Source organism: Podarcis raffonei, chromosome 9 (assembly GCF_027172205.1).
Source record: "Podarcis raffonei isolate rPodRaf1 chromosome 9, rPodRaf1.pri, whole genome shotgun sequence".
Classification (NCBI taxonomy): Eukaryota; Metazoa; Chordata; class Lepidosauria; order Squamata; family Lacertidae; genus Podarcis; species Podarcis raffonei.
In genome coordinates, this window is record NC_070610.1 from 52842583 (window position 1) to 53113238 (window position 270656).

The 270656-nt window shown below is 41.7% G+C and overlaps 4 protein-coding genes and 1 long non-coding RNA gene across 11 annotated transcripts; 3 read left to right on the top strand and 2 right to left on the bottom strand.

Moving 5' to 3' along the window:
* Window positions 1-14811: 14811 nt before the first annotated feature.
* SYNPO2 (synaptopodin 2) lies at window positions 14812-115278 on the bottom strand. Its single transcript, XM_053403546.1, has 5 exons — window positions 114981-115278; window positions 47621-47772; window positions 43241-44013; window positions 36206-38523; window positions 14812-19176 (listed from the first exon to the last, which is right to left on the bottom strand). The coding sequence occupies exons 1-5, from the start codon at window positions 115083-115085 to the stop codon at window positions 18604-18606; spliced, it is 3921 nt and encodes a 1306-aa protein (XP_053259521.1). The 5' UTR covers window positions 115086-115278; the 3' UTR covers window positions 14812-18603.
* An 8713-nt stretch (window positions 115279-123991) lies between these two features.
* On the top strand, window positions 123992-179502 carry SEC24D (SEC24 homolog D, COPII coat complex component). Of its 2 annotated transcripts, none has more exons than XM_053403548.1 (23): window positions 123992-124218; window positions 131036-131213; window positions 131880-132006; window positions 134323-134450; window positions 135979-136239; window positions 138099-138220; window positions 139185-139296; window positions 140798-140925; window positions 153635-153773; window positions 156024-156139; window positions 159221-159345; window positions 161413-161604; window positions 162588-162681; window positions 167357-167473; window positions 168715-168885; window positions 169707-169803; window positions 170774-170919; window positions 172467-172605; window positions 173212-173330; window positions 175167-175346; window positions 176702-176893; window positions 178768-178857; window positions 179049-179502. In XM_053403548.1, exons 2-23 carry the CDS (start codon window positions 131066-131068, stop codon window positions 179187-179189), a joined length of 3084 nt encoding a protein of 1027 aa, XP_053259523.1. In that variant the 5' UTR covers window positions 123992-124218; window positions 131036-131065; the 3' UTR covers window positions 179190-179502. The 2 variants fall into 2 exon arrangements, with proteins under 2 accessions (XP_053259523.1, XP_053259522.1); XM_053403547.1 differs by having other exon boundaries at window positions 123992-124195.
* Window positions 179503-181409: 1907 nt separating this feature from the next.
* On the bottom strand, window positions 181410-198301 carry METTL14 (methyltransferase 14, N6-adenosine-methyltransferase subunit). Of its 5 annotated transcripts, none has more exons than XM_053403555.1 (11): window positions 198202-198301; window positions 196265-196353; window positions 195554-195641; window positions 194466-194546; window positions 193817-193904; window positions 192593-192683; window positions 191163-191304; window positions 190949-191041; window positions 188596-188712; window positions 184358-184568; window positions 181410-182760 (listed from the first exon to the last, which is right to left on the bottom strand). In XM_053403555.1, the coding sequence occupies exons 1-11, from the start codon at window positions 198265-198267 to the stop codon at window positions 182456-182458; spliced, it is 1371 nt and encodes a 456-aa protein (XP_053259530.1). In that variant the 5' UTR covers window positions 198268-198301; the 3' UTR covers window positions 181410-182455. The 5 variants fall into 5 exon arrangements, with proteins under 5 accessions (XP_053259530.1, XP_053259529.1, XP_053259528.1 ...); XM_053403554.1 differs by having other exon boundaries at window positions 195548-195641; XM_053403553.1 differs by having other exon boundaries at window positions 195554-195664; window positions 196249-196353.
* On the top strand, window positions 198280-212871 carry LOC128421176 (uncharacterized). Its single transcript, XR_008332252.1, has 2 exons — window positions 198280-198367; window positions 212734-212871. It is a non-coding gene; the product is annotated as an uncharacterized LOC128421176 (long non-coding RNA).
* Window positions 212872-222093: 9222 nt separating this feature from the next.
* Window positions 222094-270210, top strand: PRSS12 (serine protease 12). Of its 2 annotated transcripts, XM_053403550.1 has the most exons (13): window positions 222095-222563; window positions 234796-234934; window positions 239073-239251; window positions 241865-242015; window positions 244962-245140; window positions 245467-245608; window positions 246555-246751; window positions 251586-251727; window positions 263192-263397; window positions 263610-263688; window positions 264126-264248; window positions 268615-268895; window positions 269621-270210. In XM_053403550.1, exons 1-13 carry the CDS (start codon window positions 222161-222163, stop codon window positions 269926-269928), a joined length of 2529 nt encoding a protein of 842 aa, XP_053259525.1. In that variant the 5' UTR covers window positions 222095-222160; the 3' UTR covers window positions 269929-270210. The 2 variants fall into 2 exon arrangements, with proteins under 2 accessions (XP_053259526.1, XP_053259525.1); XM_053403551.1 differs by lacking the exons at window positions 239073-239251; window positions 241865-242015 and having other exon boundaries at window positions 222094-222563.
* Window positions 270211-270656: the final 446 nt, after the last annotated feature.

Consider the following 270656-nt stretch of genomic DNA (forward strand, 5'->3'; position numbering starts at 1 on the left):
AGTATATAATTAATTTCCAGCCAAAAACAGAATATGGATAGAATACCCAGCCTGTCATCTGTGGGCAGCTCTCTCTCACACCCCTTTCCCCTTCATTTGCTGCAAAAGTCAAACTAATACACCTAATACAGCAGCTGAAACAATAATCATTTATAATGCCGCACCAGAAGACCCTTTCCTGAAAGGTAAAACATAACATATCTGCTTAGCTTTTTGTTACTGGCTGTATACATAATAGATCTGTGAATTCATTTCCTTCCACTTTTGTATGAGCTGCAAACGGAAAAGTAGGTACTTGGGGAATTTAGATGAGCTCTGTAATGAACAGCCCTTTCACAATCACACACTTTCTGGGGCAACGGGGCCAGCACTGATAAAATTCTCCCAGCAACACTCAGATTCCTCTGGATGGAACATCTTCTAGGTTTGCCTCTGATACAATTACTGAAGAAAACGTATCCAGGTAGGTGCCTCGTTTGTAACAAGAGAGAAAGAAAAAGAAAAGAAAGAAAGCGGGAGAGAGAGAGAGAGAGAGCAGTAATATGCCAAGCATCACATAATCTCTTCCATTGCTTCTGTTTCTGTATGGAAAAATTAAGTGAACCAACAGCTATCTGCTAGTGTCTGAAGTGCATTTTCCTGAATGGCTAGTGTCTTAACACACCCTAATGCAATCTGTTCCATAAATTCATTTCTGCTTTCTATTTTTCCAGATTTTTTGTGGTATAGCCCTTCTCCCTGCTTAATCTGCTTATTTTTTGTCTTTGTTTCTCTCCCCCACCCCTTTCCCCACCATAGAAAAGACCTGGTGAAATCAGTTTAGAGAGACTTCACTATTCACAGCCATGTCCTTTTTAGATGATTAACAGAAAACAACCCTCCAACTAGCACATGCTTTCCACTTTACATCAATCCAGGCATGCCAGAAATATCTTCCATACCAAACTGGAGTTCTCTACAGTTGTGGAATTAAACCAGCTTCAAGAACTTTGAAGTTCATGCCAGTTATTAGAGTGTGCAGTTTCATAAAAACCTGAGACTATCCTGTGTCAAAAATGCATAAAGCAAGAGTATTTGTTCCTAAGTCATTTTGAACTGGTCACATGGTGAAGTAGCCCTTTGAACAACTGCCATCACAAAGCTCTGATCTTGCACTGTATCTGGCATCTGCACTAGGGATTTAGGAGGTATACTTTCAACACCATAGCTGCACCAATGCAACTGTACTGTACAAGGAATTCCATGTTTCGATACTGAGCAGCAACAGGCCATGGGATGTAATGGACTTTGGACGGATAATGTTAGTCAAACTAGGTAAGGTAAAGGGCCCCCTGATCATTAGGTCCAGTCGTAGCCGACTCTGGGGTTGCGGCGCTCATCTCGCTTTATTTGCCGAGGGAGCCGGCGTACAGCTTCCGGGTCATGTGGCCAGCATGACTAAGCCACTTCTGGCGAGCCAGAGCAGCGCACGGAAACGCCGCTTACCTTCCCGCCGGAGCGGTACCTATTTATCTACTTGCACTTTGACATGCTTTTGAACTGCTAGGTTGGCAGGAGCAGGGACCGAGCAACGGGAGCTCACCCCGTCACAGGGATTAGAACCGCCGACCTTCTGATCGGCAAGTCCTAGGCTCTGTGGTTTAACCCACAGCGCCACTTGCGCCCCGTTAGTCAAACTATGGTGTACCAATTGTTTAATCAACCTATTTATTTATAACATTTCAATGCTGCTTTTCATTAGATAGCCTAAAGATGGAGGAGAAATGTTGCCTCTGGAAGAGAGAATATAGCTTTCTACCCAGCAACAGAGGTTTGGGTCAACTCCCTTTGCGTACCGATGGGCAGAAAACCATTTGAATTGGTGCCAGTTCATCATCAAGCAAGGACAGTGCCCCAAATTACATAGGATCCACATGAAGTGCAGAACGTCAAGTTGACATTTCAACAAAAGCTTGCTTGTACATTTATAGCCTTAAAATGTGATGATTAAGTCTACTACACAAAGAGGCTTTGGGTCATGCAGGGAAAAAAGGACATACATTACGACACGGCTTGTTATGAGATTAGCTGTGCAGCTATATTTACTGTGCAATTAGAAATGAAATTAAAACATTGAGATAGCATCAGCGTCATTGTCTTGACTGGAAATGAAACGTAATTAAGCTGACATACATTTGCAGCAGGAATATGGGGCACATTCTTATCTGCCATTAGCTGTGGTGTTCTCTTCAGCTTGCTATCTTCTTTCTCATTAGCCACGTCATGGACTTCTTTCTCTCTTCTCTTGCACATCGACATAAAAGCTGTCAGTCAGATAGATTTTGTTCCAACTTGTGTAAGGAAAAGTCCTTCATCAATCTATTCAAGGTTTATATGATGCAAACGGGACCTGTGACAAAATGGTTCACTGTGGTGTGCTCCTGTAGACCAGCCTTTGCCAACCTAGTGCCCTCTGGATGTTGTAGAACATCATCCCCTGCCAGCACAGCACGAGTGGAGTTCTGGTCCAACAGCACCTGGGGGGCACCAGGTTGGTAAAGGCTACTGTTAAGAGTAAAGTCATCCTAAAGTGAGCCAGTGTGGTGCAGTGGTTAAGAGTGGTAGTCTTGTAATCTGGGGAACCGGGTTCGCGTCTCCGCTCCTCCACATGCAGCTGCTGGGTGACCTTGGCCTAGTCACACTTCTCTGAAGTCTCTCAGCCCCACTCACCTCACAGAGTGTCTGTTGTGGGGGAGGAAGGGAAAGGAGAATGTTAGCCGCGTTGAGACTCCTTCGGGTAGTGATAAAGCAGGATATCAAATCCAAACTCTTCTTCTTCTTCTCCTTGCCGTTCTCCAGTAGACTTGATACCCTTCCCCCACAAGTAGCCATGGATGAACTTGTCAATTTCACTTCTCCCCCCTTTCTATTTTTTCCTAGCCTTGAATTCTCCACATTTCTCAAGCAATTTGCATTTTAAAAAGCCTAACCTCATGAAAATTCATCATCAGCTCAGTGCAAATTTATCCAAATAAACACATTTGTATGCAAATTTTGTCTAATGTAAACAATTTTTTTTTTTTTTTGCAAAGCAGCTTCCCCTAGTAAAAAGCATTTTTTGCTGATATATATTTTTTGCATGGTACTTTCACCAATATATGCGGGGGGTTTTGCACACATTGCTTGTCTGGAGAATTGCATTGCAAAATCTGGAGAAGTGCAAGTTTCAATGGATGTTCACATACTGTTCAGGAAATTGCAAATTTAGGAGGTTAGCTTCTAAATGCAAACTGAACAAAATCTCTCCCCCCATCCCAGCCCACATCTTGAGTTTCTCTCCCCTCAGATAAATTCAGGATTTGACTGGAGATGGTTGAAACAGCCCTGGGTCAGATTTGGTCTACACGGCACAATCTGGGGCTGTCAAAGGGGGAGGGCAAACGTTCTGATGGTGAAGTTAACAGGGGGGAAGAGACCTATGCACCTCTTTCTCCTAACTGCATGTTTAATTAGGGCCCCTCCCAATGCTACAATTCTATGGTTTTTAATCCTAATTAAGCACTTTGTAATCTACCCCTCCCAATCAGTTCAGGGCTTGGATCTGTGTTGGCAACTTCCCTGAGACCTACAGATGAAGGGCAGTATACAAATTTGATGATGATGATGATGATGGAGTATCCCAGGTCAGATTGGGACCACATCCAAGCATTGGCTTGGGCCCCAAATTGGAACCACTGGACTGTGGGTGGCTCTAATATATACTGGGCAACTGGAAATCTGTTAGATGTTGACAGTGAGGGAGCAGGGCTTTGAATCGACCCATTTGTGACCATGTGGTGGTGACAGTTTTGTTATTTCTTCTCCCATATTCATGAAGCCACTGACCATTTTCCATTTAGTCAGAGGAAATGTGACCTCTGCACCTGATCATTCTCTCCATATGCCCGTGGATGGACTTCTGTGGTTTACAGAACATATGAAGATGCCTGTTGAGTTAACAAATACTTTGAGCAGTTTTTTTCCATATCTGAAGTTGACTCTCTGCTGGCACGCTGCTCTCTTTTGCTCTTAAGAAAGACTCATTAGGAATGGGTGTGCTTTGCATTCTTTTCCTACTCCCACATATTCTTAGGCCACTCCTTGCCTAAAGCATGTACTATTTTAGTTTATTTCTTGCGTAATTATTTAGGTTTCTGCTCTGAAAGTGCAGGGTGTGTCACAGGGTATTTAAAAACCAAAACACAAAATCAAACCCCAAAATATACTGTACTCAATCGGTCATCTTGGAAGACTCAAGACAGGATTAAATTCTCTGATGCAACCCTGCTCACTAAAAGCCATCGCAAAATGTAATAGATTGGAAGTGAGTTTTGTTGCTAACTCTGTTTTGTTTTTGCTCTTTCAATATTCTGGCCTTAATGGCATTTTTTATGCTGCCAAGCGATAAAGATAGAAGGACAGTCTGCAGATAAGAAGCAGTGGAGTTCTGGTGCCAATGCTGAGCTAGTTGGGAAAGAGTTGGCGTGGAGAAAGGTGGTGGTGGTGAATTTGGGGTCACTGCCAACCCAGAGCTTGCTCCCCACAGCTTCACTACCACTTTGCCCCACTGTATCCTGGCCCCAATGAGGGATACCACTGTAGCATCATACCCTCCAACACCCTGGCAGCAAAATTTGGGACACTACCATCTGTGACATCAATTTTCTGTTTTTTTCTTGAAAAAAAGGCAGCCATTTTGGACATTGTGATTTCACATGATTTTGAACTGTGATTCCACACATCCCCCCAGCACTTTTTGGGTATGGCGCCTAACAATCCACATTTGGGGGTGTCACATGAGATTGCAGTCCCAGGGCTTTTTGCCGTGTGAAATCACATGTGATCACTATGTCCAAAATGGCCGCCTTTCTCTTGCAAGAAAAAATTGGGACGTCCTGGTTTTTCCGGAACACTTGTGGGGTATGCAGTAGGGTGATGCAACGTGCTTCAGGTGGCTTAGGTTAAGGCGGGAATAGGTCTCTGAATGGTGCAGCAAGACTTTTTTAATGTGTTGGTCCTAGTGGTGTGGAGGGCATTGGGGAAATTTAGGCAGCAAAAGGTCTTGGCCTAGCACAGTGTGGCCTAGCATCTAAGCATGGGGCTGACTAGATAGGGTGAAGTCTCTGCTCCTTTATAAGCACTCAGCCTGATGTAAATAATTTCAAATGCTCCCAGCTTCTTTGAAGCTCCAGTTCTCTTGAAGCTCCAAGCTCCAGTGCAAGACTTTCCAGAAAACAGACAAATAATTAAGGCAGTCTGTACACATTTGAATAATTTACCTTATCTACTTCAACTGTAGAAATCTGACATTTTCAGTTGCAAGAATGCCAGTTGTTCAGACCAGACTCCTAGAGCTGGTGGTCACGAACCTGTTTGGGTTATAGGTACACACAAGCAACGGTAGGTGGGCATTGCTGTTTGACATGCTGCTTTCCATACTCACATCACTAGCACTGGGCTGGCCCAACACATTTTGCTGCCTGAGGCAGAGCACAAGATGGAGTCGCCTGCCAATTTCATATCTACAGCACATGAGGACACCGGCAGGCCACTCGGAACACACCCACCCCTCTCTTCCAACACCTTGTTGCTGCTTCCCATGACCTCTCCTCCAGCACCTGCTGCCTAAAGCAGCTACCTCACTCTGCCTAATGATAGGGCCGGCCTTAAACCGCCAGAAGGTACATTTTCGATTTGTGACAGCACGTTCAGTGTGTCAAGGCTCTCATTGACAGGTTGCTGAAGAGGAAACAATTTGTTCCTAGTTCTTGCCTAAACTTATGACTGTGACTTCTGATTCACAGTCACAGGTGTTCTGTGGAATATGTTAGACATGCCTGGATCACCTCCTGCAAAATAACTACTAGCTAAGGAAATCTCCCAGCAGTCTTGCAGCTAGGTCAAGCAATTGCCCAATGCCAAACAATGCACCAGTGTCAGAGAAGCCATAGTTCCTGACTCATTGTCGCAGGATCAATTGATGCTTGCCTCTTTACATGTTGGTATGACTTCTCAAATAGCTTGTTTTAACATATTCAAAGAGTAACTATAAGAACCTCACCCCACATTATTAAAATGTACAGCACTAAAGAGCCAAACCACAAACCTCTGTCTAGAGGAGGCTGTTGTGGCCACAGCAGGGGTTTAACTGCCAATATACCATACATTTAAGGAACATCGTTTCCTACTAAGAATACTGGGAACTGTAATTTTAATTTTTTTTAAATGTTCTTTTCTCTCATTACAAATATATTTATAACATACAGCTTACATAAAATCTCTCCCTCCCCCCTTTCGGACTTCCTTCAACTTCCATTTCTGGTTTGTTAACCTCATTAGTATATTCTGCTATTTTCTACCAATATCATATTTTCCCTTTTATTACATTATCTATTCCCTATGCATAAAGTTGTGGATGTTTGTTTAAATCCTACCATCAGGTCAATATTCTTTCTTTGTTTCAGCAAATATAATATAAAAGGTTCCCACTCTTTTAAAAAATCCCTAGTGTCCTGGAAGTGTAATTTGTTAAGAGTGCTGGGAATTGCAGCTATGTAAGGGGAAAACGTTGCTCGGTCCCTGCTCCTGCCAACCTAGCAGTTTGAAAGCATGTCAAAGTGCAAGTAGATAAATAGGTACCGCTCCGGCGGGAAGGTAAACGGTGTTTCCTCTGGTTTGCCAGAAGCGGCTTAGTCATGCTGGCCACATGACCTGGAAGCTGTACGCCAGCTCCCTCAGCCAATAAAGCGAGATGAGCGCCGCAACCACAGAGTCATCCGCGACTGGACCTAATGGTCAGGGGTCCCTTTACCTTTGCCTAAGGGGGAAACTAGAGTTCCTAGGAATATTTTGGGGAAAGGTTGTCTCTCAAACGGATGGTGTGCACACAGCCTTAGACCTGCACTCTCAAAAGTTTCCCAGTAAAAACTCACAAAATTCACTTTGTTTGTTGACATCATTTCTGTGGCCCTCCCTACTTTTGTTTTAGTCCTCTAAACACTTTTTAAAAGCATCAATCATTATGGAAAATGAGGCTAGAACAAGAGCTTTAAAGGGAACATATGAATATGTGCATCCCTCTAGATTTTCAGGGATGCAATCCCTCAATCAAGCACAGCATCTATTTACTGGCAGTGCATAGCACAACAGTGGAGTTGACGACTCTTAACGACTGCAATAGGTCTTACAGGAAAAAGCAAGGGGTGAGAAGGTGAAAAATGGCTTTGTCATGTATAATGAGATAAGAATCCAATGTCTTTGTTCAGACCAGGTCTCTCCATGGTTTTAAGTTTGGTAATGAGTTGCAATTCAGCAGCTTCTCTTTCCAGTCTCTTTCCATAGAGAGACCTGGTCTGAACAAAGACATTGGATTCTTATCTCATTATACATGACAAAGCCATTTTTCACCTTCTCACCCCTTGCTTTTTCCTGTAAGACCTATTGCAGTCGTTAAGAGTCGTCAACAGGCTCATCACAGCTATCTGCCAATCACCCATTCCCACCACCCTTCTGAGTAATACCCCTCCCCACCTTCTCACTATATAGAAGGATCTGGCAACTTCTGTTTCAGTGTATCTGAAGAAGTGTGCATGCACACGAAAGCTCATACCAAGAACTAACTTAGTTGGTCTTTAACATGTACATATATTAAATGCACCAAATAATCCATTGGCTTTTGCTACTAGGTCTCTCTGCCCTCTAATGGGCAGAACTAGAATTGCACCACTTTTCTGGCCTGCTGTTTGTTAAATTACTTCTGCATCACACTTTCTCAAGTAGTGTTCTGCATTCATTACAAAATATATTAAAATCCTGTTTGGCACATATAAATATCGAATGTTCATATTTACAAACACAGTGCCATTTCTGTATAAATTTGGATAAAATAAAATGTGCTTTTGCTCTGATCCAGTTGCCATTGACGTAGGAAAAATAGCTAAAGAAGCTGAAAACCAAGACCAAATAAACCAAGTGAAGACAACCTAAGAGATATATGAACCTTTTCCTCAATTTTGCTTTTAAATCTGCTCTCCTTTTAATTTGCTTCTGCAGTTATTCCTCTCTTTCAAATCCCTTCTTTCCTTTCTGTCAAATAAAGCATTTTTCTTTCTTCCCTGCACTATTACCCTATTTCCTGAATTTACCGTATCTCTATTTTGTAATTGTATCCAAGTATTTTTTTATAATTGTATCCAAGCATTTCTTTGTAATTATATCCAGGTAATTCTAAATTGTATCTAGGTATTTTTCTTGTAATTGTGTCTTTACTACCTGTAAATGTGAATCCCTACTGTGATCCTTATGCAATTGTTACATTTGGGGTCTTTGCAATGGAAATTGACTCCTTTGTATCCTTGTGCCTTATCAGTGTTTGTTCAACTTCTCAATGATTGTAACTGCTTTCAGGAAAATAAGAATTGGAACCCATGTATTCAAATTGCATCGCTTTATGAAAGTATAAATGTTATTTTTTAGCCTCAACCTAATCACTTCCACTCAGCTCCCCTTCCTTCTTCCATAAAGTGCCAGACGACCAGATCAATTTCCTTTGACCCTGCGGGAAGAGGAATTCAACTGTTAGATAAAAGTCTCATCCCTATTATTATTCTAGAAAAACGGGTTATCACATCATTTACCATCTCTCCCTGGATTTCTAGGTACTACCTTACTCATGTAGATAGGATTTGGACCCCACCTTGTAGCTTGCATCCAAACCTCCTTTTTGCACCCTGCACCCATGTACCTCCCCCTTACCTTAAGAGTTTGGATTTGATATCCCGCTTTATCACTACCTGAAGGAGTCTCAAAGCGGCTAACATTCTCCTTTCCCTTCCTCCCCCACAACAAACACTCTGTGAGGTGAGTGGGGCTGGGAGGCTTCAAAGAAGTGTGACTGGCCCAAGGTCACCCAGCAGCTGCATGTGGAGGAGCGGAGACATAAATCTGGTTCACCAGATTACGAGTCCACCGCTCTTAACCACTACACCAAACTGACAAACAAGACCACCCACAATTGCGATTGTATAAATTTCTGGACTTACCTTTGGGCAGGGTTCCACATACCTTTTGTCACCTTTGCGTAGGGAACCCAGTTGCAACAGAATAAAAAGCCTCTTGCTTCTTTCTCTCCTTGGTTGGACATTACCTGTCTTCTCCAACCGTAGCGGACCCCTTTGGGCCCCCGAACCAAATTCTAAGTTTTTTGCATCACCATCAAGGGCTCCATATTTGTACTGGCTTCTCTGTTTGTACATCAGCCTTGGGCTTTACTGTACCGGGAATGCATCTGCACCTGAGTCTCTCAAGGTCCCCATATATGAAAGCAGATCCTGGATCAAAGCAGTTGACTTCAACCGTGAGTCGAGATCTCAGGGAATGTCTTTTTAGGGGGTGAAATTTAAATTTTTGCGAATTTATTCAATGAGTGGTCTTAAAAATACATTGTGGGGTGTGAGGAATTTAATTTGGCTATAAGTTTTGTGATTGGACAACATTTAGCTTGGTCAATCTACATTTGATTAAAACACACATAAACTGCTCTTGGAAAACCAAAGAATTTTAATTTTACCTTCTGAAAATGTCAGGTAATGTTATATAAATTTTTGTTTCTCTGCATAAGATATATACTATGAAGCATACAACATTACCTTGTAGTCGTCAAACAACATTAGAAAGTAATGACACCAGTTAAGAAGAAATGCAAACGACAAGTTTCCCAAGTCATGTTTCAACTATTTAGCTCCCCTCATTTTTAGAATCTGAAAGCTGAAAAATTCAACACGCGCTATAAGTCACCTAATTTTTGTTTTATGTCAAATCTTTAGTTTTCACATAGCAAAGCTTATCTTTACAACCTAGAAAATTGCTTTGCTTGCAGAATGACAACTTGATCTACTAGATTCCACACTCGAAGCCATCTACTGTGATTGAAAGTGTACCCGACCACAGAGAAAACCAGCATCCCTGCAAATGACACTGTCATTCTGGATTTTAGGTTACATTTAAAACAAAACTTGTGATCCACGGGTCATGATACCAGAAGCATTGTGCATCGTAATTTATATGGTTAAATTATTGGGCCTACAGATATTGCTTCCATCTTTTATCTGTCCCTTGAGACAAAGTGCACTAGAAATGCTTTGTGGATGAGCACGTTGGCTTTCTTTCAAATACGATGTTTTCCAGCAAACACAGAGTGATCTGCTCTGATTATACTAAAGCTGGCTATTAATATCAGGAAATAACAGATTAAATCTAAAAGGGATTAGCATCTTATTAACTACATTAAAAACTATACAATTTTTGTTGGTTTTGACAGTCCTGTGTGTTTATTGATGGAAGTGAAAGTATGTTACCCTGTGCATTATTGATTAAATTACGCTATTTTCTTTTATTTCAGGCCATTTGTATTAATCTTGCTCATGTATGAAGACTGACATGGACTGAGACCACCCTTCTTCTTTCTTTCCTCCCCCCCCCACTCCTGACTAAAGAAAACTAGAGTACATAAAAAAACAAAACAAACCCAGCTCAAATAAACCAATGTTCTGTGGATATTTTGCTGTCTGCGGAATCAAGAAATGTAATTTCCCACTTAACCAGTAATTTACTGTGTATGCAATCAGCAATGACCAGAAATATGCACCTAGATTATATTAATTAAAGATAGTTTAGCATATGCAGGACAAGCTTGAATAAGGGAGAATTCTGGTATGTGAATTCCTGTTCAGCTCATTGACATGCAGGCCTAAATTATCTAAAGACCTCTTTGGAATTCAGGGGGCATTTTTACATGCTTCTGAAAATTTTGGCAGGAGCAGCATGAGTGGGGGTGGAGGAAAATGATTTCAGCCTGATGCACCAGTACTCTGAATGCTCATTTTTAAACCATAGGTTAGTTTAACGATGGTTTACAAAGATGTACAAAGCCACTGTCTACAATGAGCGGCAGCAGGTCTCCAGAATTCAAGGCAGAGGACTAAGGAGGCAGGGGTTGAACTGGGGTCCTTCTGCATGTGAAATGTGTGTTCTGCCACTGAGGCATCACCATTTCACAGATGACACATAGGCATTAAAAATGGAATCCTGTGTTATCTGTGTCAGGGGCTGGTCTGGATCGGAAGATTGGGGAATGCAATTGCAGGAAGGTCAGTTCCTAACAGAAGAGGAGGGGAAATATTCACCCACACACCCACACACCCACACCCACACCGCTTCCAGTGTTTCCAGAAGCAGAGAGACAGGCAGACACAGAAGCTGCACAGTTGAGAGAGGAGCTACCCAGCTATGAGATAGTAGCTAAGCAACCAGAAGGGAGGGAGCAGCTGGGCGATGCATCAATTGAGAGTGGGGGGGGGAACCCCCTCCCTCCCCATGAACTCAGAGGTCTGAGTGTGTCAGAGAACAAAGGAAACATGGGGGGGGGGAGGAACTTCTAATTGGTGCACTTCTTGCTGCAGAAGTGGGGAGGAATCAGAGTAGGCAACTGATATCCTTGCGGAGGGTTGCCTGTTTGTGTTTGTAACAGAATACTGGAATAAAAGGACTATAAATCTACCAAATGCTCATTAATTCTGATTGGTGAGCCACTGGAAGGGAGAGGGAACTCCCATACTTGGCAATCTGTGACGAACAGCTATCCCAACTGTGTATCTATATATCACATGTAGACAGTGGAGGGAAATACCAGGGAGTGCAGCCACTAGTGTGGTGAGGCTTTCTTACCCCTTTGACATTCCATGGGGCCTTTGGAGTGTGTGCAAAGACTGCACATGAAATGATTCTGCAAAAAGTCAGGTGGTGATTTCAAAAGTGACCCTTAAAACATTGGCAGGGGAGGAGAAAAAAATATGAAAAAGGACTTAATGCAGAAATTTTAACGCTATGTGTTCTCTGTAGTCTGTAGATGAAACCTGTTGTATCAGATATATTACCAGGGGACTTGCGGGTATAGGGCGGTATACAAATTTAATAAACAATAGTAATAGAAAGATTTATTTAAGTTTGCAGAACTGGTGTGGTAGTGGTCAGACAGACAGACAAACAAACACAGTGTGGCACAGACCGAGGAAGTAAGGTTTTTTTATGAGTCAGATTGTGTCTGGGCACACACAAATGGGGAGAAAATAAAGTTAAGTCTTTCATCTGATTGGTAAAATCATTTTTTATTAGATGATATCATTTTACAACTCTCTCATGCATTCTAACAAAAGTGTCATTCCCTGGCAACCTAACAGCTGGTGAAAGTGGAAAAAAAACCTTAAGAGTACAAATCTTACCTGTTATGCAAAGGCAGTGGTAATAGGTACTAACTTGCACTGAAGCAAAACAAAATAATCACAAAAGTAAGATATCTTTCTTCTAGTATAAACATGGAAAATTCACTTTCAGTCACATATTCAGAGTCTCTGGCATCTTTTATGCAGAAATCTCTGTGATGTAAGAATCTGTTGGAATGTCAGTAACAGCTACTTAATACTGCCAGAGTATTTCCTTCCTTCAGCAGATAGGATCTGTTCCTTTACACACAGGCACAGAAAAAAAAGTAAAGTACTTGAGTGAATGTTCAGAACTCACACAAAACTTGCACATACCTATTTCAATAAAAGAAGTGGGGCTGGAGGAAAGTGTACAGTGCAAGCAAAGCAAAAGAATGTGATTTTTCTTACCACCCATGGCTTGTTAGGGGAAAACAAACCAGGAGTCGGCTTCAGATGTAACACTAAACCAAACTGTGCACTGCACAACACAAGCTACTTCAGTCCTTCTGATGTTCCACAGTTATTTCAGTAATAAATGGGATCCTAAGAGTAATTTCAAGAAAGCTGAGCTTCTATTTACCCATTCAGCAATGCAACAAATGTGCATCAGTTTCCAGCATTTTAAGCAATACCTGTCCAAACTTCCAAAGATTTTCTTTATATTAAGCCTCCTCTGAAACCTTTACTTTCATAGTCTATGACAGTCAAAATACTTATCAGCCTGTAGTGATTTCAGGGCCACACACATTGGCGTAATGCAGTTGATCACTATATGTATGGTCAGTGAATCACACTGCAAAAATGAGAAGTACACCACCAGTCTTGCCACAAGCCACTAAACCCATCAAGTTTTTAAGTGGCATTCATGCCCCATCTGAGTCTGTACTCCCACTTCCTTTTCTGCTGTCTCATCTGATCTCCTGAAACTTTGCTTTTTGCCCCATCAGTTTAATCTTACAAAGCACAATATCTCTTCTTCCACTGCTGTTTTCTAAACAAAGCAATGGCATTTAAGAGAAGCTGAGTTGAATAGATCGTAGCAAAGCATGTGGCCATTCCTCGCCAAGTTAGTTAAAATAAACCTTGCAAAATCTGAACTCCTAAATCATAAGGCATCCCCTCTGCACGTTAATAACATTTTCTTCAAACACCCAAGCAGACATCCCTGCATGTCGAGTGAAATGGCAAATCCAGATTAGGTTTTTCAGAGCAGAATTTAAATTCACTCTCCTTCTATTGTAAAGCACAGCAGTAGATTTTCGTTTGTAGGCTTAGCATACATTTTCGGAATATCATCTGAATCAATGCACATTTTTAAATATTTACCCTTCTTTTCCTTGTCTTACTTTTTTCATGTGTCATGTACTGGAGATAGATGGGATTTAAATTTTCAGAAGAGAGAGAGAAAAAAAAGAACCATGCAGAAAGAACAAGAAGGTGGCAATTCTGCTAAAGCCAAAAGGACTGGATTAGGAACTAGGTGTAAAAATCACACCTGCAATGAATTAGAAAGAGTAATCAGTCATCAATATGAAACAGACAAATTCTTCTTATGGAGCATTACATGTGTGAGTGCAATTTTATGCATGTCTACTTGAAACAAGTCCTGTTGGAGTCCCAGAGGAGTTTGCTTAGGTTCACAGCCTTAGAGGGATCTAATCACCCATGTTAATGTATCCAGAGAAAGTTAAGCATGCTCAAATTCTACTGAATTCAATGCGACATTAATACCCTTGACTTTCTCTGGTTTGTGTTCATTGAGAAACCACTGTGGTGGAGGGGAAGACACACTGTCCATACCAAACCTCACCCACAACTGAACCTAACTTAAGATGACACTATCTAGTCCAGCATCCTATGGTTATCCTATAAACATGACACGAGGACAATATCACTGCCCTGCTTTTGTCCACCTGGTGACTTTGTGCCTGCCTAGTCTGCTGTCCAGGTGCTGCTAACTGTTGAGAGACATCCTCAAAGCACTTGTTTCCCCTTCTTAGGGGTCCTTTGGACTTGGACCAGGCAGCCCTTCAAACTAAGGACTGCCCTTTGTGAAACAGGACATGCAGCCACTTTGTCCATGTATAGTTTGATTCTCTTTTTAAAACCCTCTAAGTTGGTGGTCGTCACCAAATCCTCTGGTAGATATTGCCACAGTGTGAACAAGGCCAAAAGAAAAATGGGCTCTATATAATGCCCTGTTAGTCTGGTTTGACTCAACAGAAATAAATTCAAGGCATAGTCACTTCCAAGCGGGATTTCATGTCATGACCTTTTCTGTCGGCACAACTAGCTTAATGTCTTTGGATATGGTTAATTCTTAAAACCTTTGGACCACAGGAAGCAAAAACTCCCATTGAATTCAGTGAGCCTGTGGCTTGCAGCCTAAAACCAGAGTAGCTAGAGTCACCCTTACCATGATAGGCAGGGCTAAGGGTTTGTAACATTCCATATAAGTTCCATCATGTGCTACCTAGCCATACACAATCCCCTGATTATCTCACAACTTCTCTGTGGTCGGACGTGTCATGATGGGTTATCCTCAGGGTTACTGTTCTCAGGATTCTCAGGGAGCAGAGAACATCCCAGACAGAAAGACACACGCCCTCTTTACAGTCCTTCTTGTGATGGGAAAATTGTTTGAAGGGGCCTCAAGTATCCATGCTCTGATCAGATATGATTTCATGCTTTTATCCGTGCCATATTAGGTTTTGTACAAATATTCAGAAAGAAAACATACATGGTTGTTTTTTCAATACTGAGAAAGGGCAGGGTGTGTGTTTAGCTGCATTTGGCTACATTTATGCTTTGGGGAAGCTAATTAATCATGGTCCAGATAGAAAGGCAAAGCATTTCAAAGCAGAAACCTGATCCCTTGGGACATATTCTGGCCCCCAATAAACCAGCACATGAGTCTCAAATCCACAATGTGGAGTTTCATATTGCCTTTTGCCCCAGGCAATAAAATGTCTTGGACTGGCCTTAACTCTGGTTAAGCCAGGGACAGCCAATGTGATACTTTCCAGATGATGTGAACCGAAACTTCCATTGCCTTTAAACAGCATGGCCAATCGTGAGGGATCATGGGAGTTGAAGTTGAACAACACCTGGAGGCCGCCAGGTTGGATATTGCTGAATTGAATTAATGCACGTCTCTATACAGGTTCCCTTAAACTAGACTCAAACCACTGAACACTTATCAGAAATCTACTTCTATACAAAACTGACTTTCTACATTGTTGATCTATAGCAGCCTTTCCCAACCTATTGCATTCCAGATGTTTTAAAAGCTTGTCCAAAATGCCTAGAGGCAACTGGTTGGGGAAAAGCTGCACTATGTGTTTTGATATCTTGATAAATCAAAAGTTCCATGACAAATACTCATCTACTAGTGACACAAGAGAATGTGAGCCACTGAAGGGTTGGTAAGGTTCACATTTCACAAACATTTGCAACTTCTGAAGCCCCCAAAGGAGACATGTGTCTCCAAATCACTCTGAACAAAATCTAAAGCATTACTTCCCACTTACCTTATCTACCCTGTGATTTTGAGGTCATCCTTATCCCTGTGGTGTTCAAATGCTAGGAATAATTTCTTCATGTACCAGACTTTGCCACACATCTTCAAACAGATGGTCATGTGTTTTATGGTTCATTTAGCCATGAAACTCACACGGTTGCTTTCATTTAGCCATGAAACTCACGTGGTATTCTAAAGATTGGAGGGTTGGGGGGATCTATGTATGTATGCCTGTCTGCCGGTCTGCACATGCACATACTAGGCTATGCACAAGTATGCACATATTGGCAAAAATACCACACGAAGTTGCATTAGATTTCAGAAATCTGCTTTGCAAAATATGTATATTAAGCAAAAGTGAATACCAAAATGTGTATATAAGGAGAATTATGTACTAAATGCTAGTGGATTTTCAAGGTGGTGGGTTTTTCTGTGGGGGGAGGGGTTGATGTGGAAATCTGGAGAACTGAATTTAAGAGTTGAAAAATGAGAAACTGAGAGACATTGAAACTGACAGATTTGCTCATCCCTATTGACAACTGCATATATCACAGGGTCTGTTTCAGATCTGAAGAGAATTCTGGGGTACTATTTGTGGCATTGCAAACGCCTGAATATGACTGCAGATTTGAAGCACACGTACAATGACATTTCAAGGGATCCTGGAGTATACATTTTAGGTTGTGCTGGGCAATCTCTTGGGAATGCACAGTATAATGGATCAGCTCTCTTAACAACCCATTCCAAAATGGACAGCATCAGAGTTGTCACATGGCCATTTTAAAGCAATTGCTTGGTCAGCCTCTATACCATGTAATAAGATGTTTTTAGATTGGAGAAATAGGAAACAGAGAGAAATCAAGATGGACACCCACCCCTACCTCTTCCTTTTGCAACACACTTATCTGCTTTCAAATCCTGCATGGCTTGCACTTTATACCCTATGATTCTTTTCAAATGCTATTTTTGCTAATACTCAGCTTGTATATCTGATAAAAGGTTCAGTGTCAATCGTGCTGTTTATTTCACTATAAACTTTGCCCCAGCTGGTGGTGGAGAAGAGGGAGTGACTTTGTAATTGCCACAGGAGCAACCAATCCGCATTCTGCAAGTCAGCTTTGGCTGGAAACAGGCGTTTGGTTATTTTAAGAAGGTGGCACAGCTATCGAAGATGCAATAAGCCACAACAGGCTCACTGTCCACAACATGTGTGCCTGTAGAGAGACTATTAAATAGTTCTAGAGATCTGGCAGAACACAGAACATTCTGTTTCTTTTTCCCCACCCCATCAAAAACAACCACAACCAAAAACAACCAAACCATTGCCACATTTCTTCAGGCCATCTTATTCCCTTGCCATCTAATTTGCTAGGCTTTGAATGCCTGTGAAAAGTAGTATCACATCTTATTCACCTCTCTGCATTTCAAGCTAAATAACCTTCAAAGAAGGCTGTTCCCCAGCATAGCTGCCAATTTTGAACTGGTAAACAGGATGAGGAAGTTTATCAGGATGAATTGCAGGTTTTCAATATTTTGGAGTAGCATCAGACAGCAAGCAGTGTTGTTCTAAGGCAGAGGTGGGGAACCTGCGGTCTTCTAGATGTTGTCTGATTCCAACTTCAATCAGGCCAAAGCAGCATGATGAAGAATGACAGCAGCTGTACTCACCCCTTCTGGAGTACACTTTCAGAACAGGGCTTGGGGGTGACGATTAAAAATTGTGATTTCCCAGCTTTTTTTTTTTAAAATGCCAGTAACATACAACTTTGGGAACTGTTTGCCTGAGCTTTAACAGGTTTCTTACTCAGGGGAACCTCCCTCCTGTCTCCAGTTTTCAACCTGATTGCCACGTCATAAAAAACCACACCCTTAGAGGAGCAATTTCCACCCTCCCTCAAAATGCTAAAGTCTGTCCTTGCAACTATCTTCCGGAAATTTGTCACAGTTCATCCCTTTAGAAAGGTCTACTGTACCTGCAATTTGCATGCAAATATGGTTTTGATATTTATAAGTAGGAGCAGAGCTCAACAACAAGTTGTGCATGAATTTAGGAGGCTGCCATATACCATTAGACTATTTGTTCACCTGGTTCAGCATTGTCAACTCTGATTGGCTGGACTACAACTCCTCTTATCCCTGACCATTGGCCATGCTGATGGGAGCTGGACCCCAACAACATCAAGAGGCTATCCCTCACTTAGGAAATCTTTGCTTGCTCCTGCCCTTCCCTAATCCATGATTTGCTAGGGAAAGCCCCATTTGACTTAGTCAAAACTCCAACCACTGTTTTAAGTCAGTGATGACATTTACACTGAACAGAGACCAGGGAGTTTCTTTAAAACCACAGACTGGTCAGCAAATAAGAGGTGGACATTTAACCAGCCACAAGCAAGTTAGGATGGAAAACAGAAAGACAGCTTTTCAAAAGACCCAAGGATATGTTCTTGATAAAGGCTCATTGGTTAATTTACGAACATTCAAATCCCACAATTGTTGCACTCTTCCCAGCTGAAGCTTTCACCTTGGAATTTCAGTCTTCCACCAATTTGATTCCCTTTTAACACACACACATGCACCCAAAGACAAAGAAAAGCTTTGAAGCTGGGATCAAAAGCTACTGAGAGCCTTATGGATCCACAGCATGGATGCTGTGCTACTTTTTAGGTAACGTTTGATCTCTTTTGTCAATATCTTTTCAGGCCAGCCAACAACTGTCCCACACACTTCTTCACATTTTCAATTCCCCCTCGAATCTAAGACTTGTAGAACTTCAAGAAGAGAAGCTAAAACAGGGTCTTCTGCTTTTCATGTTTGGCGCCTCCATCCCTTTGGAAGTGGATTATAGTTGGAGTCAGCTAGTGACAGGTAGTAATCAGACCTGGAATCCATGGAGACCATGTCAGGATCTGTCTGGGCACGTTGGCCATAGTATGCATACTGTAGACGAGAGCTGCAGGGGGCAGTGGAGCTCGGAGCGGACACTGTGCTCTTTGCAGGGAAAAATGCCGCTGACTGGCTCCTTCCAAACGAAGCTAATTTTGCATGGGCACTGGGAGCAGGATGCTCATAAGCCACTTTTTGTTTCCACTCATCCGGCGGCGCAGGCAGTGTTTTCCGGCGAGCAGCAGACACGACATTTGCAGCGATCGACTCTTGAATGGTCTGTGGGCCGAAGGCATCATCCACCAGCCCAAGAGGGGACTTGGCGGCTGCTTCCCAAGGAGTCAGCCTCTTCCCAGGCTTATCAGCTGCAGGAGGTGGTTTGCTAAAATAATCAGGAGCAGGTTGAAACACCACAGGAGAGACAGGGGACATGGATCGTGAAGTGGCTGAAGGTGGCCATCCAGGGAGTGATAAAGACCGTTCTCCGCCTCTTTCCTAGAAACAACAAAACCTTAAATATAATGACAATCACTGAATAGCAATGACAGAGACTTCCAAATGAAACAACAGATGGTTGCTTTTGTCCAGTGATCTACTATTGTACTACTGTGCTATACAGTAAGTAAGTAGCCCCCTAATTTTATATAAAAAAGAACAAAGTATGAGCAATGGTATTAGAAAAGAAAAAGATGGAATTTGCTGGAAAATTGTAGGAAAAAGAAATCTTCCAAGCTTCATTACCATTGCCACTTGAGATTTCAGCTATCTTTTCTTACATCAGGGGTAGACAACCTAAGGCCCGAGGCCCGGATGCAGCCCAATCCTGCCTGGTGTTTTTACATGAGTAGAATGTGTGCTTTTATTTAAAATGCATCTCTGGGTTATTTGTGGGGCATAGGAATTCATTCACCTCCCCCAAAATAATAATAGTCCAGCCCACCACTTGGTCTGAGGGACAGTGGGCAGGCCCATGGCTGAAAAAGGTTGCTGACCCCTGTCTCAGATATCTTGATAAAACATTTTTTCTTCAAGGAAATTTTGAGCATCTACTATTATTGCACATAACAAAGTGCTAGAAACATAGAAGATCAATTAGCAGCAATCACCAGCCCAACGTGTTTGCAGGCTTGCAGTAGGTGATCAGGTCTGGAGAAGTATTGTGACACAGCAGGTTCACGGCCAGGAATACCAGAGCAAACAGTTAAGGGGGTGATCAAATCAAGCACATCAATGGTGGAATTCATGGAAAGGAACAGAATCAAGGAGAAAGATATGAAAGGGCAAACGGCAAGAAGAAATCATAGTTCTCAAAGAGTCAAGGAAGACAAATTCAAGGAGGCAGAATTTTGTGTGAATTTTCAGTTCCTTGCGTGGAATGATCCTTGACCAGACTAGCCAAACTCAATCCACATGTGATACATTCATGTAGCTTGTGCAGGCCGCAGAAGTCAGTCCCAACCCTAAGCTTTTAAGCTTCTTGCTTTTGATTGGCACATTTGACAGTGAGGGAGAGAGAATGAATTAGATAGCATTAGAGAGATAACTGTCAAAAAATTAACTCATTGAACAGTATAGGGATGAGGCAACTGTCTCAATCCAGATTTTGTCGGACTACAGTTCCCATCATTCTTGACCACCGATCATGCCGACAGGGGCTGATTTGAGGTGAAATCCAACAACATCTGGAGGGCCAGAGGTTCCCCATCTGTTATTTCTTCTTAACTTAAAATCTCAAGCATGCTCTTCTATGAAGGACAGTTCAAACCCACCAATCGTTGCTGCTGTGTACCCCCTGTTCATTTCAGGGAGTTTGTGCTGGCAGTTCCTGAGGGTGGCCCTTATTTGGAATTGAAAGAGAAAATGTGAGAGGATGACCTGTGTACCCTTCAGAGTACTGTACCTCCTCTGTCAACCTGTGCTACTATGTTTTAGCTATTCAGTATCAAATATTATATTCAAGAGAATGATTATGCTTCTCACTCATTCTAACAGACTTATATCCCTCTCCCTCCCAATGATTATCTTCAATATGGTTAGGAAGGCCAAAATTAAAATTAAAGCATCTGACTGAACCTAATTGCAAATGTTTGTATTCCACCATTATGATACTCTACTTAACCCTGCTCCTTTAAAATCAAAATAAAACTTTGCCCTGATAATTTCAGAACACTCTGACCCATTTATAGGAGCAATCCATTCATACTTCACAAATCCTAATCTGCTTAGGTAATGAGCGCTTTCATTCATAAATCCAGTGCACTGCCACTGCAATCTTCTTTCATATACAACATGCCCTTACCCTACAAACACTGCCTATTAGGCTATTCAGCTGTACAAAGAGGACTTGTTAGGCTGCACAAAGACAAAAGGTTTTGGTACGCATGGGTGGAATGCGATGAAAATTGAAACAAATATTTCCTAAATTTGTGACTTATACCATCCTAAGTGCATACAGGTGGCCTCAGGTCTGTTCAAACCACTGGGTTTTACTTCCAGGTACCGTATTGGCCCAAATATAAGCCACACATGCAAATAAGCCGCACCTTTAAAATTCAAGGGGTGGGGGAGAAAAAAAGACAATACCCAAATATAAGCCGCTCCCTTAAAATTCTGCAGGCACTCACACCCATAAATGGCTAACATAGAAGAAAATCCTACAGCAATAATGTAAAAGCCAATTTCTGTAAGGTTGCAAATTTAAGCTGTACTTTAACTTTCCATGGTCGGAATTTTTTTTGGGGGGGAGTGCGGCATAAATTTGGGCCAATACGATATATAGCTTGGATCCAAAGGTGCTGTTGCATGAACAGAAGGCATTGCTTTTCATGTGAAATTGCAACAGTTTTAGGGGGGGGTGTAGGGGCACAATGGGGGAAGGAGTGGATGAGGAAGTTACTCTGTGCAGCTAAAAGCTGTTGCGCCAAACTGTTTAGTTGAATACTGCCCAACATGAATATTCTGAGTATGGAAGTAAATTGCAGATAGTTTATGGTCTGCATTTGTGCTATCTTCCCACCACTATTTGGAGGGGAATGAGTAATGCAAACAGGTCTTCTAAATAATTGTGCCTTTACATGGAACATCCGCTTTACACAAAGTGTTTTCTGCATAGTGGAGAAGAGAAGAAATGGGCTTTCTCATGTAATGGCTGTATCAATCTTGGCAACCTTAGAAACTGGAAGGTTTCTAGCTACCTACTACACACATCCTAAATAACCATGCCCTTTATCTAGAAAAGTCAATGCAGGAAGTTAACTACCATCTGCATTTTGACCTACAACATTACACAATCATAGCTTTGTGTTGGTGCAATGCTTCTGCTGAAACACAATGCAAGGTTACTGTGTCACACTGACCTTGTGTTGAATTCCTCCTGTTACACTGACACAAAACTACAATTGTGCAACATTCTAAGTAATTCGCTCTCCACAACTTGGCATTTCAAGCAACGTGGTTTTCCTTCCTCTTTCCTTCTGACTGTCTAGTCAGGTTACATCATTCTCTTCTTCCTACTTTGTTGCTGGGGTTTGTGGCTTTCCTTTTTTCTTTGTATTTGCTTATTCCTTAAACAGACTTATACAGCTCGTTCTGACTTCCTAGAATGCAACAGCCAAACCGTGTTGTTCAGTCTCACATACTCAGGCAAGATTTTTTTTTAAAAAGAAACACCCCAAATTTGCAAGGCCATTTCACCTGCCACTGAACACACACACAACAAGAAAATGTTTTCCATTCACGTTACACTAATATAGTGTGGAAATATGTTGGGAATGGTTCAACCCATCACAGAAGCCTTACCCATCATGGCCAATGTCCTAAAAGTAGAAAAGGTGAAAACCTGAGCTATAGACAAATGTCCTTGCATTTCCCTGCTGCCTAGCCCATCTGTCCCAAGGAATAAAGTAAGTAAAAAGAAGTTAAAGCACAATATCCTATCATAATAAATACTATCAATCCTTACAATCTGGAGATATAGATGATAGATGGATTAGATAGTATAAAGATCCTCAAAAAGTCCTTACCTACCAAGGACAATAGGGACGCGGGTGGCGCTGTGGGTTAAACCACAGAGCCTAGGACTTGCCGATCAGAAGGTCGGGGGTTCGAATCCCCGTGACGGGGTGAGCTCCCATTGCTCGGTCCCTGCTCCTGCCAACCTAGCAGTTCAAAAGCACATCAAAGTGCAAGTAGATAAATAGGTACCGCTTCGGTGGGAAGGTAAACGGCGTTTCCGTGTGCTGCTCTGGGTCACCAGAAGTGGCTTAGTCATGCTGGCCACATGACCCGGAAGCTGTATGCCGGCTCCCTCGGCCAATAAAGCGAGATGAGCGCCACAACCCCAGAGTCAGCCATGACTGGACCTAATGGTCAGGGGTCCCTTTACCTTTTACCAAGGACAATAACTATTTTCTTATATTTGTCCCCAGTAAATCCTTGCCCTTATTTTGCTTCTGTCTTTTGAGGATGCTTTAAAACACTACCAGCTTTCCTTCTACAATGTTAGTAAACCAAGCATCAAAAAGAAGCAGACACGATCTGTTTACTAACATACCCTGCTTTGAAAGTCCTGTGAGCTATTCTAAATCTTGCCTGCAGTCACATACCAAGATTCATATCTTCATTGCTGACCTGGTTCTTCATAACTGTGGAAATTTCTCTGAGCAGAGACTGTCTAGATGAAGCAGTGTTGTTCTAAATGGGTAGCGGAGCAACTCTAGTAATTGGAGTTATTGGAATGAGGTGTCATCCTAGGATCACAGGCAAGAGAAGAGTAAGTGAATACCCACAGTGAGGTATGCCAACTTTTCAACTCATTTTTGTAGCTGTGCCTTTAACAGCAACGTGTCCTGCGGCAATTAGTAGATGATGACATTCTTCTCCATGCCAGGACAAGTCAACAGCTAAAGGCAATGTGACAAGGTTAAAAAGTTGACAGCATTATCTACAGGATGCAGAGATGCACTTCAGTGCTTTGAAACAGTAGGAATGAGGTGAGCAAGTGGTTCATGATGGGAATACTACCAGTCTTTGCCTTTTTTTGTCTGACAGTACACCCAACAGAAGGGACATGGGTGGCACTGTGGGTTAAACCACAGAGCCTAGGACTTGCTGATCAGAAGGCCGGCGGTTCAAATCCCCGTGACGGGGTGAGCTCCCGTTGCTCGGTCCCTGCTCCTGCCAACCTAGCAGTTTGAAAGCACGTCATAGTGCAAGTAGATAAATAGGTACCGCTCCGGCAGGAAGGTAAACGGTGTTTCCGTGCACTGCTCTGGTTCGCCAGAAGCAGCTTAGTCATGCTGGCCACATGACTTGGAAGCTGTATGCCGGCTGCCTTGGCCAATAAAGCGAGATGAGTGCCACAACCACAAAGTCAGTCATGACTGGGCCTAATGGTCAGGGGTCCCTTTACCTTTACCTTTACACCCAACAATAGTAACAGTTTGCTGTCATAGCTTTGACTACTTTGTGGTCTCAATTGGATGTAGCATTAAATTAAACTATGGTTTAGCATTATTTGAATAGGTCTTGGGATTTTCAGCTTCTCTTTCCCTACTCCACTATACTCACAGGGAGAAAACTGGAAGCTTTCACTTCCATTTTTAACTAACCACTACTTATCATTATGTACAAACCTGGGCAAATCTTTGGAAAACAAGTCAGCTTCAAACTTTGGTTTACAATCCTGGCTTGTTTCCCTAAACTGTAGTTATGCACTCTTTGGGGGTTTGGATGTGACAATAAATTGCAGTTAAATCAAAATGGAAGAAGAAGTTTCTAATCTCCACACATCCATGCCAGAAGACAACTGGGTACTGATGAAGACACAACCCCACGGCCCATTGACGTAACAGTAAACCAAACTGTACTGCACTCATTGCCAGCTTAAAGTGATTGTTTTGATTTTGTCTGTCGTTTGGTTCCTACAAGCTTTTGAGTTGTCATAATGAATACACTTCGTGCTAAGTCAGTACAACTCACTTCAGTTTCACATCTCCTTAAAAAACAACAATGAATAGCTTATTTCATGTACTAAGAAGGCATTCACTACTGCCACCTTCTGGATATCAACAGTAAAATCACACATGATTGACTACTAGAGCACGATACTAAGGACATTTATTAACAGGTGCAGTGTATGAGCCTGTCATTGCTTCAGAGTTTGGCTAAAAATCAATTGGCCATTTATGTCTGTTAATACTTGCATGAAGAACTGTATAATTACAGTCATACCTCGTGTTGCGTTAGGTTCATGTTGCGTCTTTTCAGCTTGCGAATGCGGCAAACCTGGAAGTTTTGCCGCGTGCGCAGAAGCATTCTGTGTGCTTCGCATGTGCACAGAAGCGCTTGTGCAGAAGTGCCGCTCTAGTTGCGGACTTTTCGGGGTGCGAACGGCACCCCAGAACAGATCGTGTCCGCAACTAGAGGTACCACTGTATTAAGCTTTTATATATATATATATATATGCATACAATATGCAACTATAAATTAAACTACAACAGGGAAATAATACAATATATTCTGGGACACCAAACACTCAAAATTCACAGAACCTGCAACATCAGAGCCAGAACTGGTCCTGGCACTTGCCAGGTTCACATGTAATGCTAAGCCATACACCTAAGGTTTCTGAGCTCCCACCTTCTTTCTCAGCTGTGAGGAAATCATAAGTGTTTTTCCAGCTTTATTTCTATTGTGGGAAAATGTTGGTTTCATAAGTTCATTAGTAACAATGAATGGCGGGAATTGTAAGTACAATATTAGGGAAGCTTGGCTGTTTCAAAGTTGCAACTGATGTTCCTCAGGGGGTTATCCCTAGCAGGTATGTGAATTTACTTATCATGCACAGTCTTCTGGGAGGCTAAATTGTATTAGTTTGTCAACAGTTTTCAGTACCTCTCCCACCACTGTAAGAGAAGCTAAGGCTCATACATGTAATACTAAACAATGGGTGATATCGAACCATCTCATAAGTAGAACCACTGAATAAATTAACTTAAATTATGCAGGTCCATTGATTTCATGGGGTTTATTCTGACAAACATTGGACAGCATACTATGGTTTTAGCATCATGTGTGAACACAGCCACAGAACAAATACTCATAAATACATGCATATAGTCACCAATATTTTCCAAATCCAAACAATTCATCTTCCAGTGTATGAAGCCTGTCCTCTCAAAAAACACACATTCAGTTCTATCATTTCCCAATGACATTTAGAATTTATTTTTAACGCAATGCTCCACCGACCACACATTGCCAGCTCTCTGCAGAATTCAAATCTCTACCTGACTTTTGAAAAATAAATTCAGCACTACTTTGAATTTAACGGGGTTCAGTTATTTTTAATGCAGGAAGCAGGCTTTTGAGAGATGTAAAAACCTAGCTAGCTAGCTCCCCCCAACACCTTTGCATTTCTCCACACAACTGTGGAGCCCCCATAAGCAATGTTATTTTAAGGCTTCTTTCTTCACTGCATGGTCCTAGCCATTTACAGACCATGTAGTGAATATATTATGGCACTATGCAGCAAATCTGACTTGACTATTTCACCTCACTTTTGCCCATGTACACCAACATTCTCCAACATTTTCATGACAACTTTATAATGAGCAATTTTCATCCCTGAATTGTAACTTTAAAAAGTAAAGAAGGTAAAGGAGCCCTGGATGGTTAAGTCCAGTCAAAGGCAACTATGGGGTTGTGGTGCTCATCTCGCTTCAGGCCAAGGGAGCTGGCGTTTGTCCACAGACAGCTTTCTGGATCATGTGGTCAGCATGACTAAAATGCTTCTGGTGCAACAGAACACCGTGACGGAAGCCAGAGCGCATGGAAACACCGTTTACCTTCCCGCCACAGTGGTACCTATTTATCTACTCACACTGGTGTGCTTTTGAACTGCTAAGTTGGCAGAAGCTGGGACCGAGCAACAGGAGCTCACTCCGTCGTATGGATTCGAACTGCAGACCTTCTGATTGGCAAGCCCAAGAGGCTCAGTGGTTTAGACCACAGCGCCACCCGCTCTCTTAAAAAACCACTTATTACAAACTTTCAAACACATATGACAAACTTTCACCCAATGAATCAGTCCATTGTGTAACATAAATACATGCACCTGTAGGCCCTAGAGGGTCTGTGGTGGTGTTCATTGGATAGAAGATGGAACAGTCCTAAGAATAATCACATCTTATCTCAGCCCTTGAATTACAGTGCTACTGTAGTCATAAATTATCTTAGTGCCTCATCTATCTCACATTACTGTTGAGAATCAATGAAGACTTCAATACACTTTGAATAATAACGACAGTATAGTGCTCTGTAAATAATAATGGAAACATTCCATAGGCTTGGTGACACATCCTGACCTACTAACTACGTGCATAACTCATCAACATCAGTAGGGACTACAGAATGGAATCCTGCACAAAGGAACACTAAACTTGGAAACAGAAGTTCATTGGGGGGCAGAGGGGGGCATTGTTATGTAGGCATGTAATTTCTCCCTACTGTCCTCTAAACTATTTACAGAGGGAGGGGGAGAGCTGTTAAGAGCGACACGGCAGCTCTTATTGCATCCAATGAATCATAGGAAGACCTTGGGATTCTGGAGCTGTTGTCAGACTATAACATTCACGGTTGCTCTGTGTGCATTTCAAATGCTATATTGGGCCACAATTGTTTTTTCCCCAGCTCAAGGAAGCAAACTTCTTTTATGGAAAGTTGTTGTCACATATTCCTCTCGAGTAAATAACAACTCCACCCCTGTGAATTTGGGGCTGGGGTAAGAGGTAGCATCATACATGTTTGCACACTGCCAAGTTATGAATTCATATTAGAGGTTGTATAAACGAAGCATGTAATGCTACATTTGGGTTTGTTCTGCTATACAAAGTAAAGTTAGATAGCTGATTGGCAAAGTCCTCAAACACTGTAGAAGGGGGGGGAAATTGAATCCTGGGAGTCCCTAACCCAAAGCCAAGATCTGTTGGTATGAGCAAGTTATGATCCAGCACATCTCTAGCTCAGCCAACTGATTCCTGGTGCAGCCATGCTAAAATGGCATAAGCCCCACATCTTAGCTCAGCTAGAGACAGCATGGCGTAACTCCTTCATTCTGGCTCAACCAGTGTTCGGCCAGCTGAGCTGAGAATGGTGGATCTTACAGCACTGTAATTGCTGAAAAGCAGGTATTCCAGGGGAGTGACATGGTGAGATCAAGTGGGGGTTGCATTTACCACTGGTTCCTAACTCCACTTGGCTTAGTCACATGACCTGATAAGCCAGAGCAACATACTCTGGTAAAATGGATAGTGTAAGTCAAACTCTATTTTAAAGCTTAGCTCTCCCTCTCTCAGGCTTAGGACAGCTGAACCAGCATGATTTCTGCTTCTGAACAAAGTCTGTAATACCACACTGGCTTAATTTAACTTCCGTCAGCTTCCTAATACTTAAGATTGCTCTGTAAAGCAGAAGCAGTCAATATGGTGTCTTCCAGAAGTTGTTGGATTGGTTTGCTAGAATTTGGAGTTGACTATCATGGACCTAAAGGGGGGGGGGGAATACAATGTTGCAGATATCTGCTTAAGATCAACAAGCCTGTCTGCTTATCTATACTGGTAACAGTAGGATCAGGGATGGACTTTGGTAATACAGAATCCTGAGAACAAAATTTGGCGACTCCCCCCAAAATATTTATTTTCACAATAGCTCCTTCCTTTGTTATTTATTATTATTTTGCGCCCCACGGCTTGGCACCTTGTGCAGAGGAACTGCCTGCACCACCCTAAATCCAGAGTTGGTAGGATCATCTGTCCCTAGAGTTAAGCCACTGCAAGAAAAATATTGAAACACATGAAGGAAAATGATCTTCCAATGTTGCTACCAGAATCAGCCCCATTGTCTCATACCCTGGCACTCACACCTTTTCAGAACTTACAGGGAGATTCCACACTGAAAAGCTGGAGCAGCTGAGCATCCCTGTAATCTGGAGAGTGCGCTCAGGCAAAGGGCTGGATACCGTGTGTAAGCCAGCTTGCTCTTATAGGGCTCTCCTTCCCCACTCCTGCAAGGGGCCCTGATTCTGTTCTTTCTTGCTTAGAGATTGTCACTCGTGCATCTTCAAGAACAGTCTTCTTGGTGGAGACTTTCCCAAACAACATGAGCATGTCTCTCTCACCGGGCAGAGGAGCTGCCCTTTTGGAACCTATTGGTTCTCCAAGTGCACTTGCAAAGGCTGCACGATTCCTCATTTATAGCCATTTTAACTCACCAAGTACTTGTTTTATAACTGGCTTTATTTTGTCTTCACCATTGCTAGAAATCTTGTCAGCTATATTTGTGCATTTGTAATTTTGTAAGGTATGGGACCTGGCAGTTACATCAACAATTTTTTGCATGGTCTGTGGTATTTTAAATATATATATTTCCTGCTATGGGGGGGGGGAGGTATCTTCTGGATGTTCCCTCACTGCAAGAAGTGAAATTCTCCTTGTGGAAAGCCCTCCAATCAGATGTCAAGAAGATAAAGAAGTAGACAACTTTTAGAAGACATCTGAAGGCAGCCCTGTATAGGGAAAGTTTTAATGTTTGATGTTTTATTATGTTTTTATATGTGCTGGAAGCCGTCCATAGAGGCTGGGAAACCCAGCCAGATGGGAGGGGTAAATAATAAAATTATCATTATCATTATCATCATCATTATCATTATGTTATATATGACTTGCATGATAATTGAATTGTTTGGTTTTTGTTATAATCTTCACTAGGAATTTGGATTGACTTGTTACAGCATGTGGGTTTTGTTATATTATTTTGTCATTTCTTTGAGTTGTGATTGTGAGCCACAATTTGAAAAAGTTTATGTACAAATCAAAAATCAAAACAGAATAGAGTAAGGTGCATCAAGTGCTTTGTGTAAGGAAAGGATACTGTACCTTCTTGTCCTGAAGACAATGTACTATCTTTCTAACACCATGATAAAAAAACCCCAATAGAATAACAAAGCTCAAACCTGGCAATAAAAAAAAACAATTCTATACTAGTACATTTAGCAAAATCCATGAAAAATTGAAGAAGGAGCTATATAAAGAGGCAATGAATCCATGCTTCCAGGATTAGGGGGCCACAGGATAGATGCCACAATAGAAATTAACATGCTCCATATGCTCACACTGACAGACTGTGGAGACACACATGGAAGGAGGTGCTCCATAAGGGGTCTGCGGCTTGGCTTGTGAAAAATAGGGGGTCCTCGGTAATAGCTAATTGGGAACCACTGATCCAGAAAAATGGAGCATCACCTATGCCTTCATGAGAGCAACACAACTTTGGACTCAAAGCCTGTCACTGTACTTCCAGAGAAGCTACCTTTATTAAATGCTTTGAAGACCTGAGCTTACTGGAGCCTCAGAAGGCATATACATTCCATGTCCTGGGTCACTGGTGCACATAGAGCTCTTGAAACCTGCAGGTTTCTCAGCCCTAGTCTGTACAACATTGTAAAGTTCCCGTATGTGAACTCTGTCAGTGTTTACGGGCATTGTGAGGTTGGCCACTGAATGGTGTCAAGAAGGCTTACTACAAAACACTTGGGTCTCTTGGGATGAGGGGCTTCAAGGGGACCACACTGCAGAGGCACCTCACTAGCAAATTCCATCTGACTCATTGTCTAAGCTGGATTTCACTAGAATATTAATGAGTGGAAAAAGCAAATACCCTGCTTTCAAAGACATGAACTCACTTCTCAGGGAAGAGCCATTAGCAGTGCCCAACCTTTTGTGTTTCCAGTGAAAGAGTGCTCCCACTCTGCCCCAAATAGAATTGTCTATTACATGGGCAAACATGTTTTCCACATCTTACGTTTACAAGATAACATGATGGGGGGGGGTTGGGACACCTGCAGGTCAGGTGAGGGTACGTAATCCTTAATCACCTGCTGCTTTCCCTCTGCTGTTGCTCTTCCCTGATCATGTCCCCCAGCTGAGCTTCTTTCTTGTTTCTGAAACCTGGCTGGGAGCAAAAGCAGGGAAAGCAATTGGGGCAAAGGAGGCACTGCAGTGGGGGAAAGGGTGGGCAGTCAAGGATTAAGTACACACGGCTTCTCCCCTACAGATTCCTCTTCACCATGTACATTCATGTAATTCAGCAAACATGGGGCAGGGAAGCTGCCTTTGCCCGCATGACATGAAACTCCCGCCTGGTGAGTTGCCTTAACCAACCTCATTGTGGCTTTTATTAGAAGGGGATGACGCATAGGGCACATGTGTGTAGGTTTACTATGGAAGTTGGAATCCAGAGAACATTAGCTTCTGTCTGTAGAAAAACACATTTCTAACCCACCAGCAAAAGCTTAGTAACTGGCAATTTCGGAAAACTTTAAATACCTTCCACAGCTCTCCATAGTTGTCTATCCCCTGCCTGTTTCATACCGCTGCAGCCTCTGCCTTAGCAATCTTTGCCACAAAATTCCAAAGAATTTGAAAACACGAGTGCTTGAAAAAACATTGCATTCCCTTGACAGATAATTCAGATTTCTGGGTGTGTGCTGTGCAGCCATGAGTGTAGACTGATCTTCACATCTGCTCACATCTTTCTTTCTGAGTCTTCCAATAAGAATGCCAGTTAATGCTTCTTTGGGTTGTGGTTGGGCGTGAGGCAAATCAGTCTGCTTAAACTGGACTGAGAGTCACCATCCACTGATGTCACTCAGACGACTCAGCAGCTGGGCATGGCTTTCAGTCATTCCTGCCCTAGGCCATATTTGAACAAGAGGTGAGAGGCGCTGTATTCTATTACCAGTTCCCTTTGCAACCCATTCCCTGTGGAGTTAAAAATGAAAAGCATCTAAAACTTTAGTCTCAACTCAGGAAGAGGGCAGGCTTTCCCTGTGTCATTGCAATAGATAGGTGCCGCAGTACAATTCTCAGAAAATATCCTTTCAGAGCAAAGATGGGAATAGCACATTGCATTAATCTATGAGCCCTCTTCCTACAAAGCCAAATTGGGCGGCTATTTTGATAGGTGCATTTTTTAATCCAGTAACTGCAACTCCAATGTTCTCATTCAGGATACTGTTTTGTGGATTCAAACACCTAACACATTTATTTGTCTCTGATTCAAACAAATTTTTTTAATTAGTCAACACATATTTACTCTTGTGGGTGCCCAGAGGGTGGATCATGTTTGTGAAATGCTTCAGCACATATCCAAATTGCAACCCACTGTGTCTTAGTTCAAACTTAGATTTTGAAGCAGTCACAAGTCTACTCACCACTGAAAAGGCAACTCATGTTGACTCAACACATTTAAAATAGTTGGGGAAACCAGACTGGAATAATTTATTCCTGTACAAACTTCTAGCAGAATGGTTATAGGACCCTGGGCCTCTCAACCCAATTTATAATCCACAGATATGATGAGGTCTACTCACCTTACCCGAAGCAGGATTCCCAAAAGGCAGACCCTGAGAAGCAGACAGCAACTTTGAAATGCCAAAATGTGGCCAACAGTAGCCACCCTTTGAGGGCCTGACCAGAGAAGAATGATAGCACATTTCTCAGATCGTCTCAAATTCACGGGGCAGCAGCATTGATTATTTTCTCTATTCACAATTTAGGAAAGTGAGCAACAAGCAGAAGGGAGAAGGAAAGCATAAGAGACAAAATCTGTAGGGGCTGTGCAATGAAGTTTTAATTTAATCTTCCCCTTCATGAGATGGTTCAGTATGAGCCTGGTGAGTGATTAGAGAAAGACATCACCAGGCTTCTCTCACTTTCCTCCCTCTGATAGTTATAGCAAAGACCAACATATATGACTGCAGAGTCATTAGCTGTAGAATCACCCTCATAACCATCTTGGCACCAATTCTGCACAACAAATTTATGACACTTCTGTTCTAGTAATGTCCTACTGAATTCACACCCTATTCAGATTTGAGTGCTTGGATTTATTTGAGTTGTTGATCAGACTGAATTCATTCCACCAGAAACTGAATGGCATTTTGAGCAATTTTGGCAGAAGGAAGGAGAGAAAGGAAAAGAAGGAAAGAAAGACCTTGAAACTCTTTTTCAACTGCAGATAAGAACATGTGAAATCAAAGAAAAAGCAAAAAATACAGATAAAGAAGAAAGGAACAATTTTAATGGTAGAGGAAAAAATACAGCAGATTGTAATTGGAAAATGAACAGAAAGAAGATCCCAAGAGGATTAAAATATTGGTACCGCATAATCTTAAATATGTTGTGCTGCAAAAGAATCCTTTGTGTACATATTTCTATGTAACATGGGCTGTTTACTTAAAATTGATACAGCCACATTTGACTTCCAGTATAGACTACTTCAGCTAACAAAGCCTACCCTAAATAAGTTGAGCTTTGGACAAGAACCCCACTGTAGTCAAAAGGACTTCTTATGACTAAATATGTTCTAGCTAGTCAAAAAGAGTTATTACATTTGCTCTATGGACTTTGGATAAGTCCTACATGTTAGGGAATGCTCCTTTTATGTGTGAAGTATGAAATATATGCCTCAAATGTTTCCTAAGTGTGGCACATTTCACACTTTTTCATTTTTGGATGGTGATTGGTCTACTTATATAGTACATGGCTGTTCGTTCAATATTATAGTCAAAATGCCTTCCACATGACTGGAGAAAAGCTGTTCTCAATTGCCTGCCCACTGAACGTAATCACATCCATCAGCACAAAAGTTTCCATCTACATAATGGAACTGGCTCCCTCTCCCATCTCCTGTGTGCCCCCATTCCCCCTCCAAAGCTGCTCCAGAAGTTTGGAAGAAACCTCAGAGCAGATTTAGGGGTTCCATAGAAGGCAAACAGAAAGAAGAGAGGGAGGGGAAGTTCTGTTGTGCGCTCCAATATCCTTGTGCTAATGGAACTACTTTAATGTATATCACCAAGGCAGATGGTAGCAACAAGGGAGGCTTGTTCACTGTGTGACCTAGTCTGTTCACACAGATAGGTATGGCTTTCTTACATAAATTTCTGTAATTGTGACATCAAGCCACAATAGTGGAAACTGGAACCAAGAAACTACCCATTGGTGTATCCCCACAGCCCTGAAGGCAGCGTAGGGTGTTCTCTATGAAATGCATGTTCAAAGGCAGTCAAGACATATTAAATTAAAGTAATTTTGACTGCTTGCAACATTATTTTAGTGGTATAGGAAGTGTTGCAGCATGTGCCCTTCACGCATTGCTGAAACCTTGGAAATTCAAGTAGTAGCTGTTTGTGTGAATTGGACTGTAGGCACAGCTCTGTTTCAGAGGGATTCAGTGATGTGAAGGTGAGCATCAATTTCAGCACTAGACAATGGGGCAACTTCTCCCATGAACACCACCAGCCATGGCAATGCACCATTCAGGCAATGCAAATGGGAATGAAATGGCATTATGGCCACAGTAGGTTTTTGAGGGCCTCCAGAACTTAGTATGCTACAATGGAGAGGGACTGTAACTCTGTAGATCACATGATTTGCATGTAGAAGGTCCCAAGTTCAATCCCTGGCATCTCCTGGTAAAAGGAGTAGATAACAAGAAATGGGGGTGGGGGACTCTGCTTTAGACTCCAAAGAGCAAGTGCTAGTCAGACTAGATAACACTGGGCTATATGGGCCACACAGAAGCTTTGTATGTTCATTTATATAAATTCAAACAATTTTCAGACCAGACTTGGTTGGATCTGTTAATCAGCAGTCAGTACATTCACATGAACTGTTCCTACTCAGGCACTTTCCCATTATGGTTGTATGTCCAAAATCCATCTAAATAATTTCACCAAACCTAAATTAATTATTGTCATTCATTTTGTGGTATTGGTTTAGCTAGAAGAGTGGGGAAAGTCTATCCCTTAACCTCTTTTTTAATCACCTCAGTGTGTGCACTCAAATGGTATTCAATGGAATTCAGTCTCAAGCATTACTGGAGATGTCAAATATTGTTCTTTTGTATCACAACCATAAATAAAATTGGCAGAACCTAACTCTGGATATTCAACCCAGCAAACATGGTGTGGTAACAGTGTCTTGATCCTCCTGGTCCACAGTGTATTATTACTCGAGAGTAGGGTGAAAGCACAAGAGCAGAGTGAAAAGAAACACCAGTGGAAGAAGCAGGACTGGAAAGCCCAAGGTGAAAACGAGAATGTGCCTCAGCGATCCGCAGAAATATGAGGTCAGGAATCATGACAAGTATTTATAAGGCACATACTGCTCTGGTTGCAAAACTGGTATTCAAGGACGTGTCCCTTCAGTTTATAGTCGCTATGCTTTCACGTGAACATATTGCACCACTTCCACAGCTGTAGGACCCAGCTCATCCTCCTGGCTCCTGTAATTTTCTACTTGTCAAAAACAGAACAAAATGCTAGGCCTGAGGAGGTCAACATTTCCCCCCAAAATGGGAAAACTTTGAATAGCCTCTCCAGCCTATGGCTTTCTTCTTCCAAATCTAGTAATATTATTTACCCTTAACCAGGGGAAGGGGGAAATTGAAGAGGTAATTCATGATTGCGGATCACCAGTTTACTCTCTAATGACCCAAGCCTGCAATTGAACCTCCAGTGAATGAAACTGACCAGTACTGATTTGTATAAATCATTTCCCTGTAGTTATGGGGTCACGGGATCAGGTGTAACACAGCCACGTTATTATAGTGCTTATGTGAGCTAAGCCATCACGGATCTGTCGTGGTGGTGTGTCGCCTTAAGCTGAGAATCAAAGAAATGCTGCTGGCGAATACACCACTTTGCATGCCCAGTGGCTATACAAAGAGGAATTCATTCATTTCCCTCCCCCCACCATATGGTTGCAGTGATAGTAGGGATGGGGCTCTGAAGATGCCTCATAACAGGGATTAAACTGCAGAGTTGGGCCAAGACTCTATACCTATTTTTATACACAACATTCATAAGAGACATAACATTTGAAGGCACTTTTCAGAAATAAATCTAATATCATTGTTATTTTGATTGTGCTCAGACCCTTTGGCCGCCAGTCTCCCCCACCCCCCACCCCAAAAACCTTCTGTGAAACCTATGTTCTAACAGATGAATTACAGGAACAGGGTTCCCTGTGTATTTGTGTACTGAAGCACTAACACCTAGCGTCCTGCTTACTTAATATGAAGTGGCACATGCCCATCTTAGGACACTGTGCATGCATAGCCATGAAAGAGGACTGCATACATAAATGTGTGTCATTGCAAATTAATATTCATTTTGATTCATTTAAAAATTGTTCACTGTGCCATCCTATGCATGTTTACTCAGAAAAAATGCCTCACCATTTTCAGTGGGACTTACTCCCAGGTAAGTATGCATAGGATTTCAGCCTGAAGCCTTTTTTTTTTTTTTTGGACCCAGATTTCATGTGATATATCTGAAAAAAAATATTAAGTAAGCCAAGGATCACTTGAGTGCCAGATTACCACTGCAAACAATTCATTGCGAGCTGAGTGGATACTGAGTTGTATCTATGCTTTACTCTTCAATGGCCGAGGGTTTCCACACCTGTGCTGAGACACCAACTTTCTTGGCTGAGAACTTTGGCCTGGGAGCAGTAAACATAGAGGATGCTGCTGGTTCTTGCTTCGAAAAAGAAGGGTAGCCTGTCGACGCACAGGACTCAATGACAGGGCTAGAGGCATTCGACTGGAAGAAAGGTTGTGAAGTGTAGGCTGGTACAGAGTACACTGAAGATTCTCGGACATTAGAAGGAGAACCGGCGTTGAGCGATCTTGAAGGTAGAGCTTGCTTTGAGGCAGATGCTGAGTCAAACTTCGCAGGCTGCTTAGGAAGTGCACTTTCCTTATTATCAGAGGGAGGTTGGAAAGTAAATAAGGATGAATTAAGCTGGTATGGTTGGTGCTTCATAACTTCCAAAGAACTAAGTGCTTTCTTAGGCTTTTTCTTGGTAGTTTTGGCAGCAGCAGGGGACTTTGACTGTGGCTTGGTAGCAGCGAGAGGATAAGATGGAGTGTAGATGGGGTTATAGCCCACAGGTGGTGGTGCTCGAACATTTGATGAATATTTCCAAGATGCTGGTAAAGATGGAGTTGGTGATCCGGCCCGCGCCATATTGGCCTGCACGGTTTCTGAGTCTACCACATATTTTTCCATCCGTGACTGCCTTTTGGCAAAGAGCTGGGCTCCTTTCCCACTCAAAGCTGGGGGCATCTCAAAAGCTGGCCCCACCCCTCCAGCAAGCACAGCATTTCCTACTGGGGTGGTGGGTGTTGTTTTGGGTGTATAATTTTGGTGTGCTGCTGCTGTTTGAGGCCCTTTAAAAGGACTGGCTAGCTTAAGAGTACTTGGGGGCTGTGGAGGGGAATAAGCAGGTTGGGGAGGGGGATAAGCAGGTTGTGCTATGTTGACAGGTTGGGGAGGGGGATAAGCAGGTTGTACTATGTTGACAGGTTGGGGAGGGGGATAAGCAGGTTGTGCTGTTTTGACAGGTGCTGGAGCTGCCATTTCAGGTGAGTTTGGAGCTGGAAAGATAGGAGGCTGAGTAACAGCCACAGCTGGAGGTGACCAGACTGGTGAAGCAGGCGTTGCGGCAGTGGGAGAAACCTTTAGCGAGGGTTTGGGGGCAACTGGAGGTGGGACCTTTTGCTTGGCTGCCTGGATTTGCATGAAATTGCAGGCCTCTGCTCCCAAGCTGAGGTAGTCTTCTTCAGGCCCCGATTCAAAGCCTGCAGCACCACCTTTTTTGCCTTCTGTATTCTGTACAAGGGACAGAAGGGCAGGGTTAGGGCTCAGCTTGGGGGTGTCTTTGAAAGTAAACATTGGCTTTGCGGTGCTTCTTCTCTTTGCCTCTTGCAATATTCCAGTTCTTTTGGCAGGCACCGCGATCCTTTCATCCCTGGATGCGATCTGTTCTGTTGACTCTGTTGGAGACCAGATTGCCGGCTGCGCTGGACTGGCGGCAACTGGAGACAAAACAGTTCTGTATAAGGTTTCAGGGGGTGGGCTGACCGAAGTGTAAGGCGGTGGCGCAGGGAGATCTGACAGAGGGCTCGTCATGCTTCTGGTGGGAGAAAATGGAGCCGCTGCTCTGTTTTGTACACCAGGGAAAGGCTTGGCTGTCCTGTTGGAAGCAGCAGTTTTAAGGGCTTCTGAGGATGGGTACATCAGGTTTGCTTCAGGAGTGATCCCGATGCCATTTTGCTGAATTGCTGCACCATGACTGTGGCTCACTTCTATGTAGCTTTTGCTAACATGGCTTTTTACCCTGGAAGATTCTTCCTGTTTTGCCTGATATGAGGAGGAGCTCATTTTGTAGGTGCTCTCGCTTGTCGTGGCTGCCTGGTGTTCCTCAGAGGAGCTGTGCCCTGCCTGCATCCTCATTGCCTCTTGCTCAGCCGTGATCTGGTCCAACCGTTGACGCCTTTTGGCAAACATGACTGCCCCCTTGCCCTTGCTTTCTGGAAGCAGCTGAGACATCTCGTCCCCACTTTTTGGTTTCTTTTCAACCTCAAGCAGTCCAGTATCCCAGTCAAATGTCACAATCCGGTCTTCTTTGTCAATGTCGGAGAAGAAATCTTCATCGATTTCCGACTCGCTCGTGCCTAGCAAGGTAATTTCAAAAGCGTTCTCTTTCTCACCTTCTTCACCTTCGTCTTCTTCGCCCTCGTCCTCGTAACGCTCTAGCTCCCCAGTCCCGTAGCTGACCAACGTATATTTCCTAGCTCTTTGGCGACGCTTCTTGAACATCAACACCCCCTTGGAATTGGGATTTGGAGCTGCTGTCAGCAAGAGGGCAATGCTCTTACATTTAGACTTGGCTTCTTTCACCCGCTTCTCTGACTGACTCTCGCTCCGTCTGAGCCCTGCAGAAAAGGATTAAAGAACACATCTCAGGCAACAGCGTAACATGAGAGCCATTTTAACCATAAGCTGCACAATAGCTATTTGGGGTGCAAGAGTGCAGTCCTAATCTTTCTTTCTCTAGAGCTGGAATCTTCCCCCTTATGTAAAGATGCATAGGAAAGGCATTAAGATTAATATTTTCCCACAGTTCCAGCCATGATAAAAATTCCATAGCAATCATTCCACCCTGGCTGACATTCTTTGCACAATTTTTTTTCCTTATGGATTTGCTAGCTCCACTTTCAAGAGCTTTTGATGTCACATATTTGCTTCTGTCTGTGTACATATATATAAGCCAGTATAATATAGAAGATAAATCAGAAGTGTCAGATAGACGTACATATACTATGGATGCTGAGTTAGGCACACATACTCCTGGAGGAGTTTGGAGAATATGTTTATTAACTTAAACAAGATCAATTCCTCTGAAATAGTTAAATGGTTCAACTTGTCCAGAGATCTCCCTCTCCCCACATGTCTGAAAGTTATGGAGTAAGGAATAGGAGTTTGAATAAAACCAGGAATATTTTATATACACATACACACACAGTCCTACTGGGATACAACTAGCCCTTGTATTTCTCTATCCTGAGCCTTCTATGCGGCATAGAAAACCATGGTTGCAATGTAGTAGGCTTTTATAAGCAGATTATATGATAAGGCATGGATAGCCTTCTGTTCAAAGGAGAGGAGAGTAAAAGAAAAAGAGAAGGATCCCACTGGAGGTGTCTAAGCTATCATGCCCAAAGTAGCTATTGGGAACTCTCCCAACAGTGCCATATCTGGTCCTACGGAAGGCAGCCCAGTTTTGCTGCTGAATTACAGGGCAAGACAAATCACAAGTTCTTCTACAAACAGAAAATAATGTGATCATCCAGGATTTATATCCACAGGAAAATAAGTTTGATTCCCTGTACCCTGAAAACCATTTTGAATGTGAATAATTGTAACCATGGTATTGAATCATGCTATTCAGAATTGGATTTTTTAAAACAATATGAAATAAATACTTTAATTAAATGTAACCAGACTGTTAATAGGGAAAGTACTTCCTCTGGGGAGTGAAAAAAATAAAGCAGACTCGGTAAGCAGACCTAAATCAGTGGTATTAATTTACATTTATTTTTATTTTTTTAAAAACATGTTATAACTCTACTTTAATAACTAATTTCTGTTAATGTCTCTAGTTTTTATTAAAAAAGAAGCTCTGGAGGATATAAACTTCTCACCTTGAATGAACTGCTATTGAATGCTCACATTTTGCTATCCTGAGATAAACAGCATTTCCTTCTATTCATATTTCATCTCATATTTCATCTTTTACACATGTAGGTCTGTGCCTAAGTGTAAGCATTGTAATGCAAAAAATGCTTCCACCAGTATCACAGGAATCCTATGCACGCTTATTTGAGAGTAAGCCCCATCAATCAGAGGAGGACATACTTCTGAATAAATAGGCATAGGGTTGGGTTGCCCACTTCCAGAGGCATGTATTGGGCAAAAAGGGGAAAGAGACAGTTGTATAAGATATGAGATCTTAAACATCGGCAGGCACATGCTACATGATAAGCAGGCTGTAGTGTGAGTACTAAAGCACAGTACGGAATTCCCAACCTGGTGCCTTCCAAATGTTTTAGACCATAAATCCCATTATCCCTGACATTTTACATCACTGCCTAGGAATGGTGGGAGAGAAGAGTCCAGCAATCTCAGGAGAGTACTTGGTTGGGGAAGTTTGGCATAGATTAGAATATATTGATCTTATAATATGGAGCCCTATTGCTTTACAGGCTAGCTTATATTTCAATGTGGGATATACTACCCCATTTTCCCTTTTGATGCATCGCAAACAGCATCCATTTTAACACAACCATGTTACATATTATTTTAGGCTGTAGATAGCCTAATCCAGGGAACATGGTTTTCATGGAGACTTCCATAGTAGATACTTGTTGGGAGCCAAAGAGCCCTGGAACTAGTGATGAAACACCCCAGAAGACTTTAGATTTGGATGTTATCAAACAGAAATCTCCCATATCTCATTGTAAAACACATTTGAAGCTGCTTCTAAAGCAGTTTATGATATGACATGAGTGTGGGAGCCTACTATTCAAAGAGCGGGGGAGACAAAAATCATATTGGGTGCACGTTAGCCCTTGTGTATATGGTACCTAAGCCTATAGTGACTCTTTTGATACCAGACTATGTTTATGTGTTTAGAAATGAATGTATTTTCTTCTTTAAGAAAGGAAATACGACTCCCTGATTTGTATTCGTTGCAATGGTACTTGAAGCATGCAAAACATTCCTATATTGAATGGCTTAATTATGGGTATTTAGTCAAACCCCTTTCTAACTAAACCGATGGTGTAATCTGACAAGCACAACCCCACAGTTGCTGCTGGCTTCACTGCCAAAATGCAAAGCATGCGTGCTGTTCTTTTATACTCTGTTAAATATGACATAAATGTGTGGATTACCCAAGATATTGGGAAATTTTGGAAAAGGAAGGGGACAAACGGAGATTGCAGAGTTTTGAGAAATTAAAAGGGAAGGTGAGAGATTGGTTGCACTATCATCAAATAAATGAAGCGTTTAAAGTGGACAGTAAAATTGGCTTTCAGGTGGAAAAATCAAAATTGGAGACAGAACTGTTAGAACCCAGTACTAAGAATTTGTCAAAGATGTATAATTTGCTGCTGAAATGGAATACAGAAGATGAAACGGTTAAATCAGCTATGATTAAATGGGCTCAGGACATTGGTCATAATATTTTGTTTGCTGATTGGGAAAAGTTGTGGACCACCGGGATGAAATTTACGGCATGTAATGCCTTAAGAGAAAATATTATGAAAATGATCTATAGGTGGTACATAACCCCAGTCAAGCTTGCAAAGATTTACCATTTGCCTGACAATAAATGTTGGAAATGTAAAGAAAAGGAAGGTACATTTTTTCACCTTTGGTGGACGTGCCCGAAGATTAAGGCATTCTGGGAAATGATCTATAATGAACTTAAAAAGGTATTTAAATATACTTTCACCAAGAAACCAGAGGCCTTTCTCTTGGGTATTGTTGGCCAAGGGGTGTTAAAGACAGATATAACTTTTTTTATGTATGCTACAACAGCAGCTAGAATACTTATTGCGAAGTACTGGAAGACGAAAGATCTACCCACACTGGAAGAATGGCAGATGAAGGTGATAGACTACATGGGCTTGGCAGAAATGACGAGCAGAATCCGAAACCAGGGAAGAGAAACAGCGCAAGAAGAATGGAAAAAATTCAAGGACTATTTAAAGAAATATCACAAAGTTAATGAAAGTTAGAATGATGATGGACTGAAAGTAAATGGTTACTATTAGTAATGGTTAAGACAAGGAGAACAAGGAAGGTTAGTTTAAACTTAAATTAAAATAAGGGAAGATTTGCTGAGTAATCGATAAGAATTTGGAATACAGAAAAGGGAGGCATGAGGAAGTCGGGGAAGGAAGGTATAAGAAATTAGGATATGAAATGGTACATGTTTTTTGTTTTGTTTTTGTTTCTGTTTTTGTATGTTTATGTATGTTTATGTATGTTATGTTTATATGGAAAACTTTTTGAATAAAAATATTATAAAAAAATAAATAAATGTGTGGATTACAGCTGGGCACTTCAAGCATAGGCAACAGCTTAATTTACACACTGAGGCAAACGGTTATAATTCTAAAAATATGCTTGCAGGGGAATTAGTAATGGGTTATCATGCTCAGCCTGTGCAAGACAGCTCAATGCTACAGTATAGCATCAAGCCTTTGTCATTTTGCAATGAAAAATCCCTTGACGGAATTCTTGAAATAGTCCACAATGAATGCACAACTGCCAGGAACAGAACTGAATCAATAAATGGATGCTTTGAGAAAAGCTGCATCTGAGTTAGTCTTTTTTAGCTGTCGTACTATTGGTCAACTAGTTTACTTCCAATTAAAGACCTTGTGTAGATTTTGCACTGACCTCTAGGTATGGAAGGCAGAAGGAATAGTAAGTTCACTTTACAGTGTAGAGAAGCCTTGCAAAACTGAAAGGGATCATATAACTGGCCAAAAATACACATGCTGGTGTCTGTCAAAGCGACTTTCTGCAAGCATCATCAAGCTTCACTACTTCACTACTTTTCCTTTTTTTAAAAAAATCCTTCTCGACTTTTAATAGAAGTAGCATCGTAAGTATGCCAATTCTAGACAAAACACAGCCTTTCTTTGTACATGGTGAAACCTACAAGCAAGAAACGGTGTGCCTGACAACATTTCTCTCTTCTGGGACAATCTCTGTCAAATTGCCTTTTACGTCTTTGTTAAGAAGCCCCACAGGCTGTCTGTACCAGCAAGTATTTTTAGCAGTAGAAAGTTAGCAGTCCTAGATAATGTTTCAAAGCAAGCTTTCTAGTCAGTGCTATGAAGAACATTCAATTCCTACTGATTTTTTTAAAATTATTACTACAGGGCTTACAAAAACTACATATCAAAACAACAGAAACTGAATGGCATTTAGAAAAGTGAGGGGGAGATATTAAGAAACCCCCTTTTAAAGTTTATATTAATCCTAAGCACATGGAGGCAATTGTACTTTGAAATGTTCTACGTTGCGAAATGCAAGTCTCAAGCAAAGCCACCCTCTAAGCGATAACATACTCACTGGCGTGCCTTGCCCTGTGTTTGTGAGGTCTGCTATGTTCCCTTTCAGAGTGCTGGTCGTCTTCTCCCTGCTCTGTGCCTTCTGACGAGATGCCGAAGGAGACTACAGAAGGAGGTGCCTCTGACTGCCCTCCTTCCACTTGAGAATCCACACACCCCTTTTCGGCCAGAGACCCAAACTCTTCTTTTGCCCTGTCAGAGCAGTCTAGGATCACCTCTACCTTGGTGAGAGACGGCTCCTTTGTCTCAGCTCTGAGGGTTGCTTTGACCTCTTTGCCGCCAGCAGCCTGGAATGTTCTGCTTGACCACTGGACAGCGTGGTCTTTTTCAGCCGTGGGACCTGCAGTCAGCCAGCTATTCCCATCTTGCGGTAGGGTGGCTCCCGCTTCTGAGGACTTGTGCTGTTCAGCTCCCAGGACAGTCAGGCTGGGAACACTGCTGCCTTTGTGTTTGCCGTGCAAGAGGGACAACTGGAGCTCAACTGTTGGTCCTGGCTTTTCCCCGGTGAAAGCAGGCACCTCTATGAAGTGTGTTTTAGGGGCTTCTATCACTTTGGGAGGGATTTTGTGAGAAGGGGTGATATCTCTTTCGACATCGCTTTGCTGCTCTTTCTGGAGTGTTTCATGGGTTGCCCCTATGATCTGCAGTTGTTGGTGGGGTCTGGGGGCTGCTGTTCTGATTTGCAGGGTAGTGCTCTCTTTATATTCCTCATTTTTAATGTCACTGCCATTTTCTGTTTCAGGACTGAAGGTCTCATTCACTCCACTGGAAGATCTGCGGAGACACAAATAGTGAATCTGAGTTGTAAATCTAATTGTGTATCAAGCTACTTTTTAAAAAGTTCACATCATCAATACAGTGCAATGTGTTGCCCTCCAGACTTTTGGAGTACAACTCCCATCAGCCCCAGCTAGCATGCTCAATGGTCAGGGATGATGGGAGTTGTAGTCCAACAACAGCACACCACGGCTATCCCTGGTGTATGCAGTATTGGACTTAAGCTGGGGAGATTACAAATGAATCTCAGAATGGAGCTGGGCCAGCAAGAAATCCTCTGGATCTCAAGTCAACCCTGCTGCTGCTGTGTGATGACAACAAGCTTCATTCAGGCCTTTCACTGCACCAGTCTAGGAGCTGGCAAAGCAAACATTCAGTTTCAACCTTCTGCTCAGGCCAGCATCAGTGGCAGGGCTGTGGATGTGGCACTGGGTATCCTGCTTCATTAAGTTCCACTGCTGCCAGCCATATGTGAGGTGGCTTCCTAGTTCCTTCCTAGTTAGTATCTAAATCTATCACATAATTTGCTTTGTAGGACAAAACTAGTAAAGTTTTTGGGGTTTTTTACTAACAGCAAGAAATGTAGACACCTGAACACGTGTTGACATTAATGCCAATGCATCTTTCTATCCTGGTCTTCCAGTATATTGATGAGCCTCAAACATATTTCCATGTATTTCCATGTATTACGAAGAAGAACATGTTAAAGATGGCATTCTTTTCACTTGATGAAACCACAGCTTAGTGTGAATGTTCAAATGCGCAGATTATTGGAGAGGGTTGTGGCTGCCACACAACTCCTGCGGTTCTGCTGCCATACTAACTGGGAATAAGCCATAGTTTGGCTTTGTGTATCATCAACACCCATGCTCATGGTTTGTCTCACTCTGGACATACAGTGAGCTGTCACCAAGGTTTGTTCTTCATTTAGCGTATATGCCACACAACTGAGTGGAACTATTCTAAAGAACAGGGTTGGAGGATTTTAGCCTTTAGCACTGAAACTGGAGATGGGGTGAGTCTTTGAGGGAAGGCCAAGCTCTGCCCTGCTAGCCTTCGATTTTGCTCCAATATCCCTGAGAAAAGTACCTTTACCTTTGAGGAATGATGGCATAATACATGGGGGAAAGCTGACTTCAAAACAAGACAGGCTTCACAAGGTCTGTCCTTAATTGCAAATGGCAATCCCCTTGGTCCCCAGCAGGATCAGGCCACATGTGACTTCCAGCTAAGGGAATGCTTTGTGGTATCGAGGTTCGCTGTCTGCCATTGGATACCCTATCCCTTCTCAAAGGCAAGATCTTTTACTGTGAGAATGTGGGGAAAACTGGCAGTGAATGTGTGAACCAATCCTTTGGGTTTTTGAGCATTCAAAGCCCAGTTGATTTTTAGGGCAAGCCCAATGTGTCCCACATTTTAAACAAGCTTTTCAAAAGCATGTAAAAATGACTTTTTTTCTCTTTTCTTGGCTCCTAGAAGCCAGATTCTACAATATGAAAGTCATAGTATTGTCATCAGAGAACTATTCACCCCTTTGTTACTGCCTAGAGGCAGCAATGGACTATATATGAAAAGGCAAAACAGAGGTGCTCCTGGTCAGGACAGATGACAAGTCATTTTTTGTTTCTGGGATGGTGAGAGTCTAATTAATGATTCCCTCTAATTCTTCTATTAGAAGAAGAATGGCTGTTTAATGGGAAGTTACTCACAAATTCCACAGGCAGGATCAATAAGAAGCAGTAAAATGTATTGAATTTGTGAGCAGTACATTTCTATTTGAAGTCATTGGGGGCTTTTGCTGAATGGAACTTACTTGTGGGTCTTATTGATAACCCACTTGGCCATTGGGAAAGGGCACTGCTAGTTAATACAGCTGTTAAGTGTGTTAATATCAATGCCAACTTTTTGGGACAAAGGGTGAAATATAAAGTTAACAAATAAAAACATACAGTATTGTGCCATATGGAGATCTCTCTTTTAATCCAGCAAATTGCAGAGTGGTGTCTCAGTAGCACTAAAGGGGTCTAATATGGACCCAAGGCTGTCACATCTTAAAGGAAAGGGGGGGAAATGTAAGTCCTTGGTTCCCTCAGACCCCACAACCATACAGTGGTACCTCAGGTTACATACGCTTCAGATTACATACGCTTCAGGTTACAGACTCCGCTAACCCAGAAATAGTGCTTCAGGTTAAGAACTTTGCTTCAGGATGAGAACAGAAATCGTGCTCCGGTGGTGCAGCGGCAGCAGGAGGCCCCATTAGCTAAAGTGGTGCTTCAGGTTAAGAACAGTTTCAGGTTAAGAATGGACCTCCGGAACGAATTAAGTACTTAACCCGAGGTACCACTGTACATCCAAGTGATATACCATGAATTTTCTATCTGGCTTTGAGGAAGCAAAAGTTCAGTATACTCAATAAAAAGCATGAATAAATTATGCAGGATCTGGCACTGTTGGCTGAAGATTTTAGGGGAAACTGGTAAATTAAAAGACATACTTAAAAAGCCATCTGTTCTGGCAAATCTCAGTCCCACTCTGTCTCTGTCTTGCACATCTGTATCAGTTGCTGGAAACAGTACCTGGACACAGGGCTGGTCCATAATATCTATCAAACCATGGACGGAGCTCCCAAAAGGTCAAGCATCTTAATTTATGCAGCCCTGTGAATGTAGCTGGTTTCCATCATGTTGTGTTATTTGGACAATCAATTGTGGTGCTTAATAAACTATGAATCTGTAAACATTTCCTTGTAGGAAGGAGGACTGGGAGTGAGCCAGATAAATGTTGGCCTTTATTGGTAGCTTAGTGTGTCTGGATTTCTGTTTATGTGAGGACAGGAGGGAGGGAGGGAATGAGGGAGGGAGGGAAAGAGGGAGAGACAGAAACAGCGCCACAAAGAATTCCCCCCTTAAAAGGCTCTCTGCCTATGGATATACTTGAAGTCTTTATACACCATCTCCTGTCCCCAACAGTACATGTTTGCCATTTGCTGTGCAGGATTAAACATCTTTCTTTAAAGTCTGATGATGATTACAATTAACCAAGTTGCACTTCTGTTGTGGGGAGACTGACCACAAGACACAAAGCGCATTGTTCCCTCTAGGACTTAAATTTCAGTATTTGTATCTGGTCTGTGGGATTTAATCTTCACTCTTATTGGGCAAATGCATTTTCTATTATATAAATGATAAGTGGTACAACTCCTATCACACCACTGTATGAACTTCAACAGGCTGATGCTGTTTAAAAGTGAAGTGAACACCACTCTGATCCCTCTGAAAGTTTAGATAATTTTATGTTATGACTGTCAGAATGATCCTATACCTAGTTCCATGGGAATTTATCCTTAGTAAATCATTCAGGGTCGAAGGCTCAGTTTTCCAATGAAATAATTTAATTATCCATGTAATTAATTTGCACTTTCTTGATGCAATTACGAAGCGCAAAGAACCAGGCATTGTGATTGTGAAAATAAGTGTTCTTAAAATGGTGTATTAAAAATTGTGTAAAGTGGCATAGAAAGTGCAAAGTTGGTTCCCAAAATCCCCCTGGGACTATAACATGGACCTTATCAGTATAAGTAGCCAAGCTGAGTTTCGTTTACCTCTTGATAAGCATCTGGAGAGTGTCAGCCAAGCCTTCCATCAGAGCGATAACTTCAGAATAGGTCAAGTCGTCACAAGGGTTGCCATTGATAGATATCACCTCATCCCCTTCACACAGCCCAGCCTTGGATGCTTTGCTTTTATTGCGAATCTGAAACAAATAAAAAGTAAAGCATCTATTCAGATAGTGGCAGGAAAAAAGTTCATTTCATTCCTATGGAGCAACAAATTGCCATAAGAAAGCTGTATTTATCCATTGTTTTGATTCATGAAAGACTGCAATGATTGCTGTAATTTATCAAATTCTTCTACATTTCCTCTACTTACATTTTCATTTTCTCTCTCTCTCTTATTGCTGACCACATATCACCAGCTCATGCCCCTTGATTTCAATCAAATTGGGTGCCCCGGAAGGCTATAATATGCAGATGACCAGAGTGATGGTTTGTAGAATGAAAAAAGGACACTCACTAAAACTCCTTTGCCACCTCAGAAGCAGGCTAGCTGCAACAAAAAACCCTTGATAATTTTCTTGATTGATAGAGAATGGTTGAAAAACATAATAAAGCAGGTTGGACAGATGTATCAGAACAAAAACAAAAACCAGGCACCTTAGAATGTATTTCTACAGTGGGATGTGGCTAGCTTCTTCCACTTTCAAAATGCCAGTGGTGTACCACTTGAATACTCGATCATTTCCCTTGCTCTTTTACAGGGTCATTCACATTTCAATGGTTATTTTTATAACTCAGCATTTATTTTGTTCCGTGTTTTTTTAAATATTGAAAACCTGCTCTAGAGAATAGGAGTGAAGTAGACTCAATCCGGCTAATGGATTGAGGTTGAATCCTGAAAAGATAGAAGTACTGTTTTTGGGGGGACAGGAGGCAGGCAGGTGTGGAGGACTGCCTGGTCCCAAATGGGGTAACTGTGCCCCTCAAGGACCAGGTGCGCAGCCTTGGAGTCATTTTGGACTCACAGCTGTCCATGGAGGCACAGGTTAATTCTGTGTCCAGGGCAGCTGTCCACCAGCTCCATTTGGTACACAGGCTGAGACCCTACCTACCTGCAGACTGTCTCGCCAGAGTGGTGCATGCTCTAGTTATCTCCCGCTTGGACTACTGCAATGTGCTCTACGTGGGACTACCTTTGAAGGTGACTTGGAAACTACAACTAATCCAGAATGTGGCAGCTAGACTGGTGACTGGGAGTGGCTGCTGAGACCATATAACACTTGTCCTGAAACACCTACATTGGCTCCCAGTATGTTTCTAAGTACAATTCAAAGTGTTGGTGCTGACCTTTAAGGCCCTAAATGACCTTGGCCCAGTATACCTGAAGGAACATCTCCATCCCCATCATTCAGCCCGGACACTGAGGTCCAGCTCCGAGGTCCTTCTGGCGGTTCCCTCACTGCGAGAAGTGAGGTTACAGGGAACCAGGCAGAGGGCCTTCTTGGTAGTGGTGCCAGCTCTGTAGAATGCCCTCCCATCAGATGTCAAGGAAATAAACAACTATCTTACTTTTAGAAGATATCTGTATTAGGATATTTTTAATGTTTGGTGTTTTACAATTTTTATATGTGCTGTTAGCTGCCCAGAGTGGCTGGGGAAACCCAGCCAGATGTGTGGGATATAAATAATAAAATTATTATTATTATTATTATTATTATTATTATTATTATTATTATTACTACTACTACTACTACTACTACTTGTGACATCACAAGGATCCAGGCAGTCAGTGCTACATACAGCTGTCTTCAGCTGCAAACAGGAAGAATGAAATTCCATTGAACTCAGTTCTTAAGACAGGAATCTGTTGCATCTGCTTCTACAGCTGGTTCAGATCCTCCAAGTCTCTCTGTTTTCCAGGGACAGTCTGAGAGTTACAGGTTTCTGATTTGATCCCAGAAATGTCCCACTTTTCTTTAGGACGTCCTGATTTTCATCAGAAAATTATTGGAAGGTTGGAATAGGATGTCCCTATTTTCAGCAGAAAAATGTTGGATGGTATGCAAGTTTACTGCTGAAATTGCTGAAGTCTTGATACACTATCACAGAGTTTCTTTTTCTGCATATCTATAATCTAGATTTGAAATGAGAATAAGTGAATGGAATAGATACAAAGCAATGTGAAGCAGACTCAACAGTGCCTCAACAGAACACAGATACATGAACATTACAGCTCCTTGCACAGTGGTTTGAGCTGGTAACTCACTGGTTGGGCACCTGTGGCCTGGGGTTGTAATTAGGCCTGCAAGGACCCAGGGGCTGGCCCACCAGGCTATTTTGGATGAACCATGCCCACCTTTCCCAAGCCTAACGATGTGGCTGCAAAAAAGGAAGAACCAATAGCCTGCTCCTGCACACTAACAGAAAGAAGGCATCAAATTTTTTAAAAAGTGCTCAATTTTGGTTGCAAGAAAAAAATTGGGAGCACAATCCTGATTTTTCCTTTGCAAGCATGGCTTGAATTCAAACCAAGGCTGAAAATGATGACTCTTGAAACTTCAGTGACATAATTTCACATGACGGCAAGTGACAGACAGATGGGTGGCCCCACTCACTTGTCAAAGTGGCCCATGGAGGGGTTGCCACTTCTGGATTTAGCCCTCTGACTGGATCCAATTCCTCACACTTGCTATAGGCTAGCTACTCCCCATCTGAGTTGTCTCTGAGTTGTCCATCTCATGGTTTGAGATGGTCCTGGAAAGTCACCTGCTGCCAGCCACCAACCACTCAGCTGAGACAAGGTTTGTTTTCTATACACTAAGTTGCACATGTGCTGCTCATATGCAAAACCTATCTCAGAAAAAATGCTTGCATAACAACAGTAATGACATGAAGAATCATAATCATCCCCATAATAAAAAAAGAGGTTGCAGTGGGTTTAGATGGTCATGGGAATCAATATTTAAACTGATTCACATAAACTGGCCAGTCACATTCACTTTTTTGATTTGGTTGACTCATGAAGCAGAATGAAGTATTATGCGGTGGTAGGATGACCAGAATTGTTTCAGTTTGCAAGCTGGTGGGGAGGGGCACATTTTGAAAATTATTCCCTATGTAGAATGCTCGCCACATATAGCACATGCTTAATACTAGGAAGCATTCTGAAATCACACTCCCCATGTGTAGTCTGAAGTAGTACGGTCCAGCCTTTCATTAACATACAGTGCATTCCTAGGCATGCCCACTCCATTAAGTTCATTGGAGCATATTCCCAGGTAAGTGTGTACTTACAAGACTGGCACCTTAGCTCACTTAATTACGTTGCATATATAGACCAAGGTCAGAGCTTGGTTGCCTTTGCCATTAATGCAAAATTCATTGAAAGAAAATACATCACTCTCAATCCATCCTGAGGTGAGAAGAAATGTCTTCAAAATGTGATACCTTCTGAGCCTCCAAGACTCACCACTCCTCATGCTTCCTGAGTCATACTTAGCTGCAATAAAAATAACTTTAAAACCCAAACTAGTGACACACAGTGAACCTAGCTGCCACCGTGGCATCAGGGTATTCAGTTGGATTAAGTAAAGAGAAAGCTCTGTCAAAACATTTTCCTTCTATACAAAAATATGACGTGACTATCCTAGCGGATTTTTTCAATAAAATGGATTTGGAATTGAAGCATAGTGACTTTAGGGTGCACCTGTTAGATTCCAAGACAAGTCCATACCTTGATAGGACTGATAATTTTTGGTGACTTTTTCCACTTGGATTATGCCAGAGCCTTACTTTTATACGCGAATTTGTAAGAAACAAAATTACAAGATGCGTAATTTATAATTGTGCAAGTTGACTGAGATATTCCTTAGTTTGCAAACTATTTCAAACAGACCAGTTCTGTGCAGGGATGAATGAACACGACAGAAAAAAGGAGTCCTCATTTTTATCCTCAGATGTGAAGTGTGGCCCTTGTGTTTTTAGTCCAAACACAACTGTTCTGTGAATTAAAGCAAGTCTGCATTCCTTGGATTATCTCAGATTGCATGGGTAGAAGAAACAGGTCTGGGATATCTATGACTCAAGTCACGTAAAGCACCAGAGGCCATAAATAGAATCTTACATTGTTGGAACTGGCAGCTAATACTTGGAAGTACTAGCAAGACAAATTGTTAGTATTTTATGAGTTCCAGGACTAACATAAGATATCTACTTTCTGTTATAGTTCCCATGGACTATGAAATAATATAATATTTTGAGATGTGCAGTGACATTAATCAGGTGGGCATCTAAGAACTCAATTATATTAGCCAATGCAACAGCAAATAAGGACATCTCTGCAAAGAGAAGGGGAAATGGGCTCAGAAGTGCCCAGCAGTGCACCCAAGCACTCTTGTTTATAGAATTCTTGGCACTGCACAGATCTATGGATAAAAAGAGATGCCTGAAATGGGGAATGGCAGGGATGAAACATGCTAATGAAGCTGAGTTCATATTCTCTGTCGAATAGAATGCTGGTCTTGTGCCCTTTCCAGTAAATGGCTTTTATTATTAGCAATCAGTGAATATCTGGATCTAATCCATGACAACAAAGCACTACAGTACGGTACATCGCAATCTTCAAATATGCTTTTGGTGACAGAGAACAGGGCAGGAGAACCAAAAAGCTAGATGCCAATTCAAAGTGGATCAATAATCTCTGCATCATTTGACCTCCTCAAATAAGGTTCCTGCCAGAGGTCTTGTATATATTTGCTGTCTCTGCCCTAACAAATGCATCTTCCTTATGGTGAATTTTGTGGCGTTACATTAAAGCTTCTTACAACTTCTTATTGGTTACAAACAATAATTCCTAGTGCACCCTCACTCAGAGCAGAGTATACTTGGCTCAACATTTTCCCTTAATGCTTCTCATTTGGGCCTGTCATCTGAAGAAACTAACTGACAGAATGCCTTGAAGATAACCATCAGTAGGGTAATCCTAGGCATAGCTGTGGACATCTTCACTGTTGAGAATACTTGGCACTCATTTGAACAATATCAAAGCACACCCTCCATAGCCTAATTGCTCCTTGTAGAGATGATAAACATTTACAAATATGGTGTGGTATGCTGTGCACATCTTTCCCTTGAAGGAATATATAAACACCCTTGCAAGTTTGGAAGAACCCTGGTCTCGAACCTTTGGGATGCCCCTCTAACAATTAAATGCCTTGTTTTTGCTTGCAATACAGAATCAAGGGCTTTCCCATTATTATTATTATTATTATTATTATTATTATTATTATTATTATTATTATTATTTTCAGTAACCCTTGGTGCTAATATTTGGTAGCGTATGGGAGCCTGCATTCTTACAACAAAGAACAATGCATATTCCAGGGAAATATTTGGTTGCTGAAAATAAAAGTTGTCAGTGATGTCAAGGGAAAATACAGGAGTTTCCAATTTCAATCTGGCTGAAGCTGTTAGTCATTATTGGTGGAAGTTGGGTTTTAAATATAGAGGAAACAAACTCTCTAGTCACCATTAGGGCATTTAATCCACTGCTCCTGCCACACAGGAGGTTAATGAAGACTGTCTTTAGCTTCTTTGACTCTAAGATACAGTAGTTGTTGAAGTTGCTTGGTTTAAATATGCCATCCGTTCTCCAACAGCAGAAATCCATTCTGGCCTTCTGCAGTCATTTTCTACAGCCTTGAACTACCTTATGTTGAATATGTCTAGACAACAGCTGCCTTACTGGAATATTCAAAAGTCTCCCTTTCCTTCCCCCTGGTGCAGAGCATTGCTCCTGTTGAAAGATGTGTTCCATAATATACAGCTCTCCCTCTAAGGTAAGTTCAATAGTGTGCCATCTGCTGGTTGGAACTGCACACAGGAAGAAAACACAATCAAAATGCAAATCTGAATTTTTCAAGTTGAAACTATGAGAAATTCAGATTTGCATTTTGATTGTGTTAGAAGCATGTTTCCTGAATTTAGTGATTTAGTTATATAGGTCCACATGCAACCCAAACCTGAACTTAAATTGGAGAGCTTAACCTTACTGACCCCAACACTATATTACAAATCACTGAATACAAACTGATAGCTGCAAGAATTCGAAACAGATATAGCAGCAGAAGAACTCCAGAATTCACTCCATGGCAGCCAGAGTGATTTCCGGAGTCTGCTTTTGGATTATTCCAAAAGTGATTTCTCTCCACTGAGTCCAATGTCATTTCTGGGCACAATTTAAAACACTGGTTCTTACATAGAAAGCCCTTATTTGTTTAGGGTGAGGTAGCTGAATGTCTGCCTCCTCCCATATGCTCCTGCTTACAAACTGCACTCAACATCAGATACTTGGTTTGTCCCAACATCTTTGAAGGCTTCCTTGGTTTCATGCCTTTCAGGGCCTTTTTTGTTGTGGCACCCAAGTTGTGGATCTCCCTTGTTTTGCCCAGCTTTCAGCTGGTTTTTAATTTCTCTCTCTCCGCTGTTGAATAAGCTAGTTTTATTCTCCTCTAGATTTCATTGCATTTCAATTGTAGAAACAGAATGGCTGGTGTCCTGTGCAAGGTACCCTGACTAGTTTGGAGAAAACAAAGGCAAGGGAACAGAGTTGAGCAACATGAGACAGATACTGGTTAAAAAAAAGAGAATCTGGATCCCACAGTGATCCACAGGCTTGGAGCATCTTGAAAAGAGGAGCATGAAACAGTATTCTGGACACATCCCAAAAGCTGAGCTTGGGGATGCAAGAGAGGTTTAGCTGTAGGGAAGGAGCTTATCAGCAAGCACTAACCTAAGTTTTTAAGGTGGTCTCCTTAATGTCTGCGAAGGACATAGGTGACATTAAACAACAAAGGCTACAGGTTGTGAGATTTCATAAGTTATCATGAGTTATTACAAGTTTCCCATACCAGAGTGGGGACACAGACAGACATTTGTCTCAGCCAATCAGATAATGTTTTAGTGGGTGTGGAGCATATGCCCATTAGAGTTGCAGATATGCATAAAGTTCACATTTTTTGTATTTTTGGCAGCAAGCCTTTGTAAGAAAGGTATGAGGGTGAATCTAGTGGAGAGGTCTGTAACATTGTTGTGTGTGACTGGTTTGGGTATGAGTGTTTGGCTGGTACCAGGGATGAGGGAGAAATCTGATTTAGTTTGCATTTAAGGTAAACATTCCCAAACAATGTGTGAATCCTTTGAAATTTTCACTTTTCTGAATTTTGCCATGCACTTCTAGTAATGCTAAAAAAATGCATATTCTATGGTAAAGTTTACATTAAAATGCATGTATTAGTGAAAATAACAAACAAAATGCATTGTTGTAAGGGAAATCTCTTTGCAAAAATGTTAGCCAACATTGAATAAAAAATGTATATGTTGTACATATATATATATAAGGAGAAATTGCACTATAATGTGAATTAATTTTCATGATTAATTTAAAAACAAACAAACAGCAAAAAGACCTGGAAATGTGGGGGACTGACATTAAGATTAAGATTAAGATTAAGATGTTGTTGTTGCTGCTGCTGCTGTTAAAACAACTGGGAGACAGGAAACCCTAGTGGTTCTGCCAGCCAGTTCTGATCTTTCTTCTGCCTCCCCCCCCCCCGGAGAGTTTGTTCTGTACTGAAGTCCACCAATTTTCCTGTGCTCCAGAATAAGCTCTCCTCCCCAGTCATGCTATATACTGCATATGAGGTTTGTCTCCTCCACACATCCACCCAGTCCAAAACACTGACATCAGTGGAGCTTGTTTAGATACACAGGTTTCAAATATAGAGTCGAATAAATGCCACCTTTGAGGGTACATTTCAGTTTCGTTACCCACAATAAATGAATGGCTGAAAGAGACGGACCATTCCACCACATAGAGCAAAGGCCCCTCTTGCTGTCTGTATCCAAATAACCAGTTGAGTTCAGTGGAAGGAAAAGCTTGCTTGGGTTTCCAAAGCAGTACCTAAAGGGGCTAGTCTTATCATTGTGCTAATGGACTGCCTTTCCCTACTCCTCCCCCTGGCCAAAGTCCAAGGTGAGCAACTGAAGCAGGGGTGAGGTAACGCTCACCAAAATGTTAACCTGGCAAGCTGACGACACAGCACATTTTCAAAGAGTGAGCCCCGTGCATCACATTGGAGCTCCACGTTCCATCAGAGAATATTGTGCAAGTCTCCATTTCCCCCGGCAACACAGCATTTTGTCTGAGCTCTCAAACTTCTCGTCTTACGGAACTGGCTCTTATGTCACTTTCCCTGCTAATACTTGTTTTAGCTTAAAGTATGTGTGGCTGGGGAAAGAATAAGGCAGGGAGATGGAACCTCCAGATATTGTTGGACTACAACTCCCATCATCCCTGACTGTGAGTCTATGGGAGGGTGAAAGAGGAGTAGCACTCTTTACTTCCATGGAGATGGGAAATGTAGTAAGAGAAGAGATGCTGTTGAAAGCTGGGAGGAATGATGCTATGAATGAGAGATGTGACTCCCCTCCAATCTGTGCATGTTAATTATGGTAATTCTTTATAACTGGGATCTTTTTCACCTTGCTTGCTACCATTTTTATTTTGTTTTAATCTCTTAAATCAGGTTAGTTTATTTGTATGGCTTTGTGCAATGTTGTATGAATTGGTTTTGTGAAAAACGTATTTACTTATTGACGCTTTGATTATTTTTATAGGCTCTTATGTTCTTTTGATGTTTATTTGATGTGTTGTGAGTCATGTTGGGCACAATCTTGTGGGAAAATGCCAAATGAATGAATGAATGAACCATGCTAACTGGGAGATAGAGTTCAAAAAACAGCTAGAGAAGCACAGTTGCTCCATCCCTGGAATAACAGAAAGGGGCAAATAATTGCTTAGAGTGGTATCACTACCTATTCTCTTCTATGTGCACTGAAGTTCCTTTACTTCTTACTGGCACCAGAATCTGTCATCTGCTTTGCTTTTAATTCCTCCTGAAATCCTGTTGCTGTTTTTAATTGACACAATAGTGCAAGGCTGCTTCCAACTTTGCAGATGGGATTCAGAGAATCATAGAGTTGGAAGAGGCCCTAAGGGTCATCTAGTCCAACTCTGCAGTGCAGAACTCCTGCCCACAGATGTCCCTGGATGGCCTTCTGGTTAACAGCCAGATGCACAGATCCATTGCATCACAGATGGATTCAGCAGCATGCTGGCAAACTCAGGGTGCAGAGTTATTATTATCATTATTATCGATTAAATTTGTACACCACCCTTCCACACAGTTCAGTTAAAGTGGATCTGACATTCTTGCGCGACAAGCCTGCTTCCAAAGAAACAAAACTAAGAGAGGGCTTTTTCTTCAGTAAATAATGAGGAAATGCACTGGAAAGTTTGGGATAACCTATGACCTCCCCACAAGCAAATCAGAATGAAAGCTCAATAAGCAGCAGATGGTGTATAATCTCCCCACATTTTTTCTGCAAACAAATCAGAACTGAATGCTCATTAAAAAGGTCTTCTGGAAGTGACTTAAATTTTCAGCCATTTTCTCCCAGCTTTTCTGTTCACACAGATCTTAAGGATGCAAGTAACAAGAAGCAACATCAAAAGATGACCTGGCAGCCGGAATAGAACCAGGGAATGTTTATAGATTCCAGTGAACATCTTTGCAAAGGAGGAAAACGATGTCCTTGTATGTTTGCTAGAGGGCTTCTTGCTCCATACACCTTTTGCAAAGTCTGTGGTGCCTGTTTCCACCTAATCACAGTTTTCTTGTCTATCCCCAAGTAAGGATGTACTTCACTACACAGCAAATGGCATCTGCATTGCGCTCGCTCCCATCTGTGCTTAGAATAAAGTTTTACTTTCTCTCCAGATTTTCCTGATAGAGAACAATGCCCACTACAAGTCATCCTTGGCCATAACCTTAGCAAAAGCAAGCCTCATAGCAGCTACAGCAGCTAATTGCCCTTTTATTGCCTGTATCTGTTTCTTCCAACTGGTCTAGTTTATTGCTTTCCTGCACTCGATGACATAAATCATCGAGTACACTAATGTACACTAATGCGCAAAGTATGGGAAATAAACAAGATGAGCTTGAGCTTGAGCTCTTGGTACAGCAAACTAAATATGACATAATAGGAATCACTGAAACCTGGTGGGATAAGTCCCACGATTGGAATGTAATAATGGAGGGATACAATCTATTTCAGAGAAACAGACCAGACAAGAAAGGAGGAGGAGTGGCGTTATATGTCAGGGATGTGTATACCTGTGAAGAGATCCAAGATTTAGAACCTCAAAGCCAAAGTGAGAGCATTTGGGTCAAAATCAAGGGAGAGAAGAATAACAGTGACCTCATTGTGGGAGTTTACTATAGATCCCCAAGCCAAACGGAGGACATAGATGATGCCTTCCTGGAACAGATGGCCAAGCATGCAAAAGGAAGGGAGATAGTAGTAATGGGGGACTTCAATTACCCGGATATTTGTTGGATGTCAAACTCAGCCAAGAGCATAAGGTCAAACAGATTCCTCACTGGCCTTGCAGACAACTTCATTGTCCAGAAAGTGGGAGAAGCAACAAGAGGAACAGCCATTTTAGATCTGGTCCTAACCAATGTTGATGACCTGGTTAGTGGGGTAGAAGTGGAAGGATCATTAGGCGCGAGTGATCATGCTCTTCTGAAGTTTACTATACAGCGGAAAGGAGCAGCCAAGCATACTAGGACTCAATTTCTCGACTTTAAGAAAGCCGACTTCATAAAACTTAGGGAAGTGCTTGGTGAGATCCCATGGACAGTAATACTAAAAGGAAAGGGAGTTCATGATGGCTGGGAGTTTGTTAAGAGGGAGATAGTAAAAGCACAACTTCAGACAATACCAATGAGACGGAAACATGGAAGGTGCCTCAAGAAGCCAGGGTGGCTATCTAAAGAACTTTTAACTGAGTTAAGATTAAAAAAGGATGTGTACAAAAAATGGAAAAGGGGGGAAACCACCAAAGAGGAATTCAAACAAATAGCCAGCACGTGTAGACACAAAGTCAGAAAAGCTAAAGCACAGAATGAACTCAGGCTTGCTAGAGAGGTTAAAAGCAACAAAAAAGGCTTTTATGGGTATGTTCGTAGCAAAAGGAAGAACAAAGAAACAGTGGGGTCACTCAGAGGAGAAGATGGTGAAATGCAAACAGGGGACACAGAAAGGGCTGAACTCCTCAATGCCTTCTTTGCCTCAGTCTTCTCCGATAAAGAAAACAATGCCCGACCTGAAGAATTTGGAGCAAATGATTCAGCAGAGGAAACACAGCCCAGAATAACTAAGGAGATAGTACAAGAATACTTGGCTAGTCTAGATGTATTCAAGTCTCCAGGGCCAGATGAACTGCATCCAAGAGTATTAAAAGAACTGGCAGATGTGATTTCAGAACCACTGGCAGTCATCTTTGAGAATTCCTGGAGAACAGGCGAAGTCCCGGCAGACTGGAGGAGGGCAAATGTTGTCCCTATTTTCAAAAAGGGGAAAAGAGAGGACCCAAATAATTACCGCCCAGTCAGTCTGACATCAATACCAGGGAAGATTCTGGAGCAGATCATTAAGCAAACAGTCTGTGAGCACCTAGAAAGGAATGCTGTGATCACCAATAGTCAGCATGGATTTCTGAAAAATAAGTCATGTCAGACTAACCTGATCTCATTTTTTGACAGAATTACAAGCCTGGTAGATGAAGGGAACGCAGTGGATGTAGCCTACCTTGATTTCAGCAAGGCATTTGACAAGGTGCCCCATGATATTCTTGTAAAGAAGCTGGTAAAATGCGGTCTTGACTATGCTACCACTCAGTGGATTTGTAACTGGCTGACTGACCGAACCCAAAGGGTGCTCATCAATGGTACCTCTTCATCCTGGAGAAGAGTGACTAGTGGGGTGCCACAGGGTTCTGTCTTGGGCCCGGTCTTATTCAACATCTTTATCAACGACTTGGATGATGGACTTAAGGGCATCCTGATCAAATTTGCAGATGACACCAAACTGGGAGGGGTGGCTAACACCCCAGAGGACAGGATCACACTTCAAAACGACCTTGACAGATTAGAGAACTGGTCCAAAACAAACAAGATGAATTTTAACAGGGAGAAATGTAAAGTATTGCACTTGGGCAAAAAAAATGAGAGGCACAAATACAAGATGGGTGACACCTGGCTTGAGAGCAGTACATGTGAAAAGGATCTAGGAGTCTTGGTTGACCACAAACTTGACATGAGCCAACAGTGTGACGCGGCAGCTAAAAAAGCCAATGCAATTCTGGGCTGCATCAATAGGAGTATAGCATCTAGATCAAGGGAAGTAATAGTGCCACTGTATTCTGCTCTGGTCAGACCTCACCTGGAGTACTGTGTCCAGTTCTGGGCACCACAGTTCAAGAAGGACATTGACAAACTGGAACGTGTCCAGAGGAGGGCAACCAAAATGGTCAAAGGCCTGGAAACGATGCCTTATGAGGAACGGCTAAGGGAGCTGGGCATGTTTAGCCTGGAGAAGAGGAGGTTAAGGGGTGATATGATAGCCATGTTCAAATATATAAAAGGATGTCACATAGAGGAGGGAGAAAGGTTGTTTTCTGCTGCTCCAGAGAAGCGGACACGGAGCAATGGATCCAAACTACAAGAAAGAAGATTCCACCTAAACATTAGGAAGAACTTCCTGACAGTAAGAGCTGTTCGACAGTGGAATTTGCTGCCAAGGAGTGTGGTGGAGTCTCCTTCTTTGGAGGTCTTTAAGCAGAGGCTTGACAACCATATGTCAGGAGTGCTCTGATGGTGTTTCCTGCTTGGCAGGGGGTTGGACTCGATGGCCCTTGTGGTCTCTTCCAACTCTATGATTCTGTGATTCTGTGATTCTGTGAAATAAATGAGGAAGGCATGTGTGACTCTGCCCAGCAGGAATACTGGAAGCAACACGAAAAGAACCAGGGGTGTTTTATAGGCCTCTTTTCCACCCAGCATGCAATTATCACTCTCAGTGATGTCACTGGGTAATGCTGAAATGTAATATATTTTTTGCTACTTGACTCATTGCTTGGGCAGCCTACCAGTCAACACCAAGAGCCACAAAGCATATAGAAGGGCAGCTTCTCCTCAGCCCTGAAAGTAAGGCAACTGTAGCTGGAGTTAAAACAGTACTCAAATTACCAAGGGTGACGGGAGGGATAGGTCTTTGGCTCCTTACCTTTTGTGACAGTTCCTTTAGATTCTGTTTTTAGAAGGCTGCATGGTAGGCAGGATTCAAACAGAGGGTAATGGCTAGAGTTTTGGGGTCCCTTTAAGGGCCTCCCACTACTTTCCTCCCATCATCTGAGTGCTTAGTTTAAAACAAAAAAACAGTTAGATTTACAATTGTGCTATTAAATTCTCTGAGAATACTCTGGACAAAGTGAACTGTTGTTGAAAGAGCAGGTTTCATTTTTTTTACACATTTGCTGAGTTTCAAAAACTGCGTGATAAAGAGTTTCGGATCCACTTCCTAGTGACATAATGCATTTTCTCTGTCAAAAATATTGTAGCTTCATGGGACACAATGCATTCCCATTTGTTCAGAGTGGTATCACTTCTTGATTTTGGACTTTTAACCTGTTTGATTGGTGCATTAAAGATCTCCTTTCCATGTTCCGGCACCTGATTAAAATTGGGAGTAGGCCCAGGGCAGAAATCATGTAGGGAGACCTCTAGAATATGTTGCCCTTTTCATACAGAGATTAAGTACCTGGGCACACAGACATTGTTTTGCAGTAGCCCTGGGACAGTCACATGTGTGTTGCCATGTGCATCCTGTGTTCTGTTCAGAATTTGGGGGAGGGGGCGGTTTAGAAAAAAGGAAAAACGAACCATGCTTGAATAGTTAGGTTTGCATGCTACGTGGGGTAGGGTGGGTCTCCTGTCAAGAACAGTCCTGCTTCTCCTTTGGAATGCTGGTTTACATGAAGCTACTCTGCTTTGGTCTCAAAGACTATCCCCTATAAAAGGAAGCTGGAGAGGCTGCTAGCATGTTGTTCAACCGCTCTGGTTAGAGCTCATCGGTCAGTGCTTTCTTTGGCTGCCTTTGTCTTGCTCTGCCTTGTGTCTTCCTGGATCTCACCTGCTTTCACTGCTCTGAGTTTGTTTGCCCTGACTTGTACATGGCTGGCCACAGGCTTGAAACCAGCATGCACAGATTTTCACGTGGTTTTCTTATAGCTATTACATTCCCAACCGTTGAATAAATTTTGACTCCCTTTGACTCCCCTGTGCTATTATAGAGGTGCTTGTGCTGCAGTTTCTAAAGCCACCTTTGCAACCTGCAGGAAGATTTTGTATTCTACACCAGCACTGATTTGTAACAGCAGGGCACTGAGTTTGATAATGCCAGCATCCTGCGTCACTGCACTGTGTTCGGAGGCATGCAGCCTGATCCTAAACATGTTTGGGTTTAGGCACAAGTGTTCCAAGCATATCCTTTAAAATCAGTTGCACCTTCCCCACCAACCACCAGATAATATGGGTGACACCCTAAGACAAGACGTAAGTCTCCAAAAGTGTAACTTGAGCTGCATCAAACCAAGGGCATTCTATATCCTATTATTGCTACACACACAAAAATGCTTCTGCTTGCAGTGTCCCATTTTCATAGAGTTTGGTGGGTCAGTTCATGTATTTTACAGTGCTGCCAGACAATTAAAGGGCTGTTGGATCCATTTTCCAAAACGTTGGCTCAAAATATAACAGTTTCCATATTGCCTGGCACCTCAAAGTCAAAGAGAACACTATTTTTAGAGGGACGTTCCATTCAACTATCTATATAAGGCTGTGCTGGAGAGGTTGCTGCTTTTGTATAATACATCAAAGTGGCAGTTATTCCAAGAAGAAGAAGAGGACTGATTCTGTTCTCAGGAAAATTAATGTAGATTAGAAGAAATGCTACTGATACCAGTGTGAAATATGTACAAATGAGATCATTTCACTCTCAGTGCTTTAATACCTACGCGCTACATGTTCTTTCTCTCAAATGCACACATCCCATCCTCCCCATCATTTTTCCATCCTCTGCCAAGGTATGACTTCTCTGAAACAGCAAGTATTTCATTTTAATAAATGTGAGAAAGAGAGTGGGACAGAATGAAATAATTACTTCTAATACAAGGATGCTAGCCACTTGTACCCGGTGATGTAGTGGTAAATGTTGAAGTTCAGGAGCTTTTCATGAAGCTCCCATGACCATTATCTCCAAATAGAGTCCATAGCCGCATCCTTGAGGATAGCTCATAAATGCAGGCAGCTGTGCTGATCCAACAGCCTCCAACTTTTTGCACTGACTTGGTGCAATGGGGGCATAAATTGAACAAGATTTCTCCCCAAGGAAGGAGAAGAGGGTTTCTCAGAAGAAGGGCTTATCATCAGTAGCAGCAATTGCACATCAATTCATCCTAAGAAGTTTTTGTTTTGTTGATGTTGCTGTGAGTGGCAGCATCAGCAAATGTGTGGGCAATTATTACACAAAAATCATTAATTGCCTTCGAAACCACTGTCTCAAGGCAATTTACAAACAGTTAAAAACACAAAAAACAATACTACATTTGCAAAAAAAGACTAAAACCCTAACATGTTTGACTTTCATGTTAAATGACCTATCTATTCAACTGGAAAAGCCTGTCAGAACAAAATAACTTCAACTTTTTCTAGAAAGTACAAGCAGTGGATGCTTGTTGTATCTCAACAGGACTTCTGTTCCACAGAACCAGTGGCAGACCTTATGGTCTCAAATTTCAGCAGTGCCCCTGTGCGATGCCACAATTTGGTGCCCCCCCCAGCTCTCACCTTTCATTGCACTTCATAGTTGTGACACCCCCTACAGCGCACCCGAGGCTCCGCACTCAGTGCAACTGAACTGTTTGCGCTCCCCGAAAAACGCCTCTGACAGAACAGGGGCAGCCACACTAAAAGCCGCACTCCAAGTAATCTTCTAGAATGCTGTTCACCTATGTTCAGTCCAGCACAATGCAGGGTGGACATGGCAGCTACCGCCAAAAAAACAGCAAAAACTATCTGGAGGAAATTCTGCAAAATGCCTTCTGAGCAATTTTGGCTCAGCTCTAGTACCTATGTAAAAACTTCTCAAGAGGAAGGGGGCATGCTAAGCGCTAGCAGCTGCTACTGCTGCAAAACACAATGTTCACACAGCAGACTTTCAGAAGGCCACTGTGGCCTTCAACTGTCAGGGTTAGATGAGATATCAAGGCTAAATTAAGGACACCAAGTCCATGCCTCGCACAGAAGTTATATCAGGAGCTGCTTCAGGGTTGCTGAGAGTGAAAAAAGGAACAATTTGAGGCCCAGTGGCATTATTGGGGCTGCTGAAAGTTACCAACCTGAAGGAGTCAGAAAAACATGAGTTTTGGGGTTCAAAGCCTTGATATTAAATACAACTGAATCTGTAGATTAAACATTTCCCCTATTTATTTTATTCTCACTGAACCAGAAGCACCATATTTTGCAAAGGTTTGTGACCTGAATTCAACATCATAACTGGTATGTTACTAACAGCATATATGTAATGTTTTTATCATTCCATCTCTATTAGTAGATATTATTCTGCTGGGCATGTTGGAACCGATAGTTGGAACAGATGTGAAGCATATTCTGCCGTAATAAGAAAATGAGCTTAGGAATCATTTATAATATATGGACACATAATGAAACTGAGAGGCTTTTAAAACCTCAGAATTACTTTTGAATCCCAGGACCTAGTAGATTCATCCAACTCCTGAGCACACCTCCAAAGAAAGCATCACCCCCACACCTGGGACTGAATGTGTTTTTTCCAACCATCACAAACAGGAGGTACTATAGCTGGAGAAGCCGAGCATTCCAGAGTGTGAGAATGAAGGTTCATCTACTTTGTGGGCACAGCTCCAGAGAAACTATCACCACCATAACTGCTCCTTGACCAGCCAGTTCAAATCTTCAGCAAGTCTTTAACAAATACACATAAGAGGTGGCTGCCTGCAGGAAACACTGTCCTTTGGACTGGTTGGTTACGATGCATTAGCAGGGTTTGTTTTCTGTTTACAATGTCAGTTTTATTTTACTCGGCCTCTCCCAAACCATCTTATTTTAAAAAATCACCATCATCATCCCACACAGAGAGAACCATCAACAGTTAAAACAACTGCTATGTGCCTCTCTGAGAGCAGGATGGATAGATAGACTGATCCAATTTTCCCCCCCCTAATTAATATCAATAGCTTCAATAGGTAGAGGTTTTTAAATGAAAATATGGTCAGCCTGCATGATTCAGCTGAGTTTTGACCATGTGTTATGGAGAGTAAGGCTGCAATTCTATACAACACTTGCCAGGAAGAGAGTCTCAGTGAACTCAATAGGACTTAATTCTGAGCAGATACACAAAGGATTGCATGGTAGGGATCATTTTATGGCCATTGGCACTTCACCAGCTCTCAGCTTCAGCTGTAAAATAGAAATAATAATGAGCTAACTTATAGATTGCTGAGTGATCCCAAACATCAAAGGCTAGAAAGCATTGTACAAATCATATATAGAAATAGCAAATGGTGGCCAGGATTCTCAGGATTTTTTTGCTACCAATCACTTCTAGGCCTGTCGGCTGCCCTTGCATGTGTTGTGTGAATGGAGAGAAAATTGTGTTGAACTGAAATTATGACAATAAAACTGTGATCTCACAGAAAATTCACACTCACCACTGATGCTGTTGAAAGTCCATTCATCCTAGTGGAAGATCATAACTAAACTTGCGATTGCTCAAGTATATATGGCCAGATATGCCTGAACTGGGAAGCCCATTTGTTTTGGAAAGTTGGAAAGGGGTATCATAAATGGATTTTTAAAGTCATGTGATTTGAAGATATAATGCTCCCCTCTCCAGGTTTTGTGCAAGTAGACTAAGGTTACCAGACGTCCCCGTTTCCCGGGGACAGTCCCCGGATTTACAAATCAGTCTCCATACAAAATCCATTGATGTTGAAAGGTGTCCCCGGATTCATTGAAAAAAATCCAGTAACCTTAATTAGTAGACAGAATGTGAGCAGTTTGCAATTCAGTTCACTAGCTAGGGGTGGGAAAGAGAGAAGAGCTTGTAAGGTTAATGCAGCCTTCAGCGCCACACTGCATACAAGTTCGCAAGTATACAAGGCAAGGCAGAGAAATGCTTGGAACTACATTCATTCAGTTCTGGAAAAACAACAACCTTAAAATAAGACAATGCTGCCATCTCGTGGCAAAGTCACCAGATTCAGATTCAATAGACTTTCTGCTGCCTGGCATGAAGAAGCATTGGAATCCAACAGTATCTGGGAGGTCATTACTGCCCTGAGCACTATGGAGATTCTTCAGAGTCTCCCCTGCAAACATTGTGATCTCACTGCTTCTTGGTCAACTGGAATGTCACAGGAACACTGGAACCTGCGTTATGCAGACTCAGGCCATTGGTCCCTCCAGCTCAGGGAATCTCTCCCAGCCTTAACTGAAGATGCTGGGGACTGAATGCAGGAACTTCTACTGTACATGCAAAACAGATGCTCTATCACTGAGCTACAGACCTTCCCCATGCCCACGACTGGACACTAGGCTCAGTTATCATCAGAGGCTGCCACAAGCATAATAGACTTTGTTGTTCAGTATAGAGACCTATTCTACTCCCACCTCCCTAACTTGGCTTTGGAATCCAGACATTAACTTATAAAGGAAGTACCCCTTCTTAAAAGCAGTCATCTGGTTTCAACAATAATTTCAACAGACCCTTGATGATTGAGCAGACAGAGGTTAAATCAGCAGAACAAAAATTACCCTAAATTGTTAAAAGCAGCTGCAGATAGTTATACAAGAAACTGAATTTAATTAAGGATCAGAATTGGGAACAATTTATAAATATGTGGATCGTTATTTTCGGTTGATGGGGAGCCAAGCGATGCTGTTCTTATAGAAAACATGCTAATGTGGACTAGCCTCAGGTGATTGCAGGAAGCCCCCCAGCAATGTTATAACAGCAATGTTATGCAAAGGTTAGCTGCCCATTTTTAGACGACTGAATACTCTTGCAATGAGTCATTCAGATATCTCTTCAGCTGCAGTTACACAAAGGATAGGTGATACCACAAATTTTATGAATCTCTGTGAAATGTAATGATTTCCTACACATGAAATAATATAGCTGGATTGGATTGCTCAATATACAGACCTAGTCTATCTCCACCTCCCTAACTTGGCTTTGGAATGTAGATTTAAGCTTTATGACAAGGATATAATGTCCATCTTGTGCACAGGACTTAGAACAGAATACCAGCATAGGACTGCTGGTTTTTAAAAAATAAATAAATAGCTGGTGTAGAATTCAGTACGCTATTAGAATGGTCATTTACACATCACCAGAAAAAAGAGGAGAAAAGAGAGCATAAATTTGCACCATTTTTGCATATGTTCATTTATACATATAGATGCAAATTTGGGGAAAATATTTTAATTAGAAATACATCTCACCATAGTGGAGAAGAAGACTACAACCAAGTGACCTGTGTTCTTCTCAGTCTGATGCCCAGGTGCTCAACTGTTCTTGGGCAACTTCAAGGCCCCTTTCTTATGGTTAATTATGCTTAAAATAAACTAGACTTGGATTGGACAGCCCTTCAAAGAGAGAATACCTTAAAACAGAGGCCGGTCCTATCATATCACGTTGAACAGATGTCCTCTGCAAAGTACACTAGTCATTGAGGGGGTGGGGAATAAAATAAAAGCAATGTAGACATTGGGTAGTTTAGTTTCTCTTATATCTTCCTCAAAGGCCAACCTTCTCAACCAGCAGTTCCATATTTTCTGTAGTCTTCTCCTTCCCTGACAAGTATTTGTAGAAGCTTTTACAACTTTGACTTTGGTGGTGTATGGATTTCACACTCTTGCATTGGATCCTGCACATCTCTTTGAAACAGTGCCCAGACAGAGCACCCCAGTCCCCTGATTCACCAAGTTGCAGGAACATGCCTGCCCTCTCTGCTCTGCCAGTCTGGAACTGCTGCAAGAAATAACTGTAATTTTGCTCCCCGCCTTTCTGTCCTGGCTGACATGAGCAGCCACACTCCAGATATGGCAGTGACTCCAGTGCTCCATTAAGTTCTGCTGGTGCCCACCAAGGGGTTGGGTTGTCCACTTTTGCTGTCTGAAGTGGTGCCAAACTGCCCTCCCTAACTCTGTTCTCCTGCCAAGGGTCAACTCTTCAACAAATCTTGTTCTACCACACACCGATTCCTGCCTTCATCTCCTCCTCCTCCTCACTGTGCTGTTTGAAGAGGGTCACTTCCCTTTACATGGCGGCAGCAGCTGTGTCTCTTTACACAGCTGTGTCTCTTACATAGCTGAGGGCTGTCTAGAACAAAGCCTGTGACAGCACTATGCCTGAAGGCTCCTCCTCCTGCTATCTCCCTTTCCTGTTGGAAACATGGGCAAACTCAGTATTGTTGCATGCCACCCCAATCTCTAAGTAGTGCAAGATCCCAGAAGTTCCAGCTGCTTACCCAGGGTACGGTTTCCTTGGAATCAGGGACAGTGAAGACTGTGTTTTTATGATATATGGTTTATTTACACATATATACAACCTTATGAGTTTGACCAAACTGGGTGAGGCAGTGGAAGACAGGAGTGCCTGGTGTGCTCTGGTCCATGTGGTCACGAAGAGTCAGACACGACTAAATGACTAAACAACAGTAATATACAACCTTAGCCTATGATGGAGGGGCTCACAGCATTAGCACCCCAAGAAGGTCTTGCCTCTTCCACAGCCACAGGCTTGGATCCCAGCAGAAATCAGGCATGACTCTGGCTCTCAGCTGCCCAACTTGCTTCCTGGTATTAGCTTCTAGTACACACACCTCAACTCTGGCTTCTAACTATCAGACAATGTGGGGGGCACCCATTTGCTCCCTGGCACAGAGCCACTTCCTTTGTTTCCTTAATGACTTATACTTAGGGGGCATTACCAAGAAGCTGACCTGGCTATCCCAGCAATTGAATCCTCCATTAGATTTTAACTTTTGCTGGATCCCAACTCACAACAGGATTTTACACAGGGTTGCTTCTTCCCCATATTGTAAAGTCTCCAATCCTCTGCTTTGTGAGTAAATTCCATTCAAGATGAAAGATAGTAAGGCCCGGTCACATATTTAGGTTTTCAGCCAGTGTGACCATTCCTGGCCTGAAGGGAACATCTTTAAGGAAGGTTCATTGTCGATGCCCATCCAGTTTTTGGCCTATTGCCTGCCTGTGTTTCTAATTAAATGCTTGTTTTCATGGTGATATGAACATCTTTTTCCTCAGAACTGGAATGAAGCCACTGACATAGGTCATTGGAGAGCTCCCAAGGATTTTGTTTTTAAATCATGTTCTTTGGCAAAACTCTACAGGCCCTTTGATCAGCTTTTCTTAAAAGAGAATTCATGTGGCTTACTATCTCTGTGTTTTACAGAAACACAAGGGCAGCGTTTACATGTTGGACCCCAAATCAACCTAGCACAATGGATATTGGAGCCTGTTTTGTAATGGGTAAAATAAGTTTTTCCTTAGAACACAATAAGGAACTGCATGGAAGAGGCCTTTACAGGTTATTTTTCCAGAAGAGTTGTCCATCTCTATTCACTGACAGAAATGCAGTTCCTCTTGGTTTATTGTTTGGCAAATGCCAGCTTTTGTCAGACACTACAAAGTAACAAAGAATATTCGCATATAAACATTTTTGAATAATAATAATAATAATAATAATAATAATAATAATAATAATAATAGAACAACAGTGAGAGCTGGACCATAAAGAAGGCTGATCGCCGAAGAATTGATGCTTTTGAATTATGGTGCTGGAGGAGACTCTTGAGAGTCCTATGGACTGCAAGAAGATCAAACGCATCCATTCTTAAGGAAATCAACCCTGAGTGCTCACTGGAAGGACAGATCATGAAGCTGAGGCTCCAATACTTTGGCCACCTCGTGAGAAGAGAAGACTCCCTGGAAAAGACCCTGATGTTGGGAAAGATGGAGGGCACAAGGAGAAGGGGATGACAGAGGATGAGATGGTTGGACAGTGTTCTCGAAGCCACCAGCATGAGTTTGACCAAACTGCGGGAGGCAGTGGAGGACAGAAGTGCCTGGCGTGCTCTGGTCCATGGTGTCATGAGGAGTCAGACACGACTAAATGACTAAACAACAACTTAAAGAACAAGAACAATAGTAGTAGTAATAATAATAATAATAATAATAATAATAATAATAATAATAATGATAGTAATAGTATTGTTTTATTATTTATACCCCAGCCATCTATCTGGATTTCCCCAGCCAACATGTGAAGGTATGTGTCATAGGTTTTGAAACTTTCACTAAACAGGAATGAGATATGTGCTCACTGCCTCTCCCACCTCCATGTGTATGTAGTTTTGTGGATTAGTGACTCTCCTGACTTCAATTGGCTGCTGCCATTTATGGCCAATACATTTTTTTTATTTGTGCAGAAACAATATCAGCACCTTTTTCATATTCCCTCCATTCTCTTAGCAACTCATTTTTCCTGATCTGAGACCCACTTTGGGAACTAATGGAAGATATTTATCCTGTTACTTCATAGAAAGTATAGTGAGCTCTCGAATGCTATCAGAGAACCTGTACAGAAAATAAAAGACCTGATTTCAGAATCTTAGTTCAAAGTGTGCATAATATAAACATCTTAAAGTGCAGCATATGATAGTTATTTCTTATTGTGAAAGTATAAGTTATCTTTAAATATGTCTCACAGCAAGGTATTTCCAGGGGATTAATAATTCACTTTAAGTAGTGTCCGCTGTTTTCCCCTCAGCCAACAATTTGCCTTGGTTACTCATTAAAAGCTTCAGGAAGTTGTTGGGTTTCAGTCACTGGTGCTTGAATAACTGTGCCAGCACTGTTTGAAGTCAATTTTATATGGTTTCCTCAATAGCTTAATGGATTTGAGTAACAACAAGATGGCATTATGGCAGCGCTGACAGAGAAGCAACAAAATATGTTTTAATGAGGCCAACCTGTGCCTAATACATTTAATAACCACATGGAAATTGTGTCTTGGGGTGTTGATTAGATGAGGAAAGGGTGGCATTAGGAATCACAAAAATCTATCATCCATTATACTTCGAGCTCTGGTAACTTTGGTGATGAGAAGCAGGAAGAACGAGCCCTTTATTTACCTAAAACAGGCATAGGCAAACTTGGCCCTTCAGATGTTTTGGAACTACAACTCCCATCATCCCTAGCTAACAGGACCAGTGGTCAGGGATGATGATTATTGTAGTCCCAAAACACCTGGAGGGCCAAGTTTGGCCATGCCTGACCTAAAAGGATCACTCTGTGCAAGCAGATTTTCTCCAGAACATTCCTAAGGGCGCATTGCTAAGATGTCTCTTCCTTGAACTCCAACAGGTACTTGACCTTGGTAGAGACACCCAACAGCAACTCCTACTCCATACTGGTGCATACTGCACCAAAAAAGCAAGTCAAGGGAGCAACCATGCTACAAAGCAGAACTTCTGCAGCTAACTGAACCCCTTCACCACGTGTCTTGTCTGAACTGCCTTTGTCAGTAGCTAGGACTCACAAGTGTGGAGACTGCTGATATGCTCAGGCCCAGGTTCCCACAGGCATCTGGTTGGGCCCTGTGGGAAAAAAAGGATGCTGCCAGCATGTATGAGGTGGTCAGTTGTGGGGAAAAAGGAGGACAGGGAGGGATTGATGGGAGGGATGATGAGGCTGGCCTATTGGGGGTGGGAAATAGGCAGGGGATTGGTCAAATTGTTTGCCAGGGAAGGAGTGGGCCAAAAGGATTGGCTGACCTGTGTAAGAGCCAGGCAATTGTCCCATGCAGCACTCCTCTTTATTGACTCTGCTGTTTCTGAGGATGGGGGAACTGTGGTGAAAACCACAAGTTCAGACAAACCTTCAGCATTAGCATGAACCACAAATCTACTTTTTTAGAATGTCACTAGGTGCATGCTTGTTGAACACAGTATAAACAAACACAAGCAGTTTTTATGAAAGAATACCCAAAGGTCATCAGTGAAATATCTCCCTGGTAATTTTAAATGAAAGCTCCTTTCATGCCACAGGGGCTTTTTCTGTTAACAAAAAATTGCTAGATTTATCGCTGGTTATTTCTCTGTGACAATGTGTCCAGGTCAGATAATGTTTCACTTGGCAGTTCAACAATAACAGGCCTTCCTAAATTGATATTGTTAACCGTTTTCTCTGAAATCAACAGATTCTATGTGTTCATTCTTCTTGGCAGCAGGGGGCACTGAACTCACTGAAGAGGGGAAAAATATGATTCACTGGAGGAAATTATACCGCTATGCTGGAATGATAGCAAAAGTGTAGTTAAGGCTTGACTTGAATTTCACATTTGACAGGCAAAATATTATTTTACAGGTTTTCATTATACTAGAGACAAAAATACACTCCCCAAGTTTCCCATATAAGTTGAATAGCTACTTTAATTATCACTATTCAAATACCACTTTAAAAGCTAGAGTATATATGCCTGGAAATGAGAAAGTACTTTATATATTAATGCCTGGGTTTCTTGTTGAAATAGGGGGGGGGGGGATTCAGTTATTTGAGTTAAGGCGGTATTGGAAATATTGATGACAACAGTCATCATCAGCACCATTCTTCTATTTCTGATGTACCAGTAGTGAGCACTGATGCTTGTGTAGTCTAATATTTGAGAGGGAGATATCAGCAGGCTTGGAGGAATGCTCCAGTTTGCAGAAGTATAACAAAATATCCATGAGGGAAAGCCTTAATGGGGGGAACCCACCCAAAACAGCCCAATAAGGACTGAATATCATAAGTGGCCATGGAATGCTGACTGACTGTGGTGACTGGAACCCTGAACAGGGAGTGCTGGGGATTATTTGAAGTGATCTCTCTCTCTCTCTCTCTCTCTCTCTCTCTCTCTCTCTCTCTTTCTCAATTCACAAGAAGCCGACACCCCTCTCCCAATGCTTTTGGGAACCAGGAAAAAAAGAATGAATAAAGACAGGAAGGAAGAAAGGAAGGAGAATGGAAAGGATGAGGAAATGAGGGAGAAAGGAAAAGAGAGGAGACAAGGGGGAGTGACAGACTACCCAAAAGCTACTTGGGGATGAGATCATCTGCATTCCCCATAGATGGGTACTGAGACTCCCATCTCCAAGCATAACTGAACTGTGTCCCCTACCCTAGTTATAATTGTGGTTACTAGGATTTGCCCTCTGTATCAAAATAATACCCCCCTGAAAAATATGTATAAGGTACTGTTTATAATTCCTATTTTGATATACAGCGCTACCTCTAGTTACGAACTTAATTCATTCCAGAGGTCTCTTCTTAACCTGAAATTGTTCTTAACTTGTGCTTTTGCTAATGGGGCCTCTTGCTGACGCTGTGCCGCTGGCACACATTTTCTGTTCTCATCCTAGGGCAAGGTTCTCAACTCAAGGTAACTCTTCCAGGTTAGTGGAGTTTGTAACCTGAAGTGTTTGTAACATGAGGCGTTTGTAACCTGAGGAGTTTGTAACTCGAGGTTCCACTGCACTAGGGTTAATGGCAGCTCTTTGCAAAATTGTGGCTCAAAAGCTGCATAGTTGTTGCTTGTATTAATTTATACCAGTCTTGAACCAGATCCAGGACACAAACTTAACTATGTATATATCTGACTGTTCTTCAGTTTGTTGGAAGCCTTTTGCCTCTTCACAGACCTATTTCAATTTGTGAAGCCTCACAGTCTGTTGGGCCTCACTAAGGCCTTTCTTCAGTCTGGAAGTCTCCCTGATCTTTTGCCTCATGAAGAGCCTGTATCGATCTAAACCTTGCACAAGTCTAGTCAAGTTGATATGAGTCTTCTACAAGGATCAGATCTCTAGGAAAATTGACAAACTTGCAGAAAAAGGTTGATGCCTTCTGGTAACCTCAGCCTTACCAACAACACACATTGAATGGGATTCAAAAAACTGTCAGAGAAACAAAGGAGTCTGAAGAAAACTCTGAACCAGAGAATATATCTCAAGGGAAAACATAGTTCTTCCTAGCAGAACCAGATGGAGTCACTATTGAAGTTGCCTGCAATGCCCACAATGTAAAGCCATCCTGGGGCAATATGGGACTTGTAATGGCAGGACACTTTTTCAAAGGGCAGGCATCATTGCTGATTCCCACTGGAGCAATCTTGGCAACTGCTCAAGCATGCCAGGAGCTAAAACTGGGCTCCATCCTTTTAAATACTGGAAAGATACCAGTTATATTTCCCTGCAACTTGATATATAGAGTGGAACAGGGCTATTAGTTCCTGACTCTTAGACTGCATTAGCATAAGGACTACATCCAACATGTCATTGGCTTTTTGTGAAGTACCACATTGTTGATTCATGTTCAATTCATTGGCCATAATAACTTCACAAGACTTCCCAGAAATGCTACTGCCTGGCCAGATAACCTTCATATGCTTGTGTATGCTTGGCTCCCATCCCCTCTTGTGTAACATTTTCAATTCACCCTCTTCTGAAGATGAGTTGTGCTCTCTAGTTTTGTGAGTTCTCCCAGAGATGGGATAAGAATGCAGTTTCCCCCCTCCCCACCTTCAACTCAATACTGGAAGAATATTTAGACAATGATGGATCATTGTAGCTTGCTCAGATATGTGAATAAGTAGACAAGACCCCCCAATGCAACATCCAGTTGATATTTTTTGGCAGAGCTACTCTCCCCGTATGCCTCTATCTTCTTTCTCACAGTTGATATGAAATCATACCACTGGCTCCCAAGCCAACACTTTGAAGAAGAAACAGATGATCTGCTGAGTGCTTGGAAGGTGTCTTGATTAGAACGAAGAATCTTTAGCAAGAGGCCTTGTCCTCCTGAAGGAAATAAGCCAATTTGATTCAGGCTGGAGGAATGAAAGGATTCTCTGGTTTGAATCAAATAGCTGCTTCAAAATAATGAATGTGCACAAAGAGCAATGTTTATTACATATATTTATGATATCCTTTAATATGCGGTTGGCGGCACTCACGTCTTTTCTTTCTCACGCCTGAGAAACCTGGCTGGATCTCACTAAAATTCATCTGCCTCGACATCCTGCTGGGGAAACCCGCAATCAGGAAATGACAGCCACAGCTCTCCCTGATATGTGTCCTCTGCCAGCAAGTGGAATTGAGAGGCACACTGGTATGAACATGGAGTTGCCATGAAGGCATTATGGAGCAAGTGGACTTATACCCCAAGTGTTTGTCCAATCCACTTGTGAAATCATCTAAACTAATGGCCATTGTTGCCACATCTTACGACTGTGCTCTGCATAAATTCATGAAATGTTGTGTAAAGAAGTACAGGCGTCTCCCCACTTACATGCAGGTTATGTTCCTGAGTACTGTGTGTATACGTGAAATTGAGTATAGTGGGGAATACCATCTAAAAAGGCCTGTAAATCCACTCTCCACTAAACTCTGCCAAAAATCCACAAAAAATTGCCAAGCTCCACCACAGTCGCTTCCTCCAAACCTCCTTTCTCAAACTCCAACCTTCCACAGGCCTCAAAGGTTGGTGCAAAGGCTGCTGGGACTGCAAACTGTTTCCCCACTCTTTTCATGCCATTTTTGCAGTTTAAATTGATGCATTTATTTATTTCACTGCACTGCATGTATATGCTGTTGCACACAAGTCAAATGTGAGAAGATGCCTGCACTTTCTTGAGAAAGGTTCTTTTTTTTAAAATGATATTTATTGGAAAAAAGGTTTTGTTTTTTAAAAAAAATAAAAAAGATTCAAACACACAAAGAAAAAACAAGACAGAAAAATAAAAATAAAAAATAAAACCATCATTCTCAGATTCCCCACTTTCAATACCTTCTTTCTTTGACCTTTCTTTGACATTTTTACAAGAGCCAAGTAATTTCATTTCAACATTTTTCTAACATTCATTAATTTTATAGAACAATCTTAATTATATATATATATAAAAGAGAAAAACAATCCAATCTTCATCCAGCGTCCCTTCCTCCTGGTCCCGGGCTTTGTCAGTCCTTTTTAACCTATTAATCTAGCACATTAACCTGGTAACCTTATATCCGAGGCCCTCAAGTCTCTTCCATGTCCCTTCCGCAGCTCTTCTTCATATTTTCCTTTCATTCTTGGGAACTCCAGCTTGGTAATGTTTTGGACCCTTTTCAACAAATCAGCCCCTGTTCCATAGACCAGACTGGACTCCATGTGGTGTTTAAAAACATGTTCCAGATTCCCTCCAAAATTGAGAGCCCCCACAGCTCCAGACATCAGACGGCCCATTGCCAGACTCAAAAAGTCCAAGTCTCCCTGTAAAGCGGGGTCTATCCAGCCCCCCATTTCCAAACCTAACCAAACTTTATCTTTCCAAGTCTGGTTTTTTCCAAGTTTATTTGTCAACTCCAAAAATTTATGTTCCTGCTGGGCCGCTGCTCCCTCCGTCTCCGGCGCCCAAGATTCAGCAACATCCTCTTATTTCAGTTGTTCTATCATGGCACACTCCTGTTTTAGTTCCTGGGTGGGCTCCATATAATTTCCCACTACCTGTTCAAGGGTTCTGGCCACATTAGTCATTAAATCCGTCTTCTGGCTTAGCTGATCCAATAGGGCATTTATTTTACAGAAAGCACCCAACAGTGCTTCTGAAAACATTGTCCTGCAAGGTCACAAATCCTTTCCCACGGTTGTAATCTGAGACAGCTGCAAGCTCCCAGGAATTAGATACAGTTTCACAGTCCCCCTCTAGGGGGAAAGCTTCTAGTTGTTCTTTCTTTTGATAACAATAGCAACAAAGTTTCTTTTTTGTGATATTTTGTCCATATTTGTTCTTTTAAAATGCGAAAGGAAACAATGGAATCACTATGTTTCTCTTCTCTTAACTATCTGTCAAAGACATTTGTTTCTGGTCAATGAGCTTCAAACGTCAATTCTGACACCCCGCTCCAGGATCAGGACGGTGGAAAATTACTTTGCTTTAAACTCACTTCTGCAGGTTTAAACAGCCCAAAAAAGATCCCCCTTCTTCTCCTGCTGCCAAAGGGGGGTTCAGCGATTTTAAATGATGAAAGCCAATCCTTTAAAAGTGATTTTCAAAGCTCTAGTTTACGTTGTCTTTGCTTTGTTCTGGCTACAAAGAAATGGAAGGCTAACTTCCTGTTTAGACCTTCCCGTTTCAGTACCAAATTAGGGTAAATTTTAAGTCCAAATTCCTTTCTATTTCGCCAGTTCTTAATTCAAGTCCAATTATTCAGTGTTCCAGTACTCACGGGTGGTTATTTTAGATGCCAAATTGTCCCAGGAAAAAGGCAGCGCTCTCCGGTAACGGCTATACGGCTTTGCTCCGCAGAAAAAGCAATTGACTCACAGCAGCGCGCCACTTCCCCCTCGTCGCTTCAGAGCCCGTTAGTGGGTTCCTTTGCGAGTTGGGAGGGCGCTCAGGGTGCCCGCCGAGTCCCACGGTCACAGGCTTCATCCACCTGTGATTTCCAGAAGGGTCCCCGCTTCACTGTAGCGAAAAGACCCGTTTCATGCGGAGCTGGTCCCTCCGATTCAGAGGGAGTCCGCCATTACCGATGGCGCCACCCCGGAAGTCTTTCTTGAGAAAGGTTCTGTGCATGTTGGATTTGTTTCCTATCATGGCTGCTGCATCTCATGGTGTTTTGCCAACTATGGAGAAGATGGCTGAGGAACACTTATCTTGCTTTGCCCCTCCCAAAAACCTATTTTCAAATGGTCAGCTGAAAACATGTTCTGATTCATACTATTCTTACAACAAATAATTCCAAAGCATGTGCCTTATGGCCAATGTAGCTACAGCAACATAGTGTATCCTTGGCCCTATTTTTATTGAGGTAGCCTGCTTTGACTTTGATGGGGAGAATTCATTCAATTGATTCACATTTAAAGGTGAACCTACCTAATTCCGACTTTCCAAAACAATACAAGAACCAAAGCGCAGTAATCCCTCAAAATTTACACTTCTTTGAATGTTGTAATACAGTTCTTGAGCCAAGTAATGTTTTTTTCAAAACAACAACACATATTTGGAGTAAAGTGTCCATCAAAATGCATATATTAGTGAAAGTAACATACAAAAATGCATTAGTTTGAGGAAAATTGCATTGCAAATATGTGCCTATTGTACAAAATTAAATACAAATGTGAAATTTGTACTTTGAGAAATTCTCATCCAAATGGTGATGAATTTGTGTGTGTGTATTTGTTTGTGTGTCTGTCTGTCTGTCTGTCTCTCTCTCTCTGTGTGTGTGTGTGTGTAAACTGATGTGGAAATATGGACAACTGAATCAAAGATTGGAAAAATGAGAAACTTAAAGAAGTTGGAATTTACAGATTTTGACTCACTACTGGTATGTTTATGGATGGAGCCAGTTCTGGCACACTATCAGCATTGCACTTGCATGTAGAATTAATGTCCCTCTCTATTTCTTTCTTGCATCTGTAAATGAATGGTTGACATCAGCAGGCAGTTGAGGAGTAGAAAGTGCTAGGTACATCTGTCCTCCCCCAATTCTTTCACTACCTTACACACATATCGATTCCGTTCAACCCAAGGGGGAACCCCCCACATCTTTCTCCACATTTGGATTTATATAGCAGATAGATTTCTCCCTCTCGTCTCCCGAGCCAGAAAATGCTTTAAAATGCACTGCAGATAATAACATTATAATAATTCTTAACAACGTGAGGAAGAGAAACTTTGGCAACAGCCACACTCTTATCACCACAGAATCTTTATAGCTTCCATTTAGCAAAACAGAATATCAGGTTTTTAAGGTGTGATGTAAAGGCCATTTTAGGGCCAGATACAAAGCTGGCATCAGAGGTCAGCACGATCAGGCATTTGCCAAGACTTTCGCAGGACCCCTACAGAGGGCCCACTGATCCGAGCCCCACTGTTGCTGCTGCTCTTTCCTGTCACTGTTTACTTGCCCTCTCTGAGAATTTAAGTGCATGGGTGATGAGATCAGCACTGAACCAAGGCGTTGTCCTACCTCAAGCAAAGGGTAAGATGGCACCCCATTCTATTTAATGTAGCTGAATGTACTGACCATTCAATCTTACTATCCTGGTGATAGGGGAGTGTCCTCTACCAAATCCAAGGCAGCAGAACAGATTAGAGGGTTGAGGAGGAGCTAGATGACAACTAAGGGGAATTAATGGCCCTCTCAACACCTGTCACCTGAGGTGGCTGCCTCACTCTGCCTAATGATAGGAATGTGTTTGGATGTGTTGGAGCCTATCATTCACTTGCCCTGCTCTTTTCCTCTGGGGACATCAACAGATTGGGCCCAGGGACAGAAGCAAGCGAATGAGCAATGGTGACACTGGAAAGGAGAAAATGGACACACTAACAGAGGCAGCTCCCTGGTTAATCTTGCCTAAGGAACCTTCAAGATTGTGCTCAAATCAATCACATAAATTTCAGAGTGCAATCCTGTAAAAATCAGAAGTAAGTTCCATTGAGTTCAGTAGGGCTTACTCCCAGGAAAAGGGGAGTAAAAGTGCAGTATAAGTCCATTCATGAAGTTATCAATCAAATCCATGTAAATTTGCATATGAGAAAAATAGTTCAAAAGAAAGAATATTTTATTTTCGATGATGATATGAGTGTGGATGTGTCACAACATGGAGGCATTTATATTTAAAATAATTTGCCCAAAAGACTACCCACGGGCACTTTTTAGTCAATCAAGATAGATTTCATGGCTTCATCTAGCCAGTTCATCATCAACAGGGGAAATCTGTACTTGTTTACTCAGAAGTAAGTCCAATGGGGCTTACTGCCAGGCAAGTAAGTGGGTGTAGGATTGCATGAAGCAGAATCTATCTAGGGCAGGGGTGGAGAACCTGTAACCCTCCAGATGCTGAAAGACTATAAGTCCCATCACCCCTGACTATTGGCCATGCTGGTCAGTGTGGATAGGAGTCGAAGTCCAACAGCATAGTTAAATTATGGAACTTGCTCCTATAGGAGGCCGTGATGACCACCAACTTGGATGGGTTTAAAAGACGATAGGAAGGATTCATGGAGGAGAAGCTTTCAATGGCTACGAGCCATGATGACTGGCCAGATGGGCCATTGGCCTGATCCAGCAGGCTCTTCTTATGTTCTTAACATCTGGAGGGTCACAGATTCTCCATCCCTCATCTATGAAATACCACAGCAGGTGAATTTAGGTGAGGTAAATTAGCTCAGAAAGTCTGTCTCTCCCCTGGTGGGCACCAGTTCTCAACAAACTACAGATTAGTACTTTGTGCAGAAGGAATTGTTTTAACTTGCATTGTGCATGAAACTCCGGGTCAGGTCAGAAGGACACGCTGTCCTCCTATGAGCTGCATTTCCCATCCTTTACCTTAAAGGGAACTGACTAAATCCTCTCTCTCTCCCTCCCTCTCCCTCCCTCTCCTTCTTTTGCTATAACTCAGAAGATAATATTTTAAACTATCAGCACAGGGAAATCTGCCTTATTTCTCATTCTTTAGTTGCTTTGCCACAGAAAGCTAATAATCTAAAATGGGCTCATATTTCTTCTACACCACAACTTGGGGCAGCATCCCACACACATTCCTAGGTTGTCTCTCTGTCTCTCTCTGCTTGGTGCTCCCCACCAGAGATACATGTATGAAAGGGGATACTGCGGCCTTTTTTTTAAATGAATTCCTGTTTTTTAGAATTCCTTGCTTTTTCACCGGCTTATTACGCAGACGGGAAACAGAAACAAAATCCTGCTCTCTTTTCTTTGCATGCACTTCTCCTGTGTGGGTGTGAAGGATCCCTCCCTTGCCCCAATGAAGAGGAAAGGCCCTAGAAGCACATGCAAACTTGCCACATGGCAATCCACTTCTTTGCTTTTGAGGAAGTAAAGTCTGAATGTAGTGGTGACTCTCACACTTTATGTTCACTGGGAAAGTGCATGTATGGGCCAGGACCAGCCCTCTTGTTAGGCAAGGGAAGCACCTTTCCTCAAGAGAAGCAATGGATTGGTCTCCTTGGCCCATCTGCTGCTGCCTCCGCTCACCTGCAGTGATGCCAGCTGCCACCACTTCCTCCCTCTTGCTGCTGCCACCACAGCAGGTTACCCTCCAACCTGTCCACCCTTCTATTGTGGAGTAGCCAGCAGTAGCTGCTGCCTACGATGGCAGCAGTGCTCCTAAAATGCTGTCTCAGTGGCTACCTATACTGTACACCAATCTGAGAAAGGGTCCTTCCTTGAATGAGGCATTGTGGGCAGTATTTTGCGTGGCAAATGATGTTCAATGATCCCCATGAGTCCACACAATCACAAACCCTGCCTCAGCCAGCGTTTCTGATTGTACAAGCAGAGCCCGCAGGCTCACGCTTTCTTTGCATGTAGACTCCGTGCATAAGAGGCAAAGCAGACAGGGCGGTCAGTGGAGGAGCCTGCCACCACAACCCTTCTTGCTCACCCTCAAAACATTTAGTATATTGGTCACTGTTGGGATGCTGCCAGGAAGACGGGGGCATCAGGCAGGCATCAGGCAAGTCCCCAGCTGGCTCCAGCCACTGGCCGGCAGCCGGTCTCCCTTGGAACAGCATCAATCAGCGACACGAGCCTCAGATACGTTTAGAGACCTGTGCACGCTCTGTCAGCAGAGTGTGTAAATCTTCTCACAGCAGAAGAGGCGGACAGAGAAATGTGTAAGCATAATGTACAGCATTTATTCAGCATAGTTCATGAACAGAGGAAAACATGTCTGCTTCCCTTCGTCTCCAGCAAAACAGCAGAAACACAAAAGCTATAGACAAATGGAAGTTCCCAGCAAGTGCTGGAAGTAAACAGGCATGTGACATACAACAGTCATGCCTGTTCCCTTTTAAGGTGTAACGGAACTATATCCTAACAGGCTCCTGTGTCATTTCAGGGGTTGCTGTGGACAGTTGGAAATTGGGTGATCTTTCCTTTGTTGATGTGTGGGTAGACTCTGAAGTCCAAATGAAGCCTGCTGCTAAACGAGTCTTCATTCATTACATTTATGTCTCAACTTTTCCCCAAAGAGCTCAAGGTAGCTTCTCCCCACTTTTGTCCTGCTGTTAGCCTCACAATATTCTTGTGAGGTAGGTGTCAGGGAACTGCCATCGGAGCCCGAGGGAGAGGGAGGGCTCCAGAGGGATTCCGGAGAGCGTCCCGGGAGGGAGAGAAGCAGCTCATCTTCTGGGGAAGGAATTCAGCGTAGCACCAGTGGAGAAGGGGAGCAGATGGGGGAATCAGTGAGGTGGCTCCATGACTCCTCGCCGGAGACCAGCGGGGAGAGCACGGGTCCTCCGCTGCCCACACCCTCCCTGCGCAGAAGGCTTCCGCGCAGGGAGAGTAGGCGGCGACTAGGCGTCAAAGAGCTTCTTTGCTGGAAGAAATTCAAGAAACGCCCACTGACGGATTCTGCCAGCGATTGAGACATCCACGAGTGAGTGGCTGTCCGGACAGAAAGGGTTCACCCAGGTAACCTAGCCAGGTGTGGCATCGATTTATGCACGAGCAACCCCTAGAACCATTACAGTAGGCTAGGCTGAGAGATAGTGACTAGCCCAAGGTCGCCTAATGAACTGCAGGGCTGAGTGCAGATTTGAACTCTGGTCTCCCAGGTCCTAATCCAATACTCTAACCACTGTACCACACTGTCTTTGTAGATTTAAAAAAATCAAATAGCATGAGTTGCAAGTGGGAATATAACCCTTTCCTCTCCTACTGCAGGCCTTAGCGAAAAAACTCTTTTCTGAAGCTGGTAGTTTTCATTGGCACAAATAGGGGATTCCCTTGTAACTAAAAGGTGGGATTGTCCACAGTGGGAGAGAAAAATGTGAAATTTCCCCTGCACACCTGCAGCAATTCTGATCATTATAATCCCCCCGCAAATTGATGCTGCTTGCATTTTTAAGAAACCGCAGGTTAAATATAATGATGCATGTAATATCACGTGTCTTTCTTCCCTTGGGGACGCAGGTGCTACTTTGGCCAGTTTCACTGCTGGTTTTATTATTGCTCCAAGCATGAGCCAAGAGTTGCCCCAGTTCCAATAAACTTCTCACCTTCCTTCACTGAGTGTCTGTGCAATGATTACAGCTTGGAAGCTAGCATTTCCCCACCCACCATCAACGCTGATGTGATAACTTCCTTGTAGTCCCCTTGCCCTCCACAACTGCCCCCCCATCTCAACCATGTGCCTCAAATTTGAGTCTTCATGCCACTTGAAAGGGGGAGAGATACATACTTAGCCCCAAATCTGCTTAGCTGTAAAGCCAACCACTTTGCAAACATATGTCAGTCAAAGTAGCAATATGCAACAGGACCCCTATTTTTCACATTCTAGCATGGTGGGCACAGAGGAGTGGGGGGGGGAGCCCTAGAAACCATTCTGCATGTGCAACTGGCTTTCTTCAAGTTTGGATCCTTGGGGGTAGCCACCTACAGTTCAGGCAAGGAGCCCTGTGGAGGAAAAGACTTGCCTTTTATGACAAAACAAAACAGTAACCCTATACTCCTCTCCCGCTCAGTTTCATTTCAGAGGCCACACAGGTCTCAAGGCACCTGAAAATGATTTAGCAAATTCCTTAGATATTACAACAAAGTTCTAAGTTACATTAAGGATTCAAGCTGTGACTGCTTTGCAGAATGAAGGGGCCTCAGTTTGTCGGCTGCGTAGAGGACTGTAGCAATTGTCATCACTGGCACAGAAAAGGATACTAAGAACATGCCCTCGGATGACTAGGCAAAGTTGATCCATTTGTGCGAATGGATTTATTTCTCCAACTATACCTTGGCTTCTGCAGATGCCCCAATCTCACCCTGAGCTGAACAATGTAACTAATCACTGACAATGTCATAGGCAACAAAGAGAAGGGCATCTAAGAGTTTGTGAACCATTTAGAAACTGGTTTAGGATTAATTAGCTTGAAGAACAGGACCCTGATCACTATGTACTTACTTAGGCTGGAAATACAGATGGCTTATGTTGCTTATGAGTTACAGATGCTGCTTTTTATACTTATTTTGGAACAATATTTGATACGCACAAGGAAGTATGTATCCTACTGAGTCATTGCACTCTAGATAGGCTTGGGTGATAGGTGGAAGGATTGCTGTGAGTTGTAATTTAATTTTTCATAGAATACTAAGACAGCTATTTCTGGTCACACATTCCTTCTTTGTCATAGCTGGATGTTCCATAAATAACCCTTCATATTGTTTTTCTCTCCATTTTCTTCTATTTCATTTATCCATTTATTTTCTCAGAATACAGCTCTGCTGTTCCTGTGTGTTTCATTGGGGTGTGCTTGCTATAGAATTGCAGTGGGATTCCAGTTGAACAGGAGCTCCTGTAGGCTACTAGGAGCCTGTGTCTCTATTGTTTCAGACCCTATTTGGAAAAAAATATGGCCTAGGTTACAGTCTTATGCACATTTAAACTGAGAGAAAGTCCCATTGATCTCAGTGTGGCAGACTTTCAAGTTAACACGTGTAGGATTTCCCGGTTCTTTTGTTGCATGGAGAGAATCCTGGGATAGAGCAAAGAGCTTTTGGCCCCTTCCAGCTTCATGATTTCCTGCAGATGTTTAAAGCTCCATATCTGTTTGTTTGTTTTTTGTTCTATCATCGCATTGCAAAAGAAGATAGTCCCAGTTTAGGGTGGAAACAGCATCGATGTTGTCTCTGCTTGAGTCTCCCAAGTGTCTCTGAGGATGTGTTTTTGTTTCTTAGCCCCTGAAATTATAAGAATTCCCCCTCCCCAGATTGGCAGCTGTATCTGTTGAGGGGTCAGTTTATACAAGACCATCCCAGTATGGATCCATCCTTAGTGCACATGTGGAAACTCAGCCGTATGAGGTGGCCTATAGGAGGCATTCTCTGTAGTGGGGGAAGGATTCTGCATTGTGGATTTCAGGTGTGAGATGATTGTTTTCCTCTGTGTCTATGTACTGCCAGAGAAGATAAGACCGATTATTAAACTTCCTGCCTCCCCTGTCTTCAGTAGATTTTGGAATCTTAGTCCTCCACCCTGTCTGCTCGAGGACCCAACCACTGCACAAGATACCAGCTTAAGTGATTTCGTGCATATATCTTGTTTCTTAACTATATTCCCTAGGAGGGACTGTTGCAATGGAGAACAGGTTTTTGCTGACTTTTATGTCTTATTGAGGGTTTTTCCAACATAGCAGCAACAAAATTCCTTATCCCTCCCACCTAAGCTAAGGAACATAATAGCGAGCTATTTAACCAACATGGCAAAGCCACGCACACAAAAGAACAAAAGGAAGGGGAGGAGAGAGGAGAGGCAAGCCACTGTCTTCAAAGCAAAGGAGATTTCATCAGTTTGCTGTGTAGAGGTGAGAAAAGCCGTGCTTCTTGAAATCACCTCAGCTCACATCCATAAGAGACACAGGATCTTCCTTTGCACCTGGTAATTCCTTTATTCTCACTGTGTGTGTGTGTGTGTGTGTGTGTGTGTGTGTGTGTGTGTGTGTTAGAGCTACATAACAGCAAAGACCAATTTTATTTTTTCTTACACTTCTATTACACATTTCCACCAAGGAGCTCAAGGTGGTGTTTGATGTTCTCCAACTCTCCATATTATCCTCACAAAACCTGTGAGGTACTGTACCAGCTAAAGGCTAGAACCCCAAACAATTTAATCCAGTCCTTCTAGCAATTGGCATTATTGTAGAGTAGCTGACCAAGGGGGACAGAGCCTTGGGGTTTTCCTAGTGGTGTCTGCATCTATTGACCATCTCTTCCCTTTCCTTAATTTTATTTAAACTGCCTACTGGGTAACTGAGGCAGTGCAAAGGGCAGGACTGGTGAAAACTCAGCTACCCACCATCTTAATTATTCCAGAGGCATCTATACATGTAAATGAACCACAATGGTATTTCTGCTCAAAATAAAAGGTGCATATTGGGGCAGTGGAGGCTTCCGCCCCAGAGAGGTCAGTTGGGTGCTGCTAAAGCAACAAAAACAACACAGGAGGCAGCAGTTGGTCTCTGCAGCCACAGCAGGTGCTGTGATTCTCCAGCACATTGATTTCACCTCTGGCAGCACACTCCATTGTCTATCAAGACAGACAGGTGCCAGTAATAGCCACAAATTAACATATGTAAATTCATATTTGCATATTTATGTGCTGGTTCAGTGCCCCAAGTCCTTGTAAGCACCTAGCAAGGCCCTTGCCTCTAACCCCATCTAACATGTAGCTTGCTAAGTGACGGTTATCTGGATGTGTAAGTTTAATCACGGATTGATTTCTTGCAATGAAATTAGTTTATTTGTGTTTTTTGTTGTTGTTTTTTTAAAATGATATTTATTGGAAAAAAGGTTTGTTTTTTAAAAAATAAAAAAATAAAAAAATTACACACACACAAAGAAAAAACAAGACATAAAAAAATTAAAAAATAAAACCATCATTCTCAGATTCCCCACTTTCAATACCTTCTTTCTTTGACCTCCTCCTCCTCCCTTTTCTTGTATCCTGATTAATAATAATCGCAGCAAATCCTTTCCTTAATTCATAATATTCTGTCATTACATTACCTTAATCTACTTTCATCTTATCATATAGAAACCTTAAAGTTTAAAGCTTAAATCTTATTTTTACCAACTTCTCCTAACCATAACATTCTTACCTAATTCTTTAGACATTTTTACAAGAGCCAAGTAATTTCATTTCAACATTTTTCTAACATTCATTAATTTTATAGAACAATCTTAATTATATATAATAAAAAGAGAAAAACAATCCAATCTTCATCCAGCGTCCCTTCCTCCTGGTCCCGGGCTTTGTCAGTCCTTTTTAACCTATTAATCTAGCACATTAACCTGGTAACCTTATATCCAAGGCCCTCAAGTCTCTTCCATGTCCCGTCCGCAGCTCTTCTTCATATTTTCCTTTCATTCTCGGGAACTCCAGCTTGGTAATGTTTTGGACCCTTTTCAACAAATCAGCCCCCTTTCCATAGACCAGACTGGACTCCATATGGTATTTTAAAACATGTTCTAGATTCCCTCCAAAATTGAGAGCCCCCACAGCTCCAGACATCAGACGGCCCATTGCCAGACTCGAAAAGTCCAAATCTCCCTGTAAAGGGGGGTCTATCCAGCCCCCCACTTCCAAACCTAACCAAACTTTATCTTTCCAAGTCTGGTTTTTCCCAAGTTCATTTGTCAACTCCAAAAATTTATGTTCCTGCTGGGCCGCTGCTCCCTCCGTCTCTGGCGCCCAAGATTCAGCAAGATCCTCTTCTTTCAGTTGTTCTGTCATGGCACACTCCTGTTTTAGTTCCTGGGTGGGCTCCATATAATTTCCCACTACCTGTTCAAGGGTTCTGGCCACATTAGTCATTAAATCCGTCTTCTGGCTTAACTGATCCAATAGGGCATTTATTTTACAGAAAGTACCCAACAGTGCTTCTGAATACATTGTCCTGCAAGGTCACAAATCCTTTCCCACGGTTGTAATCTGAGACAGCTGCAAGCTCCCAGGAATTAGTTACAATTTCACAGTCCCCCTCTAGGGGGAAAGCTTCTAGTTGTTCTTTCTTTTGATAACAATAGCAACAAAGTTTCTTTTTTATGATATTTTGTCCATATTTGTTCTTTTAAAATGCGAAAGGAAACAATGGAATCACTATGTTTCTCTTCTCTTAACTATCTGTCAGAAACATTTGTTTCTGGTCAATGAGCTTCAAACGTCAATTCTGACACCCCGCTCCAGGATCAGGACGGTGGAAAATTACTTTGCTTTAAACTCACTTCTGCAGGTTTAAACAGCCCAAAAAAGATCCCCCTTCTTCTCCTGCTGCCAAAGGGGGGTTCAGCGATTTTAAATGATGAAAGCCAATCCTTTAAAAGTGATTTTCAAAGCTCTAGTTTACGTTGTCTTTGCTTTGTTCTGGCTACAAAGAAACGGAAGGCTAACTTCCTGTTTAGACCTTCCCGTTTCAGTACCAAATTAGGGTAAATTTTAAGTCCAAATTCCTTTCTATTTCGCCAGTTCTTAATTCAAGTCCAATTATTCAGTGTTCCAGTACTCACGGGTGGTTATTTTAGATGCCAAATTGTCCCAGGAAAAAGGCAGCGCTCTCCGGTAACGGCTATATGGCTTCACTCCGCAGAAAAAGCAATTGACTCACAGCACCGCGCCACTTCCCCCTCGTCGCTTCGGAGCCCGTTAGTGGGTTCCTTTGCGAGTTGGGGGGGCGCTAAGGGTGCCCGCCGAGTCCCACGGTCACAGGCTTCATCCGCCTGTGATTTCCAGAAGGGTCCCCGCTTCACCGCAGCGGAAAAGACCCGATTCATGCGGAGCTGGTCCCTCCAATTCAGAGGGAGTCCGCCATTACCGATGGTGCCACCCCGGAAGTCCTATTATTTGTGGGGGGTTTTTTGGTATTACATTTTAGTGCAGTTATCTGGAAAGCTGAAGCAAGAAAATAGCATTCAGCATTATTCACATGAAGGGAAATGCCAGAAACAACAACTGTAAGAGATTAGCCTTCCCAGGCCCATTGGAGGATCGATTAAGTACCTCTTCAGCCATTTTATACTTTCTTTGCTTTCATCTTGGAAAATGCACATTCTAGCATGGAAAACTGTGTGTTGAAGGTATGTTTATTTTCTGAAGAAGAAGGGGGAAAAACCCTGCTGGAAATACTTAATTCCTTTATCTGTTCAAAGTTGGAGCTAACAGTACTGTTTTCTCGGGGGGGGGGGCTTTAAAATATGGGTTTTAAAAAAAATAATCGAGTTGTCCAAGTGTTCAGTTTGATTAATTTCCCATCAGTGGGAGTCCAGAATGTGTAATTCACACGGCATCTGTAGTGTCAGAAATTCTTACAAAGCGTCCAAATTATAGACCAAAGGGAGATGCTTCTACCAAAAATGATAAAACAAGGGTCATTAAAATACTTCGTGATTAAGATTGACAAAAGAGACCCTGAAGCGGGGAATGGATAGGGATGAAAATTGTTCTTGTCTCTAGTTTCAAAATCAAAATGAAAAACAAGCAGTGCCTGTAGGTGATGAAAGAGGGTCCAAGTAGCATTTTATGTCATAGGACTTAATTCTGCAGTCCTTCTAAAACAACATTCATGTTACTAGAGTTACATGCGCTCTGCATTCAGCAGGTCCATTATTCTTATATCTTGTCCTCTTCCTAAATTGGTAAGAACTCCAGAATGTCCTCCTGCAACAGATCTGTTATGGTTGCTAGTGCTGTTTCCATTGCTGTTGGTAGGAAAGTAGTTCTCTAGTTGTGCTGTGCTAAATATATATATGTCAGTCCTTTCATGTTCACACAGGCAGTTTTTTCTTATACGTGCTTTCTCACTCTTACAAAAAAGCAAAGGTAGCTGTTTTTACCCTTAAGAAAAAGTTCCAAAAGCCACATTACTAAAATGTGTGCTCTCTCCAGTTCTTCCTTTTCCAATCTTAAATTCAGTTCTCCAGGTTTCTGCAGCAATTTGAGATTTTTTTGAAAAACAAGAACATGAAAATGTTTCAGTGTTTTAGTGCAGATTTATCCTAATGAACATATTTTTGTCTGCAGTTTTGACTGATGTACGCATTTTTGCTGGAAGGGTCACCAAAGGCTGGAAACAGGGTGGGTCTGAGTCATACTTTACAGCTGACTGTCCCTTGTTTGAAGGAGCTGTCCAAATGTCATCTGTTTGAAGATCCTTGAACTGGAAGGGCTGTCCAGTGGAAGTCTGGTTTAAAGAAGGGAGAGCATCAGGGGCCCTGAAGATGCCCTTCAAACATTAGCACCTGGGCAGTAGTATGAGCAGGCACACAAGTCACCTGGTCGCAGACTTCCCCATTATGGTGAGATGGTAAAATGTTTTCTATTTCTGTTTAAAGTACAGTAAGCACACAACTTAACTTACATTTAATTTGTGTGCATTCACCTTTACATGCTTGGCATTTTAAAAAACAATTAAAAGAGGAGAGGCATCCAGAAAAAAAGACTTTGGCAGCAGCACCTGCCATTGCACCCTATGTGTTTTGACCAGGCATCCACAAACTTGGCCCTCCAGAGGTTTTGGGACTATAATTCCCATCATCCCTGACCACTGGTCCTGTTAGCAAGGGACAATGGGAGTTGTAGTCCCAAAACATCTGGAGGGATGAGTTTGGGGGTGCCTGGTTTTGACTTTAGGCATGATCCCTGGAACGTAACCCCCACATCTGTTGAGGGCTTACTGTATAGTGATTAGATTTCAGAGAAACCCTTACTATTTGTGGACGTTCATGCACTCATAATTTCAGCCCTGTGGTCTGGGGACAACAGATGAATAACAAAAGTTGATCCAGTGAGCCCTTATGGGTGGCAAAGAGATTTGCCGTATTTTTTGCTCTATAAGACTCACTTTTTCCCTCCTAAAAAGTAAGGGGAAATGTGTGTGTGTGTTATGAAGTGAATGCAGGCTGCGCAGCTATCCCAGAAGCCAGAACAGCAAGAGGGATTGCTGCTTTCACTGCGCAGCGATCCCTCTTGCTGTTCTGGCTTCTGAGATTCAGAATATTTGTTTTCTTGTTTTCCTCCTCCAAAAACTAGGTGCGTCTTGTGATCTGGTGCGTCTTATAGAGCGAAAAATAAGGTATATTGCAAGGCTGGACAGACAAACACCATCCACTACTCATCAGTCTGAAGATCTTTCTTACATTTGAATGCATGGTTCCCCACCCCACTCTAAATCAAAGTTTTAAAAGTGATCCACAATGGAAATAAATTTACTTTCTTCGATTTATTATTGTGGGCCACTAATAATACTATTACCATTTGTTTGTTTGTTTGTTTGTTTGTTTGTTTGTTTGTTTGTTATAATGACTAGATCAAACATTACAACCTTCTAGAATCACATACATGTTAACTGCCCCATAAAAATTGGGACATTCTATTTCCCCACTCCCACCCCCAGAGCACAACAGCCATTTTGGACGCATTTGGGGGGGCATGATTTAATGTGGCACTCCAAAACACATATTTTGGGGTGCCATGCCTGAAAAAGCGCTTTGTCTGGGTCCGCAATCTCATGCAGGTCACATGACTCGCATGGGAATGCAGACCTGAAAGATGGTGTTCTATGATTTGAGCTGCCTTACATTGGAGGGTATGGAATCAGTCCAGTGAGAAAGACTGTCTATAGAATGCTTCCTTCCACTTCTGCAGCCTCATGCAGCTTAGACTATTGGTGACCACAGAATCTGTGGCTACTGTGACTCTGCAAGGATCTATTTCCATTACATGCAGACAGGAAAAGATTATCCATTTGGACCCAAGTTTAATGTGCTACAGAGGTTATATTCCTCTTCTATAAAGCCTTCGTCTGCTGTTGGTTAAAGTGCCTGAGACATTTTAAACACTTCTAGTATATTCTTATAAAGTTGGTTAATGGCTCCGTGAGACAAGTGTGAAGTAATACAGGATGAAGTAATGCTAAATGTGGTCTAACGAGTAACAGAAGAAATCAGATGTGGTGCTCTTAATCCAACTGTCTTCTTTTTAAGTGCTGTTGCCAAAATGAAATTGTGATAGAGAAGTCCCGACGACAAATTCTAACAAACACATGGTAGGGAATATTCAAAAAAGTAAAAGACTATCATCATTCTAAACTTTGTAGTCTCTGAATGTTCTCCATAGCTCATTACAGTGGTACCTCAGGTTACATACGCTTCAGGTTACATACGCTTCAGGTTACAGACTCTGCTAACCCAGAAATATTACCTCGGGTTAAGAACTTTGCTTCAGGATGAGAACAGAAATCGTGCTCCAGTGGCGCGGCGGCAGCGGGAGGCCCCATTAGCTAAAGTGGTGCTTCAGGTTAAGAACACTTTCAGGTTAAGTACGGACCTCCAGAATGAATTAAGTACTTAACCAGAGGTACCACTGTATTTTAGTAATAACTTTTTTGGGGAGTGCTGTTTTACGATGTTCCTATGAAAAGTGCCACGTACAGTGAATTGAGTGCTATTTTTCTAGAAAAAAAGGTGCCAGATCTCACCATGAGCACCTACCTTGCTCTCTTAGAATGGCAATGGTGCCATAACCCACTTGATAGGTGCTGGAAATGAGTTCTGGCGAGTTCTGGCTGAAACAGAGCCCTGAGTGAATGTATAATATAAATTAAGGACCAGATGAAATATTGCTCATGATACCTGAAGCAAATGAAAGAGGGCTTCTGAGGCCCATTTCTCTGCTCAAATTATCAGCCTCTTATTGCTGTTTTTCATTAAAATAAATAAATCCAGAGACTGTTCCACATGTCTAACGGGTAACACGCAATTTGGCCCTTGGTATCAGAATGAAGATGCTATGCAGAAACCTGAAGCTGTCTTCTTAAATTCCTATCAATGCATTGCATGCAAAAGAAGCAGAGATTTAAGACAAAACCTAGCCAGCTCTTGCTGTCTTGAACATCCTTGCCAACGATCAGACAATTTGACCCTAGACCAATTGCCAAGGGCTATCTTTGAGACCATTTTGCTTCTCCATTTAGAATGAATAAATCTTGTTGCCATTTTTTATCACCATGTCGCTAGCTGCATTGCGAGTTCACATCCAAATGAAGCACAAAAACCAACACAGTGATTTCCTAAATAGGGCAAGAGCATTGCCATAGCATCAGACCAGCTGTGCCTGTGAATACACAGAACTTTTGTTTTCTCTGGGCTATGCCAACCCCACATGGATACCCGAACGTACCATAATTGGGTTACTGGCAATGTGGCGTGCGTGGGTGGGTGCATGATGCACTCTTGGAAAAACTAAACTATTTTTTAAATGGTATGACCTGAGCTGAGAATGAGTGACTGCAGAGTTCATTCGCATTAGTATTACAGAAAGGTTGTTCGGATACTGCAAATGAGACATTGGCAACAGTGTTCTTGATTGTTGCTGTTGTTGTTTTTAACTTACTGCATTTCTCCCAGAATGACCGCTCCCCGCATAAAATGGGGGGCGACCTTTGCATGGACGCATGCAGCCCCTGGATCTGGAGCGGCTCCATCAGCATAGGTTTGGCTTTGCCTTTCCTCAGGTGGGATACCTGGAGGTCTCCGCCTACCCCAGTCAATTGTCCAATCCCACCTGGGGGAAGCGTTGCCAAGGAGATCAGGCCAGGTGGGGGAGGGATTACCTGCCCACACAATAGAGGGAGGATCTTACCTGGGAATCCTCACTTGGCTCCAGAGCTTCTCCCACCCTACCCACCCTCAGTTAATGCCTTATTTTGCAGGTTAACTTTTCTTCACAGGTTTTGCAGGTTAACTTTTCTTACAGGTATGCGGGCGCTGCTACGTTAAGGTCGCTGTCAAAGGGCCGGAAAGGAATTTCCCTGCATTGGCAGGTTTCGCCTTACCCATAGCAAAACGTCACAACTTTGGCGGTATCAGGCCTTGGGCGGAATCCTTTTGTCCATCTTCCTCTTTGCAGCGGCGATACCAGGGTTCCCCGTTAAAGGGGTTTCTGAAGGGAGGCTTTGACCGTATGCCGAAAGGTCGTCATTGCTCTCCCCTGCAGCGGCGGCGTAACGGGGGCGGCTATCTCTGCTTGAACATATGTTCTCCAGAGCCGGCCCATCCCCCCCACACACACACACTGGATAACCCTGAAGCTCCCTAGGTCCCCGGCTGGGGATTGGGGAGGGAGAACGCCCAATGCCTGAGCCAAGGTCTACCCACATTTGAAATTTAATAAAGTTGTGGCCAATTTAATCCCATAGCACGTTGTCTTGAGTCGTTATTCCACATGACGGGGGGGGGGTGCGCTCGGGACCTGGGGACTCCGCCTGTCCACGCAAAGGGTAAATCTGGTTTAAACAGGGGGAAATATGGGCTGCTACTTTGAGGCCAGAGTGAGCTGATTTATTTCGTGGAAAAGATGCAAGCACAAGAAGCATCAGTTCCACAATACAGTGGTACCTCGGGTTAAGTACTTAATTTGTTCCAGAGGTCCGTTCTTAACCTGAAACTGTTCTTAACCTGAAACACCACTTTAGCTAATGGGGCCTCCTGCTGCTGCCGCGCCGCCGGAGCACAATTTCTGTTCTCATCCTGAAGCAAAGTTCTTAACCTGAAACACTATTTCTGGGTTAGCGGAGTCTGTAACCTGAAGCGTATGTAACCTGAAGCGTATGTAACCCGAGGTACCACTGTAAACTTAAACTCCCACTTGGAAGCACCTTGAAATGAATGTTTTTATTCTTTGAAGATAGAAATCTTAGGGGTTTGGAGTCAAATCTCCCGACTTCAGTCTGTGTATTGTATGGCTTGAAACTCTCTTCCATAGATGCTGCTATGAATGACTGTCAGCTGTGGGCCCATTCTGATATTACCTGGGTGGTACTGGAGCTGTTGCACTGGGCTAGGACGCATGGAATGAGTCTGTGGCACACTTCCTTCCCTTGCCAACTTCACCCCAGATTCAAGAGTCACAAAGTTTGGTTGGAGAAGAAAGAAGACCCATTAAAATAAATGCACTTAAGTGACTTAAATCCATTGATTCCGATGACTCTACTATGTGCATGACTAATGTTGGATAGCACCTAGTACCTGGAATTACTTCCTAAGCCATTGCAATTCAGGGCTGAAACCTTAGTGTTTTACAGGAATCAAAACAGGCGTATTTTTACCATGGAAGCTGTCCAGGAGGCAATTTAGAGTTGTTCACTGCTAGGAGCTAGCAGAGTTTTCTCCAAATAATTGCTTTCAAAAAAAGTAGTAACAACTGGTCATAAAAGATGCAGGGCCAAGTCCTGTGTTCTTCGACCCAGTTCTTCCTCAGCATACATCTGCCTTAAAAACCAACAGGAACTATGCAATTGGATTTAACAAGTACAACATAATACCCTAAGGGGACAATGTTTTCCATGGGATGAACTCATTCTGCTCTCTCGGAAATAATGATATACTGAATGTATTATAGAACTGACACTAGGCAGGCCAACAGCTGGAGTAACAGAAGGGAGTGGACATCAATTTGTCTTGCTCACAAGAATAAGTCTGCGGTATCTACCTATTAATGTTAGCTTGGACCTATGAACATTTATGGCTGAAAAAGTCACCACATGAGGATTTTTCCTCTCACTTTCTTTTAAACTTGGCACCAGGATTCCTATTTAAATATCATCTGAAGCAGGTTAGGCTTTTTGCTCAGTTTTCAGAGGAGCAAGTGGGATGATGAAATCAGTATCTCCCAACACAGCAACGTGGTTATCCTATGGCCCTAAATGTATGCTTTTGCCAGCCTACGCTATGAATGTGGGGATGATAGGAGTTAAAAAGTGAAGGTCACAATACTGATCTTTGCGGGACTCCACTTCTCTTCATTCGGAGAACTGTCCATTTATTTGTACTCTCTGCTTCATGCTATTTAAAACTGATTCCTGATTCACAAGAGGGCATCTCTTATTCCACAACTGCTCAGTGGCCATAAAGGTCAGCTAAGAATTGGCATGGATTAAAGGCACATAAGAAGACTGGAAGAAGGGCATTGTAAAAAGACTGCTGCTGAGAATGATACTCTAAACACCTGAAAATTTGGGATTGTTGCCAGGTGTGTTTTATTTGCGTGATGTATTATCTAAAGATTCTCTGGCATTTTTATAATCTCATATGGTACAGCACAGCTTGTTGGGAGTCTGCTCATCATACAGAGGCCTTGTGTCTTGGTTTCTAATCTTCACGCTACAAATCAGAAACAATATGAAGAGTAAGTATTTTAAGAAGTGTAACAGGAAATCCCAGAATGGCCGCTTACCCTGATCCAGAGTGAGCAGTTGTAGCTCCTCATGGCTACCTGCCATAGTCCAGGAAGTGAAATCCTTTTTTCTTGGCTGGTCATTAGATCATTCCCCAGCTAGCCACAGTGGATGGAAGGATAGCCTACCAAAACCCATAAATTCAAACTACCCAATCAGGGGCAAGCTGCTAGGTGGAGCCAGGGTGGCAGACCGTGGTGCAGAAGTCTTCACTCTGGTCCACTGCCTGCACATCAAAACCAGCTGCACTAGTTGAACACAACACAGCTGGGCGAAAAGTAACCCTCCCATTATGTTATGCATGCATGTTTATTGTGAACAAGAAAGGGATGTAATCCTCACAAAGTTAAAAAGCAAATGGTGCTTTAGGAAACTAGTGAATCAGAGCCAGTGAGGGTGTAGTGGTTAGAGTGTCAGACTACCTGGGAGACCAGGGTTCCAATCCCTACTCAGCCATGAAGCTCACTGGGTGACATTGGGTCAGTCACTGCCACTTAAGTCTAACCTACTTCACAGAGTTGTTGTGGGAATTAAATTAGAATAGAGACCTTGTGCTCTGTAGAGTAAAGGGTGGGGTATAAATGCAAATCCTCCTCATCATCATCATCACAAATGATGGAAGCATCAGAGAGTAATTTGACAATAACCAAAACATCTAACCAGTTCAAAAGAACCGTGAAGAATGGATTGACACACATCAGGAACATACCAGAAATAAAACAGCATTTAGCCCTTGTTCCTGTGTTGCCAGGGTAGTAGCACTGAGGTTTCCATGAACTGCTTCCCATGCTGTTCTGGCAATGTATGCAATAGACATAAGGATGTATGGTGTGTTTACTTCCCATGCCAGTGCTGTCAGCCTCCAGTATAGCTTTGGAAGAGGAGATTATAGGTCAGGAAAAGGTCACAGCAGAAACAGTTCAACATCCCCCTGCTATCCCAATCAATAGATGTTCATGGCCACCTTAAAGTTGTTGTTGTTGTTTTTTAAAATCCTTATAGAGCTGATCACAATTTCCTGATGAAAATCCCCACCCCAGCTCTCATAAGCATGCTCACCCAGAGCATATGTAGTTTGGCCAATGTGAACCTCCCCAAATATAGAAAAGAAAGGAAAAGTGAAAAACCTAAGGCCACCCTTCAGATAAATGGATTCTGAAACTACAACCCCAAATACAAACACCAGAGATAGAGTGGAATGCATAGCAAAAAGCAAGCCCAGTTATGTCCCATATATCTCTCTGATTTTGCTTTGCAAGCTCTTTATTTAAAGTGATTTTTTTCCAGTATACTATATTTCTTTCCAGATGACTACTCCCAAGATGTTGGCAGTTATACTCTCAACATTAGTGTCTGTTGCTCCTCCAATCTCATACAGTTTAAACAAAACAGAGCAAAAGTATCCAAGGTTTTTGGAAATTATTAAGCTTAGCAGATATTTAACTATGATGTTTCTTACAATAAACACAGTATCCCATCCAAGTGCATGTGAATCAATAGCAAGCACAAGCCATAGGCACAATCCTTTTCCCATGGGAGCCCCACTGAAATGGAAAGGTGATGTACACAAGTACATTTACTCTCCTTTTTAATTCAATGGGATTCCCAATGTCTTGTGCCTAAGATTTCCTGAATGGCAAGCTGATCTAAGAAAGTAACATGCAGGGTGGGGACTATTATGGTAGAGCAAAAATGGGAAGCCCATCACCCTCTGCATATTGTTGGACCATAATTCCCATCAACCCAGCAAGCATGACCAATGGTCATGGATGATGGGTATTGTAGTCCAACAACACCTGGAAGACAACAGGTACTTTTAAAATAATTTACCAGCAGGAATACTTTAGCAGGCATTCACAGAATAATAATGAGTGCAAGTGAGATGCAATTGTTGCTTTCTGGGAACAGATTCTTATGATTCTGAAGGAAGCCTTGGTCTCTCATTAAGGATGTACCAATCATTACAGATCAGTCAGACACCTCAATATTTTGACTTGCTTTCACTACATACATAAAATCCATCACACAGAGATACAATTTCAGATTTTCTGTGTGGGTGGGGAAGAGGTGCAATGTCCAAATGCATTACAAATTAAAATTCTGGGGAAAACCCATGTACTTTCAGGATATGAGTTGTGATTATTTTCTTTATATCTCATAGTAACAATAACCAGTTCAAGCAGTTATGCACTCATTTTAAAAACAACAACAAAGTATCAGTTTCTTTACTTAACGAAACCACCCCTGTCTCATCTGGATTAAATCTCACTTTATTAGACCACATCCAGCCATCACAGACTTCGGACACTAGTTCAGGGTCTCTACTGCATCCCTGGAGTTGGATGGAAAGGAGCAGAAGAGTTCAGTATCGCAAGCATACTGAAGAATTGTACTCCAAATCTCTGAACAAACACCCCCAGCAGTTTCATGTAGATGTTAAACGGCACGGAAAACAAGATAAAACCCTGTGGGAACTCATAAGCTAATAGCCATGGGACTGAATTGTAGCCCTCCAACACCCCTAACAAAGCCAGCTGGGTAATGCTTTCCCTGTCTAGCCTCAGAACAAGTTGTCCACCAGGCTGGTCAAGACAATGCCATCCCTAAAGCCAGGCTCAAAGATAGTTTATTAAGGATCAAGAAAATCAGTATCATCCAGATATATCTGGAGCTGATTACTGCCATATGCTTAACAACCACTTTGCCCAAAAATTGTATGTTAGACACAGGTCAGTAATTCTCCAGGAGCTAAAGAAGGCTTCTTTGAGAGAATTCCTTAACAAGCTTCCTTGTATCTTGGTTTTCTCTGCGGAAGCATTCATAATCTCCTCTACCCATCCAGCTATTCTGTCTCTGGTTACTTCAATAAACCAGAATGACCAAGAGTTAAGAAAACAGGTGGTCACCTTCACAACTCCAGGGATCTTTTCAACAAGCTAAAGATGAAAGATAACCATAGGAAGAAGATGGACAGAAGAGACCACATACCGCCTGATGGTGGGGAGTAATGGTTGTGGTCCACCGTGGCCACAGCAGGTTGAAACATCCTCCTGGCTTTGGTGTGGCTAGTGGAGGATATTGTTTCCTCCTCCACTGGCTGAACTGATTGCTGGGGCTCACCTGTAGTTGTAGCCCATCACGGGTGAGCGATAGGGCGTGTTTGGGTCCAGTCTCTGGATGTAAAAGCCAGCCACACCCAGGCCTTGGCCTCAGCCATTGTTGGATTCCTCCCCCCCCCCACACTCTTTATACACTCTTTATAGTGGGCAGGACTTTGCCAAATCAACCAGTAGTTGGGTTGGTTGACTGATGCACACCCAATGCCCAAAGCACTGTTTTGTGGGTGTGACAGCCACCATTTCCCCTCCATAATTCTCTTGAGCAATGCTGATTCTGGAACATTGTGGAGAATGCAAAAGGTTGGCCATGTTGCCAGCAAACCTATTCCACACCTTAGGAAGGAAAAAAGAAGTTGTGCTGTTGCAGCTATTACTGCTAATGATAAGCCCCAACTCTGAGAAACCATCCCTCTATGGAAATTCATTGGGATGGCCCATTCTGTTTCTCTGCCTACAAGTATGTGAAGAATTTCAAGACACCATTTGTGCATGGGTCTAGTTTGTTTGGGCTGGTCATGAGATTTCTTCCTCTGTCAGTTTTATCCCAACTGTTTTATCACCACCAGAAAACACAGAAGCTTTTACAAGTGTGAGAGGTTGTTTAAGAGTAACTGTGTCAGCTGCCTGAGTCTGGAACGTTTCCCCATTCCTGAGATTAAGCAGGGTTTTGAGGGAAGCGCAAGTCATGGCAACAGGAAACTCCACCAAAGCCACCTGGGATCTAGTTGGATCTATCTAGCTAAGGTTGTTACTGTATTAGAAGATAACATAGTCTGAGGTGGGGAATTGTATCCAGCTGGTGGCATGGGCCCAGAACTGGCCTGCCCTCAATGACCCACTTTTGACAAGTCATATAATGTCAGGGGACAAAACATTAAAAGAAGAACTGAGCATACATGCTAGGTGTGCTCCCAATCTTTCCTTTGCAGTCCCAGCTTTAAGTCAGGACTTCAAAGGAAGCTTATTTTTTTTGCAGTTGCAGCTTGAACTCAATTTGCAGCTGCAAAGATTCCTGCTAGAATTGGGGCTTGCATACAGAACTGAATGCATGTCTTCCTTCCACCTCAAAAAGGAGCTCTAGAGTGGACCCAATCCCTGCAGGTCTTGCATTTAACACTGAATTTAAACATAAGATGAACCTCAGGCCAATGGCTTGTCTAGTCCAGCATCCTGTTCTCACAAGTTGCCTCTGAGAAGCCAACAAGCTTCAGCACAAGAAACACTCTCCTGTCCCTTAGTTCCCAGAAACTGGTATTCAGAAGCATTGTTGACTCTAGCTATGGAGGTAGAGCATAGCCATTATGGCTAGTAACCATCAATTGCCGTCTCCTCCCCAAATTTGCCCAAGCCTCTTCTAAAGCCAGTTTAACAATTCAACTATGCACCTAACCCATGAACTATTATCTGTTACTTGCATGTAGGGCATTGCCATGTTTAGTCCAGGTGGGCTGTACTGTTCCAGCATCCCTTTTTCTTCCTCCAACGTATACCGGCAGTGGCGTAGTGTGGGTTGTCAGCACCCGGGGCAAGGCAAGCAATATGCGCCCCCTAACCCACGGATTTGTGCCCCCTAACCCATGGATTTGCGCCCCCTAACCCTAACCCCCAGATGTTGCGCCCGGTGCGGCCAGCCCCCCCTGCACCCCCCACGCTACGCCACTGTATACTGGTACATGTTGCACATGTTAGTTTGCAATGAATCTTGAAGGCACGAGCTGCTGCTCAGTACAGAGGTAGTCACCTGATTTGGAATTTCCTGGGTGTACCAATTGTATGGCATGCCTAATTTGCATTACATGAATAATGTGTGGCTAGGATGCTTATCTTTCCTCATATGCCACAGTAACATACGTTGCGTGATTGAAATCCTGATCATATGCCTTTATTCTGCACTCCTCATGAGGACAACTGGCTCTTGGGAAGATGCATCACACATCTTACTGTACAGTTTTATAAACAGAGTGCATTAGCATGACGTAAATATATTATCACGGGTGGGAATCAAATGCAGAACATCAGTGGCGTAGCGTGGGTTGTCAGCACCCGGGGCAAGGCAAGTAATTTGCACCCCCTAACCCATGGATTTGCGCCCCCTAACCCTAACTCCCAGATGTTGCGCCCGGTGCGGCCGGCCCCCCCTGCACCCCCCACGCTACGCCACTGCAGAACATGACATGTAGTGTTTTACATTGAGGGTCTAAGGAAGCCACGGGGCGAGGGCAGATGCATGCTGCAATATCTTAGCTCAGCTGGATGTGTAACCGTAAACATTGTGTGCTTATTTGCTGCTCTCTGTAGTTTTACACGCCTGGGCTTCTAAAAGCTTGTCTCACCCCCCGGATCAGCAGAGCTGTAAAAAACAATAAAAATGAATGCAGGATTTCATTTGAGAAGGAGCAGAATTTTCTCCAGCACAGCTAAGACCGGTATCTGGAACATTTACTCCACCTTGGCTGTTGCTGCTACAGAGAAGTTCATATTACCATGTTGCCTTAAAACAGTTTGAGATTTTCCTCCTTGGAGAAAGAGCTGCCTTTCAGTAATCTGGGGTCTGTTTTATTAAAATCCTATCTGAACTCTGTGCAGCTATGGTCCTCAAATGAGTCATACAATAACAATTCCCAGTTTGTAGCCAGTTCTCCAGAGAGGCAGAAGAAAAACGAAGCTGTTTCCTTTTAAGGGAATCAGATCTGTTTGCTGTGATAAACTTCTCTCCAGTCCTATTTGAAGACATTCTCCATAGCCCAAGAAACTGATAGTTACAAAACCACCAACCTCCTTTTATTTGGAAGATAAAAACGCATCAAGAGCAGAGAGCTTTGTTGAACATGCTGTGCTACCATGTACATCTATGCAATGACCGATACGAGAGTGCTACATATTATATAGCATTATAGAAATTAGGACATAACCTGGAAAGTTTGTTTTAGCCACTTGAAAACTTTAAAAAGCGAATAACGTTCCAAGTTCACACAAGCACATGATGTTGTCTGCAGCACAAGAGTCCTGTTCATGCATTACTCGTGTGTAGGGCCTAATTATGTGGACCATGGAGTGAGGCTCCACTTCTAGCTTTTCCCCAATATCATGGCTTCATCATTCAGCAACAAGCACTATCCCAGCTTTCCTGGCATCAGCATGTAGCATAGCAAGGCAAATGCCAGGATCCATAAGTTTGATAGTGTCCATCTCTGTTGATTCCAGCTTACTTGGTTTTTAAAGACTTAAAAAAATAAAATAGCATCCTGAAGAGAAGCTTCTGACAAGGCAGCAGGCATCATCTGCCTTACCTACACCTCAGCTGGTATTAGGCATAGAGTCCTCAGATGATGAATCAGACACCCCACAGCTCCAGGGTCCTCTGAATGCTGAGGATTCCCTTGAGGGGTGAGGTTGCCAGACCTTCAGGGGTGACCTGGAGTCTCCAAATGGCAAGTAGAGGGTTGAGAGTATTCTTCTCATGAGTAAGGGGCCTACTTGTGAGCAATGATAGTTCACTGCCAACAGCTGTAATTTTGGAGGCCAGAGTATATAAGGTGTCCATACTCTTCAAGTGTCCCTATTTTCCAGGGACTGTCCCAGATTTACAGGAGCTGTCCCGGTTTCTGATTTGATCCCAGAATGTCCTGCTTTCCCTTAGGATGTCCCTATTTTTATTGGAGAATTGTTGGAGGGTATGGGAGTTTAGTTTTGCTGCCTTGCTATGTTGCAACCTACTTGAATCTCTGTGACATTGACCTTGAACTGTTGCCTGATTTTGTCTTTGAATCCTATTTGGACCTAGACTGATTCTTTCTACTTGACCCTTGGTTTCTTTGGGCTGTGATCGCCTTGGTGAGTACTTAGGTGAAGTGCTCCTGCAACTGGGACTCTTGCTTCTGAGGGCATCTCCCAGAGTGTGGCATCATCATAGTTTCCCATGATGCCTCTGAGTACCAATTGACGGACCAAGGGAATTCTGGTAAAACTAATATGATGGTGGCTTCAGCTTCCTCACACCAGTGCTTCTCTTTGGCATGCCCGGCTGCAGGCCACTGTCCATCCCAGCTGTTGCTCACTACTGCTGCCAACCCTACTGTCCCTTGCAAACTTGCAGGGAACTCAATAGGATGGTGTAGCCCAGGGCATCCTCATACCTGGCACCACTGCTGGCACATAGCTTCATTGTTTAAAACAGAATCTCCCTGGAGCTGTATAAATATTTGTGGCTCCCCCTCCCCAATGTGACACAACTGATGGAAAATTGCTTGAGTTCACTTCTAGTTGTCACAAGGAGATGGACAACTACTATGGAACTTCCTTCTCTCTTTGGCCTGGTTCCATTAAAAATAATGAACCTGCCTTCACACCCAGGAAAGTCAGTGTTCCACTGCTGGAAACCAGGACACTGCAGAGCCACAAAATGAACAGTGATTGCTTCCTTCAGCACTAAATTTAATATTTACTATATTGGAATGTTGCTTTTTTTAAGAGTTACAATCATTAAATGTGTAAAATGATTTGAAACAGCCTAAGGTACTTAGTTTTTTCTCTTTTTTAAAGCTACTTCTCTGCTTTGGCAAATAACTAAATTATTGCACACCAACCTGCAGCATGCTAATTAATTAGTCAACATTGCTTATTCTCCCTGCAAACAACAAAAAATGGATAAAAAGGTTGTCTGAAAGCAATTTTGCTGAGTGAAGAGTGCATTTCTCTCTCCTTCGGTGTGTTATTGCATGCCATCATCATTACTTGCATCTCAAGTTAACTCTGGTGAAGGTAGTCATGAATATTTCCTTTGTGTGTATCCTTCTATATGCCAGATTATCAAGATTAAGGATGAACAAAACAAGCTAAAAGCTTGCTTCATTTTCAGAACTGCTAAAACACAGTCCTCTACAAGGCATTTCACTGACAGAGATTAAGGAAATAGCAGCTATAAAAACAAAACAAAACAAAATCCCTTGTAGTATTTCCCTTTAGATCTGAGCTCCACAGGGCACACCAACCCCCAGGAGGAGGTCAAATACATCAGAATGGAATTGAACAGGAAATGGATTTGGCTACATCTTCTCCCTGTCATATACACAGGGCTACCCCACAATATACTTGGTGAAAAAGAAAAATAATCCAGAGAAAAAGGCCGACATTGACACAAGGTATTTGTCTTGGGAATAATGTCTGACACTGGCTAGTCAGAGTTAGTTTAAAAAAAAAAGTTTGCTTGTTTTTTTAATACAACAAAGTAGGAATAACTATGAAGAGAATTAAAAGGAAAAGAGGAGAACTGGTATCAAACTTCACTGAAGAAGGTAAATCAAACAGGTCTGTGGTCATTGGATATGAAAATGGGAATCATTGGTTCAAATCCTGCTAATTCATGACAATTACTATGTGGATTTTGGCAAGTCACATAAGCCCCTTTGGGATGTACTGGAGGGACAATCATGTTTTCAATGAATGCATGTAGGACACGCTGGAGGAATTGTTTGGTGGGATCTGTTCCCTATGCAGCATATATCTCTTCACAACTCTGTAATAGGCCTACATGTAAATGCCCCTCTCCTTGTAAACCAGGTTTCCTAATCCCACTAATATGCGCATGGGCAAATTTAGGGGTGGGGGAGAAATTAGAGTCAGTTTGCATTTAAAGGCAAACCTACCTAGTTTGCACTTTCTGAAGCAATATGTACAGCTATCTTTCGACACACACATTCATCTGAATTTTGCAGTGGGATTTTTTCAGCCAAGTAATGTGCACAAAATACATATACTAATGTAAAGTGAGCATATAAATGCATATGTTACTAAAAGTAGTGTAGAAAAATCCATTCAATTCAGTAAAATATGTTTTGCATGCAAAAGTGTGTGTATTAGGAGAAATTTGCATTAAAATACTGACAAATTTTCATGAGGACTTAGTTTTTTTAATACATCACTAGCTGATGTGGAAATATGGAGAAGTGAAGTTAATATGGGGGAAAGGAGAAACTGAGATTGACAGATTCGCTCACCCCTAGGTGAAGTGAAGGCCCAAGACAGGTGTTGATCATCATGTGAGCTGCGCACAGGTGGTCTGAAGCGAGCGAGCTACCACCATTCCTGTGGAGCCTCTTTTTATTGAGACAAATATGCAAGCCAGGCAAATACATTTTTGGGCTGTGACCTTTACAAATCTTCCGTCCCAAAATCGTGGGGTGGTACAAAGTTATTTTGGCACCTGTTCCACAGCGTCGTTTCCCCCTTGCCCAGTGTATGACGAATGGAGACAAACGTCTCATGGAAAAGGGTTACAGACAGGACACCGCAAACTGCTGAGATCATGAAAGGTCAGGCAGAGGTGGAACGATGTACAGACAGCTGTGGCTTGTCTGGGGGGAGTTTGCCCCTGCACCCCAAGGTCACGCGTGCAGGCAGACTTGGCTGCCTGCTGGCGGGGAAGTGTGCTCCCTCCGGACCCCACTCCCCACTCCGCGATATCCCTACACCTAGGCATATTGCAAATGCAATTTAAAAACCAGTGATAAAGCTACTTTGCTGGTCTAAAAAATAATAATAATGTGCAGTGCAGCGCATGGGAGACAGATCATGCCAGTCTATCCCTATATATTGTCAGTCTCCAACTCCAAATATCTGAAGGAGCTTAACTCACGCTACATGCAGACTTCAGTTTAAAGCTGCAACCCTGTGCATGTTACCTGTGAATAAGTCCCATTGCACCCAAAGGGACTTACAGTTTTGCTGAGTAGATGTGTAGCTTTGCACCGTAATACCTACTTTCTAGGAAGACTGGAGGTGCTAGTCCTGAGGGGAGAGTTGGTGGCAAAAGATTTCTAACACACAATTCTCAATACTTTACCAAACTATTGACCCCAGAATCAACTTATTTGGTGGGCACCATGGCAGTTAAATTGACATAAATCTAGGTGTGAGGAGATCCTACACAAAGTTTTCTTTAGTGGGGTTCATCCTCCACCCATGGGTCCACGTAGGCTTAATATGGTGGCACTGGTGGGCTAGGATAGTTCAAAATCCATGCATTCAAATCCCTAAGCCACAATTTTGGGCATTATTTCTTTGCAGGGCAGTCCTAAGCACATTTACTCAGAGGTACGTATTACTTAGTTCAATGGGACTTGCACCCTAGAACTTCAAATTGCAGCCTTAGTTTAGATTTCTTTACAGATGTGTTTGTTTTTCCTTCCCTTTTAACACAGCCACAGCATTATCAGATATATTAAACTGTGGACATTCATCTAGTACATTACAATCTTGCACCATCTTTATGCAGGGCCAGGGTGAGTACTTGGGATTCTTTGCCATGACCCATTGCTGAAGTTTGTCCTGGCCTTTCTATACATTTCCCCCGCTAGTCCAGGCTTCCTCAACCTCAGCCCTCCAGATATTTTTGGCCTACAACTCCTATGATCCCTAGCTAGCAGGACCAGTGGTCAGGGATGATGGGAACTGTAGTCTCAAAACATCTGGAGGGCCGAGGTTAAGGAAGCCTGCTCTAGTCAAACACTCCAATCGGTACCAGGCAGCTGGATTAAGCTTTCATTTTAATGTCTCACAATGCCCGAACATGGGGTTGTACTGAGGCTACCATGGGAATTTAAAGTGGTAGCTAGACCCATATTTTAGAATCCAAATAGAACTTAGAGCATATGAACAATTCATAAAACATTTCAACACACACTGGAACATTTCTGAATAAGTCATAAATTTATGAGAGCAATGTCAATAGAACCAGGCAATGAACAACAGGCAACAAACATATTTAAAGCCATAAAGTATCCTAAAGTTAAAATGTATTTATCAGTCAAAGTTACGTTTCATTTTATTAATGATTTTCGCAAAAACTGGTCTGATGACAGCAACCATTAGCCTTGCTGTTGTGTTCAAAGTATCAAATTTCTAAGTAGGAATCTAACATATGGTGTCACTTTTTGTCTCCAGATTACCAGTCATGTATGCTTTCATAAATGGCCTCAACTGTTGTGGCATTATCTTCATTAATCTAATTCTGAGGAACAGTCCATTCCAACACTCTCAGCTGTAAAAACTACAAAAGTCAGCTCAGCTTTCTCCAGGAAACAGACTTTAAAGGACTGGATAGCCTTTAAACAGATGTCAGAAGTAATTACCATTGTAAATGAAAATAAAGTTAAGATGTGTGCCGTTTCCTGTTCCTTTTATTATTTTGACCTGAAACTTACCTTTCCCTTATAGAGCTGCATAGAATCATTAATAAAATATTTGTGTTCAACAAGGGAATTCTTTTCCAAAAGTTTATGTGCCGCCAATGTATAATAATCAATCTTCTATAGCTCCGTTCTTATAAACCTTCTGCTTCTTTATGTGTAGTTGTCTGAGACTCAGGGCTGCTAATTCTAGTGTTACTCTGCTTGATGGCATACAAGGAAATGGATTGAAAATGGCTGGTTTATGATTCTTGTAACCTAAGAACTGTCAGGTGTTCCAACCAGTTAGGTGACCTTCCCAAATGGGCACTCCACCAGTCTCTCACTAAAGCCAATGGCAAAATCCCCACGGGTCTGAACAGCACTGTTCCAAATTGTGTTGACTGTTGCTCCTGTCCTGAGGTAGCTATCCTGGAGTTTGCTATCAAGGCTGTAGATTCTAGCTAGTGTACATGAATAAACAGGCTCCATGGTTGTCCTGTTTCCCATGATCACATGCACCAATCAGATAGGCACTAGCTCAGCAACAACCAGCGTGATCAAGGAGTCACTCTCCCAATGATGGAGTCACTTTCCTAATGATGGTATTGCTGCAGTTTACCAGGATGGGCCTAAGGCATGGCTGGCAGTGACAAGGTCATGGCTGCATGGGTATACTTATCTTATTGGAACCCCAAAACTATTGGTATGGTCCATTAGCATTTTATACAGTACACAAAACATGTGACCATTGCTCAAGAAGGACCACGTAAATGTTCTGCATTTATAAGAAATTGTGTGCTTTTTAGTATTGCAGCCCCCCATACTTTGGAACTCCCTATTGACATCAGGCAGGTGCTTTCACTATCTCTTTTTGGTACCTGCTAGAAACATCTTTGTCTAGGCAAGACTATCCAAGCATGTTGAATGCTGGCATGCATTTTAATTTGGTTTTTAGCTTGTCATTTGTTTCATTCATTCATTCATCATCCAACCCATCTGGCTGGGATGCCCCAGCCACTTTTAAATAGTTGGGTTTTTTACTGATTTTTATTATTATTACTCTTTTTGTAAACTGGTTTGAGGTTTCATTACAATCAAGCAGTAAATAAACAAACAAATGATATGTGAAATGAAGGGGATTTATTGTGATATTGTGATATTACTTCAAAACTATTAGTTAAAGTTTAAAAATCAGTACAGGTTTATTTCTTATTTTATTAATCCCCCTTTTTATCTTGCTCTTCATAGGACCGTGCACCCATCTATCCAATTTTAGTCTTCCTTCAACAAACCCGTGAGGTAGGGAATGCTTTCTTTGCTATCTTCTACTATAATTTATGCCCAATGGCTCTATAGAGATGTATATGCCTAGGACTGGGATTTGGCAATTGTTTTTGTGTAGTTTTCAAGTTCAACAAAGACTTCACCTAGAAGTCCCAAACTCAGCTGAATTCTGCCACAATTTTCATCTACAGAAGAGTCCTCTGTCTCTGATCATACGACCTAACCGAGCAACAATGGCGAAAGCCAAGTGTTTGATCTGATTTAAGCAGTCGGCTGATGTTTTATTTTTAGTGTCACCTAGTGGTACCAACTGTATGTTTTTGTTAATTGTGTTCAAGAGGGCTTTTTTCTAGGCCAGCTATGCAAATCAAAATCTGATGAAAACAGCAAGTGAGGGGCAAACAAGAGATGCATGCAATATGTCTTTGTTCTCAGTTACTATTTCAATGCCTTGTTTGTTCAAGTAAAGGACAAGGATTAGTGTCTCCCCCAAACCTCAAACTAATTATTGCACTGTGCCCGGTTCTTTCTAAAAATTTCACCACGTCACTTCTCATTAGATTATTTTATAATGCACCCAAGTTGGTTTTAACAATGGCCACAATAGAGGAAGGTCTGTTATGCTTTCCCCACTGAAGAGTAATGTAGGTCTGAATTTCAAACCACTCTTTTAGCCAAAATTGTTCCCATGAGACACTGAAAACCGCAAGGGCCTCTCAGCAGCCAATCCATCCAAGTTCTTTTCCTATTGTTAATATTATTTACAGCAGCCTTCCCTGGCCGGATACTCTTCAGATAGTTTGGACTACAGCTCCCAGAATCTCCAGCTATTGGCCACAGTAGCTGGAGCGGATGGGAGTTGGGAGTCCAAAGCATCTGAAGGGCACCAGATTAGGTAATGCTGTTTGACCATTAAAAACTGAAACTGCAAGCAAACATTCATTCAATCACAACTATTACTACTTCAGTACTCAGTCTGCTTGAGTGTTCCATCCTTAAATTCCATCTGTAATGCTAACAGGGAAGTTATTCCAGGAGTTATTAAATGTGGACTTGAGATATCCAACCCTCAGTTAAGGGTGTACACTTGGTTGGATTAAAACATTATGTTGATCCATGGTTCTATTTATTTATACCCCGCTATTTTCCCTGAAAGGAACTCACCCTTCCTACAAGTAGCTGGGGAGAGAATTTAAAGAGCCTTTGCTTTCACATCTAGCAATTAACAGCATCCTCTGATTAACACCAACTTTACCTTTGGACAAATAAAATAACTGGCTAATTTCAAGCAAGTTTTCGTCAAACAGTAGTTTCCAAAGCTGGCTTGCTGAAACTATAGTTAGTGCTAACCACAGTTCTCAGTTCAGACTACACAGTTAACTAAAAGTGGAAACGCAACATTCCAAACTCTCTTGGCTACATGGGAAGGGATGAAGGGAAGGTGGAGCTCTCATGCCCAGGAGAAGGCTTGGTTTCTTTATGTTGCCCTAAACCATGTGACTTCCAAATGTGGTCTTTATATTGTAGTGTAGGGGTGGCTAAACATTATACTGTGGGTTCCATGGCCAATGGTCAAGGATGAGAGGAACAGTAGTCTAACAACATTTGGAAGGCCATCGGTTCACTAGCCTTGTTGTAGTGAAACCAGAGCTACCTACAGAAGGAATTGACCTATATTGCAACTTACAGTATATTTTCACAAGTCTTCACATTCAAAACCTTAATCACAAGGCATATGATCCATCCCCAAAAGATGAATGAATGAAGAAGCAGTCCATCAGGATGGACACAATAGAATAGAACTCTGCTGGGCACTTTGCCGACCAACATTCCCAAGCATGTGGTCTCATGAATCATGGAGATGAATCATGACCCAGGTGTTTTCAGAAGTTACTTTACCCTTGCTTATGCATAAATACAGACTTCAAATTACAGCTTGTTCATTGCATTTGTTCTTATGTAATAGCAAGCTAAAATGTACACTCGTATACTGATCTAGTGCCATCTTTTTACTACTGTCCTAGAAGACAGCTAAATTATTATTATTTTCTTGCCTGGGACTCGATTTCCCTCCTAGTTTCATTAGCCATGAAATTATTCTTGCCTTCCAGATTATTTCCACATGCTTTTAAAAACCGGGCCAATTAAATTTGGCAGCTAGCCTTTGAAGCAAGTGATACAAAAGTGAATGTCATGCAGAAAAAAGAACATGAATCATGTTTGGACTGTAAATCTTCAATCCTGGTTCAGAATAATAGACTGGCCTAACCAGAAAGGTTTATTCCAATCTAGTCCATGCACATTAAACTAGAATGAATGGATTTAACCCACATTTACCCCATTGATTTAGTGACCTCAGCTGGCCCAAATATTGTGGAGTCTGAATACTTTGGATTTACTCCATTATGGACTGGGATGTTGGAATGCAAAGACAAAGTAGGACAATATTCATTTAGAAAGGCCAGTAGTTGCTGCCATCTTGACACTATGACTCAGTTTGGACAGCTCTCATAACAAGCCTGAGAGGAAAGTTAGGGTGTGAGAGGATGCCTGGTCAAAGGTCACTCAGTGAGCTTCATGGCTATTTCAACTCTAGTCCTGTTCCTAACTAGGTATATTTACTACACACATTGAATAGATTTGGCCCTATTAAGACTCTATCTTTGATTGCTATGTGCACCTTTTAAAAAGTTTATATAGCCTTTATTTTATTTCTTCACACTCTCACATGTCTGTTTGGATACAAATATGTTTCCATTGGCTGCCGCACAGTTAACTAGCATTGCATTAGTATGATTGCTTATTTGGTACAATGCCCAAAAGACAGATGAGTTTACATGAGAAGAAGAAAAACTGCTCATTGTTAAGGGTAACACAGAGATTAGATAATGGCTGTCAAAAAAACCCCAAAAAACCCTCAATATGATATGCACAAACTGTCATAGGAACACTATTGTTCATATAAAACTGCTCTTTCATTTATTTATCTTTTATTCTTACATGGCTTGTAATTTCTTCAAATAAACTTTTTAAGACCTTCAGAGTAGGTACAACCCCGGGGAATATTATTTAGACTTGTGAGTTAGAACTTTGCTACACTCTTGCCTCCTTTGCATACATACTACCGCCTGAGTGGAAGCCACTTTCCCATGATTTAACCTCATCACAGGAGGGCACATGTATATTCTAGCCGTGAAGGTGGGTTGGATCATGTGGGTCTATCAGTTTAATGGTCTATCAGGTTCTGACCATTATCCATGATGGCTGGGATGGGATCAACATATGAAAGGGCACAGTTTCCCAAACCCTGGTCTAAATCAAATGCTTGGGTCCTTATCCCAGTGTGCATATATCCAGAAGGACAGAAGAGGGTAGAGAAAAACAGATTGAAGCACTTCAAGAAGTTTTCAGTGCCAGGCATGCCTGGGACCCTGTAATTCCATACAACAGCCTAGATGTTAGAACAGGATACTTAGAAGGTTTGCTGAGTCACTAGTTCTCTTGGGAAATCTTGATATCAGAACATACTGGAAGTTTGGCAGTCTTCCCTCTCCCTCATAGGCAAATAGTATGCTGGGAAAGATTAGAACCCAAGAGAGTCCCATGACTATCATGGATTTTTGTGTGTGAGAGGGTTGCTTCAAACAAGCCCCCTTTTCCCAAGCTTGCTATTTTTTAAACAAGAAATTAAAAGCATTTCATCTTATTTGTTTTATATTACAGTCAGGCCAAAAGTGTTTAGATCAGTCGACAACAAGGGGACAGCAAACTGAAGCACTGAACTGGAGTGGAGCTGGGAATCGCTTGAGGAGATTCTAATATTCTATCACGGGCCTATTCTCCCTTTTTTCTTGCTTTTATTTCTTCATTTGCATGAAGCCAAAAATGACAAAGGGTTGGATCCAGAGTTGCGCTTTTGGTGGAGTTATCTTTTACTGGAGGCTCTTTTTGTGTGTGTCAATTTCTTCTTCCCTCTGCACCCCTCTGGAAAAATTTTCCAGAGGGCCGGGAGGTGCTCTAGAGCAGGTCTGGGACTCTGTAGAGGGAAGGGGAGATTGCAATTTATTTACTGTATTTATAACAAACTTTTAAATCTAAGGAACTCAAGGTGGAATACATGGTTCTGACCCACCACATTTGATCCCCACAACAATCCTGTGAAGTAGGTTAGGATAAGATGAGAAGCAGTGACTGGCCCAAGGCCACCCAGTGAGTTTCATGGGCAAGTGGGGAGTTGAAGAGGTCCTAGTCCAAAGCCTTAACCACCATACTACACTGGCTCACATTAGCAAGAAGCACCTCCCTACTCCCTTTTCCCAGTGAGTAGCCTCTGCTAGATCTCAGTGCCTTCAGATCAGCAGCCATTTTGGACTAGAGTGGATGAACCTATCAATTTACTGTTCTCTCTTTTTTTTCATTTTCCCAAGCTTAAATTTTAAAAAAATCTTATTTAAATTCTTCAGCATTTTAGTGTGGATTTCTCCTAGTAAATACACTTGTATGTGGCTTTTAACAAATATGCAGTTTTGCAAGCAATTTTCCATAATGCTTTGCATTTCTGCATGTTATTTTCACTAATATGTGCATTTTTGTACATTTTCTTGGCTGGAGATTGCCAAATTGGGGATATCGTAACTTTCGAGTGGTGGTTGTATTTCAGTTCGCTTAGTGTTTCAGAAAGTGCAGATTTGCTAAATTCACCTGTGAATGTGAAATGCATCTTATTTCTCCATCAACACTAGTTTGAGTCCAATCCAAAATTGAATGCACCTTGAAGACTAAGACGTTTATTATGGTCTAAGCTTTAGTGTGCTATAGTTTATTTCACTCAACTGTTGATTCCACAGGTTTCAATGAAATGATACCACCAAGTACAATTGCTGAGTAGCCTCCCATTCATTTCAGAGTGTTTTCTCCAAATATACTTTTGAAACACTTTTTCATGCAATAGGTACATGATTCTATGGAATTCACTGCCACAATTTGTGGTCATCTAAGACATTAGCTTAGATTACTATTTAAATATTTTATTTTTTGGGATTTGGTGTACATATGAAGAATCGTCCTTGAAAAGACTATGAGGTGTGCTCACTAAGAAACACGTCCATGTAAAGAAGCAGTATTGCCTCCAAAATCCAGAAAGCAAAGGGAAAGAACAGAGAGTGGCTACCTTGTGAGTTCCCACAAGGCTGCTATCAGAAAATAAATGCTGGTCTAAATGGATAATGGTTTGATCCAGAATGGCAATTGTTACATCCCTAGTGATAGGAATAATAGAACACAAAATCACCAGTTATGCTTGATTTGGATAAAATTGAATGTATGCAACTGCCTACCTCATAATGAAGTCCCAAGGATGCAATATCTTTGTTTCTTATCCCTCAGATCTGATTATCCCTTTGCATAGATTCTTTTTTCACTTTTAGACTGTGGTCCCCCACCACAATCTATTTTATTTAAATAGTTTCTATTGCTTTCTCTCACGAAAGTTTCACTAGGTGGCAGGATTCTGCCATCTCTTGCAAAGCAACAGCTACATTCAAGACATGGGAAGCTTTTCTCTCTCAAAAAGAAATCTACTAGTATGTTGCCAGAATGTTTAATAATCAAATATCATGATACATGCATATGATATTTGTACATATGAACTGCCTAGAACCATTGTTTAAGAAAAAGCTAGTGTCTTTTTCATATAGAGTGAGGCAATGTTCTTTACAAACAGAGGATAACTTTTAAAACATATTTGTAATCTTATACTTCCAAGTTATTTTGCTTAAACTATTTGAAAAAACAAACTGGCCTAACAGGGCTGAACAAAGTTGTCTTGAGCATCGCATCCATTTTAAACAGGCATCATATTCTTAGTTACCTGTTTAGAAGAACTAGAAGACAATGAAAGTTCCTCATTCTCTTTTCCTTTCTTATTGAAACATAATCTTATGCATGTTTACTCAGAAGTAAATTTGATTGAATTAAATAATGCTTGATCCTAAGTGAAGTCATGCAATATTTTTGTCTCACTGAATTCACTCAACTTGCTCCAAAATTAGTTTAGATAGCATTGTCATTTCCTTCTAAGTAAATATGCATAGGATAGGGCTGCCTCAGCCTACCTATTTCTTCAAGTTAAGATGTTCTGATTTATAGTAAGTAATCCAAAATTAAACCTAAAACTTACTCTCTCAAGCATTATGGACACAGAAGTGTCGTATTCAATGGTAAACACAAGTTGCTCCCCAAACACAATAAAATGGCACCCTAATTAATTCCCAGATTCTTTTTTTTAAAGAGTTCTAAAACATCATTCCCACCACCCCCATACAAAACTCCTGAAAATGCAGAAGATTTCAGAGTAACTTCTCACATGATCCATAATGCAGATCACAAATCTCCCACAAATTATTAAATATACATCAGGACATAAGCAGCATGTCATAAAAGCAATTCAGGCTGGTGTGAGGCTGATAAATATTAAGCAACAGTTTCATCAACATGCTTTCCAAGATTCCTCAAAACGGTAAGCACATTTTCTCTCTCGCAGCCATACATTTGTTCCTTTGCCAAGAAAACTAGAAGGAAAGTGTCACAAATCTCTCATCAAAGGAGGGCTTGCTAGTTGAAGTCCCAGAGTCCTAACTGCACAGAGTTCTTTCAACACCATTCAGCAAGTTCAACAGGAGCTAAAAGCCATCAGCATCTCATAGGACTTGAGTATTTTTCTGCAAGGCAGGAGGAAACCTTTGTACTTTGATCGACATAAGAAACTTTCAGAAATGTTAGCTTTTTAAAATTAAACTCAACTACTTAAGAATACACTTGAGAATTCCATTAACCCAAACCTAAATCTGGAGCCGGAATAAAACCTTCATCAGGATTTCTCAACTAGACATACTAACCCCTCTCCCAAGGAAACAAAACATCCTGCAGATACCTTTCCTTTTCACAAAACATTGATTGATAAAGACATTCTCACCATCCTACCTTGGCAATCTGCAAAGGCTGCTTTTCTTCCTTGCCACCTTGAAGTCTAAAGCCCCAGGGTGCTCCTCCAGTCATGGTGATGCAGATATAATCCCCAGTGCCCATTTTTCTTTCCTTGGGGAGGTTAGGCAGTATTCATTTGCAGAAGTAATTTGAGGTGGGGGGAAAGAGAGAGAAATCCTAGATGCTGTGGATGTTCACTGAACTTGAAGCTTGCTTTCCCGTTTGGTGTTAGAAAGGGAGAGAGAGAAAGAGGCGCAAGCTCGCTCCTGCTGACACTGCCTGCACACTGCAACTCTGTAGCATAGTCATTGACTGAGAGCGAGGGAGTTTTCCCGGATCAAGGGAACAGCCCCCTCTTTCGTCAGTTGGCTCTGCTCAGCCCACCTTCATGGCAAAGCAAAATGATGTTGAGGAAACACAAACGAAAGGGACTATTTGACTATGAGGCAGAAAAGGCTATATTTAAATCCAAGAGCATTTGCCCATGACAACTAAATCAAAACAGCAGAGACGAGGACTTGTAAATCTCCCCCAGACAGAGAGTTTACTTTTGTAAATGTTACCAGACTTGTTAAGTTACAATTGCAGCACGTTTTGTATTCTCCTAATCCAAACAAAGTGTGTATATATATTGGGAAGAGATGGGTTCACCCCAACCGCCCTGTTCTCTTATATACACTATATTGAAATGTCCCACTGAGAATGGATTAGCAACAATGCTATCCACATTCATGGGATTATTGCAATGATCAAGCAGCAGTCTTGTCTTCCGAAGGTTTTAGTCCTTCTCTCTCCATTAAAGACTTTACAGGATTTCTGACCAGAAAACATCTAAGGTTGCCATAATGGCTTTTCTCCTACCAAAGAAGGGTACCAAATGCATTTTGCTCCTTGATGAATGCACTCCAAACAGGCAGGTCTTAAACATTGGGTTTGCTTGGCATGTGACATCAGGGTTTCAGAAGAGGTGGTGATGAACCAATTGGGAGGGGGATTGCACAGCAGAAGGGAGGGGCGGGAAATCCCACAGACAAAGGTGTCATGCTAATATGTAACCTTGGTGGGTGTTTGGAGGGATCTAAGGGCAAGACGAGCACAGACAGGGGACGTGTCGCCTCAGTCAGTATCATGCACTGAATGATAAGCCATGGTGACCCACACAAATCCTCAGAGCCCAGACAGAAAAAAATAACTCAAATGCATTATTTTAAAATTCTCATGTCTTGAAGGCAATTGTAAAATGTAAACACCTATGCTTTTGTGTAAGTGTATCAGACTCAGGGGATACCTAGGACTGTAACAGAAACTGGGCCTACAAAGGCATGTAGTGAAATGGCATTTACAGGAACAGGATTTCACGGATGACTATCTGACCATGTATAGTGGTACCTCTAGTTATGAACTTAATTCATTCCAGAGGTCCCTTCTTAACCTGGAACTGTTCTTAACTAGAGGTGCGCTTTCGCTAATGGGGCCTCTTGCTGCTGCTGTGCCGCCAGCACATGATTTCCGTTCTCATCCTGGGGCAAAGTTCTCAACTCAAGGTAACTATTCCAGGTTTGCGGAGTTTGTAACCTGAAGCGTTTGTACCCTGAGGCGTTCGTAACTCGAGGTACCACTGTACTAGGGTTAATGGCAGCTCTTATCAAAGTGGTCCTTTAGCAAAATGAGCTGCTGATGCGAGTAGGAAGAAAGGGAGATTGGAGTGCAAGGAGTCTTGATTTTTTAAAAAATGCTTTGTGCGTCTGTGTCTAATCTTGCCCCTTTCTAAAATGTATTAATTGGTGTGTGTGTTTTCTTTTTTCGTAAATCTACTAAATAATAAAATAAATGAAAATCAGGGTTAAGGGGTTTTCTCAGGACAGTGTAGAGCATGTGTGCTGTGTCTCATTTGTGGCACTCACCCTCCTCCTGACAGGAAATGCTCGGGTGGTCGGGGGGGGTGTGTGACCAAACAATGATGGGTCAAAGAGGTTTAGTTGGGGAGAGTGAGAAAAATCCTGAGGAATGTTGGAAGGTATGACAATGTCTAAATAGGGCTTACATTTGTGAGAGAAGGAGTGCTTTGGCTGCTTCTGGGTTTCCTTGTGCACTGGGGCCCTATATGGCTGCTTAAGCATTGCTTTTCTGATAAACTGCTCCTTATTACTGATAAATTGTTCCTTAATTTTCCTGTTATAAACCAATTCCTGCCAGGAGGAGTGTGCGTTAATTGCTGATTTCATTTCACTCTTTTATATTTTTTGTGGAAAAGTACCATTTTACTATAAAAATAAGGCAAAGGGAGGAAATTTTACAGTAATAATAATAATAATAATAATAATAATAATAATAATAATAATTTATTCTTTGTACCCCGCCCATCTGACTGGGCTTCCCCAGCCATTCTGGGCAGTTGACACAATATATTAAAACATAGTAAAACATTAAACCTTAGAAAGCTTCCCTACACAGGGCTGCCTTCAGATGTCTCCTAAAGGTTATATAATCACTCATATGCTTGACATCTGATGGGAGGGCATTCCACAGGGTGGGCGCCACTACTGAGTATTAACACATAACGTGTTAATACTTAGTAGCTAATGTAAAATAAGATTCAATGTGAAATTGTGCTGTTTTACTATAAAGATAAGAAAAAAAGGCAAAGTGAAATGAAACCAGTAGTTTAACACTGTGAGGAACAAGAAAATGTGAACCTTAAGGGGAAATTTAGCAGTTACTTATTAGTAATGCTAGCAGTGCTGGAGGAGGCAATAAGAAAAAGAGAACGCTATGCCTTCCAGAAAGGAAACTTCTAATTAAATGCACAGAAGCGCTTTAAAGCATCAACACAAATTCACCGTTTTACATTGGACAGGCTTGTGCCTACAATTGCATATTATCTGGTGAGGAGGGTGGCAGCTACAAACTATATCTTGGGACTGGGGGAATAAGAGGGCAACACAGACAATTCTAGACTAGACTAGTGATGACATTGCCTTTCATCCAGACTAAGTTAATTTATTTTAATTCCGATTAAAATCAATGGGTAAAATTAGTCATGACTAAAATCTCATTTATTTCAAAAAGGAACTATGCAATTAATTAATTCTGGATCCAAACCATTGTCTGGTTAGTATAAAAAGTGAGTTTTAAAAGATGGCAATTCCAGGCGAAACAGCACTCTCCCATTTCTTTTCCAAATTACTAAAGCCATGCCTAGTGACCCCAACACAGGGATTTCTGAGTTTCAGCATGAAGATCAGTGTATCACACCCATGCACTTCATCAAAATGTGAGGCCATTTGTCACATAAGTACACAACTTGCAGAGAAATATTCATTCTAAGAATGTGAGTCCCACAAGAGGGGTTTAAAAAGTAGTTCTCATAGCCTTGCTATCTCTACGAATTACTTCTTATTGAGCATCCATAATTCCAGTTACCATATACGACTATCTATTTTATTTATTTATTGGAAGATCTTGCTTTTAATGCTATCTTTATCTCTTTCCACATTCTTTGCCGGATTCTTTTGGGATTTATGCATTACTGTACATAAATCGGAAAATGCTTTGTTGCAAAAGCATCAACAGCTGTCTTACTGTAAAAGCTAAAACAGAGATCAAAATGTATGTTAAACAAATTACTGAGGAAATACAGTATTTCAGTGACTTGTGCGGTAGAAAAGAGGTTCTTCTACCAGTTAAGAAACACAGTTTAAGATTCTCAAGAAACAAAATTCTGGTGCTTTTTACCTTTTATACCAGAATGGGAAACTTTTTTCAGTCTGAAAGCCTCATTCCCCAATGAGCAACTTTCCAGGAGGTACATGCTAGTTGTGGGCAGGGCCAGAAGCAAAAAGTGGGGAGACTAATGGATGTAGATCTTACCTTTGTACACAGTGTTATATTCCAACAGCCAGCCATGCACAAGTCTAGAGATTTTTATGCACCCAAACAAGAGGCATTACCTTTTCACAGTTCAAGGACACATTCCAGCCAGGTGGAAGCACCTGAGGAAATGCAGCAAGGCCACTGGGAGAGCCCACAGGGCCAGACAAAGGAGGTGGGAGGTCCATATTTGAACCCCAAGTTTGAAGTTCCCTATTCTTGGCTAGATAATCCTCTGGGTGTCTTTTAACTCTCTGATTCTATGTGTCGTAATCATCCATCCTGTGAGAGACTGTTTCAACGACTGTTTCAACTTTCTAGAGTTTAAAGTCATAAACTGACTCTTCAAAGATAAACTGAATTGCTTTTAAAAACACACACATCACAAAATCTCTTTAAAATTTATAATGTGTGATGCTTTTTGTTTTGATTATGATTCAGGCCCTTTACCCACACACTTGAGTTTTCCAAATCTTGTCATGTGCTCTGAGAAACTGAAGTTTGAGGCAAGTATCTGCAATTAATTTTGGCTGCAGTCTTGGCCTGCAATGTAGGCTTATAAAATCTGAGCAGGGATCTGTGCTGAATGAGGCACCAGAAAGCTGGTTAACTCATTGCATGAGTGGATTTCTGGTTGATATATTAAAGAAGAATTGGCCTCTTTTGTGACTCTCTCAAGGCACACACTCCTTGGCTAACTAGTCAGAGCAGGAGGGGTGGGAGCTATAACAAAACGGTGCTGCCCCTCACAGTGGAGAAAAGAAAGGCTGCTTGGAAACTGCAGCTGATCCATTCCTACCTGGCATGCAAAGACCCCAGAGGTTGCCACTCCTTGTCCTGGAGTCCCATTATAGTCTGGTGACAATTTCTGATTGTGCAAAAGCAGAGGTCAATGCACACACAAACACAGTGTGTGTGTGTGTGTGTGTGTGTGTGTGTGTGTGTGTGTGGCTGCCATGTGAAGGAGGATGCATCACCACTGTGAGCAAGCAAACAGGAGATAGAGAAGCAGGTAAAGCCCCCCAAGCCAAATCTGCTGTCCCTTCCAGAGTGCTGCTTGGTAGCTTTGGCCCTGGGCTGCGAGAAGTCGGGGGGTTGGGGGTTGGGGTTGGAGTCATAAGTGGCAGAAGGTCTTGTGTCTGCTTCTTGCCAGCTTTTTCTCTGCTTAGTGTCACATATTTGTCTCTCACATGCACTTTATGGGCATTTGGTGGCACACTGTAAAAAGGTGGTTCTGCCACTGTTCATTCCCCACCACCATGGAAGTGCATCTGACACCTTCATTGTATAGTTTTTTGTCATGAGTTGTGGAATTCCCTCCCCATCTAGCTTTTAAATTATACCGCTTTTAGCAAATGTTGAAGACTCACTTCTTTACCCTGGCCTTTGAAACCTGAGATGTATGTTTTGAGGACTTCCCCTATTTTTGTGATTGTAATCTGTTTTAACTGTTTTTAATTCTTAATTTGAAATGGTTATAAGCCACCCTGGGACCAGCTGGTGGAAGGCAAGTAATAAATGTAAATAATAATAGGTTGAAGATATGCCTCTTTCCATTCTGAAGGAAATCAGCCCTGAGTGCTCACTGGAAAGACAGATCCTAAAGCTGAGGCTCCAATACTTTGGCCACCTCATGAGAAGAGAAGACTCCCTGGAAAAGACCCCGATGTTGGGAAAGATGGAGGGCACAAGGAGAAGGGGATGACAGAGGACGAGATGGTTGGACAGTGTTCTTGAAGCTACCAGCATGAGTTTGACTAAACTGCAGGAGGCAGTGGAAGACAGGAGTGCCTGGCATGCTCTGGGCCATGGGGTCAGGAAGAGTCGGACACGACTAAATGGCTAAACAACAACAATGCCTTTTTACCCTGACCTGGGATAGCTCAGTTGGTGGAGCAGGACATTCTTAATCTCAGGGGCCTGGGTTTGAGTCCCATGTTGGGCAAAAGATTCCTGCATTACAGGGGGTTGGACTAGATGACCCTCGTGGTCTCTTCCAACTCTACAGTTCTATGATTCTCTCTCTCTCTGTGTGTGTGTCTGTTTTAAACTGGTTCTTCTGAAATTTAGCTCAGTTGCAGCATTAAGGGGCAGTCTTGCCCACATACCTGCATTTCAAATCACATGTGACTTTACCTCCTAAATCTGTGGATATTGTGGAGTATAAAACATAACCACAAAAATGCTCTTAAAATGAACTGCTTCTATCAAAGAACAGGCCTCGGAACCTCGGTACGCATCTTTCCTTCCCTCACTAAAATCTCTCCCCCTTCCCCCCACAACATGAAACAACTCCCCTAATTCAGCTTCACATGTGGAACACCTGTGGAACACACCTTTAATCCTTAGAGCAATTACTTAAATAGCTTGCATTCCTCTTCTGTGTTGTCAATTGGGAATAACTGTAGGATAAAACCTTAACAGATGTGGTATTATCAGCAGACCGTGTCACTTTTCTTTTATGTTATCTCCCGTAAACTAGCATATCGGCTTGACAGTTGTGCTTAGCTACAAAAGAAGAAAAGAGTAAAATATGTAATCCGGAATAGCCAGAAGAGAATTTAAAACATTCTGTCTGTACAGATAGAAAGCTTTCCAAAGCAGACTATGAACCTGTTGGAAATTGGTGTCTATTACATCACTGTTTACATGGCATAATTTTGTAATGGTTTTGCAAAGCAAGCGTTCAGCTTAACCTTCAAGGATCTTCAACATTTTTGTTAAATAACTTAATTACTGTGATTATAAATTTATATCATCAAATATATACCACGATGGGAAAATTGTTTCCAGCTGCCCACTCCTTGCGTTTGGAAACCTTATAATGGGTGTGGGAACCTTTGGCCCTCCAGATGTTGATGAACTACAACTCCCATCAGGCCTGGCCAGGCTTACTAGGGCTGATGGGAGCCGTAGTTCAACAACATCTGGAAGGTGAAAGGTTCCCCATAAGAAGATTCAGTAGGAGACGGACTGCGAGTTGCAGCATTACTTCAGCAGCTGCCTGAATGGCAAAGTGAAAGGGGTTGTGACACTTTGTGGAAGATGAGGCCTAGATACAGTATTTAATCAGATTAACTTGATTCTTGGCTAATTTGTAGCAAGCAAAGCAGCAGTAACAGAAACATCAAGGACCTTGTTTTGCTCAATTGTTTTGCTACTGCCTGGAGGCGTAATGTTGCTATGTTTATAGTACTGAAAGGTTGTGGGCTGGGGATTGTTTGCTGTTACATTTGTTATATACTGTATTGCTGTTGTTATGAAATTACTCCTGTAATTGTTGATTTTGTGTGTTCTAATTGTTTGCTGCTTTGACGATATGTTGTCTGTGGACAAGCAGCGTGCAAATAATGGGGTGGTGAGGATGGTGATAATATATACTGCTACGATTAGAGAGAGAAATCCAAACATGATATCAGACAGAATGAAGGGGATATAGGCAGATCTCCACCTGAGCTGAAGTTCCCCATCCTGGCTCAGCCAGAGAGACACCAGTATAAATCCTCCATCTCAAAAATGGCTCAACTAAGGCTGAGGTAAGTCCAGACAAAGTGTTTGCTTTTTAAAAAACAGTTTATAGGTTCTATTTACAATCAAGTAGTATGCAAAGTTTGTTAAGTAAAATAACTATGGATTGTCTACTTTCCCTTTAGCTCTCTTTCTCGCCTATCAAAGAACCTGTATGTTTTACTTCAGGATGCAGACACACCTGGTTAACAGTATTTCCAGAGATGAGGAATCAGCAACTGCATATTTATTTATTTATTTAGCCAGTGCAGGAAAGGGGATGCATGACAAGATAGCCCAGCCTTCAGGTGCCTGCTGCCCTCCAGATGTTTTGAACTACAACTCCCATCAGCCCCATGATGGGAGGCTAACAAGCAGGATTTGAGGGGAAAGTTCTCTCCCTCCTGTGGTTCCCAGCAACTGGTATTCAGTAGCATTGCTTCCTCCAACTATGGCTGGCAGAGCATAGCCATCATGGCAAGCAGCCATCCATAGCTCTCCCCTCCATGAATTTGTCCAACCCTCTTTTGAAGCCATCCACTTGGTGGACATCACTGCCTCCTGTGGGAACAAGTTCCATAGTTCAAGCTATGTAAAAAAAGTACTTCCTCTTTCTGTGTTCTGAATCCTCCAAGAATTCACCTTCATTGGATGCCCACAAGTACTAGCATTAGAGAGTGATCCCTATCCACTTTCTCCATGCATAATTTTATAAACTTCTGTCATGCCACCTCTTCTCTGAACTAAAATGTTCTGAACGCTGCAAACTTTCTCTATAGGTGGAGTGACAAATGCATGCAAAACAAGCACTGTTAAAAGTCACAACAGCAGACATTGGTGACAACAGTAATCTTTGAGAAGCCATGAGCTTCTCTTATTTTTGGCTGGGGCAACCCAGCCACATGGGTGGGGAATAATAATAATAATAGTTGCATGTGGGTAGCCGTGTTGGTCTGCCGTAGTTGAAACAAAATAAAAAAAATTCCTTCCAGTAGCACCTTAGAGACCAACTAAGTTTGTAAGTGGTATGAGCTTTCGTGTGCATGCATGCTATCTGAAGAAGTGTGCATGCACATGAAAGCTCATACCCAGAACAAACTTAGTTGGTCTCTAAGGTGCTACTGGAAGGAATTTTTTTTAATTTTGTTTCAATAATAATAGCTGCTGCTGTGCTACCCTTCAGGCATGTATTGTCCCTCAAGGAAAGCTTTCTAATAAAGCTTACTGTGACAATAGTCTGCTCTGCCTCTCCTTTTTTTTGTTTTTTTGGTAAATGTTTTGTGCCACGGGGGAAGCAGTAACTCTGTACTGTTATGTTATGGATGTTTGTATGTGATGCCAATAAAAGGTTTGATGATGATGAATGAAGCTTATGCGATTCTTCCATTCCGTCCCCGCTTCCTTAAGAACCCCGATCCTCCCCTTTAGCAGTTCTGCCTTCCCCCCGTTCATGAATTCTTCCTTCCTCTTTGGGAGCAACGACTGGAAGAGCGCGCCAGGGCAAAAGGCTTCGCCAGAGGCACCGCGCATGCTCGACTCTTCTCTCACTTTCGCCAATGATGCGCTGCTTCTCTGACGCTTGTCGGCGGCGGCGCGCGCTGTCCTCCGGGCCAGCTGGGGCCTCGCCGCGCGCTCCCGCGAGCACTGTTAGACGTGGCAGTTCACTGAGCGCTCCCGGGCGGGGAGAACGAGCGAGCGGGAGAGGCGGGAGCCTGGAGCCGGCTGCCACGCTCTCCCTCCTCTGACAAGCGCCTGCTGGACCCGCTTGGAACGGCGCGACCCGCGGAGCCTCCGCGCGGCGAGAAGGGCGGACGGGAGCGCGGGAGACTGGCCAGGTGAGGGGGCCACCTGTGCCCAGGTGGGGGGGGGGAGAGGCGAGCGTCATGCAATGGGGGGGGGCGCATCCTGGATGTTTTGCTCAGTGAGTGGAGCTCCTGTCCTCCAGGGAGCAGGAGGGAGGGGAGCATCCCAAAAGAAGGAGCAGCACAACGGCTGGAAGGATCCCAGGATGAGCCACGAATTTTGTAGATTTGGCATAGGGGGAGTTCTATGGGGAGGAGGAGAGGGGTGTCCCAGCACGAGAGGGGACTGGGAAGAGTTTATCCTTCTCCCACAGCAAGTTGAGTGCAGTTGCGGGGGGTGGTCGCCAGACGCAGGATCTGAGCAGCACCAAGGAGGCACCTCCAGTCTTCTAGGGACTGGCATAAGTCGATGTAAATTGCAGGAGTGTTCAGCTCTTCTTTGAGATTCGGGAAGGTTTTGGTTTAGGGATTTGCTGTATCGTTACGGACAGTTTTAAATGTGTTTAACTTTTTTTTTTTTTTTTAGAAAGTTGCCTCCATTAGAACAATGCTAAGGTTCTTTAAAAATACACACACCATCACCTGTCTAACTAGCACCTAATATTGCAAGGCTTCTGTGGTTTTTCTAGAGTTGATTGTATAGGCATTGAATTTTGACAGAATGCATCTGGGCTGTTTAGGTGGGCGCAGGATTTTCTGTGTGTGATGAGTCAAAAGTGTGATGTTGGCACCTTGGCATATTGGGATACTGTTCTTGCCATGCACATCAGGGTTGGGCAAATCAGCCTAATCACCATAAAAGTTGCATGCTTCTTCCCTTCCTTTTTTAAATCTTGGGTTGCCCACTGACACTCTTTATGATGGCTTGTGTAGTCTTTTGGTAAGCATCTTAAATACTGGGGGCTCTGGAAAGAGATTGCACAACTGCTTCACCTTCACCATGCGCCAATCATTGTAGAATACAACACAGCCACAAAACATCTCACTTGTTGATCATTGGAAACTGATGTTAATTTCAGAAACTGCCACTGCCCCCAACAATCTCCTTCTGATTTACTTCTAGTATAGCCTTTGGATTATTTCTTCTGGCATAAGAAGAAGAGGAGAATCATAGAGTTGGAAGGGACCACAAGGGTCATCTAGTCCAACCCCAGGCAATGCAAGAATCTTTTGCTCAACATGGGACTTGAACCCACAACCCTGAGATAAAGAGTCTCATGTTCTACCTACGGAGCTATCCCAAACAGTTGTAGCATTTATTATTTTTTATTATTCCTTATTACATTTATTTGCCACCTTAATTTTTCAAGGATGTCAAGGTGGTCACATGGTTCTCCTCCTTTCCATTTCATCCTCACAACAACCCTGTGAGGGAGGCTAGACTAAGAGATGGTGACTGGCCCAAGGTCACCCAGTGAGCTTCATGGCCAAGTGGTTTGTTGATTTAACCTGATTTAATCATTTTTGTTGATTTTTAGATCTTCCTTCCTCCTTGCTCACCATTCCAGCCTATACTACATGTGTGATATGCTTATGAATGAAGGCTCTTCCTAGTGTTTTTGTGGAAAATCATGACATGGGTCAGACATCACTGCTAAACCAAAGATCTGTCACCTGGGCCATGTCTTGGACTCACAAAGCTCCACTCTATCCTTCACTTCCTGGTTGGCAGTACTTACAGTTTGCTGTGATGTCCAAATCAGCCAAAGTAGTTACTGCAAGCTATAGTTTACCACAATACCAGAATTGCCACAAAACCATGGCTTGAACTGGGTTTCTAAAACAGTTTTGTGGTCATCTGTTTTCGGCAGTAACCATATTTTGCTTGATTTGGATGTAGAAGAAAATGAGTAGGTGAGGGAACTGGGGTGCACAAGGAGAGGAAGATGGAAGTATCCAAGCTCTAGGTATGGGCCAGATCACAAGGTGATTTAGCTGTGATATCTAAACCTGGCCTAAGCGTGACTAGTTCCTCTTCATCCTGGAGAAGAGTGACTAGTGGGGTGCCACAGGGTTCTGTCTTGGGCCCGGTCTTATTCAACATCTTTATCAACGACTTGGATGATGAACTCAAGGGCATCCTGATCAAATTTGCAGATGACACCAAACTGGGAGGGGTGGCTAACACCCCAGAGGACAGGATCACACTTCAAAACGACCTTGACAGATTAGAGAACTGGGCCAAAACAAACAAGATGAATTTTAACAGGGAGAAATGTAAAGTATTGCACTTGGGCAAAAAAAATGAGAGGCACAAATACAAGATGGGTGACACCTGGCTTGAGAGCACTACATGTGAAAAGGATCTAGGAGTCTTGGTTGACCACAAACTTGACATGAGCCAACAGTGTGACGCGGCAGCTAAAAAAGCCAATGCAATTCTGGGCTGCATCAATAGGAGTATAGCATCTAGATCAAGGGAAGTAATAGTGCCACTGTATTCTGCTCTGGTCAGACCTCACCTGGAGTACTGTGTCCAGTTCTGGGCACCACAGTTCAAGAAGGACACTGACAAACTGGAACGTGTCCAGAGGAGGGCAACCAAAATGGTCAAAGGCCTGGAAACGATGCCTTATGAGGAACGGCTAAGGGAGCTGGGCATGTTTAGCCTGGAGAAGAGGAGGTTAAGGGGTGATATGATAGCCATGTTCAAATATATAAAAGGATGTCACATAGAGGAGGGAGAAAGGTTGTTTTCTGCTGCTCCAGAGAAGCGGACACGGAGCAATGGATCCAAACTACAAGAAAGAAGATTCCACCTAAACATTAGGAAGAACTTCCTGACAGTAAGAGCTGTTCGACAGTGGAATTTGCTGCCAAGGAGTGTGATGGAGTCTCCTTCTTTGGAGGTCTTTAAGCAGAGGCTTGACAACCATATGTCAGGAGTGCTCTGATGGTGTTTCCTGCTTGGCAGGGGGTTGGACTCGATGGCCCTTGTGGTCTCTTCCAACTCTATGATTCTATGATTCTAGTTATTTCTATGATTTGCAGTCAATCACCTCTTTCAGCATGACTTTGGGAAGTCTGCCTGAGTCCAATCATATGACCGCACTGGTAGGACTAGAATCCCTAATAACTTTAGACATATCCTGGAGGTAGATGAAATGGCAAAGAGTACTTTCGGTTGGCCCAGCAAATTACAGTATATAGCTGCAGAAAGAGTTTGTGACACATGTTTTTGGACACCTTGGAAGAGGGAACTTCTGTCTCTTTGGGGAAGGGCAGTAACTCGATGGTGGAGCATCTGCTTTGCATACAGAAGGTCCCAAGTTCAAGCTCTGCCACCTCCAGTTAGGGTAGGGAATGCCCCCCGTCTGAAACCCTTGGAGAGCCACTGCCAGTCAGTGTAGACATTACTAAGCCAATGGCCTACTCCACATAAGGCAGCTTCCTAAGGTTCCTATCTCGAGTGGCCAAAACCCAGTATTTGGTTTTAGTACTGTTTTGTGTGCCCTTTCTGATTATGAGGAATGGGTTAATCGTACTGAAATCTGATGTACTTTGCAAAATAGGGTTTTACTTGTACTTTGTATCGTATTTGTTTTGGGGGAAAGGGTGTGGTTTATTAAACCACCTATGTTATCTGTAATGTGTTTGGAAGTGGATATAGGCCACTAAGTCAGCAGTACTATGTTTGTATTTCTAAGAGTTTAGAGTCTATTTAGTTGTGCATAGGAAGTCTGACGTGGCACACTGTCTTTCCCTCCTACTGAACTGTGCAGGAAGTTGTTTCCTTTAGATACTATCAAAGCTAATAGCATTACCAAGTCCTACAACAGTTGCCCTGAACTTCATTCTTTATATTGACAATGAAAATGTAGCGTAGGTGCTTTAATGCTGGCTGCTAACTAAACTTGCTGAAGTGACCAGGGCTTAGATTGCCACGTTTCAGTCTAACCAGGAGGGGAAACACCTTGGCACTGGGAGAAACCTGATGTGCCTATGTGCTTTCTTTCCTATTTCATTTTCTAAATATTGTAGATTAAAAAGATTCCAAGAAAGGATTTGCAATTTTATATGCATGAAACTTGAGAGGCTTGGGAATTTTTTAAACTGGAATTTGTTCAGTTAATAGAAACATTCAGTATTGACAAAACAAAACAAATATTTCAACCAGGGGGGAAAGTAGTGTACATTGCAGACCAGACCTCCACATTATCATTCATAATCCAGAATGATAACATTGATAAATTAACACTCTCGCCGTGCGTCCTATATTAATCTTCAGTGAGCTATCTCCATTGAATTTGGTAAAGATTTGTTGATACCTTTCCTTATGCACACCTGAAAGTTAGCAGCATAAGCATATATACACACACACTAACCACAGAAGAGTTTGTTTTTAAAAAAGCAGAGCAGATATAAAGCATTTTTTAATGTAGTTTCACCCTAACACTTTGTACTAGTGGTGTTTCTGCATATATATATAATATAGGTAATATTTCCTCCAAAAAAGTTGATATACTCTTTCAGCACATTGAATTGTTATAAGCTGTGTGCACCCCGAATAAGCCCATGTTGATTTCACACACAGAGAGACACTCATTCCCGCCAAATGGGAATTGAATATGGTAGCTAGGCCTGTGTGATCTTTGCTACCTTAATTTTTATCTTGGCTAATGTACAGATTAGTTGGAAGTAGATAATGGCTGTAGTTATAGGGACTGAAAGTGGTAATTGCAACCCTGGTACAGTTTTTTCTAATGCCACGTCATCATACTTACTTTTTTATATGGAATTTCCCCTCTGTACTTCTAGTTTCGCTCTGAAGAGCTAAAACATAAGTAGGAGATGTTATTGGGCAGGTGATTTCTTTGGCTGCAGTTCTTCTGTACTTGAGTTAGCCTCATTGAAATCTGTGGGACTTGCTTCTGAGTAAACTTGCATAGGCTTGAACCATTAGGTCACATTTGTCATCATTACTGCCTTCTGTCACTGTAACCACCATTGTAATGTACTCTGTCATGTTTACTGAGTCACCCAGCATGACCCCATATGCATTTACTCAATATGCTGTATACACACCATACCTTTAAAGCACCTTCTTTCCCTCATATAATTGTTTGTTAGCATTGTTTGTTAAGTGTTGCCAGGAACTGTAGCTCTGTGAGGGATGAACTTCAGCGCCCAGAATCTTTTGAAGGAACGAATGTGCTTCAAATGTGCTTTATAGGCATCGTGTATGCGGTCAAAAGCAAGCCTTGTCATGCTCAGTGGGGCTTAACTGAGAGCCAGTGTGAGTAGTGGTTAGAGTGCTGGACTAGGACTTGGGAGACCAGGGTTCAAATCCTCACTCAGACATGAAACCCACTTGATGAATTTGGGTCCGTCACACACTCTCAGCCTAGCCTGCCTCACAGGGTTGCTGAGAAGATAAAATGGAGATGGGAAGTGTGTGTACACCGCCTTGGGCTCGTGGGAGAAAAGGTGGGAAATAAATGCAATAAATAAAGTAAAGGGGCAAACCATTGCAGCCCTCAAGGAGTTACTGCCTGAGTTACACAACTGGAAAAACATGTCTGGATTACACTTGCAGAACTATATAACTCCTGATATGGTTGGTTTTTTTGTGTTTTGACTGGGAGTTGGAGACTAGTTTGTGGTATACTCAGTATACATAATAAGTTTTGGCTGCCACAGTTCCCAGTTATGGGCCAGATCTCATGACTGTTGGTGTGTGGCTCTTGAACTCTGTCTTTGTGTGTGTGATGGTTACCTACCGATGACCACTTAGTTGTGTGAAGCAACTGCCATGGATGGGATCATGCCTTTTGCATCTTGTGGTGGCAACTGTTTGAAAAGACAGCAGTGTGCAAATAAAAGTGCCATAGGCAGGAAAAATGACCTGAGTGAGGAATATCAGGGCTACTGTGTGCTCAGTGACTATGGAAACTGGCCTCATTTTAGAGCAAATGTTTAGAAAAATCAGTGAGCGCTGCAGTGTGTGCCCATGCACATGTGTTGCAAATTCCAACAAAATGTAAGCAGGGCTGGACCCACTTTATAAAGTGCTCCTGGCAAGGTCAATCACTAGATTTTGAATTCTGTCATTCCCTGGTATAATACAGGTGACAAGGATAGCTTTTGGTTCAGAATGTGCAATGGAAAGACCCAAAAGTGCAAAATAGGGGGAGCTTGGTGTTCCTACTGCGAGTAGAGGGTGGCCCATTAGTGTGGATGGGGCAATGCCCCACCAACCTGTCTTCTTACATGCAACCAGTCATGGGGAGTCTCCATCTGTCATTGGTTTTGGCTCCACCATCTCTTAGGCTCTCTTGTCTTTTGCCCTTTCAGCCCCAATGGGCACCATCCACCACTGCCTACTGGCATCTGCTTTCCTGTTTGCATTTTCCATGGAGCTGGAAAGGCAATGGCCCTTTCTACCCAATGGTTGGATCTGTCTGGAAAGTCATCTGTAAAATATTTTCAGGTGCTAAATACAATATTATCGTGTCAAAACCATATGGGTTGTCAAAATATGTTTGGAATCATCCGTAGTCATACCTATTTTTTCCTACATTGTACCACAAATCAAGAAATTGGGCCGTCCTACCAGACAACCACTGGTGGCAAAACCTAGTTGTTTTTGCAACAAGTAACAGTGGTTCAGTCTGTGATTAATGTTATCCACATATTCTAGCTGATTTTTTTTAAAAAAGTGTTTGTTTCAGTGCCTTTGCTACAAGAGAACGTCTGTGCGTTTTGTCCATAATCTGGTAGCCATTATGCAAGAGAGCTAATAAGTAGGATGCTATCCTCTTGCCTTGTAACACTGCTTTTGGGTCATAAAGCTCATTCTGTGCTTTACCTGCACTATGTATCAGTGAAGTATTGCTGATTTTATTACTTGACTTCTTCTAATTTTTATGACAGGTTTTCCATCAGAAATAAATCACTGCTAAAATGAATCAGCAAGGATATGTTGCAACACCTCCATATTCTCAGCCCCAGCCAGGAATGGGGGGATTCTCTGCTGGTTTGGGGCAACCTGCTTCTTCACATATGTACGGACACTATGGTGATGTAAACTCATCTTCTGCATCTCAGTCAGGTAAAGTAACATCAAGGCATTGGCCATATAGAGGTTGATGTCTCCACTAGACTAGTGCATGTCATTATCCATATTATTACATTACTGTTCAGTGCTACCTTGGTTGTCTAACTTAATCCATTCCAGGAGTCTGTTCGATTCCTGGAACCATTCGAAAACCAAGGCACAGCTTCCAATTGGCTGCAGGAGATTCCTGCACTCAATTGGAAGCTGTTGAAGCCGCATCAGACGTTCAGCTTCCGAAAAACGTTCACAAGCCAGAATGCTCACTTTCAGGTTTGTGGTGTTCGGGAGCTGATTTGTTTGGGAGCCAAGCCATTCGACAACCAAGGTACCACTGTACTTGTTTATATTTATTTTGCACTATTAGTGAAAAGAAAAGCTCCTGGTTTAATCAGGTATTACAATGGGAAGACCATGAGCAATGAAAGATGCTTGGTCTTGGTATTATGTAGACTGTGCATATTCTGTGAGTGATCTGCTATCTAGAATTTACAGTAAATACTAGAGCATAATATAACTTCCTGAGCAGTTTAGACTTCCTTTTTCTGAGGTCCATAAATAAATTCCATACTTATTTTGCTTTAGCTGTTGGTAATGTGTACCTCATTTATTCAGTGATTTTCTATTGTTATCCACTATGTTCATGCCTGTGTTTTACTTTAGCTATGTTGAAACCTAATGTGCCTTTCGGGTCTGCTGCTCCCATTGGTTCACCATCTCCTAGTGCTCACCAGTTTAACCAAACCAATATCCAGAATGGGCCCAGCGCTACAGCACAACAATCACAGAGGTGATTTTTTTTTTAAACAAAACAATAAATGTGTTTATGCTTAGAATTTCTGTTTATCTGCTCAAATATCTACTACACATACCATTGAAAGCAGTTTTAAACTTGTCCACAGCTTTTTTGTCATAGCACTAATCCATACCAAAAATGAGTAAAATAATATTCTGGCTCCATTAGCAGAACTCAGGTAGTGGCTAGCACTTATCTCAATTATTTCTTCCCATCAAATACAGTATATGGTGTACAGAATAGTCTCTGTCTCTATTTGGGCATCTTACGCCTGTAAGATGTGTGGAGAGAGCAATTAGACAGCTCTAGCTCCAGCTTTCATCTTCATTCTGATTGCTTTCCATGAGTTGGAGGGATAACTTCTGCATTGGGGAGTATTTCCTATTCACATAGGTTCCCTGTAACATGTAGGTTTTGCCATTGCATGTGGAATGTACATGAGTAGAAAAGGCTCCCATTGCAGAAGCTGTTCCTCCAACAGATGGATGATAATGGTTATCGGTGATGTGGCAGTGGAGCTATCATGTGCATCATTGCTCTCCCTCTTCACATGAAACACAGAAGTAGGATGCCTGCACAGGGCTAGACTATAACCATATCCTACATTCCCAGATATATGCTGAAGGGGCACATGGCAAGCCAAAGCCAGTTTGGTGCAGTGGTTAGTGTCAGACTAGGATTAGGATCTGGGGTACCAGGATTCAAATCCATACTCAGCCATGAAGCTCACTGGGTGACCCTGGGCCAGTCACTGCCTTTCAGCCTAACCTACCTCACAGGTTCTAGATACAGGTAGGTAGCCGTGTTGGTCTGCCATAGTCGAAACAAAATAAAAAAATTCCTTCCAGTAGCACCTTAGAGACCAACTAAGTTTGTTATTGGTATGAGCTTTCGTGTGCATGCATGGTATCTGAAGAAGTGTGCATGCATATGAAAGCTCATACCAATAACAAACTTAGTTGGTCTCTAAGGTGCTACTGGAAGGAATTTTTTTATTTTGTTTCGATTGCCTCACAGGGTTGTTGTGGGGATTAAATGTGATGGGGGGCGGGAAAGAACTATGTATGTCTCCTTGAGCTCCTTGGAGAAAATAAATTATAAATAATAACTATTGTACATTTCTACTCAGAAGTGCCACTGAGTTCCATTAGATTTACTCCCAGATATGTGTGTGTGTAGCAAAAGCATCCCATTCCTGGAGCACTAAGGTCTATTGCCAGTTTGGTTTGTGCTGTTGATGAGGCCACAGTCCTTTGCACTCAAATACTAACTTCATTACCGCGCATCCTGTAGAGTCCTCTCATTCCTTAAACATTTGTGTAGGTGACATACTCTATGGATAGAACTTAGTGCTTCCTTTCAAACAAATAAAGCACTACTTTTAAGTGCTGTTCACTGGAATGCTTATTAAGAAACGTCTGTATAAATCAGATTAATCAAGGGGAAAAGCCCGACTCTTTCTTCCTGGATCAAGCAGTTATTTAGATTAGAGTCCAGAGCCTAATTTGATCCATATGTGTAGTGCAGTTACAATATGGAGTGTATTCTATGGGCAGAGAATAGCCTTTGACCTCCATGCCTGATTTTAAAAGATCAAAGCAGAAGGTCCATGAGCCATAAGATGAGGTTTAGTCCTATTTCAGTTCTCTTTGTTTCTTCTACCCTACCATCTGAATGTGCCGGGCAAGAATTAGTAATGCTACATTTTATCAAAATCACAGGTTATTAATGCAAGCCCTAGTGCTTAGGTTTGTCTGCATGTTAATCATTTTTGAGTTGGTGTTGTTTTCTATCTCTGAACAAATTCAAGTGTGTGTGTGTGTAAGGTGATTTAATAATAATAATAATTACAAATGAAAATATACCATAATTAATTATGCATTTTGTCTGGTCTGGAAAACACAAAACTGGATAGTGAAGGAGTGAAGTACCGTATTTTTTGCACCATAACACTCACTTTTTTCCTCCTAGAAAGTAAGGGGAAATGTCTGTGCGTGTTATGGAGGGAATGCCTATGGGTGGCATGCCTACGGATTTTCCTCCTCTAAAAACTATGTGCATGTTATGGTTGGGTGCGTGTTATAGAGCGAAAAATACGGTAAACATTTCTGAACTCCTTGTGGCTGCTCTGGAGAAGTACAGTAGAGGGAAAGGAGGAGTATCCTGTGATCCTGAGGCTTGCCTGGGTTTTCTTCCATAGGTTTACAAACCATGTTGTTTAGACTTTGAATTCTAGGAGTTGTTTGTGGAGTGGATATTACATTGTCAGCTGTTTGGTGTTTTTTTGGTAACACTTCTTTTTCTCTTCAGGTTTCCACCTTCTGCACCTTCCTTCCCCCCGTACAGCCATCCATCCCCGTCCTCCTATCCAAACAGTCCACCCCCTTCTTCTGCACAGCTGGCCAATCAACTTGGCAACATGCAAATAAATAATTATGGTAAGGACTACATAGTCTTCCATAAAAGCTTCTGAGAGATCACATGCATTTTTATTTTAGTTTGGGTTGGTTCCAGAGAAAACAAATGCTCACAAGTTCAAGAGGTCTAAATCTACTGGAAGATTTTGATAAGAAAGATTAAATTCTAATGGGACTGTTCTAAATCTTGTTGGAGTTCTCCAGGTTTTAGCATGTTAACCATAGTACTGGGATATAAAAGGATCATGACTTTGAACATCATGTTTATGCTTTTAAACTGGCAGCTCTTTAAAAAATGTATTATTATTTTTTAAAAAAACTTTGTAGATTGGCTGTTTTACTAAAATAATAATAACTGGAGAGTTCAGCATTTGTAAACTTTCTGTATGTTTCAGCCGGAAAAGATGTTTCCTTTTTCAAGTATATTTTCCAACATAGTCTCTTGGAAGAGGGGTAGGGAACTTTTCCTGGCTAGTGGCCAGATCCTTATTTTCCCCGTCACCTGTCAGTCATTTGATGTCAGGTGATGCTGCACTTTGAAACCCTGACTGTTGGGTCTTCAAAATGCAGCACAAAGCAATAGGGACTTTCAAACAACCCTGCACTGCCCTTTGTCCCCAGCAATGGAACATGTGTGCATGGCCAAATTGAGCAGGAAGTGAACTGCCACACACAGGAAAACTTAGCAGGATATCAGCTGCTGAGTGGCGGTTAAATCCTGCATGGACTAGTTCCCAGCAGGGGAGCTGCCATACTCATATCCCGCCCCACCGATCAGCTGACATCGCCCCACATAGAAATGATGTGAGTTGATTTGCAGGTGAATGTAGTTTTAAAATAATGACCTCATGGGCCAAATTTGATGCCTTGGCAGGTCAAAGATTCATATAAATACACCTCAAACCAGAGGTTACCTAAAATATGGATTTCTTACAATATGTATTATAATGTTTATTGTGTGGCACCCATAACAGTGCCAGTTCCACAGGCTGAAGTATTCAGGTGGACATATATAGGATATATATATATATATATATATATATATATATATATATATATATGACATATATAGGATGCAGCAAATAAATTGGTCCCAATAATAAACTGTTCCTGTTTTAAAGGGGGGGGGACTCCTCCTTAAACTATTTTAACAAAATGCCAAACAGTTTACAATATACTTTGTACTGGCAGTAAAATAGATGCTTGATACGTTTGCAGCCTTCACAATCCATTGCTCTCGTAAGATTTAAGCACCCAAATGAAGACTTGTTTTTCGTATAGAACAGATTCAGTTGTGAAAGTATTGCAGTGAATATTTAAAGTTAATATTTCTAATATTCAAAGTTATTTCTATAATTATGTTTCAATTTTAAGATTTTAGAGAAGAGCAATTGGTTTGATATGAATATCATTTATATTATTTAATTCCTTTTAAAATGAATGTAAAGATCTACAACAGCAGGTGTCTTAAGGCATACCTGCATTCCACTGTGATTATTATTCTAAAGGGTTTTTCAAATGAATTCATAATGGTGATACTCTTGTTCAGGTCCTGGTAACGCCCCAAACACACCTCCTTGCATGCCTTCCGGCCTTCCACCACCTTTGCAAGCTCCACCACCTCGACCACATCAAATGGCCTTGTCGTCTGGTCCTCAGATTTCTTCACCAGCAAATAATTTGACCAGTCACTGCGCTCCACCTTCTATGGCCAGACAGGAGGGGATCCCTGGCTCAAACCCACCGAACACCAATTTGCCACCACAGCTCACAGGCCAACCCACAGGCCCTGGGTTTCCTCCCCAGTATGGTAAGTGCAGCTACCTAGTTTACATAAGACTGCCAGGTTGCAACATCTGCTTTGAATCCAGAGGGATGGGAGTGGAGAGAGAAGGAACTAGAAGCATGATTTTCCACTATTTCCAGGTGGGATTCAATTGCATACTGGCAAATTCAGGTTGCACGGTTGGAGTTCTTGTGCAAAAAACCCAATTCCTCAGAAGATCAGACTTTTGCAAGAAAGAAAGAGATGGGGGCAAAACAGTGGAAAGTGTGAGACTGTGCTTGCTTTGATGTAGTGTCGTCTAACCTCCCTGCAAGCAAATCAGAATGAATGCTCATCAATCAGGGTATCTGGAAGTGCCCAAAGTGTTGCTTCAGTTGGATTAGGAACTGAAGAAAGGATGAGTGGTGAGCAGCCTAGAAGTGCCCTAAGTGCAGTTTTCCTGCACTTCAACATTAAATTCCAAACTTCACCTTCTGAAGGCAGCTTTTTTGACCCCACACGTCTGTGGAGCAAATTGGAGAGGAACATTTTTGAGGGGAAAATTGCAAGCAGGAACACACTTTAAGTAGTCCCTCCCTCTGTTCTTTCTCCACTCCTAATTCTATTCTCCAGTGATGGCTTTTTTCTTTCCTTTTAAGACAGAAAAGTTAGGGTCAAATTACATTGAACTGTGTGTAACATGTAGGTTGCCCATGTGGCTTGCGGGGTTACTATGGCAGTGTTATACCTTGAACCACTTTGGAACATTGCAGGAATCCTAGACCAAAATCGCTTGCCAAGTTTTCAAAGCTCTCTGTGTATTGCTAGTTCTATTTCTTGATCATTGTGAAAGAACGAGGCATCCCTGTATAGGGAGATTTTTCTCTGCCACGTAAATGTGGCCTTGATTAATAACAAACACCTGTTTGTTCTTTTGTGTCTTGCGGCTTATTCCAATAGTTAACCAGGGCAGGTTTGAAGTAGAAGCTAAAAGCTGATAGCACACAACTGCTTGGGCATAAATAGCAAATGAATCCAATACGAACATATGCACCTTTTTCTTTCTTCCTTTACAACATAATGCCTAGAAAGAAACAGGAAGAAGTGTGAAGAGAAAGCAAGGCTCTGACCAGCCGAAATGCTCCTGCTTGGGGCATAATACTGCCCAAGGCTAATAGGCTGCATATGTTATGCTAAATAGTACACACAAAGAATCCAGCATCCACAATATCAAAATAGCAATGAGAGCTAATGTAGTGGCTGAGTGTCAGACTGAGACCAAGGTGACCTCAGGTTCAAATCCCTGCTCTGCTATAATTTTGCAGCCAAACCCTACCTCAGAGGGTTATTGTGAAGATGTCTTGGGCCGTGGTGAACCATGTGGGCCACCGTGAGTTCCTTGGAGGAAAGATAATATGAAAATGTAATACAGCACAATAGGGTTGTGTATTTATAGGTTGGAATTAAGTTTGTCCTTAAAAAAAATCCAGAGCAGTGCGTCCAGTTTGACATCCAACTCTAATCTCACTGCTGCATCAACAATTGCCTGTGAGCTTCAACAAGGTCAGTTAACAAGTATTCTCAACACAGTAATGGTGGAAAGTGTTAGGTGTGAAAGCAGCGTCCCCTCTCTCTTTTACATCTGGCCCCCTGAAACTCTCCTGCTGGGCCCGTGTTCATATGTGTACTCCATTTATATAAAGAAGACAATGCACAGGCCTTGGTTGGAGTAGAAATTTCAAACTGGCAGTGTTGAACTAGCCAGCAAAAGACTCCTTCAATAAATAGAACTTGGACAAGTATCACTTAGGAAGTAAGGCTTCTGGCAGGATATATTAAACAACACCCTCCCCCCAAAACTTTAATTTGGCTGATTGTTTTATTTTATTTTATTACTTTTCCAGGAAATTTTGGTCCTCCAATGGCAGGTGCACAGTTGTCTTATCCAGGGGGGCTCCAATCAGGTCCAGCACAATTGGCTGGACCACAGCAGAAGAAACTAGATCCTGATTCCATTCCAAGCCCGGTGAGTAAGAGTTTCTTGTAGGAAATGTGGCTAAAACAACAGCATGAGAGGGGAAATGGGGAGTTTTCAAGCAATTCCACATTATAGTAAGGCATAACAGAATATTGGGTGGTATCCAATGAATTGCTTCTGCTAGCTCTAGGACTTTGGGCTGTGAAATGAAGTTCCCCTCCCTCTCCTCTGCCCAGGCGCCCTTGAAATTGGTTCTGGGATTCCTACAGCCTTCTGGAGTTTGAGGGGAGTGGGCGTGGGCAGAGGGAAAGGAGAGGGAAGAGAAGTTCTATTGCACAAGCATCCTTCCAACAAAATGGAAGCATTTTGTTGGATACTTTCCACTGTGGTTAATCTAGCGCTTAAAGATGTAACTTTGAAATGTGAAGCTTTTCGTGGCTCAGCCAGTTCCTCAGGCTAAGGTTCAAGTTCAAGTTGTATGTTTTTCAAGGGATTTTAGCAGTATAAAGCAACCAAATGTCCATAAATAATTTATATTTTACCTCTGTAAATGAAAAGGGCTCAGTAAAAACCCAGAAATGTAGGTTCTTCCAAAGAACAATGAAGTCTTTAGACACTTTAACAAATAACAAAATTGTTGCAGATCAAAGTCTGTTTCAGAAAGGATCCACGTGATCGTTTCTAATTGAGACAGTTTATAATCTACAATCTGGTGCATATCCCCCACCCCATTTTTTAATTTGCAAACGGTGTGATGAAATGATGAAATAGTGTAATTGAGACCATAGCACAATTTCTCAAATAGGAAAGCAAAACAATAGTTATTTTAGTTTTACCCATTCAGTTTCCTCCTGGAAAAATTCTGAGGCACTCCTCACCTGGAGGGCCAAAGGTTCCTCATCTATGTCCATAAATGCTGGACATAGAAATTGACCTGTATACAAAGAAGCCCTTATTCTTGAACCACTATAAAGCTCACATTTCTTACAATTTTTAACATTTTATCCATAAGATCCAGGTTATCGAAAATGACAAAGTGTCCAGGGGAGGTCAAATCTATGCTACCAACATCAGGGGTCAAGTCCCTCCTCTAGTTACTACAGATTGTGTGATCCAAGATCAAGGTAAATAGGAAACCATCTTTGGCTTCATTTCCTATGTGAAGTTGAATCCCCCCCTCTCTCTTTCTCTTTCTCTTTCTCTTTTGACAGGAATGTTCATGTTTAATTTCTATGATGCCTTTCTAAATTGGCCAGGAAGATATTTTGGCGGGTTGCCTCTGTTTGTCAAGTGGACAGGGCAACAATACATAGAAATGGGTTCTTGGTGAATGGTCACAATGGTGGAATTCATTTTCCTTGACAAGGCTGACTTTAAGCATCGTCTGACTACAGACAGCCCCCCACTTATGTGAAGGTTACGTTCCAGGCCCCTCTATGCATAAGTAACATGTTGTAAAGTGGGGAGCACCCCACTTTAATACAAGGGGTATGTGGGAAGGAAAGAGAGAGGGGGGGCTCACCCTGGAAATCACTTGGGGCCACTGCCTGGCCTATTTTGAGCTTGCCTGCCTGCCTGCCTGCCTGCCGCGAATACATGGCTGAAGTGGTTGGCCACAGAGGGCAAGGAGTGAGAAGGGTGCCCAGCAATACTGGCATCAGGATGGAGGTGAAAATATGTAGTGGAGGGGGGAGAAGATGCCTCCTGCCCCATGCCACTGGTTGATTGAAGGCTGCACTCCCTTGTTTGGGTAGCAGCCCTGAGCAAGGGGGGGGGGCAATCTATTTATGTATTTAATACGTATAAAGGCGGTCATGCATGAGTGGGATGCACATAAGGAAGGGTGCTATATAAGCCTTTTTGCTTGAAATTACTTTTAGTCACTGGGTTTGTCTTGGTTCTTTGTTTAGGATTGACTGGGATTTTAAAATATTACTGGAATTTGATGATATTGTTGTGTTTACTGTTTGATCATTAAACTGACAATGCTTTGAGTTGTTAAATTGTAACCAATCCTGATTTTCTTTTTCATAGAACGTAATAAAAATCAAAAGGTTTATAAGAAATTACTAAGGAGTTCAGTGGAAGGAGCAAGATGTTGTATTTAAGTAGTGCTAAGCCTAAATCTCTATATTTATTGTGAGATGTGAAGTTCTGAAGGTTATTGATGGAATACTGTGGTGCAAACTTGCCAGTAGCCGTGACTGCACACATCTTTTGATCCACAAGTTTTCCAGAGAGAGCAGCATGCATTGCACCCTCTCTGATTTGGCTTCCTGACAACACAAAGTGATGACGTGGCTTTGGCATGAAGCCAAGGCCAAGTGACCATAATGCTTCTTGCTCTCACTCTGGAAACTTGTGGATTTAAAACATCAGCCAGAGAGCATGGAGTGCAGTTATTACAGCTCAGACCACAAAACAAGTGGCATTGGTGGAAAAAGTTGAGGAAGCAGTTTTGAGAAACTTTCCCACCCTGCAACCTCTCCTTTTCCTGCTCAAAAATGTTATGTGATGAACTTCTGTCTTATTATAAGAATTATAAGTTGCTTCTAATTAGCCCTAAACATGCTATTTTTATTTTTTTTACTTCATCAAATGTTCCCATTGTTTTGAATGTCCTAGGTAATGCCAGCCCTCGCTTCATTCGATGTACCACATACTGCTTTCCCTCATCTTCAGATCTGGCAAAACAGGCTCAAATTCCGTTAGCTGCTGTCATCAAACCGTTTGCCAATGTTCCATCAAATGAGGTAATAGAATAAAACTGAAGCTCTGAGAGGAAATGGTTTTGTTCACAAGTTAAGGTTTTCAGTGGCTTTGAATTCAGCTGGGATTGACCCTTGGTCTGGGGGAATGATCATCCTTTGACAAGAAAGAACAATCTGTGTGGAGAAAGTATCTATGAAACTGGGCCTCTTGTTTTACAAATTTTAAGTTCATGGTATCATCAAGCAGGATCTGTTGAATTCTCGTAACCTATTATCACAATAAATGTCTTGAGATGCAATTGTCAAGGAGAGCCATCTTTGAACTTTAACATGTAGGCACATAGTGTTCAGGATCTTATTTATTTATACTTATTCAAAGATATAAAAAAATGCATACCCATTACAATGTATCTTTTTATGATATACTAAGATGAAACAACTACTTAGTCTATAAGAGAACAAAGTCAGAAGGAAGAAGAGGAAAATAGAAAACTAAGCCTTAAGGTCTAGATATAATAGGGAGAATACATTCTAATTGCATGAACGAAGCTACATGGACAGTTTTATCCTGACTTGTTCTTGCTAATCCATAGTTGCTAATCCACTGGTCATGTTGACTGTAGCTTATGATGGTTGTAGTCCAACAACATCTGGAGGGCACCATGTTGGGGAAACCTGATTTAAATAAACCTCAGTTTCCTAAGTTTAGTCTTCTTGATGAAATTATGGTTTCCTGCTACGTGAATGAGCCTGCATGAGCCTTGGGTCCCCTCCTCTTCTCATTTACAAACCACAAGAGAAGATTAAAAGCATCTACTTCTGATCTTTAACCTGAGGGGTTTGGCAAGTGTGAAGAGCTGTTTCAGATGCTATCAGTTTTCTATATAGTCCATGTACATGAAGTTTTCACATGTGAACCATTAAGAGACTTTGATCTGCAATTCCTTGGCTCTTCACACACAAATTCTAAACGTTGTTTTTTTTTTAATGGAATGATGTATTGATGAATGTTTAGATACAGACGTCCACACAGAACATTTGTGGATCCAGGCTGTTCTGTTCATTTCAAATAAAGCGATTTGGGGTTCAGCTGAAATAAACATTACAGCTCTCCATGTTTATCAGAACTCCATACAATAAACAACAGCAATGGATTGTGGCAACCATCTTATGGATCCAATTTTGGGTGTACAAGGATGTGATGGGTGTGAAGAATTCTTTGAAGAAATAATTTCTACTCAAACACTTATAACTATATTGCTGTCTGTAGTTCTGTATTTCAGAACCTTGTCTATACAGATTCCTTCTATATTCATCAACAGAATTTCTTTTCGTTTTCCTCGCTCCAAAAGGGATGACCTATCAGGGGTATTTATAGGGTATTTCTTTGAGAATACGATATCATTGTTTGACAGAATATATTTTTAGCCAACCCCTGCTTTAGCAACAGACTATAAAAATAAAAGCCAGCAGCTATCATGCTAGGCCAGGCGTTCTGCAAGTTTGTTTTGGAGATGTATGACTATTTGCCAAGCCTGGATAAACCAGATGATCTTTGTTTAACATTTTATGTTACTTGCCACTAATATTATCTTGGCTAGAGGTAACATTCTACAAATTCAAAAATCTTATTCCAATTCCAGATAATATATGTATGTTTGTTTAAAATGTTTAAAAAGAGCTTGGATTGCTAGCAAATGCCCCCCCCCCGGTGATCTTATTACAATTGGTAAAATGTACTTTGGCAGGAGACACTGGTAAGTTGAAAGTTAAGTGGGTATTGTTATTGGTTTTCATGTTTATTATGTGTACCACCTGGGACATTTAGGGTGTGGATTACATATAAGTAACATAAATATATTCCTATAGATTAGATTTCATTATTTGTGTAAGATTTCTCTAATAGAGGATGAAATTTCAAAAGTGGGAAGTAAATAGAATAAGAGAAGGTCTTGGAACTTAAGTAGTTCATAGTGTAAATTGTCATAAGTCCCAGTACCTGTTACATACTGCAGGTTTCACTAGCATAATACCAGAGTTTGAAGAGACATAGCATTCTGTAGCTGAGGCTGGTCTGAACAGTGCAGTGATCTTTGAAGGCACCCCATTTCGTAGGATTTTCTACTCATATTCTGACCTTTACTCCCATACCTATTAGCATTTAGTAGTCCAGACCTTTCAGATTACTGATGGCAGAGAATCAAGACTCTTGGCTGTAGTTCGTCTGTTTTTCAGCCACTGTCTTTTCATAGGTTTCGTTGAAAACGTGGGGGAGTGCCTATCTGAGTTTTCCCAAAGCTGACTCCTTTTCTCTCTCTTGATGATGAAGAAATCATTTTGTGTGATTGCAGAATCAGAACTAAGAAGAAAGCTGCTGCCATCTTTTATTTTTTTATTTCCAAGTTCATCTAGAAATTGCTTGATAGAGGCAGAATATGAGTGGCATGGAATTGCACCAAATACTGTTTTCTTTTGCAATGGGTCACAGAAATATGTTTATGCTTTGGATGTATTTTGAGTGGTAAGAATCTAGACTCAACCTACACAAGTTTAACTCCATAGATGTAGACTTCAGTTAAAAGTTTCATCCAGTATGTGGACCAGGATGAGTCAGGATGTGGTGGAGGAAGCAGTTGCTGCTGCTATTATTATTATTATTATTATTAATTATTATTATTATTATTATTATTACGCTAGTGGTGCTGTGGGTTAAACCACTGAGCCTAGGGCTTGCCGATCGGAAGGTTGGCGGTTCGAATCCCCGCAACGGGGTGAGCTCCCTTTGCTTGGTCCCTGCTCCTGCCAACCTAGCAGTTCGGAAGCACGTCAAAGTGCAAGTAGATAAATAGGTACCTCTCCATCAGGAAGGTAAACGGCGTTTCCATGTGCTGCTCTGGTTCGCCAGAAGCGGCTTAGTCATGCTGGCCACATGACCCGGAAAAACTGTCTGTGGACAAACATCGTCTCCCTCGTTGTGTGTACAGACCTTCACTCGATGGTCTTTGCTCACATACAGAGCTGCTAAACTTGCAACAGGAAGGAAATTTTGTGGTGGAAAGTTGATCATATTAGCGACAAACCTCAGTGTTTATTTTATGGTGGTTGTTCTTTTTCATTTTTGTGTGCCAGGACTTTCTACAGTGCACCTGCTCTCTGTTTCTAGCACACTGTGGCTCATCTGAATTGCCTAGGTCGATTGATGGTTGGAATGCCTTGCATCTGAGTGCTGAAATAAATAGCACTTTGGAAATCCTGGTTCTGTTATCTTTGAGCTGGTCAAGATCTTGTTTCATGTCTGAATCTAAAGAAAGTAAAAGCGTGCAGGCCAGGTTTTAGCCCTCTTTGGGGTAAAATGCATAGGTAAGGGGTGTGGTCTTAGTCACAAGGACAGGCTTTACCATTGGGCAGAATGAGCTAGTCATATTAGGCAGTGGATACTGGGGGCACAGAGTGGCAGTGAGGTGTTGGACAACAGAACTGTCCGCTGTGCAACCTCCTCTACATTCCCTAACCTAGCCACTAAAGTGGGGGGGGGGAGCACCTCACCGCTGCTCCACCCTATCCTGGTAAGTTGCAGACACCACCAGTGACAGGAAGACAGCTCTGCCCCACCACTGGCTGCATCAAATGTGTACAGTATTCAGTATTTCAATTCAGCTGTACAGTTCTATTTAAGGACTCATTGAATGGCCAAGTGTCAATGTGTCACCCTTCAAAACTAACCTAAAGGTAGCAATTGCAATTCTGTGCCAGGGGAAAGCTATTTGACAAAAGGTCTTGCTTCCCACTCAGCAAATACAGATCAGGCCCTGTGCTTTTCATTTGTTTGTTTTTTGCTCTGGCAATTATATGACAATGTTTTTGTGGGGGGTTTTTTGTCCTTCATTTTAGTGGGCTCGTCTGCACCTCCCTTTGCCCTACTTCTTTCCCCCAGGAAAACCCACAGTTTACATCTGGATTGGAAGATACGGCAGTCAGGTTTTCTGAGGATTGCTGTTTGTTCCAGTTCAGTGGTAAACAGCATATTTTCCAGGGGAAAGCTGAGTGGCTAACTCAAAACCTCTTGGACTGTGCCTAGGAAGCAAGAGACAAGCAGAAAACCACTTAGATCCCTGCTTTCTAGGCACAGGACAAGGAGAAGTATGGACAAGTCCATATTCTGAAATGGAAACTGTGTTCCGCTCTTTTGCTGCCAAAATGGATCATAAGAGCAGTCATAAATTAAAGAGTGTAAACCCTGCTCCAAGCCTTGAGGGACCTTGCACATTTTACAAAGCTGAATCGGAGGAAGATTTAAGGCACTGGTTTTCAAGAAATCATACAAAGTTTTATGGAGTTTACATGTGCAAAGGAAATATCTCCTTAACTGACTTTACATAAGCACATTTCTATTTGAAACGCCCTACTTCTCAGCATTTTGAGGGTGATGTTTCATTTAAAAATTAATTTCCATGGAACTGAAGGAACCTTCCTGGGAAATAACTAGATAGTTGTCTGGGTTGCTGTTGTTGTTTTTATTCAGGCCCAAATGATTCTCTCCTTCCCACTGGTTAATGTTGAACATAATTCACCAGTCCTGCTCTGCATAGGCTTCTGCTTCTTAATTTTGATTTATTTATGATAAAATATGAAGTTGACACTTTAGATCTGCAAAGTGATCAACACTTCCTGTTGCGTGTTGAGGTTCCCATGCCACCCCCCAAAATAATTCACACATCACACATAAATTTTTGTTTAAGGTTTTTTGGCATAATTTTGGCCACAACTTTATTCAAAATACAAAAATGTGAGTGGTTGCTTAGGCATTGGTTATGACTATCTGTCCTTGCCCCAGAAACAGAACTGACTTCCGGATTCCAGCGGAAGCCAGTGTGGGAAACAATAATTGGGTGAGAAATGAATCTGGGCCTCAGTCCCTCACTTCTCACCCTCATGTTCCTGTGGGGCTTGCACAGCCCAAGTCCGATGCCAGGGACAAGGACGAAAAGAATGGCAAGCCCCTGGATTCCTTTAACGGAATTCCCTTTCCGCAACACCATTGGAGGGGTAGGCACTTACCCCTCCACTAACCAATTTTAACCAATGCCTAACCGCCAACCTTACAAGTTGTGACGATTTGCCAGATGGCAAAATTCCTACCAGGCCCCTGCACCAAGGCAGATGACGCCATGACAGGCATAGCAAGGTCAAGCAAACAACCCCCCCCCCCATTACAGGGAGGGTGGGCGGGTGATCCGGTGCAAACAGCCAACAGCATTTAAAACCTCTGACCCCACCTCCAAATTTGGCAACATTCAATTCTCCCCAGCAACCCAATTAACCATTTCGCTGCCTGGGTTCTTCGCCAAAATCCGCCCAGGAACAATGGGGTGGCTTGTATCCCCAACCGCAACACGTGCTCTCTCCTATGGAGAACATGCTTTCTCAGACACTTTTCTGTATATCTAGTCACTAATCCTGTTTTCCTAATGGGAGAAGAGAGAATGAGTTTGTTATATGATAGAACAGAATTTTGAATCTATGAACCCCACTTTCAGTATGAAAATACTATTTTGGGGACCATATATGCAGGGCTGGTGCTATCATTAGGCCAACTAGGCAGCTGCCTATGGCCCAGACCTCAGAGGGAGCCCTACTGACCTTTGAGAGGCACAGATTTATACAGATAAGTTTTATAAGATCTTATAAATTTCTGATAATATTTTACTTACCGTATTTTTCGCCCTATAGGACGCACCGTCCCATAAGGCGCACCTAGATTTTTGGGGGGAAATAAAGGGGGGGAAAATATTTTTCCCCCCCCCCAGGCACAGGGCTGGGGTGGGGGAGGCCCGAGCTTCCCCCGACCCCAGCCCCCAAACAGGCAGCTCTCTGCAAGCCGTGGGAGCCCAGCGCTGGCTCCCGCTGCTTGCTGAGAGGTCCGCGAAGCCTGGGCGCGCTGATCTCAGCGCGCGCAGGCTTCGGCATGCAGGCAACTCTCCGCAAGCAGCGGGAGCGCTCCCGCTGCTTGCGGAGAGGTCCGCGAAGCCTGGAGAGTGAGAGGGGTCAGTGCCCACCGACCCCTCTCGCTCTCCAGGCTTCAGCGAAAGCCTGCATTCGCCCCATAGGATGCACACACATTTCCCCTTCATTTTTGGAGGGGAAAAAGTGCGTCCTATAGGGCAAAAAATACGGTATATTTTTTCTACAAGACATCTGTTTTTGAAAACTGAAATTAGCAATTTGGGGTGTGTGTAATTAGTTAGCCTTACTGCATGTATGTCCCATTATAGGCATAGGAATTATTTCCTGAATGTGTTTAAAGCATCAAGAAAACCAAATTAATTTTGGGCTCTTTTGCTGGGCAGGCTTGAAGGATGCAAAGAATGAAGGGTACAGAATAAACTTTTAGTTAACAGAAAATGATGGTGCTTGGAGCAGAAATTAGAAACTTGCAGATTTTCTCAGAACCCTTGTGTAATGGTTTGTACAAAATCACAGATACATGGTATTCTGTTAGTTCTATATGGACGGCTGCAAATATCAGTAATCCAACCACATCAGTTCAGCCCTGAGTGAAAGCCATGGAAGGCAAAGGCTTGGTATGGAAGCAGAGGCTTTGTTGTAAATTGTTGTCATGACCTTCTGATAACAAAGTTAAAACTATAACTCTCTTATTAAAGTAGCAATTACCCATCAGTTACGCATACAAGCTTTGTTCAATTTCTTTCCTTTCAGTTCCTGCATTCTGATTGCTTCTGTTCACTGACATTTTGGAGACATGTTGTCTAAGTACAGTTTCTTGATTATCATCACGCATTCCATTTCATGTTTCTGCTTCCATCATTGGTTAATCCTGACTACTGACCTTCCCTTGATAAACAGTGTGGCCTATCATCCAAATAACAGTTCAGCACTTCAAAGCTGAGAAGTAGTTGCATGTACTTTGTCTTGTTAATTCAGGCACTCGCCCCTTGGACTCCACAATCACTAGAATTTGTGGTATTCTACTCTGCTGTCAATACCAAGCACATCATACATTTGTAAGAATGTGTGTGTGTGTGTGTGTGTGTGTGTGAGAGAGAGAGAGAGAGAGAGAGAGAGAGAGAGAGAGAGAACTACACAGAATTACAAAAATTAAAACGTCGCCTTGTGAAGATGTACAAATATAAGATATTGTGGAAAGCAGAGGACATGGCCTGTTTTCTTTTTTGAAAATGGACTTTGTATTTGTTAATCATGCATTGTACAATGCATTTGCAATATCTACTTAAAGAAAAGTTGTAATACTAGAATATTGTTAATGACTTTATTACATGTATTTCCTGCTGTGTCATAGTACAACCAATTGTTGGTTCAATGCATTGTCTCATCCCATTAGCTAAAAATAGCCAGATCCAGATGATTTTGAAGGTTTTAGTTGCATGGATCTTAAAAAATGACAAATTTTGCATAATTACATAGCCGTGCAACTTCTAAAAAAAAAAATACTGAAGGTCACTCACATCTGGTTTATGGCGCCAATTCTATAGATGCCACAATCCCAATTAAAATGGTGTCTTTGACAATGGAATGTGGTAATAAACCTTCAGTTTCATCCATTGGCCAATGTTGTCTTGGTTCCCTTGGCTTTGTTCGGTGGATTTAATGTAAAAGGGTTTTATTTGCCTTTTTGATTTCATGCTATGCCGGTGACATAGAAAGTGACATTATCACTTGACATCTGTGAACATGTTGACTGCCCAGGCATGCCTCTGTTACTTCTTACCTCAAATGATGGATGTGAGGAAAATTTGTGTTGGCTGTTCTTCGGATGGGGTCATCTTTGTCTTAACAGCATTCACACATTATTAAGTTGCAACATACAATAAGAAAATCTTTGACCACTAAGCAGTTTTCACCAGAATCACTTCATCTAATTTATAAATGACACACGATGTCACATGTATGATGATGTCACTCTGACCAATGCTACCATATTCTAAGAACATAAGAGCCTGCTGGATCAGTTCAATGGCCTATCTAGTTCAGGATCCTATTCTTCCAGTGGCCACACACATGCCTATGGGAAGCCCATAAGCAGGAGTCAAGCGCAAGAGTAGTCTCCCCTCCTGCAGTTTCTAGTAGCTGGTATTCAAGACCATACAGTCTCTAATGAGAAGCCAGAGCAATAGCCATCATGGCTAGTAGCCATTGATAGCATTTATCTCTATGAATATATCTAAACTTCTTTTAGTCATCCAAGTTGGTGGCTTCAGTTCCTTTTTTTTAAAATGATCTCTAGCATGGAATTTGCCTTTCTCACAGCTGCTGAGCACTGGGTTGACATCTTCATCAATCTAGCTACTTTGATCCCAATTTATTATTCCTTGTCAGCCACTGCCAGTTCAGACCACACTGTGTGTATATGTGAAATTAAGGGGAGTTTGCCACAATATGCTCCTGCTCCTGCTACTGTTTTAATAGCCCTGAACAATTTAGAATCACCAGTGAGCCTCAACTCCTTATTGCTTACTCCTAACCCTGGATCATTTATGAATACGTTAAAAAACATGGGTCTCAATATCAGCCCTTGGGGACTCTGCTTTCTATATTTCTTCATTGAGAGAACTACCCATTTATTCCTTTGTTTGCATCCTGTTAAGTAACCAGTTTCTGATCCATGAACCTTTACCTTTATCCTATAACTGCTAAGTTTACTCGAGTCTTTGGTGAGGTACTTTTTTCAAAGCTCTTTGAAAGTCCAAGTCCACTGTGCCAACAAGTTCACCTCTATCTATATGGTTGTTAACACTTTCAAAGAACTAAAATACCTTAGTCAGACTGGACTTACCCTTGAAGAAGCAATGCTGGTTTTGCTTCAGCAAGGCTTGTTCTTCTATATGCTTCATTATTTTATCTTTAACAACACTTTCCACCAGTTTTCCTAGAACAGACATTAAGTTAACTAGACTGTGATTTCTATAATTCCTCCTAGATTTCTTTTTAAAAATTGGTGTTACTTTGGCCACTTTATAGTCTTCTTATATGAAGGCTGCTCTTAGGGACAAGTTACATACTTTTGCTAGAGGAGCCTCAATTTCACATTTGAATTTGTTGAGAAATTTCAAGTGAATATAATCCAGACCTGGCGATTTGCCGGTTTTTATTTTGCCTTTTAGGCCTAGAATTTCCTCTCGTCACCACCATTTGCCTCAGATTTCTAAGGCAGAAGAGGCTGCGAATCCACATTTGATGGCCTTCATCTTATATGATACATGTAGGAACATTGCCACACAAATTGTTAACCAGAGCCATATATGCCTCATTCCTCCAGAGAATCCTGGGAACTGTAATTTGTGAAGGGTTCTTCAAATTGTAGCATTGCAAGGGATTATATGGTGGAAGCAATGTACTTTAAATGTATGGTGTGTCTGGAACCATAATTTGTTTCTAATGTTAATTAGATACAAAATTGTGTAAATAGCATCAGTTGTAAATGCACTTTAACTGTTCTAGGATAAGCATTTGTATACAATATAAATATGAGAAAAATTAGCAATACATGTCTAGCATTTACCAATCTGATTAGGAAAAAAAGTATCCTACTTTACTCTGGGGGCACTACGAATTTTACTGGTTGCTTAAGATTTAACAATAAGCACAAGCCCTCAATATCTCCTAGTACACAGTGCCACCTACAGAGAGTATGGTGGATTAAAAAGTGTGTGTTCCAAAATCTACACATCACTTTTATTCTCATAGGAGAATGAAATTATTTCCTCACCCCACCCCACCCCAGTATGAGTACAATGTGTGTACCGCATTTTAGTCAATTCAATAAGATATGTGTGCATTGTTATCAATTTACTAGGATGAGTGAAATGACAATCATGCATACAAAATTGTTGCCTTATTACTGTAGGCTTAAAATTAATTTTAAATCTCATATGTAATCATCAAAAAAGAAGCTGCTGGCCATAGATCTGAATTCGTAGAAAACATTTTTATACAGGTTGTTGATTTTGTATTACTTGTGTTGTCATTGGAAATATTGAAGCAAAAAGCCTTAGTTTAAAATCTAGAAGGGGATGACTTCAAGGAACCATAAAACTCAACCAAAATAATTGCTTCTAACAACCATGATGGCAATCTCACATTGAGGAGTGTAGATTTAAAATGAATAGGACATTACTAGAGTAAGTGATTTCCTAAAAACATGAAAGTTGAACGGTACTATTTTGGGGGTAACTAGATAATTACTGCAATGAGTGGCATTTTAATCTTATTGCAGAGCAGCTTGCATGTATTTACACATTTTACTTAGTTTAAATGGGTGATGCTGTGGCAGCTCTGATTATATGATAACACTCCCACTCACACAAAAAAACCCCTATTGCTTCTAGTTGTACTCTGGTTGCGCTATAGAAAGACAGTGTGGGTGTTTCCTTTGAATGCCTGTATTCTAATTTAGTACTGCTGACATCTAAAAAAGGAAGAAACTGAATACAAAACTATTTAAAAACACACAGTGCTAATTTTGCCTCCTTAGGGACGCAGCAAGAACGGAAAGTGGGGCAGCCCACTCCAAATATGATGATAAAAAACCAAGCTGATTTGTTTTCCTATTACTAAACCTGTCTGTAGCAATAAATTGGATACAGGCAAGGAAAAAAAATATGTCTGCAAGTTCCTAACCTTAACCAACGACTTTTATGAGCATTCTTATTTGTGTGTTGAGCCTTCTGGTTTCTGGAGACACTTTTAAGATGATGTGTTTATTATAGTTTCCCTTTTCACCTTTACAAGTTCACTGAGGTTCATTGTCCATTGCAAAGCAGTATCCCAACAAGAAAATATGTATGGGAAAAATACATATTTGCATGTATAAGGAAATTAATGAAACAACCCTCATCACCTCTAACCAAACTTATTTGTTTGTTGGGCACAATCCAGCACAAAATAAAAACTTAACCCTGTCCAATACTGTCATACCAATTAGAAGTAAGGCTTGCTGAGTTTAGCGGAGCTTGTTCATAAGTAATTGTATGTAGGATTATAGACATAGGGTGAAATCTGTGTTCATATGCCAGTGGAACAGACATAGTTGGTGGATTGGATGCCCCTCCCCTGCTTGCAGTCCCCTGTGCTCCCATAAAATCTTCTCTGGAACATTGGGGGTGGGAGCTACTAAATATTGCTGTTGCAAACCTCTGCTCCATTCATTTCAAATTATTTATATCCTTATTAACTTCTGTTTCCATTCTGCCACTGAAATATATGAAGGCTATCCATCATGAATGCTTAATTCTTTGGGCAATGGTTCAGAGACATAATATTTGTGACTCCCAAAGCTGAAAAGGCAAACTTTCGTCACTTTAAAAGAGGCTTGTTTTTTCAGCTTCAAAGAGAGATCCATATATACTATCTAATCTGGATTCTAGCATTGGTCTGGAAAAATTGCTCTTTGACATTTTATATCAAAGCGCAGAAATTTGTCTTTCGCCGGCAGAAGTTTTACTGCTAAATTCCCATTACACGATCAAAACATTTCAAGAGCCATTCTTCTTCTCCCACCCCAGAATGTATCTTGTTAAATAGCAAAATGTTAAGCATACCTTTTGTTGGATCGTTCAATTTGGTTTACTGGTAACAGGTTTTGTTTTCAAAAATGAAGAAATATTCATTGTAGTGTGACATTCTTGGTGAATTGTCATATTGAAGTAGCATTTTAAAACAGGGGTAGCCAACATGTTCTCTGGATGTTGGACTATAATTCCCATTATTATTGATCTTGGCTATGCTTTCTGGAGCCAATGAGAGTTGGAGGCCAACAACATACGAAAGGATGCTATTCTGTTTTAAAACTTTGGTAGAGGAGATAGTATTTAGCACACATGCAATCATATTTTGCAAAAAGGTTTTTGGGAAGACTGAAAACTAATACTGGGAGAAATATTTATTGAAATAAATAACAAACTTGTACACAGTGTGAACTAGCAAAAAATAAATTAGACAAAGCATTCTCAACAGTAAAAGAGAGCAAATTAATTAAAAAAAAACATTTTGTGTGGGCCATGGACATTTCTTAGAAGAGACCCTATAATCAATGGAACTTACTTCCAACTATATATTATCACTTATCCTACACAATTATGTGGGGTTAGTGGCTAAAATGTTTGTTTACAGTAGGTATGATCCAGCCAAAGTTAAGCATTTTTAAATCCCACTTGTTTCAGTGGGAGAGATTTGTGCTTAATGCTGCCATTAAAATAAGGTAACTTTGAGTCGCACGTGCTTAGCTAACTGTATTGTTCCCTAGTAATTATACATAATGCTTCAGTAAACTTGATTGGTAATCTAGAACTCCATTGTAAAGAGTTAGCATGCGGTGATCTTAGATTTCCTTTCACTTGCTTCAGTTAAGTAACAGGAAAAAGATAAGCACGGTTTGTGAATTAGTGAGAACACCATTTTCTTCACACAGTCAGGATGTGAAGAAGATGTATTTATGAATCAACGCTCTGGCTTGGCTCTAACATAAAAATCCTTGTTGAGAATGATCCAGGTGCTCCTTTACCATTTCCCTTTCATACTCTCATTGCGCAGCAGGTTTTGGCAAAGAAATCCTGGTTTCTCAAACCACAGTTTCCCAGGCGATCCAAACCAAGGACTCAGCTACACAGCTGCAATAAGAATACGAAACCAGCAACAATTCGAAATTGATTGGTGCTTTGGTAGTTTAGTGATCTTGTTTAATCTGCAGCTAAGTGGTTTTCTTAATTCTCCGTAGACACCCCTTTATGTGGTAAATCATGGTGAAACAGGACCTATTCGATGCAACAGGTGCAAGGCTTATATGTGCCCCTTCATGCAATTCATTGAGGGTGGAAGACGATATCAGTGTGGATTTTGTAACTGTGTGAACGATGGTAAGTAGTACTTATTTATTTTGAAATAATGGAAGCCATTTTCTAATCAAATGTGAAACTACTTAGGTCTTTATTTTTATTTTTTAAAGTAAGTTTTTGAAGACTTTGTTTCATTTTCAGGCCAATCTGCATTGACTTGAAAGTCACATTAATTTAGATACCTAAGAAAATAAGTGAGCCCAAGGTTGCATTCCAAAGTAAGGATCTGAATCTTGCTAAAACTACATGATGGATTTTTAAAAAATATATACTAAATGCTTAACTTCGTGTGAACCTGAATTGCTGAATGACTCGTACATCAGAATTTTTATATGTGGTCTTCATGCTCTTTTAGACCTAATTTTGCTATGGACTTTCCTTGTGTCATCCTGGATATCAGAATGGAATTACTTAACCATTTGATCCAGGAAAATGGATGTCGCTGGGAAGAGCACAAAACAAAGCTCTTGTTTTCTCTAGCCTGAAAGCTGCGAAGAGTTAGAAATTCTTGCATTAAGAAAATGCTCCTTCCAGGATGCAATCATCTGGAATGGGAAAGGCATAGGCATTTTGGCATGCAGAATAAACTTTAAGAGCAAAACCTGTGTTGAGCTTTTCACTGGCTTTCCCTAGGGAATGCATATGTATGCACTCAACAAGGATGATCAAACTATTATGAGAAAATGTACCTGAATCCTTTGTTCTGAAAAGTTCTGTAAAATAATATGGCTGCTGTAATGATTTACGTCTTGTCTGCAATTTCATTAGATTGAATAGGTATGCAGAGGAGGTTATGCCATTATATGAGATTATTTTCTGAGCAGGCTGAAAATGTGTTTCAAAGGGGGAAACATATTTTAACTGCCCAGAAAAGAGCAAATGTTTAGGTTGTTGTCTCCCTTTATGACAGAGGATTTTAATGGTTAAATCATCCATTAATTTTCCCGTGATGGGAGTTGCTTTGAACGCAAGATGCCATGCCATATTTGTCCAAGTGCAGTTGCATGTGACTCATAAGTACGAGTTCCTGAGCTTTTGGCTAGTTCCCAAGACTTTGCCAGAATGAGTCTTTCGAGACGTTTGTATCTAGTTGGATTTCCTCAGCTGGATCAAAGTGGCAGCAGAGAGCTTTCCCTAATACAGTAATCTTTTCAACTCTGAAACATGAACCTCGAAAGACTTATGCCAACTCTTGTTTGTCTCAGACCTTAATCTGCAGAATGAAATAGAGAGAGAGGGCTGTCGGCATCATGGGCTGTTAACTCAGCATGAAGTTCTCACAAATGCCTACTATTTGCATAGCAATAAGCTACCAAATTATTATTTAAACTGATATTGCAGTAAAAATAGAATCATTTGCACTTTTGCAGGGCCTTTTCATCTGTATCCTTTCATGCACTGTAATTAAAGCTTCAAGTACTCATCATAAGCAGAGGGATTAAGAGAAAATTGTCCAGTCTTGCTGAATAGGTGACTGGCAACAGTGAGACACTAGTGAGTTGTTTTGCATTGGGGACTCTGAGCGAAAATTGTAATGCAAACTTTTGTTTCCATGTTGGAGAAGGAAGGGCACTGGGAGTCTTAAAAGAGCCACCAAATAAGACTCATGTTTATCCTATTTATACCTGCCCTGGGATTGCAGAAGTATGAAAAAAGACACCGGGATTTGTCCCTGGCTTGCGGAGCAAGGGCCCCAGGGTGTGCGTTTTATTGTTGCAATCTATTCTAAACTGCCTTGGAGAACATTCACTTGAAAGGGGGTGCATAAACATTTGAAGTAAATAAGCAACCGAGCACCCTAGCAGCTGAGCAAGGGCTTATCCACAGTCACCCAAAATGTTTCCAACTTATTTTTAAGAATTTTGTCATTTTCTTGTTTAGTAGTATTAAGTCTTCCCTGAACTATCATGATATTCGTAACAGACAGTGGAGTGGAGAAGGAGGTTGGACCTAGTGCTATTTGCCATTCCTTGCCACCCACTTTTATAAACTTAAACAAGATGAGTGCTTTGTTGAAAAGTCTGAATTAGCAAATTTCTAGCTTGTATTGCATTTGAAGCTGCCTTATATGGGGCCAGATTATGCATTCACATGGTAGCTTATTCTACTTACATGATGTTACCCTACCTCTTAATTTCCACAATATATTTGAGCTTTCCCATGATGTAAAAGCCACTGCCAGAACTATAGTGGAATATAGCACACACCCAGAGCCATCTGTGTGTTTAGCAAAAGGGGAGAAATCAGCTTCCTGTTTTTGTTTTTATTTAGTTCCTCCATTCTATTTTCAACATCTGGATCACATTGGCAGAAGAATAGACCACTACGAAAGGCCAGAGTTATCTCTAGGATCATATGAATACATTGCTACTTTGGATTATTGCAAGGTAAGTCTGTTCAGCCTGGAAAACAGTTCGTAAACTTTGTGCTAAATCAAGGAGAACCCATTACATTTGTAAAACACACACAGCCAAAATGAAAGAAAGAAATGAAAGAGGAAGCGAGAGACTCACTTGCATGGATTATAGATGGAGGAAAGAGCTCTGCAGATACTTATTAACTATTTGTTGAGGAATTAGGTCCCTTTGATCAGTGAGGCTTACTACTAGGTAAGTGTCCTTAGGGCTGCAGCCTTAATGTATATCCTCCAACATTTCTCTGAGAAAATAGGGACATCCTAAGGAAAACTGGGACATTCCAGGTTCAAATAAGAAACCAGGACTGCTTCTGTAAATCTGGGACTGTTCCTGGGAAATAGGAAAACTTTGAGGGTCTGTTACTGGTTTAAGCGTAGTCTCTAGTTTTAGTCTGCACCAAAGTCAAGGTGATTATGTTGTTGTTTAGTCGTGTCCGACTCTTCATGACCCCATGGACCAGAGCATGCCAGGCACTCCTATCTTCCACTGCCTCCCGCAGTGATTATACCCAGTTCTAAATGCATTAGGTGAAATTCAAATAAAGTTAAATGTCACATAAGTTCACATTGATTTTAATGTGGGTACTCATAGGCGTCTGCTTGGCTATTGTGAGAATAGAATGCTGGACTAGATGAGCCTCTGACCTGATTTAAGTGGGACATAGAGTTGTTTACTGTTGCAAAAACTGTTATGTGTGCACAGTGCATACTCTGTAAGAGCATTTCCATTAATTTCAGTAAAGGCACTCTGTCCATACCCTTTCCTTTTGCGATTACAGAATGTGTCCCTCGGTTAAACTGACTGGACATCTTGTACATTTCAAGGCAACTATTTGTACACGTACAAAATTGCACAGACCTCTCAGTCAGGTTGCATGGGGTTAAGCTATTTTCATTTTACACAAGGTTTTAATTTAACTGTTGACAGTCCCTTTTTACTGTTGACGCTCCACATTGTAAAGTCTCTCACTAGAATGGTACATTCATGATTTGGGGAGAGTGTATCGAATACAACAAAAGCATAATGATGTATTTCCCTCCTACATTGAAGGAAAACCACAATTTTTCTTTGCCTTATTGAATAACAGTGAGGATGAACAGCTAGAAAAACATTAACAAATAACAGCTGTTGAGTAGTGTTGCAATTCTTTGGAATGGATTTAGTAAATGTAAAATTTTTGCTTTTTCAATAAATGTCTCACAAGAGTGCCAACTTAGCCCTGTGACCAGGGGTGCCTAGAGCTGTGGGTGCCATGCAGTGTGAATGGCCCTGGCACCGAAATTTCTGGGTGCCTGGCCCCTTCATGGGGATTTTTGTGGGTGCTTGCGCACCCTGGGAGTTGGCACCTGTGATGTGTCATGAATCTCTCCAAGGTCTTTTCAAAAAGTGCTATAGAATTTACATAAGTTATGAGAATGTTTGTCAGCCTGCTGCAAATGCAGAAACTGCAACAGCTTTTGAAAACTTCAGATCTCCACTTACATTGCTGTAGCTCACATATTTTACTGCCGGGTGTTGCTTTGGAGTCACTTGGAAATGAATGAAAGGAAAATAAGGGTTGTTATGGCTAGCCTTTAAGTATGCTGACAAAAATCCTGCACTCGTTATCACCTTTGTTGCTGATATGTACTTCCATCTTACCATATCCATGATTAACCTGTGAATGTTTCGATGAACTTTAACAAGTAAATTATAGGCCAGGAAGTGACTTTCACAAAACACTGAACACGTGCAAGCGCTCAGGCTGATTGTTTGTTTGATAATGGAAATGTTAGGGGAGCCTCTTGTGTGTACATTCTGAAACCAGGAGTCTGCAGTGCTGGGGTTGGTGTGGAAAGTATGTTGTTTATCATCTTTACGTTCTTGGAGGAAAGGTGAGACTGCAACTGATTGCAACGGATACCTGATATCTCAGTTGACTCTCATAAATTGCCTTGGCTTTCTTTAAAAGAGCTCTGAGAAACATTTGTGTCTGTTTCTTTGAGTATTTGCTTATACTTTAAATTTCTAAAGTAATTGGTCTTCCAAAAATTGCTGAGCGTTGAGTATAAATAGTGGAGGTATCAATGTATTTGATTCAAATTTGGTGTGTGTGTGTGTGTGTTATATGATGCTTCACAAGAGAAGCAGTAGCATGCAGAAATCTGTAGGTTTCTGCAGTAGTTGTGCCTCTTGGTTACATATATGACACTTGTTAAAGGATAAAAACTACCTATTGAGAACCAGCCACATGTTGCATTAACTGGGTGCATGCATTTTAATGTGCCTCATTTTACCATTACAAATAACAGGCAGATCCAGAACCATAGTGCACGGGGACATAGCCCTTTTTCTTTTTGCCATGGTCCCAGTGAGCATTTTCTCCACATTCACCTTTTTCATCTGGGAAGCTGTCTCTTAGGGTGAAATTCTGTGTGTGTGTGTGTGTGTGTGTGTGTGAGAGAGAGAGAGAGAGAGAGAGAGAGGGAGAGAGATTTCAGTGTCACCACAGTGAATGGGGGCCACCTATGTGTGCCGATCCCAGTGTCTCTTTCTCTCTGCCAACTTTGGCTTTTTAAAAAAAATAAAAACAAGATACATGTGATGCATGCTTTTAACCTATTGTCTACTTGGGATTGTTCATCAATAAATGCTGAAAATCTGAACTTTGTTTTCTGATTGCTACAGTCATCTGAAGGTATATATGTTTGAAGCTTTCAAATTGGATAAATAAAAGCTTCATACAGAATGAATGAATGAATGAATGACTGAATGAATGATTAGAACGATGAAAAATAAAAATGGGGAAGCTACTTGTTAAACACCTAGGTATAAATATTGTGTGAGGGGGGAAATATTTGTCCAATTCTTAACAGTTTTACTGAAACACAACTTTCGTCAGTAAAAAACATTATCCTAAGGCAGTGACTTACCCGTGCAAATAAATAAGCAAAATGATTGCCCAACAATTATTAGGGTAGTCTGTGGAAATATCTGGGTGGATTATGAATCTTTGGTAGGTATTTTTCCCCCCTGATTTTTGTGGCTGATTTCTTTTTTTCTTTTTTGAAGAACAACAAGCCTCCACAGCCGCCAGCCTATATCTTCATGATTGATGTTTCCTACAATAACATAAAGAGTGGCCTTGTTAAACTTATCTGTGAGGAACTGAAGACTGTATTGGATAGACTTCCAAGGTAAAGACAACAGTAAACTTCTAGTACATTTAGCATCCTTGGTGAAGATGTAGTAACTGCCAGGTAAAAATTCTTTAGTGTTTGCATAGTGTTTCCATGCTCTTTTTTCCCTTCTGGATATCACTTTCTTGGGGTTCCCAGTTTTGTTGGTTTGAAAGATTCTGCTCCTCATCAAGCACTGCAGCCATGACATGAATGGCACAGAATGTCTTGGTTTGCTCCCTCCTCCTCAATGTTGTGACTGCAGAATCCATATGTACTCCGTCTGCTGGTTTTGCTGTGCTGTAGGAAGGTCAAACTCCTTCAGTTCTGTTCAGCTTGTTCAAATAATTAATGCCTTCCTGTGTCCCTCAAGAAGGCAAGCATTCCAATACTGTTTGAGATGCATGCTCTCTAGCATGTTTCAACAATGGCACGTGAGACAAGGGAGCCACAGTCAACCAGTGCATATTGATGTCTACACTTCTCCCTTGTTGCGAGTGGGAAAACAAGCCGACTTTAAACCATGGCTTCAAATGTTGGCTTGATTTGAAGCCACTAACCCTGGTTTCTGGGTTTTCTGTGATTACATGTTGAATCTTTTGCCACTTGCGTGTATTATTGGCTTACAGAACTAAACCAGGGTTTTTGGCTCCGTGTTGGGTGCATATGCTAGTGTTTAATTTATATACATTGGGCTACAGTCATACCTCGGGTTACGAATGCTGTGGGTTGCACGTTTTCGGGTTGCGGACCGCACTGAACCCGGAAGTACCAGAATGGATTACTTCCGGGTTTCGGCACTCGTGCATGCGCAGAAACACAAAATGATGTCATGTGCATGCGCAGAAGTGCCGAATCGCGTCACATGCATGCGCAGACGCAGCACTGTATGTTGCAAACGTGCCTCCCACATGGCTCACGTTCGCAACCCGAGGTACTTGCATATTGGACAGGAACTGGTACAGAGCTGTGGTGGTGGTTGGCAGAAGTGAGATTTGCTTTTCACTCCCTTTACTCATCTGATTATTCTGGACGTATTTCCTCTTTCTCTTCACTCCTGCCCCGTAAGCTTCAAACAGGCATTTAGCTTAAAATAAAATACTAACACTTCAGGCTCCTGGTAGTGTACGTTCATCTGTTTAAATGTTTATCTGGCTTTCCCCAACCCCCCAATTTGAAATACAGTAGTACTTCAGAGGGCAGAGTGGGGGCAGGGGTGCCACACAGCATTTTCCTGCTTGAGGCAAAGTGGGATGTGCCACCCCACTCTCCTGCTCTGCTGTGCCATCTTTGCCTCAGTTCTGCCCAGCAGCAGCACCACGCCACCTCAACTGCTGACAGAGAAGTCAAGCCGCCATCAGCGCTGATTTCTGGTGAGACCTTGCCAAAATCTCGCAACATCTCTCTCGCACTGTGAAATCTTGTGAGATCTTGCATCACAGGAAATTGGCACCAGTTCCAGTGGTGGAGGTAATGGAGCACCCATTGTGGCACAGCCTTGGGGGCTTCCGCTGCCTGAGGTAGCTGCTTCATCCTGCCTCATGGAGAAAGGAGGCAGAAAGGACTGACTTTATGACTGTCACAAGGACAGCTCAGCAACACTCGTCACATCTGGATTTTGCTGAAGCCATGGGGGGGGGGACAGCTGCCCTTGTGCTGTTTTCTGAAAGAAATGTGGCCAAGAAAAGTGTGAGTACAAATTCATAGTGGGCTCACTAGTAACACTAAGGCTGCATGCACACCATACATTTAAGGCACAGCTCTTCCCCCAAATAATCCTAGGAACTGTTCTTTACCCCTCACAGAGCTACAGTTCCCTGCACCCTTAAACTACAGTTCCCAAGATATGTATGTACATATCCTATTGATGCTCAGATATGGCCTTTCATTCACTTTGTCTCAGGCTAAAATCTAAGTCTTTCATAAAGATTGTTTCTTGTTGTACAGTTTAGATACTCGTGATATGACAGTTAATTAATATTAATATGGTAATTAATAAAGCTCTCTTTCCCCCCTCCTCCATGCAAAATAATGCTTTTGAAATTTAACCTGCAGCTGTGTTTTCTAAAACCATTTCTCTTCCAGGGAGGAGCAAGAGGAGGCTTCAACTATTCGGGTTGGATTTGTCACCTACAACAAAGTCCTCCATTTCTTCAATGTAAAACGCAATCTTGGCCAGCCTCAGATGATGGTGGTCACTGATGTCAGTGAAGTGTTTGTCCCTTTACTGGATGGTTTCCTCGTCAACTTTCAGGAGTCAAAAGCTGTCATAAACAAGTAAACATATAAATTATGCTTTTTATGCTCATGTGTGAATATCTTCAATAGCAATTACCTTGGGTGATTTCATCAATTTTCAACCTACAAAAATTGACAATCACATATTTAAAGACCATGGTTATGACCTAGAGAGATATGCATGTAAAACTTGATTGTATGTGTGCTTCCATGGGTACATAATGTCCATAGACCAACCTAATCATGAGTCCCTCAGTGTTGTTGGACTACAACTCCCATCACCCCTGACCTGATGTCTGGAGCTGATGGGAATTATTACAACAATGCAAAAGCCGATGCAAATAAAGACAAGAACTTTAAACAGTAGGCCCACAACGTACGTGAGGGTTACCTTCCAGGCACTATGCCTAAAGCCAAAATGGCATTTATTCACAACAAACTGGATGCAATAGCGGTTAGGGTTGCCAAAGTCTTTTTTCCAGGATGCTGACCCGTTTTATATATATTCCAAGTTTGTAAAGCTGAATGCACAGAACTTAAATGCACTTAAGTCACCAGCTTTCTGTTTGCAAATAAATAATATGACTGAGATTGCACTGCTAAAAATACACTATTTATACAGTGCATACACAAGAGCCGTAATTTATTTTGGTATATCGGTGCAGTCAAACGAAAGTTGCCTTACAGCATTACAAATCTGCCTTTTGATTGAGGAATTAAAGTTTTTGTGCAGTATTCAACAAATGGCTTATAATTTACTTGAAAAGTATTTTGTAGCTTTTAAAATCTTTTCACTGCATACAAAATTTCTAAATAAATTAGAAAGCAGTTTCTTCTGCAAAACAGGGAACTGTGCATAGTCTTGTAGAGGCTAATGCACCAGCAACATTTGTTTTCTTTTTTTAATGCAGAGTTTAAATCTTTCAGCAAAGGGGCCTGGTGTCTATATGATTTATTTTCTTTGAAGGATTATCCTGTCCATTCCAACCTGTTGAAACACTGATCTTTCCCCCCTGTCATAGCTTGCTGGACCAGATTCCAGAGATGTTTACAGACACTAATGAGAGTGAGACTGTCTTTGCTCCTGTTATCCAGGCTGGCATGGAAGCGCTAAAGGTTAGAATGTTCTTTTCTGTGCAACAAAGTCTTTATTAGGACTGACTTTATAAGCCACGAAAGCTCTTCTGGAGGAAGGCTAGCCTTTCCCACAGGTCACAGCAGGAAGCAAAAGGAAGCACCAACCATAGTACTTTGTAATATAACTCAGAATTCAGGCATACTGCACACAGGTGCAAAACAATAAATCCTTCAAATTATACAGATTATAAATTGAAGTCATCTACTTCATAGCACACACACAACACTGGGAACCAGCTGTCAATCTTAACTTTCCAGTGTATGCAAAACAGATATGGACAATACTCTGTTGTTGTTGTTTTAATTCATATTTGTTAAATATATAAAACAGTACATGATACCCCTGCCCATTTACACAGGCCCTGTATACCTGAAGGAGTGTCTCCACTCCCATCGTTCAGCCCAGACACTGAGATCCAGCTCTGAGGGCCTTCTGGTGGTTCCCTCACTGTGAGAAGTGAGGGTACAGGGAACTGGACAGAGGGCCTTCTCGGTAGTTGCGCCCGCCCTGTGGAACGCCCTCCCATCAGATGTCAAGGAGATAAAAACTACACAATTTTTAGAAGTCATCTGAAGGCAGCCCTGCAAAGGGAATTTTTAAATGTTTCACTGTGGTTTTATGATTTGTTGGAAGGTTCCCCAAGTCGCTGAGGTTATATTGTGTCCACTGCGGTGCTAGTCTAGAGTCCAAAACATAGAAAGAATCAGTGTTCAAATTACAGCGGTAGGAGAGGAAAGGAAGTGAGGTGGCACATATCACAGAATTTAGCTTTTCTTCACACAGGAGTCAATCTGGAAGGGCTGTAGCTCAGTGGCCGAAAGGCTTTGGGAACGGCTCCAGGTTCAGTCCTTGATATCACCCACTAGGACTGGGAATAACTCTTGTCTCAAACCCTCAATAGCCACTGCCACGCAGTGTGTATTACAAACTTGGTGGCACATTTGGACATCTAAGAAACCACATGCCAAACACCAGGCAAAGTTCCTACTACAACCCCGCCTCCAAAAACAAGCAGTCCCCACACCAAACCACCCTATAAAAAAAGTGAGAAATATTCAGTCGTTAAAAAGAGGCCTTGGTAGGTGTTGTGGGGTATTGTGGTACCCATGAGAACCACATTGGGGAGCCCAGTAAAGTTTGATGGATCAGTGGTCTGACTCAGTATTGGTTATAGGTTTGGTTCTTACCACAGTTTTAAAAATAATTACAGGTGGGTAGTCATGTTGGTCTGCCGTAGTCGAAACAAACAAATTCCTTCCGAAAGCTCATACCAATAACCAACTTAGTTGGTCTCTAAGGTGCTACTGGAAGGAATTTTTTTATTTTAAAAAAATAATTGTGTGGCTTATTTGCTGAAGTGTCATGATGTAATCCTGTTTTGATGCCAGGCATTAACAATTTTGGTGTCATTCTCAGAGAAAAGCAATATAGCTGGTGCCTTGGCTCTTTTTGTATTAAACATCAGCATGTTTCTGGAGAGGGTAAGAAAGCTGAAGCACATTTCAGTTTTCAGGAAAATGTATTTATTTTTTATAAATTTATATAAATGCCAAATGGCATCTGTCATGAATGAAAGAAATAAACAAATGTGCTGGAAGCAGACACACAGGGAAATTAAAACCAAAACCCATAAAATGAATACATGACAACTTCAAAGGGGGCAATCTGAGTCCATCTGGAATATTTTTTGTGTATATTTACCATGAAAGTGATCTCGGTGGCCGTGCAGACTTCTCGTCTCTGCATTTATTTTCCTTTGTTTCTTTTCCGCATGATGCCAACTGTGAGCAAATACAGTCAAGCATCTTATGCTACAGCATAAATCAAATCTTCTCAGTATTTTTCCTTTCTTTCACCATCTTCCTGGGAAAAGGAAATTGGTGATCGGGCAAAATGGGTGCTATTTGAAAACTTTAAATACACATATTGGGGGGTTGGGGGGAAAATGTACTAAACCTTGGGTAGGTCACTAGTGGCACATAAACAAACTGCTAAGTCTCTAGTGTGTGGGCTGTACATTAAACTCACTCCTTGTGTGAATTGATGGTCAAGACCAGTATGAGAGCCAGTGTGGTGCAGTGGTTAGTGTCGGACTAGGACCCGGACAACCAGGGTTTCAATCCCCACTTGGCCATGAAGTTCATTGGGTGACATTGGATGAGTCTCTGCCTCTCAGTCTAGCATAAGAACATAAGAATAGCCTGCTGGATTAGGCCAATGGCCCATCTAGTCCAGCTTTCTGTTTTCACAGTGGCCAGTCAGATGCCTCTGGGAAATCAGTGAGCAGGGTTGTTGTGGAGATGAAATGAGGAGGAGGAGAACCATGTACACTACCTTGATATCCTTGGAGAAATAGGTGGGATATAAAGGCAACAAATAAGACATATTCCGTCTCTGGATCCTAAACTGCCCTCATGCCTACTCCCCACCCTCACCCCCTGTAACGACTATGTTCTGTTTCTGGGTGCTACCAGAGGTGTGTTTATTCTGGGACTGATGATGCTGGTGCATGTTAGCATCAAAATACCAGCCCGCCCATCCCCGATTTAAACCAGATTTACTCTTTCCAGATTAAATGGGGAGGGGAGGGGAATGTAAATGGCATTTTGATGCCAACAGTTCTGTGCGGGTGCTGCAAAAAATAGTAACAATAAATATATGAGGAGCATGATTGCAATATCTCAGTGACCAGCTTGGAAATTCAGTCCCCATCTATAAGCCCCCTCAAGTGATAGCTATGAGCCTTATGATCTCTGACATATAAAAGTACACTTTCCACTGTTTCTTTTCCTCCTTTCCTGGATTTATACTGGGAATACATGTGGATAACTGTTCTGAGAATTATTTGAGCAGCTAGGTCATTTTAGGCATCTCTGAAGCACTTACAAAAATTATGGAATGTGTCTCCTCAGTCTTTTGAAGATGCTCACAGTTCTTGCTAACTGTCTCAAAGCAGTGAACAGAATTTTGGCTTCAGCTCGTTTCCCATTTCTGCTCAGCTGCAAAACTTGCCAGATGAATATTATGCCATTTATTTGATCTACATGGGGCTGTCCTTGAAGATGATTCAGAAACCTTCAACTGGTCCAAAATGCACCCACCAGATTTCTGGTCAGAGTTTCATTTGGAATTCAAACATCCCTGTTTTAAAAACAGCTGCAGTGGCTATTCTGTTAGACTGGGATAGTAAACATACACATACCAGAGTCTTGTTGTGGCTTAAATACTAGCAGATTTATTGTAGCATAAATAGATGGTGATTCTGAGAGTAAAGTGTTAGAAGTAAAGTGTCCAGAAGTCTAACTCAATTCTGCCAATTCCCCATCAGCTGAGGGATTTGATGCAAAGTCATCAATCTTTGTGCTTCATCCCAGATAAGAGGGGTCCACAGCAGACATTTTCCTACTGGAAAAGTTTCAGGTTGCCTAAAAGCAAATACTCCCCCATGCCCAAGCTATTTTTATTGTGGGTAAAATTGGAGGACAAAGTAAAATTTGATTGTCTGTCATTGATAGGGGAGTGTTTTTGATGTACCTGTGCCTTTTCGCCAAAGTAAAAGTTGGGAAAACCTCTTCTGCTGCTATGTTTCATCCATGTGTGGTGGTAAAAAGCACAAACAGTGGCAGCTCAGCATTTGCCATATTATAAGTGTTTTTGTACTGCATCTAACAGACTTTGCTGGTAACCCTTATCTGGAATGCAAACCTTCTGGTATTTGCTTTCATCCTTAAGTCATCCTTTAAACCCTAGATTATTGAGTTTGGGGAGTGTTCCCATCACAGGTGTCTTTTGAGGCTGATTCACTGTCTTTTTAGACTCGATCAACAGACAGCTTGAATAGCACAGTACAGCAGTCCAAGAGCATCGTACAAACACATGCCCGCCTACCTCCGCCCTGGTCTAGTCCTGAGGTCACTCATGTAGGAATAGCAAAACAGAAAGCTGCACAGGCTACAGTATTGTGTACTCTGCCAAGGTAGGCATGCACCAGAGTGCAGCACCAGAGGATCCATGACCATTCCAGCCCAAGCTGTATCCTGTACTGAACCTACAGCACCCTTCCCTAATTGCATTGCTAATTTGTTGGTCTTAGTATCATTCTTCCTCTAGCATTTGAGCCTCATGAGCAGGTTAGTGCTGGCACACACCTGCGCTTAGAATCTGGCATATTGTTTCCATTCCCCTAAGTATAATGTGCTTGTTTTGGTTGATCCCTAAAGGTCAGTCCAAGAACTACATGTTCTGGAGTAGGGCCCAGTTTGATTACACATTGCAAGTGGACAATTTATTGATTTTTCTAATGCACTGAAATGTGTTTTTAATTCGTTTTGTGCCATTTAATAATTCCTGGCATAATGTTAGCATGAACTGCCCATAACACTAGTTTCTCATTTATATGTGTATATTAGCACTGATATATTGAGGTGTTTGTGTTAGATTATTTGCGGTTATTTAAAATTCTGAACTTCTCAGTTATTTTTTTCAAGGTGTCACCAAAAGTTCAAACTCTAAACAAACGCACTATTTAGTTTCCAAAGTTTCCAAAGTAGTTTATGCTGGCATTTGAGACTTGGCTAAAATTGTATGGAGATCTGGCTCAAATATTTATAATGCCAGCTTCAAAAAAGGTCATTTCTTGTGTCTTTGCAACAGGCAGCAGAGTGTGCTGGAAAGCTGTTTATCTTCCATTCTTCCCTGCCGACTGCAGAAGCACCAGGGAAGCTGAAAAGCAGAGATGATAGAAAATTGGTCAATACAGAAAAAGAAAAGGTATTTCAGTGTTGGTTTGTTTTTTTGTATGCAACTTAGTACAAAAATATATGTTACTCTCAATGGGTAACGTGAAGCTATAGATCTGTTTTTTACTTCAATTAATTTCGGATTCAGGGGGATTGTTATTCAGTGTTCCGGGAAAAGGAGATTTTCCCTTCGTTCCTCAGGACTAAACTAGCATCACCCTGAATCACTACAAGGGTCATAAAAAAAGTTCCAATTGGTGCCCGTGGGAACCTTTTTAAAAAACTTCTCTACCTGTGCTGGGGACTACACTGATTTTAGCTCTTTTTGCAGCTGGAGGCATGGACATAACACTTTACTTATTCTTCATTTTACCATAAGAGCCCAAACTACATGCTATGCTTAATGTACAGTGTGAAGGTATGCGATCAGGATTGGAGGTTTATTAAGCATAGCATGTAGTTTGGCTCTTATGGTAAAATGATTACTAAGTAAAGTGTTGTGCTTAGTAGATATTTAATACAGCAACAATCATATCTCTAAACTGAATATCAGTTTTTGTTAATCGTCTTTCCCACCCAGTAATTATTTTGGTGATTGTTGTCATTATTTAAGGAATGCATCACAGGAGTGCCTTTATACTAAACATTTATTGCATAAGTTACTGCTGGCATTTTCCTTGAGTTTTGCTGTTAACTATTGCGTTTAATATATTGGGTTTATTTAAACTTATTCTTTCTATTGTTAACCAGAGTTTATGTTTAAATGATTGCTACTAATGAAATAGTATATTTGTAATTAATGTAAACAACCTTGGGAAGATAATAGTCTTTGAAAATGGGCTAGAAATATGTGAAATAAAGTAAAATAAAATATGCATTTGCCCTTGAAGTTGACATGCTATGTTAACATTAGCAGCCTCATACGCAATGCTGCTTGGGTATTCTAAGAAACCAAAAAAATGGTCCCATTTTGAAAGCTTCTTTATACATCTTGATTCAAAACTGCATCCAAACATAGACTAAAATGGGCTCCTTTGATCTCTGTAACCACCATGCAAAATTTAGTTACAGTATCTTAAGAGGTTTCCAAATGCATGGTGAACAAACAACTCTATGAAATATATCATATATGGGTACAGTAGACCTTTTAAATGTTTTCGCTGTGTTTGCTTTCCTATTTTTTCTGCTCATTCATATTGAATTATGTCAGGCTGTTCTCATGAATGGTGTTTTGTTTGTGTATTGCTCAGTACTTGCCTTTAAACTCTCCAGACACTGTTTCAACCCCAGACAAATATTTATGAGACCCTGGCCAGAGACTGTGTCGCTAGTGGCTGCTGCGTGGATCTGTTCCTTTTCCCAAACCAGTATGTTGATGTAGCCTCCATGGGCCTTGTAACAATGCACACTGGAGGAACCCTGTACAAATACAACAATTTTCAGGTAAATGTCAGAAGGTTCTCTTTCTGTCCACTTGGATACATGGAATTTGATGTGCATAATATGCTGCTGTGTCACCTGAAAACGAAATAGTAAGGATCTAATGATGTCCTCTAATGGACCGATTGTAGATTTGGAGATAAGTTACAGCATGTCTAGATTAGAGACTTACTGTTGTATCCGGAGTTTGTGAAAAAGCATTGCTTATTTATACAATGTGAACTAGAGCAGAGCTGATACTACAACTCTAATCTTAAAAGGTAAGTGCCAATGCATGCTAATATTCTACTGAACTGAGTTCTCGCAAACTCCTGAATCTTTTTAATGAAATATCTGCTACTCTACATCAGTGTTAAAAATAAAGTCATTGGCACAACATTGAAGCAGTGAATGTGGTTAAAAGCAAGCTCTGTCTTGATCAAGGAAAACAGTTTCTGAGAAAAGAATTTCAGATCACTAGCTTTAAAATGTATGCTTGCTCCCGTTATTAATTTAGAAAACAGGCGTTTTGTTTGTTAAACATCGATTATTGATTCTTGGATTCATTTGAAAGATGTGGGCTTTCATTATTAGTATTACTTCTGAGAAGTTAGCAAGCAGGTTGAGCTTTTTTTAAAAAAGTCTGCTGGAACATTGGTGAGTCTGAGAGCCCTATGAAAGTTTTTTCGCTGTACTCCTTATTAAAAGGAAAGTTGAATACCACTGAATTTCTTAAGAGCCTGCAATTCTGTTCAAGTCCTAGAACAACTTTCAGCATGTTGCTGCCATCCAGTGGCAGGTCTACAATTTGCTTAAGAGATCTCTCTCTTTATATTTTCATTTAGGTCCATTCTGACAGCCCCCAATTTCTGAATGATCTCAGGAAGAGTATAGAAAAAAGGATGGGATTTGATGCTATCATGAGGGTTCGTACTAGCACAGGTAACAACTAGAAATTACAAGTGGCGCCTGCAGAAGAAATTGCAATGTGCTCTACTCAGTTCAGTTCTCCAATCCCTTCAACAGTTAGACAGCATTTTGTAGTCATTAAGCATACTCATTCCTCAGTCAGCTGTTTTTTCGGGTTCCCTCTACATTCCTCCCACTTTTTTGTACCTCGGGGTTCCCTTAAGGTTTCTGATAGGTCCCTGATGCTGATGCTGTTATAACTACATAATCGACTGCCTGAACCAGAGATAGAGAGGGAAGGTTTTTTCTGGCCCAACTACTATTCGGCTTTCTTAGTTGCAATTCTCCACACTTTAGTGGAACAGTCTTAGTGTGGCATTGGGAATCCAGCAAAAGCAGAGGAACGGGGTTAGGTCATATGTAAACATGTGAACAAGCCATGCATGCTTTCCAAATGAGAAACTGCCAGTGTCCCAGGATTTAATAAGTCTTTGAATCCCATAGTTCAGAATACATTAGCAACTGCTGGCAGCTTCCCAAATCTAGTAGTCATGGATAATCTGGACTGATGTTATGGTTGGCCCCATTCATCTCTAGCAGTAGTGTGCTTCTGAAGGTCAATTAACACATTGCTTCTCGAGTTGAAAATACCATCACACGGTAATTTAATCTTTTTGTCAGATTCATTTTAACATTTCGTATGAATGTTCCGCAGCATAGTGTCATGGCATTCATCGCACAAGGGCAAAGGTTTGAGAACTAACATAATAAATACCAACTGTTGCCACACAGAGCAATTTTCGAGTGAAATGTTAGCCATGTGAAACTGACAAGATAACAGAAATCTGTGGTTGCCCTTCCACATCAAGTAACTTGCACATCAGTCCTGAGGATGGAAGGAGGGCAGAGGAGGAATGCCACCTCTGACAGTCTTTCAGCTCTGGTGCTGATGCTGCTGATAGCCGGCAGTCCAAACATGAGATTATTTTGCAATCTGCTCTAGGTTTCAGGGCTACAGACTTTTTGGGAGCTGTTTACATGAACAACACCACGGATGTTGAAATGGCAGCAGTAGATTGCGACAAAGCAGTGACAGTGGAGTTCAAGCATGATGACAAGTTGAATGAAGACAATGGAGCTTTAATCCAGGTAACAAGTTATATAGGTTCATGTGCTTGGTCTGTTCAGGGTCTCTCTCTGTGATTGATAAATGTGTACAGCATTTCAGACATTTCCCCCAAAGTAAGTCTTGTGTTATAAGAGTTTTTCAGCATTCCAGACACTGATATTTTTCCACTAGGGAAATAAGATCCTTTTGCCATGGTTACTGCAAATGTGGAATGGGAAGGCACCATCTTGTCCTTTGCCTCAGGCAGCAAAATGGGCCCTTTCCTTTCTCCATCATCTGAGCTAGCAACTATCCTGAGGGCACTAAATAAAAGGAAATATCCACAAAGTTGAAGCAGCAACTGTAAGGAAACCTTGCTCTTCTTGTGAGAAATAGGTTTGAATCTGGATGGAAGCTCCTCCCAGCATAAGCATAACATTACACAGATTTATCTTTCTGTTCATGAGAGGGTCAGTTTATTCCAAGGATGATTTCTACACCATAAGAAAGACAATGCTGGAAGGAGGAAATCAGGCAGTTGGGTCACTTGTCACTAACAACATCAAGCATCCAATGGTTATCCATGACACCTGCAAAGCCACATTCTACATTCCATCTTGGACTTCCACATTGGCAATGGGATAGTGACCTCCCATACACTTGACGGCAGCTGGCTAGCTTTAGCTTGTACAGGGGGAACAGAGGACTGCTGAATAGTCCCCCAGCACCTGAAGTAGGTGCCTCACTATGCCTAACAGTAGGGCCAGCCCTGAAGGCACTCTTCCTTACTGATCATATTGGCAATCACGATCCAGTGCTCCTCTCATAGCAGGACGAGAGGAAAAAATTGCAAGGAGATGTGTGGATTGTTATTAGAACAGAACGGATGCAAAACTACTGCAATGAAACTACAGCAGTTTTGCTTCCCAGTGTCCTATCAGAGAGAATTGAAAAGCTGAGTATTCCGCCCCCACCCCCGGCTTTTCTGCCTCAAAAGAGTTGATGCAACAATTCTTTAAAATCTAGACATGCTATAAACTTCCACATGAGGTGAAGACTTTTTATTTTGTCATGACTGCTTCCTCTCTTTTTTTGGTGCAGGTTGCAAATCTAGTTCTCAAAATGACCTAAACCCTTTACTTTTAGTACAGTTAGTCATCCGTCTTGAAATATAGTCCATGAGTCAGCCACAAATCCTTGTTGTAAATGTGGTACAATAAAATATAATGAGCCTTGGCAAGGATGAAGGCGTTCCTTAGGAAAACACATCTCTGCCCTAAGCCCTTGTATATCAAAGGGAAATGGAGAGTGTCTGTCTTGGTACCACAAGAAGAGCTGAATCAGAACCATATGGTTCTGGTTTTAGCACCTGAGGCTCCCTTTAAGATGGGATAGAATATCACCAGGTTGGGGGGGGTGTCACAAGACCCCCTGTAGTTGTGATTGAAATTTTTTATACTGTTTTAAATGTGGTATTTCACATAGTTGTGACCAGCCCTGGGACCTTGTAATAAATATATTAATACCGATAGTAAGAGATGAAATTACGGTTTCTGAAAAGTGAATTTCACTTTTATTTTAATTGCAGTGTGCAGTTCTCTACACATCGATGAGTGGTCAAAGACGACTGCGTGTACATAATATTGGCCTTAACTGCAGCTCCCAGTTAGCTGAGGTCTACAAGAGCTGTGAGACCGATGCACTTATAAATTTCTTTGTTAAAACAGGTAAGCTTTGGGTGTATGCTTTGGGAAGGGGAATTTGAGGGTGGCTGTGGAGCCTAACTTATTGAGTAATGCCAAGTATTATAAATCAGAGATGGCACGTCAGAGACACATTAAGTTATTGGATGCATGAATAAAATGTCCTAGGTGTTGCATGTAGCTGGTCATCCTCTTAAGTCAACTTCTTATGTATTTGCTAGGTTCTTATGCAAATCACAATCTCATAGTTTAATTCCACAAATTGTAAGTAAGAATATTGGCATATTTACGTCACATCCCAGGGGCATGCTGATTATAAGCCACGTTGTGTCTTGGATGTATGATAGAAACCCATTCTGAGTACTGTTTTCACTTTCATATGATTCACATTTTAAACCAAGAAGATATCTCTCTGGGCAGGTGCAATTTATTGGACTTGGATCTGCTTTAAAAAGGTCTGAAATGTGTTATTAAGAAGTTGATCAAATAAAACTCTGGTTAGTAGTTGACTTCTTCTTAATTCAGTAAATAAAATAAAAGGATGTTGCTTTACTCAGCTGTCTGTGGAAAGGTGGTATGGAGGAGCGAAAGAAACAACTTCAGTTTCACCTCACTTTCATACCATTATAGCTTACAAAGCCATTATCAGCCAGCCATTGAAGACTGTCCGTGAGATCCTGGTGAACCAGACAGCTCGCATGTTGGCATGCTACAGAAAGAACTGTGCTAGCCCATCTGCAGTGAGCCAGGTATTTTATTTTTTTCAGCTCCAAATGTTTGAGTTTTATGCAATGTTGGCTGTTGGGGTTTAGCTCTGAAATCCCAGTTTTGAGCATGGGAGTTTGACAGGAAGCTGTACCTTCTAAGAAAATATTGGCCCGCCATGATTTTTAGTATGCAGTTTTGATTTCCATCACGTCATCTAACGAGTTTTCCCATTGCAGCCTAGATTGTAAGGCCAACAGATGGCAACTCTCCCCCCCTCAAAAAAAAATTATCATGCCAGTGTAAATGCCAGCACTGGTCCTTCATATGTAAGTGCGGAACCCTTTCTCACTCTGTTACTTTTTTAGCACTGGGGGTTAAGCATGAGGTAATGAAGAATGCAAAAATATCACTTTGCTCATTGCCTAATTAATCAGTAAGAGAAACATTGTACATTTTTCACCAGTTACATCATCACCTTAAAACCATGGGAGGTAAGCACTACCTGCTATCTTGGCATAAAAAACACCAAAACAAAACTTTGACAAAGTTAATTCCCTCTCGTGGACTTTTCCAGCCAAAGATATTTTCAGCTTTAATTATCTTTTTCGTGACCGTATTGCCCCCAGGTTGTTCTAGGCAAATCTTTATTTTTGTGCTATGTGTTTCCACACATAGAAAAGGGCATAGAAAAAGAAAAGGGCAAGGTATGTGGTGAATTTTGGTGCAGTTTCCACTGGATATTGTATCCCATCACAAACTGCTTTCCTGCTTAATCATCATATTGGCATGTACTGTACTTACTTTATATGTTTACCACAAAATCAGCCCTTACGTCACCTAGAATTTGGACAGTCAAAGGCAATTTTCAGTTACAGGCAACCCCTGATTTGTGCCGGGGTTACATTATGGGTCATCATGCGCGGCAGCAGAGAGCGCACAAGTCTGTTCTGCACCATGTGCCGTTGTGCACATATCAAATGCATGTAAACAGCAGTGTAGCTAGCTGCTCGGGTGCCCGGGGTGATGCACCCTGAACCCAGGAGCAGGGCAAGCTGCCCATGGGGTGGAGCAAGCCACCCATGGGGCGGGGTGAGCCGGGGTAGGACTCACTGCAGGGCTTCCAAGGAGTCTGCCCGCTGCCTCCCCATCAGCTCTAGGGCGAAAGAACAAAGAGTAAAGGTGCTCCCAATTAAGGTTTACACCTCCCCCGAGTCACCCTCGTCACTTCGTTGTCTTGCAACCCAATCTTACAACCACTTTGCTTTCTGTGCTGCCAGATTATATGCTCATTGTGACTTTGGGCTGGGCGGATGTAGGCTTCCCAGGGAGAGAGAGTCTATTAACTCTCTCTCTTCCAGTTCTTCATCTCCTAGCTGTTCACCACCCAGTTCTTCACAACTTTTGTCTTCTGAAGTATGTCCCTCTGCAAACCACTGTTCCAAATCTATACTGTCCCACTGCTCCTGGGAAGATTCAGGATCCTGATCAGGAGCAGAGAGAGGGGGAGGCTCCCACCATTTCTCATCTGTGCAGCCCTCCTCAGCACGGTCCCTGACACACTGCCATTTCAGTCAGCGCAGAGCCTGCAAGCGCCCGAGCCACCGTGTCACTCCCAGGAGAGACATGTGGCTGCAGGCCCCATGGTAAGTGCTGCCTCCCCCCCCCCCCCCGTGTGGCACCCAGTGTGCCCCGTCCCCCCATGTAAATCAGTCATTGCTTGTATGTGAAAATAGTGACTGAACAAACAATAAATGTCAGCCTTTGGTTTGTTTCCTTTGGCACCTGTCTGGTGAAATGCTCATTTAAAAATCAAACATTCAATGTTGAATGAACAAATGGTGCAGTAGTTTGACTTTACCTACTTTCTTGTCTTCCAGCTTATCCTTCCGGATGCAATGAAGGTGCTCCCAGTCTACATGAACTGTCTCCTGAAAAGCTGCGTGCTGATAGGCAAACCCGAGATTCCCACGGATGAAAGAACTTTTCACCGACAACTAGTCATGTCAATGGACGTTGCTGGCACCCAACTTCTATTCTATCCACAGCTTCTGCCAATTGTAAGTTGTTGAGAGAGGAGCGGTACAACAGCAGGTATCAGGGCTGGCACCATCACGGACATCCTCCGAGAAGTGCTAGGGTGCTGGGAAAGCCTTACTTCATCACCTGACTGCTGATTTTGCTACCAGACAGTGACCACCACCTTGAAGCCACCATGCTTCCATCCTCACACACCAAAACGGACAGCATAATTTTACATACACCAGCCCAAATAACTCAGAGCAGGCATACAGTCCCAGCCCTCTGCTGGGTGGACAGACTGCCTGTCTGTTTGCCCACAGCAGCAGCCCAGTAGCAGAGCTGAGCCAACAGCTAGGCATATCCCACTGGACTTGAGTTGCCATCACCGCCATTTTTAGCTACACCACTGGTAGAGCCAGTGTAAGTAAGACATTGGTTCTGGTGAGTGCATGTGCACAGACCTGGACACTGTACCCAAAACCACTTTCTTGCAACCTCCCCCAACACACACAACCCCTCAGCCACCTCTGAGGGCAGATGAGTGGCCCACAGCAGTTGCAGGAGGCAGCCTGGAAACATCAGACTCTGGAGATGGGCACTGAGGGCAGTTTACTCAGAGCCATGCAAAGGAGGCATTGTTGTTGGTAGGTACATTTTCATACATGAGTCAAATAGGAAAAAAAATTGTGCCCCTTAATGTCCATCTTTGAGCCCCTTATTCCACCTGCCTATTTCTGTACTTGCAATAACTTTGTACCATTCTGGTGATGCCAGTATAGTAATACCACAATCCACTGTTGTGGCAATGTGACAAACCCTGGTCATTCCTCAACCCAGGAACATGGGAAACAGCCTTGCACCAAGTGGACTATGGATCTATCTAGCTCATTATTGTCTGCAATGACTGGCAGTGACTTCCACAGTTTTAAGATGGGTCTTCTTCAACTCTATCCAGAGATGCTGGAGATTGAATCCAGGAAGATTTTCCTGTCCTTCCCAACTGGTTACAGAACCACTTGCAAGGCTGCAATACTGCAACATTGGGATGTTCTGCAGCCACTTCTTTTGCAATCTGTCCTGAACTCACATGTGCTGGAATATTTGCTTTATATAGTCAGAAAATGACCCCATAATAAAAGGATTGAATTTAGTCTATCCAGTGTTACTGGGGGCAGTGGAAGGAGATGTCAATTCAACAGCCTGCATTTGGTGTGGCAGATGGAAAATAAAATTGTTTAGGTTCAAAAAATATTTGGAAAGGTGCATGATAAGCAACTAGAACAGCTTTCTACCATTTTATTCACCCTGCAACAATATTTGCACTACTTACTTGCAGTGAACATACTATAAAGAAAAGGACTATGTGCTAAACAATGTAACATTATCATTACAGCACTCTATGGATGTAAAAAGCGACGTGTTCCCCTCTGCTGTTCGCTGCTCCGAAGAACGTCTGTCTGAAGGAGGACTATTCTTGCTGGCAAATGGGGTACACATGTTCTTGTGGCTGGGAGTCAGTGCCCCACCAGAGCTTATCCAGGGGATATTTAATGTGCCCTCCTTTGCACATGTCAGCACAGAGGCTGTGAGTACACAGGGTGGTGTAAGATGGGGGTGGGGAGAGGTGTTGCATGCTTGCCTTGAAATGCAATCTCCAGCTTTAACTTCTGTTTAATGATAAAATGTCCACTGGCAAGTACAACTTTAAGATCATCACACACCCCCTTACTAGTCAAGGGAGCTGAAAGTACAAACACTCTGCCAGTTAACAAGCAGGCAGTGGTAAAGAACCAGGGGTGGGTTTCTGCAGCTGAGGGCTATTCTACATGAAAGGAAAATACTAAGTTTCTCACTACGAATATTAACTCCCCTCCTCATCTGCTCAGGTTAATAGGTACCCAGCTGTTGTTCTCCGGCTGCATTAGAACCGCACCCCAGCAGAGAGTAACATGTGGGTCAGCGTTCTTTAATTCATGAGAAGCCCAACCCTTTACAGCTAAAGAGCTGTAGTATAAATTGGATGTGCAAACAGATTTTCTTTCTGTCCTACCCCCAGCCCATTCATAGGGCTTGAAATGTCCCAAATTAAAAAAAAAAAAACCACACACACAGCAATTCTGCACACCTCCAGAGACTTCAGTATACAGTGGTACCTTAGGTTACAGACGCTTCAGGTTACAGACTCTGCTAACCCAGAAATAGTACTTCGGGTTAAGAACTTTGCTTCAGGATGAGAACAGAAATTGTGTGGTGACAGCGCAGCGGAAGCGGGAGGCCCCATTAGCTAAAGTGGTACCTCAGGTTAAAAACAGACCTCCAGAATGTATTAAGTTCTTAACCTGAGGTTCCACTGTACCTGAAGGAGCATCTCTACCCCCACCATTCAGCCCTGACACTGAGGTCCAGCTCCGAGGGCCTTCTTGTGGTTCCCTCACTGCGAGAAGTGAGGTTACAGGGAACCAGGCAGAGGGCCTTCTCGGTCATGGTGCCCGCCCTGTGGAACGCCCTCCCATCAAATGTCGAGGAAATAAACAACTATCTGACTTTTAGAAGACATCTGATGGCAGCCCTGTTTAGGGAAGTTTTTTATGTCTGATGTTTTATTGCTTTATCATCATCATCATAATCATCATCATTAATTATGTTGGGAGCTGCCCGGAGTGGCTAGGGAAACCAAACAAGATGGGTAGGAATGAATGAATGAAATAAATATTATTGAAATCCTCTTTAAAACTCTAGTACTTTCTGCGACTTGGGAAAGGAAGTAAGTTAACATAACATGGGAAGCAGAAAGGAAACATGCAAGATGCTATATGCAATTGAAAAGCAAAATGTCATTTATAGAAGAAAATCAGAATTCACATGGTATTAGGTTGCAGCGGTAGCCCCCATTTATGGGAATTGTTGTGGTGCATGTATTTAACTGGGTTTTCATGTTACAGAGAGCTAAATTGCAGCTGTTGGCATAGCAGCCTATATAAAATTTCTTTGCTTTTTGTAATATCTAAGTTGCAACTTAATATGGGTGATTAAGACCCATATTAAGAGAATGGATTTAACACTTTATTCCTTCTATGGTCCCAGTCTGGACCACACGCACGCACACACCACTGCTATTTGCTCCAGAAGAAAGTTACAATTGACACCAAATACTAGCGACATACTGTAGAAGATCTGGATTGGGAATATGGGTAGGGGCAAAGGTTTTAATCCCCTATTACCCCAGAATCTGGAAAAGAAAATGAGGCTGGCCAAAGTAAGTAATCAGGGCTGCTTACTGCAACAAATTATAATCAAAATAAATCCACAGTTGCAAATAATAGTAATCCAGATTAAAATCCAATGTAATTTGGTCACACCATAGAAACCCCCCATCTCCCACAATATGTAAATAAGGCCATCTTTTGACCCAAATCAATTCTTTTATACATTAATTTTCTGTGCGTTTTTATCATGCAGACACTTCTTCCTGAAGTGGACAATCCCTACTCTAAGAAACTGAGATCAATGATTGATCATCTGCAGAGCAAAACACCTTATTCCATGAAGGTAACAGATTAAATTTCCCTTGTAATGCTATTTTTAAAATGCTTGCTGAACTGTGCAGTTTTGACATGGGGATAGCAAACAGAACTTCTTTCAAACCTTTTCTGCTGTGTGTTCAGTTTGTTGAAAGGTAAAACAGACTCAATGCAGTATTTTTGAATTCTTAACACCTGGATCACAACTTTTCTTTTCAGATTCTGATTGTGAAGCAAAGGGAGCAAGCAGAAATGGCTTTCAAACAATTCCTGGTTGAAGACAAGAGTATTTATGGAGGAGCTTCTTACGTGGATTTCTTGTGTTGTGTTCATAAAGAGATCTGTCAGCTGCTCAACTAATGGATGCTTGAATATTAATTCTCTTTGCATTTTGTCAAAAGGGACTATTCTTAAGTGACCAACCACCAGAAGGTGCTTTTTAATGCTACTTTTTTGTACAATTTCTAATTTCATACACTAGTGCCCCTTTTCATAATAATGTAGCATAGGCAAGTCTGCGCTCAGGTATAACTCCTATGGGAGAGCATTTATTGTTCTTTAAAAGGAAAAATATTTCTTATGGCAAGATCTGGAATCCTGGAATCTTTCAATGCTTAAAGCGTGTGGTTTTCATTTCATAAACTTTCAATAAATTGCAAAGCATTATAAAGTTGTTACATTTGATTTTTAGTGCTCATGAACTGATCGTTTTGTTCTCAACCCTGTTATGTTTTGGTCTATTTACAGTTTCAAGTTGATATACATTTAAGTAACTGTTCTTTTCATTTTGTGTGCTGTGATGCACCATGGTAACCAAAATATCAAGGAGTTGGAGCACTTTCCTTAGGATGAAAGGCTTAAAAACAGGGGTAACAGACACAGTGTCTTCCAGACATTGTAATTCCCATCCCTGACCATTGGCCATGTTGGCTGAGACTGATGGGAGTTGTAGGCCAACATCTGGAGACCATACTGCCTGTTCCTGTTGCTTAAAGCATTTGTGGCGGATAAAACAGAGAAAGTGGGCAAAAGCTTTTCTCCCTCTTGTAACATTAGAACTTTTAGTAACTCAATGAATGGCTGCTGTAACTAGGTAGGTCTTTGTTTCAGCCAGCAGGGTGCTGCTTATGCACTAAACCAGTGGTTCCCAATTAGCTAAGTATTGCAGCCCTCTTGTTTTTCTGAAGCCAAGCTCTGGACCTCCTACTTTGGAAAAATGTTGATATATCTGGAGTAGTTTTTGTTTTGTGAATGGTGCCACATGTCCCAGCGCAAAACTGGGATGCCGCCTTCTGTGCTGCACTCCCACATGAATCACATTACCCACATGAAAGCACAGCCGCAATCTGATATGTTTGGGGGCGAAAGCACAGCCCCCAAAAGCAGGCTGTGCCGGACAATTGACAGGTATGTGCCATGGAATCACCGGGTGGGCTATGTGGGCCCCCAATTGGGAACCACTACATTAAACTGTTAAGAAAAAGTGTCCTAGCTTGTTTAATAGCTTGATACGTTTTCCATCTTCATCTCAGTCTACCCTGTGTTCTGTTGCATCATAACAAACAGTATTTCATAGTCTTTTATTACAAGAAGCCACTATCGCTATACTACACTGTTCTTGCAAAAGGACCCTACCTGACCAGACTTAAGTGTCCATGATGTAGTCCACCTTCATGTTTCCATAAGTGCCTCTAGGAAGTGCATAAAGGACATTAAGCCATCTCCTGGTGTTCATCCCAAGCTTCTGGTGTTTGAAAGTATATTGTCTCTGATTATGAGTTTTCGTTCAGCTGTTGATGGATGTATATGAATGTCTGATTCTTTTAAAAAGCCATCTAAAATTTGTAGAACATAATATTCTTCAGAAGCTGGAAATTACTACCTTGAGAAATAAACTATTACTTTAGCCCTACAGTAGCTTTTATCTTTACTTAACTAAGATCATTTTAAAAACATTATTTTACATCCCCAACTTTCTTGGAGTCGGTATTATACAGGATACAATCAATCTCATCCAGTGGTGCCTTCTCTCATGTAGGATGTGGAAATACACTGGTCTTCAAAAAAACCATAGGTTGCACAATAAACTGACTTTAGAATTTCATTCCCATTCCACTAGGTGGCAACTCCACCTAATCAAACCAAAAAGGTTAACCCGAGTCACACATTTGTCTTGGATACTGCATAAACAGTTTCACAGCTGAGTTCTCATTTACAGACTTGCATAAAATCACAGTTCTATGAAAAAAATGTATTACTACAGTAAATTAGGGTTTAAAGCTGCAAAGCTGAACGTGAAAACTGACAAGAACCCGCTAATGAAAATAAATATATAAAATAAAGGCAAGCATCCAATAAAATAATTATACATTTATCAAAAATAGTAAAAATACATTCCATCACTTAAAAAGACATTTAAAAGCTGGCTTTCAGGAACCAAAGTACAAGAAATTTTGAGTCGTTACAACTTCTAGTCTGGAGGATTCCTGACAAGATGAGCTGAAATTTCATCAGATTTCATCATATACAACCAATCCATAACATCAGTTTTTTGTGTTTTTTTTAAATGCACACAAATTTCAAGTGATCATTTGGGGGGGGGGACAAAGGGAGTACAGCCTGTAGCCCCCACTCTGTTGTTTATGTGGATCAAAGCACCTGGCTGCAATAAGAGAGCAAATGAATTCATATTTACAAGCAGTATTTTAGAAGTAATTTCCTATCATTTGGGTATTATACATCCTTACAGCACAATCCAGCCTGGCACTTTCTGAAGTTCCAACAGCTTCAACAGGAAATTCAGCACACCTGAATTTCTTCCACTAAATTGCTACAGTTTAGTTGGACCATATTCTTAAGTGTTTTGAGCCTTCTGCAAGTAAATCTAAACTTTAATTTTTCAGCCAATGAATATGGTAAATTGTTATAGGTATTAGCAAGATTTTAACTTTTTTCTTTTTGAAAAAAGGCAGCCATCACCACCACTTTGCATCATTCCCTGATTACACACATATATGGACTATGTGCTGACATACAGGTATGAGGTATCTACAGAATACTGATAATAGGTTCTCTGCGCTTCCTATGAATCATTAGTCTCAAAGTCAATCACCTCTTAAAAGAAAAATTAACATATTTGACACAAGTTGTTAATTAAAATGCCAAATATAATAGTTTCTGTTTACATCAGCACCAATTTTCTAGTATTGCAATGGGAACTAGAGTTGCATTTCATTAGCCTGAGAATAAATAGTGTTTAGAGGAGGCAAGCAAGGATTTTTGTTCGGTTTATGAGTCAACAGTAAATAAAATGATTTGCAAATCGGGAAGACCGAGAGTTGATGAAAGCTCTTGAAACCACAACTGAAACCACTGGGAGGTGTTTCTGCTTTGATTTCAACTTTTGTGAATGAGATCTGTCACAAGCACTGGATGTTACTCATCAAGGAAGCTGATGTGCTCTAAATGGGCTGGCTCAAGCAGCATGTATATAAAAAAGAAAGAATACAGTCGGTACTAAAATTCTGGACTCAGTCGCTAATAAGGACAACCTCAGCAGAACGAAGACTTCAAACAAAGGAAAAGCAGTGGTATTAAGGCAGGGAAAGATTGAGACTTTGATACATTCAGCGAGGAGGAAAGCCACCCCGGTGGGTACCACCCCGTCCTCCCCGGAACCCTCCCCTTTCCCCCCGAAAATTTGTTCTGTTTCTCTCTCTGCCCCTTTCTCCTCGGCCAGCTGAAGTCCCGCCTCTTCCTCCACCCCTCGGTGCGCCACCGCCTCGGTCTTTTGGCGGCGGCGATTTAGGCCTGAGTCTCTCAATCTCTTCTGTACAGCCAGTTAGGTTGGAATTTGGAGCTGTGAAATAGGACGTATATGTTTCTGCGTTGAAGTTGCTGTTTGTGAGTGTGGGTCCCACGGTTAGCCAGCCTAAGAGGAGAAAGAAAAGCAGCAATCAGTGAGATGCGAGCAGAGTTCAGTGCCTTGGTTACCACCTGACTGGATTACTGTAAAACTACATAAAGTTATAGATATTGTAGAAATGGAAGCAAACCATTGTTACACACACACAAAACCCCCCTACTAGGCTTGGTAATCAGATGCTAAAAGCAGAATCTGAACTGCCATTGCTGAAGTGCTGCTAGGGAGGTTCATAGACGAAGGTTAGATTACCTGCTCGGTGGAAAGCGAAGAGAGGCAGGCAAATACACCACCACATTTGCAGAAGAAACTTTTGGGATTGATTAATTTCTAAGGTGGTCAAGAAAGAAGCAATAATTGGCCAGTATTCTTACACTTCCTTTCCTTTGTTTTCAGAATCCTTTCATCAGTTCTGCTTAGAAAGTGAGCTCTCAAGAAGTATGCATTTATCATTGTTAGAAAATGCATGATCCATGACTCGAGAGAGGAGAGCCTATAAATCCAACATTCTAGTGCCAGAACGAAACTCTCCACAATGCGGTAACCAAACAAGATATACTACGCACAAATCTTTATTCGTACATGCCTCTCTTCAGAAAACTTTATTCACCGTTGTGATACTCAGCATTGGGGAAATCCTCCACTCACTCCAGTACTTAAGTGGAGAAATTTTGCACATAAAAGTTGCATGGTCTCTTTGTAAAAGGAATTCAATTTTTGCTCAGTTCCAGATGACATCAGTAGCTCTGGTTATTGCCCCCCCCCCCATTTTATCCCCACTTATTTAACTGGGGAATATCTCAACAAAGGGTAGAAATGGGGAGCCCTAACCTAGGTTTCAGCACAACATGGCAACCCATGACAGTCTGCTGATATCAAAGGAAATGCATTTATTCTGATGCAAATGTTTAGGATCAGGGTAGGAGTATAAGGGCTAGTAAGTTCCTCTTGTGGGAGAACATGTTTTCTCAAACCCAATCAACCAAACAGCTGGAATGAACCAGAATACCATCTAGTCACTGCCCTCTGCACCAAGACAGAATACACCGCATCTGAACTCTTCTAAGATCAACCCAACTATACATGAAAACAGTGGACCATTTTGCTGAATATTGTTTTCTCTCTGACCTTAGTCTTGGAAAAAAAATGTTCAAAAAGGAGTTAGAATAAGAATCTGCATAGCAATTATCTTTCCTTCATTAATAACAGAAATTACTTAGCATTTGTGCACTGAAGATCCCAGCACAAATATTCTTCAATTCACATCTTACACTGCAGATAGCAGAACTCAGATTCTTGCATTCTCATTCTCATTTCCTCCCCACCCCCAAGTGCCTTAACTCTGAAATATTTATGTTCCCATCATGTTCTCAGTCCACTTTATTGAAAAAAATAGTCTCTTGCCTATGAAAGCTCATGCCCTAATGAATCAGTTAGTCTAGGAGTATAAGTAGATTTTGTATTTGGCTGCGACAGATTAATGTAACTACTCTCTAAAGAGTTTCTTTCTCCCACTCATGCACACCATTAATCTTTATAAAAGGTCCACCTCTCCTGGAAAAACTTTGAAATAATGATTAAGTATCAGAATCAGACTAACACTAACCTGGTCGGATTGTGCTATCCCGGCCAAAGAGGTGAAGCCGTCGTCTTCCAAGGCAAAAATGTTCAATGATGTGAAATATTTCCACTGGTTTCTCTATATTGCCAATTTCAGGCTCTTCTGTGATAATTAAATCTATGTCGACATTAGCATGGATAAAGTCTCCATCCGTACTACGACGGACTGTTCCTTTAATGCCCATAAGGCAGTGTTCCTAGGTAGAACAAAACCAAAGAGAAAGTTTTTGGAAGTATATCAGACGCACACAAGAAAATGCCAACCCAGCAAATCCGCATGTCACATATATACAACTGCTTATGGGAGACAGAACACAGCATGCCACTTCTTTTGAAGATCCATCTAACTAGCCAGAGACCAAGACAATGAATGGAGAAATTCTACTTTCTCAGCCGCAGATATCTTTTTAAAATTGAGCATCAAAAGCACGAAAATCATTATTCTAAAGAGCGTGACCAAGTCCTCAGAAAGTGTTTGTAAAGTGGAAGTGATTGTTATAAAAGTGTGCAAAGTGCACAACAGAGATATGTTATGAATAGCAAGGTTAAATCTGCCCCACATTATGGAAGATAAAAGATTGAGCAACTGAAGAAGCGTATTTTATAAGCCCTCCTGAAGTGGTTACCAAAGCTGCCATCTTTCCCAGCACCTCTTATCACTAGTCAGTGCTCAGAGGATGGCTTTGCCCTCCACCTAAACTGACCTGCCTCTTCCAGTCCAAACCAAGTGAAGTAGACAGGCACTATACAAAGAGCAGAGATGGCTTGTGTTCTGGGCACTGACTAGTGGCGCAAAGAAGAGCTGCAGGTGACCTGTATGCTCAGCACATATTTGCCTTACGCTGAGTTTTAATGCTGCTCTCAACTGCGATTTAACAGCTGTGTTTTTATTGACCATATAAATTGGTTGTGTTAGTATTATATAAGTCCTGTTGGCTGAAGAGCACAGAAAAAATATCTAAAATAAGGAAGAACTGGCACTGGAAAGGTACAGGACAGGGATGTCAACTTGGATAAAGTATTGGGGTCCAGGTAAACCCTGCCCAGCGCAATCAACCACAAGATGCGGTGCACACACACCATTTCAATGGCAATGACCATCAACTTTGGGGGTCCTAGCGCCCTCAAACTTTTTTGGGGGGGCAAAGGGACCTTGGGCCCTAGGAGTTGGCTCCTATGGTACAGGATGAGAAAGGAGGAGGTAGCTATGGTGATGAGAGCCACAGAGATGGGCAGATGGAGGAAGCAGCAGCAGCTCTCAGCTCAGGCAGAGTGTAGAGCAGGCATAGGCAAACTCAGCCCTCCAGGTGTTTTGGGACTACAACTCCCATCATCCCTGACCACTGGTCCTGTTAGCTAGGGATGATGGGAGTTGTAGTTCCATCTGGAGGGCTGAGTTTGCCTATGCCTGGTGTAGAGGTTGGGGATCTTCTGTATGAATCGGCATCTCTCCCAAGCATGTGTCCAAACAGAGATATTCTCTGGAGTTTGCAGAAGGGGTGGGGGATTTTCCCATGTGTCCACAGTTAAGTATAACATCCCTCTGAAACAAACTGGTTTTGGCTGACCGCCTAATAAGGTGAACTATGTCGGTCCACAGATTCGCTCCTCTTTGATTAACCCCTGTCCTCCTAGTGATAAGGCTGTGGATTTAATCAACAAGGTGCCCATTAATTATGTGCGCTACACAGGTACTTATTTTTATGCAGTGGTATTTGCAATTATAGACAAAAATAATTTCCAAAAAACCCAAAACTAAACAGTGTCAGTTTTATGCAGCTTCTTTCCACAAATTCAAATGCTCAATAGGAGTTAATTGCAGTATGCTATGGAATCAGTACTAATTGACTTAGATAACCCCAAGAACTGCCCTGTGTCAATTAAACGGACGATGATGCTCAATGTCTACTCTATTCTAATGTTAAAGATGAAGGCAAGTAGCTATTCACACAGAGATAGTCTACATAACTGATGTAAGATTACTTGCAGGTTCTGCAGATTAATCTGGTTTTGAAGACCACCACCCAAATGGGCAATTTCCCCCAGATCATAAAATGCTGATTTACTGAAGTCGCCAGATGGTTTTCACAAAATTGCAGACATGAATGAATAATCATTTCCAGATCTCTGGCACAAGCTGTAGGGGTTCACATTTTGAAAAAGGAGAGAAAGAAAAATGACCACTTGGACATGTACTGCAATTCTCAAAACTTTAGTCTCTGGTAAAACAGCACTGAGGTTTAAACAGATGAGGAACTTTTCTAAACTAGTGCTAGTGCTTCTACCTCAGTACTGAAAGCAACAAAGCAATACTCAAGGCACCCAAGGACACTAAAGCTGCTAATCAGGGAGAAAGAACCTATGAACATTGTATAAAAGCAGCATATAAGTAAATGTCCATTGTAGACATGAATCAACTTCTCATACTTTCAACATGTGTATTTCTCATGAGTATTTCAAGACTTGTAAGTGACCACAGAATTTAAGACACACACAGGGATAACAAAAACTGTTTTAAGCTAAATATACAATTAAATATGACAAATTCAAGAAGCTTACTTTGTAAGATGCCATATAAGGTCTATAATAACAACCAGTCACCAGGTATCCTTTAGCAAGTCACCCCACCCTACTCTCCAGCTTGGCTTAATATCTAGCCTGATGAAGAGTTCTGGATAACTTAAAAGCTTGTTCAAAGTGTTGTGCATTTCGTTTAGCCACAAGAAACATATTCCTGACTGTGAACTTCATAGTTTTTCTTAAGGACCAACATGTATGTGGTCCTCCCGCCTCCCTCACCACAGCATATGACATGTAAAGTTAGGCTCCATTCTCCTCTCACCCACTATTTCAGATCGAACTAGACAAGTGAGGAAATGCTGGTAGGATCATTTTTGGAGAAACCTGTGTTATACAATTAAACAAATCTCTTCGCTGCTGCTGTAAATAACCTTAGTCATTCATCACAAAGAAATACAGTTGTTTGAGAAAGTACTACGAATACTTTCAAGCCCTTAATAGATTGCACCCCTATGCAATTGAATGCATTCAATCACTTCTTTTCCTTCAGTCCTTCTCCAAGCCGCTGTATCATCTTTACAGACCGCAAACTCACCACAGTAGTGAGCCCATCTCAATTTACATAAAGTATTGTGTGTATCACTAATGCTCTGCAAATACTGAGTTAGACACAGACCTTAAAATGTGTTTGGTGACAGTTTCCTTGATGCTGCTATCATTAGGGAAACTAACAGAAACAAATGTCATAGAGTAAACTACATACATATGCAACCAATTCCTGATACTGCTTGCTTCAGAAAAAGCAGCAATCTCAAGAAAGGGCAATTTGAGAGAAGATATTGAACCACTCTCCAACTGCTGCCACCCAACATTGCTTTTATCCAGGGAAAGCAGCTATCAGGCTTTTGCTAAGCACATCTTAAATTTCTCCAGGTAATCCTACTGACATTTTTCCAAGGGTGGAAAGTCTTGGAAAACAATTTAACTCTACACTAACTTATTTTTTCCGCTCTATCACTTCTCAATGACATCCTATCAAACACAAAGTAATATCCCAGAAATCTGCTCTAGTAAGAGGCACAGTTGTCTTAAGGAACTGGTGTGGCTCCAGTTCTACAATGCATTTAGCATTGTAGGGTAGTGATAGCAATCCCAAACTGCTCTTGAGAAAACCAAAAGAGAACCCCTTGCTACCAATATATTTTATTTACATTTCAATGTAAGAGTCTTAATAGTTGACAAAATGAAAGTCAATCACACTGCATTCCCATCTATAGCAACAGACTAGCACAAAGAAAACTATACAAGGCATTCTACCCCCTCTTCCATCGTCTCCTGAAGGGTGACAGAAGGGCAAAGTATTTCTAAGACGCCTTATCCTATCTGATCTGCATTTCAATAAGAATGACTGAATAAGAGCATTCAAAAGTTTCCCAAAAAGAACTTCATGAAGCTGTTAGATGAAGACAAGAGAGGATTTCAATATTTACTCAGATGAAGCTAAGAGTCCACAAATGTTAAAAATTGGTCACCCATTTTCTAAAATCATTATCAGATAAACTTACATTTGAAAGCAAAAGAAGTAAGCTGCTCTGTAACTCCTTTCCTAAAATTACAACAGCTACCAACAACAACAGAACATCTGGTGGTTTTTGTGGAACTACTAAATTAAGAGGAGATGAAGAAATTCAGACAAAGACGTACCTTTGTTCTTTGAAAGACAGCCTTAGGGTCCAGAGTCTTGGTCTTTCCAGGATTGTTTTTGTTGGTTTTAATCCAACAGATGTCTTCACATCTTCTATAGCCCCATTTACGCAAACACTGAAACATTTCAACAAAGGGGGAATAAAATTAGACAATCTCTTTGTACAATACACAGAAGTAGAATAAGATATTTCACTTCTGGCATGCCTAAAAGCTTCTTCCTCTCCTGTACATTTTTCAGAATCAGATCAAATTCCAAATGTTAAAGCAAAAGCCACCTTGAAATTTCCACTGTGGTTATTCTAGCAACTCTACTAAATATTTATATATGCAGCACATCATTTCATGTGAAGGAGTGTATGCTTAAACATTTGCTACCATGGTGGAGATGCATTGGCATGACACTAAGCATACATACGGTGCAATCCTATGCATGGTTGCTTGGAAGCAAGTCCCATTGTGCTTAAAAGGGCATACACCCTTGAAAGCCTGTTCATGATTGCAGGCAGATACCTATATTGACAGAGGGAAGTATGGCATGGGAAGATGGCCAAACAAGGTCTCAGATGTAGTGCTGGAAAGCCTTCAGTCAATTGTACTGGGGAATTTCAACATGTATACCAATCTAAGCCAGCTCAGGGCTTCAATGGCTGCCATGACAACTATGAAGCTGTCAATACTTGCATTTGCTTGGCAGTTGATGCCATAGCTGGGATAGAACCCCTAATAGCAGTTTGAAAGAATATCTGGCCAGATGTTGTGGCCCAAGGATGAGAACAAGGCACTTTAGGGGTGTGGCCAGCCACATCTCTTGACCCTTGCCATTCTTGGCTGACAACAGCTCGCTAAAAAGGGCTGACTAAATGGAACCAGCAGGTGATGATATCCAACTCTTCTCTCTATATACTATCTGAATCAGGAAAGGCTGTGCAGGTGCTGAACCACTGATAGACACAGTAATGGGCTGGGTGTAAGGGCCAAATACATCCATAATACACCTACTTCCTAATTCCTGGATGTGTGAACCACCCACCAAACTGAAGTTGTCGGTGGGTGGTTCACACGTCCAGGAATTAGGAAGACGGTCTATTATGGATGTATTTGCTGAAGAAGCAGTTATGTAGCTGGGCAGGTACTGCTTCATCCAGTTCTGTCACTTGAGGTCCAGATGACTACAATGGCTAGTCGTGTCCATTTCCAGTTATAAATGATTTGCCACCTGTGGTCTTTCCTTGACTGAGACAGCCTGCCACAGTTCTCCATGCCCTGGTAAGTTCCCGGTTAGTCTACTGTAATGCACTCTAGCCTCAAGGATGATTCAGAAGCTGCAGCTGATGCAGAATGTCCCTGCAAGAGTCATTATACAATACTGACACTTTGAGAACCATTATGCAATACTGATTCTTCGGGTGTACCAACCTGATGGCGTACCAACCATCAATTTGCTATAAAAAAACCCCTATTCAACACATTACTTTAATGTGCAAAGCCTTAAATAACCCGGGACCCAAACTTGGAGAAGAGCATCTCCCTACATCTGCTGGCCTAGGTTTTGACCTCTTCAGGAAAGTCCCTTCTCATAGTGAAGCTTGTTGTGCAGTGACACAAAACACAGCATTCTCTGTGGTGGCACCCTGCCTGCGCAGCTCATTTCCACTGGATATATGCTTCTCTCCATTCCAGGGTCAGAACGAGATGCATTTTTTTGCCTTGGCTTTTGGGGTAGGAGTGTAAAGTTGAGTGATCTGTATTTTTATGTCTGGTGCTGATCTGCTAGCCTGATTGTATATTTGAATGCTGTTGGTTTTAATGTTGTTTTAGAAATGTTACTGAGTATGGAATAGAATTTTGTTTGTTTTTGCATACTGCCCTGTGATTCTAAGAAATGAATGGCTGCCTGAAACTGCAATAAATGAAAACAATAGCAAGAGACTGTTTTAAAGACCATGCATAAAATTGAACATGCTAGGTCCCTGTTAGCAAAGGTAGGCAGTGGAGTGGAAAAACATTATTGATTTAATGAGAAGAATATTTAGGATACGAGTGCCTCCATGGCTCTTTCAATCAAAAGCACAGCAAACTGCCAGAAGAAGGCACCCTAGTGCTGAATAACTTAAGAGATACCAAAGCTACAAAGAGAAATATGATCTCTTGAAACAGTGCATGGTATTTTTCATGGGTGCCCAGCTGGAAAAGAAGGATTAACATTTGATTGATTTCATATCTGCCTCCCCCCATTAGATAGAAAAATAGTAAGAATTATTCTGCATTTAAAATGACAAGAAACAGACACAAAGTAATACTATAAGGTCTGAGAAAGTATGTGGCCCAGTATACTGGAGCAGGATCTTACCATTCTGCCAAGATCAAGGCCCTCCCCAGAACCACACCAAAGAAAGACAAAAGAACGCGGGGAAGCTAGCTCCTCTATATCTAGCTTCATAATCTAAAAAAGACAGAACAAATAACATTTTAAGCAAATAGAGCAATACACACAACAGGCTCATGGATAGCTAAAAATATAACAAGCATTTATCCTGTAAAGGTTTTTCAAAAAGCAAACTCACTTCATCCCAATTCCAGCACTTCTCATTAGCTGTAATGCCAGTCTCCCTATAGTATTCTTCCAATGGCGGCTCCAAAAGAATCACATCAAACTTGAACTTGAGTTCACGCATATCAAAAGCCTCCAAGTCAGCTTGTAAATACCTATATACACAGACAAAATACAAGGTTGCTTGGATGAATTAGTGCAGTATTTTCCAGTTAAGTTGAAAATCTTTTAGCAGCTACTGACAATGATACATATCTCACACAATGTTCATGGAATGAACAAAATATGTACAGATGAATGGCATTTCAGAGTAAATATCTATTATTTACATACATGAAAAGTAGCACGCACTCTCTGAGAACCCAATTCCTACGGTGAAGCTGCACAAATTATAACATTCTTGGTTTGAGTGAATCACTTCAAATTTGGAAAACTACAAACAATTGTTGACCACCAGACACCTCATTACATAGAAACTGATGGCTGAAATCAGATCTGGCCACCATTATTCTATTAAATTTTACAAATGTTGCTACAAAATTGCACTCCTGGGTAGATGAAAAATTAGTCTCAGAGCACTGTGATTGTTTTTAAATAAGCACAACTTTAATTCTATTTAACAGACTGATGTCCAACTTTACTCTAAAATTCTCTTCAAAGAATTTTCTAGGGTCTCTTCTTGGACAGTTATTGACCTACAAGCAAGGTAGCTTTTGAAAAAAGCACTGTCAGCAATCATAAAAATGATTATTACTACAGCTGGTTTATACGGTGTAACAGCCTCGTCTTTGACACAATTTTACTAACCAGTTTCAAACCACATTTGGTTCATAGAGACTGGTTAGTAAAATTGTATCAAAGAGGAGACTGCTACACCGTATAAATCCCCTTTCGACGCAGGAAGCCCACTACTACAGCATCCCTGATAGGTGACCTTCCAGCTTGCTCAAAAACCTGTAATGAAGCAGTACTTGCTTCAAGAGGCAGTGTATTCCACTGCATAAATTTCTTCCTAGCAGGTTAGTCTTTTTCATGTAATTTGAACCTGTTGGTTCAAGTCTTACTCCCTGAAGTAACAGATAACAAATGCTTACAGGAAGCCCAAAAGCAGGATCCAAGTGCAACACAACTTTCCTAGCAACTGGTATTCAGAGGCACACTGCTATCATGACTAGCAACCTCTGAGAGCTTTATCCACCATACATTTGTCTAATCCTCTTTTCATGTCATTCTAGATCAGGGTGGGGGGACCTTTGGCTCTGCAGATGCTGCTGAACTACAACTCCCATCAGCCCTAGTAATCTTTGAAGTTCATCTTGCTTATTTCATAAATAGAACATGCAAATCTTAAACAGGTGCTGAAAGGGGTTTAGTTAGCAGTATAACAATAATCAATGTTAAGCCAGTCTGAAGAACAGAATCCAGCTCATTTAGTGTACTTACATAGGGGGAGTGTTCGATTTAGATATTAGCTCATCCTTCAGTCTGATAAGCTCTCGAAGCTTTGGATATTCTTCAAACCTGTCTGCTAAGCCTAAGAGAAAAACATGCCATTTTTATGCTACAGAATTACGTTTTCATAAACAGGTGAAGAAGTTTAATTTGACACAGACTCTTTGGCACAAACCCTTTCATTGAACTTGAGCTAGATGCTACAACTTAGTCAAGCATAGAACCACTTTGTGTTACAACCCAAATTTCTACCTGACCTTGCCAAACGCCAGTAATTTCAGTGCACCATTGCATGTAATATTTGAACAGATTACAAATGCCATCTTTTGGGGCAGAATACCCTGCACTAATTCAGCCTAGAACAGGAGAGGAACACACACACTGCTCTGTAAATGCAAAATCAGCTACTTTCACCAACAATCATGTCAACCCTGCCAGTATCCAGTAGCTGTGGAGATGACACTGAGATTTCCCCATGTCAGCCGGACACAGGAGAATCCAACCCATTTACACTAACAGGGATATACTATGTCCTCCTACTCCCATCCCCCAGGCAACCTGCCAGAAATGTCATTTATTTATATATGAAGTGACAATCCACACTTTCATAATACAGCAGAATACAACATACAAGAATAAAATCAACTAAAATATCCACACACAAAACATAATTAAAAACATCAATAAATGCTGATCGGTCAAATGATGTGACATGTGAACCAGGCTAAGAAGTGTCTAAAGTCTTTTTACAGATGTCTGGTTGAAGCCTCTTATTTTTATTTTTAGGCATGGCTACCTGAAATCTAATTTTTGATTTCTGTGTATTACATACTTAGAGGAATTCTAACTTTTAAAACGTATTTAAAAAATTATTTCTGCAAAAGAAATGCCATTGCATTTGGAAGATAGATCACAAATATTTGAGATAGGATTCTTCAGCCAAGACAGGAAAAAGCAGCGATTCCTACCCTCTTCTCCACCCCTGCCCTCTGTACCATAAGTAAACTGTTATACAGCTAAACACCATTCAATAAAGCCTTCCACATAGACCACTAATTTTGCTGACACTACTCTCAAAGGCAGATCTGGAAACATCTGATATCCTGTTTTCTCAGGATAATAGTGAATAATAACTCCTACAACTCTTGCATGCAGAAAACATATGGCAAACATGAAAAACCACTTCATAAATTCATTCATGTTATTCTGACATACCCACATCTCTGATGAAGTTCTGAGGCCTATGTCCAGTATCCACAAAGTGTTGGCAATAATCGTTATGAGGATTTAAGCTCTGGGTCCCCTATAGGAAGAAAAACACCCAAGAACATAGATTAGCAAAATGATGCACATCAGAGATACACTGGTTTTATCATGCTGTTTGCACACGAAGGAACCCAACACTATGCACAGGGTTTGGCTCAATTATCTTGATATCACTTGCAGACAAGTGATCCATTATCTCCCTGCTCGCTATTATCCTAACATGCTTCAATTCTAATGCACAGCGCATCCTGCTCATCCCTTTTTAATGACATGAGGCATATAGCAAATAGAACAGTATAACCACCATTTTAGGCAACCAACTTTGCCACCTTTCAACCTTGTCATCATTGTGCATAACAGAAGCTTCAATGTTGTGGAATGCTGCAGCTTTAGTGTTTAACGCTGGTGAAAAGTATATCTAGGAGTATGCTTTTGTTAATTCAGTATTATTTATTTATTGAATTTATATACCGCCCTATACCCGCAGGTATAACAATCCTAAATTAAAGTCCTAAATTTGTATTTCCAGTTATTTCAGGTGCAATAATGATGTAAGATAGGAGAACAATGGCAACACTGCGGTATATGAATTGGTTACCTTAAGAAAAGTACTGGAATCTTTGTAAATTTCCTCTTCATAAGGCAGGTTCTCTTCATCTTGTTGCAATTCTACTTCATCCTTTGGAAGAAAGCACATTTTATATGAATGTAGAGACAGGATGTTTCTCTTCTCATTATCCTTCCACTTCTGGATGAAAGAAGACTATGAACATTAGCTTCCTGCAACAGCAGATCATGAGTGGTTCCAATGACAGATGTTTTTGGGGGGCAGGGAGGAGAATAAAATCTAATGGTGCCAGAAAGGCCTCTCTCTGTCATTACTGAACCAATTACACCTTACAAATTACATTACAAACTAAACAATCTCCTATATTACACTATTATTTCACTAAAGAGGAAAGATAAGCTTTTTGATGTTGACTGGCTATATGTATATAATCATATAGTAGTATGCTGTTTAAGGCACCAAAATGGTTTCTCCATTGAGACAGCTATCAAACTATTTGTGCACCAGTATTAAAACAGGAAGGGACGCAGGTGGCGCTGTGGGTAAAAGCCTCAGCGCCTAGGGCTTGCCGATCGAAAGGTCGGCGGTTCGAATCCCTGCGGCGGGGTGCGCTCCCGTTGTTCGGTCCCAGCGCCTGCCAACCTAGCAGTTCGAAAGCACTCCCGGGTGCAAGTAGATAAATAGGGACCGCTTACTAGCGGGAAGGTAAACGGCGTTTCCGTGTGCGGCTCTGGCTCGCCAGAGCAGCGATGTCACGCTGGCCACGTGACCCGGAAGTGTCTGCGGACAGCGCTGGCCCCCGGCCTCTTGAGTGAGATGGGCGCACAACCCTAGAGTCTGTCAAGACTGGCCCGTACGGGTAGGGGTACCTTTACCTTTATTAAAACAGGAACAGATCCAAAGACAATTCTTCAAGTCTTAAAAACCACTACATGATAAATTGTGGCCTTAATTATTAAAATACGTAACGTCAAGGTGCTTTGAAAAAGCAAACCTTATTATATTAATGTCTTGCACAGTAATGTTTCAGACCTCTGCATTTCATATAACTCCATTAGAAAGAATGACAGACATATGCTGCTATTATAAGAAGAGGGATTACTGCGACACACTTTAACCTTATATTCTTCTATTTCTTCTTCATCAGCTTCTCCCTCATCTGGATATCTGCGTTTGGCATTTGGTGCAGATGTATCATAAGCGGCCCTGCAAATGTGGAAGAAAACAGTCTAGAACACATCTAATTAACATGATTTGAACAGCAGTTTCACTTATTTCTGGTTCTTATCTCATTGGATATGGCACCATCTTTACTTCTATGGCAAATCAGGACTCTCCCAATTTAAAGCTTACTGGAGAAACAGTGGCATGGATTCGAAGATTAATTCACTTAAGGAAGTCCATGAAATAAACGTTCCCCAACCTCCACTCTGCAGACCAGGAAAAGCCTCTCTAGAAGTGGGGAAGGCTCCTGAATAAGCTTATTTTCATATTATGTTGGACATCAGAAGTGCAAAGAAACTCCTGCTTGACATAAAGTCATACCCCAGATAAACTGTAAATTCAGGCACTATTAGAGAGCTTACTAGAGACAATATATGCATTTACAAATAAGACCACAGTGATTAATACACTACTATTTGCCAAACTCTTTTGTCCTTTACAATGAAATGTGTTTCCAGCTTTTTGCTGACAAACTGAGCAGTCTGCATTAGTCAAGATCAAAAAGAACTCAAGCTCCTTAGTGACACAGCAGTTGACACAATCTCCCTTCTCCCTCTGAACTGCTTACGGTATGAGAAATGCAACCAACCTCTTTTAGTACAAACCTGCATGCTTCCCTCGTTTCAGCGATTTCCCTCTGCTCATCCTTGCTATTCAATACTGCACCAATGCTATCAGCACTTTCAGCCCCAAGCTGGAAGAAAAGCAAAAAACAAAGAACACCATAAACAGCACACTTAGTACCCAACGAAAAAGCCAGAGATGAAAGGTTTGCTATAAACATAACACATTTTCACCATTTCCAGTGGCTTTTTTTAAATAATTAAACCCCACTGAATTCGCCTCTGAATAAGTTGTGCTAAGTATGTAATGGGGCCAAGGGCACCTGAGTAAGCTTTATACCTGAGTAGGGTTTTTAACCTGCGTCTCCCATAAAGTCTTGCCTTCCCCAGCCTGGCTGCAGCCCCAAACACCTGGAGAGCTGAGGGGGGCGCTGTCTTCCAACACAGGCTCTCTCTCTCTTTTATTTTGTTTAATAATTTTTTATTAAATTTTCTTATACAAATTAATCAACACAACCATATTCTCAAATTTCCAATTTTTGAACTTCCACCAGCTCCTCCATCAATCATCCATATTTTCTATTTGTTACGCATTTTCAATATATTATATTGCCAGTTAATAATATCCTTTCATCTCTCTTTCTTTTAACAATACACCTTTGACATCACAAAGCCTCTTTAAAACCGACTAGCGTTGTCTTTTCATCACATATATTTTCCAGATAATTCGTAAACTTTTCCCAGTCCTCGATGAATTTGTGATCTTTTTGGTATCTAATTTTCCCAGTCATTTTATCCAATTCTGCATAATCCATAAGTTTCATTCTCCACTCTTCCAGAGTCGGTAGTTCCTCTTGTTTCCAACACAGGCTCTCTCAATGTACAGTGGTACCTCGGGTTAAGTACTTAATTCGTTCCAGAGGTCCATTCTTAACCTGAAACTGTTCTTAACCTAAACAGCTTACCTTTAGCTAATGGGGCCACCTGCTGCCGCCGCACCACCGGAGCACGATTTCTGTTCTCATCCTGAAGCAAAGTTAATAACCCAAGGTACTATTTTCCCGATAGTGATGTATGGAAGTGAGAGCTGGACCATAAAGAAGGCTGATCGCTGAAGAATTGATGCTTTTGAATTATGGTGCTGGAGGAGACTCTTGAGAGTCCCATGGACTACAAGAAGATCAAACCTATCCATTCTGAAGGAAATCAGCCCTGAGTGCTCACTGGAAGGACAGATCCTGAAGATGAGACTCCAATACTTTGGCCACCTCATGAGAAGAGAAGACTCCCTGGAAAAGACCCTGGTGTTGGGAAAGATGGACACAAGGAGAAGGGGACGACAGAGGATGAGATGGTTGGGTGTTCTTGAAGCTACCAACATGAGTTTGACCAAACCGCAGGAAGCAGTGGAAGACAGGAGTGCCTGGCGTGCTCTGGTTCATGGGGTCACGAAGAGTCGGACACGACTAAACAACAACAAAACTATTTCTGGGTTAGTGGAGTCTGTAACCTGAAGTGTATGTAACCCGAGGTACCACTGTATTGTATTATCACTTGGAAAAGAGCCCTGGAAAGCACACTGTTAACAGAAACTCTGAATTACTTGCTCCTTTAAAGGCAATAAAAACACCGCCGTCATTTATCATCATTATTTATAAATAACACCACCAAACAGATGTACCAGGAAACACACCACCCCTCCCAAAGGTCCCAGAGACAGGAGACTGAACTATTCCTATACAGCCCCCTCGACCTCCCGCCCTCGTCTCCATGGCGACGGCAACCCCCTCTCCCTCCCCACTAGGGGAGACTCGGGCTTTACGTCACAGCAGTGCGCTAATTATGAGACTCATTAGGAGACGGGAGACAAGCCACTCTGCCCCCACCCCACCCCGGGGAACACGCACGCGCCGTCGTCGCTTCCCGAAAGACAGCTGCCGCCTAGAGATAATCGACTCGGGTGTCCAAGCCGCCTCTACCTGCTGAGCGAGGAGCTGCCGGCGCAGTTTTTGCCGCTCTCTGATCTCCTGCAGGCGGCTGTTCATCCTCGTCCGACGGATTCGCGGGCGAAAGAACTGTCGTCGCCTACTTGGCGCCTACCTAAAACGACACTTCCGCCTTCCTCTATAGCCGGCACCATCGACGGTCAGGAGTTTTGCCAGTACTTTCGTAGGAATGAATGGAATATAATGTGCAGAAGTGAATGGAACCTGTGCGACCGCTCTCGTTCCGGTAGCTGTGAGCGGCCATTTTTGTTGAGGGCAGCGGAAACCGTCTGGCTTGGCTGCTTTAGTGTGGGGTTTGGTTTGCCTTTTAATTAACCGTTTCAATGAAAGTTGCTAAAAGGCGCATTAGAAATATGCCACATAAACCAATCGATTCAAATTGTTGTTTCATTATTGAAAAAGCAAGCAAACAGTTTATTTTTCCAGGCAAAAGCAGGTTCATTGTCATTCTTGTTTTATTTTTTTAAACAAATATCTGTATGTAATTGGCATATGGACGTTGTTGGTGTCTACCACTTTCACCTTATTTTTGTATTTTTTGTGTGGTGGGCCTTTCACTACCTTGAATACAGCATTCATATGATGCTGCAGCTGTGACACATCTTCTCCTGGCTTAATTGGAGTGTACTGTACAGGAGTCTTCCGCCTTCTCAGACCTGGGACCCACCTTTAACCCAAACATAGATTTGAGGATTCATTTCTTAAATTTTCACCATGGTGATAGTACTGCCATTGTGACCTTGGACCAGGTTGTGACTTAGTGGTGGGTCCAGGCCCACCAGTTGAAGATCCCTAAATACTGTTGGGTGTATGTAGGCTTGCTTTATCGGGCTGTAGATGCACCATACATTTAAAGTGTGTTGCTTTCTATCTTCCCAGCAGAGAATCCTGGAAACTAATTTAGCCATCACAGAGCTACGATTCCCAGGACTTTTAACAGACTGTAGTTCACAGGGTTCTTTTGGGGAAGTCATGTGGTTTAGATGTATGGTGTGTGCACAGCCAAGTATACCATTATGAAGCAGGGTTGTTTCAAAAACCTTTGCTGCGCAGGTATAAGCAGGTTGACAGTATTTGGAAATAAGCTCCACTATGTTCATTGTTGTCATTCCCAGCGCTGTTTTTCTAGAAAAAGAGGTGCCAGAATAATGACAATGGTGCCCACCTGAGAGGTGAGTTCCGGCTGGAAAAAAGCCCTGGTTATTCCTATGTATTGAAAAAGTATTGTGTTGTTAAATTCTTCATGGTTTTCCCCAAGGGGAACCCTGGACATGATACAGCTTATAGCCCCACATCACAAATGTTTTAAGATTTTTCATAATTTATAAGAATACCTGTTGTGTATTGAGTCAAAGGATTTTATATCTGTATTATTATTGTCTGTATTTGCATTAGGGTAAAGTAACTGCCTTTTGGTTCCAGAGGGTACAGCTACTATTGGTTCATTTAAGCTGCTGTATTTGGATCCTCTGTCTTATTGGTTTCCTCCAAAAGGCAGGACTGTGATTGCCTGATATTGTTCCTTCCAAAATGTATCCTTTCTAGCTAGTTCCCTGTCCCTATAAATGTAGCTCTCCCTTCCTCAGTTCTCAGTCTTGTTTGCTTTAATAAAGAAGTGTTACTACAGAACTGTCTCCAGCATATTATGTCAAGAGAGCTGAAATCACAAACCCCACGTCACAACAATACCTATAAATAATAATGGAAGTGAAACAAAATAATTCAAATTAGGACTTTTAAAAACAGGTATCTGGCATTATTTGTTTAATGTATTTTTTATTGACAATGATATAATAATCGAATAGTACCTGTGCCCTATACAGCTTTGTGTGTGATTGAGTCAATTCAATAATGCATCCTGAATAAATAACAGCAATTGAATTAGTCTGCTGTTCACTGCCACAGTAACTTTGAAGCACATCAGATCATATGACCAGACCACTGTAAGAATGTGGTTAGGGTTGATGGAAAAAGTTCATTTATACACAATATGCTCTGAAGCAGGTTCTCCGTCTCTCACGTTGGAAATAATATAGAAATTAGGAACCAGCATTTCGCTAGCTGAGAACCTCAAGAAGGTATAAATTAAATTATTCTGGGTCGTGTGATGGAGCTCTCTCTGGTAGAGCTGCTGAGAACCTCATTCAAAAACACACTTGTGGGCTTCATGGCACAAGTGGGGTACATTCATCCCTCGCAGTAACAAAATATTAATAGGGAAATGGAATTTGAACAGCTGTGCATCCCCTAATACATTTTGACCCACCTCAAATCATAGAACCAGACCACCAGGAGACTGCTCCCTGTGAGCAGCTGCATACTACTGCACATTCCAAAAGTGGTCTGTGTGGATATCCTCATACCTCACCTTGGAAACATAAATGCAAAGAAGGAATTAGTTTCACCACTTCTGCATCCATAAATAGACTTTGTATCCCCCCAAAGTATTATCTGGACCACTCAGAAATTGCCCTCTATGAGCTTTTATATCCCAGTGCTCAATATTTGATGTGGTTTTATAGATTTCTGTTATATCAAATAACTGCCTGGAGAACAAATGCATTCTACTTCATTTTGTCAACTCAAGCACGTGGAGCCACATAAATACAATTTGGCAGTATTCAGCAAAAATGAAGCGTTTTATGTCCATTTGATTTCAGTGGAACGGATGATCATGTTCAATATTAATATCTAGAACAGCTTTTTGCAAAGGTTTAACACAAACAAGGATATTTGTTGATCGTTGCTAAGCTGTATGAATATATGATTTTCTTTTACTAAACTGGATCTCCCACCCTTAACATTGAAAAAATAATGCTTTAGTGAACTGCCAAACTGTCCCAGTCATATAGCTACTACAATATCGGTTCCCAAAACTGCACAACTCTGTTTTGAAGTGAATGGTGCTTAACTATTAATATCATTTTACATGGAAAAATTAGGAACAGTTTTTCTAAGGAAAAATGCATTTTTAAGTTATGGAAAACATGAGCTGGCTAAAAAGTAAAATAAAGTATCAAATAACAAACCTAATTTTGAAATAGATATGCACAGTCATATCAGGGAGCAGCTAGACACATTAGCACAGGGTGTTTGGTTACTTTTCTAGTAGGAAATGCTATTTTGTCACTTGATCCACATTATAAGGAAATAGTCAGGACATTCCTGCTGTGTGTGAGGCTAAGCTTCCTCCTTGGTTTTAGCCCCCCTGCCTGCCTGCTCCGCCCCCCCCCCAAGAGTTATGCTCATCAGAATGCATTTGACTACTGGAAGACAGATAGGGAAAATTAATTTCAAGGGTCACTACGGAAAGTTGAGATGCTACATCGCCTTGAATGAACAGAATAATGGCACTTCCAAACCACTTTCTTATAGATCGCATGATTAGCACAAGTAGCTCAAGTAGCAAAACGATACCTTTGATTGAACAGAAACGCAAACCAAACAGCTTTAGTTATCTCTTCAATAAGATTGTGGCTGATACCTCATCATAGCCATTATCCATGTGTTGTGTGAAGCGCAGATCAATCTCTTTTTTCAAGCTTGGGTTAATAGTTTTGTGACATTTAATTTTTTTTTTTCATATTTCAGAAGTTCAGCATTCCTTCCTTGTACAATTTCTGCACTGGAAAACTTAGCCTGTCCAGTAGTGAACTTAATCAAAAAATATCCATCCTGCTGCACCATTGCTAACAATTTTGTTAATGTTTGCTTTGAAATTGCTTTTTATTTCATTCTTAGAAGACTGTGCTCTCCTACTGATACTTCTTTTTTTGAAAAAGGTGGGAAACTGAAATACAGCTATCTTCCCTCACATGTGAACCGGATATCGTGCTATTGGCATTGAGTAACACACCATGGGACAAAGGCTAAGCAGATTTGGCCTGCCTAGAACCTGGATTAGAGCCCATCAGGGAATAATAACAATAATAACAACAACAACAACAACATACATGAGATCCAATGTAGATTTGTACATAAAATCAAGTGCTCCTGGCAACTAATTTGGGATGCGTGTGTTCACTCACTAAATAAAAAGGTATGCATTACTGATTTATAATGTTAACAACATAATGGATATCTTCTGTTGTTGTTCTTTTTTTAAAATGCCTTTTTGTGATTTAGTACTTCCTGAGTTACCAGCTTACTACTTTTACCATCCTGTAGATGGAAACTTCATAGAGAAACTTCATCTCAAACTACATCTCTCTTGTACCGTTAGCTGTAATGAATATGGTGGAAGTCCCTACGCAGTAACTGAATCACTTCCTCTTGGATATTCAGACTTCCCAAATATATATATCCTCTGAAATGATGAACAGAGATTTGTGTGCGGGAGTATTCTATTTTTAGAACTGTCTCATAAGACAAGGTAATTTTATAACACTCTCAATGCTGGCTGTGGCACAGGGGAGGATCACACTGCATCTGAGTGAAAAATATTACGTTATTGGAGTTTTCAAAAGTATATACATTATAGGAAATCTGCACTGCATTGTTTTTTGTTTTAAATAAATGCTGAGCTGAACTTTGTCCGTGTCCAGTCAGCTAGGGTTGCCCTTATTCACATTTTAATTGGAGAGAGGAATGGTAGAGCCCAGGCACAGCTGAATAATTTGAGGCTCAGATTATTTAAGTGGGAAACTTGAGCTCCTGCTTAACCCTCTCTCCTTTTGAAATTCATGGGATGTAATTTCTTGTCCAACAGTAGGGCATACTTAGAGCACAATAGTGAGTTAAATAACCATAAGTAGGGGCGAAACTAGGCTTTATTTCACCTGGGTCAAAGACCCAGCTTGGCACTCCCTTCCTCCCCTAGCTAGGGCACTGCTTTAAGAGACTTAAGTTGCAAGCCACACTCCTCACCCACCATGCTAGGGTGGGGGATTGGATGGGGTGGAAGTCTCCCTTTCCTATCCCATCCAGTCTCCCACCCTAGCATGGTGAAGTCTCCTTCTCCAAGCCCAAAACAGCTCAGCTGACATCACTCTGGAACAGATCTTCCCAGCACAAATCAGCTGAGCATTATGATCACACCACTCATCTAAAGGTGTATAATAGGCTCAGTTCACAGCTTTGAGTGAAGGTGCCGCCCCACTCCTCTCCTTCCATGTGTTCATTTGTACTCAAATTAACACGCAAACTGTCCTATTATCACCTGCTAATGTCTACACATCAAGCTGCTGCTAAAGACACAACTGCAGTGGCCTATTGACAGACCTGTTAATTCCTCACGGGTGATTTGCGCTTGGATTTTCTCCTTCCTGCCTTGTGGAACAATGCTTTGGAAACCCCCCTGGCTTTCAAGAGCAACCTGTGATATGGTGGTAGGAAGGTTCAGGCGGAGGTGCTGTTGGATTCAGGACCCCAATACTTGACACCTTGCCAGGACCTCCTCAAAGCTGGAGCCAGCCCTAAGGAAAGGTTGCCATATGTACTTCGCATAACTCTTCTATGCTGTACTTTTTGTGAGGTTTTAATTATAAGCTGACCCAACATGAGCCGAAAAATGAGTGAAATATAAACGTAAGAAAAAATGAATAAAATAACTAACATAATTTGCAGCTGCACTGTGAATGTGCTGCATATTTGAGACTCGTGTCGTACTCCACAATTTCACATGTAGATGAATGAAAATTTAGGCAAACGCTTGGTTTGATTTACTTTCTCCGTGTGACTCAATGAGGAAAGCATTGCAGCCAGGCAAATTCCATGGGTATGTTGGAGGAATCTGAGTGGCAGAGGACACACTTTGCATGGAAAAGAGTAGAGCTGGCAGAGACTTCTGTCTGAAACCCTGGAGAGCAGCTGTCAGCACTGTAGGCCATACTGGGGTAGATGTTTTTTCTTCTTCTACCTAGTCCACACACTCATTTATTATTATTCCCCTGAAAAATGCTTCTCATTGAACTGGTTTCATTCTGAAAGTAAAAGCCCATTGCAGATTGCTTCTGCATTACCTGACAGTGTGTCGATCTGAAAACAGATATAGGTGGTCGCAGCAATGAGGGGTCTCCTCTCCATGCCTGCCCAATGATGTTGTGATATACCAAGATTGCAAGGGGAGGGTTTTCAAATGTGTAATCCGATCAAGGGGAGAGTTCTAACACATACCAAGTAACCACACCCACAAATCTGGATGGTGGAGCTACAACCAGTCTAGATTGAAAGCAGCCTGTTGAGGATGAGCATGAATCCAGGTTGAGAAAAACTACATTTTGAGACCACCAGCAGGCAAGTGTATATGGAGCCTAAGGCAGCTTCTTGTGTACCTGCAAAGCCAGGTGGTTGAGCAAAGTGTCTAGGCAACCTAGGAGCTTTAGTTTCCCTCAAATTTCACAGCAGTATTTTATACCTACCAGGCACTCTGCATATTATAAATAATTGCAAAAACATGTACGCCAGACCTAAATGAAACCAAATGTGTTGGCTTTACAGTACATGGTAAAAGATCTGTCAGGACCGTCAGCCCTTCTTTTTGCAAGTATAATTTTCCACTGAAACCACCAGTGTAGAGAAAATCGCATATTTTCGTCCAAATCGCACAGCAATCTTCTGGTTAGGTTCAACTGCAGGACAAGCAGTCAGGACAATCTCCAGTACCTTTCAGGCTTCACAATGATCTTGCATTAGAACATTTGCTAGATAATCTTGTGGCATGCTTTCCTGGCAATTTTACCTTTTAATCATGTGACAGTTGCTATAATATATATGCACTAATACTAATGCTAATACTGTGGGAACACTTCAATGAAAGAAACAAAAGTGGAAGGGACATATGATTGAAAACCTAAGATGTTTATGCCACTAATGGTAATCACTTGTTGTTGGAATCTGTCTGTCTTGGGAAGCAATGGAGGAATGCGCCTTTGGGTTTGAAGTCAAACCACTGGAGAGTTACAGCGCCTGCTGTGGCTGTAGAGCCCAAAATGGGAGATATGTGTTTTGTTCCAGCTGGGGCAAGTGAAGGCATCTGTTTCTGATGCTGCAAATGCATCATGCTGTTGCTTCTCTCTGCGCTCCTCCTGGTGGTCATTCCTCCTCTGGTCAGTGCTGTGGATACATAACCTGACGGTCTGTCTCCAGGCACTGCAGTCTTCTGCAATGGATTCTCACATGGCAGGGTTGTTGCTACCAGCTTTCATGTATTGTTTGCAGACATTTTTGTAATGCAGAGTTGGTCTGCCAATGGGCCTGAAGCTATCAGCATGCGGGGGTCGATCGGCCAGCTGGCTAGCCCCCATCTGGGTCGTCTCCTTCCAGTTGTTCCGCTGCGAAGATCCATCAACCTCTGCTGTGACATAAATCAGCAACCCAAGCCTCCCAGACCTGGGCACACTATACTTAGTGTAAACTGCACAGCAGACGAGAATGAGGCTGTGAATGCATACTACGAACTACGGATTTCTTAAACATAAATCAAGACAAAGAAACATGTCTCTCCTGTCGTCCCCTCGGAGAGAGAGTCAAAAGCAAAAGCAATACAGCGGAAGTTCAGCTTACGCCAGCAAACAGTGCATTGAGTTCAGCGTCACAGTAATGTGACAAATAATCCCATGTCTGCAACTAAAGGTGGAATGGAAATTTCCCAACAACCTCCCCCTTTCCATGTAACCTGCGATGCAGTATTTCAACCCAACTTCAACCGCTGTACATAAACCTTAACAACTTTAGACAACAGATCTGCAGGAATTTCATTTCCTGGCATGTAGGACACCTGAATAAGTCCTTTCCAAAGACACTCCCTTGCACGATGTAGCTTTATCTGCAAGTACTTGGTTCTTTGCTTGCAATTCTCTGAAGCTAGCAAAGCCAAACAGGACCTATTGTCTTGATACACCTGTATAGGACATTTCACATTAACCCTGAAATCCTGCAACAGTTGCAACAACCACTCACAATCCATAAGTGAATATGACAATGCATTGATTTCAGCTTCACAATAACCCCATATCTGCAACTAAAGGTGGAATGGAAATTCTCCTATACCCTTTTGGAGAGATGAGCCATTGCCATAGCTGCCTTGCCAATTTGCTTGTCCAGCTCAGCGTCAATGAAGAGGTTGCTTGTAATGGTGGAATTCAGATAGATAACATTGTCTACCACCTCAAACAGGTGGTCATGAATGCTGATAATAATAATAATAATTTTTTATTTATACCCCGCCCTCCCCAGCCAAGGCTGGGCTCAGAGCGGCTTACAAGCAATAATAAAAACAAGATGAATGATTACATGATGCATGAAGTGTTGGTGACATCCTGACCCAGAATGTTGGTCTTCTTCAGGCTGATGGCAAGGCTGAACTTCCCTGCAGACTTGGGCAAAATGGTTGATGAGTCCCTGTAGAGCTTTCTCAGAATGGAAACAACATCTGGAAACATCTCTCGGGTAAGGACCCGCCACACTTTTGTCTTAGCATAGAGATGTGCCAAGTTCAACAGTTGAGCTGAAAGCATATGAAAGGACCAGGGAGAAAAATATGCCAAAGATAGTTGGGGTGAGAAGATTGTCCTGTTTCATACCATTCTTTATTGGAAAGGTGTCTTAGGGTGACCTGTCATCCTCATTGGTGCTGTGCATGTTCTCGTGGAAGGGACACTAACATTTTGTGAAGCTTAGGAAGACATCTTGTTGAGTAATCAATTTCCCATAATATAATGCATTTTTGTACACATTGTTTGGTTGGAGAATTGCATTGCAAAATTAGAACATGTTTCAGACATATTTTCTTGGCTTTGTGTTCTTTGGCCAAATTTCCTTTCTAATTTTAAAGCTGCACATCTCAAAAAACAAACCTACATAGATTTTGCAAGAGTTACTCCATATGTACACAACTGATACTGAGACCAGACTTTTATCTTCTCTCAAGGGTAATTCAAACATAATAACATCACATCTGCTGCCTATATTATTTTGATTTGAAGCGAGCTTAATATAATTGCATAGACTGCATGCTATAATTCAGAGTTATCTCCTTGCACAAGGCAACAGGAAAGTCATTTTATTGTTTTATTTTTGTGTGCCTATCTTTGTCATATGCAACCTTGTTTAGTTTACAGCAGTGATGCTACTTAATGCCATGTTTTCCCTCTACACTTTCAGCACGAGCCAAAGCATTTTACTCACAAGTAAATCATACCAAGTTCAGTGGCATTTATTCCTAAAGCAAGTGTGCCTAGGATGACAATCCTGCACTACAATCTTATACGTTAATTCAGAAAGATGTCTATCTCCATCACATTTTGACTGTTAGTCTTCCAGGGCTCAGCAAACTTTTTCAGCAGGGGACCAGTCCACCGTCCCTCAGACCTTGTGGCGGGCCAGACTATATTTGGGGGGAGGGGAATGAACAAATTCCTATGCCGCACAAATAACCCAGAGATGCATTTTAAATAAAAGGACATATTCTACTCTTGTAAAAGCACGCTGATTCCCGGACCATCTGCGGGCAGGATTTAGAAGGTGATTGGGCCAGATCCTGCCCCTGGGCCTTAGTTTGCCTACCCATGGTCTTCCCCATGCAATTAAAGAAGGGACAAGCTTGTTAACTCAACTATCTCTGTGGAGTCACAGTGCTGGAGAGCAGGAGCTAGCCGTGCTCTTCTACGATCATTTGAGGTTATAAATCAATGTTGAGGAACCTGTGGCCTACCAGATGCAGTTGGACCAGAACTCCAAGCATTCCTGACCATTGGCTTTGTTGCTGGGGATGATGGGAATGGTAGTTTATTCACATTTGAAGGGCCACAATATCCCCATCCCTATTCTAAATCATGCTGGGGAGGTCTACATGAGTACAACAGGCTCCCTGCTGTAGACATTTGTCCTCCAACCAGCCCATGGAGAGTGGTGGAGACAGACATGCTGATGCTGCAGAAGAGGCTAAGCTAGCATGCTCACCCCGCTGTCCTTATCTTTTGAGGATCATAACCCCCGAAGAGGGCCTGTGTTCAATGTGGATTTCTCCTAAGCAAGCAAACACTTGCTATCACTCTAGAGTCATATACACCGTTATTCCAAGATAAGTCTCATTGAGGATCACCTGTAAATGCTAACTGGATCAAATTTCTCCTCCATCCCCAGGTCTGAGTACACATCCATTGGACTGCACTGCTAGGCTGCAGTTGACGCAAGAGACTACATATTAAGAATCCAGCAATCTGGGCATGAAGGCAGATAAACTGTAAGCCACAGCCTGATTGCAAAGTGATAGTGTTTCCCAGCCCGAGGCTCACTTTTATTATTAGTATTATTGAATGTATACCTCACCCTTCCTCCCAAAGTGGCCCATATATAGCCCCATTAGGCACAGCCACAATCTTCAGACTTCATCAATCATATTTTTTCCTGTCGGGTTTGAAGATACCAAAAAGCTAGCATAAGGATGACACACCCAAACCCCACCTTTCAGTAACAGGGTGCCTCTGAACACATGAGATTTTTCTTCAATAGTCAACTCCTGATTAGCAGAAGTTCTGTTTCAGTAACTTTGATTAAGAAGAAAAGGGGGCTTTGTTGTTGCTGCTGCCAAGAGCTAAGGAACTGAGAGTTGGAAACCCTTACAGATCTATGGCAAATCGTCCAGAGATTTAGCAGTAGATCTGGGCCTTCCTCCTGCCCCTGTCCTACTTTTGCAGCATGCCCAATTAAGCCCTGCACCTGCAAGTGCATCTTTGCACTCTACTTGCAGAGTTTACAGCTAGCAGAAATTTGAACTAAGCCAGGCATCCAATCCAGTCTATAGGACACTGTGATGGAGATCTCCTTTTATCCCTTGTCTGCTGTTGTAGGTCTGGAAGGATGAGCTCATACAACCCGTTGGTGTTGCTGCTATCATTTGACAAGCTTTTAGAGCAGGGAACTTCCCTCAACATCTTGTAGATGAATAGAAAATGATCTATTCATAATGGCAGACACTTGTTGGGGCTGTGAAATGACCATGGAATAGCTGAAATCATATGAAAAACTTAATTGTGTGAAATGAATTTACTCCATAGATTACAGGCTTGAACAGAATCGGGATGCCCATAAGATGTGCATTGTGTTCACTGACATTGGTAGGATCCAGAATTGTATTGCCCATATGAAGCAGCAGTTATCAAGTTAGCCAGCGAAAAGAGAGATTATTCAGAAAACCAGAAAGATTTAAGAACTACTATGTCTCACACTTAGGGCAATGGTAGTAAATCTTCCTCTGTTTTTGTTTTTTACCCGCTGACTCTTGGCTTTTCAAAGAACCCCAATGAGCATTTAAAGTTTTCTGTGGTAATGCATCTGGCAAAATGCCAGTATTGTTTCAGCTCCAAAAAGCTGGTTCAACAGTGAACTTTCTTCCCTTCCAACCCAGATAATAACCTCAGCACATTAATTTCAACACTGTTGTTTCATTTAGGAATTTCAATACATACACTGAACAGAACACCAAGCGCAGGAAAGTGCCTTGAGTGGACCCTTAAGCAGAACATTTTATAGCAGAGCTCCCAAAGGAAATTGTTTACCTGTTCATTCATGCATCCTTGGAAACAAACTTGGAAAAGCATATCTGTGTTGCAGAATCAGAAGAACAGCTTTGTGTGCATTCTTGACTTTTGTAACGTCTATAGTACTTTTATGCTCGGAGCAGCTTTATCAGTTCTTGAGAATGCTGTAGAAGTGAAGATTAGTACACAGACATATGAAACATTATATTAACATGCAAGTGTAAAGCCAGGACATTCTCATGCTTGAAGACATGAGTTTCTGGAGGTGGGGCGGGAAACGTCCTTGTTTAAATGAATACAGGAGGGGGGGCGGTAATTTCAGAATGGAGATTGATGTGTTTGAGGGAAATTAAACACATACAATACTTCCTGCACACCCAGTTGTTCCCAAAAATATACCCCCAATTGGTTTGACCCCTACATGCGGGTTTTTCTTGTCTCCGAAATTAGCTATATTTACACTACATTTTGCCAAACAAAAGAGCTCAACAAATTATAATCTATAATAATGCTTCCAATTTTTAAAATTATAATTGGCCCAATTTTAAAATGGCTTTTGCAGTAGTATCTTTTATGGGCCTGTTAAAGACATTCCTCTTTCACCAAGCTTTCGAAATGGAGATCTTCATCCCTGTGGTATATGAATTCAGTTTGAATTGATTTAATGTATGTGCTGTTTAAATTGTATTACTATATGCAATTGTTTTAACTGTTTTGATATATGTAACACTTTTATTTATGTTTTTATTATAATAAAACCCACTTTGGGATGCCTCATAGGAAGTGGTTCATAAATGAAATAAATAATAATGCAATCTGATAAATATTTTTATTTGTATTACTACTACTACTACTACTACTACTACTACTACTACTACTACTATTTAGTATTGATTGCCTTTAGGAATCACCCTTCCTCATACAGGACCAGGTGGCTGTACAACAAAATTAGAACAAATACAATATGAATATATTCACAAAGTAACCATCATTAAAAACACAATCCACACATTGCTATTCAATGCAAACATTGTCATATCAGACTGAAAAGGCCTGGGCAAACAGAAGTGTCTTTGCTGACATCTAAATCCCAACAAAGAGACAGAGGCAACTCCAGGGGGAGATCATTCCAGAGTTGCAGCAGCCCCACTTGGGAGAAGGCCCTTCTATGAGTCCCCTCACCACGAATTGTCTTGGAAGCTGTGAAAAGAGGCCCAACCCTGCCATTCTTAAGAACTGCAGTTGGCTGCTGTCACCCACCTAGAGATCCAAGCCCTTCCATTGGATGGGGAGCAAACCTGGAGGCTTCAGGTCATTTCTGGGAGTCTGGCAACATTAATAAAAGAAGAAACTGGGGCAGCTTCCTCAAGCTTAGGCTTTGAATCCTGAAATGGGGGCAGGAGGGGGCAGAGGGGACCTTGGCAGAACATTGTGGGCACTATGACACCTGCATGCCTATATCTATCTATCATCTATCTATCTGTCTATCTGTCTATCTGTCTATCTGTCTATCTATCTGTCATCTATCTATCTATCTCTATCTATTTTGTGGCCACACGAAAATGGGGTATGCGTAAGTGCCGGTGGGTTGTATGTGTACTTGTATTGAAAACAGCAGCATACAGACACTAAGAAAACTGAACAGAGGAGAAGGCTAGGATCCTAGTTTCATATTAAAAAAAACTAAAAAGCTTTAGGGTACTTGAATCAGGGTCGGTAGGCAGTGGAGTGCTTTAAGAGGCAATGTTACATTCTCCTAACTTGCTGCCTCCATTCAGAACATGGCAGATTAATTCTTCACTAGCTCCAGCTCCAAGGTAGCCCCACGTAGAGCGCATACCAATAATCCAAATGCGAAGTCACCAGAGTGTGAGCTACTGATATCAAAGTATCTCCAGCTAGGAAATGCTACAGCAAGCGAGCGTATAAAAAGAATAGCCAGCTCCAGGTGTAGCAACTGATAGTATGTGTCAGACCAGATAAGTTGGACCCCACATGGATGATAAAGTTAGAGCACCATTCTTGACACCATCTCCACCAGCTCAGTCAGGGAGATTGTTAGGCAGTACTCAAAAATCCCTGCTCTTCCTCTCTGACCCAGCTGCAATCCCTCCCATTCTATAACAAACACCAGGGTGTCTTCCTCATTTGTGAGGTGTTCCTTAAAAGCAGTATCATGGATGAGAGAGGTTTTACTGTACACAGACCTGGTGTTTAGCAACAGCATCACAAAGTGGGAGGGCAAGTTGGTTATCACAACCCAAGATCTCTTGGTTGAGGGAAAGTCTAGAAGGAGTCATAGCTTGTAGGCATCTGCTACCCCTTCTCCGAAGGTTCCTTAGAAAATGCCACATGTGGCCATGCAATAAATAAAAAGGCAAGTCTATATAGTTACTTCTAAATACTAAAAGTTGTTAATATATTTTGTCTGCTGTTTGAGATGAATTTTAATTGCTATAATTTTTGGTAACAGTTTTGAAAACTGTAAATGAAAGATATATGAGGAGGAGGCAATAGCCCCTAAAAGAAAGTGATTCAAATAGTTTTAAGGTTCTCCTCAAATAGAAAACTGCAAATATCCACTCCATACATTCAAAGCATGTGGTTTCCTGCAAAGAATCCTGGGAACTGTAGTTTATACCTCTCAGGGCTACAGTTCCCAGGATTCCTTGGGGAACGCAATGTCCTTTCAATGTGCTTTTAAGACAATGGGATCTGTCAACACGATTGCTAACGCTTATAGAATGCAGCTGCCATAACCCTTTCCTTAAAAATCTATAAATATGCTTTTCATTAAGCCTTATTTTCCTTTGCATCCCCATTTGTAGCCAGCAAGTTCAAATTGCCATGTTTCATAAAAATCTTTTGAGTTATTTGTCTATGCAGGATCTGTAGTTTCGATACTCAGTATTTAATCTGGAGAAATGTTAAGCACTAATTTGACTTAGCTGACATAGCTCAAATCAGTCAGAACAAGATGGATTCCCCCGCCACATCACAGTTTTTAACGTATCTGTAATTGCAGGACACCTTCAAGGATGGTCTATGTAAGGAGATTCTTCTTCTTGATGAACAATCCATAAACAGCAGAAACATGGAACAGCAGATCCACCAGCCTGCAGCTGATGCCTTGACAGTTTGAACAAGCCAGGTTGGAAAGTGAGAGGCTGTTTTATTTTTTATTTTTATTGTCTTGCCAGCTTCAGGCATAATAACTGTTTCTAAAAATAACTTTTAAAAACCCTCACATTTAACATGGGATGACACCTTTATGCGTTCTCTTGAGTTTGGGCCCACTACTTGTTTGAAGTAGAAGCAACCTCCATGAAAGGACTGCCCTGTACTCAGATGTTTTGAGTTCAGGCCCTGCTCTTACCACCTCCTCAGATATGGACATAACATGTGATGGAGGTTCCACATATATCCAGCACAGGTGCTGATGAAACAATGCAGAGGTTCCCAGCTCCATTTGCACTTTCAAAGTCCTCTGGATCCTCTGCTCTTTGAATGGCTCTGAAGGACTTGAAGTGCGTTCCTACAAGCAATAACAAGGCATTTAATTTAGCAGAATGTATTAGCCATAGTGAATCAGAGAGCCAGCGTGGTGTAGTGGTTAAAAGCGGTGGACTCGTAATCTGGTGAACCGGGTTCGCGTCTCCGCTTCTCCACATGCAGCTGCTGGGTGACCTTGGGCCAGTCACACTTCTTTGAAGTCTCTCAGCCCCACTCACCTCACAGAGTGTTTGTTGTGGGGGAAGAAGGGAAAGGAGAATGTTAGCCGCTTTGAGACTCCTGAGGGTAGTGATAAAGCGGGATATCAAATCCAAACACTTCTTCTTCTTCTTCTTCTTCTGATACAGTCTTTAACAAAATTCGTTCTTTTCACAGTTCATTTTGGACACACGTTTATGTCTCTTGTCTGCGCTTGGATAGAAATATTTTCCACATTGCTCTTTGTTATTACTTATTAATATATACGATCTTGTTTGCCCACTACTGATTTGTATTGACTTACTTATGTTACGGCTCACAGGAAAGAGACTATGTTTCAAATAGTTGCGCCTGAATACTCAAATACATTTTTTAGAACCAATGTATAGTCTTTCTTGACCTCGGTAATATAGTAACTTGACAAAACCATGATTAATAGAATATCCGAGAAGCCATTTCATATCCAGGCACAGATTACTGCTAAATTAATTCTTATATTCCTCCGGGCTGTTGCAGTGCCCTGGGAGATATTTAATCCCCCTTTTACATTTTGTATCTAAATTGCTATCAGGTTTCCTAAAAGATGCCTTAAAAATTCCTGCAGGAAATATCAGAAATACCTTAGTATCACTATTGCTAACAAGGAGTTGGTATTTCATTTTTTAAAAAAAATACCAGAGGTGAAAAAGGTTCCAGTTATTCATTCATTTAAGTATTTCTACACTGCTTTGCATTTACAGAAATACCAAAATGCTTCATACAGTAATAAAACATAATGAATCTAACAACAGCAACAATAATAAATTTACTAAAACTATCACAGTGACCAGTAATAATAATAATAAAAGTCAGGGCAAGCCTGGGGGAACAAGTATGTCTTCATTTGGTAGCATAAACACCCTTGAGTTTGTGCTTGCCTAATCTCAGCATAGGGACATGGGTGGCGCTGTGGTCGAAACCACAGAGTCTAGGGCTTGCCGATCAGAAGGTCGGCGGTTTGAATCCCCGCGACGGGGTGAGCTCCTGTTGTTCGGTCCCTGCTCCTGCCAACCTAGCAGTTCAAAAGCACGTCAAAGGGCAAGTAGATAATAGGTACCACTCCGGCGGGAAGGTAAACGGCGTTTCCGTGCGCTGCTCTGGTTTCGCCAGAAGCGGCTTAGTCATGCTGGCCACATGACCCAGAAAAACTGTCTGTGGACAAACGTCGGCTCCCTCATCCAGTAAAGCAAGATGAGAGCTACAACCCCAGAGTCGTTTGCAACTGAACTTAACTGTCAGGGGTCCTTTACCTTTACCTTTTTAATATCAGCGTTCTACATGGCAGACACCACAATGGAGAGGACTAGGTGAGCCCCATCTCCAGACTGCAGCAGTTCCCATCATTTTTTTCTAGCAAAAAGGGGTATTGGTAGGGATCATCCATGCCATATACCGGTATTTAATGTACAGTTAAAGCATAAGGCTTCCCCCAAAGACTCCTGGGAACTGTAGTTTACTCCTCACAGAGTTATATTTCCAAGCACCCTTAACAAACTACAGTTCCCAGGATCCTTTGTGGGAAGGCTTGTGCTTTAAATGCATGGTGCAGGTGTGATTGATTGATTGATTGATTGAATGAATGAGTCAGTGTGAACCCTTTGAATCCAAGGGTGCTTCCAAACTGTTTCTGGGTGGGATTCAGTTGCACACTGGCAAATATACATTGCTCAATAAAAGTGGATTTGGCACTCTGGAGCAACAGACCTGTTTCTTCAAAAACATAGGACTATCTGAAGTTAGGAAAGTGACAGGGAAATGCACTGGAAAGTGTGAGATAACAATTGCATGAGGCAATTACATCCTTCCCTGCAGACAAATTAGAATGAACATTCAGTAAACAGATAATCTGGGAATGAGCTGTTGCCATCGTGCCATTTTCAACGTGCTTTCTTTTTACATAATTGCATCTGTGTCAGAGCTGAACCACAGGCAGGCATCAGGCAGGAGTGGGAACCACGTCTGAAGGTCAGAGCCAGAGAACAGGACAAGACAGATTATTGCCCAGGCAAAATCCCAACGTGAAAATAGTATAGCTTCTCAGTCAGAAGATCTGAAGTATAGGCTTGCACTATTTGCTGAATATGTGGATTTCACTGGTATCTGTGGGAGACAGAGCTCCTTGAATACTACTCAAATCTATTATTATTAGTAGAGTTTCTTTGTCTTGGTTCTTAAAAAGCAAATCTTTTGTCTTCACGCATTGTTGCAATTCTTATTGAACACCAAATTTTATTCTTGGTGAGCGACAAATTACATTCTTGACGTTCTGGAATGTTTCCCAGAATATATAATTAGCAGATCTTTTCAGCAATTATTTTCTAATGTGTCTATTACTTACTCTAAATTTCTCATTAATAAAAGAATTGTCAATGTGTTTCAATGCATGGTAAAGTCTTCAACTATCCTTTTAGCTTAGACTCAGTAATGTAATGAAGCAAACAGTGGTTTTCTTTATTCTACGTAAAAGAACATTTCAATTATAAAAGAATTGAACTTTACATTAGAGGAAACTGCTATTTGCAGTGCCCCAAGAGACCCCACCATGCTTAGCTTTAATATAAAGTTCTTTTGTGAGGGGATCATGCCAATCTGTGTTTAATAAAATATTTTTTAAAAGTTTCCCAAATAAATAATTTACTGAAAAGCTTTTAATACTTCCTCTTGCTAATGTTATGATCATGTTACTTTCCATCATTCACTTGGACTGCAATTCTATGAATGTTTACTTGGAACTAAGTCCCACTGTATTCCATGAGATTTGCTCACTAGTGTGGGCAACCTGTCCAAATGAGTGGCTGTTGTCCAACTCCATTTTCTCTTGGATGTCCTTAATTATCTAGATCAGGGGAAGCTAACATGGTGCCCTCTATATATTTTGGACTTGAACTTGCAACGCCACAACCAGCATGGCCATTGGTCCAGAATTATGGGAGTTGTCCATGACGTCTGGGAGACACCTTGTTGGATACCCCTAGTTCAGATGCAAGATCCATTTCAATCTGATGCAGCCTTGATTGTTCTGAGGGATGACCTCTGTTGAAAGAGAGGTAGGTGGAATGTAACCCTTTTGATCCTGCATGGTTCAATCCTTTCTGCCCCACTCATGTTTTTAACATATTTATCAAGGTTGAAGAACCTATGGCCCATGCAGGCTGCATCTAGTTTGCTGGTGGCCCACCAGTCTGTGACAAAATCAGGCACCTCTTCTCCACTTTACAGGGGGCACCTTAGAAAAGTAGGACCCATTGCAGCACTAGGAAATTGCTCAGCTCAGCACTGAGATAGAGAAATCCATTGCCTCTATGTGAGTGTGGTGTATGCCTACATGTTTATGTGTATTTATGTGTGTACGACACATTAGCTTTATTATAAATATACAAATATTTCCCAGAAAAGAGAAGAGTGCTGCCTGACCTAAGTTTAATTTTAGCCTGTTTATACAAAGGATTTAAAAAACAACAACTCCTAAAATGAACACACTAAATTCATATGATCCTGTGATGGAAATGATGGGACAAGAACTGCAGGGATACTTTCTGCATAGTCACACACAACTCTGTTTATTTTCAAACTAGATGCATCAAGCAAGAAGCTAGAGGCCTGCAAGTTGTAGGTTTTTTTCCCCACAGCGGTACTTCTGCAGAATATTTTAGCTTTTTCTTTTCAGATGAAACCTTGGTCAATGGTGCTATCAGGGCAGAGGTCCAGGGGTCCATTCAGATGAATGAACAGGAAAGCCATAAAACTCAGCACATTTTGAATTATTATACATGACCATCTAAGAAGGAGAACACCTGTAGGACCATTGAGTTCAGAGAAACTAAGGTTACTGAGCTGCACCATTAACCTTGGAAGGAAAGCAGTAACTGTTGGCTGCTTGCAGTTTATCTCCATTATAAACAGTGATGGCATACAGCCAGGTCAAATGAAACTAAAAATTGCTGGCCTGTGAATCTGGGTTCTCCACAAATCTGGATATGTTTATGGGAAACAAATTTGCACAAAGCTGAATATTGTTGTACACCCTATAATTTTGGGGGGCTGAAGCGATTTAGTTAGTTGCAGTGGGATACTTTAAAAAGTTCATTTGCAAGGCATGTTGGTGCTAAAAAATTCAAATCAGCTCTAGAGGCAAGGAAAACAATTGATACATTCATACTCAAAATTTGAAAAAGTTAGTCATGACTCTAAATTCAATGTACAATTACCAGGGAGTATGCCCCATTGAACAAAGTGGCACTTACTTTTAAGTAAACATGTATAGGCTTCTGCTGTAAGGCTGCAATCCTGTGCATGCACTACTTTGGAGTATGTGCCATTTAACATAAATGATTGTGCTGTAAATCCCACTGAAACAACTAACATTCAATTGATTTCAATGGGATTTAGTCATAGCTAGTAATTGGGTTGAAGCCACTTCCTACGAAGGAGCAGAAGCCAGCTGTGAAAGCTTAATGTGAATGCCTAACTTTATAAAGCAGTTAAAAATGGCACATTTAAGTTATGATACATTGGGCCAGAGATTTTGGATATAATATACGATTGGAAGATTGGGGGAAAAGTATGGAAAGAAAATATAAAATTTACTGCATGTATTACGTTAAAGGAAACTGTTATGAAAATGTTATATAGATGGTATATTACACTGGTTAAATTAGCAAAAATGTTCAAAATAAGTAATAAGTGTTGGAAATGTAAAGAAAAAGAAGGATCTTTTTATCATATGTGGTGGGAGTGTAAGAAAGTGAAGGGTTTCTGGGAGATTATTTATAATGAATTGAAGAAGATGTTGAGATATACATTTGTAAAAAAACCAGAAGCCTTTCTTTTAGGAATAACAGGAAGAGAGATAAATAGAAGGGACTGTAAACTTTTCCAATATGCAGTAACAGCGGCAAGAATATTAATGGCCCAAAAATGGAAGCAGGAGGATCTCCCAACTCTGGAAGAATGGAGAATGAAACTTATGGACTATGCAGAATTGGACAAATTAACTGGGAAGATTAGATATCAACGAGATCACAAGTTCACTGAGGACTGGGGGAAATTTACTGATTATCTGGAAAGTATATGTGATGAACAAACAACGCTAGTGGGATTTAAAGAAGCTCTGTGAAAGTTAGAGGAGTATTGTAAAAAAGGAAAATAGGAGAGGGTGGGTATATTAAAAGGCAATATTAAGTTTAGGGAATGCGTAACAAAAATTTAAATATGGATGATTGACAGAGAAGCTGATGGAAGTCAAAAAGTTGAAATTTGTGAAAATGAATTGTTATGGTAAATTTGTATAATGGAAAATTGAATAAAAATTATGGGGGGGAAATGGCACATTTAAAGCTTCTTTAATATAGTAAATGGAGATGAGCACATGGTAGAGTTGTCCTGGATCCAGGCATCGTCAGGCCTTGTGGAATCTGAAGTAAGAATCTTGGAATGTGGGGAACACACCCATAGATGAAACAGAATGGCATAAAAACAACAGGGCAATTGAAAGCTAGGCAAGCATCTGGAATTGCCTCTGAAAAAAAGGGAGAGAGAAACTGAATGACATAGGTATGAATGGGAATGAATTACATTACAAAGACAAACCATGAAACTGCTTTGTATGGTGTAATCGTATTAACTCCAGTGGGTCTTTGTTTATTTACTGTGGAGCAAGTGGCTTGAGGGACTAAAACTTTTTATGCTGTGATCCTAAATACACTACAGTTTCTGCTGACACCAATGGATTTCCCATCTAATGTGTCTAATGGTATGACCAGGGGTGGAATTATAACCCAAGTAGAAGACAGACACCCCATCACACCCCTTATTTGAGCTGCTGAACATTATACATAAAATCGTGGCTCTGCATAAACCACCATTCAGCTTTCAGTACTCGGGACATGAGGTGAACCAAACGAACAGGTGCATGTACTATATATGTATGTTTGCATATGTACGTATGTGGTAGGTGTTTTGGAACCTGCTGTAGTCTGTGAATCTGTCCATCTATAATCATTTGATAGAAAATAAATGTTCTGGAAATTTTTATTTCTAACTATTTCAGTTGGTTTTCTGGTGAATTTAACGAAAGTTAGTCTACGAAATTAAAAGACGCCTGCTTCTTGGGAGAAAAGCAATGACAAACCTAGACAGCATCTTAAAAAGCAGAGACATCACCTTGCCAACAAAGGTCCGTATAGTTAAAGCTATGGTTTTCCCAGTAGTGATGTATGGAGGTGAGAGCTGGACCATAAAGAAGGCTGATTGCTGAAGAATTGATGCTTTTGAATTATGGTGCTGGAGGAGACTCTTGAGAGTCCCATGGACTGCAAGAAGATCAAACCTATCCATTCTTAAGGAAATCAGCCCCAAGTGCTCACTGGAAGGACAGATCCTGAAGCTGAGGCTCCAATACTTTGGCCACCTCATGAGAAGAGAAGACTCCCTGAAAAGACCCTGATGTTGGGAAAGATAGAGGGCACAAGGAGAAGGGGATGACAGAGGACCAGATGGTTGGATAGTGTTCTCGAAGCTATCAGCATGAGTTTGACCAAACTGCAGGAGGCAGTGGAAGACAGGAATGCCTGGCTTGCTCTGGTCCATGGGGTCACGAAGAGTCGGACACGACTAAACAACAACAAGTCTAAATAATAACTAGGGAGACTGGCCCACTCTTACTAGACAGCCCCTCCGATTCCCTTTTGGTCCTAAGAGCGGTCAGCAGTTTTCAGTGGCTGGTCCCATAGACTTGGTCAGGACACCCTCCTAGCGTGGCCAGGCCGTTCTTCAACAAGTTCAAGAGAGCGTCACTGGGAAACTGGCACATCTCTGGGAACTGGCACGAGGCACAGAAGGGGAAATGCCGAGCAGACACTCCCCCTCCCCTGCCTAAACCAACTTGGCTCCCGGGATGTTTTGCTCAGGACGCGCAGGCGCGCGCCAGGATTCCCGCATTCCAAAGCAGGACAGGAGGTAACGGAGCGCGAGTCACGTGCGCCGGTTTAGCGGACTTGGGCGCAGGGGCCGGTTGGTTTTGCGCAAAAGGATAGAAAGAAAAGCTGCTGCAGAAAGGAAACCGGCGGCCCTACCTACCGCCTCCACTAATAAATTTTCCCAGTTTCTCTCAATTCTGGTCCATGGGGGGGGGGGGAGAGGGGCTCCCGTTTGCCTTATCCTGCCCAACTTTTCCCCGCATAAGGATGACGCGACTGCCAACAGAAGATGCCTCTCGTCTCGCTCTTCTTTCTGGTTCGTATCGATACTTTTGCGTCGGATCGCAGCGGGCCATGGTGCGCCCCGATTCCTTGGCAGGCTCGCGGAAATCTCTCCGGGTGGCCGATATCTTCCCTCCACCTCCCACCCGACTTCGGGTGCCTTGTCCCAGATGGAGACCGTGAGCTTCTCCGCTGTTCTCCAGCTCTGCCCGCAGCCTGAGTTTGCCCTTCTCACCTCTCTGCGCCCTGGTGATTTTTCAGGGTTCAGCTGGAACCAGAAGAGCCTCGAGGGCTTAGTTTCCCTCGCCCGGCAACGTCAGGGCTCTCCGAATACAGTCCCGTACTCCGTCTCCTGTGCACGTGCAAAGCGCTTGCCCTCCAGTAATCATCACAGCCCTCTTCTCCATACTTGCCATATGTGCCTGACTTTTTTGGGAAGTCGATCCATCTCCGAAGATGGGCTTGTCAGTTCGCCCAGCCTCCAGAAAGGATCCTGAATAGTTCCCGGACAGGCAGAAATGCAAATGGTGTGGCTTTCCTGCCAGCATAGGAGGGGGAAACGCTTCACCAGTGGCATTAATGCAGATGCTGGTATAGCTGTGAAAGGTATATATGAATCTCCCAAACTGGGACTGGAGAGGGGCGTCGTCGTGGGCGGCAAAGAACATTCCCATGTGGGAAAGAGTTGCAACTCCTAAGCGCACTTTACCAGGGAGCGCATTCCCTGGGACTCAGTGGCGCTGACGTTTGAGTAAACACGCCGGGAGTCGCGCTGTGACGAGCCAGGGCTGAGCCGCAGCTCGCACGTTACACAGATGGCGATGCGAATGGCTTGGATCGAGCCTTCGTCATTCTCAGAGGAGACCCCCCTGGAAATCAATGGGTTTGTTATGACTTACTTAAGCCCCATTGATTTCCGCGGATTTACCCCGAGTATGACGGAAGTCTGGATTCAAAATATGAACAGCGACGGCGAGACGATCGTTGGATCCAGACTTGAAGGAGACCCCCTTGAAGCCAACTGGGATAATTGAATCCTGACCAGCAAGGCTTATTGATTCCCGTGGGTTCCCTCTATGGCTACGTTTGGATGCCAAAGGGGAAGATACAGATGATGATGGGTTGGATCCAGATTTAGTCACGCGCAGAGGAGAACCCCTGAATCAAGTTAGTCACGACTAACTTAAGTCTCACTGCTTTCCGTGGGTTTACTCCGACTATGTCTAAATCCAATACCTTAAAAAGCAACTAATTATTAATATTATTATCATTATTATCAACAACGCCGTCGTCGATGTCCTTGGGTGGACGACGGCAGCTTGCTCTGAGGCAGCTCCGTGGGCGCGAGCCGGGCCGTGTGGGGCGGGGGGAAGGAGTCGCGCGCTCCCCCGCCGGGGGGTGGGGGAGGATTAGTGGGACGCCGCGCGGCCCCGCCCTCTCCTTCCCCTCAGCCAGGGCGCGAGAGCCGAGGGGCGATGGACCAAAGCGAGCGCGACTGGCACCATGACATTCGCGCGCTTCTTCCTGGCGGTGGCGGCTCTGGGGACGCTCGCTGAGCCGGGCGCTTCGGAGCCGGCTCGCTCGCCTCTCCCTTTCGCCCCGCGGGGCTCTGCCCACCAGCCGCCTCAGGCGCGCTCCCCGCCGCCGCCGCCTCTGCCGCTCCAGCACCACCAGCCCGCCAGCGGCTGCCCGCGAGGCGGCGGGCGCTTCGTCAACGTCACCGAGTCCGGCGCCGAGTGCCTGCCCTGGGCGGACGTGCCCACCTTCCTGGAGAAGACGCCTCAGGGCAGAGGGCTGAGAGGGCAGCGCAACTTCTGCAGGAACCCCGACGGCAGGAGCAGGCCCTGGTGCTTCTTCAGGAACAGCCGCGGCAGGGTCGACTGGGGCTACTGTGACTGCAGGCAAGGTGAGGAAGAGGAAGGCGGGGGGGGCAGGTGACAGGAGGGAGAGCGAGACCCTCCAACAACGGCCCTATTTGCTTTTGTATTCTGCTACCTCCCCCTGCGTCTATTTCTCTCTCCCCCGCCCGCCCGTTTTTGGAATGTAATTGTGCATTGATGATGATGATGATTAAATACAGGTAAGTACTTAAAGGAGCTCCAGGTGGTATACATGATTTTCCCCCTCCTCCTCACAACATTCCTGGGAGATAAGTTAGGTTGAGAAACTGTTACTGTCCCAAGCTATCCCAAGGACAATGGGGGTGCAAACCCAGATTTCTGGGGTCCTTATCTGGCACTAACCACTACACCACATGCCTCGGACTTCCCTATAACCAGACAGTCAAGTGGCTCCTTCTGTTTAATACAATAACTGCAACTGTATCTTCCTTGTTTCCAGGGCCAAACTAGATAGTAAATGATGGAGGGGAAGGATTGAGGTGTAGAAGGGCACTCAACAGTAGACAAGGAAGTAGCCAGAGTGAGGAGGGAGAAGAGAAACCCACCTTCCTTCAAAGCTAATATTTGAATTGGGGTGGGGTGGGGATTCCCATTGGCACCAATGTGGGATTCCCCCTCCCAAGCCAGGGTGGGGATCCTGCAGGCCTCCAGATGTTGCTGGACTGCAGTTGTCATCATCCCTGACCAATGGCAATCTTGACTGGCGCAAATGGATGTTGGGCTCCAGAAACAGTTGGAGAGGTCCCTCACCCCTGGCCCAAAGCAAATTGCAGACTCAGAGCAGTGGTTTTTCTCCCAAGGACACCAGTGTCTCTCTATACATCTGCCCCAATCTCAATAGTTAGGAGAACAACAATGCACAACCATCACAGCTGCTGCTATTTAAATTGTTCAAAACCTGCATAGTGAAGCCATAAAGTGTGGGGTAGCAAACTTTTGTGTGATAATCTTTGGTGTGAGAATAGGGTTGTTACAAGTCTACAAGACTACCCCTTTTTTCATCCCTGTGGAACTTTGGAAGTTTGTGAGTCTGTTGTGGTGGATGCTCTCTGGCTACCAAGCATAGCCCTGCATCCTTCAGGCTATGAGAACAATTGTTCAGGTGGGCACTGCTGAGCTGGTATTCATTAGCTTGCTCTAATGGGACAAGGTTAATTCTGGAAGAAGGGCTGAGTTGGTTAGGCAAGTTGGTTGCTTGGATGCTGAGGTCTCTGTGTGCTTGTTGCCCTTGTTAGTTGTTGGGAAGTACGTGTTGGTTGATTTTTGAAACTGTTAATATTCCAGCATGTACTGTGTAGTGTTGTGTATGTGTGTCAGCTGTTGCGATTTATGTATGAGAGAGAGATGCTAAAGACGAATGCTGAAAGTCTATTAGAATGCATTGTTTCTTTCTGAATGATATGTGGATTTCTAAATGGCTGGTGAAATGCATTCAGATGAATACATTCGAATGTATGTTGTTTTTAAAAATTATGTCTGGAGACTGAAAGTTCCTGTGTTTGGGGGGGGCATGGATTTCTGTTGTGAGGTTTGTGTGTATGGCCTGCAGTATGCATTTATTTAAACATTTATATCCCACCTTTGAATTAAAAAATGAACCTTTAAGGCAGCTTGCAGATAATTCAAATTGTGACTGTTGGATGTAGGCATATTGGTTGCCCCAGGGTTGGGAGGATACCCGCTGTGGTGTTTTGTGCATTGGCTACTGGAATTTATGTGTCCTCTGATGACATGCTTTAAGTTTGGCTCATGTACATGTTGCCTGTACTAATTGATGTGTATTGACTGTTGGGTTGTGTGCCTTCATTTACGACTTTTCATTACAATATTAAACTTATTAATCACCTAATATTAATAGTCTCTATGTGATTTACAATACTGTTTTGAAGATGCCATTTGTTATACAATACCTTAGTGGTATGTTTACTGTTGACTACTTCACTTTTAGGGATGCGGGTGGCGCTGTGGGTAAAACCTCAGCGCCTAGGACTTGCCAATCGTTAGGTCGGCGGTTCGAATCCCCGCAGCGGGGTGCGCTCCCGTTGCTCGGTCCCAGCACCTGCCAACCTAGCAGTTCGAAAGCACCCCCGGGTGCAAGTAGATAAATAGGGACTGCTTACTAGCGGGAAGGTAAACGGCGTTTCCGTGGGCTGCGCTGGCTCGCCAGATGCAGCTTGTCACGCTGGCCACGTGACCCGGAAGTGTCTCCGGACAGCGCTGGCCCCCAGCCTCTTAAGTGAGATGGGCGCACAACCCTAGAGTCGGACATGACTGGCCTGTACGGGCAGGGGTACCTTTACCTTTACCTTTTACTTCACTTTTACTTCTTGTATTTGTTTCAATATATTGCTTAAGCTCTCAGCCATGATGTATGTGTTAGCTAGTGAGTTTTTGCAAAAAAAAAAAAGCACCAAACCCTACAACTAGATTGCATGACTAATTAATTATTTACTGTAATTTATTTTGACTGATTGCAGCATACAGTAGTTAGTTGTGATCTTCGGGGGGGGGCCAGCATATTGTGTACTGGTAATGTGTGAAATATGTGTGTTGGTTGGTATTCTTTTTTACAGTACAATTCCACACATGTTTATGTGAAAGTAAGTCCAATGGGACTTAAGCCAATGTAAGTGTGAATAGGGTTTCAGTCTTAGTTACTTGTGTTTATGCAAATGGACTGCTACCAGCTATCCCCTTCACTTTTACATGGATTATTATTTCATTTATAACTTACCTTTCCATTGTAGAACCCAAGCTAATGCAAATAGGGTTCTCAGGTGATCTCCCACTGAGACACTGACCAGAGCCAGATTTGGTTAGGCTGCTGCATCATGTCCCTTCAGACAATGCCATGTAGTGATGCCCTGTAAAGCTGGGAGAGGGGGAGGGCTGGACAGCAGTCTTGCATACTGAGGAGAATTTGCCAAAAGGTTTGGAGAAAGTAAGCCTCCCAGGTGGACACAGTGAAGGCTGCTTATGCACATTAAACTTAAGTTGTTAGGGAACAAGGGGTCGGCCTGATTCCACAGGGCAAGCACTCTCTGACTCCAATGTCCCCCCAGGAATCAGATCATGTAAAGTTCAAGCGTATGACAGAATGTCTCCTGTTGTTTAAAGTGCCAGTGGAAAGGTGATCTGTGTGTTTTCCAAGCCAATTTCTTCCAGAATTATTTAAACTGGAAGGCTGACTCCAACCTTGCAGTTTGTATGCCTGAAAAGTGGGAAGGAATTTACACCCAACGGGCCAGGTTTTCCTTCTCTGCATTGACAACCAGTTTGAGCTCCTCTGCTCAAGCAGGAATCTTTTTGTTCATCTGCACAACATTGCTTTCAAGGGGGTGTGCACTCTAGATGCACATCCAAATGCTCACCCTAGTTGTAAGCACTACTTACAGCTCTAACATGGATCCAGCTTAACCCTGCAGATCTTGAACCAAAAAAGATTCAGCATAGGGTAATGTGCAGGCTGGAAAAAAATAAAAGGATAAATGAAAAGGTTCTTCTGTTAGCCCTGCCTTTCTTCTCTCTTTCTCCACTCCCTTTAATTGTTTTATGGGTCCACACTAAAGAGGGTGTAACAACACGTAAGTACATAAGTAGGACCTGCTACAGCAGGCCAGTGGCCTATCTAGTCTGGCATCTTGTACCCATAGGCATCTAGCTGGCCCCGTGAGAAGTCTGCCAACAGAACTCAAGTGCAAGAGAACTCTTCCCTCCTATGGTTTCTGACAGTTGGCATTGAGGACAGCATAATTACGGTACCTGGCAAGGGACAAATCATGATCACAAATGTGGTTTTCCCAAGGTGAGGCTCATCCACTGCACTCTAAGTAAGGGCTTATCCAAACTAACCTTTCCTCCACCCTTTCCGGGCAGGGTCCATGCTTTAAGGCTGCATGTCCAAGCAGCTCCCCCACCCCCTTTTCTTTTTTGCTGTGGAGCAGTCCCCATGCTCTTTAAAGCTCAGTGGACCAAACTGCAACCCACGGAAAACCTGAATTGATGCTTGTTCCGATTGAGTGCTAAAGGGTAGGTTTTCATGGGGAAAGCTCCAGGGCAATGAAATGAAATGTTTGGACACAGGCCTTTTAAGTGTGGACCTGTGCCTGGAAAGAGTGGGGCGGCGGCAAAGGTAAGTGTAGATAACCCCTTAAATTTGTTAATCCCAGTGATTTCTCCAAATGTGGGAAACTCAGCTGCATAATTTGTGATCCAGCAGGGTTATTCATTTGTATCACATACAGGAGCTATGATGTCTTCCATATATACAGGTGTACCTTCATTTTTCAAAATAATTATGAGACGGTGTCTAAATTTATCCATTTTTAAAGAAAATGTAATTTTTGTAGTGAAGTCTATTAATATACAAATCCTTTGGATGTATAATGTATTGACTGTAGTAAATGTCAAACTAAGATGGATCTCATTTTCAATAAGTCTCCTAGGTAGTTTCATAAGCAGGCGATGGGGTGAAAAATTATATTAATAAAAAGAATCTATCAGAAATAGTGCAACAGATGTACTGATATATGTGGTTTCATCACCACTAAGGTTAAACTGTTATTATTTTAGTAATAATATACTGTTCATATATCTGACAGATGCCACGTCATTTGAAGTTCTCCTTGCCTTTCTTCAGCATAATCATTTACAAAGTTTTTGAGATATTAAAGATGAGAGAGGTTTATTGATACGGCTGGGCGATTTAGCTTGCAGTCACCAGCAACTACATTTCCATGCTACAGCTTACTTTAGAGCAGAGGTGGCCAATCTCTTGCACTCCACAAGTAAAATCCAAGGTAAGATTCACAGCCCTGCCCTCATACCTTGGTTTGACTTTGTTGTTGACAGGTCAGTACAGAAAGGTGGGGAAGGTATGTTGGCCAGGCTCATATTTTGCAGCCAAATCTCCTGAACCTGTCTAGGAGTGTTCCTCCACATGCCCTCACAGTCAGAGGCAGTATCATTCTAAATACCAGTTCCTGGAAACTGCTCGAGAGGAGAGTGTTGTTATGCTCAGGAATGGCTTGTGGGCATCTGGTTTGTCACTGTGAGAACAAGATGCTGTACTAGATAGTCTACTGGCCTGATCCAGTAGTGCTGTTCTTATATATCACTTGCAGCACTCACTGCATACTCTTGTTTTGCTAGATCATGCCCCATTTTACACAGAAACCCACGAATGAAGCTCCATTTAGTTAATAAGAAGCTTCTGAGTGACTGTTGTAGCTAGTAGTTCTGATAGCTAGGCTCACTCATCTTTCCTCTCGCAGCACCCGGTTTCTTTTTGGACTTAGAGCATCAGAGAAGAACAAGGACATAGCTGCTTGCTGAGACTTGCTTGTTGCTTCTTATCCAAAAAGATGCCTGTTGATGTCAGAGGGAGGATCTCAGTGGGAGGCACCGAGAGAGAGTTGGAAATGAGTTCTTTTACATTACAGTGTTCGTTGGTAGCTACTGGAACAAATAACTGCTATAGTCATCTTGAGGCTTATTTCCATATGGAGCTTTTTTCATCGGCTTCTTTGTGAGCCAGTTCTTCAAGACTATTCAGAGTCCATCAGGAGCAAACCAGCTGTATGTTTCGTCAGTCTGGCTGTGTTCCATGGCATTACATTTATTTGTGGTAAGCACTGTCACGCTAGGTGTAAACATTTCCTTCCACAACAGACTTGTAGCATGAAGCATGAAGCACTTCTCCATATGCATCTTGATATAAACATGTGGATAGATCCATGCTTGAACATATTCTTGAAGAGTAACATGGGTACTCTCAGGGTACTTTAGGAAGCAAGAATGTGGTTTTGAATTGGAACATATTCTATATTATTTAGTTAGTTATTATTTAATTTCATTTATGAACCTCTTCCTGTGAGTCATCTTAAAGTGAGGTACAATACAACAAAAACAAACACAAAACAATTATACAGTGGTAGCTTGGTTTACAAACTTAATTCGTTCAGGAAGTCTGATCTTAAACCAAAGCGTTCTTAAACCAAGGCGTGCTTTCCCATAGCAGCGGGGGACTCAGTTTACGAATGGAACACACTCAACAGGAAGCGAAACACGTTCTTATTCCAAGGCAAAGTTCACAAACCAAAACACCTGCTTCCGGGTTTGCAGCGTTCTTAATCCAAGTTCATAAACTACCGTAAGTGGTTCTTAAACCAAGGTACCACTGTATAAATAAAATGGTTAAAGCAATTACATATAAAACAATTAAGCAACAACTATCGCATAAATAAGATCAATTTCAAATCCAATACAGATACTGACTAGGACAACAATCTCTACTTAGAAGGCTTGTTGAAAGAGGAAAGTCTTCAATAAGCACCTAAAGTGGCATATAGATGATACTTGTCTGATATACAATGGGAGGGAGTTCCAATGGGTAGGTGCTGCTACACTAAACATCTGATTTTGACATTGTGGGAAATGGACCCATTCAAAAGATGGCATCTGCAGGATTGGATGAATATATTGGAGATGAGTTGATCTTTTAGGTATGCTGGTCTCAAGCAGTTTAGGGCTTTAAGCACCATTTCCAGCACCTTCAACTTAGCCCAGTAGCTAGTTGGCAGCTGTGATGGGTATATCTTTGCTACAGATATGCATATACTACAGATTAATAATCGATAGTAAACTAGTAAAGATTTGTCAGAAGCAAGGCCAAAGGTCATACCTCTTACCTCCGATCTTCGAGAAATGGATTGCAACACGATTACTATTAAGGGAGAACACTGTTCCTTAGAATGCTTGGGAGATTATAGCCTGGTCCACACATCACATGAAAAATAAACTATGGTTTAAAGCATGGGTGGCTAGCCCTCAGTTGAGGGGCCCGATTCAGTCCCACAAGCAAATTTTTCTGAATGCTCTGCCTCCCCCTAGGCACCACCAATTTTGGTGGGAGCAAAAAGGAAAGAAAATAATGTGAACACAGTACTGGGGGCCAGTGCCCTGATGGAGATATCAGTTTCTCCCTACCTCATCGTCAATTTGATTATTTGATGAGTGGAGAGAGAGCAGTAATCCTTCCTCCTCAGCTGATCAGCACAGGACAGCTCATGGGTCGTGTGTGACTGTGTCTGCTTGTGTTTATCCTGTATAAATGTGAGAGCTACGAGCGTGAGGCGGGCATGGCCACTGGGACATTATGGTGAAGGGTGGGTGACAGACGATGATGTTGATGGTGCAGCCCCTGGAGGTTGACCAAAGGCCAAAAAAGTTAGCTACTCCTGGCTTAATGAGCTGCATGCTAGTTCATGTGGCTCAAAGGTCACCTCTTATGTTCTGCTTCGCTCTAGAATGCTTTGGCGCTGCAGGGTGGAAGCAACCCAGAGGATGACTTCACATTATGTGTGAACGTTATCATTGTGGTTTGTTCACCACTCATGGTCTGTGTGAAGGAAACAAACTATGATTGCTGATTTACATGTAATATGAAACCATCTTCTTGTTTGTTTCCTCTGTCTTGCACCAAAGCAAGGAGCAAAGCAGGGACTTTTCAGCAGCATGCACCAGCGTGCTGCTTGTTTGCATTTAACCATAGTTTATTTTTAATTATGGTCTAATGTGTCATGCAAACTGGCCAGGGCAGAATAAGAAAGAATAACCCCTGCAGCCTGGAATTTCCACCTTCATGTATTTACCCTGCAGCACATAACAATAGAATGTAAGTGTTTTCCACTTGAGATCATCTAGGAATGTAAATGCATGTAATTTTAGATCTGTTACAAAATGGATTCTGGAATATAGTGTCATTCAAGCTAGAAGTTGCTGGATGAATGATAGATGACTCTTTCTGGAGGAATAATTCTATTTATTTATTTATTTATCTGCAATTATGTAACTAGGAATTTTTTAAAATACTTTTTGGAAATACTTTCCGATCTCATATTGAAGTTTTGGTAATGAAAGTGGCTAACATTAGCCTGTTAAAAATAACAATGAAATGTACAGATTCTTTATAACAAAATAATAGAACAACAGGAATATGCTCATCGTGAAAGCAACAGCAGTATCTAAAACTATTTCTCAGCTCTCAGTGGTCTGGTCTCAAAGGCCTGTCAAACAAATCTTTGCTGATCTTCTAAAAACCTAACAAAGTAGAATTTTTTTCCTATTCTTTCTCTAATCCAGAAATCGTTGAACAAATTTAAAAGAGTACAGGGTGAAGGCCAACTTAATATGGAAGTCTTTGTATTGTACTTTTTTTCTGAAAGTGAGATGGCTCCTTGGGAGCCATTCTCATTATACCCCTAACCCCCTCCCCTACTTTAATTATTTCCAGCTCAATAACACATGAGACAATTAGGTCACAGGCCATTACATGTCTTTTATTTCCATGGAATCTTAGATCATTGATCAATGAGCTGTAGCGCTGTGAAGGAACTATTGCAGACAAGTACACAGCCAATACATACATTGCTTTGGGACTTTCAGATTTCAGGAGTGATAAATATATAGGAATTCAGAAACCCTCATTTGTGTGTGTGTGTGTGTGTGCGCGCGCGCGCTGGGAGGTTGATGGAGCTATATTGTATGCATAAAGGACATTGATTTTCAGCAGCAGTAAAACAGGTTGGAATCAGCTGAGAGTTTCTTCTTGTCTGCCCTCTTTCATCTACGTTCCATGCTTGGTCTTGCCTCATGCAGAGCCCATGACAAGTGTTAACCAAGTAAATCTCATCCATGCTAGTCTGAATTCTCCTTTCCAGCTTGCACTGGAAAATGTAACACAATCTTCTCTAAAGGGTAACAGGAGGTATCAAATACTTCTGCTTGGGGCCATTCCAAAGGAGCTCTAATTGCCAGGCTGAATATAAACAGCGTGAACTGACTCTTGGTGACTTCAAGTTTAAAGGTTTGGGTGGAGTCCAGAGCAAGGCACATCAGAATCCCCACTGAAATCACTGCAACTTAATTGATTGGAATCCAAAGCATGGCTGCTTAAAGCAAGGTCTTTCATTCTTTGAAGCATTTGGAGCAACTCCTTGTCCCAACACCCTATTGTAACTAAGCTGAAATGGTGTAACTGAAATACAGTGGTACCTCTGGTTACAAACACTTTGGGTTACAAACTCCACTAACCTGGAAGTAGCTGCTCCTGGCTGCAAACTTTGCCCCAGGATGTGAACGGAAGTTGCACGCTGGAGGCCCCATTAGCGAAAGCACGCCTCAGGATAAGAACGGTTTCAGCTTAAGAACGGACCTCTGGAACGAATTAAGTTCATAAGCAGAGGTACCACTGTATAACATGTATTATTCTTTACCTGTTAACTCCTGTCTCCATTTCCCCCTTATTATTTTCTTCTTGTATCTATTTGTTTAGTAAGCCTCTTGGGTTAGAGGTTTGTTAAGCCTATTCTATGTAAGGTGCCATGTTCTTCTATTATGTTATATAAAGTAAATAATAGGAATCAATTGCAAGGAACAATGTTTAGAATCAGGTTGTTAACTGAGTGCATCTGCTGGTCCCACTGAAATACTTTTGATTTTAGTGGGCTTAAACACAAGTAAATTTCCTTACATTGCAGCTAGAATGACTATTCCCTTTATTATAGTAAAGGTAAAGGTACCCCTGCCTATACGGGCCAGTCGTGTCCGACTCTAGGGTTGCGCACCCATCTCGCTTAAGAGGCCAGGGGCCAGCGCTGTCCGGAGACACTTCCGGATCACGTGGCCAGCATGACGAAGCTGCTCTGGCGAGCCAGCACCAGCGCAGCGCACGGAAACGCCGTTTACCTTCCCACTATAAAGCGGTACCTATTTATCTACTTGCACTTAAGAGTGCTTTCGAACTGCTAGGTGGGCAGGAGCTGGGACTGAACGACGGGAGCTCACCCCGCCGCGGGGATTCGAACCGCCGACCATACAATCGGCAAGTCCTAGGCGCTGAGGTTTTACCCACAGCGCCGTGACGCAGGGAAAATGTTACCTTGTTCATTCTCCTTGACCTCTCAGCAGCTTTCAATACCATCAACCATGGTATCTTTCTGGAGTGGCTGCCTGAGTTGGGGGAGGGGTGAGTAGCAGTGCTTTGTGGTGGTTCCAGCCCTAGATGGATGGACATTTCCAAGGGAGTGATGCTTGGAGAATGTTTGGTCCGGTGGAGCCTTCAATGTGGGGTTTCTCCGGGCTTGATTTTATCCCTTACGCCAGAGCTTTCCAAACTTTTCATGTTGGTGACACACTTTTTTAGACATTCATTGTTTAGTTCCAGCAGTAACAGGACCAGAAGACATCCAAAGCAGCTATCATGTCCTCTCAGGGAACCCTCATGTGCACCATAGCCAAGGTTAACTTTGTGTTTCATGTGAAACAACCCATATAATGTTCTGCATAGAACTGAATAGTTTGCATGGGTGTGTAGCTAGAATGTTTTGAAACTGCTTGTGGATTTAAGGGCTAGCTATCTCAGTATAACCTGAAATAATCTATGGATCTCGATTGTGTAAAAAAGTCCTCAGGGCTAGGATAATGCAGTCAGGAATTTTTAGTGTCGCAATTACATGGGATCCATATCTCTCCTTCTCTGACCTCAACTATGTGCTGTGGCATCTTCCTTTCCTTTTGATGAGGAACCTGTAATCCTTCAGATGTTGTTGGATTCCAGCTCTCATCAGCTTCATCTGGCATGGCCAATGATCAGAGAAGGTGAGAGTTGTAGTCCAACAATATATGGAGGGGTTCAGCTTCCCTGTTCTGTACATAGTGAACAAGGTAGTAGCCTGCCTTCCTGATGTGCTGTTTGTAGAGAAGAATGGTCAATGGTCCCTCTAGAAAAAAAGAGATCAGCCCACAGATCAATACTAAGCCTAGCTGAAGGTTATACTGAGGACTGTGGCTCTAATTAGGACAAATACGTTGGTGGCTTAAGAGCAGAGCAAATGAATAAATTCATTGTATGTAATATTGGCTATTCAGGCTGGTATAAAATGTGATCCTATTTGAGTGGTCAAATTATAGAGGGAAAGAGTAAGGGACCTTTAACGAAATCCATAAACTCCAGCCCTTTACGTCCTTTAAATTTAGCCAAAGCTCACATGGAATACACTTCTGCCCAGGGTATAACATGCAACCTGTATTTATAGTGGCTTTTACAACAGTTACATAAATGCCCAATGGTGATATATAAAATGCTTCAGCTTCGTTGAACAAGATAACAAGTTTCTCATTTGTATAAACTATTTTCTCAGTTTTCCATATCTGCCATGCGTGTGTTGCTTTTGCTACTCAACCATGGGGGTGTTTTAATGGTGGGGGTGTTTTCTTATTTCATTGCTCGACTTGAGGAAGTACAGACCATAAATTCACATGAGCTTTGTGAAGTGGTGTTTGGTTGTGGTCAAGTATGAACAAATGCATTCTTTGGCCTGAAATAAACTCTTGGCATCTGTGTCATGTATAATATTATATGGGTCACTGAAAAAGCTATGTAATCTATGTGATTGTTTTCTAATGCCTTTTAACATGATGGAATTAAATGAGAGGTATTCATCCCTGGCTATATTTTGTGGTATGTGTGTGTATGTCTTAATGCCTTTTTTAAAAGGAACTGCAAATTCTGTAAAGCTGATATTTCTGTGCCTACATAGACACTGAGCTTCCAAGGAAGAAATGGTATTGTCACTGTTCATTTCATTTGTAGAGAAATAGTATATCAGGCTGGCTGTGATGCAACTTGGAAGTAACCTCTGTTACTCTGCTCCCTCATCGCTACCCTCTGGCATGCCTGGCCGCAAGTTTAGAAATGGGGTGGCCAAACACTAATTTGTTCACCATATTAATACATTCCATGAAGATTTCCATTGAAAGACTATTTCAAGGTTGGTAAACACAGTAAACACTTTTACAAATTTGCCTGAAACATACAATTCCAACACCAATCAAACACTACCCAAGTAAAGTAGTTTCTTGACTGAATATATCAAAGAATGCCAGTGGAGAAAACACTGAAAACATTATGGAACTAGGATATGGATACCTTTAATACCAAAGCGATATGAATACTGCATCTTTTCCTCCTCCTCTTCCTTAATCTTCTGCTATCTGTCTCCATGAGGAACTTGCCATGACCCCAAATACAGCAAATGCTATTGAGAAGGTTTTTCCTGTAGGATACAGGGTTGTTGTTTTTTAAATGGTCGCTGTAGACATTGCCAATGATTCATCTATGAGAAGGATTCTAACACAGAGACACACAGCTTATCATTATTATTTTTTAATATATAGGTTCTGTGAGACTTAAAGGTGGCAAAAATGAGTTTGAAGGCACAGTTGAAGTTTATCTGAACGGAATATGGGGAACGATCTGCAGCAATCATTGGGATGATACTGATGCATCAGTGATATGTCAACAGCTTGAACTTGGGTAAGTGCTATATAGCTCTTAATTCACATTGGGTTATAAATGGTGCCTTACTCCTACACATTGTAGGAGTAAAATGGAGGTCAGTTCTCAGTTGTCTGTATTAGCAGATGTCACAATTGCTTGAAATAATTTATTCACTAAAGTTTGATAATTCCAGAGGAAACATTACTTTTATCTGGAAAGCAGGGACAGTTAAGAATATATGTAGTCAATGACTTCAGTAGAAAGCCAGTGGCGTTAGAAATCATTTAAATAACTAAGTAATCAAAACAAGAAAGCTCTGAAAATTTCACTTTAATGTAAAAAACAGCTTTGTGTGCTCTGGTTCTAGCTGGAAGATATAAAATTGGGATACTAGTTTTCTCAGGGCACTCTAAAATAAGGACAAAACAAAGCAAAACACTAGTAATTGAATCCTTTTTTTGAGGGAAATATGCCCTATTTTTTTTAAAAAACGATAACAAACAAACAATATTTTATATAGGTGATTGAAAAGCTCTGTGTTGCAGTTGTATAATGGAATACAGGATCAGACTCCTGATGGAGCATTTCAGAGTAATTGCCATTCTCCTTTTTTTTTTTTTTTTTTAATCCTCCAGCTGTATTGGTTTCAGAGACAGCCTAGAAATCTGTGGAGTTCAGCTGCTGCCATCTCAAGATATGCTGAGTCTTCTTCAGCACCCTGTAAATAGCAACTTGCCTTGTTTCTGTGCCCTTGCCTCTGGTGTTCACATAGTCTCTCTCTCTGTACTCTATGCCACTGTTCTTCTTTTCAGCTTCATTTCAAACAGTTTTCTAAAAAAGTGAAAGGTGATGCTTAAAGCAGGAACACTGAAAAACAGAAAAGAATTATTAGGTCTATGGAATCTGTACTGATGCTACAGTCCTGCATGCATTACAGATTTTCTGCACAGAATACGAAATAGCATTAAATTAGCATATAGATTGTTGCAACATTTTTTTTCAATTCATAACTGAGGCAAAATACCACATTGGGAGCGTGACAATCTATACTTGCGTTGCCTACAATTACCTACATGGATATGATCCGCATGTAGGAAACCCATCATGTTTGGATATAAGTGGTCCTCTATTATTCATGCACAAGTCCCAGTTTAATCAATGGCACTGACCTGCAGATAACTTATGGCAAGATTGCACAAAGATTGTTATATAACTTTGTATTTATGGTCTTGGGTGATTGCCTGTTGTGTCTCATGCAGTGGAACTGGTTCTCCCTAGAATAATTTGTAACAGCAGTTCTTGCCTTGACATAGCAGGTGGTGGTTTTAGAATAAGATGAGAATCTGACGACAAAGAAGACGATGAAATCTTGAGGTTGGATGAAAACACACACCACTGAACACAAAAGAAGCATGTTAAGGACTGTTGTTCTGTTCAACTGGGATAGGCCAACACTTGCCCAGGCCCAACCTAGCCCAGATCCAGCCTCACTGTACTCTGTGAAATTCCTTGTTGTTGATGAAACGAACAATTATACTGTAAATATAAACTATGCATTTGAATCATTCTCAACTTGGTTTGAGTTTATTGAACCATACATTGCTTTAACATCTTCCTTAACCATGTGGAGAACTGCTTCCCACATGAAGTTCTACCCAGAGAGTTGCATTTTCATATATGCTATGAAAAAAATCCCAAAGTTGAAGAATTGTCCTACATTGTGGGTCCAACAGTCAAGAAGCTGGTTACAGCATGTACTGTAGAAGAATGTGAGGGGCAGATCCAGCTCGTCAACCTGGGAAGGCAGCCCATCTAGGAGAAAAAACCCCACTGCTGCCTTGTGGGATATATTTGGGAAAAGAAAAGTCTAAGGAGTAAAGCCTACACAAATCCAGAGTGGAGTCCCTAAGACGGCTGGATGGCACCTTGTATACCTCCTTCCGGCAACTCCTACAGGCAAGCTGGTGCCAAATGTATTGCTTTGCTTTCCTTTGGACCACATCAGCAAGGCTGAGAGGGGAGTCTTGTCATCTAGGTAGCCCAGGACCTCCATGCACACTGCCAAGGCTTGCATGCTGGGAAGGTTACTTCAGTGCTGCTAACGCAGTGGTTTGACCTCAGCCCTGTAGGGACATTCATTGTCTTTCGAGACAGACAGATGCCAACAAAAAAGAATCAGGAGTACAAACTCTTAAAGCAAGCTCATTATTTAGTAAAATGGTAGGGAATTTTATATGAATAAACTTTAAGCCCACCCTTTCACATTTGATCCTTCTCTGACAGACTGGAACATAAATATTTAATTAATGCCATGTGACAGGTTGGCATCAAAATAATGAAAAATCAGCAGGTTGCTATGGATACATTATAGAAGTGATTAATTAACCATTTGCAACTTCAAGGGAGTTTTTCAGGAAATAATGAACACCCAAGTGAAGTTGTTGTATTCATCTGTTAATCCTACTGGGTTATTTACCTCTCTTCAATACATATTTGATCGTAAAAAGATTTTTTAAGAGGGTGATGCTTGAAATGTGTATTTTTCAACTGAAAGCAACTCTGCTAAATTCAAGTTGTAACAAAAGATTGGGGAATGTTAAATGGAACAAAGCATGACAAGTACAATGCTGTATTTAATGCAGGGCAGAGCGGTGTGTGTTTGGAAGAGAATTCTAGGGCTGCTGTGGCTTGCTATAGCCAGGCTATGATTCCTGGCTAAGGTCACCTGTGCTTCTTATTAATCCTATCCCATACTGAATATTACAATGGTGTCACCAGTAGTGGTACTGCTAGGGCAGAGGCTAGGGGGGCCAACCGTAGGTGGAAGCAGAGTTTTGTCAGCATCTTCCTCCTTGTTAAGTTCTACAAAGGTAAACCTGAGACCAATGAGGAATCTGACAGCCAGGTCCGCCCTTGGACTGGTTGTGCATAAGGAAGCAGGCTAGCTCAGACTGAGGTTGGTGGGGCAGTGTCCCATTTGCCCTCATGGAGCAGTTTCCATTGCCTTTCACATCCCACAGAGTAAGGTTGCCTTGATTGTTCTTTTGTGTTGTGGCCCTTTTAAAAAAACAAACAAACCAAAGCTTTATTGGGTTTGCTTAGAATACATGCAATGTGATGTTAACTAGAGATTATTCTACTCTTCTTAAAAGAGTGGCCAGTTTGGACTGACTCTGAGCTGTTTTGTAATGTCTAATATTAATCTGCACATGCCAAACCAATTTATACAGATGTGTGGATTAGATGAGATCAAAGTCCTGCCCATCTGGAGGTTGCAATTTTGCTTATGGCTTTAGCTGTGTGTTACGTGCAATTTCTCTATCTGGTTTTCATATAAAAAGGTTTTTGCTCCCAGATTTCTCAAGGTATGAGCGATATAAGCTGCCAGCGGGTCTGCTTGAATTATCTGTTTGATATTAGGATGGTTTCAAAATGAGCAACTAATTTCCATATAAAAATGGAACACATGTATGGGCTCTCTTAGGCTGCTACCTTCACCTGAGTGTGAATACCTGGTACAATGTATGGAGAAGGCTGAAGAAGTGATGCTGATTCACATACATTCATCTAGAACCCTATAGCTGACTACTTGCCTAAAGAGCTTCTGGAACTAGAGCTCATATGCTGTGCTTCAGTTTATGGGGCTTACCAGTGGCTTCTAGAATTCTCTATAGCATGATCCAGTGCAGTGCACTAGTGCAGTGCACTCGTAGTATTTTAAGAGTGCTCCCAGCGAACCTTCAAGCTGTTTTTAAAATTCATGTACATTTAAAAGAGACAGCTTGGGGGATTGGCATGAAAGTTGCCTGTTGGGAAAGTTGCTGAAGAAATAGTCTGTCTCTATTGGCAGCTCATGTGAGAATTTAAAAAGTGATATTGGAGTTCACTGCAGATAAGGGAATATTTAAAACAACCTATTTAATTTATGAATCACTCTTCATGAAACATCCCAGAGTGATGAATCATAAAAACATCATAACGCATCAATAAAAAAATGAAAACAATTTCAGATCCAGTGCACATGCATATACATAATATCCACTGAAAGGCTTAGTTGTGCCTCAGAAACTGCAGTGAAGTATGTGCTATTTAATTTGGAATAGTACATTAACAAGGGGTTTCTAGTTATCTCAGTTGCCTTCCTCATTGCCTATGTTTGTTGCTTTTCCCACAGGGAGAGAGGCACAGCGAAGCACACCCCATTTTCTGGACCAGGCCTTATCCCTGTTTACTGGAGTGATGTACATTGCCATGGTGATGAAGAAAACATCTTACTTTGTGAAAAAAGTGTCTGGCAGGATGGAATGTGTCCTCAAAATATGGCAGCTGCTGTTGCATGTGGCTTTTCCCATGGTAAAATACAAGTACACATACATAATTTGGTTTTGCGTTATGTAAACAGCATATTTATTTTCAGAGACGATTTAGTTTAAAATAGCCTTGTTGAGAACAGTTGGTGGTAAAGTAGTTAAGGGTGTGCCAAATAATAGCATCATTATTCTCCTCCAAGTCGTATTTAATTGAGGCCTAAATATCTTTTGAACTAGCTGGAATTATTCCACAATGGAGATTTTGAAGTCAGTATCACAGCATTAATGCAGAAGGTTTTGTATTCAGGGATTACGATGATAGTTTCAAGGACTCCTTTCTCTGTTCTTTGGTCCTTGGTGGTTTTCACTAGCCTTTTAAGGGACTCTTCAGAGGAAGGATGGACATGTTGATAACAACATTCCCTTCTGGGGTTTTCCGGCAAGGCCAGTGATGGACAGGGCCAGAGTGGGCAGGACTGGACTCTACAGTGACTAGGTCCAGAGGCTAATGTTGGTGGCCCACTTTATCTCTGTCTCCCTTTTGGTTGTACCTTCCACCACTTTTCCTCCTTCTTTTACCACCCACATGAAATTGGTCTGAGAACCACATAAGATTGGGCTGAGGACTGTCTGTGTCCCTATGGCTGCAGTTTGACCACCTGTGGTCTATGTAATGATTGCCCACCTTCTTCTTGTCTGAGTCCTTCTACCTAAAGGTGTTGTGTTTCAGGGCACTTGCTTGCACTCTTGACTGTGTAATACAATGGCTAAATATTTGTGAGCTTCCTTAATACCTTTGAAGTTCTCTGAGCATCACTAAAGCAAAGACAAAATTAAGGTGACCGGCACAATTCATTTTCTCTTGGGATCTAGACAAAAGTAGTTCAAAGCAGGACCCTTAAAGGTGTCTAAGAATCAATCAAACCCCAAAGCCTGTAAAAAAAGATAGGGGATTCCACATGGCACACAGCACTATTCATCAATGGAAGGTGGAACACTTATGAGGCTCACATTGCTGCTTGCAAGATGACATCATGTCTCTCTGAACAGCTGCCTGCACCTCCTTGGGAAGGCATGCCTCACCCTTTGAGAATGATGCCTCCAGAATACATTGTGTGCATATATGCGCTTGTCTAGGCCAAAAATACTTGCTGGTTTTGCAATTTGTCACCTTCTGAAAAAGTGCATTCTGTACTTTTTTCTCTTTCCAAATAAAGCATCATGATTGATGATATTCAAACCATTCTGCTCCTCAGTGAGTTTGTCCAGCTAGAGGAGTGTACAGTACTGACACGCTTAATTATGTTACTTTATAGGAACTGCACAGATATGCAGAATTTTTTTTAGGGCTGCTTTGTTCTTTGTCAGACCATCATACGAAGAGCCTCAGTGGCATCTTTTTCCAGCCTCCAGTATATTTATATACAGGAGCAAAAATGTAGTGCAGAAAATGATTGTTTCCTAAGGTACTGTATAGGGAAAACAGAACTCGTTGAGTACAGTGGATTGAAAAAGTCATTTGAGCAGGGCTAGTCTGGGCTATGCTTAGAATTCTGCAGGTTAGTTCTTGCAACTACTTTACCTATGAGCAATGCTAACATTTCCTTAGCTACAAGCAGGCCTTGTAATCCCATGGAAAAATAGTTACAAAATAGGCTGTATGCATATACAACCAGCAACTATTTCCACAGGTCAGGAGCTCTTTTTCTAGTTACTGTCACCATGTGGATTGCTTCAGCTGTATAAATGCACCTTTTGGTGTACATGGACATTGCTCTGTGTGAGTGTGTGCCAAATCATAGATTGGGGCTGCCTGCATGGCTCTGGACACAGCAGTGTTGCAAACTGAAGTAACAACTCTCTCAAGTAAGACACAGTTGTATGCAATCTTGTCATTTGGCTTGTGCAATAGAACTTCCCCTTTCCTATAGCCCCCAATATACTCTCAGAATCTGCTCTAGAGGGCTGGAGGACTCTCCTGTTAAGTTCTTGGGAATGCACAGACAGAAGAGAAGAAGGGGAAGTCCTGCTGTGCAACCAGAACCTGGCTTTTGCAGCACTGGATAAAACTATGTTTTTAAATGAAACCCCAAATTTTAATCATCAAATAATGCAGAAGACTGAGGATAATACACATGGTCCAAAGTAACAGAATGTACATATGGAAGACCCTGGTTAATTTGTTGCAAACAGAGAAGGAAGCACAAGGGCTTCATGCTTTCAATACTTCCAAATTTCCATTTTGACCATCACAGAGAAGGTGTGATTCAGTGATAACCATTGTTGAGAATGCTTCGCAGAGGCAACTGGCTAGCCCCTGTTTGAAACTTAAGTTCCTTTATTGTTATTCAGTTATATTCAGTTATAAGAAAGGATCACTACTGATGGAGTTTCCTTCACATCGAGTTTAGGAGATGTGGAATTCTTAGTTTCTGTTTCTGCTGTTGAAATTTCTGCTTTAGAGCTACAAGAATTATTAATACTCCAGGCATGCTGTTGCGTTATGCTGTTAGTGATCTGAAATGAGCCACAATATTACTAGGTTGTGTCTGTTCAAATTACAAAGCCTTTGCTGTCCATTTGGTAGCAGCTGATCACTAATAACTGGAAAAATGAAGTTTTCATTTCCCTCCCTTCCTTATGTGTTTCATTTCAGACCCTGATTTTATCCCAGTCCGACTGGTTGATGGAAGCAGTGCTTATGAAGGAAGAGTAGAAGTGTATCATGCTGGTCACTGGGGAACCATCTGCGACGACCAGTGGGATGATGCAGACGCTGAGGTAGTCTGCAGGCAGCTTGGCCTTGGGTTAGTTTTCCCACCCCAGTATATTGTATTCAGTTGAAAAAGAAAGCTAATCACTGCCAATGAATTGAGATGCAAAAGCAAAGTCAAATGCCTGCACCATGTTTTGAAATGGATCTGATACTTAGGACGGCTGAACAAGCAGCACCACTTGAGCCAAAACAGAGTCTTTTGACCACCTCAGGGTGTAACTAAACGTTGCTGATAATGTATAGACTCTAAGCTAAAAGGGCAATCTCATGTTTTGTTCTCCTTCTCTCCCATGCAACTTGTAGGGATAGTCCATGTGTGGTGTGGTGCAACAGATGTCACTTGCAGGATCATCCTTGCCATCATTAAGGGCAACGATGTCACACCATGTATTGAGTATCCACATACCACCTAGGAAAAATCAGTAGCCCAGTGTGACTTATTTGTATGACAATTCTCAGATTTGTTCCACCATGAATTTCACGTTGGCTGTAGGTTGTATATTGGAAGTAATCAGTGGGATTCACACATGAGGATAGATTTGAACTCATGCCTGAGAGCTGCACAGGGAGCAGCCCCTTGTGCTCAATAGAGCTTCTGAGGCCATTTTCTAAACACTGCCCCCACTTCTGATGTTCAGCATGTTGTTCCTGATATTGGGGATATTTGGTTTCCAATATGGAGTGAGGTCTGCATCTGTGTTGACGAGAAGAGAGACAAAGGTTCATGCACTTGCAGCATCACTCTTTTGAGCCAAGCCCAAATATACAATTAGTGTGCCACAGTTTATTGGTAATTTGTAATTTCGAACACATGCCGCATGCTAAAGTAGAGTTACATTTACGTTACTTTGAGGTTGACTAGCTTGCCTCTGTCCCATGAGTATAGTAAATTATAGTTGCCATTAAATATTCCCTATCCATATGCTTTTATGGGAGCCTAAGGACTAGTGAGCTCAAGAAGAAAAAGCAAGATGCCTTAGCAGGTAGGCTCATCATTCCTGGACTGAAATTTACCATGAGAGGAAATATATAGTGGCCAGGGGTGGATGGGCTAGGAAGAGACGCCAAGCTATATCGTCTCAGTTAATCCAGCTGGAAATGTTCTGCAAATTATAAAATAAAGCCTCTTGGAAATGACCTTCCTATCCTCTCACAGCTTTCACTTGGCATTACTGTGCAATAAAACCCACCAGGATTAGTTTGCCAGTGACAAGAAGAGAATACTGCTCATCTAATTAAATACTTTCTGTATGCTAACCCCTCCCCATTATAGCATATGGATTTCCAGCCTGTGAGGCACTGCATAAGTATATTTTCAGCAGAGCATGTAGAATATCCAGAGTTAGTCATACTCAGAATGCACCTATTGTAACGAGTGGAGATTAAGTCCTTTTTTGTATCATTGGGTCTCCTCCGACTTAGCTGGACATCATCACACATCTTTGATATATTTTTTCTTCATTCCACTGATATAATGATTATTTAAATGAAATGTTTTTGAAATGTTGGTGTTACAGTGTGGTTTTGATCTGCATTGTTTTACCATTTTGATTCTTTTTAACAAATGTAAGCTGCTTTGGGCACACATTTTAATGTGCATGGAAAAGTGAGATATAAATTAGAAATGAAAAGGGATGCAGTGCAATGTAAGTCCCCAGGACACGACTAAACAACAACAACAACAACAACAACAAACCACTGGCATTAGTGGTGGCTTTCTTCCTACTGCAAATAGGAGTTTTGGGGGAGCAATTTTCAGCAAGACCACAGCAGGGGAGGAAACGCCTAAAGTTCCCCTTTCTGTTTGCTGCAGTATCACCCCCGGTAGCTGCCAGCTGCATTTTTTTAAATAAAAAAATGCATATTTAGTATGTCTTAATGTCTAGTTTGGCCTTTTGTTTCATATTTTCTGGCAGGTGGCAAAAGGATGATATGTTTTACTCAGTGATTCATAAACTCTGCAGGTGTGACATTGAGGGTTGTTTCCTTGATGACCAAAAGAGGCAACCCCCCCCCAAAAAAAACAACCCTGTTGAGGAAACAGTCTGATGTATTTGCTTTAAATTGTAAGAAACAAGAGCCTTTCTTCCAAAACCAGAATCTATTATCCGTATATTAATTTCTCTTTGTAAATCACTATGAGACATTTTAAGTTTTTATTACTGATGTGTTGTTACAACAGGAAGTACATTCTTTCTTGCTGAATTATCTAATTTATCTCTGTTTTGCTGATCCTGTTCCCTTAATCTAGCACCAGCCCTTGTGTCTGCCAGGTCCTCTGAGTTTACGATACTCACTTTTGATAATCTCAACCTGCTTAGGGCTGTGGGCGAAGGAGACGGCCAGATGTCTTATAAACAGATTGAAAAACCGCAGCATATTTTTATGAGTCATGAAGGACATTAAGATAGAAGTTTTGGGGAAAGTAATCTAAAAAGAAACCATGGTGTGCAAAGCACTGTTATGTTTAAGGCTGGAGTTTTCAACTATAGATGTCGTAAATGAGTGTCTGGCGTTTTATATACAAAATGAGCTTTGCTTTCTACTCTCCCTGTTTTCTTTACACATGACCATGTTTTTCCTGCTTTTTTGGGGTATATCTCCTCTATTGTCTATTAGCTGTTTGTTTCAATTTGGGGGGGGAAATGCAAAAATCGTCTTATTTTTGTCTTCTCCATACAATTGACTAAACTAAAGAAGAACATGGGGTGGCATATTTATTTTAGTTCTGTTATGACAGAACCACTCTAATTTCCTGATAAAAATGTACACATTTAATGGGCAATGCAAAATGTATCAAAGGGTTCTTCTAAGAAATAAGCATCTTAAGTAACCACTCTGTTCATCTACTTGGATCAATATTGCTTTGGATTGTAGCATGTGTACCAAAGCAATACAAACCATTTCAGTAGCTAATTTAGAGGCACTTTCTGACCATTTGCCATCATTGATTCTCTCTTTGTTCATGTTTGTGCAGCGGGGTGGCCAAGGCATGGAGCCAGGCTTATTTTGGAGAAGGCTCAGGTCCTGTGCTGTTGGATGAAGTGCGTTGTACAGGAAATGAGCTGTCTATAGAACAGTGTCTAAAGAGTTCCTGGCAAGAACACAACTGTGGCCACAAAGAAGATGCAGGAGTTTCCTGCACACCTCTAGCAGGTAGGCAACAAAGGTTGCTGAAGTCTTAGAAGTCTATAGATTTTGGGTCAAGATGGAGTGAAGCCATGGGATGTGGGGCCAAGTCAGGGTGACATTTCAATGTATATAGTACAACCATTTTGGGATTAAATTATGAAGTTGGATAAGAGCAACAATGGGAAATGTGCCAGTATTAGGGCTCTCTCCCTTTTTACTTTTTTATAAAACCTTGCAAATTACTAGTGTCTAGCTGTTTAATGAATCTGTTGCAGCACATTTTATAGCACAGATTCTTTCCCCCGAAGTTGCCTCTTAAACCCTACTGGCTCTTATTTTTAATGCTACAGATGGTGCCATCAGACTGGCAGGTGGGAAAGTCAGTCATGAGGGACGACTGGAGGTGCTTTACAACGGACAGTGGGGCACCATCTGCGATGATGGGTGGACTGAACTGAACACACATGTGGTTTGCCGCCAGCTGGGCTTTAAGTAAGGTCCATTTATGTGAGGAGGTTAATTACTTTGCAGATCACTGCTGATAATTTTCTGCAAAATGCTATTGTCCAGAATTTCACAGGTGCCCACTTAACTTCACTGTTATGTCCTAATCAGGAGTACATTTATCAGCAGTAAAACATTATTGAAAAACTTCGATTTAAAAGAAAAATGGTTAGATTAAGAATCTTAATTATCTTCTTTTTGTCAAAAAAAATAAACCCATTTCTTAGTTGTCTTTGGTTTGGGAAGGGGGTGCACTTTATCAATTGAATCAGTTTGCTACCAGTCTCTAGTTCAGCAATCCATGTCTGAAAACAGTCCTACTGGAAGAAATGTTTAAATTGCCAACAGAGCAGGCAGGTGCCAATTTTTAAAATGGGAATTGAGATAATCTGGGCTGGTGCAGACATAGCACTGAGCAGTGCTGTGGTATTGTACACTCCTTCCCACAAATCTAACTTTTGTGGTGTGTGTATTTCATTTGCTGTATTAAGAAGGAATTCAGGAACACTGTTGTTGACTTAAATATGATTAGTCCTGGGAGGGAGGAAGAATTCACACCCCAGAAGGAAAGAACATGGAAAGTGTGTGTACAAGGCTAAGTGGTGAGCAGGATTATATCTATAGCAGCCTTTAGTGTCAGAGGATGAAATAGAATTATGCATATTGTGTCAAATGAGTGGTTAAATGCTCTGCTGAATCAGGACCTTTGAAAAGTAAAACATCCATGGATTTCTAGCAACAAGATTTATTTAAAGGTGGTGGACACTGGACAATGTTACTCAAAATAAAATGGATGCTAATCGAAGTTGAACTTAATTGTGGCGTGTACACTGGAACTGTTATTACATGAAACATTATTGTTTGTTTTTTATGTTGATCACATGTTCAATACCTCACTCACAATACAACTGCCAATCTATCTATGTGCAAACAGGAATGGGAAAAGTGTCTCAGAACACTACCCAGAAGAGAACATTGGACCCATCTGGCTGGATGATGTCAGCTGCTCAGGAAAGGAGTCTGCAATCCTCCAGTGTTCAAAGAGGGAATGGGGAAAGCATGATTGCAGCCACAAAGAGGATGTTGGGATAAGTTGCTATAGAGATAACGACAGCCACAGAGCCTCACTGGGTAAGCTGCTCTCTGTAGATGCAAGCTTGGATACAGAGAACCAAGGGACCCCAAAGGTCCTTTAGTTTTGTGGTTCTTGAGCACCAGTCCATCATGCCACATAGCAAACCTTTTTGGGAAACTGAGGCTGCTTCTGATATGGCATGGGATGTGCTGTTTACAGGCAAAAAGTCTGAACTTTTGCTGGGCATATTGAAGCCAGTGAGTAGCCCTTTGAATCTTGGCCACATTCTAGCTAGAAGAAGATACAAAGCAGCTTTCAAGATTGGAAACAGAGAATAGTTATACTGAGTATCCATTTTTAAAAGTTAAATCTGTTAAATTTAGAAAGGCAAGGAAGGAGAGAGCTGCAAGAGCAATACAGAGCAATGTCTACCTAGTACAGGAACAGGCTATTTGTCATGCAAATAGAGGACATTTTTAATCTGGTTACCATAGGCTTGTTCTGAAGCAGTTGAGTACTGGAGTAGCTGAGTTTTTTATTTCACAGAGAACTAGAGTGAAGCATATGCCCAGCCCTTGGTATGGTTGTAATGGTGAACTCCACATACCCAAGTGTGACATATAAATAAAGGTAAAGGGTAAAGGGACCCCTGACCATTAGGTCCAGTTGTGACCGACTCTGGGGTTGCGGTGCTCATCTCGCTTTATTGGCCGAGGGAGCCAGCGTACAGCTTCCGGGTCATGTGGCCAGCATGACTAAGCCGCTTCTGGCGAACCAGAGCAGGGCACGGAAATGCCGTTTACCTTCCTGCTGGAGCGGTACCTATTTATCCGTTTGCACTTTGACGTGCTTTCGAACTGCTAGGTTGGCAGGAGCAGGGACTAAGCAACGGGAGTTCACCCCATCGCAGGGATTCGAACCGCCGACCTTCTGATCGGCAAGTCCTAGGCTCTGTGGTTTAACCCACAGCGCCACCCGCGTCCCACCCGACATATAAACAGGCATGTGAATAAATCCTCCCCATAGGTATGAGTTTTCGGACAACTTGCAGAGTGAAAATTGGACCGTGAGAAGTGTCTGGGAAGGAACTATAGTTATTCCAAAGAACAAGGAGCTGAGATCTTTTTTCTGCCAAGGGTCAGTCTTCTATGCAATGCATGCTATTGATGGGCAGGGCCAGATCCATGGAGTTTGCAGAACTGCATAGCTCTTGTGCACTCTCTCTGCCAGCCCATTCACCACTCTCTTTGCCACCCCTGCAATAGAGAGCAGAGCAATTGATTGGCAAGCAGAAGGTCCTAGGTTGAAACCTTGGCATTTCCAGTTAAAGTGTTATGGATAGCCTGACTAGGAAAGATCCCATACCTGAGGCCTTGGATGCTGTCTATCACAAGAAACAGTACTGGGAAATATGGACCAATGAAGAGAACTTCATATGTATAATATAGCTCAACAGCCAGCTACAGGTGTTTAAAGAACCTTGACTACCTAACCCCCAAGAATGGAAATGATTGATCTCATTTATCACCCCTGTTTATGAGGAGGAAAAATATAGGTTTCACCCTATGTTGGGAAATGGTAAACAGAGTCAAAGAACCAAAGAACAGCATTTCAATGAGAAGTAAACATAGTAATGAAGATTAGACAGCTTATAAGGAATTTCTTTAAGAATTGCATCATGTCTTTCAACTTAACAAAGAGCTCTATTAAGTATATCTTGGTACCATACCAACTTTATAACTTGAGGCATACTGTTAAACAAATTATAGTGTTTACAGCATTAATGAACTAGCGTTTCTTTCCATCTTGCATGCTTTGCTAAATGAATTTCCAGTCATATTATTACTCTTTCCCTCATCTCTTTTCATTGCTGTTCTTTTACACTTCTTAATATTCCAAAGCTTTTATTACACCAGCAGTATAATGTAAATAGTATTTCTGTGTGGGTGAGACAATGAGAATGGGAACACTTAAACCCCGAATAGCTGGGGTTCATATCATAGTGGCCATTCACATAGACACTAAATGAACATCTGTGCTGCTCTGTTCATGAAACTATGGAACTTAACCTGAGCTGGAAAGGGTCCAATATGGTTAAATACTGCCAGATGGTAAAATTCCCTTTGGGTACCTGAAAATTGTATTAATTTAACAGTTGTGAATGAAACTTCCAAGTAGTAACAAGCTGGTTGAGAATAAAATCTGCTCCATTTTACAGCTAATATCCTGTGTTGCTGCCCAGGTAATATGAGTAAAGTCTGAACTGAAATTATATTCTTGTAGAGTAAGCATTTCTGGATGATGACAAAAATGAGGTGAAAATTTTGACATTTTGGATGCAGTCATAAACACTGATGTTGCACAGCCTAACCTCCGTAAATTTGAAAGAGGCTAGGCGAGGCTCCTACAGAAGAACCATTGATATAAACAAACGTTACAGTAATTAGATTATGAACTCTTTTCATATCTATTGTGATATATTTGGCTGGAATGAATCTCATAAACAGTTTCTGAAGTTTAAGAAAGATTAAAAAAAATTGTACAGTTATGGAAAAATTAGACAATGCGGCTAGATAAAAATAAGCATTAAGACTTGATTTTTGCAAATATTCTTAAGAACCTAAGGATTGCTTTGCTGGATTAGACTGAGGGCAAAACATACTGCTAAATGCCTGGCATGCAAGCTGCATCTGGATTCCCGCCCCCTGTAATTAGTTATGGCACAGGAACACAATTGCCAGCAGGAGGTTTCCCTTCCTTCTCAGCAACAATTGGAATGAAAATCTACCCCCACATCCCAGTGTAGCTTTGATGCTTGAAAAGCCTTCCATTGACATCAACAGCCTCATGGGAGGATGGCTGTTTTCTTCCTGATTGCAGCCAGGGAGGGAAGGAATAAACCTTCTGCCTCCACATGCTGGTCACAATTGGGCCTCCCTCAGGGTTGGCCCTCCAATGAGGCCTGGTGAGGCAGCTGCTCAGGTGGCAGGGTCCACTGGGGCAGCTGATCCCAAGGTCAATATTTCTTCCCCTTTTGTTCCTCATGTAGATCTTCCCTCGCCCCTTCATCATGGGTGTGGGAAATGACATTTTGGGGTCTGCCACAGGTGCCCATATGTCTTGGACCAGCCCTGGCTTCCCCACTCTTGTAATTGGTTAAACCAGAAAACCCAAATGTAGTAGCATGCAAGCTATACTTTTAGCATAATGTGCATTTTGGCCCTAGGAGAGGACCCATCTAGTTCAACAATCCATTTCCAAACAAAGTGCCAGCAAGCCCAGCCTTTCATCCATGGGATTTATCACGTGTAGACGACGTGCAGGGTTGCTTCCAAATGAGTCATTTTAATGTGCCAAGGAAGTGCTATTAATGGATCCTTTCTTGTGTTGAAGCTGTTGTGTGACTTTTTCACCCTGTAGTCACTTTAGAACTTCAACCAGGATCACTGCACTGTGGCCAAGTGTAGTTAGAGCTGTGAGCTGGGTGTGCAGTGATACAGAATGAGTTCCAGTCAGTCTGGATATACTCAGCCTGCATATGTTAAAATGTATATAATAAATTCAAAGGCAAGGATAATGTGACATTTGCTATGTTTGATTTCAATATGTGAGCAATTGTTAGTTTCATCTGTTCTTTCATCTGTTAATGCTCTGTTGTGCTTTAGGAAAATGTAATTTGAGCTGTTGTGCAACAATAATACATTATTAATAGCAGAAGACCTTTCTATGACACTGGCTGCTAAACTCTTGAGGAAACGTAAGGTTAGAAGAAAATGTATTGATTGCATTTATGAGTTCATCGAGTAATGATGATCAGCCTTTGGCTGTAAAGGCCTTTGGGAATTGGCAGTCTGCCATACCGTTCTTCAGAGAAGATTAAAGTGTAACTGAGCCAGTCAAGGTTTTCAATTCCCTCTCACCCAAGAAACGTTTAGTAGTGCTACAGAAAAGCTTCAAACAGGGGAGTGTCCTAGATATGTGCCAGGAAACAAACTACAAAACAAAGCAACTATACCCAATCACGGAACTGAAAGGGGTTTGATTAGAGCAATTATAATGTGCATCTTCAACTAGGCGCTGCCATATACACCAGCCTTCCCCAACCAGATGACCATCCAATATTTTGGACCACAACTCCCATCACATGTGCTTGCACTGGGTTGGGGAAGGGTGATTTAGACTGTGCGTAGCTAACTGTATGTTTGAGTAGCCACCCCCATAAAAAACAGCAGCTCATAGCACATTAAAAAACCCTAGAATTCCAAGCAGGAGGTTGTAGCATAAACTTCTGGCTGACATTCTCTCTTTGTCCATGAAAGAGAGGAATCAAGCTGTGATCCACACCTGCCACCTGAAATGGTACAGTATAGCAACATATTATTATGAATTTGGGGGTGCAAGACAGCATAAAGTCTGGATCAAGCTAGTATCAGGATTTAATTTCATTCTCCACTGATACAAGATTCTTTAAACTGGACACCTTGCTTGCATCCGTGTCAAAATATGGTGCACAATTTTTGCAGGAAAGTTAGCTTCCTGTGTTACATTCCTAAATCCTTCACAGACTCTTTAGTAACATTTTCTCCCATTCAGCCTCGGACATCTAAATTTGGAAAAGTGGAATAGATTTGGGAATCAGCAGACTGAGAATATGTTCTTGTGGATACCAGAGAGGAAATTCATTTCACATTAGAGTCTAGATTTGCTGAACAAGTTGGCATTGATGTCATACAAGTTACAAGACTAAAATGCTTTCATCACTGGTGTACAAACTTGGAATGCTTGAACTTGAGCCCCAGTTGACAAACTTCCTTCAATGTGATGAAAATTAGCTAGGGTAATGGTTCTTGCTACTATTGCTGTGTGTTAACAGCTGTAACTTATTCCCAGGGCCTCCTATCAGATTGATGGATGGTGAAAATAAGAAAGAGGGCCGCGTGGAGATCTTTATCCACGGCCAGTGGGGGACAATTTGTGATGATGGATGGTCCGATAAGGATGCAGCTGTGGTATGTCGACAACTTGGCTTCAAGTAAGAGAAATTATTTAATAGTCCTTAAATACATTATCTGGTTTCCATACATTATTGTCTATAGATTGTGCAAGTTCATAGAATTAAATGTTGGGCCCCTCCAGACTGGCGTTTATTGTGGTGTGGGTGTATTCGGCAACATGTTACTGACACAATGATAGTACATTGGTAGTGGATTTGTTCTGCTTTATTAGTAGTTTTGTGATGCTTCCCCAGTTCTAACACATTACTGCTGTTTGGATGGGCTGAAGCACAACAAAAGTGGATTAAAACAACAACTAATAACATTTGTGGCACGAAAATTTGTGGGATTTCAGCAGCAAGCTGCAGGATTTGCACTGATTAGAAATGGAACTAGATTCAAATGGTATTGAAAGCAGGATCACATATGGCCACCCCAATTGCATCATGAGCACAAATCATTATGCAATGAAAAGTATATCTGGAGGGGACCATTGACCATTTAATGTCAAATGTTAAATATTTAATGTTAATGTTTAATGTTAAATATTAATCTTATTTATTTATTTATTTATTTATTTATTTATTTATTTAGCATGCCACCCTTCATCACAGTTAGTTGGATCACAATTAAGTCCCATTGAAATCAAATGCTAATATTACCCCCCTTTTTATTTTAGTGGGAATAAAGCATGACTAATTTAGTATTGCTGCAATCCATGGTTTTTATTTAATTCTATAACACCATTATTAGTAAGTTGCACTCAGCTCTGGTGAGTTATCTGGGGTGGGGCTGTTTCTTTGAACAACAGACCTCACTTGAAATATGACATATTTCAACTTGCCTTTAAAACTCCATTCAGTTTCAAGACAGGACTTTACATTGTGTTATAAAATAAAGCAACCTTCCTGAAGAGGTTAAAATACTTTTCATGCTGGAGCTGCCAAGGAGCTTTTTCTCCAGCACAATATAAACAGATTTTCGAAACTTGCCAAGAGTATCAGTGTAACAGGCTTCATATGAAAGAAGCATAATGTAGTTTATACGTTGCTCATGTGCCGCCCGTTAGATTGATTCAATGCCTTCTGGTGCTTGATCACAAACTGTAGCAACATTTATGGGGCATTTCCAAACAGAAAAGATGACAAGTTTAGTAGCATGCATGACAACACCAGAAGGCATTGCTGGTAATTTTGCCTGAAACCACAGGAAAAATGACCAGCAGATGTAGTACAATTTGCATTGTTATTTTCATCATGGCAAGCAGACCAAGTTCCCCCCATGTATCACTCAGAGAATGAGCTGCAAGGAATATGCTTCCCTTTCCCTGCAAGGAAGTATACTGTGTTCCAACTGGTAGCTGTCCAGGGACTTCAAAAATCAAGGGATCTATGTCTGTCACCAGCCAAGGTACTCTGGACCATTGGGATGCTGCCTCTCCTGCTTTCCTGCCCCATCCATTAGCTACTTCAATGCCTGCTTTCCTTTCACCTCCTGATTCCCTTTCTCTTGCTATTAAAAAAATAAAAATCCTTTTGTATCATGGCAACAAATTGTGAGCCTGCAGGCAAGGACTGCCTTGTCTTTTAACATATATATACTGAGCTTCTAAAATCCTAAAAAGCATAACAACAAGTCCATCAACAAGTTGTTAAAATAGCAAGTGACACAGTTGTCTCTACCTTTATTTCTGATTTGGACATAGCTATAATGCAAGAGTATGGTCACAGGGTGCATGACAGAAACTTTGAACAAGCTTGAAGTGTGATTTAGCAGGAAAATTACATTTTGCTGTTCAAGGTACAGCACTCCCCCTAAGTCCTGTGTGTCAGTCAAACTGCACATTATGTTGGACATGTAGCCTGCAGCTGCATATGCGATTTTTCTTAGTCAAAAGTAAGTGTGGAGGCCCAGGTCTAGATCAGAAGCAAGGTGCATGTGGAGGGGAGGTTTAATCCTCCCTTTCACCCGCTGAAACTTCTACCTGCACTTGGCCCCCAGCCCAGCCCAGCAGTTACTGATAGTAAAACACCTCTATTCATGCCCATGGGGACTTCTTTACTATCAGTAACAGTTGTGTGCAGAGGAAGGAGGATTAAACCTCCCCTCCCCATGGTAACTTTTAAGTAAGAAAAAAGTTGCATAAATAACTGCAGGCTACATACCGTGGGTGGTGCCGTGGGTTAAACCACAGAGCCTAGAACTTGCCGATCAGAAGGTCGGCAGTTCGAATCCCCGTGACGGGGTGAGCTCCCGTTGCTCGGTCCCTGTTCCTGCCAACCTAGACGTTCGAAAGCACCTCAAAAGTGCAAGTAGATAAATAGGTACTGCTCCAGAGGGAAGGTAAACGGCGTTTCCATGCGCTGCTCTGGTTCGCCAGAAGCGGCTTCGTCATGCTGGTCACATGACCCAGAAGCTGTACGCTGGCTCTCTCGGCCAATAAAGTGAGATGAGCGCCACAACCCCAGAGTCGGCCACGACTGGACCTAATGGTCAGGGGTCCCTTTACCTTTACCTTACATACTAGACAGCAGCGTGCAGATTACATACTAAACCTCTGGTAGCGGCAATGGGAGGATAATCACATAGCGGTTCTAATAAAAGAAAAAAAGTTGCATTAAAACAAATGCCTTTCAAAATACCCTAAAAACATAATTTCAACCTGAAATAGCGAACATATTTATGTCATTGCTTACATAATTTTCTGGTTTGTTTTCTTGGCACAATTTCATGTCATTTGCCATGTATGCAGCTCATTTGCCCTCATTTTTATCTCATACTAGAGTCCATAATGAACACCCTGAATTTCTCTTACATCATCCTAATGGTTAGTAAAGTTCAGTGAGTTTGTGTTGCAGGATATCCCTATTAGGTTTTGTGCCATTTTGATTTACATTGCTCAGGAAAGGAATTTGCCTTGTGTTATCTTGCCTTTCCCATAGGACCATATTTAATACATGATGAAGACTTTTCCTCCCTTTGTTTACACATGCTAAGTTATGCTGTGGGAAGTAATATTTCTTGCAAGGGAAAAGAGAGGAGTTTCCTTCTATTTCCACACATTTTTCTTGAATGTCCAGCTTAGCAAATATATTCCTTACTTTCACAGCTAGTGTTCAGTGTGATCACCCCCAATTTCCAGCTGTTTCTAGTTCAGAAGAACTGGGCCAGATGCCTCCAGTCATCATCGACATATGATAAACAAAACAGGCAGGGTTTAAGTTTGATGCAATCAGTTGCTGTTAGCTGAATTTCTTAAGTGTGGTAGAAAGCTTGAGTAACTGAGTGCTTAAATACTCAGAAAAATTGGGCAGCGGGGCCACAACAGAGATGTGTTGCACTGTTGGTAGCAAATATTAGATTTTAATACAAAGAGCCAGAGGACTGCAGAAGAAGCAAAAGACTGGATAGAAATTCTTGTGCCTCAATACAAGCTGATAGTTTCCCCCAGGAATGCTGTGCATGGGATTGTACATGTGTTTATATCTCATAGGTGGATTTTTATTCTGCTCACTTTTTATTCAGGGTGCCTGAGGAGTTTGAAGAGTGTCATTTGTTCTATTCTACAAATTTCTCTGGTGGTCAGCATTCAGTACCACCAGAGAATCAGTTGAGAAGCATGACTGGTTTATGTGGAGGTTATAGGACAGGTTATATGACTTCCTAGTTAATCCCACACTTTCTAGTGCATTTCCCCATTGGTTTCCTTAACACAAAGTGTGGGCTTGTTGCACCAATGTGTGCCAGAGTCCTTTAAGCCACTTTAATTGAGCAAACTTAAATGTTGCAGTATGCAATGGAATCCCTCCCACAAAAGAGTGCAAGTGTGGCGGGGACCTAAGCTAAACATCAGATGACAATCCTGTTTTCATGTGAACACTGAAACATAGGACTGGTGTAGCTTCAAAACTGGCTTTCTTAAATTCAGTTGAGAGACAGATTGTGTATTGCCATGAAATGCTGAAAAGTCCAAAATGCTACTGTTCATGCCGCATTTTATTAAATACAATAATGGAAAAAAGCTTGCCCAGCTTTGAGGAAATGTGCATATAATAAATTCATTCTCTTTTTAAATTCCACTATATATCACTTATGTGGCCTAGGAGCTTCGACATTTCCCAAGAAAAACAATCTAAAGCAAACAAATTCCTCACCTTACTTATGGTGGCTCAGATATAAATCACAGCTATGTATGGAAAACCTAGAGGGTCTTGAGGTTTCTTTAAATACCTCTGATTTACACTTGTGCCACTTAAACTGAAGAAATTAACTTATTTGGTAAAAATCCAGAGAACTTGTCAGCATGTATAAATACTTACAGTACATTTAATGAATGAACCACACAATCCTACTTGCAGAAGCCAGAAATGGAACCTGGGACCTTTCACATGCAAAATATGCACTACAGCTAAGCTACAGCCCTTCTCAAATGCATGGCTGCCATGAAAATTAGCAGCCCTGTCTCTCCTGACCCCCTTCCCCTCCATGGCTATTGCATCTAATCCATGCCTCCGTAAGTTAGACAGATGACTACTGTGGACAGAATCTCTTCTGCACTGGCACCAAGACTGTGCACCTTCCTTTTTAGGCATATTTGCCTGCTGCCATTATTATCTGTAATGGCTTTAGGGGTTGCTTGTGCGTAAGTTAGCGCCGCTCTGGGCTAGGTTGCCTGGTTAAACCGTTTCTCGCTGGACAGCCATCCACTCCGTGGCTGTTCAGTCGCTGGCAGAAGCTGTCAGTGGGCGTTTCTTGAACCTCTTCCAGCAAATAAGTTATTTGACGCCAAGTCGCCGCCTACTTTCCCTGCGCGGAAGTCTTCTGCTCAGGGTGGGTGTGGGCAGCGGAGGACCTGTGCTCTCCTCGCTGGTCTCCTGCGAAGAGTCCTGGAGCCTCCTCTCTGCTTCCCCCATCGGCCCCCCTCTATCCCTGGTGTTGCGCTGATTTTCTTCCCCAGCCGGAGACCTGCCTCTCTCCCTGCTTGGCCCCTCTCCAGCATCGCTGTGGAGCCTTGCCTCCTCCGCTAGTTCCAATGGCAGTTCCCTGACATTATCAGAAGGCTAAACCTGTTCTATTCATCTGACTCACTGATACACTTAATACTGATTTTCTTATCGTTGCTGTGAGTCTTTTACATTTTATGTTTTTCTGATGTTTTGTTTTTCTTTCCCTGCTGTTTGGTTTTTCTGTTTCATATGTTCTCAAGTTGTTAGATTTGTTTTATAGTTGGTATTTATATTGTTGTATCTTTTGTTCATAAGTTGGCTTGAGAATCAAAATGGTGGAAAGCTGAGGTAGAAATATTTTAGTCAAATAGAATTTACTTGTGTTCAGATGTCATGACACTCGGTGTCCCCACCAACCTCTGCTGTTGGCAGCCAATGACATGCTGCAGGCATGAGCAATTGCTGAATGCCAAGACATGCATAAGTTCTACTAGACAATGCAAAGGTTGAGAGTGGTGATTAGACCATGTGGAGGAGCTTGACGCATGGCCGCCATGCATTCACATGAATCATTTGTCTTTGCTATTCAAGCCCAAAACCCTCTTGATCACGTAGAACTAACTGTGTGGCTCTGTATTGTGTTTTTTGGCATTAGATTGTTTTTCTGGAAGAATACTGAAATTTGTAGATTGCATCAGTGGAATGGAAAAGAAACATTGGTTGCATGCATGATTGCCAAAGTTTGGTAGACTTTCTAAATATTAAGATGATGATGTTCCATAAAAAATAAATCTAAGTAACTGGACTGAAAAAGCTTATAGATTTGGCTATCTTCCTAAACCTCCGTTAATATTTTACACCTGTACATTAGTGAGCTTGCTGTAGTCGCAGATTAATATTTATAGTGGGAAAATGTAACATAAAATGTAATAAGTTCTTTTGAAATCATAAAAATGTCAGCCAATGAAAACATGACCAAGACATAGCAGCAATGGAAAGAACATGCATGTGTTAAATAAACAAGGTTATAAAGTAAACATTATAGCACAAAAAGCACTCCTTTGGTGCTTTAAATTACATCGCCCTCTTATATGTGATGGGGGAATACCTGTGCATAATTTGGGCAGTAGTGGAAATTTATTCTAATACCAAATGTTCTTTATATGTCCATTGAGAACTCTTTATTTTGAATGTAGTGTTGCTCTCTAAAACTATTGCAATCTGCATCATGTTATACTTTAGCCACCAAACAGTATCTAACAGAGAGAAGCCTCTATCTAGATTAAAATCAGAGTGAAGCCTGCAATCCTGTATATATTTACTTGGTACTATGTCTCACTGAAGTCATAAAAGCATGAATAGGAGTTGTGCAGCTGAAACATGTCTGTCCATGGTTTGCTTTGAGATGCCTTATATGGTAGCCCAGCAAATACAGCTGGGGCTTATGAAGAAATCCATGTTACGTAGGAGTCTATCTTAAGATAACATTGCACAGGAAGCTCTAATAACAAGGCCTCTTGTTCTAGCATGAAATGCCCCCAGGTTTTCAGAGTAAAAGAAATCACTTTTCTTTATTAACAAGAGCCAATGTTGTTGAACATTGCTGTGTTTCTGGAGATGCTCCACAGGATGCCGTATTAAGCAATTTGTAGTTATCTGGATTTACTCAACGGCCATATATGATGGTCATTAGCATGAAAAATAAATATGGAAGGGCTCTGAGTCGCTTTGGTTTATGATATATATGCAATAATAAGTTGTATTTAAGGATAGATTAAGCAATGGCTGTTCAATGTGAACTAATTTCCTTATGGTACCCAAGGAAATTGAGTTGTTAAATATCCTTGGATGGATCTTGAAAAGAAGTGCTTAACTTTGGATTCCAGCAGTAGATGTAACTTTAAAAAGGTCTCCTGCACTTTGTCACTGTCTGGCAGACTTAGCTCATATATGGGGAAAAACAGCTGTCAGGGAGTTGAACATTCTTTGCAATATCTGCAATCTATATAATTGTTCGTAGGTGAAGGGGGGGTGAGAGAGAACTTGGAACAAGAAGATGCATGTAGTTTGTGGCTAACGAGTTAAACAAATAATCTTAGGTCCATTTTGTGAAGATGAACGGATAGCGCTGCTTAAGGTCATTGTTCTTTGGGTTTCCTTGCTATACACGTGCAACTCATACAAATACAAATTTCTAGGCTCTTTCATTCTTTGTTATGGACCATTGGGGTTTTGCATTTGTTTTATTGGACTTTTGATTATCTATTTGTCCCTTTTCACAAATAAGTTTTAAAGTGACTTGCAACAAAAGTAACATTCAGAAATGTAATACATAGCAAACTTATCAATTAATACAGTACATCTAACTAAAAGGGTTCATCCACAATAGTCAATTGTATATCTTGCCCCATCCCAAAAAAGGAGGGACTGCTAAACTAGCCCCCGAAATTGCAACAGTATTGTTGACCAAATGCCTGGGAGAATAAAAATGTTTTCCCCTGGAGCCAAAAAGACAACAATGTTGATGCTAGGTAAGCGTCTTTGGGGAAAGTGTCCTACGAGCAGGGACTACTGAAAAAACACCATTCTCCTTTGCTACCCAAACCTCTCCAAAGGCCTCAGCTTAGTAGTATTTTTATCTGTATTGTTGGTTTTAGTGTTGAACTGATCCAATTGACCAGGTGTGCTAACTCTAGGGGGATGAGGTATCTTCGCCCCCCTCAATATTTGTTGGAAGGGGGCTGGTCCCCTCAATGTTGAGGGGGCAGATGAGGTTGAGCGTGGAGCCAAGTGCAGCACACCTTCAGTGACTGGCTCCCCCTTAGTGCTCAGTCTCCTCCAGACATTGCGATGACATGACATGACCTCACACATTCACAATGCACGTTCGGGCCCTGTCAATATTGGGGGCATCTTGGTGTCTCTGCAATTGATTAAACTGTATAAAAGAGTTGCCTCTAATGTTAGTTGTACTAGAATATACCCATTTAAATTTTTGGAGAACACGACTAACTTAGGTCTATTAATTTCATTGGGCCTACTCTTAGCAAAACTTAGTTGGATACAACCAATATCTTCATGTCCCAGGAACTGGTGAAAAATTCATCTTATAAAACTTTTTAATGGAGTGCACTGGATTTTTGTTTTCATAGAGGGTATTTTAAGCATGCTTCAAACCATCAAGGCATATACTGTGGCACAATCCTATTTAACCTTTATACGAAACTGCCAGAAGCTGTCATCCAGAGTTTTGGGGATAAAGTATGTTGACCAACTCAGCTCCCTCTTGCCATTCCAGCAGAATCAGGAGAGGCTGTTTGTTTAAGGTGTTGGACTGATACGTGGAATCAGTAATAGGCTGGATGAAGGTCAGTAAACTTAATATGAATCCTGACAAGGAGACACTGCAGATTGGTGGCTCTGGGCAGCAGGCAAGCTACTTGCTCTGGAGGGGGTAGCACTCCCTCCCCCCCCCAAAAAAGAGCAGGTGTGTAATTGATTCCAACTTATGCAGGTGCAGAGGGAATGATTTTTACTCTGTAGGTCATACAGTTCATAATTTTAAGAGTTGATATAAGCCAATGTATTAATTATGACTAAAGTAATACTTTGGCTTATATTAACTTCATAAGGACTAAGCAAAATGGCATCTGCCCTTGAAAGGAACTTTTTTTTTATAAGCAGTGCTGTCTGCGATTGTATATTTTTGGGGGATGGGAGGTAGCTTTCACCCATAAAAACTGCTTGCATGATTTGCCTAATAATTTGCAAAAGTCAGCAAGTCAGAACGGATGTCTCCCTTACCTCCAGTAGGGTTGAATTTATCAGCCTCTTGAACACTAAAAAAGGACATCTGCAATGCACATTTAGATGCTGAGATTGAGAACTCTCCATAGAACTGTGTGTTTTATTCACTTAGATAATGTGGACATCCTAAGAGAACACTATGATTGCAGACTGGTTTCCTGTATAGTAAGTGACTTATACTAAGGTTTATAGCCAATCTAGGATTGGCAGGGACAGCAAAAACATTTTATAGTATATTTCCCCAACTTCAAATTATGCTGCGTTATTCCTGGCTGAGAAACAGTGAAACTGTAAGAATGAAATAATTTTAATCCTGGAGTATTCATTTCTTTCTGTTTATACAAGTTGGTTGGAAGTGGGTTTAATAATGTTGGCAGATGACGCAAGTCTTTGTAAAAGACACATGATGAAGCTTGCAGTGACCGATGAGTACACAATAAATTTGATTTATAATTGCTCTCTGGGAAAGCAGCGTCTCACATTATATCACATTCTTCCCTTACAAACTGATAAATGTAGACTTGATATTACAGTATATGATACCCAAACATGGTTTAAGAAAGGTAGCCGTGTTGGTCTGCCATAGTCAAAACACTGTATCTGAAGAAGTGTGCATGCACACGAAAGCTCATACCAAGAACTAACTTAGTTGGTCTTTAAGGTGCTACTGGAAGGAAAAAAAATTTTATGGTTTAAGAAGCAATTGAACATGAAAATGTTAGATGTTGACCAAAGGAACACCATAATGGGCTGGATCCAGACATGACTCCCATCAGAAGTGGGGAGGTAACTTTTGTTGATTTTAGACTAGTGTGGGAATGGTGCAAAAGTTGACTTTTCACACTTTGCCACTGGATCCATGGACAGAAGGAGCTGTCCAGTTTGCAGAAGCTGAAGTATAGCTACTCGGATGATAAAATATGTCTTCGTGTCAGATACCTGTGACCTAGCTCCTACAAGCAACAGATGAAATGGGAAATCTGTTTTTCAACTGTAGCGTTGCAAACTGCAGATAGGGATTGGCATGTCTGAAAAGGAAAAAAAGTCCCTGCATATAGAAAACTGGATGTCAGAAAGAAGGGTTCTCAACCAACTTTCTTCCTGGCATGTTAGATTTCTACACGCAGGGGATGTTTCGTTTGGAGGAGCATTTAACCCTCTTGCAAGCTGAAGTAGTATGCCTCAAATTTAAGTTTATCATCTAATCGGCTGCTTGTGGAGACTGGTGTTGCTAGCGTCAGTACAAAATTAAATGGGCTTTTGTTGGGGCCCTGTATACCGCTTATTAATTATTTGATGTACAATATTAATGATTTATTTCAGAGTGCCTTATTTGTAGGCAAGGTTTGCAGCAAAATGTAGCATAAGGATTCTTCCCTGTCTGAATGAGTTTAGCTTCCTAGAAGAGTCACACTATAAAATACATTATTTTTAACTCACACAGCTGCTGATTTTATGCAAAGATTAAACGGATTAAGGAAAATATATAGCTTGCAGATCCCAATATGTTGCAGTTGAACCAGTTTATGTTGGATAACATTATGATGTATGAATACTGCATAGTACTGTGCAAGGATATGTGATGCTTTATGAAACAGCCCTAAGATTTGTTGGGCTAACAAAAAAGAAGAAAAGTGCAAGATCACCAACTGCAATATTGTATTGACAATGAGCTGTTAATGCAGGTTGATACGTTGACCCATTTCACACATCATGATAAACTGTAGTTAATGCTTAGTGTAAATGCCCAAGAGGCTCTCGTCACAACACTTCTGTAGCCAGTAAGAGCAACATAGCATGATTCCTGACTTAAGTGTTATGGCCAAACAAGGGATTATGGTTTGTTGTGTTCAAACAACAATTAATAAGCGAAGAACAAACCTTGGTGTAACAAAATATGATCTCTGGTTTGGATGTAATGCTAAGTGAGGAACTGTGGTTTGTTGGACCTGCTGGATAAGAGGAGAGGTGCAAAATGGGGGCCTCTTATGCATTTATGATAAACCATTACCATATTGGCCTGAATATAGCCCTCACCTTTCCCCCCAAATTCTGACCATGAAAAGTGACTTTTATGATATCGCTGCTGAAACAGACATACGGTAGAATGGAACGGGTGTGAGTGCCTGCAGAATTTTAAGGAAGTGGCTTATATTCAGGTGCGGCTTATATTCAGGCCAATACGGCAACTATGGTTTACCATGCTGTGTGGACACTGCTACTGTCATGACCATAGCTGCTGTTTTTCTCAGTGTAGATAGATTTCAAGGAGTGAGTAGTTGGATTGGACATCCTGTTGTGGTGTGGTTTGATCTGAACTGTTGCTATTACCGTATTTTTTGCTCTATAAGACTCACTTTTTCCCTCCTAAATAGTAAGGGGAAATGTGTGTGCGTCTTATGGAGCGAATGCAGGCTGTGCAGCTATCCCAGAAGCCAGAACAGCAAGAGGGATTGCTGCTTTCACTGCACAGCGATCCCTCTTGCTGTTCTGGCTTCTGAGATTCAGAATATATTTTTTCTTGTTTTCATCCTCCAAAAACTAGGTGCGTCTTGTGGTCTGGTGCGTCTTATAGAGCGAAAAATACGGTAATTTTCAAAACCATTGATATGCCTACTAATTACAGACATTTATATTTTCCTGTAGCAGGCAATATTAAAGATGGAAGATAATTTGTATTGAACCTCAATTGCTATTGTTGCTGTAGTGTCTTAATAAAAAAGTCACCTTCAAAATTTTCTGTTTCTAGAGGTTCTGCACGAGCAAGGACCATGGCATATTTTGGAGAAGGAAAGGGCCCCATCCATGTGGACAATGTGAAATGTACAGGAAATGAAAGATCTCTTGCTGACTGCATTAAACAGGATATTGGCAGACACAATTGTCGTCATAGTGAAGATGCGGGGGTGATCTGTGACTACCTTAGCAAGAAGGCACCTGCAAACAGTAATAAAGGTGAAGTGGGTATTATATTGATTTCTTCAGTGCTTGCTGGAAGGAGGAAAAAATATATTGATGTGGATTGTGTGGTTTTTTTTAATAAACAAGATACAGAAGTAGTGGGTCAGCCCTAGTAATGGCGTACGGAAAACAAGCCAACAATTGAAATAGTGCTCTGCTGTTTCCTGATGGGAGACTCTAATGTCTATGATTTCATTCCTGCATAGATTCTCTTTCTTCTGTGTGTGGTTTGAGGTTACTGCATCGTCGGCAGAAGCGGATCATTGGAGGGAAAAATTCTTTAAGGTAAATGGAGCAATTTTTTAAAAATGATACTTGGGCAAAAAGCTATTAGCTTGGATTCAAAGAACCAGAGTGTGAAAAGGCGAGGGCCTTAGCTCAGTCATAGGGCACATACCTTGCTTGCATGTCCCAGGCTCATTTATTGTCATTTCCAGGTGAGATACAGTGACAATCTTGTTTGCAACAAAACATGTAGCTCAAGAAGAGCTAGTTTTATTGGTTTACAATAGGAGAAAAGACTGCCGCTTGCCGAATAATGTATAAATGTAATCTTAATTCAGAATGTCACTTAACAAGTCTCATCAGTTAATGTCGCTGAACTATTGAAAACAAAGCACAAGAGAAGGTACTGTATCAAAGAGAAGGCGCCAGTTGCTACTTCACATAGACCCTTATATTGAATGGAATATTAAGTTGAATTATTCTTGTTCTCTTTCTAGAGGTGGATGGCCCTGGCAAGTTGCTCTGCGCTTGAAATCATCCCATGGTGATGGAAGATTGCTGTGTGGTGCCACTCTCATCAGCAGCTGCTGGGTGCTTACGGCAGCACACTGTTTTAAGAGGTACCATTGCATGATTTGCAGGTGGCTATGTATTGGTCATTAGTATAGGAAGGAGACCAGTGCAAGGAAGACAAAGACCCCACTGACAGTTACCGTATTTTTCACTCTATAGGATGCACCAGACCATAGGATGCACCGGACCATAGGAGGGGTAGAATGGGGGGGGGAATTCTCCCCCTCTCTGCTCAGCGCCCCTTCAGTGAAGCGGCAGGTGAAACGGAGCCCCTTCCATTTCTCCTCCCGCTTCGCTGAAGGGGCGCTGCACAGCTCTCCCTCTCTGCTGAAGCCAGGAGAGTCTTGCTCTCCCGGCTTCAGCAAAAGGAACCCGAAGCCTTTGGAGTTCCCGCTGCGCCCCAAAGGCTTCAGGCAGCTATCCCTGAAGCCTGGAGAGTGAGAGGGGTCGGTGTGCACCAACCCCTCTCACTCTCCAGGCTTCAGCGAATGCAACGCAAAGCCTCCGGAGCATTGAGGGAGTGCTCCCTCTGCACTTTGGAGGCTTCGTGTTGCTATCGCTGAAGCCAAGGAGCATGCATTCGCTCCATAGGACGCACACACATTTCCCCTTAATTTTTGGAGGGGAAAAAGTGCATCCTATAGAGCGAAAAATACGGTAATTTGAGATTCAGCCAAGACCACTGCATGTCTGGCCATTCCAGGCCAGTGCAGAAAAATTAAATGGGTTCTTCAGTCAGGATTTGAATTTGCTCAGCAGCAACCCAGTGAGACAGAGTAAAGCATGATCAGTGATCAAAACCAGGCTCAGTATTGTAGCTTAAATGAATCAATAATAATAAATGAATCAATAATTTTATTTGTGTTACAATGCTTCACTTAAGGCATATAGAAAATATCATTTTGAAAATTGCAGAAAATTAACTAATTTTCAGCAGTGAAATACAGTAGGGAATAATACATAATAATGACACAATTCATTATAATTTAATTAGTTCATAAACTAACAGTTGTAGTTACAAAGCAAGCAACCAGTTACATAGTGCAACAGAAACACCAGGTTCTCCAGGTACTAAGCATTTTGAAATAAAGTTGATCATTGTCAGTCCAGGACAGTAAATCTGTATATTGTGCTTTTCAACTGGGCAAAAGCTTGTGACTGGCTGACTCAGTTACAAAGTCCATGGTAAGTTCAAGCAACTGATGAGTGGGCAGCCCTGTGGAGGATGGCGGAGCTCAGCATCCTGCCTTCTAAACAGATCCTGTTCTCAGCCTGATTTAGATTTTGAAATTCCCTTAACAGTCAACAACATTGGGGTTAAAAAAAGAGTAATTGTTTTCTTGCTTCTAGTGCATATAAAGCTACCTTGTAGGTAACAAACGTGTCTACATTGGCCAGTAGGAATATCTAAAATGTATTTTAACATAGCCTCCCTTCCGCACCCACTCCCTGTCCAAATTCACAGAATCAGAAATAAAGTGGAAGTTCATGTAGTAGTTTAAAATAACTTAAGCATAGATCATAGAATATGTGTGAAGTGGATCTACTGTACAAGCATGATATGTAGTCTAGATATCTTAAAAGCTTTGTTATAGTACAGCATCATTCAAGCTTGACTGAGATGAATAGAACTTCCTCTTAAAATGACGAAAAGTCACTAAATATGCTGAGTAAAGAGAGACAAATTTAACAGCAAGTTCCTCTAGCTGCATTGCTATTGGATGAGCCTGAAGAGATAGATGATATTGAGATGAATATCAAATTCATCTTTGGAAATTGTTAAGTTTCTTTCCCACAGCGTTTTTCTTTGCAATGAGTTCCATAGCTCAGCTCTTGCAACTTCCTGTAGGGCAATTGTGTGTTTCACAGTGATGGTTATCAGTCTGTCAGTGACTACTTAATACAAGCAGTCCTCAGAGGAGGCTGTATGCATGCATACAGTTGTGCTTATGTTTACAATAGTCTAAAGAGGGCTGTAAAAATTGGCTAAGGGACTGGTAACTTCAGCCAAATTGTTATCCTCTTAGTATATAATCTCACCCGCTGAAGAGGTGATGTGGGGAGTGGAATTCGGCAGGGAACCTAATCCGTTCCTGTATCAGGATGCTTTTTAAACTCCATTTATACATCTGCTCTGTGAATAATCTGCTGCATGGTAGAGCAAGTACACATAAAACGCTCTGCAGCCTTTACTTTTCGGCTTTCTTCCTAAACCAATGTGAGTTCACCGCAAAAGAACAACTGTGCTATCTCTTATTTCCCAGCCTACACATGCGGTGCTGTTTCAGGACATTGCATTGACAGAAAGCACCTTAGCTAGGCCAGATACTGAAAAAGAACTACAACGGATTTCTAGCACTGAGGAGCTCATGTAGGACCCATACTCTGAAGTTTCAAAATTCTGCAGCACTTAGGTCACACAATATTATTTGCATATTCTCACACAAGAATACACACAAATGTCTCCTAATCTGTCCTAGTCATTTGTCATCCAAATTCTGCCAAATCATACAAAATATAATCTGTTCTATACAATGGCATAGCTAGCCGCTAGGGCAGATGCAAGCTGCATAATGCCTTTGTGGGCAGCGCGGAGTTTGCAATGCAGTCCTCTCCCTCAGCTGTTTCGGGCAGTGCGAAGAGACGCATGACTCGGACACACTGCAGGCCCCGTGGTGCCACTCCCCGTGGTGTGACGCCCACTGTGCCTTGCCCCCCCCCCCAGCTATGCCTCTGGTTCTATATATCTGTATCCAAAATGCTGCCTCTATTTTACAGATTTTTCCAAACTGCAAACGGTAAATATACCTTTGCTTTATGGGAAACGATAGCCTAGTGGGGATTTTTTTATTGACTAGTGCAGGAAACAAAATTGGTTTACTTGTCCACATATAGGCAATTTCAATGAGAGCTTTTTGCTGCATCATTAAGTACTGAAGCTTAATTCAGCTCTTCATGTATTCATTACTGTGAACAACTATCCTTCATTTTTCAAAGAAGATTGAAGCAAAACCACAAGCATTGTCAGAAGGGAGACAAGCCACCTCTTTGCTGTGGGTGTCAGAACACATCATTTGTGACTGAGTTGTGACATTTTCGAATTAAGTCAAAGTATTCTATTGATTTCTCTCATTCAGATGGTAGAGTTCCTACAAGTAAATTAATGTCAAGATTCTAGGCTGACAGGTCACTGGAAAACACATTTCCATAGTATTTGAAGCTTATTCACACCACTATTGACATGAAATTATTTCTTAAATTGTAACAGCCAGCACAGAAACCTGAAATATACAATATAGTGAGATTCATAAATGTATGCCAATGAATATAAATTCATAAATGTATGCCAATTCTCAAAATTGTCATTCCTATGTGAAAAAATAATTTTAGAACAACTTTCTAAATAGTGGGAGAGAACACTGAGAGTATCAGAAGTTAGAAATTTCATTGCAAATGAACTTAGGAAATGTGTTTTCCCTCCCTTCATATTGTATATCAGGAATACAAATCTCAAACTGGAAAATCAATTGTATTGGGGCAGCAATGCTATTTTTACCTTTAGCTCAGCTGCTTAGATTAAGTCACAAGGACTCCCATGAATGATAGCCACAATTTAGATATATGCGAGTATGCTGTGTGAAGGATTTTTATCTCTCTGAAATATCAATGATTCTATAAGTCCTTGCTGCCCTTCACACCATCCTGTGAGCGAACTGTATTTATGAACCTTTTTTTAAAGGTGTCAACATAATTTTTGAATCTCCTTTTTACTTAAAAAAACCATGCCTTTTTTCAACTCAGAAGATAAATCCTGAAAACAATCTTCATTGACCAGTTAGGAAAATGACACTATTTTTCCTACGGGAAAAACGTGTTAATGTTTTGTTTTTTAAAATATAGTATAATTAAATACAATTTTAAGTGGGAGTGGGTGTTCATGATAACAAGGGTCAATTTTTCCACATTGCACTTTTTATATTTAACATCAGCTGTATTTTTCCATTTGAATTTCCAGACAAGGGAAATACAGGGGGATTTGCAAGAGAACTATACAAAATATTAGTGTTGGAAAAGGGTTTTCTGTCACGTGCCCCCGTTGTTCTCTTCCTCAGTGCTAGATCACATCCAAAACATGCAAACTCTTTAAAGCACATACAGTGATGTATTTATTATTGGAGTTCTTAATCCTGTAAAACGGTTTTCTTTAGTCAAAACAGACTGGACTGATTAAATAAATTGACCGTAGTTGACCAGGCTTCTGTGTTTACAGTAGCTGAAACTACTACTAAATTGTAGAGGCGCTTTTTGGCGGGGCGGGGATTTTACAAAAAGCTTGAATCTTTAATGAAACTTTCCCAGCGTCTTACCAGAGAAGATCAGTCCAAAGGTGATAGCTTATTTTCTTCTTCTTAGATATGGCAATAATACTCGGAGCTATGTGGTGCGTGTTGGAGACTACCACACATTAGTGCCTGAGGAGTACGAGGAAGAAATTGGAGTACAAGAGATTGTGCAACACAAAGAATATAGGCCTGATAGCAGTGATTATGACATTGCGCTGGTGAGGCTGCAAGGACCCGAAGAGCAGTGTGCTCGCTTTAGCACCCATGTCTTGCCTGCTTGTTTGCCACTCAGACGAGAGAGGCCACAGAAAACTGCTCCCAATTGTTACATCACTGGATGGGGTGACACAGGTAAGGATTGCTTTTACAGCACAAAATCATTTTTTCCTTACAATGGTAATGTGGGCTTCTTGTCATAACTCACCTACGGGATGAGATAAAAAAAATTAAAATTTTAGATTTAAACTTAAGTTTTGATCATTCAACAAGTGTACAAAATATGAAGAAAACTGGATGACATGAGGTAAAAAAAGTTGGATCACTTGATATGGAATGACCCAGCTAGTAAAAGCTTTTCAGACAGGTCTGCCTGGATTTTTGCTTGTTATACCAACTTTTGTTGTTCCTGAGATATGGCAGGTGCTAATTTTTCTATTCTAATGGTGCTCAATGTGTTGCAGTGGATTGTCTAAAATTATTATGCTGTATCCCACCTTGGCAACTTCTGGTTTAAGGGAATTGCTTGCACAAATCTCAGAGTCAAGTATTCCCGCACAGCATTTTAAAATACTGCAAAAAGTTGCCTTCTATTGCTAGTGAGGTGGCTTGGGATAAATGAAAAGTATGGGTTCCATTGCGTCCACATACTTCTTTATTATCGTTTTTGTCCATTTTTTCCTATAGAAAGATGGCCAGAAATAACCTAATATATAGTTTTGCGGTATCTCCCTCCAAAAAAACCACCATTGTCAATCACAAAGACCCTCCTAATTAGTGTGAAAACAATGGTACATGGCAGTTGACTCTAACATACATTTCACTTTCAGTATGTCAAAGCCAGTATTTTTCTTCCACAGGAAGAGCTTACTCAAGAACATTGCAACAAGCTGCCATCCCTCTGCTTCCTAAAAGAATCTGTGAAGAACGCTATCGGACAAGGTTCACAGGAAGGATGCTCTGTGCTGGTAGCCTCCAAGAGCAGAAGCGTGTGGACAGCTGCCAGGGAGACAGTGGTGGGCCACTCATGTGTGAACGCCCTGGAGAAAGTTGGGTTGTATATGGGGTGACCTCCTGGGGTTACGGCTGTGGAGTCAAAGACTCTCCAGGTGTCTATACCAAAGTTTCCTCTTTTGTACCTTGGATAAGAAGTGTGACCAAACTATGACCATGATTGCATCACTGATCACTAACAGCAGTCAGTACAAAGCTGTACACATTTTTCTGTGTATGCTTATTTGGTTGGATAATATGGTAGTTCATCTTAAAGTAATGTCGACTTACATTGAAACACAGGGGGAAGTAATATTTATTGTGTCCCCCTGATCAATGAAATCCCCAACGAATAGCACATTTAAATAATTGCACAAATAGTTCTCGATATACATATGAACATGACTTGTCCTATTTAAATGTGTAAAGTGGTAAAATATCAATGCGCAATATCCATTTTATGAGAATACACTTTTTAGACAGAGTAAAATAAAGCTTCACTGATTTACACTAATCACACTGGCTTGTAATCTATATAGCAGACAGGCCAAACTTTTTGTACTCATTTGTAAGAGCTTTTCTTTTTGTCTTTCTGCAAGGCTTCAGACACACTAGATTGTGCTTACTACTAGCTTTCCATTAGATTTACATGACCTAGTACTAAGGCTTTCTTTTCAGACAATAAATCCTTCCATGATCCCTTTGCATGAGGCTATAGAAAAGATTTCATGACTCAAACCATACCATTATGTAGCACCCAGAATGGACTTTAAAGATACAAAGAATCAATTTTACTTCAACCAGAGTTTCAAGTTTAATTATAAAATAGGAAACTGCATTATTTATGAACTGTAAGACTCTATTACCATTTAAGTTTCTGTTCCAATTGAATTTTTAAAAATG

Excerpts from the sequence above, each read along its gene's own strand:
- SYNPO2 (XM_053403546.1), bottom strand. The coding sequence starts at position 115,085 with ATGGGCACTGGGGATTATATCTGCATCACCATGACTGGAGGAGCACCC. Across the intron at positions 47,773-114,980 it reads AGCCTTTGCAGATTGCCAAG|ATTCGCAATAAAAGCAAAGC; the intron begins GTAGGATGGTGA and ends TATTTGTTTCAG. Across the intron at positions 19,177-36,205 it reads AAGTTGGTGTCTCAGCACAG|GAAAGAGGCGGAGAACGGTC; the intron begins GTGTGGAAACCC and ends TGTTGTTTCTAG.
- SEC24D (XM_053403548.1), top strand. The coding sequence starts at position 131,066 with ATGAATCAGCAAGGATATGTTGCAACACCTCCATATTCTCAGCCCCAG. Across the intron at positions 131,214-131,879 it reads ATCTTCTGCATCTCAGTCAG|CTATGTTGAAACCTAATGTG; the intron begins GTAAAGTAACAT and ends GTTTTACTTTAG. Across the intron at positions 175,347-176,701 it reads ATCCACAGCTTCTGCCAATT|CACTCTATGGATGTAAAAAG; the intron begins GTAAGTTGTTGA and ends TTATCATTACAG.
- METTL14 (XM_053403552.1), bottom strand. The coding sequence starts at position 198,267 with ATGAACAGCCGCCTGCAGGAGATCAGAGAGCGGCAAAAACTGCGCCGG. Across the intron at positions 191,305-192,592 it reads AAATCGAACACTCCCCCTAT|GTATTTACAAGCTGACTTGG; the intron begins GTAAGTACACTA and ends CTGTGTATATAG. Across the intron at positions 182,761-184,357 it reads GGATAGCACAATCCGACCAG|GCTGGCTAACCGTGGGACCC; the intron begins GTTAGTGTTAGT and ends TTCTCCTCTTAG.
- PRSS12 (XM_053403550.1), top strand. The coding sequence starts at position 222,161 with ATGACATTCGCGCGCTTCTTCCTGGCGGTGGCGGCTCTGGGGACGCTC. Across the intron at positions 239,252-241,864 it reads TGCATGTGGCTTTTCCCATG|ACCCTGATTTTATCCCAGTC; the intron begins GTAAAATACAAG and ends GTTTCATTTCAG. Across the intron at positions 242,016-244,961 it reads TGCAGGCAGCTTGGCCTTGG|CGGGGTGGCCAAGGCATGGA; the intron begins GTTAGTTTTCCC and ends ATGTTTGTGCAG.